General features: G+C 49.9%; 6 protein-coding genes across 17 annotated transcripts; 3 read left to right on the top strand and 3 right to left on the bottom strand.

The window, feature by feature from the left end:
* Positions 1-8,212: 8,212 nt before the first annotated feature.
* LOC127050664 (short transient receptor potential channel 2-like) lies at positions 8,213-33,537 on the bottom strand. Of its 2 annotated transcripts, XM_050952611.1 has the most exons (13): positions 33,449-33,537; positions 26,679-27,371; positions 25,783-25,989; positions 25,154-25,318; positions 24,247-24,421; positions 22,112-22,312; positions 20,829-20,991; positions 16,380-16,472; positions 15,499-15,691; positions 14,254-14,381; positions 12,034-12,103; positions 10,821-10,953; positions 8,213-10,104 (listed from the first exon to the last, which is right to left on the bottom strand). In XM_050952611.1, the coding sequence occupies exons 1-13, from the start codon at positions 33,461-33,463 to the stop codon at positions 9,737-9,739; spliced, it is 2,604 nt and encodes an 867-aa protein (XP_050808568.1). In that variant the 5' UTR covers positions 33,464-33,537; the 3' UTR covers positions 8,213-9,736. The 2 variants fall into 2 exon arrangements, with proteins under 2 accessions (XP_050808568.1, XP_050809378.1); XM_050953421.1 differs by lacking the exons at positions 8,213-10,104; positions 10,821-10,953 and having other exon boundaries at positions 12,060-12,103; positions 14,215-14,381.
* A 3,156-nt stretch (positions 33,538-36,693) lies between these two features.
* On the bottom strand, positions 36,694-56,161 carry XNDC1N (XRCC1 N-terminal domain containing 1, N-terminal like). Of its 2 annotated transcripts, XM_050938353.1 has the most exons (11): positions 55,966-56,161; positions 47,595-47,713; positions 46,578-46,714; positions 45,972-46,110; positions 45,131-45,286; positions 43,622-43,779; positions 43,124-43,200; positions 42,088-42,326; positions 40,799-40,889; positions 40,345-40,463; positions 36,694-38,248 (listed from the first exon to the last, which is right to left on the bottom strand). In XM_050938353.1, exons 3-11 carry the CDS (start codon positions 46,620-46,622, stop codon positions 38,001-38,003), a joined length of 1,272 nt encoding a protein of 423 aa, XP_050794310.1. In that variant the 5' UTR covers positions 46,623-46,714; positions 47,595-47,713; positions 55,966-56,161; the 3' UTR covers positions 36,694-38,000. The 2 variants fall into 2 exon arrangements, with proteins under 2 accessions (XP_050794310.1, XP_050794401.1); XM_050938444.1 differs by lacking the exons at positions 40,799-40,889; positions 42,088-42,326.
* Positions 56,162-56,621: 460 nt separating this feature from the next.
* On the top strand, positions 56,622-95,291 carry RNF121 (ring finger protein 121). 4 transcript variants are annotated; one of them, XM_050941484.1, is made up of 10 exons: positions 56,624-56,701; positions 58,370-58,466; positions 68,832-68,869; positions 70,058-70,199; positions 71,688-71,842; positions 72,567-72,674; positions 73,522-73,642; positions 82,300-82,472; positions 90,186-90,287; positions 91,933-95,291. In XM_050941484.1, exons 2-10 carry the CDS (start codon positions 58,455-58,457, stop codon positions 92,051-92,053), a joined length of 972 nt encoding a protein of 323 aa, XP_050797441.1. In that variant the 5' UTR covers positions 56,624-56,701; positions 58,370-58,454; the 3' UTR covers positions 92,054-95,291. The 4 variants fall into 4 exon arrangements, with proteins under 4 accessions (XP_050797366.1, XP_050797282.1, XP_050797441.1 ...); XM_050941513.1 differs by having other exon boundaries at positions 56,635-56,701; positions 58,406-58,466; XM_050941409.1 differs by lacking the exon at positions 58,370-58,466 and having other exon boundaries at positions 56,622-56,701; positions 82,339-82,472.
* A 14,188-nt stretch (positions 95,292-109,479) lies between these two features.
* On the top strand, positions 109,480-114,681 carry IL18BP (interleukin 18 binding protein). The gene is given in 6 exon segments (XM_050925125.1): positions 109,480-109,903; positions 109,906-110,017; positions 110,887-110,952; positions 111,468-111,597; positions 112,093-112,317; positions 114,139-114,681. Coding segments are annotated over 6 exon segments (591 nt in total). The 5' UTR covers positions 109,480-109,864; the 3' UTR covers positions 114,158-114,681.
* Positions 114,682-115,385: 704 nt separating this feature from the next.
* On the bottom strand, positions 115,386-194,501 carry NUMA1 (nuclear mitotic apparatus protein 1). 6 transcript variants are annotated; one of them, XM_050937622.1, is made up of 27 exons: positions 194,404-194,501; positions 189,597-189,655; positions 164,638-164,710; positions 162,842-162,927; positions 158,832-158,911; positions 157,880-157,962; positions 156,469-156,549; positions 155,738-155,822; positions 148,553-148,682; positions 147,789-147,946; positions 146,063-146,180; positions 144,794-144,911; positions 135,535-135,675; positions 134,552-134,674; positions 130,158-133,781; positions 129,305-129,346; positions 126,717-126,785; positions 125,982-126,092; positions 125,670-125,888; positions 124,625-124,782; positions 124,110-124,359; positions 123,195-123,486; positions 122,717-122,853; positions 119,599-119,811; positions 118,883-118,990; positions 118,416-118,589; positions 115,386-117,273 (listed from the first exon to the last, which is right to left on the bottom strand). In XM_050937622.1, exons 3-27 carry the CDS (start codon positions 164,677-164,679, stop codon positions 117,238-117,240), a joined length of 6,678 nt encoding a protein of 2,225 aa, XP_050793579.1. In that variant the 5' UTR covers positions 164,680-164,710; positions 189,597-189,655; positions 194,404-194,501; the 3' UTR covers positions 115,386-117,237. The 6 variants fall into 6 exon arrangements, with proteins under 6 accessions (XP_050793579.1, XP_050779241.1, XP_050771891.1 ...); XM_050923284.1 differs by having other exon boundaries at positions 124,275-124,359; XM_050915934.1 differs by having other exon boundaries at positions 124,110-124,356.
* A 242-nt stretch (positions 194,502-194,743) lies between these two features.
* On the top strand, positions 194,744-204,879 carry LRRC51 (leucine rich repeat containing 51). Of its 2 annotated transcripts, none has more exons than XM_050925240.1 (5): positions 194,744-194,851; positions 198,680-198,777; positions 200,403-200,608; positions 203,042-203,190; positions 204,628-204,879. In XM_050925240.1, the coding sequence occupies exons 2-5, from the start codon at positions 198,693-198,695 to the stop codon at positions 204,767-204,769; spliced, it is 582 nt and encodes a 193-aa protein (XP_050781197.1). In that variant the 5' UTR covers positions 194,744-194,851; positions 198,680-198,692; the 3' UTR covers positions 204,770-204,879. The 2 variants fall into 2 exon arrangements, with proteins under 2 accessions (XP_050781197.1, XP_050781281.1); XM_050925324.1 differs by having other exon boundaries at positions 194,786-194,880.
* The last annotated feature ends 5,538 nt before the right edge of the window (positions 204,880-210,417 follow it).

The following is a 210,417-nucleotide window of genomic DNA, read 5'->3' as shown; positions in this document are numbered from 1 at the left end:
AGGAAAATAAGCAGCAGAACAAACCCTTTATCATGGAGGAAAAAAAGTGGCTTATCCTTCACCCCCTCATTGGCAAAGTTTTCTCCTATTTTAGTTTTACGTTGGAAATTCAGGTCTTGGCCACAGGAGAATTGGGAGATTTCTGACAACACAAGAACCAAGGAAGTGAAATCTGACAGAGATGGTTTAAAACTCCTTTAGTCTAATTTTTGAGCTGGGTGCCCCCAACTCCATCTGAAGTCATTGGGGGACTTAATATAAAAGCCAAAAGGCCTGATTTTTCTACACCTATTTCAGCGTTCCCTCCCCACTCTGAACTCTGGGGTACACATGTGGGGACCCGCATGAAAGACCCCCTACGCTTATTTCTACCAGCTTAGGTTAAAAACTTCCCCAAGGCACAAATCCTTCCCTTGTCCTTTGACAGTATTGCTGACACCACCAGGTGATTTAGACAAAGATTCAGGAAAAGAACCACTTGGATTTCCTGTTTCCCCAAAATATCCCCTCAAGCCCCTTCACCCCCTTTCCTGGGGAGGCTTAAGAGTAACCAAGGTGAGCACAGACCAGGCACAATCCCCAAGGCACAAATCCTTCCCTTGTCCTTTGACAGTATTGCTGACACCACCAAGTGATTTAGACAAAGATTCAGGAAAAGAACCACTTGAAGTTCCTGTTTCCCCAAAATATCCCCTCAAGCCCCTTCACCCCCTTTCCTGGGGAGGCTTAAGAGTAACCAAGGTGAGCAGAGACCAGACCCTTGGATTTTTAGGATACTAAAAACCCAATCAGATTCTTAAAAAACAGAACTTTATTATAAAGAAAAAGTAAAAGAAGCACATGTGTAAAATCAGGATGGAAGGTAATTTACAGGGAAATCAGATTCAAAACACAGAGGATTTCCCCTCTAGGCAAAACTTTAAAGTTACAAAAACAGGGATAAACCTCCCTCTTAGCACAGGGAAAATTCACAAGCTAAAACAAAAGATAACCTAACGCATTTCCTTGCTATTACTTACTATTTCTGTAATATTGGATGCATAGTTCAGATATGGCTTAGGGAGATGTATTTTCACTGCTCTGGTTCCTCACTGACCCGGAGAGAACACACAAAGGACAAAAACAAACAACCTTCCCCCACAGATTTGAAACTATCTTCTCCCCTTATTGGTCCTTTTTGTCAGATGCAAACTAGGTCATCTGAGCTTCTTAATCCTTTACAGGTAAAGGAGGGATTAACCCTTTACAAGCAAAGGAGGGATTTTATGCTACCCTATATGTTTATGACAACCAACTTAACTCAAATGCCTGACAGACACTTGGGAGAAAAACTCTGTGTGAAAATCGTGATGCTCTTTCACTGAGGGATGAAAATACTCCTACTCTAGTTCTCCCCTCCCCCAAGGAGTTCTCTAGCAACAACAACAACAAGAAAAAGTCTTCATATTCTCCATATTTCTCAAGTACAAAAAGAACCAAGCAGAATTTTAAAAGATTCAGGTCTCCTTTGTCCATCTTACAGACGCGAAAGACAAACAAAATATAAACACAATTTGTGTTCCCCTTTGCAAGTCATCTTAAACTCAACAGCAGCAGCAAAGGTGTGAACTCAGTTCCTGCCCACCCCTCTCATCTTCAGGGAGGTGTGAAACCAGTAGCCCCCACCCTCCTACATGCCCCCAAGTAGCCACATCCTTCTCAATGCAGTGGAAATAAGAATGATCAAAGTGGGGTGACAAGGCAGTGTTAGCATCAGACCTCCGGGAGGAGCTAACCTCCAAAGCCAGCTGCTGCTCACAAGGCAGTGACACAGACACTCAGCTAGGGTCCATTAGTTTAAAACATTTAAGAGACTTTAGAAATACTTTTGAGGGTCTGGGCCAAAGTTTTTTTTTCTCTGGGAATTCCCTTGTTTGTTTTTTTACATAGGAATAATGCGGAGCTCAATCTCTACCAGACCCCTGCTGCTCCCTGGCTCTCATGTGGAACTTAAATGCTCTGCCCTTAACTTATTGTTAGTTGTTGCTGGAGATGGACGCTGGGGTTGGTCTATTGCTCTGCACACTCAGCCTTCCCTGATCAGTAGGGTATTGAAGGCTATTCACGGGTATTGAAGGCTATGTGCTGTTCAGAAAAGACAGGAAGAAAGGCAAAGGTGGGGGAGTAGCCTTGTACATCAATGATGAAATTAAATGTAGCGAAATAAGATGCGATGGAATGGATAAGACGGAGTCCGTCTGGGCAAAAATCACGCTGGGTAAAAAAGCAACTAGAGCTTCCCCTGAGATAGTGCTTGGGGTGTGCTACAGACCGCCGGGATCGGATTGGGATATGGATAAAGACCTCTTTAATGTCTTTAATGAAGTAAACACAAAGGGGAAATGTGTGATTATGGGGGACTTCAACTTCCCGGATATAGACTGGAGGACGAGTACTTGCACGAATAATAGGGGTCAGATTTTTCTGGATGTGATAGCGGATGGATTTCTTCATCAAGTAGTTGAAGCACCTACGAGAGGGGATGCCATTTTAGACTTGGTGTTGGTGAGCAGTGAGGACCTCGTAGAAGAAATGGTGGTAGGGGATAACCTTGGTTCGAGTGATCACGAGCTGATTCAGTTCAAACTAGATGGAAGGATAAACAAATGTAGATCTGCGATTAGGGTTTTTGACTTCTCGAGGGCTAATTTTAAAGAGTTAAGGAAATTAGTTAGGGAAGTGGATTGGACGGAGGAATTAGTGGATTTAAATGTGGAGGAGGCCTGGAATTACTTTAAGTCGCAGCTGCGGAGACTGTCGGAAGCCTGCATCCCGAGAAAGGGGAAAAGAACCATGGGCAGGAGTTGCAGGCCAAACTGGATGAGCAAGCAACTCAGAGAGGGGATTAGACAAAAGCAGAAAGCTTACAGGGAGTGGAAGGAAGGCAGGATCAGTAAAGAAAGCTACCTTGCTGAGGTCAGAACATGTAGGGATAAAGTGAGGAAGGCTAAAAGCCGCATTGAACTGGAACTTGCAAAGGGAATCAAAACCAATAGTAAAAGGTTCTACAGCCACATAAATAAGAAGAAAACAAAGAAAGAAGAAGTGGGGCCGCTATACACTGAGGATGGAATGGAGGTTAAGGATAACCTAGGCATGGCCCAACATCTAAACAAGTACTTTGCCTCGGTTTTTAATAAGACTAGTGAGGAACCTTGCGATGATGGAGGGATGATAAACGGGAATGTGGATATGGAAGTGGATATTACTGCAACTGAGGTAGAGGCCGTACTTGAACAGCTCGATGGGTCGAAGTCGGAGGGCCCGGACAATCTCCACCCGAGGATATTAAAGGAACTGGCGCGTGAAATTGCGAGCCCGTTAGCGAGAATTTTTAAGCGATCGATAATCTCGGGTGTTGTGCCGTATGACTGGAGGATTGCTAATGTAGTTCCTATTTTTAAGAAAGGGAAAAAGAGTGATCCGGGTAATTATAGGCCTGTTAGCTTGACGTCTGTAGTATGTAAGGTCTTGGAAAAAATTTTAAGAGAGAAAGTAGTTAAGGACATAGAGGTCAATGGTAATTGGGACGAATTGCAACACGGATTTACTAAAGGTAGATCGTGCCAAACCAATCTGATCTCCTTCTTTGAGAAGGTGACGGATTACTTAGATAAAGGAAATGCGGTAGATATAATTTACCTAGATTTCAGTAAGGCGTTCGACACGGTTCCGCACGGGGAGCTGTTAGTTAAATTGGAAAAGCTGGGAGTGAATATGAAAGTTGTAAGGTGGATAAGGAACTGGTTAAAGGGGAGACTCCAGAGGGTCGTATTGAAAGGTGAACTGTCGGACTGGAAGGAGGTCACCAGTGGAGTCCCTCAAGGATCGGTTTTGGGACCGATCTTATTTAACCTTTTTATTACTGACCTTGGCACAAAGAGCGGGAATGTGCTAATAAAGTTCGCGGATGACACGAAGCTGGGGGGTATTGCTAACACGGAGAAGGACAGGGATACTATTCAAGAAGATCTGAACCACCTTGTAAACTGGAGTAATAGAAATAGGATGAAATACAATAGTGAAAAGTGCAAGGTCATGCATTTAGGAATTAATAATAAGAATTTTGGATATACGTTGGGGGCGCATCAGTTGGAAGCGACGGAGGAAGAGAAGGACCTTGGGGTACTGGTTGATAGCAGGATGACTATGAGTCGCCAATGTGATACGGCTGTTAAAAAAGCAAATGCGATTTTGGGATGCATCAGGCGGGGTATTTCCTGCAAGGATAAGGAGGTGTTAGTACCGTTGTATACAGCGTTGGTGAGACCCCATCTGGAATACTGTGTGCAGTTCTGGTGTCCCATGTTCAAGAAGGATGAATTCAAACTGGAACAGGTTCAGAGACGGGCTACGAGGATGATCCGAGGAATGGAAAAACTGCCTTATGAAAGGAGACTCAAAGAGCTTGGCTTGTTTAGCCTGGCCAAAAGAAGGCTGAGGGGGGATATGCTCGCCCTATATAAATATATCAAGGGGGTTAACGTTAGGGAGGGAGAGGAATTATTTAAGTTTAGTACTAATGTAGCCACGAGGACGAATGGGTATAAACTGGATATTAGGAAGTTTAGACTTGAAATTAGACGAAGGTTTCTGACCATTAGGGGAGTGAAGTTCTGGAATAGCCTTCCGAGGGAAGTAGTAGGGGCAAAAGACTTTCCTGGCTTTAAGACAAAGCTTGATAAGTATATGGAGGGGATGTTATGATAGGATCGTTAATTTGGGCAATTGATCTTGAATTACCACCAGACAGGTCTGCTCAATGGTCTGCGGGGAGATGTTGCATGCGATGGGTACTGAGTTGCTGCGGAGAACTCCTTCTTGGGTGCTGGCTGGTGACTCTTGCCCACATGCTCAGGGTTTAGCTGATCGCCATATTTGGGGTCGGGAAGGAATTATCCTCCAGGGCGGATTGGCAGGTGCCCTGGAGGTTTTTCGCCTTCCCCTGCAGCGTGGGGCACGGGTCGCTTGCTGGTGGTGTCTCTGCAGCTTGAGGTCTTCAAACCATTTTTGAGGATTTCAATAACTTGGTCCTGGGATAGGGGTTGTATAAAATTGGATGGGTGGGGGTCTGTGGCCTGCCTTGTGCAGGAGGTCAGACTAGATGATCAGATTGGTCCCTTCTGACCTATGAGTCTATGAGTCTATGAGTAGGATAATTAAGCAATCAATTTGCGAATACCTAGAAGATAATAAAGCGATAAGTAACAGTCAGCATGGATTCGTCCAAAACAAATCATGTCAAACCAACCTGACAGCTTTCTTTGACAGGGTAACAAACCTTGTGGATGGGGGGAAGTGTAGATGTAGTATACCATGACTTGAGTAAGGCTTTTAATACTGTCTCACATGACCTTCTCATAATCAAACTAGGGAAATACAACCTAGATGGAGCTACCATAAGATGGGGGCATAACTGGTTGGAAAACCGTTCCCAGAGAGTAGTTATCTATGGTTCACAGTCATGCTGGAAGAGCATAATGAGTGGTGTCCCAAAGGGATCAATTCTGGGTCCAGTTCTGTTCAATAGCTTCATCAATGATTTAGATGGGGGTCGGCAACTTTTCAGAAGTGGTGTGCCGAGTCTTCATTTATTCATGCTAATTTAAGGTTTCGCGTGCCAGTAATACATTTTAACATTTGTAGAAGGTCTCTTTCTATAAGTCTATAATATATAACTAAACTATTGTATGTAAGTAAATGAGGTTTTTTAAATGTTTAAAAAGCTTCATTTAAAATTGAATGAAAATGCAGACCCTCCCCGGACTGGTGGCCAGTGTGAGTGCCACTGAAAATCAGCTCGCGTGCCACCTTCAGCACTCATGCCATAGGTTGCCTACCCAATTTAGATAATGGCATAGAGAGGACACTTATAATGTTTGTGGATGACACCAAGCTGGGAGGGGTTGCAAGTGCTTTGGAAGATAGGATTAAAATTCAAAATGACCTGGACAAACTGGAGAAATGGTCTGAAGTAAATAGGATGAAATCCAATAAGGACTAATGGAAAGTACTCAAGTTAGGAAGGAACAATCAGTTGCACACATACAAAATGGGAAATGACTGCCTAGGAAGGAGTGCTGTGGAAAGGGATCTGGGGGTCATAGTGGATCACGAGTTAAACATGAGTCAACAGTGTCACACTTGCCAAAAAAGCAAACATCATTCTGGGACGTATTAGCAGGAGTGTTGTAAGCAAGACACGAGAAGTAATTCTTCCGCTTACTCCACGCTGATAAGGCCTCAGCTGGAGTATTGCGTCCAGTTCTGGGCACCACATTTCAGGAAAGATGTGAACAAACTGGAGAAAGTCCAGAGAAGAGCAACAAAAATGATTCAAGGTCTAGAAAATATGACGTATGAGGGAAGATTGAAAAAATTGGGTTTGTTTAGTGTGGAGAAGAGAAGACTGAGATGGGACATGATAACAGTTTTCAAGTACATAAAAGGTTGTTACAAGGAGGAGGGAGAACAATTGTTCTCCGTAATGTCCGAGGACAGGACAAGAAGCAGTCGTGGTTTAGGTTGCTGTAAGGGCGAGCAACAAGGGGAAGCGGGCAGAGAGGAGCAAGGGGGTGGGGTCTTGGGGAGAAGAAGAAGGACAGGGGCAGGGCCATGGTTCAGGTGCTGGTGCTCCCCCTACTTTTAGGGCGCTTCCAATCGCCCTGGTCTAGATAATGCTTGGTCCTGCCTTGAGTGCAGGCAACTGGACTAGAAGACCTCTCAAGGTCCCTTCCAGTCCTACAGTTCTATGAAGAGTTCAGCTGGATTGGATTTAATCTTTCCTCCTATGTAACTCAGGGCTTTATTCAAATGGGCTTGGAGTATTGTGCCAGTTGTTGTAGTTATACTTAGTTCTTATTAGTCTTGTAAATTAATCACAGTTAATGAATGCGATTAATGCAAAACAAATTAACTAGATTAAAAAGAATAGTCATAGAATATCAGAGATGGAAGGGACCTCATCTAGTTCAACCCCCTGCTCAAAGCAGGACCAATCCCCAGCCAGATTTCTGCCCCAGATCCTTAAATGGCCCCCTCTAGGATTAAGCTCACAACCCTGGGTTTAGCAGGCCAATGCTCAAACCACTGAGCTATCCTTCCCCCCCAAAGTCACAATTAATCACACTGTAAAAAAGATAAACAAAAGAAAGAGTAGTTTTCAGTTCACCTCATACAAGTCCACTCAGTCCTACTTCTTGGTCAGCCAGTTGCTAAGACAATAAATTTGTTTCTATTTACAGGAAATAATCCTGTCTGCTTCTTATTTACACTGGCGCCTGAAAGTGAGAACAGGCATTTGCATGGCACTGTTGTAGCTAGTGTTGCAAGGTATTTACATGCCAGGGATGCTAAACATTCATGTGCCCTTTCATGCTTCGACTTGTAGGCTCTAAAGTTTTACATTGCTTTGGTTTTGAGTGCAGTTATGTAAAAAAAAAATCTACATTTGTAAATTGCACTTTCACGATAAAGAGATTTCACAACGGTACTTGTATTTTTGAATTCCCCTCCTACTATTTCTTTTATCTTTTTTTACAGTGCAAATATTTGTAATAAAAAATAATATAAAGTGAGCAGTGTACACTTCGTATTCTGTGTTGTAATGAAATCAATGTATTTGAAAATGTAAAAACAAAATCCAAAAATATTTATAATAAATGTAAATTGGTATTCTATTCTCGTTTAACAGTGCGATTAAAGCTGTGATTAATCACAACCATATGTTTTTAATCTCACAATTAACTGTGATTATTTTTTTAATCGTTTGACAGCCTTAGTGCTTACATACAATGTTCTTTGCGGCTTAAAGCTCTTTACAGAGGAAGGCAAATAGCAATGGGGGGAATAGCCACAGAACTAATGGAACTTGCCCAGTCACCCGGCAGGCCAATGGAAGAGCCGAGAAAATCACAGACGTCTCCTGATTCCCAGCCCAGGGTCCTCACCACTGGACCTAACTTGTTACTCTCACAGATCCTGCATCAATCTGCTCACAGTGGGTCTCAGCTGAGCTCAAAGGATTGGGAGATGGTCTTCCAAACCAAGCCCCCGCCTTACCCCCAGCCTCCACTCCCAATGGAGATCTCGCTTTAGGATTGCAGAATCCACTTCTGCAATGTTAGACTCTTCCCCAGCGACGAATGACACAGCAGCACAAGACTGGTTTGCTATTTACTGGGACGAAACAATAGTTTATTCTACAATGTGAATACAAGGCATTAAAGACACAAAGCTGGGCTTGATTCACTCCTATTTCCGCAGTGAGCTAGGATATTTATAAGCCCCTTTTCCATTGTGCATTGTTTTAAAGACTCAGGAGGAACCTACTACACCTTCTGGGCTACAAACACTAAGCTACAGATCGGAAGCCAGGACAGAGCCTGTCTGAATATTACATCTTCAAAACTTCCCAACAGTTCCCAGGCTTCAGGAATGTAGCTAGTCAATCTTCTATAGCAGATACAGCTGGGCACTAACTAAACTGGTGTGAGAAATGTGCTGAAGGCTTTGATTCTAAGCTCACTGACCTCCATGGAAATGTTCCCGGGAGCACGTAGAAGCACTAGTTAACCCAGCTTGACACTCAGACCCCATTGGGAATTTGGGGAGCTGGCGATTAGAGGAGGGGGGGGAAAACCCCAAAGCAAAATATTCTTCTTATCGCAAATTGAATAGTTTGAGCAGAAGTCATTGAGCCACAACAAGCATGGATCACCCCTTCCACCCGCCCCCCAACACACACATACACACACACGGCCTATCACGCATCAGAGCAGAACCACACTTCCAGGCAGCAGCTGCCTGGGTTCATTAACTGGCTACCTCCTGATAGCAGAATTGCACCCATAACAGACTACGAGCAAGATCTCAGCTGGCAGGCCAGGAAGGCAGGGACTGGCTTCGGTGTCTCTAGGAATCCCCTTGATTTCCCTCCCAGACGGATACATGGGACAGTCTATACAATGGCTGCACACAGCTCACAGCACAGCCTGTCTGTTCCACTCCAGCATCACATGGAGCTGGGCCCTAGAGGACAAGTCAACCCCCTCTGAGCACCCTGCAGCACTCCCAGCCTGGCCCTGAGGCAGGGTCCCCAACATGACAGTGCCTTGTGCTAGTCCTGTGCCACTGGGCCAGCCCCCTGCTCAAACACACTTCAAATAGATCTCCTGGCTCCTGTGCTCTCTCTCTTTCCACTGTGACCCAGGCAGCCCTCGGATCAAACAATCGCTGTCAGTCAGCTGCCTCGTAGCACCCCAGAGGGGGAAGCATGTCAGTGGTGGGACAGTGGGTGGAGGTATTTTCTCCAGGGCTTTATATTTAAGTTGCAGGGGCCCAGTCTGTAACACCCAAGGACTTGACATAAACATTGAATCAAAGTAAAAGAAACCCAGCTGGTTCTACAGCCCATCTGCCTAATAACTGGGCAGGGAGCTCAGCTACTCAGACACTGCTCTCTATCAAAGCAGCTGCTTGGTGGACAGAGAGCCTGACTGGGCCATCAGTCATGCTTCAACCCCCTCCCCCGACTCCGTGTGGGAGAGGCAGCGAGCTCCCTGCTTGCTTGGGCTGGGGCACAAGCCAGCAGGAGCAGCATACAAAGTGCTTTGAGATCCTTCGGCTGCACTAGAAGTGATGAGTGTTGCTATTATTCCTTGGCTCTGTGTCGCCATGGAAACGCTGCCTTGAGCCACTAGAGGCTGGGGCCGGAGTCGGCTTCCTCTGCTGGACGGGAACTTGGGTCCTCTGGCTCTTCTGCTTGGTCCCCAGGAGACATCGCGTGCTGGGGGCCAAGGGAAAGCGCCTTAGGGTAGGTCCCGGCAGCCCCCTCTGCCTGGTGCACCATCACTTGGGCGGGGGAGCCTGGGCTGGAGCTACCTGAGGCCTGGCTGAAATTCTGGAAGTTGTCCTGGACTCGCAGGATATATCTGTGCAGCACACTGGCCCCATCCAGAGGGCTGGCAGGAGCAGGGCGGGTGGGCCAGCTGTGATGCAGGTGCGCCACCTCTGCGTGCAGGCGCGACACCGACTTGTTCAGCTCGGTGATACGGTTCCCCAGGTCTGTGAACAAAGCGCAGGCACGGCCAGGTGAGGGCAGGGCTATGGGGAGAGCCAGCCCACCTTGCACCCACAGCAGCCCATGGTAACGATCACCTCTCTTGGGGCTCAAGAGCATTCATGAGATTCAAGGGTCCCCATCTCTGCCTTTAGACACACCCATGTGTGGAGCTGGTTCTTGGGGCAGGCAAGTAGTGTGGGCACGTTGGGCTCCAACTTCCAGGTGCCACTGTCCTTCTACCACATGGGGCGTCCACATGGACCTTCTGCAGCGTAGCACAGACCATTACTGCCTAAGCTAAAGGAGTGACTCCACTGAATGGCAGCAATAATAGGATATTATCCTTCAGGGCAAAAGCCACTAGAAGGGGACGTGGCCCACACTTTGCTGGGGTGTGACACCTGCTTCTTCCTGACCTCATCCTACCCCCTTCTTCCCTCCCCTCCCCACTGTATTATGGAGTTTCAGTCAGGCCTCCTTGTTTGCCAGGGTGGAGGGGACTCTCCAGAGCTGCCAGTTAGAGTCACAGAATTTAATGCCGGAAAGGACCTTAGAGAATCCAGTGTATCACAGGCCACCAGCCAGATGCTAAGCCCAGCAACTAAATGAGACCGGAGTATCCCAGCCCACAGCAGACTAGGCTAGACGTGCCACAGGCAGCGAACAGGAGGGCCCGAGGTTCACCAATGCCCAAGGCCCCGTGCAGTGCCAGGTTTACCTTTCCTCCTGCTCTCCTCGAACTCCCGCCTGGCCGTGTCAATGTAGCGCTGCACCAGAGCCTTAATGACCTGCAGCCGATAGGAACGGCGGCTCTCCCGGCCCAGGCCAATGTCCTCCAGGGCAGTGTTAGCCTGAAGAGGGTGGGAAACAAGGTTACGCAGGCACCAGGTACCAGCACGGCTTAGCATTTACCTGGCACCTTGCAACACCAGGGGGCTTACTTGCCTTCTTCATGCAAAAAGAACAGGAGTACTTGTGGCACCTTAGAGACTAACAAATTTATTTGAGCATAAGCTTTCTTGGGCTACAGCCCACTTCTTCGGATGCATGGAATGGAACATATATTGAGGAGATATATAGACACATACAGAGAACATGAAAAGGTGGGAGTTGTCTTACCAACTCTGAGAGGCCAATTAAGTAAGGGGAAAAAAACTTTTGAAGTGATAATCAAGATAGCCCAGTACAGACAGTTTGATAAGAAGTGTGAGAATACTTAAAAATTGCCACCAGCAGGTCTGTCATTGAATGTCATTCGCAACAGAAAAGCTTCAAAAACAGACTCCAACGAGAAACTGCTGAGCTGGAATTGATATACAAACTAGATACAATCACCTTAGGTTTCAATAGGGACTGGGAATGGCTGAGCCATTACAAACATTGAATCTATCTCCCCTTGTAAGTATTCTCACACTTCTTATCAAACTGTCTGTACTGGGCTATCCTGATTATCACTTCATAAGTTTTTTTTTCCCTTACTTAATTGGCCTCTCAGCGTTGGTAAGACAACTCCCACCTTTTCATGCTCTCTGTATGTGTATATATATCTCCTCAATATATGTTCCATTCTATGCATTCGAAGAAGTGGGCCGTAGCCCATGAAAGCTTATGCTCAAATAAATTGGTTAGTCTCTAAGGTGCCACAAGTACTCTTGTTCTTTTTGCGGATACAGACTAACACGGCTGCTACTCTGAAACCTCTTCATGCAGCCATTTTACAGTTCGTGTGGGTGAAATTCACCCAGACAGGATCTAGTCAGGCAGATGGAATTCTGGGAAGCCCCTGTCCCCTACATATCCCAGGACACAACTGGAAAAGAAGTTGTTTGCAACAGACTCCAGGGGAGCACAAGCCTGAGGATAAAGCAGTCTCACTGCCAAGGTAGCTTTCCCCAGGGCTCAGTCTGCAGACAGATAGACAGGAAACTTACGATGGTGGAAATCGGGGGGTAATCCTGTTGCCTCTTGGGTTTGGAGCAGCAAAGGAACCGGAAGATGCCCCTGGGGAATGCAGAAGGACAAATCTACGCTCAAATCTGAATCCAGGTCCAAAGGGATCCAAAATCGGGAGGAGTCTGGAGCCGGTTTCTGGTTCTGGCCCAATAGAGAGATAAGCCCCAGCCACTATGTTCACATCCAAACCGTTCCAGAATTCAAGTTCAGGCCCTTCACCTTTCAGAAGAGATTTCATCCCCTAACTTTTAACCTTGACAGCTACCAAGCCGCAGCACTGAGAGGGTCTGCTAGCCCCAGCTGCACTGCGGCCAACACGCCCTGACAGCTGGAGCGCAGGGGGACACGCTTCACTTCACAGTGACTCTTCTCAGCAAGTGCTGGGCACTGGGCCGCAAATAGCAGCCTTTTAGCAACTGCTTCTGTATTAGGGTTGCCACCTTTCTAATTGCTAGTAACCAACCCCCTGAGGCCCTGCCCCGCCTCTTCCCCCAAGGCCCTGCCCACCTCATCCCTTGAGGCCACACCCCTTCTCCACCTCTTCACAAGGCCCCACCCCTGCCCCGCCTCTTCCCCCAAGGCCCCGCCCCACAGCTTTTCCTTTGTGGAACACTCCTGTTCCCTGCATTAGTTCCTTTCTCCAAACCTGCCTTGGTCTCCTCAGGAGAACTGGTCGAGAAACATTTCCAAAGAAAAACAATTATTTACTTGAAATGGTTCATGAAAACTTTCCAAATGTTCCCATTTTTTTACTTTTTTCACTTTCCCTCCCCCCCACCCTTTTGCCACTGAAATGAGAGGAAAGGGAGAGAAAGAGGGAAAAACCAGTTAATAAAAAAAAATAAAAATCAGTTTTCTGGTTTTCTGGGTTTTTTTGGTCAAACAAAATCTGAAAAACTTCTAAAAAAAATAACCCAACATAATATTTTCCTCACAACTTTTCATAGTTGAAAAAAGGATATTTTGGGTTGAAAATAGATTTGAACAAAACCAGTTCAGCCAGCTTGGCACAGAAGTGACTCTCTCTGCAAAGTAGCTGATCCCCAGGCTGTGAAAGACCAGTGGCTGGATGGCCTGGTGGCAAAGGCTGTAGATGAGGACTCAGAAGATGTGGGTTCAATTCCCTGCTCCACTACAGACTCTCTGTCTTATTGGAAACCTGGGGGTTGGCAGGCACAAGCCCCCTTCCCCAGCCTAGTGGGAGGGACCACTGGACCCAGGGACCAAATGAACACAAGGGACAACAAATGAGAAAACCAGGGAGGTGAAGGTCATAGGTTCAAAATGAGGGTACCGGATGGGGACACTGAGCAGAGAACCCCAGACAGCACCCACTGCTCTGCAAAGGTGTTGAGGGAGCCAGTAGACAGCACCCAGTGAAACCTTACCTGGGTGACTATAGTGGGGTGGTTACCCCACTCCTGCCCTGCAGGGCTTAAAACAGCCCTGGGAGAGGGCTGTGCCAGGGGAAAGGCTGGACTGATTGGAAAGCAGCCACAGCTGTGGCTGGCTTAATGAGGGCCCAGCTGGCCCTTATAGGAAGGCTGTGAGCCAGAGAACCAAGAGGAGTCTCTCTGCAGGCTGGGAGAGAGCAGAGCGTGGCTGCCTACTGGAAGTGAATCAGGGCTGGGGAGAGCCAGAGGAGCTCCATGCTGGCAACTCCCCAGACTGCAGGGCCTGATCCGAGGTACTGGGAGGCAGAGGAAGGCAGCCAGGTCTGAACCCCCTTGTCTACGATGAGTGGTTTTTACCCTGCACTCTGCCCCAGGGAGCGGGGGCTTGATGATGACTGGCAGGAGCCCAGACTGAGGCAAGTGGGGGTTAGAGGGTTGGGGGTTTCCCAGAGAGGAGAGACCCATAGAGACTGGTAGGGGTATTGCCAGAGGGCAGCCCTTGGGTAAAGGGGCACCGGGTCTGGGAGGGACACGGGGCCAGCTACAAGCAGGACACCAGCCTGCAGAGGGCACCCAGGCTGGAAAAGAGCTAAGTCCTGAGACAACCAGCAGGCAGCACCGCCAGGTGCATCTGTGCCCCATTACAGCGACCTTGGGCAAGTTACTTTGTGCCTCAGTTTCCCACAGGTACAATGAGGATTATTCTGGCTCGTGAGGCTGAGCTGACTAACATCTCTCAGGTGCTCATGTACTAGGGTGACTCACTGCCAACGTGCGTGGTGCAGTTTGCGGAGCTGACGTCACCTGACTGAGTAGAAGAGGGACTTTGGTGTGGGAATGATGTTAAACGGCACAGGCAGCGTCAGGCCCTCCCTGAAGTAGGACAGGTAGAGCTTGGAGCGGGCGAACTTCCACTCCACATCCGCATCGTCCTGCAAAGCAAAGCAGGGGTAGAGGGGAAAGCAGGTTGTGATCTACGCTGGGGCCAATCCTGCCTCTGCGCTGGGCAGCCAACGGAGACCTTTGAGGTCGTGTGTGATCTTCCCACCCACTCTCTAGAAGCCCCATGGTCGCCACCATTCCCTCAGAGCATGGCCAGCTGGTCTCACGACCTGCCCCATATAATGGGTGAAATGGTATTTAACGGCATCAGCACATGCAGGGGAGAGGGACAGTTCTATCACTGGGGAGAGCTCTGGGACGGAGGCCGGCTCGGTTCCTGGGAACTGGCTGCAAAACTCATCAAGATCACAGGTGTGGCGCTAGCTGGTGTGACACCTGGGCATCCCCAGCTGGTGGGTGGGGCCTGATCCACTTAAGGATGCACCCAGGGACCCTTCCCCAGCATGCGCCAGCCATTGTTCTGCAGCTGGGCAGGAGCAGGCTTGCTTGGTGACAGGAAAGTGCTCTCAAACCAAAAGACACATGGTAGGCCCAGTGGGGAAGCTGGCACCACTGCAAGAGCTGTGCCCAGTGCAGGGTCATCAGCAGAGGGACTCATACTGACCAGCTGCACAGAGGGGAATTTCACCTTTGTACACGAAGGGCCCCCAGTGCATGTGTGAGGGAGAAATGCAGCCACTTCTGGGGTGGGGCACCAGACAGGGCACAGCAATACTATACCCAACAGGATTAAATGCAGCCACTTCTGGGGTGAGGCACCAGGCAGGGCACAGCAATACTATACACAACAGGATTAAATGCAGCCACTTCTGGGGTGGGGCACCAGGCAGGGCACAGCAATACTATACACAGCAGGATTAAATGCAGCCACTTCTGGGGTGGGGCACCACTGCCCTCTCGATAGGGCACAGCAATACGACAAACAACAAGGATTTGTATTTTGATGAGGTTTGGGGGAGGAAGGAGGAGGGAGATTTAGGGGAGGCTGAATGGAATTGCCCAATTGCTGATTATTTTAACAGGGCAGGGAGTGCCAAGGAGAAGAGAAGCTGCGTAAGAGGAGGCCCATTCACCACGGGGTCATTCTGCTCCAGGGCGGGACCCGGGGTGCAGCCACACTCCGGCAGGGCTGCCAGCGGCCCTAACCTCTATCTTCTGAAAGGAGTTGGTGATCATGGCGATGAGCATGTTGAGAAGGACGATGACCATGACGATGGTGAAGATCCCGTAGAGTGCCCGCCCCACGAACTCCACCAGGGCGTACTGGGGCATGTCCACCACACTGTACTCCTCCATCCCGAACATGGTCCAGAACAGGAACTGGAACGTCTCGTTGAAGCTGACAGAGAGAGGGCGTTAAAGAGCGGGGCCTGGTTATAAGCCGGGCATGCCCCACCCTAACAAGTGTGCAAGACAACCCCGATCCTGACCCCACTGACATCAGCAACCGCTCCCCAGGTGAGGCAGGATTGGCCTGTGTGTCCACTAGATCTTCCTGGGTGAGACCTGACTACTACAGGGCCCTTCAGGAGGCACCTGCCAGCATCCACCTGGGCCTGAAGGAAGGTTTGCTTGAGATGCAACCTATATTTTCACCCCATTATTCCTTGTTAAATCCCCACCAGCACCCCGCACAACGCCACTCCCTCCTGAAGTGCCCGGATATTTCAAACACTTGATCACATTCCCTCTGAGTCCTCCTTGCTGTCTTCAGCTTCATTTTCCCCATAGCCCACCCTCCACAGGGCTTCTTGGAATCCTCTTCTACTGATAAACCAGGCCTCCCAGTTCCACCACAGGCTGCATCCGCAGAGCACTCCAAAGTGCTGCCCCTCAGCTCCTTGCTCACGCTACAACCCCATTAACGTCACTGGCATGTGCCCAGAGGCCAGGGATCGCCTGGATACTGCAGGGGCCTTTCACCCTTTCTCTCAGCCTCAGGCATCGCTATGCAAAGCATCGGGCCCAGCTCAGCCCTGCCCTGAGCCGGGAGGCCCTGGGAAAGCCCTGGTTACACAAGGCCGTACTTCCCCAGCCGCTGGAACTCCTGGTAGTAAACATAGGTGTTGTTGAGTCCGCACAGGAACGCAGTGAGAATGATCATGAGGATGAATATGAACCTGTGGGGGGGAAAAGCCCAAATAGGAGATCAGAGAGGCAGGGAGCCGCACAGCCTGACCTGGAGGACCCTAGTCTGATAAGCCCTGTTCATAGTGGGGATGTGTCCAGCGCACAAATACACCACTGGCCCGCCCCCAGCACCGGCTCCATCTCAGCCAGACAATTACCCCTCTCACCCTTTGGTATGTTGACACTATGGAGACTGTGCTGGCATACATAAAACCGGCCACACTGGGTCAGACCAAAGGTCCATCTAGCCCAGTATCCTGTCTTCTGGCATTGGCCACTGTCAGGTGTTTCAGAGGGAATGAACAGAACAGGGAATCATCAAGTGATCCATCCCCTGTCGTCCATTCCCAACTTCTGGCAAACAGAGGCTAGAGACACCATCCCTGCCCATCCTGGGTAACAGCCATTGATGGACCTATCCTCCATGAACTTCTCTAGTTCTTTTTTGAACCCTGTTATAGTCTGGCCTTCATAACAGTAAGAGGGCTTTCCCTTCAACCCCTCCCGTGGTTCTTGTCACGCAGACAGAAAACAGAAGACCAGAAGTCCAAAGTGCAGGCAATGCAATGTTTATTGCGGTTAGTTCCAAGCAAACATGTCCATAGCTCTATACGCTGGCAGAGTCTGTTCCCCAGTGTTCCGTTCCCAGCTCTGACATCACAGAGCGTTTTCCCCGTGTCTCCCTTTCCAGCTCTGACACCGCAGAGCCTTGCCTGTGTCCACATTTCCTATTCCCATTCTCATTTCCCCTTCCCCATTCCCCTGTTCCCACCTCCTCCTCCTTAGCAGGCCCAACTGTATCTGCAATGCACACCCACAGTCCTACCCCTTACAACTTAGGGTCATGTTCCATTTTGGCTCTGGGATCTTCATCCCACCCCTTTTGTATCCCATGGGAGGGATAAGGAGTGAGGTTGTGCTGCAGTCAGGGGTGGGCATTTCTTTGGTCTTCTAGTGTTTTATACCTCCCCTTCCCAAAGCCCCTTTGCCCCTCCCAACTGGTTGCTTGACTTTGCCTTGAGATAGGGGTTAAGGCAATCTTAAAGTGTGCTCTGGAGTAACACTTTAACCGCTCTTATCTGTTCTCATTGTACTAACAAATCCAGCTGACTAGGCAGAAGCAACATCAGTGTCTTTGTCCCTTGTTAACACATTTTAGTATAAAAGAGTCAAAGTCAAAACCAAAATTCTATCCCAGGCTAACAAAAAGACCTATATACTAAGAACAACCTCCTCTGGCAAGGAGTTCCACAGGGTGACTGCGTTGCATGAAGAAATACTTCCTTCTATTTGTTTTAAACGTGCTGCCTATTAATTTCATGTGGTGACCCCGAGTTCTCGTGTTATGAGAAGGAGTAAATAACACTTCCTTATTTACTTTCTCCATATCAGTCATGATTTTATAGATCTCTATCATATCTCTGCCCCGCCCCCCCAATCATCTTTTTTCCAAGCTGAAAAGTCCCAGTCTTATTAATCTCTCCTCATATGGAAGCTGTTCCATGCCCCTAATCATTTTGTTGCCCTTTTCTGAACCATTTCCAAGTTCAGTATATCTTTTTTGAGATGGGGTGACTACATCTGCACGCAGTATTCATGATGTGGATGTACCATGGATTTATATTAGAGCTGTCTAACGATTTTTAAAAATTGATCATGATTAATTGTGCTATTAAAAAAATTGATCGTGATTAATCATGTGATTAATCGCGCAGTTAAACAATAATAGAATACCATTTATTTAAATATTTTTGAATGTTTTTCTACATTTTCAAATATATTGATTTCAATTACAACACAGAATACGAAGTGTAGAGTGCTCACTTTATATTTATTTTTATTACAAATATTTGCACTGTAATAAACAAAAGAAATAGTATTTTTCAATTCACCTAATACAGAGTCTCCTTCCCATGGGTCCTTCATCTGGACCAGATTCCACCACGATTTCAACAGCTTCCACCCCACCATCAACCTCAGCCTGGACCAATCTACACGGGAGGTCCACTTCCTAGACACCACAGTGCAAATAAGTGATGGTCACATTACCACCACCCTATACCGAAAACCTACCGACCGCTATGCCTACCTTCATGCCTTCAGCTTCCATCCCGGGCACATCACACGATCCATTGTCTACAGCCAAGCACTGAGGTACAACCGCATCTGCTCTAACCCCTCAGACAGAGACCAACACCTACAAAATCTCCACCAAGCATTCTCAAAACTACAATACCCGCATGAGGAAATAAGGAAACAGATCAACAGAGCCAGACGTGTACCCAGAAGTCTCCTACTGCAAGACAAACCCAAGAAAGAAACCAACAGGACTCCACTGGCCATCACATACAGCCCCCAGCTAAAACCCCTCCAACGCATCATCAAGGATCTACAACCCATGCTGGACAATGATCCCACACTTTCATAGGCCTTGGGTGGCAGGCTAGTCCTTGCCCACAGACAACCTGTCAACCTGAAACATATTCTCACCAGTAACTGCACACCGCACCATAATAACTCTAGCTCAGGAACCAATCCATGCAACAAACCTCGATGCCAACTCTGCCCCCATATCTACACCAGCGACACCATCACAGGACCTAACCAGATCAGCCACACCATCACCGGTTCATTCATCTGCACGTCCACCAATGTAATATACGCCATCATATGCCAGCAATGCCCCTCTGCTATGTACATCGGCCAAACTGGACAGTCGCTACGGAAAAGGATAAACAGACATAAATCAGATATTAGGAATGGCAATATACAAAAACCTGTAGGAGAAGACTTCAACCTCCCTGGCCACACTATAGCAGACCTTAAGCTGGCCATCCTGCAGCAAAAACACTTCAGGACCAGACTTCAAAGAGAAACTGCTGAGCTTCAGTTCATCTGCAAATTTGACACCATCAGCTCAGGATTAAACAAAGACTGTGACTGGCTTGCCAACTACAAAACCAGTTTCTCCTCCCTTGGTTTTCACACCTCAACTGCTAGAACAGGGCCTCATCCTCCCTGAGTGAACTAACCTCGTTATCTCTAGCTTGCTTGCATATATATACCTGCCCCTGGAAATTTCCACTACATGCATCTGACGAAGTGGGTATTCAACCATGAAAGCTCATGCTCCAAAACGTCTGTTAGTCTATAAGGTGCCACAGGATTCTTTGCTGCTTTTACAGATCCAGACTAACATGGCTACCCCTCTGATACTTAAGGGTTAATGCCTCTTTTACCTGTAAAGGGTTAAGAAGTTCACCTAGCCTAGCTGACACCTGACCAGAGGAACCAATGGGGGGACAAGATGTTTCAAAAGGAAGGAGGGAAGTTTCCTTTGTTTAGTCAGTTTCAGTTTCAGCCGGAGTGGAAAAGATCAAGGAACCAGCCTCTTTTTATCAGAGTAGTAAGTTTTAGAAAGGAATAAATAGGTTTATGTTTATTTTCTTTTGTAACTTGTCTTTGTGCAATTAGGGGAATTATCAAATTGGGTAATCTTGTGTGTATTAAGGTTTTTTCCCAGGGAAACATCCTGTGTTTTAAATCTGTTGTCTGTGAGATCAGCTGTATGCTATCTCCCAGAGGTTTTTTTTCTTTTACCTTTCTTTTCTTTTCTTTAATTAAAAGCCTTCTTTTTAAGAATCTGATTGATTTTTCCTTGTTTTAAGATCCAAGGGGATTGGATCTGGACTCCCCAGCAACTGGTAGGGGAAAAGAGGGGGGATGGTTAAATTCTCCTTGTTTTAAGATCCAAGGGACTTTGATCAGTGTTCACCAAGGACTTGGTGTAGGAGTCTCTCAAAGCTACCCAGGGAGGGAAAGGTTTTGGGGTGCCGGGGGGAGAGAGTTTTCCAGGTAACTTAGAAATCTGGATGGTGGCAGCAAGACCAGATCTAAGCTGGTAGTTAAGCTTAGAGGTGTTCATGCAGGTCCCCACATCTGTACCCTAAAGTTCAGAGTGGGGGTGAGACCTATGACAACCCCATTGTGGAGATGAGGCTGTCAGCCAAGGAAGGGGTTTTCCGTTGCCATAGGAGCACTGCTGCCCCGAGTGTCCTTCCATGGATCTAGCTGGACCTGTGCCCAAGGGCAGGGTGGCACAGGGGTCTCAGTCGGAGGGGGTGGTTTTTTCACACCCTGGCTCTGTTGTAGCTACAGCAACCTAAGTATAGACCAAGCCATGGACATGGATCCACAGGGATCGGGCTAAGGCATCCTGCCAGGGCAATATGGGGCAACATGCAAGGCAGCTGCCAGATAATATGCAGTGCCAGCCCCCTAGACTGCCCTGCAGCTCATTCCCCAAGATGGGAGGGGGCAGAGGGTGGAAGGGATTCAGCCCCTACCGGATCATGTCGTCGATCATCTTCCCAATGGAGATCTGCAGGGTGCCCAGGGATTCATGGGCGGGGAGGATGTAGGCCAGGCGGGTGAAGCTCAGCATGCTGGTCACTGCAAACAGCACCTCGGAGACGAACTGGGGGTCTTCGGGCTGCCATTCGTGCCGTCCTGAACATGGGGAGAGGAACTTCAGAGACACAGAGCCGGAAGGCGTGCGGGGGGAAGGCTTGGTCGTGAGGCCTACTGGATAAGGCTCTGGGACTGAGGGCTATTCCTGGCTCCATCACTGGCCTGCTGGGTGAGTCCCTGTCCTGCCCTGTGCCTCAGTTTCCCCATTGGTAACATGAGGATAATGACACAGACTTGCCGTATAAAAGTACAAATAATTGTCATTCCAGAGTCACAGCCATACTCCAGTTAGCTCCCCAAAAGCAAACGCTGCCCCCAAGGCGGGCTCCTCAACCCCCCTCCTCCATCAGTGTTCACCAGCAAGAAATAATCAAAGCTACCAAGGCCCAGCTCTTACCACTTTATGCCGGATTCCTACAACCAGAACACTGCAGATTTGCTCCCTGCAGAATGGCCTGACGCTGACCCCTGCTGGCGGCCAAGGAGAATTTCCTGGTTCATTTGAGCGGCCGGTGTTTTAATTTAGTGAATTATAACGATCACGTTTTCTTTCAGAAATGCTGCTTCTCTGCTAATATCAGTAAATATGGGGAGGTGATGTGTTCTCAGAGCACCGCTTGGGCAGGGAATTGACAGATTCCCAGCTTGCAGGGCCAGAGAGATCCGAGTCTGATCACCCAGCTAACACAGGCCAGAGATTCTCATCTACTGATGCCTTCACATCGAGCCAGTGACTTGTGGGGGGAGGAAAAGGTCCAGCCATGACCTGGAAAGGGAAATCTTTCAAAGCAGGGTATACAGAGGTTGAACAGAGGGGACGGGACGGCTCAGGCAAGAGGGGGGCTGGGACAATGATCCAAAGCTAGTCGCAAAGCCACTGTCCCTGCCAGCACTGACAGGCCTCCTTGTTGTTAAGAGGCCAAGGAGCAAATAGGCCATAGAGAGCTCCTCTCCCCTGGAGAGAGGTGTCTCCGCAGGGCAAGGCCGAGGCCCAGAAGTGGGGCAGTGGGGAGTGAAGCAGAGCCATGCAGTAGCCATTCTGGGGATGAACGTGGAGCACTAGACAAGCCGAGTGGGAGGAGCGGGGCCGGGCCAGTGGCTGGAGGGGGCAGAAGGAGGCTGAGATCAAAGCTGGGGCACCCCGGCGGTGGTTCCTCACCAGCTCTGGTGAAGTAGTAGCACTCCGGCGAGGAAGGGGCATCCAGGCAGTGCAGGTAGCCCCTCTCGGTGACCAGCACCCGCAGGGCGAAGGAGGCCAGGTACAGGCTGAGGATGACAATGTCCAGGCAGTTCCACAAATCCAGGAGGTAGCTGTGCAGCCCCTCGATCCACACCTCCTTGCACTCGTACCAGAAGAAGCCTGCCAGGGAAGGATGACGCGTGAGCACCAAGCCCGCTTGGGCTGACACCTCCCCAGGGAGCAGGTTGGATTCAGCCTCTGGGCAGAGCTTTCCCCTCTGCAAATTGGGGGGAGAAGGAGGGAGGAATCATCCTTTCTTCTTCTCCCTCGTCTGTCTTGCCTCTCTGCCCCATCAGCTCCTGTGGGCAGGGTGTTCGTACAGCACCCGGCACAGTAGGGTCTTGATCACAGCTGGGGCCTCTGGGGGCTTCCACAATACAAGTCACGATGACTCCTAGCTACACCCCCATATGCCCCCCTAAATGCTCCACCCCAGGGATTCGCACCCTGGAGAGGTCTGCAGGCCACTCCCAGGCCGTAGACTGACCCAGCACCCAGCCTTGCCCCCATGGGGCAGGTTTCACCATTGACTCTTATCCCTTCCCCACGGATCAGTGCCTCCAGCCCCTTCAGCCCCATCCCCTTGGGCACTGGGTTTAAAAACAAAAACAGCCCCGGGAGCACGTAGCCTGTGGCAGGCGATCGCTGCCGGTGCTCACGGGAGGATTCCGACCCTAGGGGCTCAGCTCAGCCGATTCCAATGGGAGAGTGCGGCTCCCTTCAGAGCTAATTGATTATCGCATCGTACCAGGGCCAGGGAAACCATCCACCCAACTCATTCCTGTTGGCTGTTCTCTCTTCCCCAGAGCCCTGGGGCACGGCACATTCAGACAACGTTGCCTACTGGAGGCTAATTTCTCTCCCCACGTCTATCTACCCTGAAACCTCCTGTCTATGTAGGAGCTGAGAAGACCTTAGGGACACAAAGCCCTTCGAGGGGCTGGATTTGGGACTGAAGATTATTAACAGCCGCTGCCTCTGTGCTGGCTTCAGCGCGGGCAGTGAGAGGTCTCGGTCCAGTCCCAGACGGGTGCGTGTCCCTGTAGGAACTGCCACCAGGCCCCGTGCTGGCCGTCTCAGCAGAGGCGGCAAGAATTCAGTCAGCCCTGGAGAGGAAACCCCCCTTCACGCCTCTAGACCCAGCCCCCGCTGCTACACATTGGGATGGGGGGGGGACTGTGCCCGGAGCGATTCAGAGGTCAAGGTTGCTGTGGCCAGAGGAATGGGGGGGCCGTGTCCAGAGGGATTCAAGGAGGCAGGGCAGTTATGCCCAGAGGGATTCAGAGGTGAGGAGGGCTGCACCCAGAGATATTCGGGGAGGCAGGGGGGCTATTCCCAGAGGGATGGGGGGGGTTGTGCCCAGAGGGATTCAGGAAGACAGGGGGGCTGTGCCCAGAGGGATTCAGAGGTGAGGAAGGCTGCACCCAGAGAGATACGGGGAGGCAGGGGGGCTGTTCCCAGAGGGATGGAGGGGGGCTGTGCCGAGAGGGATTCGGGGGGGCAGAGGTGTTGTGCCCAGAGGGATTCGGGGGCCTGCTCCCAGAGGGATTCAGAGGTGAGGAGGGCTGCTCCCAGAGAGATTCGGGGAGGCAGGAGGGCTGTTCCCAGAGGGATGGAGGGGGCTGTGCCCAGAGGAATTTGGGGGGGCAGAGGGGCTGTGCCCAGAGGGATTCAGGGATGAGGGGGCTGTTCCCAGAGAGATTCGGGGAGGCAGGGGGGCTGTTCCCAGAGGGATGGAGGGAGGCTGTGCCCAGAGGAATTTGGGGGGGCAGAGGAGCTGTGCCCAGAGGGATTCAGGGATGGGGGGGCTGTTCCCAGAGAGATTCGGGGAGGCAGGGGGGCTGTTCCCAGAGGGATGGAGGGGGGCTGTGCCCAGAGAGTGGGATTCCCTGGGGTGCAGACAGTTGACACAGGGCCTAAGTACCCTACTTAAGACAGCAGCAGCCACCTGTTTCTCCTTGAATCCTGTGCTTTTGTAGTCCCTTGCCAATGCCCTTCCCTGCCAGGCGACAGGAACAGCTGGACTCTGGCTGGCAGCTCTTCCCGTGACCTACCAGCCACCCAGACCATGTGCAGGGAGTTCTCCCACATGGTCTGATTGCGTCCCAAGAAGATGTGATGCTGGTGCTCCAGGGACAAGGACTCCACAAGCAGGAAGATCAGGAACCAGAGGTAGGAGGCCGAGTGGAGGAGGAACTTGATCACTGGGATCTTCAGCATTTTGCCAACCTGCCCAGGGATGCACAGGCAGCATCACACCTCAGGGCTACAAAGAGTCCCACAGCTGCTAATTCCCCCTGTGGAGGGAAGAGACCCACAGCCCCACGCTCATCCTGGCCTGCACAGGGACCCATTGAACTCACTGGGGGTGGGCTGCACAGACACAACAACTGCATTTCCTTGGGTCATCAGCACCACCATGCATAGCTAAGGGAGGGACTCTGTTAGCAGACAGCAATAGTAGGCTGTTACCCTACAGTGAAGCAGCCACTAGCAGAGGCCACAACACACACTTAGCCAGTGTGTTGTGTAAGGATCTCCCCAGGCAGACTGGGGCACAATACGCAACATACAGTTGAGCGAGGGGGAATATTTAAGCATAAAACTCTCCCTACCCGACCATTTGCAGCTGCAAATCTGAAGTGCTGGAACAATGGAGAATAAACTCAGAAGGGGCACATATATGGTGGAGTTCAAATTCATGGGAAATGGGTGGGTAATTCACACCCACACATTGTTGGCTCAGTTCTAGGGAGAGAAATCAGTAGAATTGCAATCAAGTTTACATGGGCACATAGGGATTGCCAGCCTGGATGAGATCTGAGGTCTCTCTAGCCAGTCTCTGGTCTCTGAGGGCCCAGCACCGGCTGCACCAGAAGGAAATGTAAGAACCCTGCTGTAGCAGATGAGGGAGAATCTGCCCCCTTGTTGAGTCTCATCGTGGCCTGGAAGGCTGCTCACCCACGACTTTGGGGCAATCCAGTACACCAGGCACAGGAGGGGCATGGTCAGGAAGATGAAACAGGAGACAAAGAACTTCCAGAGCGTGTTGCTCCCACGCCAGCCCGACAGGTTCCCGCACCAGATGGATGATAGCACTTGTTGGCAGATGGGATGGGCAACAAACTGATCCGGAAGGACAAGATGGGAGGAGATCAGTCAGTTGGGAACAAAAATATTAATAACCACCAGTAGCTTTCTGTTGCCCCAGCCCTTTCAGCCCAAAAGATCCCAAAGCCATACACAGGCACTCTCTGTTTCTAAGGAGCCCTCACCTACCAGTGACATGCAGCCACCTCTTGGGTGGCACATGGTTTAGATGCTGCATAGCTGCACTGCACGAGGGCTATGGGCATGGGGTGAAGGATGATCCCACATCCAAGTGATATTCAAGGGGAGAATTTAGAGAGGAATGGTGCACCCTGGAACCAGGACTCCGGGGTTCACACCCTGACTCCCAGGGATCGTTAGTGACGTATCATCTGAAAGACTGTGCCTGCGGCGCCCCCTAGTCCTATGCTGAGGTATTGGCTCAGTGCTGAGCGCCGCCTAGGGACACCAAACCCTCCCAGTCTCCTCCCTGGACTCACCCTCTTCTGGTTGTAGTTGACAGCCAGCCGGAGCCGGGCGAGGTTGGGGATGCCCTCCTCGAAGGCCTGGCTGTCCAGCTCCTCCTCCTCCTCCTCGCTGTCCCCCAGGTCGTTCAGCACGGCTGTCACCTCGCTCTGGTTACGGCACATCCCCAGCAGCTCAAAAGCGAACTCCTGGCTCAGGAGCTCCAGGTTGAGGTACTCTGGCTGCGGGAGGGGAACAAGAGGGGGCACAAGGGGACAGTACCTGAGCGCAGGTCCCATCTCCTTCTACTGCTGCAAGTATTTTCCTTGTGCTCTTTGTCTCTGATCGGTCACGGCTTTGCCTCCTTTATTTGCACAAGGGGCTGGAGTTGCTGACCTCTCAAGGTCCCTTCCAGCCCTACATTTCTATGACTGTATGACCGTAGTCAAGAGGGGCCATTTCTGTGGGGCCCCTCCCATAGCAGCATAACAAGAGGTGCTCAGAGTGAGAGGGCCGCACATGTACATATGTAAAATTAACCTGTGGAACTCCCTGCTGCAGGGTGGGAGAGGGGCAAATATCTCAGCCAGGTTCAATAGAGGATTCGGCTCCTGTGGGTACCAGGATGAGCATGTTTGAACATCTCCCTGGAGTGGAATCGGGGGGAGGCAAAATTCATCCCCAACCCCCACCCCGGCTCACATTGGGGAGGGACAATGACTGTGTTAAACCCCCAGGATCCAAATTCAGAGCTGGTAGAAGCAGGTGTAACTCCATTGAAGTCTAGCATGTTGCACCTGCCTCTCTTCGCTCCCTGGGTCCTGCAGATCAGTCACCCCAGGGGAAGAGGAACCCTGTATTCTGAGCATACAACCACGTCTACCTGCAGAACAAGGATGGACGGAGAGTGGAACAGAGACCCCAGCCTCACCTTGAACTCCGGCTCCTTGCAGGAGAGGCGCTGCAGCTCCCGGCTGAGCTTGAAGGCGGTCAGAATGGCATCCTCGCTGGCGATGGAGAGGTAGGCCCGGCTGGCGATGCCCTTGTAGGTGTTGATGCGGAAGAGGGAAAACTTGAGCAGGTCGTACTTGCGGCCATTGCTGCACTCCAGGCAGGTGCAGGAGATCTTGTGGGGCCGGGGGATGGTGTGGCCTTTCTGCACCAACATGTCCACGATCTCGTAGAGGTCCTTCTCGCAAGCCAGGGTGAGTGGTGTCACGCCGGGAGCGAAGCGGGCGTTGTCGATGGAGCGGTCGAAGAAGGCCAAGGAGAAGGACTTGATGTCCATCTTGATGCTCTTCTCCTGGTCCAACCGGTCCAGCAGCATCTTCACCACCTGGGGCTGGTTGGTGTCCACGGCGACCAGCAGGGCCTCGTGGATCTGGCGGAAGTCGAACTTAACGTAGCGCAGCAGGGTCCCGGTGATCTCCCCACCACCCGTGCGGATAGCCAGGTTGAGGGCTTCCCGCCACACACGGTCCTCACTGTCAGCCTGCTGTTGCAGGATCCCGTCGCTCCCCTGCAGCAGCTGCTGCACCCGCATCAGATTCCCCTCCTGGATGGCATCGAGGAGCTCACTGGGGAACTTCAGCTTCTTGCTGATTATCTCCCTCCAGTTGGGTTGCTGTGAGGGGCAGAGAGTGACACAGTGGTGGGCATGCCTCTGCGTAACCCCCATCTGGAGCCAGAGCTGTGCCGCTGGTAGGCTCCCAGCACCAGCTCCGTGAAAAGGAGCCCGCAAGCTGCTGGAGCCCTGGCTAGAGGTGGGGACTGGGCTGCCTGAGAATGGCAAGCTCCTTTCTGCTGAACAGAATTGATGTTCTCCTCAGTTTCATGCGTCCTAGGCAATAGCAGCCACAGACGCTCAATTTCACATGCATCTTTCACAAACACCATCGTGTGGGGGTTTAGAATGGAATTTTTAGGGCTCTCCAGTTTGCTAGGAAATTTCAGTAAATTTGCTTCCATTCCAAATTGGAACAAATAGCAAAATCCCCTGTGAACCCAAATCCCTGGAGCATGGCCAGCTGCACCCAGGCGTTCTGAATTCCACCTCCTGCTCTAGCCACTAGAGCATTTTTCCTCCCAGAGAGGAGCCCAGACGTCCTGAATCTCAGTCCCAATTTAGCCATCAGATCACCTCCCTCCTACGAGTAGCTAGTAGCATCCCGGGATCTGCAGGGCGGCTATTCCTGGAGAACTCACAAACTCATGTAACCTGGATGTATCTGGCTCTGCTATGCTGAAGTAAAGCCAGAGTTGCTCCATTGAGGTCTGTGGAATTACTCCAGGGACATACCTGAGGGCAGAACCCAGCCCCTCCCCACGGCTATCAATTGGTTGGAGCTACCCAACAATGAATTTGGCTCAAGGATACGGGCTCGAGCTTCTGGCATCCAGTGGTTCTTTCCCATTTAGGGGGGCTGGGCTGGCTTGAACTCTCCCTTCTGCCCCCCATACCATCAACCCTTGCCACCATTGGATTGTTGTTGGTTTTTTACCTCAGTGCTAAGAGGCCCCCGGTGAGCTCTCCCTTCCTCTGTGCTAGATGCTGTACATACACATAGCAAGAGCCAGTCCCTGCATCCAAGAGTTTACAGCTTAAAGGGACAAGACAGTGAGAGGAAGCTGAAGTTTTATTCTTCCCCTTTACCGATGAGGAGAGAGATTAAGGGATGGAGATGTAAGCAGAGTCAGGATGAGCTCTACCCTGACATCTGGTGGTGAATTATGGGGTGTGTGGAAAGGAATTTTAGGTATTTGCATTGGCACACCCACTCCACCTAGCATAGCCCATGGCAACCTGGCATGGTTATTTTGACAGCTCTGGATCCCCAATTTCTTTGTTATTGGGGCAGGTGGAATAAAGTGTTGTCACCCTGATTATGTGAATGAGGAACTATGAGACTGCTTTATGACAGAGATGTCTCAACATCAATTAAGTAGCACTTGCTAGACAAGGGACATGGGTGCTAAAACCCATTGAAAGGGGAGAGGTTGGGGACTGGTGTGTGTACTTGATGGTATGGGTGCCTTTTGAGGGCCTGGAACACTAATTGCACATCTTCCTCTCTCTACTGTTGAAGAGCAGAGCTAATTTTGATTCCATTAGGAATCTATCTAGAGGCTGCTGAGCTGAATTCACATTGGGCTAATGGCGTACCAGCACTGGGGCTCCCCTGCTACAAGCTGAAATCACTAAAAGAGCTAAGCTTACTGAGTTGATATCACTGAGTGCTGTGCTAACTAGTGGGGGAGCCTGAAGATCTATCACTAAGTGGCTGGCAGAGTGGAGCAGTTTGCAGCATGTTGGAGCAGCCCATGGAACAGTGAGCGGAGCGAAGCGGTTTGCAGGGACAGCTGGAGGAGCCACACAGCTGGTGTAGTGGAGCTGGTTGTGGTGAAGGCTGCAGCAGAACTCCACGGAGAGGCAGAGCAGTTGGTCCTGGCCCATGTAAGGTGCCCCTTAACACCCTGTGTGTGCCCCCCTCATTTCCACCCAGGCTGGGGGGGTAAAACTCTGCAGATAAACTTTTGAACTCTGGAGTGGCACTGACCAGAGACTTTCGGGTTGTTGGACTTTGGGGTGATTGGACTTAAGACCCTAAGGGGGAAAGGATATTGCCAAACGTACTTGGAGGTGGGTTTTTGCTTATGGTTTGTGTTATAATCCTGTTTGTGGTATTTCTCCAACGTGATGCCATATTGTTTCCCTCCTTTATTAAAAGGATTTTTGCTACACTCAGACTCCATGCTTGTGAGAGGGGAAGTATTGCCTCCTAGAGGCACCCGGGGGGGTGGTATGTAATTGTCCCAGGTCATTAGGTGGGGGCTCAAGCTGGTTTTGCATTGTGTTACTGAAACAGAACCCCTGGATACTGAACCTGGCCCTTGTTGCTGCCAACTCAGAGGGGCAGAAGGGTTACATACACAAGGTCTTGCCTCCGGAGTCTGCAGCCAAGGCAAACCCCTGTCCAGGGCCTCGCACACAAGACATCAGAACCCGAGTCAGGGAACTGAAATTCCCGCAGGTAGACAGGCTGTCACAGGCCACCTCCTCACCCACCGCGCTCCCTCATTTTGGATCCAGCAGCTCTTCTCAGACCCAGCCTCACCCCTACGCTGCCATTCTCTCTCTGAGCAGCAGAATTGCCAGGAAACAGAAGTATGTTGGAATGGGGGATGAGAGAGACCTGCTGCTGGCTGGGAACCCCTCTTTCCATTACTCCTGTCCTTCCAGGCTCAGAAATTGCAGTTCCCTGCTTAACATAACACATGCTGCCTCAGGAGAAAGGTAGTGGCACTGCCTAATTACCTGCTGACTAATTAGCTCCCCAGGTTTCATTAAGCACGCCTGATTGAATTCACAGCTTGGATATTTCACAGCACCTCGACTGCATTAGAGCCAAATGGGGCTGGAAACCAGCCAGGGATGCTCTTTAAAGAACGAAAAACAAGGTGGGGGCTGGTGCCAGGCTCAGGCACACCTGCTCAGAAGGTCCCTGCCAGATACAGCAACAGCCTGCAGTGGGGAGAACAGCTCAGAGCATTCACAGTGGCAAAGAGCTGGATACGGCCTCTCTAGGGCAGGGGTGGGCAAACTTGGCCTGAAGGCCACATTGGGGCTGCGAAACGGTATGGAGGGCTGGGTAGGGAAGGCTGTGCCCCCTAAACAGCCTGGCCTCTGCCCCCCCAACCCATAGAACCCCTTCGCTTCTTGTCCCCTAACTGTCCCCTCCCATGACTCCCAGCCCCTAACCACCCCCCTGGGACTTCACCCCCATCCAACCCCCCCTGCTCCCTGTCCCCTGACCACTCCCTCCTGAGACCCCAACCCATTCAACACCCCACCCCCCTGACCCTTTTGGAACATGGCCCTGCAAACATGGGTGGAGGACTCAGGAGGAGCAAGGGCAGCCGTGCAGCTGGAGAGAAGCGGCCGTTTCCCCTTCAAAGCACCGCTTCTCTCCAGCCGGCTGCGTGGCCACCCGGTGCTCCTCCTGAGTCCTCCGGCCGCATTCCCCATGCTCCTGCCACCTGCATTGCCCGCCTGATCCCCTGCCCCTGAAGTGCACCCCACCTCCGCGGGGGATGCTGCCAGCATGGTGAGCTGAGGCTGTGGGAGAGGGAGGGCAGCAGGGAAGGGGCCAGTGGCCGGACAGAATGGCCCTGCAGGCCAGATGTGGCCTGCGGGCCGTAGTTTGCCCACCTCTGCTCTAGAGGTTGGTCCACCGGAAGGATAACAACCTACCACCACTGCCAGCAAATGGAGTCACTCCTTTAGCTCAAGTGCTAGGGGGCTGTGCTGTGCTGTGCTGTGCTGTGGCACGGGTATTCTGAGGTTCAAACCCTGCCGGGTGGATGGAACAAGCTGTATCCTTTGGTTCATATCTAAGTCCCTATCATGCTCACTTCCTAAGAATATGTACAAGGAACAGCAGAGGTGAGGAGGAGTGAATTCCACAGGACTATCTGCACTAGGCACCTGATTGTGAGAGTGATGCTTATCCAATCAGGCAAGAGAAACAATGCCATGTGACTTCAGCACCCAATTGGAACTAAGCAACTCAGCTTGGTAATTGACCATTTTCAAGGAACCAGTTGCAAAGGAGCTCTGGCTGGAGAATAATTCAGCCTGTCACATTGGCTAAGAGAGGTCAGGAGAGCTAAATTCAGTTCCCAGCTCCGCAATTGACTCACTAGGTGTTGTGGGGCAAGTCACATCCCTGCTCTGTGCCTCAGTTTTCCCATCTGTAAAAGGGGGAAAATGAAACTCAGAGAATGTCAGAGATCTAAATGGGCTGTAATAGCACTACACAGAAATGTGGCATAAGGAGATCATTGTAATTAACTCAGCCTTTAAGGCCAGAAGGAACCAGCATGATCATCTGTTCTGACCTCCTGCACATCACAGGCCACAGAACCTCACTCACCCACTCCTGTAATAGATCCCTAAACTCTGGCTTAGTTACTGATCTCCTCATATCATAGTTTAAAGACTTCAAGTTACAGACAATTCACCATTTACATTAGTTCAAACCAGCAAGTGACCCATGCCCCATGCTGCAAAGGAAGGCGAAACCCCTCCAGGGTCTCTGTCAACCTGACCTGGGGGAAATTCCTTCCTGATTCCAAATAGGGGGATCATATTTGATCTCAGTCACTTGCAAATGACATAGAAGCAGGTCTCTGGGGAAGTACAGAGGTATAGTCTGGGACTGCAACAAAGAATGTCGCATGTTTGGGGGGCAGCTGCTCAGATGGCTAAGCTGTTGCATCATTACCTGTCGCACAAACATAGAGAAGTAGCTTTCCAGTTAACCCCATAACTTCTGCAGTGTCCCTCGCTTCTTTCGAGTGTGACTGATTAATATTTTCACCTCCGAGGCTGGGTTATTAACAGTAACTAAATACAGGGGACAACATATTCATTTTCTATTTCTAGATGCTCCTGTCCAGATGGACTCCAAAGCACCTCCATGTGTAACATACAGCACAACTAAAATGCAGCCACTTCTGGGGTGGAGGGAAGCAGCTGAGCAGAGCACAGTACAACTGCGTGCATTGGGACGTGGGGATATTTTGGATAAGGACTGCCAAGCCAATCCCCACCACTTACAAGCATGAATTCAAAGCATGTTACCAATATCAAATCCTTAAAATTCACCCCAGGCCAGGGCAATAGTTCATTGGCCCCATTTTAGAGATGGGGAGATTGAGGCATAAGAGAGAAGCAAATGATTTAGCAGCAGAGATGGGATTAGAAGGCAGGAGTTCCTAGCTCCCAGATCAATGTACTACACCTCCCTCCCCCTGGGTCCTTAAAACCCAGGAGGAAGCAGCAAGATCCAGCCACACAATGTGCACTGCCTGGAAGTCGGTATCTCTACAGCCCCTTGAAAGGATGAAGGGCTGAGCCAACTATGATATGATTCAGGCCAGGGATTTGAGGGGCCAGACTACACCTGCTGCAACTCCATTGATGGCTTGGTCTCTTGCTGTCTCAGACTTGGTGCAGAAACCATCACCCATCCCAGCATCATCCATGCCTCTCTCACCCCACTCATCTTTTAAATGCCCAAGACTGCTTCTTTAAATGAACCCCGGGGGAAGGTGGGAGCGCAGGGCAGGGGAACCCAGGATATAACAGGGAGGAGAGGTGGTCCTGGCTGCCCAGCCAACTGCATTCCCCTCATGCCCAGTCTGACAGATCCTTTGTGCTTCCCAATGCTTTTCCAACTCTCCTGTGTGCCCACCCAGTTCTAAAGTAGGCCCTGCGCAGTCTGAACAGATCATCAGCTTTTACCAAGTCCTCACCCCAGGGCTCTCCTGCTCTGGTTCATAGGTCACTGGCCGCTCCACGGAGCTCTACAGCCAGCTGTGGTGCAAGCAGAGGGACCCAGGAGAGGGCCTCTCACACAGCGCTCTGACGATCACAGTGGCTGAGAAGCCCCTTAGCGCATGATCTCCGTGTGCCACTCAGGTGCCATAGACTGGGTGAGACCTGAGCTGAGGACCCTTGTTGAGGAGAAGCCCCTGTCTTTAAGTAGCCAGCGTCATGCTGATCCTTCCTACCAATTTTCCCTGCTCCTCCTCAGTGCATTACCTCACATGGCACCATGTGGCCCCAATGCCAGTACAGAACAGGCAAGGCGGGTCTCACCATGGCAGGGCTGTTACAGAGAGAACTCTGTTACTCACCAAGATGCTTTCCATGGCCAGCAGATCACTCCGCTGCGCCAGTCGCTCCTTGCCTAGAAGCAGCCAGCTGGAGAGAGGACAGGAGGATGCTCAGGGCCCTGGTCACCAGTGGGAGAAGCTCTGGCTCAGAGCCATTGCCCAAGGCCATTCACATTCACAAGATGAAGTCCCGAACTGTGCCACGGCTCAGCCCAGGAAGCTCCAGTTCCTGCCCTTCTCCCTCCACCTGGGCAGCAGCTGGTGTCTTATTTCCTTCCTCCGTTCGCCCTCCAGCACCCTGGGACAAGATGAAGTCTTGTTTGTCCCTGGCATGGGTATGACCAGGTAACAGCAGCAGGACCCACCTGCCCCTTCCCCAGAGAGCAGGGCGGCTCAAGGCACCCAGAGGGCAAAATTAACAAGGGCAGAGGCAACTCGGCAACCGCCCTCCCACACTGCTGCGGGGAAACTACAGGTGTTTTTCTCTGGTTGTTTTTCTTTCCTGTCTCTCTCTCTCTCCATCCTCTTTTCACACCCTAATCCTTTCCCTGCAGCAAATGAACTCCTTGCTTAGATCCAACAGGCCTCTCTGGAGAGCATCAAGGGGATGGGTTCGGCTGCTGGGGTACAGCCCTCACATTCAGTATCCAGGTTTACCTCAGACTCCAAGACGAAAAGGGATCATTGTGATCACCTTGTCTGACCCCCTGTACAGCACAGGCCAGAAAACTGCCTCGCAATAATTCCTAGAGCAGAGCTTTTAGAAAAACAACCACTATTGATTTAAATATCGTCAGCAATGGAGAATCCACCATGACCCTGGGTAAATTGTTTCAATGGTTAATTACTCTCACTGTTAAATATTAATGTCTTATTTCCAGTCTGAATTTGTCTAGCTTCCACTTCCAGCTATTAGATCATGTTAGACCTTAGGCTGCTGCCAGAGTGAAGAGCCCATTATTAAATATTTGTTCCCCACGTAGATACTTATAGATCGTGATCAAGTCACGCCTTAACCTTCTCTTTGTTGAGCTAAACAGACTGAGCACCGTGAGTCTATCACTTTCAGGCAGGTTTTCTAGTCCTTCAATCATTCTCGTGGCTCTTTTCTGGACCCTCTCCAATGTATCATCCTTCTTGAATTGTGGGCACTAGAACTGGACACAGGATTCCAGCAGTGCTTGCACCAGAAGTAAAATAACCTCTCTCCTCCTACTCGAGATTCCCCTGGTTATACATCCCAGGGATTGCATTAGTCTTTCAGGCCACAGCATCACACTGGGACCTCATGTCATCTGCAATTTTATCAGTGATGATTTTATATTTTCTTCCAGATCCTTGATAAAAATCTTAAATTGCATAGGGCCAAGAACCAATACCTGCGGACTTCCAGTAGAGACACACCCGTTCGATGAGTCCCCATTTACAGTTCCATTTTGAGACCTAGCAGCTAGCCAACTATTAATCCTCCTTTAACCCTCCTTTAATACTTTATTAATTGAGTCCCATATCAGCTGCTCCATTCTCTTTCCCAGGACTGATGTCAGGCTGACAGGCCTATAATTACCCAGGTCATCCCATTTACCCTTTTTAAATATTGGCCCAAAATTAGCTTTCTTGCAGTCCCCTAGAAATTCCCCAGTGCTCCAAGACTTATTGAAAATCAGTATTAATTGCCCAGCGAGCTCCTCCCTGATAGAAGGATTTCATTCTTACTAGGATCAAGTGTCCCCTCGCCGCCTGCAGCCCCCTCCGCTCTGATCTCTCCGGGTCTCTTTAGTTTGGGTCTTGGCCACCTGCAAGTTTGCTCCCACTCCCTGATTTTGCATCATCTGCAAATTTGATTGTGGCTGGATTGATGCCAAAGAAGAGCTGACAGATGTGAAACAGATGTGAAGCAGCTGCTCGCAATCAGAGATGTGCTTGGTTATCTTAGTTTAGCCTCTGGAATCTTAGAGCCGTGGACTGGCCAGCAGCTGACAAAAACATTCCTGCTTGGAGACCAACTGCACTACCACAGACACAGCTGCCCAGGTGCCCAACAGGTCCCTGCAACTCCCAGTGCTCCCCAGATCTTTCAGAACTAGTCTGTTAGGTAAAGCAAGGCTCTTAAACATCTGGGGGCCAGCTCAGCATGGGACAGGATAAGACACACTGCTTTAGCTCTGCTAAATATCAGCACTAACCAGCCATGCCTAAACTGCATCAGCTTCGCAGTGCAGGATGAATGTCTCTCAATGCTTCCTTATCTCCTCTCTGCCAGTGCCAAGCAGACATGTCAGCTCCCCAGAGAATCAGGAGGCAGCTGTGACTGTGTGTTTGCCTGTAAATTACCTATCGCCCTCCTGCAAGTGAGCAGCTGCGAGACCAGGGAACCATTACGGATCTACCCCTAACCATGTGGGGTAGAGATCCCCTATCCCTGGGAATTCAGTTTAGTGTGACCCACAGAGCAGTGCAGCCTACGAGTTACGTGCAGGGATGGAAGCCATTATTACGTGTACTGAAGTAGCACTTACAGGCCTCCACTGAGATCAGCATCCCACTGTGCTAGGCACTGCACATGCTAACAGGCATTGCCCTGCCCTGAAGAGCTTTATTGTCATCCCCATTTCACAGATGGGAATTGAGGCACAGGGAGATGAAGTGATAGACCCCAGGCAGCAGCACTGGGACTAGAACCCAGAGCACCTAGGCCCTAGGCCAGTGCCTTAACCACAAGGCTGTCCTCCCTCTAAATGGGGTCCCTGCTTCTGTTCCTACCTACCTGTCATCTTGGTATCTAAGGGTACATCTAACAGAGCAGCTGGGAGTGAGTCTCCCAGCCAGGCAGACAAACACGCTCCAGCTTCGCCTGAGCCAGCACATGACAAATAGAAGTGTGGATGCTTCAAGCTAGCCACCCGAGTTTGCCTCCCATGACAACTACAGGGGGGGAAATGAGACACTTTTCATAAAACATTCACTCCATATCTGACCTCTCAATTCCCATCCTCCAAGGAAACCTCCACAACATCTTCCAAAAGTTAGCCTGGGAGCTTAAATTCCTAACATCTTGAATAGTGCGTGCAGATGGTCGTTCCCTCAAAAAAGGATATATTGGAATTGGAAAAGGTTCAAAAGAGGACAACAAAAATTATTAGGGGCATGGAACAGCTTCCATATGAGGAGAGATTAATAAGACTGGGACTTTTCAGCTTGGAAAACAGACGACTAAGCAGGGGATATGATTGAGGTCTATAAAATCATGACTGGTGCAGAGAAAGTAAATAAAGAAGTGTTCTTTATCCCTTCACATGACACAAGAACCAAGGGTCACCAAATGATATTAATACGCAGCGGGTTTAAAACAAAAGGAAGTATTTCTTCATACAACACAGTCAAGCTGTGGAACTCTTTGCCAGAGGATGTTGTGAAGGCCAAGACTAACAGGGTTAAAAAAAAAACCTGGATAAATTCATGGAGGACAGGTCCATCAGTGGCTATTAGCCAAGATGGGCAGGGATGTGTCCATAGCCTCTGTTTGCCAGAAGCTGGGAATGGGCAACAGGGAATGAATCGCTTGATAATTGCCCTGTTCTGTTCATTCCCTCTGGGAATTGGTCGTTGTTGGAAAACAGGATACTGGGCTAGATAGATCTTTGGTCTGACCCTGTCTGGCCATTTTTATGTTCTTAACTTTGCTAGACACCAAAAATTACATATTTTATAAAGACACTGGATTTATGGCTCATTACAACAATCCATAACCCGCTAAGACTCCTTTGGCATGTGACTGCAGAGGTGTTAGCTGCCCACTTCACCTGGAATGGTCTCTTGCAACATGTGTTAACTCCTTATACTTAACAACCTGTCTCACCTTGTATTTAGCTGTGACACTCAAAGTGCCTTTCCCAGACCTGAAGAAGAGCTCTGTGGGGCTCGAAAGCCTCTCTCTCTGACTAACCAGACGTTGGTCCTATAAAAAATATCTCCTCCCGTACCTTTTCTAATATGAGACGTACATAGTTCCACCAACACTGCAAACAGTCCGTCCCTGCATCACAGGTGTATGTGAATGTGTCCGTCTGTCTGGCTCTGGCTGAGTCACCATTGTCCTCCTTCCAATCCCCCCTCAACTCTCCTTTGCTGTGAGGCTGACAAAAAACTTGACAGAGGTCAGGCTACTGATGTGCTGAGACCCATGCCTGCCGTGCTGGCTAATACAGTTTTTGTTTCCTTGAACGACTCCTTCAGTTTGTCTCTGTCTGTTGTCTCTTGTCATACGCTTAGGTCGTAAGGACCATCATTCTCTTCTGTGCCGTACAGCTCCTGGACCATCCCTGCTGTGATCCTTCTGAAGTCAATGGAGTTGCCCCAGGGCTGAACGCATTCCAGGATGCCCATGGCATGGCGTCTGTGCCCAGTGTCACCATGACGGCAATGGCCCTTAAGTCCAAAGGCAGTTCCAACCCAGCTGAGCAGAGTGACCCTAAGGCTCAGACAGAGGGATACCTCAATACGAGGCTGATGGGGGAATAGGGGAGCGTATGCCAGCGTTGTGCCTCTACAGCCCGGCCTGGCCCTGCCAGCCTTATTCCACCCACACCCAGGAGTGGGGGGTCTCCAGGGCTCCTGCCTGCTCCACACAGGTGCTGGCGTGCCTTTCCACCTCTGCTGTGCTGAACGAGAACTCGCAGATGGGGCACGGCACCCAAGTCTCGGGGGTCTCCTCGTGCTGGGGATCCTCCCGTGGTGGGGATGGCCAGGCTGTGTCTGGAAGGGAGCCATCTTCCCCACAGGTGGAGGCGTGAACAGGAAGGAGATCTGTGCTGAAGCAGCCTGCAGCGAGAAGAGATGACAGCAGAGCTAACCCAGGCCCACCTGGACTTCCTGGCTGCCAACGTACTGCACGCCTTGGCCACCTGGGTCTTCAGGCTGAGAGCAAGGTTAGAACTTGGGACCCCAGGCCCTTGCCACTCAATCTCTGTCAGCTGTTCCTAATGCAGGGCCTACCACATAACTGGGCAGTTCTGATTCCAGCCAGGAGAGGGCAGTAGCATGAACAGAGAGCAGTTTCTTATTTTACAACAATCAACATGCATACAGTGCTTCTCATAAATTCCAAGGCCAGAGGGGACCATTGGGATCACCTGCGCTGACCTCCTGTATATAACACAGGCCAGGGAACTGTCCCAAAATAATTCCTAGAGCAGAGCTTTCATTCTGAAGGAGCCCAAGCCACTGTACGCATTCACTTGCCGCTGAAATGCAGCCACCTCTGGGGTGGCACACGGCAGCTGTTGAACAGCAGCGAAGGCTCCCATAGCCAATTGAAAGTGCTGGGGGAGAATCAGGTCGGTGGAGTGTAGTTGCAGCCTGCCTCCAAGCTCAAACCCTGGTTCCATGAGTTCGACAACCTTTGCAAACAAACCATGGGTACTGAAACCAACCTCACCTCCCTATGCCCCTTTGGGTCTCCTTAAGCAGGTGTGACTGAAGCCGGCTGAACTGCTGGGCGCTTGGCTGCTCTGAAAATCAAGCCACTGGGACACCCAAGTATGGGTTTAACTGGATACCTTTTAGGTAACCACGTTTTAATCTTAGAAACGTAGGGCTGGAAGGGACATCAGAAGGTCATCTTTCTAGTCCATGTCCCTGCGAAGTCATGAATAAAGGCGACAAGGCTGTGACTAAGACCGGGGAGAGAGAGCGCAAGGAAATCCCTTGCAGCAGTAAAAGGTGATAGGAGTGGAACTCAAGAACTGAGCTGTTACTGGTGTTTTAAGGGCGGCGTGTGAGACTCTACTTTTGAAATGTCACATCATGGTCAGATGGGTAACAATCCAGACTGGCTGTCTCTCTAATGGCCCATCTACATGGCAAGCGAAGGTGTAACTGTAGTACGGGTAGGCACACTGTGCTAACTTTCATCCAGCTAGCCCGCGTAATAACAATAGTGACGACACGGCAGCATGGACTAGCAGCGAGAATACGTCCCCAGTTGTTAGCCCATGCCGCTGGGTCTTCACTGCTATTGTTACTCATGTGAGCTGGATTAAAGATGGCATGGGTCTGCCTACCCACGCTACTGTCACACCTCCCCTGGCAGTGTAAACAGACCCTAGAGATACACATTAGGTCAGAGATACTCACACTGAGGCTCACAAGTCGCAACTGGCTCTTTAACGCGTCCCTTGCGGCTCTGTGCAGCACACAATATTCGAACACTGTGACTGAATTATTAACCAATCTAAGTTATTAACCCATCAGGATGCTTTTACTAGGTTATTAACCAATTGTAGTTGTTAAAATAATAACATTTGGTCAGTAATTTTGCTGTGAGAATAATATATAGAAATAAAAGGTAAATATTTCCCTGTCATGGTGTTTAAATCTGACTCTACAGTACTGAGGTAAAGGAAAAGCTGAATTCACACGACTGTAGCTCTTTTGGGTAATGTTGGTCACTAATTTGGCTCCTGAACCATTGAGGTCTGAGTACACTGCTCTAGGTCAATACCAAATTACTGGTATGCCGCACCCCTGGGGTGAGGTTCTTTGGCCAGTTTGCAGATCAAACTAGACAGATACCATGGTCCCCTCTCGCCTTGAAGTCTATGCTCATCCTCTTCTTTGAGTCCAGCTCTGGAGACAGAATCAGGCAAGATGCCAAGCTGAACATCCCACTGATCACAAACCCACCAGATGGGCAGGGATCACCTCACTTTTTTACAACCAGCTGAGTTAATGGAGGGGCCTCCCATGCTCGACCCGAGAGCCAGCTGCATCTCAGGGGTGAATCATATGAGCTGTACAGATCCGGTGTGTGTGTGGGCCAAAGGGCCTTCCAAAGAGAGCAATTTAGGCAGGAGGACATGCTCTAAGGCACTTGTTATAGCTGGCAGCAACTCTAGCCCGCACTCCAGAACACTCACCCGCACAGATGGGGCATGTGCCCATCTCCCTGCCTGCCTCTACATCATCATCCAGCTTACTGGGCCTTCCTCCCCGGCTCCTGGCTCTTCCTCCCTGGGTGCCAGGCCTGGGCATTGACCTGCAGAGAGAGATTTCAGGAGCAGCTGTTTCTCCAGTTTGCAGCGTCCTTTGCACTCCCACCTCAAAGGGTTAAAGTATAGCCCAGGTCCAGAGAAGCTGCCCTGCCTGTTGAGACACACCAGAGGTGGCAGCTGGAACGGCCAGGATCCCCCCTCCTTCCTGCTATCCCATCCTATGCAGCCTTTGGCTGTGATGGAGACCCAGAGGAGAGCCCCAGGAAGGCACTGCCTGGACTGGGACACTGGCTCAGAGAAGGAGCTGCCAGCTGGGCTCCAAAGGGGGAATCAGAACATTTGGAGGGTTAAGGGGAACACAACAGGGCTGATCGGTTACTTCTCTGCGGTGCCTTGAGATCTTCGTCTCCTGCTTGGCTTCACCCAGACCCTCCTCAGGGTTGGAGCATCATGGACATCCTGCACGGAGCCTGGAGAATAACCAGCAGCAGCATTGTACCTAGCTCTTGGATAGAGCTTTACAAAGCAGGTCGGGATCGCAGTCCCCATTTCACAGATGGGGAAACTGAGGCAACAGGAGGGGAAATGACTTACCGAAGGTCACCCAGCAGCCAAGTGGCAGTTCTGAGACTAGAACCCAGATCTCCTGAGTCTCAACCCAGGGCTCTGCCCACCAGGCCATATAGCCAAGCCAAGTTAGCACTAACACATGCAGATGTGCTGCTGGCAGGCAGTTTGGTGGGACTGGAGACTGGGAGCCTCCCACGCTCCAGAATCAACAAGAAGCAGTTTTGAATGGCGATGCTGAGCCACGAACACAGGGGAGAGGGACATAATTCCCTGGTTGAAATGGACACCAGGTAAGCCCAGCCCGTGGAGTCTGCACCAGGAGATCGGGGCTGATGGTGCTTAGCTACCTTGGGGGGAGTGAGCTCTGCACTAGGAGGGTCGAGACTCCAAGAAGAAAGGGGAGCTGGCTAGAGCGGGAGCGGGCTGGAGCAAAGAGCAACAGGAGGAAATGGAACAGAAGCTGCCGACAGCGAGAGCTCCTCCTGTGGGATAGTCTGCCAGTGGAAAGCCCATCTCTGAGGGCTGTCGCCAGCGTAGAGTTCAGAGCGGTTTCAAAGCCTTTGGTGCCTGCCTTTAGGGAAGAGATGGGCCAGCTGGCGGCTCTGCCAGAGAGCCTAGAGCCAGTCCTGCCTTGGCTGTAGGGAGGGACAGCCTGGATGGAACCCAGTAGTGCTCATCTACCTCAGACTCCTCTCATCCACCCAGCAACGATGAGAACTCGTCCCTCTGCTGGCTGGGGACTGACAGAGCAGCCTTACCCAGCGCAGAGGTGGACATTCCCCATCAGCTGCCTGGGCACATTCCAGCAGCCCCGGATCCAACCAGGCGCTTCGGGGTCTGTAGGCTGCACTTCCAGCAGTGGGGCTCCAAGGGTGCCTTTCGCCAGTGGGGAAAAGGGTGCAATGCCAGGTCCTCCCAGATGCCCATCGCTCTCTGGATCATTACGGGAGCGCGTCCCAGAAGAGCAGCTGCTGATCCCACCCAAGGGGGCAGGACAGCTTTAGAGAGGGTTGCAGCATCCCCAGCTCAGATGGGCAGAGAAGGAGCTTGGGGGATCCCACTCGAGTCCCCACATGGCTGCGACTGGCTCCCACTCACCTGCTGCTACAGGGCTCAAGGATGGATCTTCACCCTGCTGCCCCCGGCTGCCCTCCTGTCTCTCAGTGGCCAAAGAGGTGCCACTGGGGCCTGGCTGGAGAGTGCGGCTGCGCGACTGGGCCGCCGACAGCACCATCCTGGCTGTCCGGCTGAGACAGGTCGGGCTGCGGGGGTGAGGCCCGCAGCTGGGCTCCAGTAGCTGCAGTCGGCTTTTCAGTTCCTCCTCCTCATCCTTGCTCCTGGGCACAGAAAGCCAGAGAACCAGTGATTCCTGCCAACTAGCCAGGGAACACCCTGAATAGGATGGACATTCCCTGCTCCCAACAGTGGAAGGGATCTTCCCCAGGGCCAGTAGCACATCCCTTCCAGCAGCAGCTCAGGGAGTGATCAGGACTTTGGTACGGACCCCCAGCCACCCCACAGCTGGGCGTGCGGGTCAGACAGTCTATCCTGCGCTGACCCTGAGCTAGGATACAATGGTAGCAGGAGGGGCTCGTTCATGGGGAGGGGCGGGAGACTCCAGCTGGAAGGGGCTGCCATCAATGACAGCTTTGCCCTGGAAAGCATCCTGAGGGACTTGCTCCCAGTGCCAGCGGAACAAGTGGGCACGGAGCCCATGGGCTTCCATAGGCGTTTCGGGCCCTCAGCTCCTGTCCAGCTCAGGACACAGCACAGGGCTAGATCCAGCTGGCAGAGAACAGCCCCCTGGAGCATCCCCGAGTGGAGCAGCCCCTGGCCATCCTGCCCAGTCGATGTGGGTAGCACACCGAGAGAGGCTGTGCTGGGAGAGGAGAGGGTTCCTGGGAGGGGAAGCAATCACTAGGACTAAGGGCTCCTCCCACCCTGAGCCACTAGAAGGGGGTTGGCAAGCCCCAGCTGGGACCCATAGTAGCAGCTCCCATGCGAGTGTCACTGGCACCGTGACAGCCCCAGGAGGGAGACGAAGCTGTGCATGCCACTGCCTTTGGCCCAGCACCACAGCTCCAAGGCACGGCCCCTCCCTCTGAAGGGTGATCGCTCCCGCAAGGGTACTTACGGCTGCACCTCCGGGAAAAACGTCCTGAGAAAGGCGGGGCTGGCGAGCCAGGGGCTGGCTGCGGGCTCGAGACCCGTCTGGGGGAGAGGGAAACATGGCTCAGAGCTCTGCTCTCATGGGAGATATCCCCCAGTCCCCCCAGAGCCAGCACGCGCAGAAAACCAGTAGCAGTAGAGAGAGAAGAGACCCCCCCAGGTCCCATCCAGCCCACCCCCACGGCCAGTGCCCTAGAGCTCATAACACAGGAACAATAGTGCACTGGTCCCCGTCAGAGAGCTAGAGGAGTGGACAGGTGTCCTTCCCCTCTGAACCTGGCACACTCGACTGCATAGGCCATGCAGCACCCAGGAGCCAGGCAGATGGGCTGAGCAGGCCACTGGCCTATCCCCACCGTGGCCAAAGTGCGAGAGCACCAGTCTCAGCAGCAACAAGAGACCTCCTTCTGCCACCCCAGACCCCCTCACCCAAAGAGCATGGGGACCCATTGCAGCCACTGACCTGGAGTGGAGCTGGAGCCGCATTGCTGTGATCAGGGTCCAACGGGGTGCGGATGTGGATGAAGGAGAGGCCAAACTGGGCCTGCTTGTTGAAGGGCTGGCTGCAGGTGATCCTCACGCGATCCCACTTCTCGCCCAGTGCCGCCACCAGGAAATCGCCTGCAGACAGAGCAGGAGCAGATGGGCAGCTTCACATCTGGAGCGAGACGCTGCCGCCTTCTAATGGCCTTGCAGTCGACACAGGAACATGGCCCTGCCACCCCACATCCAAACACTGGGACCGTCCCAACTGGGAGTCCACTGTCCTGCCATACAGATCCAGTCCCTGGGACCACAGCTCCCCAGATCCAACCACTGGGTCTGTCCCAACTGGTACTCCACCACTCCAGCTCTAACCGCTGGGACCTCCACTCCCCACAGCGCCAGATCCAACCACAGGGACCACAGCTCGCCACCACACCTAATCCATCCTGGGAACACCCTGAGACATCCCAATCAATGTACAGGCATAGAGGTGACCAGTTCAGGTTCCCAGATACTATCATGTGGGGCCCAAATTGTAGTAAGAGGAGGCCCTGAGATATAAACCTTGGTATCAGAGGCCTGGTATGAAGCCTCAGACCTGAACTAAAGTAACGGTCAAGACTTTGCTAACATAAAGCAAAGTTAAGCTGTGAGCCAGAGGTAGGCCCTGCTCACAGAAGCTGGCAAGGAACGGGCTGATGCTGCAAAGAGACACACCTAAAAGGTGCTGGACCCCAGATATCAGAACATTTGCATACTTGTACACTTCACACAGATAACAAGGAACAAGCTGACCCATCCCAATGACAGGGCCAAAAGGGTAATATGATGGAGAGAGTTGTTTTGTTTGAACCAACATGTAAAAGGTGAGAGACAGCACCTTACTATGTCGAGGGGTTGTACCTTGCTACGTAGAGGGGTTGCACCTCAATACGTCAGGAATGATGTGTAATTTGTTTGGACCTGTGTATAAGAATGCATCCCTGGGGCGGTGTCTTTGTCCAGCCTAGGGGGCATGGGAAAGTCCCACCACTGACTGAGCTGAGTCCATTGCCAGGGAGCACATATGTACTGGCTAGCTGCACCTTAGCAGCACCTTGGACTTCGTTTACCAGGGAGCTGGGACTGTGTTTCTCTTCGACAATAAACCTGGCCGACGTGCCTTCGTACCTTACTAGAGTCTGTGGTCATTGGGGGTTCTCTCAGGATCTGCTGTGTCAGCTATCTGCGCAGAGCTGGGGCAGCACACAGAGGGAAAACACGCATGCAGCCAATTGATATCAATATTGAACAGAGCAGAGCACCACACCGCTAGCATCTGACAACACGAGTGAATACATGGAAAGAAGGCAGCCCTGGAGATGGGATGACCTCCCTCATGAAATGTGATTACTTGCTATAACAGGGCTTAGACGGGTGGGCATGATGCACCATCTAATCAATGATATCCAGCTAGTGACCCACATGTGAGCAGGGCCCTCTTTACCTTCTTTAAACATCCGGACCCCGGAGCGGTTCCTGTCCAGCTTCGAGTCAGCCGGCGTCATTAGTGTAGTGCTGGGCACCATGGTAACATAGGGCTGCTCCAGCGGCCAGAAGGAGCGCCCCACGTCCACCTGGACGAAGGCACAGCCACAGTTCCCTGCGGGAGGGGGGGCAAAGGTCAGGCCTGGGCGGAGCAGCTGAACCTCCCTCAGCTCTGTGCTGCGGTGAAATTGATCAGCCAGATCTGGGCACTGATACTGGAGCCCCAAAGAGCTGGCTGGGGAGCCACCCAGCGCAAAGGGAAGCAAGTGGGCTGTTCAGTCTCCGTGGCCTGTTCACTCTCTATGGGGAGCACCCACAAGAGGCCCGCCAGGCACCAGCAACAGTGGCGGCTTTGAGGAGAGATGTTGTTCTAATCTGCACCCCAGGGACCAGTATCCCGGCATGCGACAGAGACTGACCAGAATTCGCCCACTGGCATGAACTATGAGGTGAGCATTTTGCTAACAGGGAGAGACTTTCCCCTTGTGGCCAGCTAGTTAGAAAGTGGACTAGCAGTCAGACGATTTCCCAGCCCTGGCACTGTCTCACTTGGGCATGTCACCTCCCTTCACTGTGCCTCAGTTTCTCCATCAGTAAAACAGGGACAGCTGTGACAAGAGACAAGTGCACAGTGTTACCACGGTAGTATGGGGAAGTAGCTAGAAACCTCTGGACTCCTCGGAAGACAAGCCTTTCAAGCGTAGAGACAAGCACAGTGGCACTGCAGGAGACCCCAGAGAGATCTGCAGGTTAGACTGCCGCCAAGGGGTCAGGGGTCTCAGTTTCTCCCTCTCTCATACCTATGTCTATGTAGCCAATAGAACTAGCCCGTTCCAGCTGCAGCTCCACTTTCAGCTGCCTGCTCCGATCCTGGAGGCTGCTCAGCCAAGGGTGAATGCCATCATCACGCAGCAGATTCTCCACTGGATACCTGGGATCCTGCACCAAACCAATGGGGAGGGGAGAGAGCAGAAGCATGGTGCTTAGTAGAGGGGTGGGGATAGAAGTAGGGGGGCCAGCAATGGTTATTGTTCTCTAGTAATGATCTGAAAGCACATTACAGATTTTACAAAAGGGTCAGACCTTACCTGCTGCTGAAATGCAGCCACTGCTGGGGTGAAGTGTAGTAGATGCTTACCAGCACACAGAAACATTATACAACAGTTTATGGCAGGAAGAATACTGTATCCAATTCACAACACTTTCCAGGCCAGATCCTCAGCTAGTGTAAAGTGGGGAAGTCTGGATCTATGTCAGTTTATAACAATGGAGCATCAGACCCTCAATTTCTATAAGGATTCAAGGATCCCACAGTACTAGGGTATGCAGAGTTCTGCAGCAAAATGTAGCACCTCCTTGTGTCCAATTAAAGAACTGCAGTTGAAGATGAAAAGCAGTATTATTACCTGAGAGGTGAAGGACACCACATGGTTGATTTTAACTGGAGCCATTTCTGATTCTTCAGAAACCCCCCTGCTGCCTGCCTGAAGCGTCCTCTGGGTTTCCCGAAAACACTCTCTCAGTCCATACGGTCCATCAGCATCTAGCAGAAACACAGACAGAATCTGGTTCTTTACAGAGATTGGAGCCATTTCCACTTGGTCTCACTTTGGGTACGTTTGCCAAGGGCTGTGTTTTCGCAGCCAGTAGTAAAAGTGGATTTGAATTTCACTGAACATTTATGATCCTCCCTCTGCTGTCACTGAAGGAGATGGATATTGTATATTACACACTGTGCTGGCCAGAGGAAGCCTCAACAATGCACAGTCAGATGCCTGTTTGTATCCCCTGCACCCTCCTTTCCACCAGATAAGAGGCCTTGTGTATATGGGACAGATGCCACAGTTTAACTTCAGGTGGGAATGTCATGAATGGATTAATCAATTCAGTACAAACCTCCATGTGGACATTCTTATTTCAGTTTAACTTAAACTGATTTCCAAGCAGCTTAAACTAAACCAGAAATAAAGCCACTCAACTGAAATCAGTGTCCACATTGGGTCTTTGCACCAGTTTATCTAAACCAGTTTAAATTTCCATCTTAAGTGAAATTGGTCCAACTAGACAAACTGATACACTCCTTGGAATATTACTGTGATGACCAATAGGATTCCAATCAGGATCAGTGGCCATTGTGCTAGACACTGATAGAAAGACACTGTCTCTGCCCAGGAAAGCTTAGCCTGAAGCCTGGGGCTACATGCAGTCACAAGGAGCTTTCTATGTGGATCCAGCTGCAGGATCAGGACCCAAAAAGATGAGCATCATAAGAAGTTCAGGGGAGGATACAAGGACCCCAAATCCTATAATCAGATCCATATGGACAGAACCCTCCTCAGAGTCCCACTGTGAATGCAGATTGGAGGATTGGGGCCAAAGCATGTAACATTTTCAGGTATGGATACTTTTAATTAAAACTATACCTGACTGCCCCTCAATTTGTCTCCAGGTAGATGGCTAGTAGGTTTCATGGAAGAAGCAGGTCTGGAGGAGGACAGGAATTTTGTCTTCTTGTATGGACCTGCGAAGTACCCCTGTGATGCTGTAGAAATAATATGTAATTTTACATCTTTCCTTAGGCTTCACTCACTTCCTCAGTACCCTTTTGTTTCCCCCAAATCCAATCTCTCTATAGGTTCATTTCAGGTTACCCCAAGCTGATCACACAGCAAATTCTGTGAATAATTTAGAAAAAAAATTACCTTAGAGCACTTGAGCTATGCTCTAAGTATTTGTTTTGCTAAATAAATTCCTCATGATGTTTTGATGCAGCTTTATTACATAAAGTCCCCATGTAATGTTACTGCACTGGCCTGGAGTTGCTTCAGGACATTTTAATATCCTAAAAGCTAGCAGGACTGGCCTGTGAAAATCAGAAAAAGTAATCACCTTAAGTGGTGTCTAAACAAACAACAACAAGTGAAACTTCAGCAAGGAAAAAATGACATCTAGGCTTTTCCACCAATGTTTACATGACAAATTAATGCATCCACAGATTTAAGGATCAGTTAAAAAGCTGATGAAAATAGTTAAAGAAGCCAATTTTAATCTATTTCCCAAAGCAAATTATTCTTCTACAGGTTGTGGGAACCAATTCAATATAATCATAATAATAATAAAAAAAAACAAAACCCCTCAACTGTTACTTCTTCAGGGAAAAAAAAAAGTCAGGTACAAATTACAGCATCTCTTTTCCATGAGAACCTGGAACAGACACAAACCCTCCTTTGCTTTCACATCACCCCTTATCCCCAACAGCCCTCCTGTGTAGATGATCCCCAACCCCACATCCTTGGCCACCCCGCCAGGTGAACCTCTAAGACAGCAGGACTTTTTTCTCCTTGCACACCTGCACCACAGTGTGCAGGAACCACTTTGGTCCAGTGAATCACGAAGACCTGAGCCAGGAACAGAAGAGCAAGCTATGAGAGCTCAGCAAGGATGAGTAGAGTGGTGAGACTCCAACTTCAGTTAAATGTCATCCTCGCTGTCTACATCATCTGTGGTGGGATCAGCTCCCATGGTAAAGCATTGAAGCATATCCTCAGTTGGAACAAAATCCTTACAGTACAGCCCCCATCATCTTAACTCGTACCAGATATGCAGTATACTGCTCTGAGCCTGGTGACCCGTCCTGTTCCGGTGCTTGGACTTAATGTTCGTCTGCAAAAACACTCGTTCTGTATCATCATTACTGAGAGGCATGGCAAGTAGAGAGAGCGCTACAGTCCTCAAAGTTGTAGACCTCCACCCAGAACTGCTCTGCTTGTTTGTCAACTGTGTTCTTCCATTTCTGGTAGCTGAGGGCTTGATACTGGTTATCAAAGGCCCTCAAGTCACCTTTGAAAATGTTTATCATTGAGATCTTTGCTACTTGAGGTTTTGCCAGAGACAGAATAACCAATGGACTGAACAATGACAGAGTTCCACAGATCAATATTCGCTGGTAGTCTGCGCTACACTTGCTTAGCTGCTTCAAGAATGAAGTCTTGGCATCTACCGTCTTGAACAGGTTTGTCAAGCTTTGCAGCTCCTAGAGCTATGGTGAACATTACGCCAAAATTAACAACCAGTGGCAAGTAACTGGCTGTGTCACTCAAATGGACTTCTAGGAGTTTAGCGTCCAATACAGGGATGCTCTTTGGAAACAATATTCTAGCTAAAAGACCCTGAGAGAAAGACAGGAGGGCGTCCAATATCTTGAAAGCATTACCACTAGATTCCAGTTAGAACAGTTTGTTGAGTCTGGAGAATTCCTGCAGAATCAGTGTTAGAAACTGTAAATACAGTTTATTCACAGGGTCGCAATACAGAACTTCTGCTTCACAGCATCACAGCTTATCTTTGCCCAGTTGGAAGTGTAGCTTCAATGCATCCCACTGATCCAGTACACGCCCACAAGTCATAAATGCTGACAGCTGAACAGGCTTAAGTGGCGTGTTGCCAGGATTCATTACCTGGAATAGCTGTGCATATGCACGCTGTCTCTGGGGGCTGTGAGAGAACCAGCTGTAGGAATGGGAGATTAAAAACTCTAGACTGTGTGGCAGAATTTCTACGGCTTTACTGGCACACAGCAGGATGGAATCACACACGCATTTGATGAGACTGAGCCTGTCATTCTTTTTGAGCAGATGCATGTACATGGAATTTTTATGGCTGACCATGCCGCTACAGCCGTCGGTCTCAATCCCAATAGACCTGCTGAAATCCAGATTAACACTGACAAGAAACTGAAGCAGCGCTGTGGCAATAGCTTCAGCTGTTTCACCTTCCAAACTGAGTAGTCCCAAAAACATGGAGACAATCTTGCCTAAGGAGGGACTGGGATGATTTAGTTGGGAATTGGTCCTGCTGTGAGCAGGGGGTTGGACTAGGTGACCTCCTGAGGTCCCTTCCAACCCTGATAGTCTATGATTCTATGAAGTACCACATGCATGTTCTACCATAAGTAGAACATGCAGGGAGAAATAACATGGTTAATTCATGCCCTGCATTTGGTGCGATGGAGGTGGATATCTTTTTCAAAAGCTGATCTGGCAAGCTCACTGAGGTAATCCACAAAACTGACCACTGTGTGGCAGGAAAAGTAGCAGGCCAGTTTTAGCTCTGCTTGGTGCACCCTCATGACAGTGAAATCAATATTTGTCAAGCGCATCATAGAAAATGGTTTTGTATTTGATATATGTTTCTCAGTTGCTGCATGTTGCACAAGGTCTGCACAATGTGCACGAATTAGGCCTTTGCAATATCTGCAAAAAGCTTTTGTGTTGTCACCAGTTGCAGGCTTCAGCCAATTTTTAAATTCTTATTCTTTTTCCAATTCCTTCCTGTATTTCTTTCCATAATTCGCCCATTTGCCTGTGCTTGGCTGCTGATGATCCATACTGCTCTCTTTTCTCTAGCGTCGAATAAGGCTCAAAATTGCGGACAAGACAGGCTAGCCTGGAACATGATAGGAATTGATGTGTCAAGTGGGTGGACCAGGCCAAGAATGTCCACGATTTTGGCCCCCACTAACACCCACAAACCATGCACATTACAGGGACTCTGTGAGGACTTTGGGGAGAGGGAGGGGGAAAAAGCGTGATTTCTTGCATGCAGCATCATCTTCTCCCTGACCCCCCACAGGGGGTTCTGGAGGAGGCCTTTGTCTGAACTATTTCCCTACGTGCTGCAGCACCCCACTTTTCAGTCTATAGTGTATAGAAAAGTATAAACAAGTCATTTCATTCAGTATGTATGAAATAATTGTACTTTATACTGACTTCACTAATGCTTTTCATGTACACTGTTGTAAAACTAGACAAATTTGTATGAGTTGATGTACCCCCTGGAAGACCTCTGCGTACCCCCAAGGGTACATGTACCCCTTATTGAACACCACTGCTGTAAACTGTCACTTAATAGTGTTACGAATTACACCAATAGGCCATGCGCAGTTCGTTGCTAGGCTGAGGCACAAAGACCAAAGGTACGCAGAATGTTCAAATACCAGAATTTTATTAAGCTCAAGCGTGGTGCCTCCCTGCTAGCCAGGGGAGGACCTCAGCTGCAGGTTACAGAGGGTTTATATACTTTTCAGTAGTGCGTGCTGCCCTCGTACATTGTAAGCTTTAGCCAATAACCAAGCCACTTAACTAACTTTAACCTATCACAACCAAATGTATTCGCATGCTGGCTAGCGCTTAGGCAAGCAGTTATCTTGCATACCAGAACTTCCCTGAATTGTGGTGTTGCTCTCTGTTTCAATGTCCTTCTTCCTTTTTATGGTTTTATTATGTTTCAACACCGCGCGAGTGCTGACCCCGGTACGTGATGTACTCGCTTTCCCTTAATGGTGGACCTACGCCTTAAAAATGGAGTCATTCATTCTAACTGCCCTCAACAGTTCCCCCTTTTCTTTTGTACGTCAGTAAGCTATATTGGGGCAGAATAGCTGCGGTGAAGGATTGTCGATAGCACATAGTACAACACTGCAAGCATACAAAAACGAATACAAAGAAAGAGACTACAAAAAGGATTAGGTATAAAATACACCAACCCCATGCCCCCAAGTCTGGTAACCATGAAGTCAGCCAGTTCCAGGCCTCTTGGAATCCGGTGCTGGTATCATCAAGGCTGATGCGATGAAATGAGGCGGCTTGCTGCATAATGGTATGGATGTTGGTCTCCACCCGTCGATGTTGATTCATGAACACACAACAGCTAGAGTTAACCAGGGCACAAACCCCACTCTGGTTTGCAAGGAGATAATCCAGGGCCAAACGATTTTGCATAGCTGTCCAAGATAGCTGAGTCACTTCAGCTTGGAGGACAGATAAGGTGTCTGCCGTAGCATCTCCCATGACTTCTAATGCTGCTGAAATATTTACTATAGCCTTCTCTAATTCATTTACCCCTAACCAAGGCAAAAACCAGTGTACGAAGGAATGAAAGCCTGTGGGCCGATCAGAAAGGGGATTTGAAGGGATACTTTGTTGGCTCCGTTATATGAGGTTGCGGATTTCTCCCTGGATCAAGGTTTGGTGTACTGTGACAGCAGGTACTATGGCCCCCAAGGTACACGTGCCACACCAACCCGCCGGGAGGGTCTTATAAGCCGTATGATTACATAGCCAATACCAGCCAGATCCCTCAGGGAGTGGCAATGGGGCCCTGGAGTAACTGGAGGGGCTTGCCGCACCAGTACTGATCCGAGTGGTAACATTGTGGGCAACTTTATGGGGTGCAAAGACAGCGTTATCTATACCCTTTTTCCGTGATATGCATAAAGCGTAATTACCCTGGGCCACCATATCAATGGACCATGTCTGGATCGTAACATTCCAGCTAAATGTAGTATTTAGCCACAATCCGGCCTGGAGGGTTCTGTTGAGGGGGATAGGTACCCCTATTAACTGGACTCCCTGGCCTATGTGTGTGGGGGTATGAATGCAAATCCAGCATTGTGTCCGATTCACACTTTGTATTGTAGCACGAGTTAAATTTAAGAAACTGTTTCCCTCTCATCCTTGTATTGGATTTGTGAATAGGGACAGGAACCCCCGGGCAAACCATACCAATACTGACATCCTTTCCTATACCACACAAAGAACAAAACTACCAGTGTAAGTCCAATTGATAGAAAAGCAAGAAATCCTGGTGGAGTGTGGAGATCCCAATCATTGGAGGGTTCAGTCCACGGATTAGCAGTGACGTTCACTCACGAGGTGGCTCATCAGGAGAAGGTGCAGGTGCCGGCTTAGCGTGGCTGTGATGAATCCATGAACTTTTACTTGCAACCTTTAAAGCAGAATAAGTACATAATAAAACCTGATACGGCTCTTCCCACTGGGGTTCCAGGGGATTGGTGCAGGAAATCTTTTTAACTAGCACCCAATCCCCCTGGTTTAAAGGAATGGACCTGTAACCCTAATGGCGCGGTTTGGAATAATTGAGCTTCTGACTGATTGTCAGCCAGCTCCTTTTGCAACCCCACGACATACCTGGCCAGTGTTTCATCTCCATCCAAGAGGCCAGCATGTGCGGGAACATAAGTTCCCAGGACCAAAGCCAGCTTACCAAACAATATTTCAAACGGGGACAGGCCCAGGGGCATACGTGGAGTTCGCCTTACGTGCCACAGGACTATAGGCAATATGTCTGGCCACTTAAGTCTGGTCTCCTTACAGTACTTTGCTATCATTATTTTTACAGTTCGGTTCATACGCTCCACCAGTCCTGCAGATTGGGGATGATACGGGGTATGTAGTTGTCGCGTAATTCCCAGACACCGGTACAGTTCGTCCATGATTTTTGCTGTAAAGTGTGAATCCCGGTCAGAGTCGATGACTTCAGGAACACCAAACTGAGGCACAATGTCTTTCATTACAAATTTCACCACACATCTTGCATCTGCTTTTCTAGTTGGTATTGCTTCAGGCCATCCCGAAAGTTGATCCATTACTACAAGGAGGTGGTGAAACTCTGAGCTTCTAGGCATCTCAGCATAGTCCATTTGCAGGCGTTGAAACGGGAAGTTTGCCCAGGGTCTCCCCCTCTTTGAGTCGGCATGAAGCCGAGAACTTGCAGAAAAAGTCAGAGAAGTAGAACAGGAACCAAGGGCCCACTTTACAGCAGGGTAAACATGAGGCGCTGCTCAAAACTTAAGTATAGCAGTAGCCGTGCCCTGTATCCCAGCATGGTCCAAGGAATTAAAATAATGGGCAGCTGGGAGTAGGTAGCGGCAGGGTAGAATAGACTTATCCCCAATACGCCAGACCTTATCGGGGCCCTCAGATCCCTCCCAGCGTTCCCAATCCCAGAGTTCTTCCGGGGGCATGTCAGCATATAACATCACCCAATCAGAGGGCAGGAAGGACGCATCCAGGAGGAGGGAAGCCGAGACCAGGAGGGGCTGTAGGGCCGCAGCCTTTGCGGCCGCATCAACTAAGGCATTACCCTGGGACACAGAAGTATCAGGCTGCTGGTGTGCATAGCAATGAACCACTGCCAACTGGAGAGGGGCCTGTATGGCATCCAAGAGTGCAGAGATCAGAGGGCCGTTGGCGATTTTTGTACCCGAGGTCAGGAACCCCCGCTGTTTCCAGGTCTGGCCTGTGGCATGGCAAACCCCAAAGGCATATCTAGAGTCTGTACAAATAGTGACAATTTTCCCAGCAGACAGCAAGCAAGCCCTGGTGAGAGCATGTAATTCTGCACCCTGAGTGCTAAAGGAGGGTGGTAGAGGGGCAGCTTCAACATCTCTCCGAATGGTAACTGAATAGCCCAATACCAGCCGGCCATCTGAATAGTACGAGGAGCAGTTGGTGTAGAGGAGTGGGTCAGGATTGGCTAGAGGGGAGTCACGTAAATCCGGGAGAGGCTTACCACTCTCAGTGATAACATCCATACATACATGATGAGCTGTGTCATCCTCTGGGAGGGGTAGCAGCATAGTGGGATGTGACGAAGTGGGACTGGTTTTAATGTTTCCTCTGAATACTGTGTGGGGCCTCAGCTCTGGCCGACCCTCTGTCGCCTGGCAACTAAGGCCAGGCCCTTCCCCTCTGCAAGGGGATCCTAAAGGTGTTGGAGACAGAGAGATCAGGTGACCTCCTGGCCCGGACTGGAGGGGGTTTGGTAATTTTTGGAAGCTTGCTGGAAAATGGAGGGGAGCCCTGAGGAGGCTCGGGCCTCCCAGTGGGGCTGTGGCCTCCCTGGGGCCCCAGATATACCTAACTAAGGGGGGGTCTTGTTGTCTGTACTGACAACACCTGTTTTGGACTGTGTTCCTGTCATCTAAATAAACCTCTGTCTTACTGGCTGGCTGAGAGTTACGTCTGACTGCGAAGTGAGGGTGCAGGACCCTCTGGCTTCCCCAGGACCCCGACTGGGTGGACTCGCTGTGGGAAGCACACGGAGGGGCACATGCTGAATGCTACGTGTGAGCTTCCTGCCCTAAACATAGTCTGCTCCAAGGGAGAGGAGGCTCCCCAAAGTCCTGACTGGCTTTGTGGGGAGCAGTTCCAGAGCATCGCCCGGGGACTCCGTGACACAGGGTTGAGGACATTGCAGCGGCACAAGGTGATGTTGTCAGCCGCCAGCAAAATCAATTCATATTTATGAGCTCGCTATGGAGACAGCACCTGCGTCGTACGCTGCTTCAAGAGAACCTCAAGCTCGCGAGGAACCCAGACAGTTAGAGGATGCCCTAAAACAATACGTCGCGACCGCTCGACCATGACGGCCGCAGCGGCGATGGACCGCACATAGGAGACAGGAAGGACAGGAGGGGTTGGATGGGCCGACAGGAGGCTGTCAGGGGACAGGGAAGGGGGGTGCCTGGTGCAGGGGTCCCGGGGGGGGGGGGCGTCAAGAACTATAGGGGGAGTTAACTTGCAGCCGCATACATTACGCTATTTACATAATCGATAATTTTGTTATTATTTATATAGTCATGGAAAGTAAATAATACATGGAAGAAATGAAAGGGGGTTTTCTACCTGTTTTGTGTTTTTTAGTCCTTCCCGCCAGGGCCCCACCGAAAATGTTCGAATTGGGCCCCGCACTTCCTAAAGCCGGCCCTGCAGCCAGAGCCAGCAGCACACACGCAATCCCCCCCCCCCAAAACACATCCCACCCCCCCCAACCAACAATCCCCCCCCCAGAGCGGGACACACACCCCAGGGCAGCCTGAGGCACAGAGCCAGGCAGCTACCAGCAAACACCCAATCCCCCTCCCCTCAAGCCCAACCCCCCACCCCCGGTCTGTACCCACCAACCCCGCCCCTCTTTACCCCCTAGTCGCACCTCAGGCAGGAGCCAGGGACTGGGGAAGGAAGCCGCTATCTCCCGCCAAAACCCGCCTGACCTTTGACCTCCCGTTGGGAGCCGCGCTTAGGCCCCGCCGGGGCTATTTGTAAATATTTTATTTATTTCTCTCTCCCCCCACAATTATGACGCTAATTGTAAAGATGTTCTCATAATTATTATGCTTTTTTCCTCTCTCGGAGGGGTGGCCGCAGGAGGGGTTAAAGGTCAGGGACCCATGGGGCATGCCGGGCTTTGTAGTCTTTCCGGAGCCTCTCGCCACGTCCAGGGCCCAAACTGAGGGGCGGGACAAGAGCAGGGAGCGTCTCCCAAGTTCAGCACCCCAGTAAAAAAAAGTAAATTGAACTAAATGGAGAGGACGCTTAATTTTTACAGCGTGACATCAGCGAACCATTGTGCTCTCTGATCCGAGAGGCGTCCGGGCAAGGTATGACTCTTTTTAAGGATTTTGCGTTTCTTTCTGGAGTTGTAAATATCAGATGACCCTCAAACTCTGTGACAGCTCGCCGGCCGTCCGGGAGCCGTCCCGCCCCTCCATTCTCTGACTGGCTAGTGACGGAGCGTCGTGCTCGCTGATTGGCGGACTTTAGGTTGACGTCGCCGGTGATTGGCGGGCCGAGGGGAAGTAGCTGGCCGGCTCGGGGGCAGGCAGGGTAAGATGGCGGCGGTGCTGGAGGTGGAGATTGGCGGCCCCGTCGAGCGGGACGTGGAGGAGGTGAGGGCGGCCTGAGGCGGGGGCGCGCGGTGCGCGGGTGGGGGAGGTGTGAGGGGCGCTGGGGGTCCCGGGTGCCGAGGACGGGTCACCCCAGGGCTGCGAGCGCCGAGCAGCGGGTGCTGGGGGGGAGCGGGGAGCTGGGGCGACGTGGGGTTGGGTGGAGCTAGGGGGCTGCAGGGAGGGGCTGTGGAGGGTGGGGGGTTGCGGGGTTGGGTGGAGCTGGGGGTGATGTAGGGGGGCTGCAGGGAGGGGCTGTGCAGGATGGGGGGGTTGTGGGGTTGGGTGGAGCTAGGGGGCTGCAGGGAGGGGCTGTGGAGGATGGGGGGTTGTGGGGCTGGGTGGAGGATGGGGGCTGCTGGGAGGAGCTGTGGAGGATGTTGGGGGGTTGTGGGTTTAGGTGGAACTAGGGGGTGATGTGAGCTGCAGAGAGGGGCTTTGGAGGATGTAGGGGGCTGTGGGGTGGAGTGGAGCTGGTGAGGTGATGTGGGGGGGCTGCTGGGAGGAGCTGTGGAGGATGTTGGGGGGCTGTGGGGCTGGGTGATGTAGGGGGGTTGCAGGGAGGGGCTGTGGAGGATGTTGGGGGCTGTGGAGTTGGGTGGAACTGGGGGGGTGATGTGAGGGGGCTGTGGAGCTGGGGGGTGATGTAGTGGGCTGTAGGTAGGGGCTGTGGGGTTGGGTGGAACTGGGGGGGTGATATGAGGGGGCTGTGGGGTTGGGTGGAGCTTGGGGGGTGAAGTAGGATGAGCTGCAGGGAGAGGCTGTGCAGGGGGCGGTGACCTGGAGGCTCTGGGAGCTTGAGGCAGTTTGGGAAGGGGTGTGGCATGGGTCTGGGTCTCTCAGGGGGGCATCGCAGGGCTCTGCGCCAGGAGCAGGGATGGAGGGAGCTAAGGGCTCTGTGAGGGATGAGCCAGGCAGTGAAAATGTGACTGACCCCTTCAACACCAGGGTATAGGGGTGCTGGGGAAAGTGGGTGAGCAGCTCAGACCAGGGTCTCTGGGACCTGTTGGGGAGGTTAGGGAGTCTCAGTGGGGGAGCAGCCAGAATATGGTTCTCAAGTGGTTTCAAGGCTTCAGCATGTGCTGGCAGGTGCGGTTAGAGTCACAGCTCTTTTCTGCCCCAAAATTCAGACCATTAAAACCTGACTCATTGAAGAGAGGCATAAGAAATAGGGTGACCAGACAGCAAATGTGAAAAATCGGGACAGGGGTTGGGGGGTAATAGGAGCCTATATAAGAGAGACCCCAAAATTGGGACAGTCTCTATAAAATCAGGACATCTGGTCACCCTAATTAGAAATGATGGCTTGATCTGTGTAACATAATGTAAAGCGTTTTTATCAGTGACATGATTCAGTGCTTCTGAGGTCCGTTACCAAACTAGCTTGGCTGGTCATGCACATCTGTGTGGGGCTCATGTATTTGACAGTAACTGGTGTACTTGGAAAGTATGGGCAGATTAACAGCGCTGGTAATATTAATTGCTGGCAAGAATTTTCTGTACTCTCTTACAGTACTTTGAAGGTATAGGCTCTGTGCCTCACAGGTCTACACAGTCAGGTAGCCATTATTCCCATGTTGTAGATAGAGAAATTGAGGCACAGCAAGGTTAGAGGATTGGCACAATATCGTACAGTGCTAGTATTAGAACTTGGAGATTCCTGTCTTCTAGATCCCTGCTTTGTAAATCATTATTGCTGGCTGACAGGTGAAGAAGCTATGTTATGATCAAACTCCTTGATGTGCATTAGCCGGAGATGAGAAAGCAGGTATGCTTCCACTTTCTTCTATAAGAGAGAATTGCAGCCACAATCATAATACAGTGCTCCCAAAGGGTCAGCTGCTCAGACATGATCTTTCTATCTAGGCTTTTTGCAGCCAGCCTCTTACTTTTCCTACTCTATTGTCTTTTTTTCAGCCTGTGAGACAGATAAAAGCCTTTAGTCCTGCTTGGCATCTCACATTGCCACAAGCTAGAGCACTCAATACAACTACCTCTTGCCTTAAAACATAGTATATTTATGTAATAACTACATATCAGGCAGATGAGTATAGCTAACAATGCTACTGGCCCTGCCTAAGCAGGGTCACAGAGGATCATGGCAACTGATGTTCGTTCTTGCATGGTTCAATCCCCTACCTTAGGACCAATTTTTTCTTTAACATTGAAGAATTTTTGTAATTTGTAGGGTGTGATATTGGAAGGTGTCTTAGTACTTCCTTGGTTTCCAATTGAATTGTGAGCAGAGTGGGACTAAAGGTTTTCTGCACACGTAATAGCGGCAGCAGCAAACTTTGCGCATTCTATAGCCAGCGTTCCCCCTAATTTTTTATTTCTGTGTGTGGAATGAATTTTGTTATGTGCACCAATATGGAGGTGATGTGCGGAAGGGGTGGGTCTGAGGGGTTTGGAGTGGGAGCGGGGTTTCAGGGCTGGAGCAGGAGGTTGAGGGGTGGTGAGGGCTCTGGCTGGGTGTGCGGGCTTTGAGGTGGGGCTGGGGATAAGGGGTTTGGATTGCGAGAGGGGGCTCAGGGCTAGGGCAGAGAGTTGAGGTGCGAGAGGGGTGAGCTCTGGGGTGGGGCCAGGAATGAGGGGTCTGGGTTGTGGGAGAGGGCTCAGGGTTAGAGCAGAGAGTTGGGGTGCGAGAGGGGTGAGCTCTGGGGTGGGGCTGGGAATGAGGGGTTTGGGTTGCAGGAGGGGACTAGGACAGAGGGTTGGGGTGTGGGGGAGTGAGAGCTCTCTGTGGGGCTGGGAATGAGGGGTTTGGGTAGCAGGAGGGGGCTCAGGGCTAGGGCAGAGGGTTAAGGTGCAGGGGGGTGAGGGCTCTGAGGTGGGGCTGGAGATGAGGGGTTTGGGGTGCAGGCTGCCCCATGGCTGCGGCAGGGAGAGAGGACTCCCCCTAGCCCTCTCTCCCCGGCTGCTGCAGCCCAGGACTGGGGGAGAGTGCCTCTCCCTGGCTGCAGCGGCTGCGGGAGAGGCACCTCTCCCTGCTGCGCACTTGCGCAGCCCTTGATAGCCTGCTGCGCAGCTCAGCGGGAACTTAGCACGTAGTCATGATGCTCCTTGAAGCTGAGAAGGGAGGCGGCCATACTCTCAGATGCAATATGTAGGAATGACCTGACAAGGAGTATGAGTGATGTAGCATGGCTGAGAGATGTCTCAGATTGGTAGAGTAAGTTGATCTAATTAAAATGGATCAGTTAGGCCTAAATGATCTATGTTTACTGGCATTGAGCTGCTCTATCTCTGTCATTTGTCATACTTCCATGTATCCATTTGTGTATTAATAAGCCTTGTGCCTTTCACTCAGTGATAGCTTTTTTCAGTCAGGCTCCCACTCAGATGAGTGCTATCAGTGTGCTAGGTGCTGTAAAAACATGTAAAATGACAAATTCCCTCAAAGTTCTCATTGGACAGACAACATTGCAGGCACCTAATAAGCTAGTGCTTACTATCAAGGAGAGCATGTCTCGAAGGGAGCATCATTGGAAGACCTGAGGGTAGAAAATGCCTAAGGGAAGGACTTGAAATGGAGAGGCCTTAGGAGTGGGATGTTGTCACAAGGGTGTGGAGGTGCTCGGGGAGAAGACTTGAGAGAGGGTGGTTAGGAGAAGCATGGAAAGAATGAGAAGGGAGTAGACAGGGCTGGGAGGAGGAGTGGAGATGTTGGTAGGGGGCACAGCTATGCAGTGCCTTGAAAGCAAAGTGTGGGATTAAAGTGATTCCTTGTGCATCAGGCTTGGCCTCTCACAGCTAGTTATTCCAGCATGAGAAGCATCTGAACTGTATTTTTAAGGCGTTCTTTTTACATCTGTATAACTTCAGCAATAGGCTGTTCATGCAAAATAAACTTCTGGGCTGAGTATTTGAGTTACAAGCAATGGTGCCATCTCAACCTTATCTAATAAGGCAAGAATAAGACCCACTGTACTCTGTATGCTGGAATCATCTCTTAAGGATTGTGGAAATCAAATGCACCCACTTCTACTCCCTTTGCTCATGGCATCCGGTTGATCACTATATATGGGACTCCGAAATCATAAGCTCCCCAACTCTGATCTGGATAGAAGCAAAATCATCCGCTTGCTAGGGCAGTTATACCACTGAAGGCAAATTAATCTGGGTAAGCTAGCCTCTAACTGGCATTCCCACAAGCTGTTCAACTGTTGTGTTTTTTACCAGCGGCAGAGTGGAACTCAGGAGATATGAGACTTTTCCTGTGAAAATCCATTGCAGACTGACCCTCATAACTGAAAACCCTGTTGATCCCTCTGACTCTAAGACATTTGCCGTGCCTTAGGGCTGGTCTACACTATGGGGGGAAATCTATCTTAGATACGCAACTTCAGCTACGTGAATAACGTAGCTGAAGTCGAATATCTAAGATCAGATTACTCACCGATGTCCACGGCTCCCCCTGTCGATTCCGCAACTCCGTTGGGGTTGGTGGAGTTCCGGAATCGATGTAAGCGCACTCGGGGATCGATATATCGCGTCTAGATGAGACACGATATATCGATCCCCGAGCAATCGATTTTAACTCGCCGATACGGCGAGTAGTCTAGACATAGCCTTAGAAACATACTGAGAGGGCCAAACAGATCAGCACAAATAGGCATCAGCTTCTGGAAAGGAACATATGAACAATGCATATGTGAATAACCACTGTCCCTTATACAAGCCTGAGTTGTTGAGAAGAATTTGTCTGCCCTTGTCTTGCAAATACTTTGTCTAATTGGGGATGGATTTGTGGCCTAAGCATCAGGTTTGAAATTCCTCAATTCCCTCTGAGTTCAAACCCCAGCCAGGTCAGCTCAGTCCATTGTCTTTCCAAGGCATACACAATGAATTGATAGTTTTTCATGTGTGGATTTTTCACGGGACACCTCAGATGTCTCTGGATACTAACAGTCCTGTAACACTTTTCATAAAAGCCCAGTGTCCTTGATCGAAATAGCCCCTTCCTTCATTCCTGCTGTGCAGCATGCCATGTGCCTGGTTGCCCCCATCTAACCCAGAAGTGGCTGCATTTCAATGGTAGTGTATGTATATAGATCTCGTGAGATGCTTTGGGATCATCATATAGTGTGTCATTGCTGTATCGGTGGGTCAGTATTGGCTATGTGCCTCTGCATTGAAAAATGTGGCATTAACATTGACTTCTTATACTCCACACTTTTCTAACAGCTTTCATTCAAGATCTCAGAGCACTTTACAGATACCTACCAGCCTCTCAACATCATGAGAAACAGGGAAATAAGAGGCAAGGTGAAGAACGGATTAAGGGACTTCCCAAAGTTACACAAGTGCCAGAAGAGCCCTGCATGGCAGTAGGATTGCTGAATGCTCAGCACTTCTGAAAATCAGGCCTGAAGAGATCAAGGTTTCACTTTAGGTACCCAAAAATGGACCTGTCTGAAAACATTTGCTGAAGCCTGAAGGAGCTAGGAATATGCTCTTAGAATCTAGGCAACCTGAATGCTATTCCCTTGCTCTGACCATTAAACATCATTCTCTTCAGGCCCTGAACAAACTTGTCATTTTTGGTACATGTAATACTGCAGGAATATCTTGCTTTTGGAATAGAAGGATCTATAGTTGGATATTTAAACAAGTAGCCACTTCGCCATTCTCAAGATTGGTTTCATTAGATCTTTTCTAAGCCTATTAGTATAAAGTGATTCTGATCAACATGTTTCAAGACTTCTGCTTGTCTTTTCTCTTGCTGTCTGGACAGTACTATTGTTGGATTATAGGAAACAAATGTCTTGGTCTTTTTTGTAGTACAAATACTTGGAGCCTCTGCTGTTTTTGCTCTCCTGCTCTGAGGTTACTGGTTCCTTTATATCTTAAAATCTTCATTGTTATAATTTTGAACTGTTCTATTAGATGTCACACGGTAACTTTTTAAGGAATAGTAATAAAACCATATAACTATTGAACATAGTTGAGTGAAAATTATCCCCATTAAGACAGCAGTCAAGCATGATTTCTAGCTCTAAGGGAAGACTTTGTATTAAGCAAATGCCTCAAGGACACTTGAAAACTCTTCTCCAGTCACCACCATATTTCCTGCATATACTATCAATGCATTGCCTAAAATACAGAAATGAAGGATGAATTGCTTGTCTCAAGGATTTGGTTGTGATTTCCCTAAGAGAAATGTGTAGGATGAATCCTGTGAATACAGTCTTTTTAAAAGTACATTTTAAAATCTGACTTAATTGTGATTCAGAGGTCGGTGTTTTTATTAAAATACCTTTTTCGGTGACATGGTTATTAAAAGTGACTTCTAAAATACTGACTTTTTTTGTCCTTTTTTGCCTTCTAGGTATCATGACCAGGGACAAATTTGTGTGGAATTCCACTTGACCTGGCAATCAGTTAACTCAAATTACTACAGTCCCCAAAACATTCATCTTAAGGTTGAGAGGAAGGGTGGTCCTGTGAGACCCAGGGGACCCAGTCTTAGTTCCTTTCTCTTTCACAAACTTCTTGTGTAACCTTAGGCAAGTCACTTAGCTTCTGTGTGCCTCAGTTGCCCATCTGTACAATGGTAGCACTTCTATCCCACAGTGGTGTTGAGAGGATAAATGCGTGTAAGATTGTGAGGTGCTTAGATTCTGTGGAATAATAGATTCTGGAAAAGTACCTAAAATAGGTAACTAATGTAGAGAGGACCTCAGTTGCTCCAGCTTCGCCATTGTGATGTCAGCCTTTTGCTGGCTCTGTACTTTGTCTACAATGGCAAACTTCTGAAGAAAAAAAAAACCTCGTGACTGTACTACACCCATGTAGCAACAGTGGAGGCAAGGGGCAAGCCACCATCAGCGTTCTAATTGCTGTGTTGGCTAGACCTTAGATCAGCGGTTCTCTGACTGGGGGTCAGGACCCCAAAGTGGGTCACAACCCCATTTTAATGGGGTCGCCAGGGCTGGCTTAGACTTGCTGGGATCCAGGACTGAAGCCTGAGCCTCACTGCCCAGGGCTCAGGTTATAGGCCCCCTGCCTGAGGCTGAAGCCCTTGGTCTTTGGCTTTGGCACCCCCAGGTAAACAGAGCTTGAGTGGGCTCAGGCTTCAGTCCTCCCTCCTGGGGTCGTGTAGTAATTTTTGTCATCAGAAGGGGGTCATGGTGTAATGATGTTTGAGAACCCCCTGCTTAGGTGATGCAGGACCTAAAAGGCTGTGGGTGGGCTATACTTGCTCTTCCACTGGTGGAGCTGCAGCCGTCGGAGACCCCCTCAGATAATACAAATAATAGAATGGAGACCTGGCCATGGCCTTCCCACCTAGACAGGACCTGAATTTCTTTCTTTCTTTTTTATATTTTTTTAACATAAAAGGCAGGAGGGAAAACCCTGCATCTGAGATTTTTTCAGTTCTTTTCCAAATGTCCTATTGAAGCAAAAAAGGCCATAATCACCTTTAAAACTTGCTGTGAGCACCTTTGAGTGAATCATCCTGCTACCCAAGATCTGTCTAAACTGGAGAAAATCTTTTATATACTCTAATTCCTTTTCTGTTTGTTAAGTCTCAAACAAGTTTAACAAGCTTTTGCTGGCCAGGGAAAGCACCATATATTTGGGTGAGGCTGACCCTCTTTCTGGATCAGACAACATGGATTTTTTTTTTCTCAGCATGGGTGAAATTTGTTAAATTACAAGGAAAGCTGCATACAGAGAAGAGTTCACCATCTTCATGAGACCTTTTTATTGCCTTCTTGTAGCTCCGAGCTCTTCAATTTAGCAATGCTCATTGTGTGTTCCAAACAAAAACCTTGAGCAGAGTACTTCCCACTCACCGATAGCTAGCTGAACGTAGTTTATTCAAATTGGTTTGGTTTTGTTGAATACTTAGGAGTGAAACCCTCTTGTTTAAGGATTCATTGCCTCCACCCCTTCAGTGTTGTGTTCTTAAGAGGTTTCTAAGAATAAGAGTGGCCATACTGGGTCAGGTTAGAGGTCCATCCAGCCCAGTATCCTGTCTACCAACAGTGGCCAATGCCAGGTGCCCCAGAGGGAGTGAACCTGACTGGTAATGATCAAGTGATCTCTCTCCTGCTGTCCATTGCCACCCTCTGATAAACAGAGGGTAGGGACACCGTTCCTTACCCATCCTGGCTAATAGCCATTAATGGACTTAACCACCATGAATTTATCCAGTTCTCTATTAAACCCTGTTATAGTCTTATCCTTCACAACCTCCTCAGGCAAGGTGATCCACAAATTAACTGTGTGCTGTGTGAAGAAGAACTTCTTTTTATTTGTTTTAAACCTACTGACCATTAATTTCATTTGGTGGCCCCTAGTTCTTATATTATGAGGACAAGTAAATAACTTTTCCTTATTCACTTTCTCCACATCACTCATGATTTTATATACCTCTATCATATCCCCCCTTAGTCTCCTCTTTTCCAAGCTGAAAAGTCCTAGCCTCTTTAATCTCTCCTCATATGGGACCTAATCCAAACCCCTAATCATTTTAGTTCCCCTTCTCTGAACCTTTCCTAATGCCAGTATATCTTTTTTTGAGATGAGGAGACCACATCTGTATGTAGTATTCAAGATGTGGGCATACCACAGATTTATATAAGGGCAATAAGATATTCTCAGTCTTATTCTTTATCTCCTTTTTAATGATTCCTAACATCCTGTTTGCTTTTTTGACTGCTGCTGCACACTGCATGGATGTCTTCAGAGGGTTATCCACGATGACTCCAAGATCTTTTTCCTGATTGGTCCATGTTTGTCATCTAAGAAATCCTCCAGGAAAACAGATCACGATTGGATAATCCTAGGACCTCTGACAGTGAAAGGGAACATTTGTTTAAGGGGTCTTTTTTCTACATCATAAAGCAACAATGACACTGACCCATTTTTCCCCCCTTTGCAGGTTACGTTTCAGATGTGTAATTTTTTTTTAAGTTGCCAAATGAATTTTTTCCCCAGAGGCGGCTCTCTTCTGCTCAGGTGGTACCCATTTACACACAAGGGCTGTCCAGCATTCTCAAACAGCTGTTATGCTTATTGTAACGTTCCCTTAAAAGCTTCTCTTGTCTAGTTGATGCATAACTCTATATGAGAAGCTGCTTGTCCTCTCTCCTGCGGGATGTCTGCAGGTGGGAACCAGCGAAATTTAATCTTCAGTAAGAACTTTTCCGTTACAGTGAGGATTAACTTTGAAAAAGCTCAACTATACTAATGGTCACATCTGGCTTTTTTACCCCGTTATTTAAAATACAGTAGGGCTCTGATCCTGCAACATTTGGTTACCTGAGTAACTTTACACATGGGTAATCTCGGAATGCATGGGACTAGTCTTATTGAATCAGTGTGTCTTGGATCACTGCTTAAATTGCCACCAGTATTTGGGTCTCTCCCATGTGTTTGCAAATTAGATTGTAAGCTACTGCAGGCAGAGATTGTTATTGTTTTGAGTGCTGAGAAAATGCATCCGTCAGCACTTAACCGATTAAAAATGAAATCAGAGGTCACATTTGATCTATGGATTAATAGCTCATTTCCATTCTTCCTCATGTCTGCATAGGATTCTTTCCTATAGCTCATTTTCCAGTTCTCTTCTCTTAAAATTTCTCAAGCAATGGGGCTTCCATCATTTGCGGGATTATTCCTCAGCCTGTCAAGGGGGTCAGTAGATAAAACCCCATCTACACAGTTCTAGCAACAGTGGGAAACTTTTCTAAAATTTTTCCAACATTAACACTGTCAGTGGTGGGTTAGGGCACGTGGACTGTATGGGAGGGACAGGAGCATACTTGCGTCAGCATGGAAATCCAGTAAGGACACTGAGGTAGAGAAGCTGCCTTGTGCTTGGTGAAGTAACTGTTTTTCCAGTGTTCTGAGGAGAATCTCAGTAATTTCTACACCAGCAAAATCTAAGCAATTTGAAGCTGAGTGAGGCTAGGAATAGCAGCCTTATTCTTTTGTACTTCGCCCACTCACAGTGAGTTGGGAACAGGTTTTCTGCCATACTGAATTTCTTGACTCTGGCAGTTTTTCGGGTCGTTACTGTTTAAACTGAATTCTGCTGTAACTAAAAGTCCTGTGACTTCCTCTCATGATTCAATAAAATAGTATCCAATAGTCAGGAACAAGTAACATTGAGAGTTGCACTGATCTGAATACATCTCTTCAGCTCCTATATTAAATCTTCACCACCTACTCAGTCTCTCTTAAGCAAACCCTAAACGTTAAATAGAAGTTTTCTTATGGCCATATCTTGCGTTTATCAAAGTGCTTTCCAAAGCCTGCAGGGGCTAAATGCCTTGTAATTCCATTGTTCTGGGGTGGAATACAGCAGCTCTTTGCACAGTGCGCCTGTGCAGTGTTAACCTAGGACAAAGAAGAGATGGAAACCCTATCAGCAGAAACTGCAGGGGACCCAGAATTTTAGCAAAGATAGAATTTAATTAAAACACTGAGACTCGTGTTGCTGTTTGATAGAGGGTCAGTGAGATCTTTAATGGTCACAAGTAGTTGAGCACTCAGTTCTATATCTTGTTTGAAGGCAGGTTTATTGAGGGAAGTCAGCAGTATTGCACAGACACAAGTGCTGCATATAAAAAGATTAAAGGATAAAGGTTAAATCTGAACTTGGAATGTTAATCATCTAATGAGCTTGTGTGGAAAGAGGAGCTGCATGTCCTTTTTTGTTTTTTGTTTTTGTTTTTTTTTTTTTTTTACACTGTTTGCACTGGAGAAATGCATGCTATGTCCCTGAAGCGGCCTGTCTGCAAACTGAGCGGCTGTCTCTCACAATGATGACACGTTTCATACGTACATCACTTGGAACAAGCTCACCTGGCTGTTTACGGATAATATGATGTGAGGAAAAGCCAAGGGCCAATACAAATATCACATTGACTTCCTGACTTCAGTAGTGCGCTGTCGTGTACTTAGACAGCTGGCATGTCTAAACAGTTGCGCAGCTGGCAGTTGGTCTGGGCCCCAAGCAACCTGCTTTCATTGGTTTTAACTGTTTGTAATATAAATACAGTTAAGGATGAGCTGAGATGAAGTCGGATCTATAAGATTTCATTAACCACACCCAAAGTGACTGTTTGCCTCCCGCGACAGTGTTTGTGTTACCATAGGAGGAAAATATGCCCTCTGACAAGTTAGATTAGAGGATTCTCTAATCTAGCAAACAAAGGCATAAGGTGATCCAATGGCTGGAAACTGAAGCCAGGCAAATTCAGACTAGAAATAAGGCTGATCCTTTTTTTTTTTTAAACATTCAGGGTAATTAACCATTAGAACAATGTATTGAGGGATGTGGTAAATTCGAAATCCCCTAACATCTAACTCAAGATTGAATGTTTCCCAAAAGATAGTCAGGGATGATGGGTTTGCTGCAGGAATTACTGGGTGAAATTCTGCGACTTGTGTTATGTAGGAGTTCAGACTGAATGATCCTGTTGGTTCCGTCTGACCCTTACATCTACGAAGCAGGGGGCTGAATCATCTACTCCCTTGGGGTTACTAGGCTGTACCTGAGATTGCAGCCACTGCTCAGAACAAACTGTCCTAAGTTGTGTTTCTAGGTGAGATGTCAAGATGCATATTTCACTCCTCAAAGTGGTGTGTGGGAGTGTACCTTAGACACCCAAGTGATCTAACAATTGTGAGGAGTGGTGCAAAGATTCTTTAGAACTTCCACAAGTGTCCAGGGTATAGAGCAGAGATGGAAGTCCTAGGTTGCTAGCAGCTAATGTTGGGAGGATGATTGCTAAGGTGACTAATCAAGATGACTAGAACATGGGTTTGTGGCTTCTTCCTCTGAACCCCTTACCTGACTCTTAAGAAGCACTCTCTGACCATGATTCCCTGGGATCTATAATGACAACCTTGCAGTTAACATAAAACTCTTGCATTGCCTTCAGCCCTAGTCAGAATTCCAACATGATTACCACGAGGCATGCACTAAATGGTGGTTTCCTTGTTGGTTATGATCTTAAATTGCTTGTGACAGCATTTAGCCAGGGACAGTTCCTCTTACACAGAAAAGAGCTTGTTTTTTTCAACTGGTGTGTAAACAAAGTATTGCAATGATCTCCTCTAGGCTTTAACTGCCACTCTTGGACTTCAGTAACTGGTTGTTTTTCCTCCCTAGGTTGATCTATCACGACTGTCCCCCGAAGAGAGATGGAGGTGAGTGGTGCATTGCAGTGGGTGTGGGAGAGGTGAACGTATGCGTAGGTCTTAATTTCACTCCAGCCTTACTGTCCAGTGAGGCTGGATTGCTGTAGTTGTCAATGCAGAGCGATAGCATCCAACTGTGGACTAAGCCCTCTTGCCTTGCACAGTGTTACTAGATTATTTGCCCCACCACTTCTGTTAATCCAGCCAGTTTTAGTTGGATGTTTAGAATTGGCCTCCATGTACTCGCAACCTACTTGAATGTTAATCAGTAGAAATGTCCTGAAGGCTCATAGAAGTAGCTTTGTTTCATATTTTCAGTTTGCATTGAGCTCACTTGGTCTTAAGTGAACCATGAGTTAGGAGCATTTTCTCCTGCTCCCAAAGCATGACTTGTAGGCCCGATGGGAGCAACCATGAGCTTTACGCAACTCAGTGGGGCTCATGTTTAATATAGTGGTAAGGCCCATGTAGCTTACAAGTCCCATAGTTCCAGCTTGATATGAGCTGGTAGCTGCCCTCAAATAGGAAGCATTGCATGCTGGGACCTGCAGTTCTTGTAGAACTGTTCCTCTCTCAAAGACGCAAGGGATGTCAATTAGTTGTGTGAACTGCAGCAGAGGTGTGAGCTGGGGCTCCTATCCCCTTCGTTGGGCAGGAGGAAGAGGGATGCCTCTTGCTACTCAAAATTAAAGCGAAAGGACATTTTGTCTATTCTGCTTGGGCCCTTTATATTTCTGCTGGGCATCAGTTCATATCCTTGGGCCTCTCCTTCTAGCCATGATAGCAGGGAACCCTTTCAGCCACTAATGCTGCACTAGTGAACTGCAAGATTGTAGGTACAAGAGATGCAGTCTGCTTCTCCTTGCTCCCAAAGTCTGACAGCACCAAGAAGACACTTCAAACTTCATCTTTCCTGTCTGCACAGAGCTTGAGCCAAAGAAATACCTGGGTTTTTATAGCTCTAGAATCTGAGAGAGCCAGACCAGATTTGTATTCCTCTGCCTTTCCTCTCTTGATTTATAGCAGCATCCTTCCCTGCTAACCTCCCACGCACTACATCCTCCTCCCCCACGCCACTTTCCATCCCGACATGGAAACTTTCCTGCAACCCTGCTGTGCTGCTCTATATACCAGGTTCTTGCTGATTCCAGCCTGTGCACTCCAGACTTGACTTGCCTTGCCTTGTTCTCATTTCAGGGTCGAGCATGCTCGGATGCACGCCAAGCACCGTGGTCACGAGGCCATGCATGCCGAAATGGTCCTCATCCTCATTGCCACGCTAGTGGTTGCACAGCTCCTCTTGGTACAGTGGAAACAGAGACATCCTCGCTCCTACAATGTAAGTGTTTCCCACTCTCTTTCATCCACCCTCTGGCTGCAGGTGCTGAATGGAGCTGGCATTTACTGTATAAACAGTTGTATTAATGCCATTCTCTGACTACCGTATGATGTTGAAATCTTCGCTGTCCAACAGTGCGCATTGGAACTGTATGAGAGACATAGGCCACGTAAGCCATAAAAATACAATTTCCTTATCGGTGTAGCATATCTCAGGGGTTCTCAACCATTTTCTTTCTGACCTCCTCCCCAACATGCTATGAAACCTCCACAGCCCACTTGTGTCACAAAAACTGATTTTCTGTGTATGAAAGGTGGAGCTAGCGTTAGGGGGTAGCAAGCAGGGCAATTGCTTGGGGCCCTATGCCACAGGGGCCCTGCAAAGCTAAGTTGCTCAGGCTTTGGCTTCAACCCTGGGTGGCTGGGCTCAGGGCCCTGGACTTCAGCCCCATGCAGTGGGGCTTCAGCTTTCTGCCCTGGGCCCCGGTGAGTCTGATGCTAGCTGCTTGATGGGCCCTCTGAAACCTGCTCACAGCTCCCCAGGGGGCCCCGGACCCTGGCTGAGAACCAATGGCATATGTAACTCTTTGCTAGTAAGGAGCTTATACCAAGTTGTGTTAGCCCTTAAGGAGGCAATGGAACAAATTGATCTCACCTCTGATGTTACTCAGAACAATGTAAATGGAAGCTGGATTTCACCATTGTTACTCAGAATAACGCAGACTGGTTAAGTGGAAGCTGGATTTCATGGTCGCTGACCTCATTTGCCATTTGAATGCTCACAGATCCTTGTCCGATCGCTCGGTTTGCTGAATCCTCTCAAGCCTGTTGGTCACTCTGCTACCATTGATTTTGCTAACTTGATGCATCAGACTGTACTTCAGGGAATATCGTTCCATTCAAGAACAACAGGGGATTCTCCACACCCTCCGCTCTTCCAAGCCTCATGATGCCAATTAACACTGCCAGACAATGTCTTGTTTCCTACGTGGTGGTTTTGCAAGCAATTCCATTTGCATTGCAAAAACTTTGTGCTGGGAAAGGATTTGTACGGAATAGCTGAAGCTTATTGTGTACACCTGTTTAGTATCTGCTTTGAGGGATGTGTGGGTAAACTCTTAAGAACCTCAAACAGGAGAAAATTGCTGTGGCCGTCTTACAAAAAATGATGAGACAAGTATTGAGCATATATGCCTCTTCTAGCAGAGATGAGCAAACCCCAGTAGCTTATTTACAATATTACAATGACTTCTCCCTCTGGTTTAAACCTTCCCACTATCTGTCCCATCTCGCCCCTCGCTGAACCCACTGAAAAAACATTGGGTAGCATTATTTCATTCAGATTTCATAGTGTCCAGGGCTGGACAACCAAGAGTGTATTCTCTTTAATAGAGGCATGGGGGAACAGCGGGGCAGCCAGTATTGGTTTCAATGCCATTCAGTGTGAGAGCTCAGTTTTTGCTGAAATGCCTTTGTTTTGTTCTTGCAGATGGTGACCCTCTTCCAGATGTGGGTTGTTCCACTTTATTTCACAGCGAAGCTGCACTGGTGGCGATTCCTGGTGATCTGGGTTCTCTTCTCTGCTGTCACAGCCTTTGTCACTTTCAGAGCAACTCGTAAACCTCTTGTGCAGACAACTCCGAGGTTAGCATGATCATCTCCTTATAAGCCACATGAACCAAAAACTAGACATGGTTTTGTGCAGGCTGCCTCTGTGAGGGCAGCAGGTAGCTGGCTTTATTCAGATTTCCATGCAACAGACTTACTGCTTTGCTTCAGCTTTGCAGTTCAGCTTCCGACTCCAGTAATATTCCCACCTTGTGCCAGGGGCCCTATGATGGGACTGTATTAATCACACTCCTTTGACCGTCTCACTTGGATTCTACCCACTAATCATCTCTGTCAGGAGTGCATCTAACATTGCTGACAACTAATCAGCTTCAAACAAAATCAGCCTGTCACTGAAATATTAATTTTCTCCAGAATCTCTGCTGACCTGAGGAACAGGTGGAAAGCCTGGTAGATCGTAGCCCTGCTGGGCTATACGTGGAGCCATGTCCTAGTGGGGGTATTTTCTATCCCTGGAAGGTCATGAAGTACTGGACTTAAGTCATGACATTCCATACATCATGATTTGCCAAGAGTCACAGGCAGAGTACGTGTCAGAGCTGGGATTAGAACTCTGAAAATCTGGCTCCCCAGCCAATGGGCAACCCATTATCTTCCCTTTCATATGAACAGCTCAAATGGCCTAAGTGATAAACTAGCTTTAGTTAGAATCTTAAAACTCCTTCAGGTGTTCCATGAAACTCCCTTCAAAATACCTGTAAAATCACTTCACTTTTGGGGGTGTGTTTTTGTTTTGCAGGCTGGTCTATAAATGGTTTCTGCTGATATACAAGATCAGCTATGCCACTGGAATTGTTGGGTACATGGCTGTAATGTTCACTCTTTTTGGTCTTAACTTGTTGTTCAGGTGAGTAAATCTTAGCTGCTTAGCTCCCATCAAAGAGTTAAAATGGCAAGGCTGTATAGAGCCAAGTGTTAGCTATGGGGCTCTTTAAAACACATTGGGAAATAGGTACTGCCATATATATATATATATAATATTCCTAGTCGTGTCATCAATAAGGTAGGAGACCAAAGTGCTGACTAGTTTTTCTTTTGGCTGTAGACAGAGGCATGGAGAAGTTAGGCTCTGTGATTTGTGTCTATTTTGTGCTCTACAGTTATTTGCCACTGTGTAACATCTCCAGCCTTGATGGTCAAGGAGACTCCTGGCTATCTTTTTCTCTCTTCTTGAGAGATGTTGATTACCTACAACAGCAACTGAAGCCCCTGTCTCTTAGAACTACCCCTTAAATCTAGCTATGAAACACTGCCTGAGAATTCACAATTAGAACAAGCAAGGCTGTGGTCCTAGTGTAGCAGTGAAAGATATGGACTCCATACACATTAGGCAATTTAAGGATTGTAGATTCCGAGGCCAGAAGGGACCACTGTGATCATCTAGTCGGACCTCCTTCAAAACAGATTCACAAGCACAAGATGCTGCATTAATGCATATTGCTGCATTTAGAAGATGGCAACTCTTGCCAAAATTCCCGAAGATCTGGTATTTACAGGGATTGACATGGCAGTCGTGCATGTCACCACTGTTGAATGCTTACATGGTAGATGAGGTTCCTAGTACACTATTAAATATTGCTAATGAGGCCTTTGATGCTCTGTTTTTACAGCAGGCTAGCTGTTCATATGTTCAGTGAAGCAACTTTGTTTGACTGAAGAACTTGTTTGACGTTTTTCTGCCTCTTGCACTGCAGAATCAAACCGGAAGATGCAATGGATTTTGGTGTTTCCCTCCTGTTCTATGGCCTTTATTACGGAGTACTTGAGAGGGACTTTGCTGAAATGTGTGCGGATTACATGGCATCAACCATAGGGGTGAGTTGGCATGGCCACACCGTTTCCTTGAGCTGTGGTTATTCTCTTCAGTGGCATGTTTAATCACAAGATGCCGCCTTGTGAAGGTTGCTTCTGTAACACTCTCTTTTCATGGGGAAGGGGGCTCAGAAATGATGACACACAAGAGCAGCTTCTTCAAGTTTGTCTAAATTGAGTGTCTAAGCATGGATGTTCCGTAAGTCTTCTGTGCCCTTCTGAAGGCTGCTGCTTTCTTTTTCTGGCATCCCATATGCGTAAAGATGGTTTAAGACGTCATGTTAAGGTGGAGCCCACCATTGATTCGTACCCTTTTACCATGCCTCTCAGCAGGTCCAAGTGGTATTATTATTATTAGACCTTAAGTGAATGATTTACCCTTTCCTTCAGTCTGTCACTCCAACCACTTCCCCATGTACCTGTTCCACGTTATGGCCTACAACATCTTCCTTTCTTCTTTGGTGCTCACTGAGAAGGTGGTTAGTAGTATTGCTGAGTCAGGGTTCTCCACTTCTTAGTCGCCCCAGTTCTAATAGCCAGTCCTCCACAACGAAGGTGCCGCAGCAGCCTGCACAGGGGGTTATGGGAGAGCTCTTGGCATGAGGCTGGCTCCTACTGCATGCGATGGAGTAAATTTGCTTCAACAGACAATCTTAGATAGGAGGATGCTCATTAACCCCTTGTATTCCAATCCACAGGTTTGAGAGCTGCTGTAATAAATGGTGGGGCTAATCATTCCCTTAAGAGAACTTGACTCTTGAAGACCACAATTACAGGCAGTTTCTTTTCTACATGAACTGAACAGGCCACTGAAGAAATGGGTAGAGCCTGTGAGTTTCCCTCATGGATAGATTCTGTCTAATATACTCATCTATACAAGGGCAAAGAATCCCAGTAGCCCAATAAACTCTTCAGTATAGCTCCCCTCTTCCAGTTTGCCGTATGCTATTTAGCAACTTAAGCAATGTGGGATGGAGTAGACCACACATCCATGTAGTCTAGTTCCTTCTCTTCAGAAATGTCTAATCTGTTAGTTCTTTTGACATACAGCTCTGTACTAAAGTTCTGTCCTCTTTTTGGAAAATGGATGGTTCTTTCTCCTCAGCCTCCCAGCACTAAAGCATCTATGGAGAATGCTTGGACTACTGTGGTTCTTAAGCTCGCACAAGAATCCATGATTTTCAGGAAGTGACCTCCTACCTTCTGATCTGTTGACTCCAACGGAGGATATTCAGTTCCCATGGTGATGCCTTTAAATGTGTCTCCTTCCAACCCCTTCTCTCCATCTTTGGTATATTAACCATGTCCCAGCTTGAAAAGGGGGGGGGGGAGGGAAGTACTGGTTCCAAAGAAGAATAGTTCCCCCTTTCCAGAGTTGATCTCAGGGATCACACAGTGCACTAGAGCAATTCAAATTCCTTTTAGCTATGGCTCTGTCTTTGTAGTGTGAAATCCATCACTTCATGCAGCTGGCCCGAGGGCTTTCCTGTCTTAAACACTGTTCTTTCCACTGGACTGGGGAATTTAATCAGCCTTGAAAAATTCTTCATGTCTTGGGCAAGGAAACTTGTCTTTCTGTCTGTCTTTCGGGGGGGGGGAAGCTGGGGCTAGTGGGTTCTCATTAGTTTCTTCCTGATAAAGGCTGCACAAGTGGACTTCTTGGGCTTGGCTTGATACATTTTCATGGGTAGTTTTGTGAGGCTGCCATACATCATAGAATCTTCCACTAGCTGGCGCTATAGCTCTTTCTGAGTGAGAAGAATGAATCAGAGCAGCAGTGAGAAGAGATGGGTGAAAGGGAAGATTTGATTTAAATCACTAGTCAGGATGACTCTATTTTAATCATGGATTTCTACATAAAAGTGCACTCTTGTTGGTTGTTACAACCTTAATACATATTCTTCAAAACTCAGATGTAGGTTTAATTTTTAGAAGGTACACACTATACATTTTTTAAACAGTGATTTATTTTGAAAACTTTTTTTCAGAATAGTTTTACAGATATATCAGAAAATGAATGATTGTTTGGTTATTTCATTGACCAAAAGTAATTGAAGCAGATATTTATGAAGTCATTGGGAGGTGAACTGTCTCCAATTCAACAGGTTCATCATTTTATATTTGGAGGATTTTTTTTCCATGGAGAACATCACCAGACAGACATTTCAATTGTTTTATTTACGAAAAAAAACATTATGTCTTCTGGATTTTTTTCAACAGCAAACATATTATAATTTTACAAAACAAACCATATGAACTTTTGAATTTAGTTAAACATTGAAGTTTTTTAAAATCAGGTTTATTTTTTGTTAAAATTGTTCTTAATAGTTAAATGAAGTATTAACAAAAAAAACAAATTAAATTGACTGTCAGGTCAACGTGAGAAACTTAAAATATTGACTTCTGCAGCTAACTCAGTCATCTTCACCTTCATTTTCCTGTTTGTTCATAATCTGGAAAAGAAAAACAAGCTTTCTTGCTTTATTTCAGGTCCCAAACGATTTCTCAATTTGGAATGAATTAGTCTAAAGGAAGAAAATATTCTTTCTACACCGGCAGAAGAAGCTACTGCTGTTAAGTGAGATTATCACTTCAACAGTCTCTGAATCCAAGTGCTTAAGTGACTTCCACCAGTTCACTGGTGTGACTTTCTTTAAAACATCATCTGCAAACATATTTCTTGAACGGTTCATATGCCCAAAATGGGTCTCTCTTATGGCCTGCTGCCATTATAGGTTTTCCCTCCTAGTGAGAGAATGGTATGTTAGATATCAAATCAATGATCTATTCCGCCCCCAACAACCTTCTATTCACTGAACTGTTTGAAACTTCACTTTGTAGAGAGAGGTAAGGAATTGACTCTGTGTACACAAATTTGCAGAGGGACAGTAGGGTTGAGGTCTGTTGTTTGTCACCTCTATAATATTTATTCATTCATTTATTTTAAAACATTTTTGCTGTTATCTCTGGAGACACAAATCCACAGTTTGAGAACTGCAAAACTAAGCATCTCTGATGGTATGTTCTAGACTGAGCACTGAGTCCCACTGAGTAGATAGATTATTTAGGTTAATTTCTACAGAAGCCCCTGGAGCCCCATATGATTGAGTCCCTTATCCATGAACTATTGGAACTCATTTACAAAACTTTTCTTAAACATTACATGAATATATTGTCTCTAATTCTATAGTATACAATCCCTATTCCGTCTCTGAGCTATAATGTATCTTTAGAAGGTTTTTTCCTTAAAAAGCATTTTATCAAAAAAAATACGACCTAAATCAAAATCTGATATTTTTTTTGGTTAATTTTTACATTATTGATTTTTATTCACCCTGGTGGATGAAGTAATATCCGTTATTGGACCCGTTTCTCTTGCTGAAAGAGAGACTTTTGAGCTCGTCGGAGCTCTTCTTCAGATCTGAAGATTCATAGCAACAGTGACAGGCCTAGAATTGAAGCAGATCTTCTAATGCTGCTTGTCCCTCAAAATGAGGTTGGAGATGGTCAAAGAACTAACGGGTCTAGTCATCCTCCCTGGTACCTTTGTAAAGGCTTTATCCACTAGTGGTTTGTCCAGCCTCGTTCAGAGTGACACAGCAGTGACCATGCCATTGTCCACTTTGGGAGACCATTCCACAATCTTTGTAGGTTTCAACTTTAGCAAGTCTGGCTTGAAACCAACCTAAATGATCTCTCCCTTTTTGGTATTTCCACCCTACCAAAGACTTGTGGAGTTAACTATGGTTTTACATTTGTCATCAATCAGTCTGTCTAGCTCCTTAATCATGTGTTGCTCGTCTTTGAAAGATGTAGGTAAACTAGAAGGAATTTAAATACTGAAGTGTCCAGAGTTAAGCCCCTTTGTTGCCCTAACAGTTATATTATGCTACAGTCAGATCTCAAAAGCTGAACAGAACTGAGCTTGCTCAATATTTGGATTGGAACATAAGAACTGTAGTAATGGATCAAACCAGTTCTTCTAGTCCAGTATCCTGTCTCTGCCTGTGGCCAGTACCACCTGTCTAGTGGACAAATATAGAATAACTTAACCACAGTAGGAAGCTTCTTTCTGGCCCCCATCAGTTAACGGTTGGTGTATGCCTTGAAGTCTGAGGGTTTATATCCCTTCTGGAGTCTTATGCTGTCTAGTTACCCATTTACATCTCTGGTCTCTTTGAGTTCTCTCTCAATGATATCTGGTGGCGGTGAGTTGTATTAAATCCCTTCTGTTAGTTTTACACTTGTTGTTGTCTTTCAGTGTAACAGCACGTCGTTTGTTCTTGGATTATGAGTAAAGAGCACCCCGTGTACCTTCTCTGTACAAGTCACTATTGTGTGTGCTAGCATATTGCCTCTTCATTTGCAAGTATTTCTATGTTTCTAATCGCTCTTCATCGCTTCCTCTGAGCCCTGCTTGCTCTGTGACACAGGGAAGTGCTTATTTCTCTTTTTAATAGTCCACAACTGGACACAGTATTCCACAACAGGGCATGCCGCTGATCTATACAATGGCATCACAATCAGTGTTTTCTGTTCTATTCCACACACATTCTAACATCTTGTTGGATTTTTTCCATTGAGCAGAAGCTTACCATTGAGCTGTCCACAATGACACCTGAGTTAATTGGGAACCCAGAAATTTGTGAGTCGCTCAGCTTCTGAGACCTCCCTAAAGAACACCTGGGTTCTGCAGAGAATAGATCTGTGAACCCTAGGTAGCATTCTGCCCTCTGAGCTGGTACCAAACCAATGTTCAGCGTGGTGCTAATCTGTGCTGTGCTGGAGGTGCTACTCCTGAGGGCATTCTACACCAAAAAATTAAAAATTCTGTGCCAAAAAACTTAAAATTCTGCACACAGTATTTTAAAATTCTTCAAGTTTTTTTGTCAGTAAATAAATGCAGAGGCTCCAGCATGGCAATGGGGAGCACGGGCCTAATTATGTTGTAGTTTCATTTGCCTACAGTATTGAGTTCCATCTCCAATCCTAAACGTGTTTCTTCTCAAGGGTGCTTCTCTTCAGTGTTGGATGAAAACCCTCTCTTGTGCTGGTGTGATGTTTGTATTTATATTTATGAAGTGCTTTGAGGTCATGTTATGAAAGATGCTGTGGAAGAGCGAACAGGGTCCTAAAACCTCAGCTTCTCCAATGGATGATCTAATAACATGAAAACTGGCTGCTGAGTTTGGGGTCATAAGGGTCCCTTGTTATAAGAACCTGAGAATGGCCATAGCAGGTCAGACCAATGGTCCATCTAGCCCAGTGTCCTGTCTCTCGACAGTGACCTCTGCCAGATGCTTCAGAGGAATTGAACAGAACAGGGCAGTTATCCACTGATCCATCCACTGTCATCCAGTCCTAGCTTCTGGCAATCAGAGGCTTGGGGACACCCAGAACATGGGGTTATGTCCCAGACCATCTTGGCTCTCAGAATTAAGTCACCTTTTTGAGGTGGCCTCTAACTTTATCTGGATTAGGATGTTTGGGCTGCTCTGATAGGGCACAGCCAACTTCCAAAGAATCTAAGGATGGTTCTAGTCAGTGTGTTGTGCCTTTCCACTTTCCCAGACATAGATGCACAGACTCCATCCTCCGGGGAGGCAGACCATTCCTCCTATCACTGCATTAGGCCTTCACACCGTGAGCCCACAGAACTAGGGAACGAAGGCTTCATTCCTTCCTTTCCAAGAAGGCTTTGCCAGACCAGGCCTGGGTTCTGATATCAGGTAGTCATCTGTCTGTGGAGGGACAGAAAAAGACCTGAGAGGTGTTGCAGGTGGTGCACTGAAAAAGTCTAGCTCAGTGTGCAGCCACTGAGGTTAGGATGCACGTGGAGTGGAATAAATAGTAAAATGACTGTGCAGTTGTATAAACCCATTTTTTTTTGCCCTTGTGGAATAGCATGTTCAGTCATGGGCACCTTTCTCACGTAAAAGGGGTTCAGAGACATAACAAAAGTAGCTAGAGGCATAAAAAGACTTTGTGTAAGAGACGGAAAAGGTCAGAACGACCTGGTTTGGAGAGGAGATAAATAAGAGGGAACAGGGTAGAGAGAAGGTAAAATGAGCACTTCTCATAATACAAGAACATGGGCACATTGATGAAACTGAAAAGCAGAACATTAAAACTGAGAGAAGAAAACGTATTGTACACAGAATAGTTAACCTTTGGAACTCCCTGCAACTAAGACCAAGAGCTTTAGATATGACTAACCCTTCCTTGCTGTCTGCTAATCTGCATTTTGACTAAAGGTTAAATTTAGGAAATGATTAGAAGGTTTACAGACCTCTCTCAAGATATGTCAGCTGCTCTCTGGTGAGGGTAAAGAATAAACTTCAAGGGAAGACCATTGCATAATTGCTGCAGGGTTTCTTTCACTTTCCTTGAAACAACTTGTACCCTGCTGCTGTTGGACACTAACAGTTTGCAGATTAGACAGCCCCTGGTCTGATCCAGTCTGGCACTTCCTGTGTCGTCAAACATATTTCTGCTGTTTCGAGAACTATTCTGTGACTTGGGTTTGAATGCTTTCTCCAGAGAAAGCAAAAGCCCTAAAATAGTATTCTTGTTCCAGTCTCCCTCTTCTTTAGGGGTCAGAGACTCTGTCCGATCAGACACAGCTAAAGTGATGAACGAAGTGTGGGCTTGGTTAAAAGGCAGCGTGCTGGTTCAGGGTTTTTTTTTGTTTTTGTGTTTGTTTTTTTTTTAACCTGCCAACATACAGCTCAAGCTGTTATTTCATCAGCAAAAGAGTTGCAGGCCTGATTTAGTATTGGAAGGGAGACTCCCAAGGCAGCCATTCAGATACTACATCGATTGATTGGTCTCATATCAACGCCTGGGACGTCCTGTGTTGATGACTCATGAGGCTGCCTTTTCTCTGAACTGATGCCCCAGCATGGTGCTAGGGGGAGCTGTGCTGCTGAAAAGGTTTCCGAGGTCTTACTCAGACACTGGTCCTCTCCACAGAACTCAGGGTGTCTTGCCTTATTTCCTATGTGGGTGGTCAGAGCTGCTCACACACCCCATCTGCAGTTTCAGTTGGATTTGATAACCTGCCTCACCTCTTTCCCTAAATTAAATGACTGTCTTATGCCAGCCTAGAGATGGCTACCCTTCAGTAGTTGCTGGCTATGGCATTTATAAAGATCATTGGCCTTCATGTTAAACCTTACCTTCAAATAGCACCTTTCTATTTATTTTATTTTTTTTATATTAAATTCTAGGTTTGACCATCACTCTGCATAAGTGCCCAATTTATGTTTAACCAGCCAAGATTTTTCAAAAGGGACTTTGGGCAGCGTGGTATTTTGGTATCTAGCATGACACGTGATTTCTCAGAGAACTGGTGCTTGGCATTTTCTGATAATCATGCCCCTTTAAGCTGTCTGGAGTTGGGCTCCCAAAATCACCAGTCACTTATGATCTTGGTGCCTGCACTCTGTATAGAGTCCACAGTAATAATTGGTTACTGCCCATGCTTTAGCATAGGCCTGGTCAAAAACTTTCTGACAGCAGTGCTTGATGGAAATTACTTCTTTTTGATTAGATGAAACCTTTTCTGAAATGTGACTGGCTTCCATGGAAAACTGACTGTTTTTTCATCAAAATACCAAACAACCACGATATTTTGATTCCAAAATGCCACTATGGTGCCTCATGCTTCCGTTCGCCTCAAAATCCAGCTGGGGAGCCCAGCCCATAATCTCCCCGATACACCCCAGACATGTTGCACTACCTCCCTTCACCAACAGGAGAGACCATGGTGCTTCATGGGAGATGTAATCTGACCAGTGAGCGTGAGCTATACAGGAGAATCCCAACTAGCCCATGGGGCACTGCAGTGGCATTTCAGAATCAAAATATTTTGGGGGTTTTAGGTTTTCTTTTACTTTTTTCCCCCAATTCTACCTGCTGCTAGAAGAGAGCAGCCATGTTCTGACCAGCTCCAATGGCAATAGTGCTTAGCCTGAGGGGACCCCAGTGTGGTGTTTCTGGCAGGGAGGGTGTAACTGAGGTGGGTGACTAAGCATGTGCCTGCAGCCTCCCCATTTCCTACAGTAACAGTCTCTAGGACAAGGGTTCTCACAACCCATTTTTTGTTGGTGGCGTCTCTCACAGATTTTCCTAAAATACTTAAGAAAAATATATGCACATGTACGTATCCAAATAAATCATTGTAATTTATTTATGTAGGATTTTTTTGCAGACTCAACAATAAATATGTCCAGTTGTATTTTTGTGCCCCTGGCCACCACTGTGTCCCCGTGCCCCTGGTCCCGACTGCTTCCCCTCTCCATTGTCTCGAGCTCCCTTCTGCTGCCTCCCACCCCAGGCTCACCCTACTCCTTGCCTCTTGACCACGGTGCCCAGTAAGGCCAGACCTGCTGAAGCCCAGAGCCAGAGCCCCGCAGCTGGAGTAGTGCAGGGTGTCTGAAGTCCACCCCTGAAGCCCCATGGTGGGGCGGGGTGGGGGGGAGGGGGAGTGCTGAACCAGGGGACAGGGGCTGAAGCTAGAAGTTCATATTCCCAGGTCCTTGCTGTGACCACTGGATCACTCACTCTGCCAGTTAAACTGTAATCTTGCCACAGACTCCTTTAGTTTGAACTGTAGAGGAGCAAGACTTTGTTAGTGAATGCACATTAATTGTGACTAGTTCTTGTCTTGTGTTGTCCCCTCCCGCCATCCTATTCAGTTTTACAGCGCATCAGGAATGCCAACGAAGCACCTTTCTGACAGCGTCTGCGCTGTGTGTGGCCAACAGATCTTTGTAGATGTTAACGAAGAAGGGATCATAGAGAACACATACAGGCTTTCCTGCAATCATGTGTATCCTTTTCTCTTCCTGGAGCAGCTGGAGAGCTAGCACCTCAGGTAGCCTGCTACCCACTGTGGGTCACTATTGGAATCTGGTCAGAATTACTGTTTGGGTAACTTCATTCTACTTCCCTGAATTCCCCCTTTCCTGACTTCATCTCTCTATAAAAAGAACAAACCTGAACCAGTTGCGTGGCAGCAGCTCTCTTCTGAAGTGGCTGCATTTCAGGAATGGGTTAAGCTATGGAGGAGCCTACATATCTTCCAGGAATTGCTTCCCTCTGTCTCTGCTTTAGGAGCAGGCACAGTGTAAGTTTGCCTAGAATCGGACAGCTGAGACACTGAGGGATTTGCCAGTGGAAGTGAGAACCTTCCACCTCTGGGTCACCAGTTCTAAACCAGCCCAAGCTGACAACGAGAAAGTCATTGCCATCCGATTGTGTGGTCATCTATGGGAAACAAATTTGGTCTTGGTCCAGTTCTTAGTGGATAAGTGTCCACACCGTCAAAACAGGCATTAAGAGACCCACATTGTTGATGCACTTTGTCCAGAGGCCAAAGTTTGGGAATAGCCATTCAGCCAATAGAGGTTGTTCCTCAAGGCAGGTCTGAGGGGACTTGTTGGAGAAGCTTGCACTGTTGCTTCTTCCTGTGTTTTGATTTTTCTTGGGCGGGGGGGGGGGGCTTGTTCTACTTGCTTCTGTCATGGTTAAGTTTTGCTTTGTGTGCATCTGATGTAGGTGATGTTTGAGGAAATCACAGAACACACAGATCAGATTGAAACCACTGTGGTTTTCAGAGCGCACCTTACTTTGCAGATAGTTAACCACATAGTTTCCCAGTGATGCTGGGCTTCCTGGTCCCATGCATGAGACACTTTGTGCGGCTGTCTCTACTAAAGGTCTTCTGGCTTTTCTGCTGATGGCACAATTAAAAGCCTGACCCGCTGCTTAGATTACCTAGCACATGTTGACCTGAACTTGATGGGTTAGTTGTTATGGCTCGCCACTGATCACATCCAGCCAGAAGACTTATAGGTTCTTACCCAATTCAGACTACAAGGTTCAAGAACTCGGAGAGTTCTATAGCGGGAGAGGACTCTCGGGTGCCTGCAAAAACACTTACGCTGAGAACAATACCAAAGTGACACAAACTTTGAGATTAACAAAAGAATAATAAATGTTATGAAACTTATAACTGCAAAACAGTAAAAATTCCAAAACTCCTGGTGGTAATATTCCTATTGTAAGTACCTTACCTTAACATACTTACATCCTTCCTTGAGGACCTGGTAATAGGAGGTGAAGGACCAGCCTCACTCCTGTCATGCCCCATAACATGATAATGCTGGCTTCCCCAATAGTTAGAAACGTTGAGTAGTTCTACTATAATGCACAAGCTGAGCGTGATAGAAGATACTCTATAGAACATAGGAGAACAAAGACTAAAGGAAGAGCTAAAGACTAAAAGAGTGAGCTCAGAGAGCTAGAAGAAAAGCTTAAAGGCTGCTAAATAGCAAGAAGCTAGAAGAGCACTCCAGACTTCTTCCGTACAAGGTATTTGATAGGACCCTGACACTGTAATTCAGACCCAACCTACTATACCCAAATCTTATTTCTGTACCCTAAGAAATTTATGAGTACCCTTATCTTATAGGTTAGTGGATTGACACTTAATTTCTATATATTTATAAGGATTATCTCACTCCAAAAACTGCCAGCCTAGGCTCTCTTGGTGACTTCCAAGTTGTGGTGTACCCTGTAGTTACCAACTGACTGTAGACGCCGGATAAGCCTGTTCAGTGTTGTGTTTAGTTCCTCCCTTTGGTTCCCCAAAGTTCACGGATCACTCCTATCTGTGCCATAGATTATCAGCCTTTATGCTGATTTACTCTTAACTGATTATACTTTTAGCTATATAGCAGATTTTACCCAATATACAGGTCGGTAGCCTTCTTGCGTTTCAGTAAAACATCTTATTGGGAAACACATGCCTCAACACATCCTAAATTCAAATAAATTAATACTGGTAAAATATAAGAATGAAATGGATTAATTTGGAAAAAGAAACATCATTTGATATGGCTGGCTGGATTAGTAGGATATAGTAGCTAGCAAAGTAATCCTGTGGGCTACAGCAGTGGTTCTCAACCTATTTATTATTGTGGGCCGCATCCAATACTACGTGTATGGCCCTGAGGATGTCACATGGGCTGCAAGTGGCCCACAGGCCGCAGGTTGAGAACCATTGACCTAAAGCTAGGGTGTCTAAACTTGGCCCTAAATAAGGACCACATTGAAAACACGTCTGAAACTATGGGCTGCGCTTGTCTTTAAGGCTATAATCACCGTTCTGAATTCATTTGTTTTGAATAAATGACTCTTCATCATAAGCTGAGCAGTTTGGGAGGGATCTAGGCCACCATTTCTCAAATGCGGCCATCAAGGTCTTTTCTTCCTGCCACATCCACCTGGGCAGTGATTGGGGGAGGCAAAGCAGTGGTCCCTCCCCCAGGCCACCAGCAGGGGTTGGACCCTGCCATGCACACTTCCCCCGAGACACACATGCTGGAGGAGCAGGCAGCTAGTGAGTTCCCCACCAGCAGGCTCTGGCCATGGAGCTCCAACCCTTGGCTGCAGGGCTCCTCGCCCATTGTCCCTGGCCCCCACTGCCTCCGCCAGCCTGTCATGCTACCAGCACTCCTAGCTATCTTCAAGACACTACTGGCTTCCTGAGAAAAGCACAATCCATCGGTGATCTTCCAGAAAACACCATCCTGGCCACTATGGATGTAGAAGCCCTCAATACCAATATTCCACACAAAGATGGACTACAAGCTGCCAGGAACAGTATCCCTGATACCACCATGGTGGCTGAACTTTGTGACTTTGTCCTCACCCACAACTATTTCACATTTGGGGACACTGTGTACCTTCAGGTCAGCAGCACTGCTATGGGTACCTGCATGGCCCCACAGTATGCCAACATTTTTATGGCTGACTTAGAACAACGCTTCCTCAGTCCTCATCCCCTCATGTCCCTACTCAACTTGTGCTACACTGGTGACATCTTCATCATCTGGACCCATAGAAAAGAAGTCCTTAAGGAATTCCACAATGATATCATCAACAATTTCCATCCACCATCAACCTCAGCCTGGACCAGTCCATACAAGAGAACCACTTCCTGGACACTACAATACTATGGTCACACAAACACCACCTTATACCAGAAACCTTCTGACCACTATACTTACCTTCATGCCTCCAGCTTTCATCCAGAACACATCACATGATCCATTGTCTGCGGCCAAGCTCTAAGATACAACCGCATTTGCTCCATTCCCTCAGACAGAGACAAACACCTACAAGATCTCTATCAAGCATTCTTAAAACTACAGTACCCACCTGCTGAAGTGAAAAAACAGATTGACAGAGCCAGAAGAGTACCCAGAAGTCACCTACTACAAGACAGGCCCAACAAAGAAAGTAACAGAATTCCACTAGCCGTCAGCTTCAGCCCCCAACTAAAACCTCTCCAGCATATCATCAAGGATCTACAACCTATTCTGAAGGACAATCCCTCACTCTCACAGATCCTGGGAGACAGGCCAGTCCTCGCTTACAGACAACCCCCCAACCTGAAGCAAATACTCACCAGCAACCACACAACAAAAACACTAACCCTGGAACCAAACCCTGCTACAAACCCCGGTGCCAACTCTGTCCACATATCTATTCAAGGGACACCATCATAGGATCTAATCACATCAGCCACACCGTCGGGGCTCTTTCGCCTGCACATCTGCCAATGTGATATATGCCATCATGTGTCAGCAATGCCCTTCTGCCATGTACATTGGCCAAACAGGACAGTCTCTACGCAAAAGAATAAATGGACACAAATCAGATGTCAAGAATTATAACATTCAGAAACCAGTTGGAGAACACTTCAACTTCCTTGGCCACTCAATTACAGACCTAAAAGTCACAATTCTTCAACAAAAAAACTTCAAAAACAGACTCCAACGAGAAACTGCAGAACTGGAATTAATTTGTAAATTGGACACCATTAAATTAGGCTTGAATAAAACCTGGGAGTGGATAGCTTTTAGTTTGTGTAATGACCTATTTCCTCATGGTAATTTTTTCCCCTACTTCTTCTCATACCTTCTTGTCAACTTTTTGGAAATGGGCCATCCTGATTATCACTACAAAAGTTGTTTTCTCCTGCTGATAGTAGCCCACTTAATTGATTAGTCGCGTTAGAGTTGGTATGGCAACCTTCATTTTTGTGTGTGTGTGATCTTCCTACTGTATTTTCCACTCCATGCATCTGATGAAGTGGATTTTAGCCCACCAAAGCTTATGCCCAAATAAATGTATTAGTGTCTAAGGTGCCACAAGTGCTGCTCATTCTTTTTGCTGATACAGACTAACGTGGCCACCACTCTGAAAGATAAAAATGTCACTGGCCTAGATTATCAGATCTTTGAGGCTGGGATGGCCCAGTACAATGGGGTTTTGGTCAAGGACCAGGCCTCTGAGATGCTACCATAATACAAATAAAAACATCCTGAAGTTTGCATACTGTAGCCAATATTTTGTATTAGTACAGTAAATCCTCCTCAATTTGACAGCACTTGATCTGAGAGTAGGTTGAATTTTCTGAGGATTTACAGATGAGTTTGTTAGTTTGAGTTAAAAATAAGACTGGAATCTCTACAGTTTTTGGGGAGGCTTTTTAATACTTCTAGCAAATAAGGTATTGGGTTCTGAGAACACTTCAATCTCCCTGGACACTCAATAACAGACTTAAAAGTGGCTGCTGTTCAACAAAAAAATTCAAAAACACACTCCAACGAGAAACTGCAGAACTGGAATTGCTTTGCAAATGGGACACCAAACAAATTAGGCCTTAATAAAAACTGGGAGTAGATGGGTCACTACAAAAACTAATTTCCCCCTGCTGGCACCTTCTTGTCAGCTGTTTGAAATGGGCCACTTTGATTTCATTGGCCTCATTAGCACTACAAAGTGAATTTTCCCTCCCTTGGTATTCACTCCTTTTTGTCAGCTGTTGAGAATAGGCCACTTCCACCTAAACTGAATTGGCTCGTTAGCACTGACCCCCCACTTGGTAAGGCAACTTTTCATGTGCTGTGTATTTATACCCGCCTACTGTATTTTCCACTCCGTGCATATGATGAAGTACGTTTTAGCCCATGGAAGCTTATGCCCAAATAAATGTGTTAGTCTCTAAGGTGCCACTAGATCTCCTCGTCATTTTTATCTTGGTTCATGGGACATCCCTACAGTACCGTGTGTCCTCCTGCCTTGCTCTCTACCTGTCTTATACCTCTCCTCCTCTCACCCCCTCATTTTTATTTTTCCTGTGTTCTCAAACTCTACCTCCTCCTATCCTGCTGCCCTCCTGCCCTGACTATTTTTCATGGTCTTACATATCTACAAGTCACCTGCGCCTCTCCTATTAACTGCTACGTCTGTTAGTCTATAAGGTGCCACAGGATTCTTTGCTGCTTTTACAGATCCAGACTAACCCGGCTACCCCTCTGATATTAACTGCTAGTTACAGCAGTTCTGTTCCTAGCCCCGTCTTCCCTATCATCTCACCTACCTTCCATTCCCTGCTTCTTTCTAACCTTATTCCCATCACTTCCTTGCTCCAACTGAAAAACAATACTGCCATCAAGATATGCAAATACCTAGGGCTTAAATTCTCATATAGTATTTCCCAGAGCCCTGCACACAACCCCCACCAGGGCTCTGCTCTGGACAGCTGTGACTGAATTTAAGCCCTGCAAATACTGCACAATCTTACTGGAATCCTCATCTTTCTTTAACCCTTTCTCTCTATATACTGCTTGTTCTCACTTCGTGTCATGTCTTAATTCAATTGTAAGCTTCTGTGGGCATGGACTACAGATGTTATTTGTTCTTTGAAGTGCATGATATGCATAAGCAGAGTGGTGAACAATAGGTTAGCAAGAAGCAGGTTTCTAGAACTCAGTCATTAGAAGGTGGTGGTAGTCGGAGGTTTCAACTACCCGGAGGCGTGGTGGGATGTTGTACGTAGGCTCAAGCTTAACAGGACATTTGAGTCATCATTTAGGGTGTTGAAATGTGAAAACAAAAGCAGAAACTACAGGGAAGCAAGCAGCACTTGACTTAATTTGGAGGTACATATGGTGTAATTAGTGATGTGGAAGTAGATGGTGTCTGTCGTTAGTGACCACAGACTTACTGCGGTTGATATTGGACCAAAAATTAGAAGGAAAAGAGAAATAAAGAATTTCTTAAGGAAATTTTATATTTCTGTGATGGGATGGAAACAGATTATGCTATAGACAGCAATCTGACCTTGAGTGACAGTTGCCAAGGTGACCATATATTTTTCCTGCTCTAACTTCCTTTTTGAATTTAATTTTGAACTTCTAGAGATATGGGTTGTTAGTCATGGTTAGAATTTCCCCAGAGTGTGATCGTGCACTCATGAAACCATGACAAGAGGGGTGGCCCAAGTGCTAGACAGGCAGACTTAGAACCAGTTGATGGAGTCAACAAAATAGAAAAGGGTGCATCAGTAGATGTAATTGAGACTTTTTAAAATCCTTTGATAAAATCCCTCAAGACTCTGTTAAAGAATCAATGTTGTAGGGTAAGAGGTAGAAGGCTGTAATGGTCTGGAATCTGGCTCAGAGAGTCGCAGGAATAACTAGTCAACTTCCAACATGGTGGGAGAGGCTAAATAAGTGCCCCAAGGAGCCATAGTAGAATCAGGATTTTGTTTTATCTTCCAGCTGTCTCCTGCCTCATTAACTACACTCCTTCCAAGCCACGTGGCAGGAGCTGCTGCCTCTTGAGGAGGACCTATCTGTACTCCACTCTGCTTCCATGGCCCACTGGGGATAGTAGTTGGCAGTTCCTTCGCGGAGCTGTGAGCATGCGGGTGAACCTGGCGCAGTTCACAAGCTCCTTTCGTGTCAGGTCCACACAGTATGGGTTTCACAGCTAGTTGCTAGACAGCAGAGGAATGTGAAGATTTGGGAATAATGGGCTCAATTCTAGGTTTGAGAGGGGAGCATTCTGTAGTGGTTACAGACCCTTCTGCCCCTGGCCCTCCAGCCTGTCCGTATTGCCGGTTCCATCCATGCTCAGCCTTAATTTCATCCTGAATGATTTAGGTCTGGCGTAGTTATAAGCAACAGAAAACAGAGTTACAATGAAAACTGGGGGGCAGCCTTGACTATGCGCATCGACCTGCACCACCTGTAACCATCAAGTCATAGTGACTGTCCCACTCTCTATCCCACCGTTAAACCTGTCTTGTACGCCAAATCTTGATGGATTAACTGGCCAGGTTTATGTTCTTGATTCTGCTGGTGACTTGGCTACTCAGTTATCTCCTAGGGGAGGGTGATGTGAACAGTAGAGCACGCCTGTCCCAGGAGTGAGATCAGTGCATAGCAGCAAGTCTAAATTCATGCCGAATTATTTCCCTTGTATAAATGTGGCTGCCAAAATGTATTTAAGTAGACTGAACAAATACGTGGCTGCTCATGCAGATCTGAATGGCTTCATCTGTGATTAGAGCAGCAACTCGTGTATCTGGGTGTGCTGAGTTCTAATCCCAGTGTTCCTGCTCTCTTGCTGTGTTTTTTTTTCACCCCCCCAGAGCAGCTTCCCTTAACTTGTCACCCTTCAGATTCCATGAGTTCTGCATCCGAGGCTGGTGTATCGTTGGGAAGAAACAGACGTGTCCTTACTGCAAAGAGAAGGTGGATCTCAAGAGAATGTTTAGCAACCCGTATCCTTTTCTGGTCTTGGGGCCAAATCCTAGCGACTTCGTCTCTTTTGTTTACCTTGCCCCCTGAAGGTGATCTGCAAACTTATTAACTGTGCTGGAGTTGGGCAGGGAGGGTTGGGTCTCCTTGCTTCTAATCACAGCTCTTCCACTGATTCCCTGGCTCACTCTGGGCAATGGCAAAACTCCCATTTACTTCAGTGGGGAGCAGGGATCTAGTCCCTTAACCGCGAAGGTGGCATGGGGTGGAAGAATGAGCACGCTTGGCGGTAAGGAAGCCTCAAACTCTAATCCCAGCTCTGCCAGTAACTTGTATGGCCTTGGACATGACGCTTCCCTGCCCTTCATCCCCCATCTGTAACTGTGATGCTTCTCTCGCTCCGTCACAGGGGTTGGGGGGAGGACTGGGTAACCTTTACCAAGTGCTTCAAAATAAAGCCCTGTGTAAGGGGGACCGGGGAGATGTTTCTCCACCTCAGTTTTGCTTTCCCTGTCTTAAGCATCAACTTTCGATACTCTCCTCTCCCCCGTTGCATGCCAAGGGACGTACTGGCCATGGCTTCCTGCCCCTCCCCACTCATTGGCCTGGGATGGCGAACCATGGCCAGTGGGAGCCGCAATCAGCCGAACCTGCCGATGCAGCAAGTAAACAAACTGGCCCGGCCTGCCAGGGTGCTTACCCTGGTGAGCTGCGTGCCAGAGGTTGCCGACATCTGCTCTAAAAGATCCTACCCCCCTCACTGTAAACCTGTTACCACACCCCCGCTGCAGGCTGCTCAGAAGAATGAGGCAAGTACTTCTCTTCTCCCCCTTCCCCGCAGTTAGTGCTTGTGCTCAGCTTTTATTCTGGTAGGTAAGAGTTAGGGGAATTTTATGTCTGGCTTGACTTGGTAAACAGGGCCTCATCTAAGCTGATCGGCTCTACGTGGGCTATTGGCTGCTTGCTGTAATGTCAGGTTTTGACTGCTTGTTCCTAGTACCATTTGTAGCTGCAAAGCTGAGTTGAAAGAGGGCAAGATTCTAATCATACCCTCATCAGAACAGTGCCTAAGGATATTCTACGCTACCCAGCCGTGTAGCATAGCTCCTTATGGGGTGAAGACCCCTCCCCAGTACTTTCCTTGTCATTCTCCAGCCCAGAAACCGTTCCTCTGTCCCTAGGCTCCCATTTCAACACTGAGCTGTGGGGTGGGGATACACCTCAGCACTATTCTGAATGCCATTACCAGGGGCTATTGCCAGGCCAGCGACTCCCTCAGCAGGGCACAGAAGGTCGCTGTCCTGGACACACAAGAAGGGTTACCAAGGGTAATGCTAGACCCCAGCCCTGCTCTTCTCCCCTACTGGCACGGCCTACCCTGAGCCCGTAGCCCATGGAAATGAAAGCCCAGCTGTATGACCCCTGCATTGGAAGGCCCATCTCTGTGTGCTATTATCTCTGGTTATCATCTTGATACTATGTGATAGGTCCACTTCCTCTGACCTTTCTGCCATAACCTATAATTCTGCCATCCTCAAGTCAGAAATGCAAACAAGAGGGCTGCATGCAGAAGGCTTCAACTAGGTAAGACACCTGCCCACAGCCTTCCAAGCCAGCCCCATGTTTCTCTCTGCTTCCCTGTTTTGCTGCTTAACTCTCCGTGTACAGCTGGGAAAGGCCTCACGTCATGTACGGGCAGCTGCTCGACTGGCTACGCTATCTGGTGGCCTGGCAACCCGTTATCATTGGACTGGTACAAGGTATCAACTACATCCTGGGGCTGGAATAAATCCTGAGCGGCCAGTGAGCTGTGGACATCACAGCAGGACTTCAACAGCAGTGGTGGAGGGCAGCAGCTGGCCAGGAAGACTTGCTTGTATCATTCACCTCTCAGGATCTTACACGCCCACAACACGTCTCCGGGGACTAAGGGAAAGACTTGGCACTGGCCAGCTCCTAGCAAAGCGGGTTTATGCTGGGGTGGGGGAAGGGTATTCTTTTTTAAAACAATTATTTTAATGAGCATATTTAAAACTTTATATTGCAGATTAAAAAGGAAATTAATGTTTGTCCCACTTCCCTCCAACCACCTCTCCACTTAGTTGTCTTATTCCCCTAGAACAAAGAAAACCAAGCTGGTTTTGGAAGCTAGCAGAGACCTCTCTCAGAAACCCACAGCAGCTTGCTAGGTACCTTCGCACCTCCTCTGGCTAAATCAGATCCCTCACCACTTGCTCAGGTCTCCTCTTCACAGCAGTTGCCAGCGCCTCTGCTGTAAGATGGTGGCAGAGGGCACCTGTGGCCCTTGATTGCTGGAAAAGCCACCTGGATTCCCCCGTAGTCAGGGCAGGATTCTGAAAGAGTATATGCATTAACCAGAGAAAAGGCACCTGCTGCGAGCGAAGCTCAGAACTGTGCAGCTGGAGGCATGAGACCTAGGACTTAACAACTCATGCCCTGTCAAATGCATCTACATGCAGAACAACCTAGGAATCCACCTGTGGTTAGCGCTGCCCAGGAGAACAGGTGCAGAGCGCTGGGCCCATGATTGAGGGGCTCACTGCAAACGTGGAATGCAGTCAGGTAGCCGACTACAGCGAAGGGAGGGTAACATCACAGCCTGCATCGTATGTTCAGTGCACAGGGGAGAGACTACACCTGGGGCGTGCACTTGCTTCCGGTGCACAACACTAAGGGACAAAGGAGGGCGTACTCATCTCCCGACCTGGCGAGCCAGGTACTAAACCGAAGAAATGAACCTGCACATCTGACCTCTGTTATGGACATAGTCTATGGGGCAAGCCGCTTCTGTCTGTGCTCTTCCATTTTTTGGAACGTTCAGGCTAATGTCACATTTTTTGATGGCAGTGTATTTTCTACCCGCTGCGCAGACCTGACCCGGTTTGGATTGGCCCCCTCACCTCCTTCTGTCATCCCAAAAAGGGGACGGCTGCTCGGGCTTGTTTGCTTTTCCCAATAGCTCAGAACAGACAAACCTACTTCAGGGATAAGTGTCAAATTGTCTCATTTTTTGAGCTTTCTCTGAATGAGGCTGGAGGGGAAAACCTGTTTGATGTGTTGAAATCCAAACATCCTACCAAAGAGCTTTTAAAGAGATGTTCTCCTCTTCTTTAGGAGGACAGCAGAACCTTGTTTCAGGCTGCCAGGGGCGCCCACTGGGGACAACTGCCTTTTACTATTTGGCAAGTTTAATAAAAGGCTTTATCAATATGTTCTGTTCGCATAAGGCCAGATGATGACTCTTCTTCACTAGCTAACTCAGCAGTCCCATTAAATTCAAGGGAACCCTTTGTGTTGTAATGCACTACGCATCTTGAGTCGGGGTCAGAATCGGGCCCTGATTGACAAGTTTCACTTTACCAGCATGTGATACGTGAGTTACAGATTGTAAAAGCAGCGGTGTCTTAGTAACGGGAGACCTTGCTGCAAGCGTTGACTCGGTCTCAGACGGGGATGAGGTGGCCAGTCCTTGTGCATGGCACACATGAGTGAGCTTCGACTGAAGCTTGCCTTAGGGCATACAGATGAGCTCATGATTTAAAGAGCCGTTTTCAGGAAACGCAGTTCAAGCATCTTCCTGCCACATTGACTTTCTGTGAAGCCTGGGCATGCTCAGTGCGCAGCCCAGGAGTTGTGTATGGTGGGCTTTCATGTTAACTTCCCCAGCACATGAATGGGCTTGCAAGGTCTACTAACAAATCTGATGTCTGCTGGGAAAAAAGCTACATATATTATTTGTGGTGGTTACAATCCCCGTCCCTCTGTTTTAAATTCTATAAAGAAATAGTTAACATCGTCGCGAAGTGTATGAATAATAAGGAACAAAGGAGCTGGGTGCAGCAATCTGGTTGCAATACAGCCGCAGGAATGCTCTACAGAGGGATCTGCTAGATCTATGGGGCCAGCTCTTTGGAAGCGTCTCTGGAACAAAAACTTTGACACGTGTTGGAGAATAGGGACGTAGACAGCAGTCCTTGGATGTATCCCATCTGCCTGTGCTCCACAGCCCGACTCTGCAGTTCTCAAGGCAGCATGTGACCGGTTGTGGCAACATGAGGTCCTGGCGTATTATGGTTGTTTAAGGCTTTCTGAATGAGCTCTGCCATCTTCCACTTCATTTTTACCGTGATGCATTTGCAAAGCATTGATGCTCGCAAGCATGTCTTTCAGTGACCAGAGAGTTAGGAAGTCAATCGCCCAGGCCTGTGGAGGGCTGCACATCTTTCTGTGCTAGGTGGCTCTCAGCAGATAGCACAATATTCTGATTGATCAATGGTTCTTTGCCACATGGTTCCCCAGGCTAATGATCATTCCCATAAGACTGGCAGTGCCAGGAGAAGCGAAGGATGGTGCCGAAGGACTGAGGTACATTGGCAGATCTAGGTGGAGGTCCCAGGATCAGCAGAAACATGGTCAGCCACAAGGGTTATTGAGGTGCATGGGCAGGGTTCTTGGGGAGAATGTTCTACTCAAACCACTGTTACTCCTTCGTGGACACTCAGTTAAGTCCAGGTTGGTTCTTATTGTTACATGGGCTCCATATTTACCTTACTCCATGCACGTACTGTATATATCAGTAGCACTTCCACAGATGTTTGTTCTAACAGACATATTGTGGGGGTTTTAAAACAAAATAGTTTCTAAATCTGCCCATTGAACATGGATGTATTGTTACTTCTGGGGGCAGGGAAACCAGGTGAGTTCAAATTGGGGTGAGCAAAATGGTGTCTGTCAGTGACTGTCAGACCTTACGGTGTGGAAAGAAGGGAAGTCTGGGAGCGCCGAAGCAGATCTCCCTCTGAACAAAAGCCATGTTTTTCCCCAACCTCTTGGTGAGCGCTCTGAAGCAATGTTAACTGTATCTTTTATTTGCTCTGGAAGAAATCAGACTTGACTGTAACCCTATTCACCATTGATTCAAGGTTTTATTTATTTCTATTTTTTAAAGTGAAATCTCAACCCTGGAAATTCTGTGCCAAAAACCAAAATAGAGTCCTTGATAGTGAGTAGTGCTGTGTTTTTGTTTTTATTATTGTTGTTTCTGTTCAAAGTTCAGGCAATGATAGGCCTTCAGATTGATACATTAACCAGTTATTGGCATGGTTGGCTGTAAACATGACCTGTGTCCACTCCACGTGTGGTTAATACTCTTTGGCAGCTAACCATATGTCTCCCCTAGTAGCAGTCTAGACTGTCACAGCTGGAAAAGGTGTCTTCCCTCTCTCCGCTAGACTGTGCTCATGTCCCTCTGTATGAACATACTCTGACTAATCTATCCCCTACCCCCTCTGGGCTGGCTGGTTTTCCCTCTTTCCTCCCATTAAACCCAGAGTGAACGTGGTCATGCAGTGTGTAAATGCGGAGTCACAAACCCTGATGACACGTGGCTGTTACAAGAATGGTTGATGGCCCCGACTCACCAGGTATCTGTGACATGATCTGAATGTCAAACCCTGGTTCTGCTTGTAGCACATGAAGTAACAGGGCAGATAGTGATGGGTCTAGGTCACATTATCGGTATGAATTAGGATCTAGCTAGGTATTTACACTGTCAGGAAGGAGAGAAAATGTGGCTGTTAGGTTAGGTCATAAATATGTCACCTTACCCAAGCCCTGTGCTGCTTTCTGCTATTAATGAGTAGGTGACTGACCAGCACCTGACACTAGAGCTAGCTGGGCCATCCCTAGGGGCATGCGGGGCCCAGGACAAATCAGCCTCCCTGCTAGTCTTCTCTCCATCTGGCGCACCATCCGCCCACCCACCCTGTTCTCCTCGCTGTCTGCCCACCAGCCTCACCCCCCTCTTACCTGCCACTCACCTCCCTGTTCGCCTCCTCACCCCACCTGCCTCCTCACCTGACTATCGGGACAAATGGCATCCTGATCATACATCAGTCGGGATGTGGGACAAAGGCTAAATATCAGGGCAGTCCCAATTTTGATCAAAGTGTGGGGCTTGGGGCGGTCACCCCAATTCGACCTACCCGAGAGCAGTTCAGACCAGGGAACGGCTGGCTTCTAATCTCAGCTGCTGGCTGAGTAACTCAAAAATCCATTGTTTGGGTGATTGGTTTTGCAGCTACCTAGCAAGCACTCTGGTGAGTACATGAGGTGGGGTCACTTGTTTAGGCCCATTGCCCCATCAGTTTTACTCCTGTTAAGTGAATTCCACATGTCTCACGGTCCGGGACCAGTTTTACAGCCAGTCCTGGCTGGCTGGCTTGTCTCTGCATGTTCAGTTGCAGTAAAGTGTGACTTTTCTGAGCTCTAGGAGGCTATGTGATATAGGGCTGTAGCAGAGGGCTGTTGGATTCTGTTCCCACCTCTGCCACAGGTTTGCTGTGTGACCTTGGTCAAGTCACTTCCTCTCCATGTGCCTCCGTTTTTCCCAGCTGTGTAGTAGGGATAACTATTAGCCATCCTTTTATAAAGCCCTTGAAGACCTCAAAGAACCAGAGCTATATAAAGTATTCAGATACTGTGTGCTACCACTTAGGCCTCATTTTTCAAGGGTGACTAATGATTTTTGGGTGCCCAACTGCAAATGCCTTAATGGAGGCAGAGGCTCAAAGGGCTGAGTGCCCAGCCTCTGAAAACCAGGCCCTGTTGAGGCATTTCCAGTGGAGCACCCAAAATCTCTAGGCCATTCTCGAAAATCTAGACCCCTGTTTGGCCTGGGTGGCTCCATAACACTTTTGGAATGGGGAGTGGCAGGGCTGAGGGGCTGGTCTGCTCTGGAAGGTAGGAGGCAGGAGCACCCTGTACCCTGACTGGCATGGCTACTCAAGAGCAAAAACTAACCTAGCCCTCTCTGATGGAGGCCCTCGTATCAGCATTTGAAAATGGGTCTCTGTCCATAGGAAGTAACTTAATTGTAACCAGTTCTGATACATGCCCATCTGCTTAATTTGTAATGAGACAAGTGCCAGGCCTTAAGCAATATTTTTACATTCATAACTGACATAGCAAGCCCAGAAGTGCTGAGGCTATGAACTGCCAAGCCTAGAAGTGCCAAGGCTCAACTCTGCCAATCCCTGGTACAAATTAAGCACTGTACACGTCCCATTCTGAGACTGATTACACCGTCTCATAGACTCACGGAGATGGGGGCCATTGCGGTCAAAAGTCTGGATCTTCAGAGGAATGTTTGCACACTCCTTTGTGCAATAGACATTGTTAAACTGAACCCCTATTAGGGAGTACTTCTGTCCGTATCTGTTCTGTGGAGCACAGCAGATTGTAATGGTTCCTGGTGGCCTTCTATGATTCCAAGGGCTTCTCAAAGTGGTCCTGGTGTTATATAGACCGCAACTCGGATTTCAAGATTTAACCTTTTCCAGATCAGCTAGCTGCCTTTGGAGCCTTAAAGCCCCACCTGATCTGCTGCATGCTTCATGGTGCATCTACCCTGGAAGGACTCATGTGGTTCTTGATATGTCAGTGTAAGCGGACAGAGAATTGCAGGCTAAACAGTCTTTCAATTGGTATCTTGATGGTCTCCGGTTTCAGAGTAGCAGCTATGTTAGTCTGTATCAGCAAAAAGAACGAGGAGTACTTGTGGCACCTTGGAGACTAACAAATTTGTTTGAGCATAACCACAAGTACTCCTTGTTCTTTTTGATGATCTCAGTTCTGCTTCACTGGACCTAGGTAGTTGGATCTCTTGCTTTTTCAGTATCTGGTGCAGACGGGGCATGGATGAGCAAGTGCATCCCAACGTAGATGTTTCTGGTCAGTTGTTGGAATCAGAAGCTGGTATCACCCCTGTGGCTGAGGGTGCGAGCCTGCCTGTTGTTACTCTGTCCATAGTCCAGGAGGCCCTTTGCATTCTAGGTGGCCAAAAAAGCCAGAGGGGCAGCCAAGAATACTTTTTTGCAGTCTTCACTTGGCTAAGGAGGCCGACTGCTCCCATCGCACGTGGAGCTCACCACTGTGGCTCATTCCTTTGTCACTCCTGTGTGCCTGGGGCTACAGATGAAGACTACACAGAGACATAAGCTACTGCAGAATGCGGCTGCCTCTGTACTTGGAGTGCTGACCATGTGGAGCATGTTACACTTGTGCACCAAAGATTGCACTGGCAGCTTATTGCACTGACCTGCTTCAGCAGCTTAAGGTGATGGGACTTTGTAGCACAAAGCCCTTTGGTCCAGAGCTATTTCTGGGCTCCACCCCACCAATCCCCTCTCTCTCTTTCTTCCCGCCCAGAGATCCACTGAAATACTTGAGCAGACAATATGGCTGAGGCCCATTCTTGCTGGATGGACCTCGGCTTTGGAATTTGCTTGGGCCTTCGCAATGTGCACGCATCCCCTGGCTTTGACAGAGCCAGGGTCAGACCTTGCAACGTGGTCTAAAAATCAATCCATTCACTCTTGGGTTTTTCCTGATAGGAGTTTGGGGTGCGGCCCAGGGAGATTGGCACAGCTGCCGTGTTAATGGTGTTTTTAGCTTTCTGTACATGTACCTAGTGGGAACTAAATGCATTTTTTTTATATACACTGAAAAATAAAGAATGGTGACTATCCACCCTCAACTCCAGCTGGAAATGGTTTGGCTCTGTCAACGCTAACAGCCAACTCTCCTCAGTATCTATTGAGGGAAGACCAGGAGCACCTGTTTCTCAACAGGTCATTAGTGTGGCCAAGACATGTTTGTGGAACCATCCAGGCCCAACATATCTTGCCCACATGCTCAGGGTTTAACTGATCACCATACTTGGGGTCGGGAAGGAATTTTCCTCCAGGGCAGATTGGCAGAGGCCCTGGAGGTTTTTTGCCTTCCTCTACAGCGTGGGGCACACATCACTTGCTGGAGGATTCTATGCACCTTGAGGTCTTTAAACCATAATTTGAGGACTTCAATAACTGAGACATAGGTTAGGGGTTTGTTACAGGAGTGAGTGGGGGAGATTCTGTGGCCTGCATTGTGCAGGAGGTCAGACTAGATGATCATAATGGTCCCTTCTGACCTTAAGTCTATAAATCTGTGAACATGTCGTGCTGCTTAGAAAGGACTGCATCCAGAATCTGGGGTGCAGAGGTGGTATAGAGCATTGCCTTGTTATTGGGAAGGGAGAGCAACAGCAGAAGCCAAGCTAGCTCCAGCTGCCCTTTGTGACTCTAAGAGCATGAGGGTACATCCAGTGCTTTAGTTTGTAAAGAAAGCGTTGCCGGGGGTCAAAATGGCAGGACCTTGCTCGCAAGTGTGGAATTTGCATGTGTTACTAAACACCATTGACAGAAGAGGTGCCGAGACTCAGCACCAGCAAGCCCAGCCTGGGAGCGGGGCTTGGCTAGCACTCTGAAGAGAGCTGTCTAGATAGGGTTTGGGCTGGAGCTCCGGCTCTGAAGCCCACCCCTTGCCTGTGTAGATGTCCCCGTAGGGATGGAGAGCAGTTCGGTCAAATGGGAGAATGGAACTAAATACAGGACATCATAACCATGCGCATGAGGCCAGTGGTGTGAGCCGAGCTTGACTTTTATTCCATCTCCAGTCTTAATAAAAGTCTAAGTTGAACTGAATATTTTGGCATATGTCTTATGTAGCCCCCTTCTACCCAACTGAAGATGGGCATCACCAGACAAACTGGCCAGGCCAGGGACCTGACCCAGAGGAATGTAAAGCACAGGGTTCCATCTGCTCAGATTCTTAAACCCTTTTCATTGCCCTGGTATCTGAACCCCTTCAAGCAGTGTGTTAAGTGACATGAAAAAGGCTAGTCATGATTCTTTCTCTCCAGTGAGAAAACTGAGGGTTTTTTATTAACTTGATTTATTTTATGTTTGCTGGGTAACGTAGTTTTATTACAGAAGGCCTGATCGAAGAAGTGCATCTTGGGCTTAGAATAGACAGTGATGAGGCTTGAGGCAGTGTTTAGCTCCTGTAGGAATATATTCCACAGCTGGGGACTAGCCCCAGAGAAAGCTCAATGTCCTGCACAAATGGGCTCTCCCCTTGCAGTTGACAGCTCCATTGTGCCAGAGGAGTGGAGATGTTGACCGTGGGCCTCGTCCCAGAGCTTCAAGTGATTGTTTAGATAGCTTGGGCCCATGCTGTTGAGTGCCTTGGAGATAAGCACTGAGACCTTGAACTTGACTCTGTCTATGGGAAACCAGTGCTTAGGGCCGAGCACAGGTGTGATGTGCTCATGATAGCAGATGTTGCTGAGGAGCTGCCCTGGAGCATGTTTAGTATTTGCTGGAGTTTCCTAAGGGCTAATGGCTTCCTGCCCAGGTACATTGTATTGTTGTGGTCCAGCAGAGAGTTGCATATCCCCAAGACAGGTCATTGTTCACCAGGGCAGGACGGAGTCCTCTTGCCAACCGGCAATGATAGAATGCAAGAGCTTAGCATCCACAAGGAATCCAGTCACACTCCTAAACTATGGACTGACTTACCCATTGGTGGGTGGGTGCCTTCAGCCACAGGAGACTGCAGCAGGCTACAGGCTCTTCAGAGTGTCCTCAGGCTCCTCAAAGGATGGTCATTTGGGACTAGAGCCAAGGTCGGGAAGGAAGACCTGTTTTGGCAGCTGCGTTTTGTATGAGCCTGCAATGGGAGAGGAAGGAGTAAACAAGATGGGAGAGGAGGCAACGGCTCTGGCTGAGCATCGGCTATCTAAGAGGCAGTGTAGTCTGGGGGCTAGGAATGATTGGAGACCTAGGCTCTATTTCCAGCTCTACCACCAACCTGCTGTATGACCTGGGACACGTCCTTTCCCACATCTGTTTCCCCTCCCACTCTTGGTCTGTCTTGTCTAGCTATTCACTGCAGGGACCATCTCTTATTAACAGTAGCACCTAAAGATCGCAGCCGATAGCGTCTGGCCAGGCAGAAGGCAGCTGCTCTTAGAAATCTGGAGGAAGAGCTAGCCAGATTTGAATGTAACCTAGAGATGCAACACAATTGTGAGGGAGGTAGAGGGAGTATATTCCTCCTCACCCCCTCATTCTCTCTCCCATAGCCTGTTGTCCTCTTCGGTGAAGTTGCATCCAGCTCTTCCGCCACGTCGTAGGAGACTTCACCTTTGCTACTAACAATGACTATTGAACAGTCTTGCGGGCACTGGAGAAGAGCTGGAGGATTTGGGGAATAGCAGCTGTGCTGATATAAATGAGTGAGTGTGGTACTTACAAATGATGGAAGTTAGAGCTACTGTACAGGCGGTAATGAAACCTGCTATGTGCACTCCCCTAAATAGCTCTGTAACAGACCAGTAAGCAGCAGGAACCTTTTTCTGGAGGATGATTAAACTGGTTCCAGTTCCTGACACAGTGACTGGACGGCATGAAGCATTAGAATCACAGGACTGGAAGGGACCTCGAGAGGTCGTCTAATCTGGTCCCCTGCACTCAAGGCAGGACCAAGTGTTATCTAGATTATCCCTGGCAGGTGTTTGTCTAACCTGCTCTTAAAAATCCCCATTGATGGAGATTCCACAACATCCCTAGGCAATTTATTCCAGTGATAAACAACCCAGACAGGAATTCTTTCCTAATGTCCAACCTAAACCTCCCTTGCTGCAATTTAAGCCCATTGCTTCTTGTCCTACACTCAGAAGTTATTAGTGTGTGGGCATAATGGGTGGAAACTAGTGAAGTATTCCATAGCTATGTGAAGTGACCACTCGACTCGGAGTATAAAAACATTGCTCGGGCATGCAGGAGTGAAATCAGGAAGGCCAAATCACACTTGGAGTTGCAACTAGCAAGGGATGTTATGAGTAACCAGAAGGGTTTCTACATGTATGTTAGCACAAGAAAAAAGTCAAGGAAAGGGTGGGCCCCTTACTGAATGAGGGAGGCAACCTAGTGACAGAGGTTGTGGAAAAAACTAGTGTACTCAATGCTTCTTTTTTTGCCTCTGTCTTCACAAACAAGGTCAGCTCCCAGACTGCTGCACAGGGCAGCACGGTATGGGGAGGAGGTGACCAGCCCCCTGTGGAGAAAGAAGTGGTTTGGGACTATTTAGAAAGACTGGACGAGCACAAGTCCATGGGGCTGGATGTGCTGCATCCGAGGGTGCCAAAGGAGTTGGCGGTTGTGATTGCACAGACATTGGCCGTTATCTTTGAAAACTCATTTCGATCAGGAGGGATCCCAGATGACTGGAAAAAAGCTAATGTAGTGCCCATCTTTAAAAAAAGGAAGAAGGAGGCAGGAGTGGCACCAGGGTTTCTGGTGCCCTAGGCAGAATTTGAGGGGCAGCATTTTGTGCACTACCCACGGGGCACACGGGAGCTTCCGGTTCCACTCCTATCGTGCTGCCGAAGAAGGACCCTCTGCCGAAATGCCGCAGGCGACAGCGGCAGTCTTTGAGCTGCTCAACTGCCTGCTGCTGTTTTCCATGGCACGTCGGCAGAAGGTCCTTCAGCGGTGCAACGGGAGTGGAACCGGAAGCTCCTGTGCGCCCCGTGGGAAGCATGCAAAATGCTGCCCCCCCCGAATCCTGGTGCTCTAGGCGACCGCCTAGGGTCGCCTAATGGAAGCACCGGCCCTGGAAGGAGGATCCAGGGAACTACAGGCCAGTCAGCCTCACCTCAGTCCCTGGAAAAATCATGGAGCAGGTCCTCAAGGAATCAATTCTGAAGCACTTACAGGAGAGGAAAGGGATCAGAAACAGTCAGCATGGATTCACCAAGGGCAAGTCATGCCTGACTAACCTAATTGCCTTCTATGACAAGATAACTGGGTCTGTGGATGAGGGGAAAGCAGTGGATGTGTTATTCCTTGACTTTAGCAAAGCTTTTGATACAGTCTCCCACAGTATTCTTGTCAGCGAGTTAAAGTAGTATGGGGTGGATGAATGGACGATAAGGTGGATAGACAGCTGGCTAGATCGTTGGGCTCAACGGGTAGTGATCAACAGCTCCATGTCTAGTTGGCAGCCGATTTCAAGCGAAGCGCCCCAAGGCTCAGTCCTGGGGCCAGTTTTGTTCAATATCTTTTTTAATGATCTGGAGAATGGCGTGGAGTGTACCCTCAGCAAGTTTGCAGATGACACTAAACTTGGAGGAGTGGTAGATACGCTGGAGGGTAGGGATAGGATACAGAGGGACCGAAACAAATTAGAGGGTTAGGCCAAAAGAAACCTGATGAGGTTCAACAAGGACAAGTGCTGAGTCCTACACTTAGGATGGAAGAATCCCATTCACTGTTACAGACTAGAGACCAAATGGCTAGGAAGCAGTTCTGCAGAAAAGGACCTAGGGGTTACGGTGGGCGAGAAGCCGGATATGAGTCAACAGTGTGCCCTTGTTGCCAAGAAGGCTAACGGCATTTTTGGCTGTGTAAGTAGGGGTATTGCCAGCAGATTGAGGGATGTGATCATTCCCCTCTATTCGACTTTGGTGAGGCCTCAGCTGGAGTATTGCATCCAGTTTTGGGCCCCACGCTACAAGAAGGATATGGAAAAATTGGAAAGAGTCCAGTGGAGAGCAACAAAAATGCTTAGGGGGCTGGAGCACATGACTGATGAGGAGAGGCTGAGGGAACTGGGGTTGTTTAGTCTGCAGAAGAGAAGAGTGAGGGGGGATTTGATAGCTGCTTTTAACTACCTGAAAGGGGGGGAGGGGTTCCAAAGAGGATGGAGCTTGGCTGTTCTCAGTGGTGGCAGATGACAGAACAAGGAGTAATGGTCTCAAGTTGCAGTGGGGGAGGTCTAGGTTGGATATTAGGAAACACTATTTCACTAGGAGGGTGGTGAAGCACTGGAATGGGTTCCTTAAGGAGGTGATGGAATCTCCTTCCTTAGAAGTTTTTAAGGCCCAGCTTGACAAAGCCCTGGCTGGGATGATTTAGTTGGGGATTGATTCTGCTTTGAGTAGGGGGTGGGACTAGATACCTCCTGAGGTCCTTTCCAACCCTGATATTCTATGACTCAGCTGGGGTCTACCCAAGCCGCAGCCTTTCATCTTACTTCCTGGGGCCTTGGGCCGAACAGAAAAGCAGTAATGGGATGTTGGTAGTGGACAGTAAGCTCGTTTGCTCGATGAAGGGGAAGCAGTAGCGTGACAGGGAAAAGCCAGAATAGTTCAGGGCTCTGTTCTCAGAAGGATTGCACCAGGCTCCCCATTCCTCTTTCATGACATTCTAATTGCACCTGGAACGCTGCCTGTTTTCTCTTGGTTTCTTCTTACTGGAAGCCAGTCCGGGTTTGGAAAAGGGAGATAAGGCTGGATCAGAGGTGGGAGCAACTGACTTTCAAAGAATGGAATTTAAATTGCAGTTGAGCTAATAAAGGGGAGCACAAATATAAATATTTGTAGTGTATAAAAACAAGCTGCGGAGAGGAACTGCAGGGCATGGAACTGGAAATGAAAATGAGTAACGGGAAACTTAGAGTCCACACTGGAAAGCATGTGAGTGGCGACATCGTGGAATATCTCCCCTGGGAAATGGTGGAAGCCCTAGTGCAGCAGTGCCTGGACAATCCCCTGGAGTACACACTGCAGGGAGCGAGGGAGATGGGGCGTCTCAATAGAGAGAGACAGAATTTATCCCCTGCCAACTCTACACCAGCAATAGACCAGGTTCATGTCAGGACCAAATTCCTGTGGAGAGGCCCCAGCTCCTGTGCCTCTGCCGTGACATTAAGCACTCACGACTTCCCTTTCTTTCCACTCTCTTGTGCAAGCAGAAGCAAATCCAAAATACAGGCACACGTGCCACTCATCTTCGCTGCCAGTAGTCGGTATACACGGTAAGCCTTGTGACCCCCGATAGATATTATCCTCCTCTTACTGAAGGGGATGGATGCTTGCCGTGGCAGAGCTGAGAAAAGAAGACAGGAGCCCAGATTCCCAGCCTTAGGGCAGGGATCTCAGTCGCTCTTTCCACTAGGACCTGCAAGGCAGCAGCTGACGGTGATGATAGAAAGGGGAGGTGGAAAGGACCATTTGGGTCACCTGGTTCCATTCCCCATGCAGGATTGTTCCCTGCATTCTGTTGTAAGTGCTTAGAGCAGAGGTCCCCAAACTATGGGGTGTGCCCCCCTAGGGGCCCCATCCCTGCACCTGACCCATCCGCAGCTTCCCACCTGGCCCTGGGCCCCCTTGCCCCTCTCCCCATCCCTGCAAGTCACAGCCACACTCCAAGCCCTGGCTTCAGGGGGGCATGGACAGGGGGAGGGGCGGCATACCCCTCAAAAGGGCTAGATAGTCTGTTCGAGCAATGGCACTTCAGTGTGTTTGATGTTTCTGATATTAGTCCTGTATTTCCCATTGCTGGGCTAGTTCTCTCTCTTTGAATCAGACTAAACCCTTCCCTTCCCCCTGTAATACTTAGTATTTGTGTAACTGCCCTTACTCAAAATTTATCCAAGTTGTAAATACTTCCTGTAGGAGGTTCAACTGCACTAACGACTTAGCCCTCTCCAGTATCAGTAAAGTAGATGTTCCACGGTGCGGCCAGCTGCCAGTTCGCCTGATGAAGTTCGTGGGGTGTCACCATCCACTGGGAGTGTTTCCAGTGGGTTTCTGCAGCGAGCAATGCCACTCCTGACTGCTCAGTATTTTCCTCAACAAGCTGGAAGTGCATCTAAAATCACTGTTGATAAAACTCGCAGCAGCTAGAGGCTGGCACAGCGGTAAATACTGGGGACAAGGCCAGCATGCAGAGGAATCTAAGAACAGAAGAACGGCCACATCTAGTCAGACCAAAGGTCCATCTAGCCCAGTGTCCTGTCTTCCGACAGTGGCCTGTGCCAGGTGCCCCAGTGAGAATGAACAGATCAGGTTATCACCAACTGATCCATCCCCTGTCGCTCATTCCCAGCTTCTGCCAGTCAGAGGTTTAGGGATAGTCTCTTTAAGATCTTAAGCTTAGTGTACATGTTTTGCTTCATGTGCTTTGGTTATTTATCACTTACAATCTCTTAAAATTTACCAGTTCAGCACGGTTGGGGGCTTTCCCTGGAGCCCGCTTCTGGGCAGGGCTCGAGAGAGGCTGCGCCTCGATGTGGGTTCAGCATGGGCCCCACTGCTTTCTAGTACCGGATGAGTCCGCAGTTCTCTTGCCCGCAGGCAGTGCAGGGACAGGAGGCAGCGAGCCCACGGCGCTGCCCATGTAACGTGAACGTGCTCCTCAGCACACCGCTGCTGCAACCCTCTGCCCCTGCCCGGCGATGCCCGGTACTGGGCCAGTGGGGGAGTTCCCACACTGTTCAGTCTGTCCTAACCCACCGCCCCTGCTTTTGTCAGGCTAGGGTCTCTCTATGCAGCATAGCTGATCCCCTGTGATCATGGCTCACCCTGCTAGTCTGGCCCTGGGCTCCTGATGTTCACGTAGTGCCCCCGCTGCCCCGTGATCCTGGCCCACCCCTCGACCCGCCAGCCCGGCCCTGGGCTCCCGACCTACACGCCACCCCGCAATCCCAGCCCACCCCTCACCCTGCTAGTCTGGCCCTGGGCTCCCTGTAGCCAGTTCACCTGATTTAATTTTTTTAAATTACACCTCCAACTATGTGTGGTTGGAAATAAAAAGGTCTGCCTTTCCCCCCATGTAACCCTGGCAACGTTGTCTGCCGCCAGCCTGAAACATGGCTTGTGAGAAGTGTGCGCTATCCTCTTGCCTGTCACTGGAACATTGACCCTGAAACTAATGATGACTCCCCTCTCCCCATGGTTAGCTGTGTCACTGTTGCGTGTTTTAGCAGAACCATCCAGCTCCATGGACTGAGCCAATAAGCCCAAGATGTTTCTATGCATTTTGCTTCACTGCCGAAAGCGCCACCTCCTCCCTCCCCCGACAACTGCTCTGATGGCAATGCTGTGCTTTCAGTGCATGGCAGGGACTGCGTAAAATCAGTAACCCTGACTACGAAATGAACAGACACATGGGCCTGACCAGATATCCACTGTTGTATTTAACCCAGTATAAGCCCTTCTCTTGGGGAGGTTTGGGGGGAGTTAGCAGGTGGGTGGGTCTCAGGAAGATGAGGGGTATCAGCAGTATGATTGCACTTTATAAATATATCAGCAGGATAAATATCAGGGAGGGAGAGGAATTATTTAAGCTCAGTACCAATGTGGACACAAGAACAAATGGATATAAACTGGACACTAGGAAGTTTAGGCTTGAAATTAGATGAAGGTTTCTAACCATCAGAGGGGTGATGTTCTAGAACAGCCTTCCAAGGGGAGCAGTGGGGGAAAAAGACATATCTGGCTTCAAGGCTAAGCTTGATAAGTTTATGGAGGGGATGGTACGATGGGATAGCCTAATTTTGGCAATTAATTGGTTTCTGATTATTAGCAGGTAAATATGCCCAATGGTCTGTGATGGGATGTTATATGGGGTGGGATCTGAGTTACTATAGAGAATTCTTTCCTGGGTGTCTGGCTGCCGAATCTTGCCCACATGCATAAGGTTTAACTGGTTGCCATATTTGGGACTGGGAAGGAATTTTCCTCCGGGGCAAATTGGCAGAGGTCCTGGAGGTTTTTCACCTTCCTCTGCAATGTGGGGCATGGGTCAATTGCTGGAGGATTCTCTGCACCTTGAGGTCTTTAAACCACGATTTGAGGACTTCAGTAGCTCAGATGTAGGTCAGGGGTTTGTTACAGGAGCAGGTGGATGAGATTCTGTGGCCTGTGTTGTGCAGGATGTCAGACTAGATGATCATAATGGTCCCTTCTAACCTTAAAGTCTGTGAGTCTATGAGCTGGGTGAGTGGGCCTCAGGGGGCATCAGCAGCTGGGTGGGGCAGTGTCTCAGAGCAGTGGTTGGGTGGAACAGCAGCCAAGGCAGTGGGTCTTGGAAGTTGGGGGTCAGCAGCTGGGGAGGGGTCCTTGGGATGGGAGAGTCAGCAGCCAGGGGGATGGGTCTCAGGGAAATGTGTGTTTGGCGGGGGGCGGGGGGTGGGGAGTGTCAGCGGCCAGGGAGCATGTCTCAGGACAGGAATGGGTGTCAGCTGCCGCAGAGGGTGGGTCTTGGGGTGATTGGGGGTGGTGGTGGCAGCATCCAGAGGAGTTGGTCTCAGGGCTGGGGGAGGGGGTCAGCACCTGGAGGTGGGGGTCTCAGGGAGCTGAGGGGTGGTCAGCTACTGGGCCATTAGGTCCTGGGGGGCCAGGTGTCATACTGCTGTGTGGACATTGTGGCAAAGGTGATCAGGGAACTCCCCCACACACACACGCACGTGCCATGTATGATTCACCCCCTCCCTTCCTTCCTCCCTCCCCCACCCCCACCTCCCTGCTCTAGGAGTGGCTGGGGACATCCCCCTGCTAAGTGAGCCACAGGATAAATACTTCCTCCCTGAGTGACTCCGGGCAGACAGCCCAGCCTGGCAGGATGGACACAGCCGCAGCCCGCAGGCGCCCAGGTAAGGAGCAGCTGCTCGCACTTTGAGGGGGGGAGGTGGATGGCGGGGGGCACCTGGTATGTTTCCCTTCAAGGCAGCTTTTTTGTCAGCCTGCCACAAAGAGGCTGATTTGCTGGGGGCTCCATTCTTGGGACCCCCCCCACATGATATGTTGTTGGGGGGGGGTCCCCAGAACAGAGCCCCCCCCCACAAAAAAACAACCCTCACTGGCTCTAACTGGTGCTGGTGACATCCTGTCTTGCTGCCAGGCGGGCTGGGACAGGCGCTGTTGGGGTTGGACTGGGGAGCTGGCGGGTCAGTCCCAGCCAGCACCGCCTTTGCCACAGCGCTTAATTGCTTGTAGCGGGTCAGTGCAGCGGTTGCACTCGATCTGTACGCCATGGTCTCTGCCCCCCAGAGCTTCCAAGCAAAACCAAGAGCAGTGGGAGGGGAAACTGAGGCCCCGAGGGGCAGTGAGTGGGCAGGGGTGGGAATAGACCCCTGGCTGCCAGCCTAGTGCTCTAGCCATGCTGCAGCTCCCAGCCTGCCATGCCTCAGTTTCCCTATGTGTGAGATGGGGGAATCACAGGTGGTCAGTGACTGTGCTCAGATGGGGGAGCCAGGGACGGCAGGGAAATCTTATAGCGCCCAACTCCTCTGAAGGGCAGAAGCGAAGGGGCTGGGGGATGTGTTCCCAGCTCCTCCCCCCAGCTCCTGCAGTTTGGTTTGCGGGGACAGGCTCAACTGTGAGGCCTTTGAGAGTATCTCTTCCATCCCCTGCCCTGCACGCAGCCCATATGTGAGGAACAACAGCCGTGAAGGTGTGGCGGGGGGGTGGCGGGGCGGGGAGGCAGGTGGCTGCTTTGGTTACATGGGTGCAGAGCTTCCAAGGGGTTCAGCTGCCGAGCCTCCATTGAGTTCAGTCCTTTGGGGGTCTGGGCCCTCGCAGCCCATCCTGTGTCTGGAGGGTAAGAGGCCGGGGCAGCCAGTAGGGGCCCAGTGCTGGGACGGAGCCTGGAGGGTGAGGCAGAACAAAGGAGCAGCAGGGTGAATGCAGGGCTGGGGGCTTAGGGTATTTAGCAAGCCAAGCCCTGGCCACAAAGCATGGAGCCCCCTGTTGTATCATCACCCCATTGTACAGATTGGGGAAACTGAAGCACAGTGACAGGAAGGGTCACACAGCAGCAGAGGCAGGATGAGAACCCAGGCCACCCTTCCATAGAAACAGGCTAAGCCCCCCTGCCTCTAGGTGGGGCACTGTGGCTTGGAGCACCCCATGGGCAGGGCGGGCTGCTCCCATTCCCCATCCCAGCCAAGCCAAGCCAAGCCAAGCTAATGCTGCCTTCTCTTGTGATCCCAGGTGTGATGGGAGCTGTTCCCTGGCTCCCTCTAGTCCTTCTCTGCGGCTCCAGCCACTTCCAGAGCTCAGGTAAGGCGAGGGCAGCCGGATAGCATAGGGTCCTTGTGCTTGTGAATGTGTGGGACAAACAGCTCTGTCCCCGTTGTGGTGTAGTGGGGTGGGGACAGACGGATGGTGTGAGATCTCCATGTAGTGCAACTCTGCCAAGGTCTCCAGGCCCCTGCAGATGCTGCTCTCACCTTCCCCCCCCCCCCCGCCACACCACAGTGTGGTGCTTTTATTGGAGCTGTCTAACCTGTTTGACTTCTCCATCACCTGGAAGCTAATTGAGATGCTGTGCTACCTCCATGAGCCACACATTACTGGGCTTGTGCAGGGGGTGGGCGGGGGTGAGCTCTCTGGCCTGTGTCAGCCAGGATGGGGAGGGGCAGGCTAGATGAACAGAACTGGTGCCTTTTGGCCTTAAAACTCTATGAGTTCCCATCAATAATCTCCTGTTGCAGTGAGTTCCGCAGGTTAAAAGTAACTGCTGTGCCAACACTCTAACAAGTGGGGGCTTGAGGGACCAGCTCGTTGGCTTTAAAAGGAAGGGTTCAGCTCCCCCTCCCCCCCCAAGTTGTGTCCATATTCATGTCCCCTGGCAACGGTCATCATTTCTGAGCGCTGTTTCTTGCTGTGAGGTGGGCTGGGGTCCCTGCAACGTGTATGGCAGCCACGAGTCTGAGGCCTGGCTGGGAGCCTGGACTTGGGGGCTCTACTGCAGCCTCTGCCAGATTTACTCTAGCACCACCTGGTCACCTGACAGCTCCATGCCTCAGTTTCCCCATGTCTAGCAAGTGCTCTGCCCTCCTCTGTGTTGTTTGTGCACTGCCCAGGTGCCAGTCTGTGCCCCAAGGAACCATCCCCCACTGCCTTTCACCAAATGCTTCTGCTTTCAGATGCAGCTTCCAGCCTGCGCCCAGAGATCATTACGCCCCTGAAGCCCGTGAAAAGTCCCACTCTAGGTAATTGACGTTCTCTGTCCAGCTATGCACTGTGGGCACTGGGCGGGCGTGGGGGGGGGGGGAAATCGATCATAGCAGGTCGGGTAGCACACATGGCCCTACACAGGGGGAGGACAGCAGCCCTGACTCCTACTCCCACACCAGACACTCTGCATCTGTAGCAATTCAACAGGGCCCAGCCGCACACAGGCCCTGCCAGACTAAAGGAGAGACCCCTGGCTTGAGTAGCACGAGGGTATCCAGGCACGGAGGGTGTCCAGCCCCCAGGAGGCTCTGGGATTTCCAAGAGGGCTGGCATTCCCTCCACCAGTGGGGCCCACCCCATGGGGATACAGTTGCCCTGGTGATGTTCCCCCCAGCGGGGATGCAGTTCCCATGGCAATGTTCCCCTGGCGGGGCGGGGGGGGCGTTGTCCTACTGCTGCCAGCGGACCCCAGAGCCAGGCCCTGATGGGGACATGCCCTTGCCTTGGCCCCTGACGTTGCAGCTTCCTGTCGCTTCACATCCTTGTCCAGGGAAATGCTTCAATGTCAGCTGCCAGGCTCAGAGCCCTTTCCCGAGGATGACCCTCATCTACTGGCTGGCAAACGGCTCCTTCGTGGAGGACCGATACCCGGACGAGGCAGTGAGCGAAGGGGACGTCTTGTGAGTAAATTCGCCCAGATGGGGGGGGAGCTGGTCCCGCGTGCCTGCTGACCTGACCTGCTCCTAGCGTGGAGAGCCTGCAGCGGGGCTGGCTCAAGGGCCGGCCCCTGGATCCGGCCCCTTCCCCCAGGAGCTCACCCCTTTAGCTCCAGGGCTCTGAGCAGTGGTAGTTGGGGGAGGGAGAAGCTCAGGCCAGGACTTGGGTCCCACCCACTGGAGCTAAAGGAGAAGTGTTTGGGCCCAGCGGTGCTGAGCCCCTGTGGGTCACAGCAAGGAGAGGGCGGCTCAGCAGCTGCAACTCAGAGCGCTGGTGCAGTGCTGTGACCCCTCGCTCCTCTGCAAACATGCCCTGGGAGCTGTCCATGCAGCTGTTTCTGGGGTGGGGGGATGGTGACACCTACTGGCTGTTTGGGACCATGCCAGGTCTCCCGTGCCCTCGCTGACACCCAGTCCAGCACTGCAGCCAGTTCATGGGCCCTGCCTCTTCCTTCACAGAACAGAGCCCAGGGGCACCAGGGTCCTCCTGACCCGGGAGCTGCTCTTTCGCTCCTTCTCCCAGCGGGACTGGAGCACCTCGTTCCTGTGCATGGTGAGGAACCCAGCCGGGCTGGAAAAGGGACTGGTCCACTGGGACCCTGAGCCGCCAGCCCAGATCTCCGAGCCGCAGCAGGAGACAAGGCAGGACGTCCAGACCCTGACAAGCACCCCCACCATGGACTGGTGAGAGCCCTTAATGGCTATAGGGGGGTGGCGTGGGCACAGGCCGGCCCCAGTGCAAAGCCTTGAACAAGGTCACTCACTAACCGCTCAAAAGCAAAGGAAGCTGCCAGGGGATAAGGAGGAAGGTTCTCTCCTGGGTCAGTAACTGGTTAAAAGGCAGGAAACAAAGAGTAGAAATAAATGGTCAGTTTTCAGACTGGAGAGAGGTAAATAGTGGTGTCCTCCAGGGGTCTGTTCTGGGCCAGTCCTATTCAAGGTAGTCATAAATTATCTGGAAAAAGGGGTAAAACAGTGAGGTGGCAAAGCTTGCAGATACAAAACTACTCAAGACAGTTACGTCCCAGGCAGACTGGGAAGAGCTACAAAAGGATCTCACAAAACTGGGTGACTGGGCAACAAAATGGCAGATGAAAGTGAATGTTGATAAATGCAAAGTATCAGAGAGGTCGCTCTGTTAGCCTGGATCTGTAAAAGCAGCAAAGAATCCTGTGACACCTTGTAGACTAACATACGTATTGGAGCATGAGCTTTCATGGGTGAATACCCACTTTGTTGGATGCATCTGAGGAAGTGGGTATTCACCCACGAAAGCTCATGCTCCGATAAATGCCAAGTAATGCACATTGGAAAACATAATCCCATTCAATTACGGGGTCTAACTGAACTGTTACCACTCAAGAAAGATCTTGGAGTCATTGTGCGTAGTTCTCTGACGACATCCACTCAATATGCAGCCGCAGTCAAAAAAGCAAGCAGAACATTGGGAATCGTTAAGAAAGGGATAGGTAATAAGACAGAAAATATCATATTGCCTCTATATAAATCCATGGTACACCCACATCTTGAATACTGTGTGCAGATGTGGTTGCCCCATCTCAAAAAAGATCTATTGGAATTGGAAAAGGTTCCGAAACGGATAGAAATGATTAGGGGCATGGAACGGCTTCCATATGAAGAGAGATTAGTAAGACTGAGATTTTTCAGGTTGGAGAAGAGACAGCTAAGGCGGGAATATGGTAGAGGTTGATAAAATCATGACAGGCATGGAGACAGGAAATCAGGAAGTGTGATTTACTCCTTCTCACAACACAAGAACCAGGGGTCACCAAATGAAATAAAGGCAGCAGGTTTAAAACAAACAAAAGGCAGTATATCTTAACACAATGCACAGTCAGCCTGTGGAACTCCTTGTCGGAGGATGTTGTGAAGGCCAAGACCATAACAGGGTTCAAAAAAGAACTAGATAAGTTCACGGAGGATAGGTCCATCAATGGCTGTTGGCCAGGATGGGCAGGGATGGTGTCTCTAGCCTGTGTTTGCCAGAAGCCGGGAATGGGCGACGGGATGGATCACTTGCTGATGACCTGTTCTGTTCGTTCCCTCTGAGGAACCTGGCACTGGCCACTGTCGGCAGACAGGGCACTGGGCTAGATGCACCTTTGGTCTGACCTAGTCTGACCATTCTTATGTTCTTAAGGGGTTGGAGGCACCAAGGCCCAGCCCCCGCTGCAGTCTTAGCTGTACAGCACTTCCCCAGAGGTAGGGTAGGAGCTGTCCCATGTTCAGGGTCGGTGCTACCACTGCCTCTGGAGCCCCACCCCTTCTCTTCACTGTAAGTGGGTGGAGAGCTGCTGGGTTCCACCCCAGTGACAGCTGCAAGGGGCTGGCTCAGAGAGCAGGGAATCAGCCTGCATGCCCAGAGGGAAGCAATCCCTGCACGGGGCACGGGAGGGCAGGCACCATCACTCCGCTGGGCCCCAGCTGCGTAGGAATGGCAGGCACCTGCCAGCCTGGCACTAACTGCACTTTGGCTTTCCCCAGGGCTGAGAGCACGGACTGAGCACAGGGACAGCAGCACCAGCCCCCGAGAGGCGGCGATATTGTGCCCATGGTGCCAAGCTCCACTTCCCTGGCAAAGCCCTGCCAGCCTCCCTCCACGGCCCAGCTGCCTTCCCCTGCCCCCTCTGTGTCTGCTTGGAGCCCTGCAGGGCCACGGCGTGGCTGCCCCAGAGGCCAGGGGCTGGATATAGCCCCACCCCAAACACACTGCACTGGTGAGGGAGGCTCCCACAGGACTTGCCCTTGGGCCATGGCCTGGGAAAGGCCCATGTTCCCCCTCTTCCACTGCTCTGGCAGGATCATTCTCAGCCCTAGTGACCAAAGCCACCCCCTGCTGCCAGCCCAGCCTACGAGTGAAGAGCAGGGTTCCTTCAACAGCTGCCAGCAATGCCCTGCCCGTTACATGCCTGGGGGGCAGCACCAGCTTGGGGCAGAGGCTGGGAGACCAGCACCCGCTGGCCTGTGGCTGCCAGCTCTCCTCCCACTTCGCGCAGTTTCTATTAAATAAACACACAACGCTCTGCCCGGGCTGCGCGACATTCTTGTAGCCATCTCAGCCACCATCCTGGAGGGAGAGGCAGAGAGGGGAGTGGCCTTGTGGGTCAGGGCAGGGGGGGCAGAGCCAGAGTGGGGTGAAGGCTCGCAGAACAGCAGGGGCAGGAGGGCAATTGCGGGGGTGGGGCAGTTGGTGTCAGAGGGGGAAGAGGACCAGCTTGAACAGAATAGAGGGGGCAGTTAATGGAGCGAGCCAAAGGGCAGCTCCAGGACGATGCCATGGGCGGGGGGGAGCCGAGGGAAGGGTGGAGGAGGAGGTAGCTGCAGCTGGATGAGGAGAGGGCTCCTTAACTCAGCCAGTAGAGAAGCAGCAGGTGAGGAACACCGGGATGGGTGCGACGGGGGGGGGGGGGGCGGGGGCGGAGACGGGCTGGAGAGGAGGGAGGTTGCTGACATGCAGAAGCAGCTCGCTCTATGGAGGGGGTTGTGTACCCCCCCCAACCCCCACCCACGTGCCAGCAGCAGGGCTCATCCAGTGTGTGCCCAGCAGACTGCAGCCCTCTGCCTGGGTGAAGCTGCTGCAGCTGAGAGCAGCCAGCTGGCCGGGGGGGCTCCGGCTGATTCCTGCTGGGTCTGGGCCTGCACCGGTGGCTCTCTGAGCCTGCCTGGCCCGTCAGGGGCCGCTCTGAGGGCAGGAACTCACTCCACACAAAATGAGGCCTCGGAAGCAGCCGCCAGGAGAAAAATACAGTTTATTTACAAGTAGAAAGGGTTTAAAAATGACACGTTTCACGGACATCGAGACAGCCTCAGCTGAGAGCTCAGCGGGTCCCCTCCTGGCACAGCCCCCCAGGCTGCTCTCTGCAGTTAAAGCCAAGAGGATTCGAGATGTCATTTACTGCATCTGTAAACAGGAGGGAGCCCCAGCCAGGTGGGGAGGTGGGCGCAGCCTCCCAGCCAGCTCTGCCAGCACCCCGCAGCCTCGCCCCACCCCGCCGGCTGGCACAGAGCTCCCCCCACCCCCCGGCACTGACCCAGCCCCACTCCCAGAGCACATGCAGCCTGGCCGCTCCTCTCAGCTGCCTGGCCTTTGCTGGCCTCGGACAAGCAGCTTTCAACCATGATAAACCGCGGGGCTAACACAGCTGCTGAGGCCCGGCCCACTGTAACCTGGGGCTCCAGGAAGCCAGCCCTGGGTCATTAGCTCGGGGGGAGCTGGAAAGGGGGACTGAGGGCAAGGTGAGGTGGGAGCTCTGCAGAGGGATACAGGAGAGCTGAGCCCTGGGAGACTAGTCTAAAACCCTGCCCTGCCTTGCAATGGACACGGGGCACGGGCCATCCAGCTCTGCGGGGGTCAGACTCCCGCTCCCCGGGCTGCACACACCCAGCTCCCCTGCCAGCTGGCCCCAGGCTGTGGGACCCCTCCTAGCCCCAGCTGGGGCAGAGCCCACCCACTCAGTAGCCCAGCCCCCGCCTGTTCCCCACCTCGCAGGGGAGCCCCAGCTGGCTGCATGGAACGACCCAAAGCGACACATCTGAGAGGGAGGGGACGCTGCGTCTGATGCTGGACCCCCACCCAGCATCTCCACCCTGTGCCAGGGACCCCGGCTGCCCTCCCTGTGTCCCATGCAGGGCCAGCCAAGCAGAAGCTGATCAGTCCCCGCCGGAAGGGGGTGATCAGAATGATACGGAGGAATTCCCACTGGCCATAATCCTCGTGCCCAAACCCCACAGGAAACACGCCGCTAGTGCCACGCGGCTGCAGCCCCCACTTCCCTCCCCCAGCCGGATGCTAGTGTTTGAGGAAGGCAGCTCCCTGCAGGGAACAGCCCAAACTAGAGTTACATGCAAGAGAGACCCCGCTCCCCACTAAGCCAGTTAAGAGCCAGCGGTGCCTCCCGTCCCGAGTCCTAGCCATGGGCACCCCCAGGCAGGCCAACGACCCACTTCGAGTGGTTCTTTCATGTTCTCCATGGGGAGACATGGGGCCATGGGTGGCGTGAGGTCCCACTGTGCTCTGCAGTGGGGGGCTGTCTGAGCCAGAGGAGGAGGGGAGCCCGGGGAGCCCAGCCATGTGGGTGAAGGGGGCACATCAGGAGTTCAGGAAGGGGGACACGGATGCTGAACTCCCCCCAGCTGGCCTACAGCAGGAGACAGCCCACGGCTACACATCAAAGGGCAGGGCCCTTTCCCTCGGGCTCTCCTCGGGACTCACTGGGGAGCTCGCCTCTCTCTCCAGGATCCCCCTTCCGCCTCCCCAGCCAGCTCACCACCCACAGGGAAGCGCCCGGGTTTTCCTGCCCCAGCTGGGGCTGCTCTGAAGAGCTCCTCCATTGTCAGCGTGCCCAGCGAGCAGATTCGGTCCCTGAAGTCCTCCCCGAGCACTCGGGTACCAGCTTCGCTGCCCAGCTCTGCCCTGGGGAACGGGGTCTCATGGGAACACACCGATGGCTTCGGAGCAGGGAGGGAGAGAAAGGGCAAAAGCTTGATCCAGAGTGGCTGATGGAGCAGCTCATAGCAGGATGGCGCCTTCGGGACAGCTTCACCCCGGCAGCCCCAGCACAGAGCGGGGCTCAGCCAGGGCAGTTAGAATTTCATGTTCTTGGGTGACTTGCGGCTGGCCTGCAGGGAACAGGCAATCTAGTTAGTCTCAGCACTGGGGGGCTCCTCCAGAGCGACTGCAGGTCAGTGGGTGCACCAGGTGCAGGCCTTCGGGGGCAGGGGGGCAGCCGAAGGACAGAGCCAGGGGCGCTCCCTTGAAGGTGTGTTAAAGGGTGAAGCAGCCAGAGACCTGGGCACGGATGTTCACCAGCCAAAGTCTTCCCTGCCAGGCGGACGCAGGGTAAAGGGAAAACCAGGATAGGCCAATTCCCCTCGCTCCAAGCAGAGGGATCCAGGGCCCGCAGCCCCCAGCAGTGGACTGGCTTTAGTGCAGGGCAGGCTGGGAAGCAGAGGGCCCCCCCCCCCCGGAGTCACAGCAGCAGAGGAGGGAATTACCAGCTGGGCCATGGGCTGAGTCCACTTTAAGCCAGTGTCCCCATAGCCCACAGCGAGAGCCCAGCTGCCTGGCTCCTCGTACCTGACAAGGGCAGGTCCCCCACATGCGCCCCACACACCATCAGCCAGAGACTAGTGCATTCGGGAGGGGAGGGGTGACCTCGGGTCCCCTAGAGACGGTGCCACCCACACAGTGCTCACAATCAGCAGCCCAGCCCCTCACTGCAGCTCTACCCTGGTGGGCAGCTCAGGCAGCCTGGGAGCCCTGCAACACACAGGGAGCCAGGTGGCTTTGCTGCCTTGCCACAGGGCCAGCCACGAAGGTCTGTGAAAGGTCACACGACACGGGTTGGGAGCCCCGAGGGGCTGTTCGGACAGCCAGCTCCTGGCAGCGTTTGCTAACCCAGCCCTGCACCCCAGGAGGCTGATGCCTCCTCACCTGTGGCGGGAAAGCCAAGACACTGTCGCTCCCCAGTCAGTGTCCAGGCATGGGCACCTCCCGGGGACAGACCGTTCAGCCCCCCAGCCTGCAGTGCTTGGCTGTGCCCAGCAGGGGGTGCTCTGATACAGCTCCAGCTGCGTCTTGCCAGCAGCTTCACGTCAATTAACTCCCATGGGAGCTGGGGGCGTGCAGGGCTCAGTACAGGGGTACCCGGGGGACGTGCTCTGGCTTGGGATCTGCAGGAGATCAGGTGGGATGGAATGACTCCTGTCCTACAGGGACAGCCAGCACAAGGCGGGCGGTGGCGAGACCCCCTGCTCCATACCTTGCCCTTCCCCTTGGGCGACTTGGCCGTGGCTATCCTGGGGGACCGCCGAGTGCTGCCACGGGGCGAGGTTTTGGGCGTCGTTTTCCGGTTGGTGCCCCGGCGCAGGAGGCTGCTGCCCAGCTTCTTCGGGGTGTTCAGGATGCTGAAGGCCATCGACTGGCGCCGGTTGGGCTGCGGGGAAAGAGAGCTGGGCCATGGAGGGCCGGTTGCCTTCCACACGGCCCGGCAGAGCCCCACCGGCCTGGACAGTCCCTTCACTCCCAGCAAGCCGTGGAAGGGACGGACGCTCCAGCTGCTGGCCGGAGTCTGGAGCAGGGCATGCTGCGGCGGCCCATCCCCCCTCAGCTGGGACAATGCCCTCGATCCTGACCCTGACTACCCCTTGCTAGCCAGTGCTGCTCAACCACGTCCCCGGGTTCAAGCCAGCTCCAGGTCGGCCCCGGGGGCACAGACAAGTTGCTCACCTGCTTGCCGGTCGCTTGGGGCTCGCCCTTCCTGCTGCCACGCTTGCGCTCCTCGTTCCGCTCTCTGGGCGTCTGCGGCCGTGGGAAGCAGCTGGTTGGCTTCTTGGACTGGAGGGAGAGAGTCAAAGCTGGGACCCGGGCTGGCTGCTCCCCAGCCCAGCAGCGACAGAGCGCGCGTGTTATCACAGCAGGAACATGCATCGCTGCATGCGCCCCATCCTCCAGCGGGAGCCGACAGCACCAGAGGCGACTGGAGGAATGAGGAGGGTCCTGCAGTGCTGCCAGAGTGCAGGCAGCAGGCTCAGGGCATGGGAATCCCCCAGTTGCCTGCCCAGGAAGAGCATTCCCACCCCAGATCAGCCACACGCCCTCACCATCCTGGTCCCTCCGCTCTGTCTGCACTTTAGGGGGGTTTAAATGGGGGTGGGGTGCGAAAGGAGAGCTCCCCTTCCTTGGGCCTGCCCGGAGTGGGAGCTAGCAGCCACTCTGACCCCGGCAGGAGCTGTTACACTGTGCAGCATCAGCAGGAGTGCCCTCCGTGCTGCCAGCTATGCAGTCCTGACCCCCAGGACCTGAACCCCCCCAGCAATTCCCACAGCGAACCCACCGCAGCCTCACCCCTTCCAGTGCTGCGTGCTCATGAAAGTCAACGGACCAGCACTGTCCCCTGGGCTCACTCATGCAGCGAGCGGGGCAGGGCTCAGCTGGGCACTCACCTCCGGGGTGTCTGGGCCCTGGTGAGATTCATCTGAACTGCGCTTCCTCTGCTGCCGCGTGGCGATGCCTCCTGCCCAGCCGGTGCTGAGGGTGCTGCGACGGGCAGTTGCGCTCTCGATCTGGGAGGGCTGCATGCTGGCCCGGCGCAGAGTCTCCTTCGGGTCGCCCGTCTTCATCTCCTCATCTGTGATGACGGTCAGCGACTGGGAGGGCTGGGGAAACACAGGCACGGACAGGAGACTGGTGACGTGCTGCCTGCAGCGAACACATTCTCACACAGCTCAGTCTCAGACTAAGGCCAGAAGTGACCAGCGTGATCCTCTAGTCTGACCTTCTGCACATCGCAGGCCACAGAACCTCACCCACCCGCTCCTGTAATAGACCCCGAACCTCCGGCTGAGTCACTGACGTCCTCAGATCTTGATTTAAAGACACCCAGGAAAAAATTCTCTGTATCAACTCAGAGCCTTTCCCATCTAATGTCCCATTCCTGGCCATTGGGGAATTTTATACTAGCTGTCACAGATGGGCCACATGCCACTGTAGGCAGGCAGCCCCTCCGTAAACTTCTCAAGCTCAATCTTAAAGCCGGTTAGGTTTTTTGCCCCCACTGCTCCTCTTGCAAGGCTGTTTCAGAACTTCTCTCCTCTGATGGTTAGAAACCATCTAATTCCGAGTCTCAACTTGCTGACGACCAGCTTATATCCGTTTGTTCTTGTGTCCACATTGGTACTGAGTTTAAATAATCCCTCCCCCTCCCTGGTGTTTATCCCTCTGATGTATTTACAGAGAGCAATCATCACTCCTCAGCCTTTGTTAAACAAGTCAACAGTTGAACAGTCTTGGCTAAACAGGCCAAGTTCCTTGAGTCTCCTCTCGTAAGGCAGGTTTTCATTTCTCAGATCATCCTAGTAGCCCGTCTTTGAACCTGTTCCAGTTTGAATTCATCCTTCTTAAACGTGGGAGACCAGAACTGCACATGGTATCCAGATGAGGTCTCACCAGTGCCTTCAACAGCAGCAACAACACTTCCCTGTCTCTACTGGAAATACCTCGCCTGATGCATCCTAGGACTGCATTAGCCTTTTTCACGCCCGCATCACATTGGTGGCTCAGTCATCCTGTGATCAACCAATACACCCAGGTCTTTCTGTCGCTTCCAACTGATACGTCTCCAGTTTATAGTACAAATTCTTGTTTTTAGTCCCTAGTGCATAACCTGCCACTTTGCACTATTCAATTTCATTCCATTTTCATTACTCCAGTTTTCAAGGTTGTTCAGATCTTACACAATACTCCTGTTCTCCTCCGTGCTGGGAACACCTCCCACCTTTGTGTCATTTGCACATTTTATTAGCACACTCCAACATGTGTGTCAAGGTCATGAATGAAAAGCCTAAATAAGATCGGTCCCAAGACTGATCCCTGCAGAACTCTGCCAATAACCTCCCTCCAGCCTGACAGTTCACCTTTCAGTATGACCCCTTGTGGCCTGCCCTTTAACCAGTTCCGTACCCACCTCTCAGTTCTCATACTGATCCCCATCTTCTCCAATTGCACTAATAATCTCCCATGTGGAGCTGTATCAGATGCCTTGCTGACACCCAGGTAGATAGGAAATGCAGTAGCTCCATTGTCTAAAAAAATTAGTTCTCTTCTCCAAGAGATCTAGTTGGTCTGGCACAACCTATCTTTAAAACCATCTTGTATTTTATCCCAATTACCGTTTACCTCTATGTCCCTAGCTACTTTCTCCTTCAAAATTTGTTCCAAGACCTTGCATACAATTGATGTCAAACTAACAGGCCTATAGTTACTTAGATCCCTTCCCCCCCACCCTGCTTTTTAAAAATAGGTCCCGTATTAGCAATTCTTCAGTCAGTGGATAGTACCCCGAGTTTACAGATTCATTAAAAATCCTTGCTATTGGGCTTGCAATGGCACGTGCCAATTCCTCTGATACTCTTAGCTGGCGATTACCTGCGCCCCTGATTTGGTCTCATTAAACTGTTTGAGTTGGACTTTCACCTCGGATGTGGTAATTTCTGCTTCCATACCCTCCTTTCCATTAGCTACCCTGCCGCTACCCCTACGCTCCTCATTACAAACTGAGGCATGGTATTCACTTACGTGTTGGGCCAGGCCTAGATTATCTTTAGTCTCCCTCCCAGCCTCAGCTGCCCAAGTCAGAGCCAGTTAGCAGGTGCTCGGACTGCTGATAAAGCCAGCCCCTGAAGAGACAGGCTCACAGATAAGTTGTGGGCTAGTCGTCCAAGTACAGGTCTGAGAGCCAGAGCTCAGCTACCTGCTCCAACGCTGATCCAACATCTCGGGCAAGTCACTTCGCACCTCCTGCCTCCCGTCACATCTCCTAAAGTCTGGGAGCCTGTTGCCCTGGTATCAGAGCACTAGTCATTAATGGATTTCTCCATCCTCACTACATCCTATCACCCTGTTACACAGATGTGGAACTGTGGCACGGATGGTCACAGAGTTAGTTGCAGAGTTTGGAATAAAACCCAGGTGTCCTGCATCCCAGGCGCAGCCCCAACCAGCGGATCTCTCTGCCAATGAGCTAACAGCTACCTACCCCCAGAGCAGGGAGAGAGTGAGGACTGGTCAGTGGTCAGCACTCCAAAGGGCCCTTGAGAGGAGAGGCAAAGGACACTGAATGACGCGATCTGGAAGCCACAAGCACCAGCCAGGGAAAGCAGCTGAACAAAGGGAGGGAGCTTGTGCCAGCAGCCGAGGCTAAGAAAGGAAGAGCTACGCACTGGAGCCTGATCAGTGGGGTGGCGGTAGGGTGTGGTGGGTCTCTTCCCTCCTGCAGATTTCCGCTACTTCTCATGGGTCTCCACCCTCCCCAGCCCACCCACTGCTTCGTTCAAGACACACCGCCATGGGGGGCCTACCAGGAAAGTCTCTCCCGGACCGCTGGCAGTCCACAGACTGCTGAGAGTGCCCACCAGCGGAGGAGCACACACACCGACTGCAGGAGGAGGGTAGCAGGGTGAGACGGGTGGTCTGGCCTGGCCTGGAGTGGAGGGATCGTCGGGCAGGTAAGTCAGTGGTTTGTTTCTCTGGGGGAGGATTTGCCATCTCCTCTCCAGCTCTTACCCTAGACTCCAAGGGGTAGCAGGTCTTCATGTGGGGAGGACACACCCGGTTGCGCTGCTGCAGCTCGGCAATTCGGTTCCAATCATCCAGCGGATCCGGCTCATCCTGACAGGTGCCCAGATAAAAGCTGCTGCGGCCTGGAGACCAGGGCAGGGGGCAGAGGTGGGTGCATTAGTGTGTCTGAGCTGAAAGACACACTGGGACACCCCACTGGGGCCACACTAACGTCACAGCAGGGGAGCGCCATCGCGCACAGACTACAGGGAGAGCTTTCCACTCCCAGCTCTGCTGGTGTACCCTGATCCTGCCCCACAGCCCTGGACCCCGCCCAGCCTCTGCACCCCACTGCACCCCCTGCCCAGACGAAACTCCCCCGGCGGAGGCTCAAATGGCTAACCACGCTCCGCAGCCAAGAAAGAGCCTGCCTGCCTCATTCACTGCACTGACCCTCCCCCCGCCCCCCAGGCCATGAACTCACTGAGGCTGGCACTGCTGCCCGCCTGAGAGCGCCTCAAGGAGCTGCGGGTGGCAGGCCGGTAGCCGGGTAGGCTGAGCAGTGCAGGGTTGCCCAGGGTCTCCTCGGGAGAGGCAGCTCCCAGTCCAGCGAGGGATTCCTGAGAGCGGCAGCTGGTGATGGAGCGGGTGGAGGCGGCCGAGCGCAGCCTGCTCCTGGCAGGGTTCTGTGCAGGGGCGTTCTGGTGGGCCTGGGCCGACTGCACGCTGTAGAAGGACGCGTTGGCGCTGTCTGGTTCCTCTGCCTCGGCCTGTTTCTGATGTGTTAGAACACAAGGCAGATCAGCCTCATTGAGCCCTCCCCAGAAGCAGAGCCCCCTCAACGTGGGTAGGTGGGTAAAGCTCAGGACAGCCTGCAGCAGCCCCCTAGCATGGGCCTGCCATGGACCCAGCTGCCTTCCCTGTCTCTGGTGTGCACAGGAGAGACTGGGATGAGTGTGGGATGAGGAACAGATGAACCACTCCAACCCCACCGCTCACTACAAGGGAGGGCTCCGCACTCAGACGGCTCCTCTGCTGCTGACCACAGGGCCATGACTCAAGAGCCCCCTCCTGCAAGGAGGCCAAGAGCAGCTGGACTCAGGGCTGGACTTATCCAAGCCTGGTGCGATGAGGGCCTGAGGCCTGGGTTGGCCTTTAGAGCCAAGAGGTCTGAGGAGCTCCCATGCTAACACGCCATGGGCCTCCTGCCTCAGCAGATGTCCCACTTCCCCTCTGGCTGGGGGCAGAAAGCCCTCTGGTGTTGCTAGCTGGAAGAGCACAGGGCGTGATGAAACAGAAGCATCTTCAGATGCACCTGTCCCCAGCGCAGCCCTGAGCCCTCACTCCACCGGGCTCGGAGGGCCCTGCCTCCCTCCCCTCGCCAAGGACCCGGGGTTACTTTCGTCATGGTGATGTTGATGATCTGCGTGGTGCGCCGGCGAGCCGAACGGGTCTTGCAGCCCGAGTCGAAGGACAGGTCGCCCAGGGAGCCAATGCTGCTCTCCAGTTTGGACTGTGTGCGGGTGGGGATGGGGGTAAAATAGAGGCTCTCCAGAGACTCAACTTTACGCGGCAGCCGCTGGGATGTGAGCGATTCCACGCTGCCCGGCATGGCCGAGGTTTCCGACTGGGATCGGCCAGGCTTCCTGCTGAGACAGAGAAAGGCGAATGCAGCGTGTCACGGTGCCCTGTCTGCTCCAAACAGCTCAGAGCACAATCTAGACACGGACACTTGACCTGCATTTACCAGGCTGGCTGAGAAATGCCAGCCCAGGGATCTAACTTGTAGAGCTGGGCAGGAAAGGACCCAGCTGAAGGATATCACCTCTAACTCCCTCCCCCATTGGAGGCCCTGGGAACATCAGAGCCTGGGCCCAGCTGCTCTCGGCTGCCCCAGGGTGGGGGAAGAGGTACCTGGTGGAGTTGAGCGGCAGCATCTCATCACTGCTCAGGTCCAGGCTGTCTGTGCTGACGTCAGCTGGGTTCTGACGGAAGGTCTCCCGGCTCTTCAGCGTATCCGTAGCCACCTGGAACTTGCCAAGCTCCCGTAACTGGCGATCGGCAAACTCCACCTAGCGGGAAGGAATGACACAGTGAGGCAGGCTGCACTGCCAGGGTGAAGCTGGGGAACCAAGGGCTGGCCTGGACACGCAGCACACATGCAATAGAAACCCACTTCTGCTCCAGGAAAGGACTCTGGAGAGGTGGCAAAAAACCCTGGGGAACACAGCCTGACTCAAGGGGGATCTTGTCAAAAGCAACGGGCTGGGGCTCAAAGGGGCTGGGTTCCATTTCCAGCTCGGGGGGGGGCCTCAGAGAAATCACTTCCTCCCTGTAGCTCACTTCCCCCCCCTTAGGTCTCCCTGCTCTCAGTTATGAGGCCTAATTCACTAGTTTGTGAAGTGCTTTGAGCTCCGGCTGACGGGCTAGAAGATTATGGCCTTACAGCCTCTGGCTGCGTGCACGGGTTCTTGTGTGAATGCCATGCCCTGCCTTGTGCAGCGGCAGGTTCATTGCTAAAGGCCCTTTTTGCTGTCACTTCCCCCCTCGCAGCAATGGTAGCTGGGCTAGCTGATTGCTCCTGGGTGACGGCGGCAACAACTCTGCAGCAGAGAGGTTCTCCAGCAGAGTCGGGGAGTTAGTGAAGACCGTAGGCAGTTGTTGCTTGAGAAGCGGGGTGAAGATGGAGGCCAGACAGCCGTAGTACCCCAACAAAACACTCCATCACTGTTAAAACCCCAGCTCCCTGCTGAGCCAACACTTTGGATAACAAGCATGTTGGCATCCCTGCTCGTCCTGTAGGGTAGCATGAAGCACCATGCACCACTCTCCCCACCAGTGATGGACGGGCTCCCAATCTGCATCCAACCTTCCTAAACTGGGGTGCTGGTACGGTGGACTGAAGGGACCCAGATCTCTGCGCCCTCACAACTCTCTGCAAGGTGCAGCATCCCTGTACCTGTGCCTCCAAGCTGCGGACCTGGCTGGTCAGGTTCCTGCAGCTGAGCTCCGACTCCTTGGCCTGCAGGATGGATTGCTGCAGCTCCTTGGCCAGCCGCTCCGACTCAGCCTTGAGCTCGGCATTCTCCTTCTGCAGCTGCTCCAATCCCTTCAGCTTCTCTGCCAGGTCTTGGTTCTGCTGCTTCTTCGCCTCATAGAAAGTTTTTGCCTTCTCCACCTGGCAGGAGAGGAGACAGTCAAGCCACCGCCACCTTCCAGTGTCCATGGGAAATGATGATGGGCCCCAATGGAGAGAGCCAGCTGTCCATACCTGCGCTTTATAGTGCTCTGCAGCCTTCTCCTTCTGGGCCAGCTGCTCCTGCAGCTCAGATATCTTCACCTGCTGGCGATCAGCCTCTGCCTGGAGCTCCCCTTCCCGCACCTGCCGAGCCAGAGGGAGATAGGAAGCGCAAGAATTTAATGGAGCCCAAGTGCTTCTAAGTCACCCCAGGCTCCACCTGCATCATGGAGACGGCTCTTTGGCCATGCTTCCGAAGGGGCGTGGCTGCTGCTTCCTGAGGAGGATACCAAGGGACTCGGTGCACCAGCAGCACAATCCAAAGTCCCAAACTGGCCTTTGCGCGCCCACAGAGAAGGCCGACAGCAGACGCAGCCCATTGGCACTCATGCTCCTCCCCTCAGAAGACCGGCTGCCATGGCAGGGAAATTTTACAGGGCAGAAGTGGCTGAAACGAGGCTCCTGCAGCTCTCCCGTGCATCTACCATCATCTGTGTTGTGTGTGTGGGGGGGGGGGGGGGCAGCCCAACAGACACAGGTCCCCTGTATTCCACCTGCAGCGAAGGGGCCCTCTGGTCAACTGGACGGCACACTGCAGGCGTTGTACTCAAGCGGTCTGCGGTCACCCCCTCTCTATTATACACAAGCTCAGCGCAGCCCTTGGGGGTCCCAGCAAGCCCCCTACATGGCCTTGAGTCAGGCAGGCTGGTCCCCAAGCTTAAACACTGCCCTGGCCATGCAGGCCTCCTCCCGCCTACGCCGTGGTACCTTCACTTTCTCCTGCTGGGATCGAGTGGCTTTTTCGTTCTGGGCCAGCTTTTTATTCAGCTCCTCCACCTGGCAGGGAACAGGAGAGTAGTTACACCAGCTGCTTGGAGCCTGTCCTCTAAAGGCAGCACCACCCCTTCGGATGTCCAGGATTCCCCTCCTTGCCACAGTGCACCAATGCACTTCCCACAAGCCCACGGACTGTAGGGCCTCCAGACAGCTGAGCCTTAATGCCCAGGGAAAGCAGGTGCCAACGCACCTAGCAATGGAAACCCTCATTGCGTGAACCTGGAGGAGACCTATGGTCCTGCTAGATCTCGAAAGGGGAGGAAAGCAGAGCGCGTGGCTAGTGCCATCGCCTCTATTCCTTAGTCCTGACCCCCCCGATCGCCTGTCACAGAACAGCTCCAGGGATTACCAGCGTTGCGAGACCTGGTCAGCACTGCCTATCGTGTGGACATATTCCTTCAACAAATCTCCCCTGGAGGAATGTTTCAAGGGCATCGCTCTTAGTCCCAGACCCCAGGCCCTGTACAGATGCACATTCCCCACCCTTTCCCCAGCAGAGGCAGTATAGCCACCCTCAGAACCCAGCAGAGACTCTCCTCACAGCCCGGCCAGAGCAACTCCGGCGCAGGCCTCCACAGCCCTGGGATTGGTTAGTGGTCTCTCCAAGCAGACCGCTCACAATTGGCTTAAGTGAGTCTTTCATGGAAGAAAGGTTTGCTTGACACAGGCAGGAGACCAGCTACATGCTAGAAGCGAACAAGGTCTCTTAAGCCAAGACATTCAGGGGCATGAGAAACCCGAGCAAGGAATGAAGGCGTTAGATGCAAGAAAAAACAAGCAATGACCCACCCCAAGCGCCCCTGCGGATCAAAGCTCCAGTGCTTGTCTCCATTGCCAACTGTTTGCCGTCCAAGAACCAACAGGAGGGGAGGATGCAAGGCCGTTTTAACCACTGGAACAATTTACTAAAGGTCATGGTGGAGCCTCCATCACTGACCATTTTAAAATCAAGATCAACACTTGAATGTTTTGCTGAGAGATCTGCTCTAGGAATTATTGCAGGGCAGGTCTCTGGCCTATGGGCTACAGACTTGGTGATCACAGTGGTCCCTTCTGGCCTTGGAGTCCAAGGGTTCTCCTCCTCCTTGCATTTGCCTTGAACCCAAGTCACTGGGGTGTCTTGTGGATGATCACCCTCACCAGTACAAGTCCCGTGGGGATGTTCTCCGAGGTGCTGGTTTTGGAGGAAAGCTGCATCTGCTTTGCACAGCACCGTGTTGAGAGAGCCCAAATCAAGAACGGGCTGAAGAGGCTAAGACTTGGCATAAACGTGAAGGTAACTTCCATGATCCCAACAGAGGGAGCCGGGCATCAGCAGCTGTTAACATCTGTAGATCGGTTTGGATACTGGGGATGAGCACACGCTTGGCTACTGCATTCTACAAGCAGCGGCCCTGTGGGACGCGTAGGGTTGGTTCTCCCAGCCTGCGGCTTCTTAGCAGGGAAGGGTGCGTGGCCCAGTAGCAAGGGGGACCAGAGCAGGGCAGAGGGCAAGGATCCAGCCCCAGCCCTGTCTCCCAGCAGCCAGAGACCCCCCTCTATGAAACAGGCACCTAGTGGCCATGCAGTCCCTCTGCATGCAGCGTATAAGCACCCAAGCAAGGTATGCAGGGCCAGTGGGGCAGTTCTACCAGGAAAAGGGACCAAGATGATACCATGGGAGAAGCTTCACATTTGGTTCCCCGTGTTGTTTCCTACATGCCATGCTGCAACCCGCCCTGCTCACACAGCAGCACCAGGACTACACGCTCTGCAGGGTCAAAGCCCACCCCAAGTTACACCTCTGCCCTCCCTGGGCCTAGAGCTCAGTACCAGCTCTGGAGTGGTGCACATGGAGGTAACCAGCAACTCTGACGCTGCACACAGAGCGGGAAGGGGCATATGTAGTCACTTTTCAGAGCTGATCTGTGCTAAGGCCTCATGCGGGAGATGCTCTCTGAGAGCCTCACCTCCAGTCAGCGCCTGACCGGGCAGTTTGGATTCACTTGAAGTGCAGGATCCACGTCTCTGCTTCACTGCTTGGGAGAGCAGAAAGGGGTGGGAGCACCCTGGAGCTGATGCCCAGCCAGCAGAAGGGGAGCAGCGAGAGCAGGACTCGGAGAGTCCCCGCACTCCTCAGAGGGTTGCTGGGGGTGGAGAACACCTGCGCGGATGCCTGGCTGCTCGGCTCAGATTGCAGCGCAGCGCGTGGCTGTTACTGCGGCAGGGAAGGGAAGAGGAGGGAACGAAAGACACGCTGACCTGTGCACAGTGCCGTTCCGTGCAGCGTTTTAGGCTGTTACATGGGTAGGTTTTGGTAAGAGATTTCATGGCCTGGGTCCTCCCCTCACAGGGGTGAACGCGCAGCTCAGGGGAGGGCAGCCCAGTGGAGCAAACCAGCGTTCGTGGCTCGTTCTCCAGGAAGGCCCAGCATCCCCACCGCAAACAGTTAACAGGAGACGGCGGCTGTGGCGGGAAGCGGCAGCAGCTAGAGTCATGCACTGTCACCGTTTAAGCAGCCAGCACTTCGCACGCGTTACCTGCTTAGCTTGTTCTTTACGAAATACCTCTAGCTGCTCCACCTGTACAACGGGGCAAGCAACGAAGGCACAAATGAACACACCACACCCACCAGAAACAGATCGCCTACGACAAAGACCATCCCTGCTAAACCTCTACGAGGAGGCTCTCAAGCGGGATTTACACTGTGCCCATCTCCTTGGTATCTGGGGGCTGCGGCAAAGGGATGGCTGGCCCCTAAAGCTCAAAGGGGTGCCGGTCTGTTCTCTCTCCAGATCCCAACCAGCCTGTGTTGTGCAGGCCAGCCTAGCTCAACCCAGCAGCCCTATGGATCAGATTGAGGGGACCAGCCTCCCTGCGATCTTAGTGACTGCTTTGCTGTGCCAATGGCCCAGCACTTGGAGTGATTGCACAGCAGAGCTGACCAGCAGCAGGGACAGATTAACTCTCGGGAGCAGAGATGCTGCTTTCCAGGCCAGCGTCACCAGCCAAGCTGGCCATGTAGCGGAATTAGCCAGCCAGCTCAACCACCTCTCATAGGACTTGCCCAGGAGGTGTCAGTGGGCTGTTCGGGGGGGCCGGCACCGTTCACTGCAGGTCTGGAGAAACTTGCTTCCCTTCTCCACTCCCAACTGGCAGCCCTGACACCCTCGGGTAGCACTTAGCTGGGAGGCGCGGGGTACAGTTGGCCTTTAACAGCAGACCCCAAAGCACTCTGAGAATCCTACCCAGGGCAGCTTCACGTCCAAACCGCTGGAGTCCCAGTAGGCGAGTCAGGACTTGCCCTTCCCTTCTCAGGTCACTAGCCTTCTCCCTTCCTGCCTTCGGTCCGAGCAAGCCCAAGCCAAGCAGAACGCGTAGCGGGTGCCCTACCTGAGTCGTCAGCTTCTGCCTCTCCTCATGGAACTTCTGCCTCTCCTCGAGGACCCTGACCTTGGCATTCTCGTACTTGTTGGTCATGGCCTCCAGCTTCTTCACAGCGTCTTCAGCCTCTCGCTGGCTCCCAGCCACCAGTTTCTCAGACTCCAGCTTGAGGGCCTCCATTTCCTGGCAGTGCTTCTCCTTTATCTGGCTGAGCTCGGCATCAAACATCCGCTGCCCTTGGCTGGACTTCTCCCTGAGCACGTGGTTCTCCTCCATCAGCTGGGTGTTGGCCCGCTGGAGCACGGCGAGCCGCTCTGCGTAGCTGGCGTTTTCCCCCTGCAGCCGCTGCACGGCGCGGTCTTGTTCAGAGAACCTCCCCTTTAGAGAGAGGAGCTCTGCCAGCTCCAGCTTGGCTCTGGCAAGCTCTGCCTCCAAAGCACTGGCTGCTTTCTCCCTCTTCTCCAGCTCTTCACGGTGTTTGCTTTCCAGAGAGGACTGCTCAGTCTGTTGCTGCTGGTAGAGGCGTTTCATTGGCATCAGCTCCCCGACCAAGGCTTGGGCATTTTGCAGCTCTAGCTGCAGAGGGGACAAGAGCTGCTCCTTCTGGAAGCACTTCTCCTGCCAGGCCTTCACCTCCTGGCGGAGCTCCTCCTGGCACTCGCCTTGGGAGCTCAGTTCCCTCTTCAGGGCCTCTATGGACATCCTCTGCTTCTCGGTCTCCTCCTGGTAGGCCTGCACTTCGGCCTTCATCCGAGCGCATCTCTCTGCTGCTCGAGAAGCGGCAGTGGCCGTCTCAGTCTGGAGCATCCGCAGCCTCTCCTCCAGCTTCTTGCTCTTCTCCGACTCCGCCATGATCAGGCGCTTCAGCTCCTTGCTCTCTCCCTCCTTCTCCAAGACCTGCCGGTGGAGGATGGACACTTCCTGCTCCAGGCTGCCAATCAGGCTGTTTTTCCTCTCCACTTCTTGACAGCACTGGGAAATTTGTTCCTTCCAGCTGTCCTCCGACGTGCTCTTCTCTTGAACGGAAGAGCGTAGAGAAGCCAGCTCCTTCTCTGCTGCAGCAATAGAGTCTTTACTCTGGGCCAGCTCTTTCCCCTTATCCAAGAGCTCTTTCTTCAGCATCTCTATGGTGCCATCTTGCCCAGCCTGTGCTGACCTAGAGGCTTCCAGGAGTTTCTCCAGCTCCAACACTTTCTGCTTCTGCTGCGTCACCTCTCTCCTCAGGGCCTCCAGCTGGGCTTCCTGATGCTCCGAAGTGTCCGCTTTAGTTTGAGCTGCTGCTTTCTCTAGGCTAGCAATGGTGTCTCGCTGCTCCCTGCACTTCTGCTCCAGTTTCTCCATTTCAGAGTGGAGCATCTCGCTTTCCTTCAGCTTCTCCTGGTAGAGGTCTTGGCTGGAGCTGTATTCCTGCTCTGTGTGCCGGATCTTCTCCTCCAAGCTTTTGAGAGACATCTCCTTGGAGTACACAATGGACTTGATGCTGTCAATCTCAGCTTCTCGGGTCCTGGCAACCTCCAGGAAGCCCTGCAGCTCATTTTCCATCTTGGCCGCCCGCTCCTTCAGTGCCTCCACGGAGGCAAGCTCCCCTTTCAGCTTGACAACAGTCTTCTGCAGGTCTCTCAGCTCCTCATTACGGGAGACGTTTTTCAGACGGAGCTCGTCCAGCTCCCCTTCCTTCTCCTCAATCAACTCCAGGGACCTGGCCAGCTCCTGCTGGTGAGCAGAACGCTCGGCCCTTTGCTCATTGATGGAGTTCTGCAGCTGGACTTCCAGCTCTGCCTTGCTGGCTTTCTCTGCTGCAAGGTCTGCCTCGGCTTGATCCATCTCCCCTGTCAGATGCTTCATCTCTGTGTCTCGAAGAGCTAGCTCCTGTTTCTGCTTCTGCAGCGTTTCTTCCAGCCTGGCGTTCAGCATCTTAACCTCATCGGACAGTTTCTCCACTTCTAGTTCTCTCTCCTTCAGGACCAACGCTGCTCTGGAGAGGTCAGTCTCAGTAGCTGTTAGCTCCTCACGCTTCTGTTCTCCAACACGCTTCACTGTCGCTTCAAGCTCTGTCGTCTTGAGTCTTTCATTGGACAACTCCTTGGTGACAACCTTGAGTGTCTCAGCTGCCTTCCGTGCACCCATCTCCAGCCGAGCTATGCGCTGGGCTGCTTCCTGCTGGGACGCCACTGTCTTCTCCTGCAGAGAGGCGAGATCGTCCCTGAGTTTTAGTGCCACGCTCTCCTTCTCCTTGACTCGTGCGACGGCTTTGGAGAGGTCAGTCTGAAGCAGCGCCAGCCTCTCTTCTTGCTCTGTGGTCAGGCACTTCATCTGTGCCTCCAGCTCTGCCACTTTGCCTTGCGCCGCCTGGAGCTGCTGGCAGGCCTGTTTGTGGTCTCCACTCAGAGCTTTTATGGTCTTCTCCAGCCTCTCACGCTCTCCATTGCCCCCTTTAGCGGCTGAGGACATTTCTGCCAGCTGGCGTTGCAGGCTCTCTGTCTTTGCCCTGTATTCGTCTCCCAGCTGCTGCACCTGCAGCGTGAGAGCTTGTCTCTTAGCCTGCTCCTCGCTCACCTCCTGCATAGCCTGATCTCGGTGCTCTGCCAGCTGCTGCATTCGGGACTCCAGCTCTGTTATCCTTTTAAGATTCCCTTCAAGGGTCTCCGAAGCTCTCCTCTTCTCATCCTCCAAGATCCCCTCTGTGTTCCGGACGGACTCTTCCATGGCCAGGAGCCGCTCTTGGAGCTGGGCGTTTTCCTTGGCCAGCCTCTCCTTGTCTGAGAGTTTCTGCTGGCCTTCTTTCAGCTTGTTCTCTAGTTCTCGGAGCTGGGCTCTCAGTGACTCAGCAGCTGCTGCTTGAGCCTCGCTCTGGGAGCACCGGGCAGTGAGTTCAAGGACTCTGGTGTCCAGCTCTTGGACTCTCTGGCTTAATTCAGCTTTTTCCCTCTGTATCTCTAAGGCAGAGGCCTGGCTGGCATCTCTGGCTTTCTCCAAAGTTTGCAGCTGAGCAGTCAGGGCTGCCAGCTCTGCTTCCTGTTCCTGCTGGAATTCCTGTAGCTGCTGCAGGGCAGACTCCCTTTCCTGCATGGCCTTCTCATGCTCTTCTCTCAAGGATGCCAGGTGTCTGGCTTCCCCTTCGCTTGTAGCTTCCATCTGCTGGGTGAACTGCACCAGCTTCTCCTCACTGTGCTTCAGGGTGTCACTGAGCTGGTCTACCTGGAGGCTGAGTCCTTGAATGGTCTCCCTGGAGGATTGCTCTTGCTTCTGGAGATCTTCGACCAGCTGTCCCTTCTGAATCCTCTCCTCCTCCATCTGCTGGTGAAGAGTCACCAGTTCCTGGTCCCTCTGGAGGAGGAAGCCGTTTAGCTTAGCAATTTCTGTGGTGAGTGTGTTTACCTGGGTGGTTAAGCGCTCCTCCTGCACTCTGGAGTCCTGCTCCAGCTTCTCTTTAGCCAAGTGGAGCTCAGAGACTGAGCCCTGGAGGTTGGCGATGAGGCCTGTGAGCTGAAGTTTCTCCTCTTCAAAGCGGCTCCGTTCAGACTGAAGATCTGCCTCCCGGAGGCCCTTCTCTTCTTCCAGCTGACGGATTGTGGCTTGGAGCTCTATCCCTTTAGCAGAGAGGCTGGCCACTTCATGCTTTAACTCTTCAAGCTGATGAGAGAAAGGAAACACTCATCAGTGATTTTCCACAGCAGTTCAGAAGATCTAGACACTTCTGCCCCAGAGAGCTGCTAGCTCTTCCACCCCCCGAAATGCAGCACATTCATGGCAAACCCAACGCTCGTTAACTCTACCTGGCTCCTGTGTGTTTTTTAGTTCTCCCACCATTGCCATGCTCCAGAGCAAAACCTACCTTTACTGAGCTGACCTCTTCCAGTACCGCCACTATAGGGCAACAGGAGACCACAGCAGCCAGCGAGCACATCAAGGGCCACCCTCTGAAATACGTACTATGCAGAAAGGGACCGTGCTTGGGAATCTCTCACCCTCACCATGCCCGGCAGCAGGAAAGAACTGTAGCTTTGCCATCTTTGTTTCAGCCTCCCTCCATAACCAGGGGTGCGTCACCCTTCTACCGCACCCCCTGCCCAGTCAGGAGAAAGATGTCCCTGCCAGTACTGCTTGGTAAGTCAGAAGAGCTGTCAGTTACTTTTGAGCTGGGAAATGGAGAATCCATCTCAAAGGGACTGGGGTTCTCCTCGGCATGCAAGCGTTCAGCTCTTTAGTTTCTTGCTGCTGTGCTAGCAGGCTGGCTACAGACACCATTTCAACAAGGGGCTGGTTACGAATCTCTATGTACACACAGATTTAGGTAGGGCTTCCTGTGCTCAGCTTTCCTCAATAGATCAGGGCATTTTTCTGAAGTCCTCTGCACTTGCTTCCACTGTAGTTACTTCTTTGACTTGTGCAAGAAGCCATACCTTCAGGATGTCCCCCATAACCTCTCCTTTCTCCTGCGTGGCACTCTCCCCCAGCCTTGTCAGCTGGTCTTCCAGCAGAGAGATCTTCCCCTGCAGAATCTCCATCTTCTCTTCCAAGCATTTCTGGGGAACAAGACACGAGAGTGAGGGAAAAAAGCAAAAGTGGGAGGGGAATAAACTATAATAGAAAAGTGGGGCTGGAAGGGACCTTGAGATGGTGATACAGTCTACCCCCCTGTCCAGAGGCAGGATCAGGAAAACCTGGAACATCCCTGGCAGGTGTCTGCCTAACCTGTTCTTACAAACCTCCAGTGATAGAGATTCCACAACCTCCCTTGGATGCCTGTTGCAGAATTGAACTCCCCTGAGAGTTAGGAAGATTTTCCTAAGCTCTAACCTAACTCTCCCTTGCTGCAGATCAAGCCTTGTCCTACCTTCAGTGGACAGGCAGAACAGTTGATCATTGTCCTCTTTATACCAGCCCGTAATATACCAAGACTTATCAGGTCCCTCCTCAGTTTAGTTTTCACAAGACCAGTTTTTTTAACCTTTCCTAATAGGTGGGGTTTTCTCAAGCTCTGATCGTTTTTGGTGCTTCTCTGGTCTCCACCTGCAGCAGCTAGCGCCTCACCCGAGCTGATAACACACCCTGCATCCTTGTCTGGCGCTCCAAGTCTCCTCTTCCTACTGCTGGGATTCCAGACCCCCACCTCCCTTCACACTCTGCATGGCTGACATCTTTTCTCAGCAGGACAGAAAGGACGCCTAGCTAACGCTACGCACAACTGTGTGCTGGTATTACTGCTGATCCATGCAAGGCACTTCTCCCTCAGAGACAAGCTGCCTCCACACTACTCCTTAGCCCAGAAGACACAAGCTTCGTAATCAAGTTCGGCATGCTGGGTCCCTATCACCCACCTCGTAGGACTCCTAATGTAGAGGACTTGCCTGGTTCGTCGGGTGTACCGCACAACATTCCCTACCTTCTCGTGTAGGGTGGTGTGGAGCTCAGTCTCCAGGCGGGCTTGTTTCTCCCCCGACTCCATCAGTGCCGCATTGTGTTCCTCGGAGAGCTCGTTCAAAGCCTCTTGCAGCTGCATCAAGTGGCTGGCGAACTCCCGCAGCTGGACCAAAATGAAAGACGCCCAAACACCGCCTGGTTATCAAGTGCATGCAGAGCAGGTGTTCAGCTCCGCTGTCCTTTACACAAGAGCCATACAGGGGATTATTTCCCATTGTCTGTATGCCCCCCGGCACTGCTGTATCCAGCAGCCTTGCACACACTCGTCTATTCTCTCAATCCCACCAGGAGAGAGATTGTAGTAGTATGATTTTATGTTTGTATTTTGTGTAATTTAGAATGAAAAATAAAAAATAATGAGATAACATAGCATGTATTAAATGTATTGAGGTATGATTTGATCATATCCTGCCAGCCATCCTTTTTAAACAGGGGAAAGGAATGGCCGAAGGGGCCATTGGTAGAGATGTATCATTTGTGTCTGGACTGATTTCAAGGCAGTAACAGACCTCTGAGGGTCACCATTTTGTTGTAGGTTTAGCATTCTGAAATAAGTAAAAGAATGCTGTGATTGTTTTCTTTTTGCATTGCAACTCGATGTTCCCGTTCAAAAATTCTGGTGTGTGTGAAAGTGAGGAATGTGTGTGTTAAAAAATAAGTGTGAAGGCCATCGCTGAACCAGATAGTCTAGGAAGGAACCGGAGACAGACACAAGGGCGCCAGGAGGCTGCAACACGCCCCTATTGAAATGTCAGAGGAGGACAGATTGACAACTCTAAAAAGGAGACGGGTACTTATCAATGGGGACAGGATAGCTGTGATCAAAACCAGCCTGGGGTAACTCCCTAAGGAACTTAATTAAAGAACACGATCAAGAATGAGAAGGACAATTTAAGAAAACAAGCCTTCGTCAAACAACAAGAATTGCTTACGGCATGACAGTGCAAAACTCATTGGTCCCAATGATGGAAAACTCACTATATAAACAGGGTGCCTTGCAATGCAACTTTCGGTTCGTCCTGCCAAGACTTCCCCAGAGCATCGTGTCACGACCGATGGAACCCGGTTCCCCCATCTTTGTGATCAAGCTAGCTGGGCAAGAGACTGAGCCGGACTCTGGACTGGTAACTATAACATCGACTGGCAGGACAGTGTGTGTGTGTGTGTGTGTCTCAGTGAGAGAGAGAGAGAGGTGTCATTGAATGCATATGCTAATTGTTGTATTTTCAATAAAACATGGCGTATTACACCTTTTCCCCTGAAAAAGATCTCGTGTGCTTCTTATAAGCATAACATTGATGGAGAATTGCAAAAGTGGGAAGACATACACTGTGATTGCTAGAAGGTATACCATACGTATAAAGTGATCCATCACTGAGGTGTGCATACCTCCAGTCGTAGACATGCTGGGCAATAGGGGTAGGATTAGAATCCTCACTCCAACCTATCTGTCGGGGAAAACTACACGAATAAAATATACACAAATGGTCTAGGTATATACACCCCCGGCTGTAGAGATGCCAGGCCATAATTAGAGTCCTCGCTCCTACTCGTCTGTGGAGGAAAATTGCATAGGTGAATATACCCTGGGTTGTAGCAGTAACGAGCCCAAAAGGTAGGACTTAGTGTTTCCCCATCCTGCTCTGTGTTTTTAGTGGGTATAGACTTTTGTGTTTTGTAAGTCCCAGCATGAGCATAGGCACAAGAAAGTAAAGGTAAAAGAAATTCATAAAGGAATATGTTTAGGTGAAACAAAGCTAAAAAAGAGCCGAAAAAATTGCCATTCATACAGGAAATGACTCCTTTTAAGACAATTTCGCAAAAGTTTGGGTGTAGTCCATGGACTGAACAAGCATTACCCAATGTTCATACTGGAGCTGATTTGGAAGATAGATTGGCAAAATATCTGTTGGTCTACAGGCCATCAGCCCCGATAAAGAGACTTGGCTGCAATCTGGATATTGTGGGAAGCATGCAATGAGGCATTTCTTCGCTTGGCTAGTTGTCAGGAGGGGAACGCCGCACTGCATGAGAAACTCAGTGTATCTGAACAAAAAACTAATAAATAATAAATACTGGCCACTGGGGTCCAAGGCCAGTTAGACATTCTCAAAAATACCCCAAAGGAAGTTAAAATAAAAGACAGGGAATTATCTAAATAAAAACAAAAAATAAGCATAACGAGATCAGTATTAGCCACAGTTTAAAGACCAGGAATGGAGGTGCAGGATAGTTTAAGTCACTCAGGAAGTGGGCGGCGGGTAATTCTCTTACATAAGAACAGCCGTACCGGGTCAGACCAAAAGGTCTATCTAGCCCAGTATCCTGTCTGCCAACAGTGGCCAATGCCAGGTGCCCCAGAGGGAGTGAACCTAGCAGGTAATGTTCAAGTGATCTTCCTCCTGCCATCCATCTCCATCCTCTGACAAACAGAGGCTAGGGACACCATTCCTTACCCATCCTGGCTAATAGCCATTAATGGACTTAACCACCATGAATTTATCCAGTTCCCTTTTAAACGCTGTTATAGTCCTAGCCTTCACAACCTCCTCAGGCAAGGAGTTCCACAAGTTGACTGTGTGAAGAAGAACTTCCTTTTATTTGTTTTAAAGCTGCTGCCTATTAATTTCATTTGGTGACCCCTAGTTCTTGCATTATGGGAATAAGTAAATAACTTCCTTATCCACTTTCTCCACATCACTCATGATTTTATATACCTCTATCATATCCCCCCTTAGTCTCCTCTTTTCCAAGCTGAAGCGTCCTAACCTCTAATCTCTCCTCATATGGGACTCTCTCCAAACCTCTAATCATTTTAGTTGCCCTTTTCTGAACCTTTTCTAATGCCAGTATATCTTTTTTGAGGTGGAGAAGACCACATCTGCACACAGTATTCGAGATGTTGGCGTACCATGGATTTATATAAGGGCAATAATATATTCTCCGTCTTATTCTCTATCCCCTTTTTCATGATTCCTAACATCCTGTTTGCTTTTTTGATCACCTCTGCATACTGCGTGGACATCTTCAGAGAACTATCCATGATGACGCTAGATCTTTCTCCTGATTTTCTGTAGCTAAATTAGCCCCCACCATATTGTATGTATAGTTGGGGCTATTTTTTCCAATGTGCATTACTTTACATTTATCCACATTAAATTTAATTTGTCAATTTGTTGCCCAATCACTTCGTTTTGTAAGATCTTTTTGAAGTTTGTCACAATCTGCTTTGGTCTTAACTATCTCGAGCAGTTTTGTATCATCTGCAAACTTTGCCACCTCACTGTTTACTCCTTTCTTCAGATCATTTATAAATAAATTGAATAGGATTTGTCCTAGGACTGACCCCTGGGGAACACCACTAGTTAACCCTCTCCATTCTGAGAATACACCATTAATTCCTACCTTTGTTCCCTGTCTTTTAACCAGTTCTCAGTCCATGAAAGGGCCTTCCCTTTTATCCCACGACAGCTTAATTTATGTAAAAGCCTTTGGTGGGGGACCTTGTCAAAGACTTTCTGGAAATTTAAGTACACTATGTCCACTGGATTCCCCCTTGTCCACATGTTTGTTGACTCCTTCAAAGAACTCTAATAGATTAGTAAGACAGGATTTCCCTTTACAGAAACCATGATGACTATTGCTCAACAGTTTATGTTTTTCTGTGTGTCTGACAATTTTGTTCTTAACTATTGTTTTGACTAATTTGTCCGGTACTGACGTTAGACTTACCAGTCTGTAACTGCCGGGATCACCTCTAGAGCCCTTTTTAAATATCGGCGTTACATTAGCTAACTTCCAGTCATTGGGTACCGAAGCCGATTTAAAGGACAGGTTACAAACCTTAGTTAATAGTTCTGCAACTTCATATTTGAGTTCTTTCAGAACTCTTGGGTGAATGCCATCTGGTCCCGGTGACTTGTTAATGTTGAGTTTAATCAATTAATTCCAAAACTTCTTCTAGTGACACTTCAATCTGTGACAGTTCCTCAGATTTGTCACCTACCCAAGCCGGCTCAAGGTTGGGAATCTCCCTAACATCCTCAGCCATGAAGACTGAAGCAAAGAATCCATCTAGTTTCTCTGCAATGACTTTATCGTCTTTAAGCGCTCCTTTTGTATCTTGATCATCAAGGGGCCTCACTGGTTGTTTAGCAGGCTTCCTGCTTCTGATGTACTTAAAAAACATTTTATCATCAACTTTGGAGTTTTTGGCCTGCCATTCTTCAAACTCCTCTTTGGCTTTTCTTATTATACTCTTGCACTTAATTTGGAAGTTTTTATGCTCCCTTCTATTTGAATCCCAGTCCAAGGCTTTACCATCACCAGACCCTTCTTCCTCCCATCTCATCACAACACCCGGCCCACTCTCTTCCCCGAATGCATCATTACGGAGGGGTCAGCTGAATGCAACCTACGCTGCCAACCCTTACTTACTCATAGGAACCTTTTATAAAAAGAAGCTGAACAGCAAAGCATTCAGTACTCGCAGATTCAAATGAAGTACGGTAAATTTACTCTCAAACAGACATCACTGTCAGAGCAAGGTTAGGCCAGGTATAAAACTAGCCATTATAAATGCAGCTACAGTACGGGTGCAAAGCTGTTGCTGATGCTACCTCATAGACTCAGACTTTAAGGTCAGAAGGGACCAATGTGATCATCTAGTCTGACCTCCTGCACAAAGCAGGCCACAGAACCCTACCCATCCACTTCTATAACAAACCCCTAATCTATGTCCGAGTTATTGAAGTCTTCAAATTGTGGTTTGAAGACCTCAAGCTGCAGAGAATCCACCAGCAAGTGACCGGTGCCTCATGCTGCAGAGGAAGGCGAAAAACCTCCAGGGCCTCTGCCATTCTGCCCCGGAGGAAAATTCCTTCCAGACCCCAAATATGGCCATCAGCTAAACCCTGAGCATGTGGGCAAGACTCACCAGCCAGCAGGAAAGAATTCTCTGCAGTAACTCAGATCCCATCCCATCACCGACCACTTAGCATACTTATCTGCTGATAATCAAAGATCAATTGCCAAAACTAAGCTATCCCATCATACCATCCCTTCCATAAACTTATCAAGCTTAGTCTTAAAGCCAGATGTGTGTCTTTTGCCCCCACTACTCCCCTTGGAAGGCTGTTCCAGAACTTATAGACTCTAGGACTGGAAGGGACCTCGAGAGGTCATCGAGCCCAGTCCCCTGCCCTCATGGCAGGACCAAATACTGTCTAGACCATCCCTAATAGACATTTATCTAACCTACTCTTAAATATCTCCAGAGATGGAGATTCCACAACTTCCCTAGGCAATTTATTCCAGTGTTTAACTACCCTGACAGTTAGGAACTTTTTCCTAATGTCCAACCTAAATCTCCCTTGCTGCAGTTTAAGCTCATTGCTTCTTGTTCTATCATTGGAGGCTAAGGTGAACAAGTTTTCTCCCTCCTCCTGATGATACCCTTTTAGATACCTGAAAACTGCTATCATGTCCCCTCTCAGTCTTCTCTTTTCCAAACTAAACAAACCCAATTCCTTCAGCCTTCCTTCATAGGTCATGTTCTCAAGACCTTTAATCATTCTTGTTGCTCTTCTCTGGACCCTCTCCAATTTCTCCACATCTTTCTTGAAATGCGGTGCCCAGAACTGGACACAATACTCCAGTTGAGGCCTAACCAGCGCAGAGTAAAGCGGAAGAATGACTTCTCGTGTCTTGTTTACAACACACCTGTTAATGCATCCCAGAATCATGTTTGCTTTTTTTGCAACAGTATCACACTGTTGACTCATATTAAGCTTGTGGTCTACTATGACCCCTAGATCTCTTTCTGCCATACTCCTTCCTAGACAGTCTCTTCCCATTCTGTACGTATGAAACTGATTGTTCCTTCCTAGGTGGAGCACTTTGCATTTATCTTTATTGAACTTCATCTTGTTTACCTCAGACCATTTCTCCAATTTGTCCAGATCATTTTGAATTTTGACCCTGTCCTCCAAAGCAGTTGCAATCCCTCCCAGTTTGGTATCGTCCACAAACTTAATAAGCGTACTTTCTATGCCAACATCTAAATCGTTGATGAAGATATTGAACAGAACCGGTCCCAAAACAGACCCCTGCGGAACCCCACTTGTTATACCTTTCCAGCAGGATTGGGAGCCATTAACAACTACTCTCTGAGTACGGTTATCCAGCCAGTTATGCACCCACCTTATAGTAGCCCCATCTAAATTGTACTTTCCTAGTTTATCTATAAGAATATCATGTGAGACTGTATCAAATGCCTTACTAAAGTCTAGGTATATCACATCCACTGCTTCTCCCTTATCCACAAGGCTCGTTATCCTATCAAAGAACGCTATCAGATTAGTTTGACACGATTTGTTCTTTACAAATCCATGCTGGCTATTCCCTATCACCTTACCACCTTCCAAGTGTTTGCAGATGATTTCTTTGATTACCTGCTCCATTATCTTCCCTGGCACAGAAGTTAAACTAACTGGTCTGTAGTTTCCTGGGTTGTTTTTATTTCCCTTTTTATAGATGGGCACTATATTTGCCCCCTTCCAGTCTTCTGGAATCTCCCCCGTCTCCCATGATTTCCCAAAGATAATAGCTAGAGGCTCAGATACCTCTTCTATTAACTCCTTGAGTATTCTAGGATGCATTTCATCAGGCCCTGGTGACTTGCAGGCATCTAACTTTTCTAAGTGATTTTTTACTTGCTCTTTCCTTATTTTCTCTTCTAAACCTACCCTCTTCCCGTAAGCATTCAGTATACTAGACGTTCCTTCAGACTTCTCAGTGAAGACCGAAACAAAGAAGTCATTAAGCATCTCTGCCATTTCCAAGTCTCCCGTTACTGTTTCCCCCTCCTCATTGAGCAGTGGGCCTACCCTGTCCTTAGTCTTCCTCTTGCTTCTGATGTATTGATAAAAAGTCTTCTTGTTTCCCTTTATTCCCATAGCTAATTTGAGTTCATTTTGTGCCTTTGCTTTTCTAATCTTGCCTCTGCATTCCTGTGTTATTTGCCTATATTCATCCTTCGTGATCTGACCTAGTTTCCATTTTTTATATGACGCCTTTTTATTTTGTAGGTCACGCAAGATCTCAAGGGTAAGCCAAGGTGGTCTTTTGCCACATTTTCTATCTTTCCTAACCATCGGAATAACTTGCTTTTGGGCCCTTAATAGTGTCCCTTTGAAAAACTGCCAACTTTCCTCAGTTGTTTTTCCCCTCAGTCTTAATTCCCATGGGACCTTACCTATCAGCTCTCTGAGCTTACCAAAATCCGCCTTCCTGAAATCCATTGTCTCTGTTCTGCTGTACTCCCTTCTACCCTTCCTTAGAATTGCAAATTCTATGATTTCATGATCACTTTCACCCAAGCTTCCTTCTACTTTCAAATTCTCAACAAGTTCCTCCCTATTTGTTAAAATCAAGTCTAGAACAGCTTCCCCCCTAGTAGCTTTTTCAACTTTCTGAAATAAAAAGTTGTCTGCAATGCAGTCCAGGATCTTATTGGATAGTCTGTGCCCTGCGGTGTTATTTTCCCAACATATATCTGGATAGTTGAAGTCCCCCATCACCACCAAATCTTGGGCTTTGGATGATTTTGTTAGTTGTTTGAAAAAAGCCTCATCCACCTCTTTCACCTGATTAGGTGGCCTGTAGTAGACTCCCAGCACGACATCACCCGTGTTTTTTACCCCTTTTAGCCTAACCCAGAGACTCTCCACACTTCCGTCTCCTATGTCCATCTCCACCTCAGTCCAAGTGTGTACATTTTTAATATATAAGGCAACACCTCCTCCCTTTTTCCCCTGTCTATCCTTCCTGAGCAAACTATACCCATCCACACTTCACTCCTCTAATGGTTAGAAATCTTCGTCTAATTTCAAGTCTAAACTTCCTAGTATCCAGTTTATACCCATTTGCTCTTGTGTCTACATTGGTACTAAGCTTAAATAATTCCTCTCCCTCCCTAATATTAATCCCTCTGATATATTTATAAAGAGCAAGCATATCCCCCCTCAGCCTTCTTTTGGCTAGACTAAACAAGCCAAGCTCTCCGAGTCTCCTTTCACATGACAGGTTTTCCATTCCTCAGATCATCCTAGTAGCCAGTCTCTGAACCTGTTCCAGTTTGAATTCATCCTTCTTAAACATGGGAGACCAGAACTGCACATAGTATTCCAGGTGAGGTCTCACCAGTGCCTTATATAAAACGGTACTAACACCTCCTTATCTTTGCTGGAAATACCTCACCCGATGCATCCTAAAACCGCATTAGCTTTTTTAACGGCCATATCACATTGGCGGCTCATAGTCATCCTGTGATCAACCAATACTCCAAGGTCCTTCTCCTCCTCTGTTGCTTCCAGCTGATGCGTCCCCAATGTATATCTAAAATTCTTATTATTAATCCCTAAGTGCATGACCTTGCACTTTTCACTATTAAATTTCATCCTATGACTATTACTCCAGTTTACAAGGTCATCCAGATCTTCCTGTACAATATCCCGGTCCTTCTCTGCGTTAGCAATACCCCCCAGTTGTGTGTCATCCACAAACTTTATTAGCACTTTCTCGCTTTTTGTGCCAAGGTTAAATAAGATTGGTCCCAAAACCGATCCTTGAGGAACTCCACCAGTAACCTCCTTCCAGCCTGACAGTTCACCCTTCAGCACTACCCGTTGTAGTCTCCCCTTTAACCAGTTCGTTATCCACCTTTCAATTTTCATATTGATCCCCATCTTTTCCAATTTAACTAATAATTCCCCATGTGGAACCGTGTCAAATGCCTTACTGAAATCGAGGTAAATTAGGTCTACTGCATTCCCTTTGTCTAAATAATCTGTCACCTTCTCAAAGAAGGAGATCAGGTTGGTTTGGCACGATCTACCTTTCGTAAAACCATGTTGTAATTTGTCCCAATTACCTCAATGTCCTTAACTGCTTTCTCCTTCAAAATTTTTTCCAAGACCTTACATACTACAGATGTCAAACTAACAGGCCTATAGTTACTCGGATCACTTTTTTTCCCTTTCTTAAAGATAGGAACTATGTTAGCAATTCTCCAGTCGTATGGTACAACCCCTGAGTTTACTGATTCATTAAAAATTCTCGGTAACGGGCTTGCAATTTCATGCGCCAGTTCCTTTAATATTCTCATGCTCTGACTGCAATGGTTTGTACCATTACCGGGGAGAAGAAGGGGTGCCCCGTACCTTGAATGAGAGGTCCCCGTTCTCCTCAGACAGCTGGTTGATTTTTCGGTCCATCTGGCCTTTTTCAGTCTTCAGGTCCTGACACTGCTTTAGGGCCTCATGCAAACGCAGGATCAAGCTGTGGGAGAGGAGATGGCATTACACTGTCTGCCTAGCAGAAGAGCAGCTTGAGAGAGCTACTGGGAAGCTGCTCTCAAAGACAGCGTCATCTTAACCCTGCTGAGGACGCTGATGGGGAAACGAGGCACATCTCGTATTCTCTTGGCACCTCAATGTCACAATAAAAGGTCACAGCCTGGTTTAGGATTCGGAGTTCCCGTCTCCCAGGCCCACAGCCAGACTATGCCGGCCACCAAGTCTAGAATTGCGAAAGGGCAAAGCAAAAGTCAATGTTCAGACCTCCATGGAACGTATCACATCTACTCTGAAGGGGAAGCTTAGAGGCTGCTGCAGGATTCCACCTGGTAGACACCCCGGCAGGGATCACCCTTTCCAGGCTGAAGCAAGACAGATTTCTCCATTACTTCCTCAGCCTAAATGTGCCATTGCAGAGTGAGCAGCTTCTACCAGGACTTCAGAGATGAGGCAGCATGCCATGGAGTCTGGGAACACTAGCCTTGTCTCCCTCTCTCTGGTCACCCTGGATGGATGGTGCATGCCCCGCGAAGGGAGAGGGTGCTGTTCATGGAACCGAGCTTCACTCCCTAGAGCCAGAACTGGGCTAAGTCAACACCAATTTACGCCCGCTGGGGAGCTGCTGCACAATCTTTGAGGACCAGTTTTCTGGCAGGACAGGAGAACAACAGTAGTCTTGGGGTTTGGTGAGTACCCAGGTCCTTCCCACAGAGCCAGTGCGAGTCTGATTACAGCACTTGTATGCATGGGTGCTCACGAGCAGTCCAAGGAACAGAGACACTAAAAATACACAGCAGCAGAGAGCCACGTCCTCTCTGGTATCAGAGAGATTACAAGAGAGCCCACAGACTCCAACAATATGGACTGCAGCCTCTAAGGTACTTCTACGGGCCTGTATTATCACAGAACATCACGGTTGGAAGGGACCCCAGGAGATCATCTAGTCCAATCCCCTGCTCAAAGCAGGACCAATCCCCATAGCAGAGGATGCAGAGTAGGGTGTCAGGCAACGTTTTCTAATCACTCTTGGCCCACGCATTACATAAATGATGGGTAACATCTATCTGAAGGACCCACAAGCCCTGGGCACCAACCAGGAGCCCTAGAAGAAAAAAGCTACTTCGGAGGAGTTACCTTTCATTCTTTTCCCGCAGCTCTTCCAGCTGCTTTGGCTCCAGCTGATCAGCAGCTTGTCTCTCATTGAGAAGAGTCAGGCGGTCAATCCGTTGCTGCATCATGGTGATTTGAGTCTCTGGGGAGGAGGAAGAGAAGCAGCTGTTACTAACCAGCTGGAAGCCTAAACAACAAGCTGGACCTTAGTCCACTTCCTAATGGGTGAGTATCCACACCACAAAAGCCATCCCAACCAGCACTGATCATACCAGGAGACTCGAGTGTGGCCTGCAGCTGCTACTTGACTCCCGTACCCAGGAGGGGTCAGATGACTCATATGGCTGTGCTGGAGCAGCTTTTCGTTGCTGGTAGCCAACAGAGAAAGCTGCCAAGAGATTGAGCTCATTTCAAATACAGGCGGTGCAGTGTCGTCTATTTGCTCTGGTCAGAGCTTGGAGGGGGAGAACCTGCATGTGACCATTGGATCCTTGAGACCAACTGGCAGAGGGTTTTTACAGGGATCCTCTGGGTCAGATATATGCATACCAGTTCACCAACGGACAGCATGTGAGATCTTTATGGATAATACTAGAAAGTATGTTTTTAATCCTGGAGTTAAGGCAGGCCACCAGGAGGTGATAAAACCTCAGCCAGGTTTTTTTCAGGTAGGAGGCAACAGTTGCTTATCTCTGCGTCCGGCCATGTGCATACTGTAGGCCTTACTATGGAGGTCTGTTTGCATACTAAGCCGGATACCGGTCTAACGATTGCAAATCCAAGAAAAAAACCCCCAATGAGTGAGTGTTGTGCTGTTTGTGACTAAAGACAAAGGATTGTTAGGGTATATCGGGGGATGCAAGGAGACACAGGATCCTCTACCTACGAGGCAAACTGTTCGTGTGCTTGCTTCATGAAAAGGGAGTCACAACCAGCCAGGCTGTACAACACTGCAAGGATTTGGGGATGAGCTATATTTTGTTAACTATAAGGCTATCCAGTTGATTAAGTCTATGCTCTAGAATGCATGTTATGATTTATTTTATACGTAATCATTTGTTTCCAATACTTCCACTTGCTACTGGCTTGAATCGCCATGCTTTGTTAAAACAAATTTATACTTGATTTCACTAGAAATCGGTGTGTTACGTGGAGTGGTGATCGGAGGTGCACTTTGGAAGCAGAAAACTGTAAATACTGCGAGTATCTAGTGGAGCAAGGGCTGGGGAAACGCTCAGAGAGCTCGAGTGCGCCTCTCGCTAACCCCAAAGCGACAGCGGGGCCGGCAGTGCCTAGATAATGCTAGTGCTGCCTGTGCCCAGTGGAACTGAAAAGTTGACCTATGGGCAGGCTTCCTCACGCTAAAGGCAGGTGGTAGCAAGGTGCCTCGCAACGTTGGGTACCCCGGGAAGCGTCACATCAAATCCTCTCCAATACATGCCTGCTCCACTAGCCACACTGATTGTCTGCATAGGCAAGTTCAATGCAGTCCTTGGGCTCCTGACAAACAGCCAGCACCACTGGGGGCCCTGCTCCTGGAACAGACAGTGCAGCCACCATGTACAGAAAGGGACTGGGTAGCCCTCTAGGGCTCCCTTCCAACACTGGAGAGCAGAGATGCCCAAGACTTGCAAGCCTTGAGCCTCCAACAAGACAGACCCACTGCACCAACACCGTGGGCTTGGCTGTACTTGCAGCAGGAAGGAGGTGCACACACACGATTCCCCAGATCACGTCAATAGCTACTGACCCTTCTCTGTGATGAGTTTGCGGTTCTCTGTCAGTTCCAGCTCCAGCTCATCCCGGTTTTCCCTCTCGTCTGCCAGCTGCTTCTTCAGCCGTCTCAGCTGGAACTGCGGGGTCTGCATGATGTCACCCATGGGGGAGGCAGGTGAGCCAGGAAGGAAGCTGAAAAGAACGCACCAGCCACACAACACATGATACCACGGGCTAGAGAAGGCGGAGCAGTCACTTCACACTTACTCCTTAGCAGAATCTCAGACCTGTTATGGTAACAACGTCTATTGCAATGACCACTTAGTGCTGTGCACCACTGTGAAAAGGAAGACCCTTACTTCAGTCCCACTCACTGAACAGGGCTCAGGCCTGGGGCGGGTGCAGAAATACCTTCCGTTCCAGGACCAAGTCCCTTCAATCTCCCTTCATACTGCAGGTCTGAGCCACCAAGGTGTGAGGGATTTTAGTTTAGTTCTCTGATCTTTGCTGCTCTCCCAGCCTTTCACAAGATGCTGGAGACTGGCCTTTGCTTCACGGGGATGTGCTTTCTTTACTGGCGAACAGCGACAGGACACTGGGCTGAACAGACCAGTGGTTTGAGCTGATCTGACAATGACTGTGCTCCTGTGCTGAACAGATGGTTGCAATAGGAAAGCCCAAACTCTCAGGAAGGAGTTTTTAATCTGCTGAGCAGACACCCTGCCCTAGGACCCAAGGATGCTGTTAAAGCCAGGCTCCCCCCCGAAAGCCAGGCTCCCAGGAAGGCTGAGAACATACCTGTTCATGCTGGACGAGGAGGCGATCTTCTGCAGCTCCAGGAAGCGCACCTCTCGCTTGTGCTGGCGGGAGAACACGGGGGACTGCTCCTCAGAGCTGGTGCTAGAGATGCTGGAGGATGAAAGTGGCACTGGGGAAAGCAAACATGAGACCCTGAGTTGCCTGCCGTAGTGCCAGAGGGGACGGCTTCTAGGCATAAAGCCTCAGGCTTGAAATCCCTACGTTTCTAGGAACCAGAGGTCAACCCAGCCCTTCATCCTTCCAAACAGGTTACTGTGGGGTATTCAGATAAGGCCTTAAACCCCTCCTCCCCACGGGAATCCAAGAGTAAGGGGTTTACCCTGCCTACTTTGGTGGCTGAGGCAAAACATCCCCTTCCCCCACAGCTGTGCTGTGGGCATCCCGCCTGGCTACCACCCCAGAGGCAGCTGCCTTTTAGATGCACTGTATGTTGTGCTGTTTGCGAAACGGTTGGGATCCACCAAAATGTGAGGTGCCTATGCAGAATAGCCTATTCTTTTCAGAGCCAGTCAGAGACCAAGCACTTAGCTGTGTCAACAATTTCTATAATCGCCTGTTAGTGTGGCAGCCAAGAGCTCCAGTTTTGGAAATACAGACAGTGCCACTTCTCTGAAGATTTGGTAGCTGTGGCCCGCACTATTGCAGCACAAGGGCAGAGAGACTCCCTGAGAAGAAAGGCCCTGTAGAAGCATTATACATCAGTGCAAGATCTCGGAGAAGGAGGGGTCGCTAGTACAGAGCGCATACGTGGAGTCGTGCCTGTACGTGGCAGCCTCTGCCATCTCAGGACTCTGTCTTGCGTCACGGGCTTGCGTCAGAAGCATTTAGGGAAGTCTGCACTGCTGCTACTTTACTCTTGAACTGCAGCAGCAGGTCAGTTTCAGCACTTCAGTTTTCATGCTGCTAGAAAACGTTTCCCTTACTGACTAGAAGCAACAGTATTAACATGGGGGGTTACAGTAGAGGAGGACGGTGACAAAGGCTTGGGACATTCAGGAATGGTTTTTGCTACCTGTCACGGAGTGTGGGGGAGTCCGGCCCTGCACCCCTCTTCCTGGGACCCACAGTGACTCTTAGCCAGTCAGTAAAACAGAAGGTTTATTGGACAACAGGAACACAGGTTACAGCAGAGCTTGCAGGCACAGTCAGGACCCCTCCACCGAGTCCTTCTGGGCTTTCAGGGTGCTTGGATCCTGGCTAGGATACCCTGAATTCCGCCCACACAGCCCCAAGCCCAAACTCCAACTGCTTCCCTCCTGCCACTCCCTTCCTTTGTCCCCTTCCCGGGCAAAGGTGTTGACCTTTCCCCTCCCTTACCTAGCTCAGGTTACAGGCTCTGGCATCGTCCATCTCCTAAAGTCCTCCCCTGCTCTCCCACTCCCCACACAGACAGTCCCTACTGCATCACATCTCTCCCCCCTTCGAGACTGAACTGAGCGGGGTCACTCTGCCTAGTGACCTGGGGAAGTTCAGGGTCCCCTCTCCGGGACAACGCATCCGCTGTCAGGTTGGCACTTCCCTTCACATGGACCACGTCCATGTCATAGTCCTGCAGGAGCAGGCTCCACCTCAGGAGCTTGGCGTTGGCTCCTTTCATCTGGTGCAGCCAGGTCAGGGGAGAGTGGTCGGTGTACACGGTGAAGTGTCGCCCAAAGAGATATGGCTCTAGCTTCTTAAGGGCCCACACCATGGCCAGGCATTCCTTCTCGATGGCCGCGTAGCTTTGTTCCCGGGGTAGCAGCTTCTTACTCAGGTACACGATGGGGTGTCTCTCCCCCTTTTCATCCTCCTGCATTAACACCGCCCCCAGTCCCGTGTCTGAGGCATCGGTGAACACCATAAAGGGTTTGTCAAAATCTGGGTTTGCCAGAACTGGGTCGCTAACCAGAGCCTCCTTCAGCGCCCGGAAAGCCTCCTGGCACTGCTCAGTCCAGATCACCTTGTCTGGCTTCCCCTTTTTGCACAGTTCAGTGATGGGGCCGGCTATGGCACTGAAGTGGGGCACGAACCTTCGATAGTACCCCGCCATCCCAATAAAGGCCTGGACCTGCTTTTTGGTTTGGGGAGCAGGCCAGTCTCTGATCACCTCCACCTTGGCTGGTTCCGGCTTCAGGCAGCCGCTCCCCACCCGATGGCCCAGGTAAGATACTTCAGCCATCCCCACCTTGCACTTCTCAGCCTTTACTGTTAACCCAGCCTTTCGGAGTCGGTCCAGGACTTGTTTAACCTGGGACACGTGGTCCTCCCAGGTCTGGCTGAAGACGCAGATGTCGTCAATATACGCCACGGCAAAACTCTCCATCCCCCTCAGTAGCTGATCCACCAGGCGCTGGAAGGTGGCTGGCGCTCCCTTGAGGCCGAAGGGCAGGGTCAAAAACTCATAGAGCCCCAGAGGGGTGATAAAGGCCGATTTCAGCCTGGCATCTGCGTCCAGCGGCACTTGCCAGTAGCCTTTGGTAAGATCCATAGTGGTGAGGTACCGTGCACCTCCCAGCTTGTCTAGGAGCTCGTCAGGCCTGGGCATAGGGTAGGCATCAGATACGGTGATGGCATTGAGCTTTCGATAGTCCACACAGAACCGGATTGACCCATCCTTCTTGGGGACTAGCACCACTGGCGAGGCCCAAGGGCTGGAAGACGGCTGGATCACCCCCAAAGCCAGCATGTCCCTGACCTCTCTTTCAAGATCCTGGGCAGTTTTACCAGTGACCCGAAAAGGGGAGCATCTTATAGGGGGGTGTGACCCGGTCTCCACCCGGTGGACAGTCAAATTAGTGCGTCCAGGCTGGTTGGAAAACAGCTGTCGGTACAGATGCAGCACCCCTCTGATCTCAGCGTGCTGGCCCGGGGTCAGCTGATCAGAGAGGGGAATCGCCTCCAGGGGGGAACCAGCTTTTGTCCCAGGGAATAGATCCACTAAGGGGTCATCTCCCTGCCCCTCCCAATGTCCACACACGGCCAACACCACATTCCCCCTGTCATAGTATGGTTTCATCATGTTCACATGGTACACCCGACGGTGATGTGCCCGGTTTGACAGCTCCACCACATAGTTTACCTCATTCAGTTGCTTGATAACCTTGAAGGGCCCTTCCCAGGCGGCCTGGAGTTTGTTTCTCCTCACGGGGATAAGAACCATCACCTGATCCCCGGTGGCGAAGGCACGGGCCCGTGCTGTGCGGTCATACCAGACCTTCTGCCTCCTCTGGGCTCGGGCCAGATTCTCCCTGGCCAGGCCCATGAGCTCGGCCAGTCTTTCCCGGAAGGTCAGGACATACTCCACCACTGACTCTCCCTCGGGAGAGGCCTTCCCCTCCCATTCGTCCCTCATCAGGTCTAGGGGCCCCCTCACCCGCCTTCCATACAACAGTTCGAAAGGTGAAAACCCAGTAGATTCCTGGGGTACCTCCCTGTACGCAAACAGCAGGTGAGGTAAGTACTTGTCCCAATCTTGTGGATGCTGGTTCATAAATGTTTTTAGCATCATCTTCAGCGTCCCGTTGAACCTTTCTACCAGCCCGTTGGACTGGGGGTGATACGCTGAGGCCCAGTTGTGCTGGACCCCACATTTCTGCCATAAGGACCGGAGCAGGGCCGACATGAAGTTGGACCCCTGGTCCGTTAGGACCTCCTTGGGGAACCCCACCCGGCTGAAAATTGTCAGCAGCGCATCTGCCACTGTGTCTGCTTCGATAGAGGACAAGGCCACCGCCTCGGGGTAGCGAGTGGCAAAATCCACCACCACCAGGATGTATTTCTTCCCTGACCGGGTCGTCTTGCTGAGAGGTCCCACTATGTCCATGGCCACCTTCTGGAAAGGTTCTTCTATGATGGGTAAAGGCCTCAAAGCTGCTTTCCCCTTGTCCCGGGCCTTCCCCACCCTCTGGCAGGGGTCACAGGATTGGCAGTACTGTCGGACATGGGTAAAGACCCCAGGCCAGTAAAAGTTCTGTAGCAGCCTCTGCCTGGTGCGCCGGATTCCCTGGTGCCCTGCGAGAGGGATGTCATGGGCCAGGTACAACAGCTTGTGACGGAACTTCTGGGGAACCACCAGCTGCCTCCTGATCCCCCATGACTCTACTTCCCCTGGGGGAGCCCATTCTCGGTACAGGAACCCCTTCTCCCACAGGAACCTCTCCTTGCAACCTCTCCTCATGGTCTGTACCGCACTAAGGTCAGCCCGGTCCCGGTGCTTCCGCAAGGAGGGATCTTTCTGCAACTCGGCCTGGAACTCAGCAGCTGGGACAGGAATGGGGACCGGCTCTCTCTTGCTGGCTGGGTCTGAGGCCGCAGCCTCTCTGCACTGTGCCCCTGGGCGTTCCCCGCTCCCTGAGTTAGGGTCCTGCACCTCAGGTCGAGTACCTTCCCCGTTTTCGGGGTGCAGTGCCATTTGCCGACTCTGACTACGAGTCACGACCAGGGCACTCTGGGTGTTAGTAGGCCAGTCCTCAAGGTCCCCTCCCATTAACACGTCAGTGGGCAAATATTGGTGTACCCCCACATCCTTGGGGCCCTCCTTGGCCCCCCATTTCAGGTGTACCCTTGCCACGGGTACCTTGAATGGGGTCCCGCCCACGCCCATCAGGGTCAGGTAGGTGTCGGGCACCATCCGATCTGAGGCCACCACCTCGGGCCGGGCCAGCGTCACCTCTGCGCCCGTGTCCCAGTACCCAGTGACCTTCCTCCCATCCACTTCCAGGGAAACAATGCACTCTTTCCGGAGGGGCAGCCCCGCGCCCACCCGGTAAACCAAAAACCCGGAACCGGGAGCATCCATAGGTGGTACGTTGCCAACCCCCCTTTCCTGGGAATGTAGCCCCTCCTCCGATTGGGTTTTTACCCAGTCCACCCTCTGCGGGTTGGGTCTGCTTGGTCTGTCCCTGAGCTTGGGGCACTGGGCCCGTATGTGACCTCGTTGGCCACAGCGATAGCAGCCCATATCTCGTGGGTCCCCTTGAGTGGGTCGGAGGGACCTGCCGCTGGATGTTCCCCTTTTGGGGGGGTTCTCCATAGGCCCCCTTTGGGAGGTCCCATGTTGACTCTCTCTCTGCGTTGAGGCAGGCCTGCTCCTTCGAGACTCCTCCCTGCCATCCCCTGCCCGACTGTCCACAAATTGGTCGGCCAGCTGGCCTGCATGCTGCGGGTTCTCCGGCTTCTGGTCCATCAACCACAGCCTCAGGTCGGACGGGCACTGCTCGTACAGGTGCTCCAGTATGAATAGGTCAAGCAGGTCCTCTTTAGTTTGGGCCCCAGCTGTCCACTTGCGGGCATACCCCTGCGCCCGGTTGACCAGTTGTAGGTACGTGACCTCACGGGTTTTACGCTGGCTCCGGAACTTTTTCCGGTACATCTCAGGAGTCAGCCCAAACTCGCGGAGCAGGGCCTGTTTGAACAGTTCGTAGTCCCCTGCCTCCGCCCCTTTCAGTCGGCTGTACACCTCCACGGCTGTGGAGTCCAGTAAGGGGGTGAGAACTGCGATCCTGTCTGCAGGGTCAACCCTGTGCAGCTCGCAGGCATTCTCAAAGGCCGTCAGGAAGGTATCTATGTCCTCCCCCTCCTTACGCCGGGGCAGCAAGTGCTTATCAAAGCTCTTTGTAGGCTTGGGTCCCCCCTCACTCACCGCAGCTGGGGCCTCACTGCTCCTCAGCTGGGCCAGGTCCAGCTCATGTTTACGCTGTTTCTCCTTCTCCTCCCGCTCATGTTTACGCTGGTTCTCCTTCTCCTCCTGCTCACGCTGGCGCTGGTTCTCCTCATGTTTACGCTGGTTCTCCTCATGTTCACGCTGTTTCGCCTTCTCCTCCAGCTCTCGCCTCTTTAACTCGAGCTCCTCCCGTCTCAGCTCCCTTTCATATTCCAGCCGCATCCGCTCCACGGATGCCGAGCGTTGCCGGGAGGATCCCCTGCTGGGGGGTGAGCTTCGCCGGGCAGATCCCCTGCTGGCCGGGGGTGTTACGGTGCCCTCGGTATACACTGGGCTCCTCCCCGCCCTTCCTCTACGCCTAGGAAGGGGGGGTCTCGGGAAGCCCTCGTCCGCCGGCTGACCACTCCCAGCGGGGACAGACACTGGTGCCTGCGCTGCATCTGCTCGGCTGCTTCCCTCAGCGACAGGGCTCCGTTCATTTATGCGGTCTCCCTCCTCCAGCTGGGCAATCAGCTGGTCCTTGGTGCGTCTCCCTGGGTGCAGCCCCCTCTGCTTGCACAGCTCCAGCAGGTCACACTTGCGCCGCTTGGCATACATCTTCCTGCTGGCCACTCACAGGCCGGGGTGCTCGCCGCTCCCCACGGTTTCCAGGGGGACCCCTAGTGCACCAGCCCCTTTTGAGGTCACCACCTCTCTGCCAGGGTCGAGCTGCAGACTCCTCCGCCCCTGGGACCGCTCGCTGCAATCCCCCGGGGGACCCTGTTACTGCAAAGTTCTTCTCACTGGGCACACACTCCCAGGGGTTAACCACCCCTTCGTTTTACTGCTCCCCAGTCACTTACTGCAGGAAGCGCCGTCCACGGGGTGCAGTATCTCCCGCCGCTGCCACCAGTTGTCACGGAGTGTGGGGGAGTCCGGCCCTGCACCCCTCTTCCTGGGACCCACAGTGACTCTTAGCCAGTCAGTAAAACAGAAGGTTTATTGGACAACAGGAACACAGGTTACAGCAGAGCTTGCAGGCACAGTCAGGACCCCTCCACCGAGTCCTTCTGGGCTTTCAGGGTGCTTGGATCCTGGCTAGGATACCCTGAATTCCGCCCACACAGCCCCAAGCCCAAACTCCAACTGCTTCCCTCCTGCCACTCCCTTCCTTTGTCCCCTTCCCGGGCAAAGGTGTTGACCTTTCCCCTCCCTTACCTAGCTCAGGTTACAGGCTCTGGCATCGTCCATCTCCTAAAGTCCTCCCCTGCTCTCCCACTCCCCACACAGACAGTCCCTACTGCATCACACTACCATCGTTATCAAGGCCAATCACTGTCTATTAACCTTCAGACTTAGTGAGGCTCTGGAGATGTGCCAGCATGGCGTTGACATCACGTCCAATGACTACTGCCCCCTACCCAGGGCTTGGCCACTTATTTAGGTTTAGTGCCAGCAGTGCATGCTACTTTGGGTTATATGACTCCATCCAAGCCAGCCTGAATGATTCATTGCTTTTAACCCTTCGTCCACAAAGCACTCACCTTTCTTCTGCAGAAAGAGCTCCAGGTTCTCATTCAGGCTCTCTTCGTTGTCAAGCACAAACTTGAGGACCGTCGCCAGCTCAGCCTACGACACAGACCCATCAGTGTTAGCAGATATGCTGCAGCTGCAGCCCCTGGCCTCAACAGGAGCAGCTGTTGCTTAGTGACGGTGCAAGCACTGGGAAGGCAGTTCAGTAGGATGCCAGCTCCCCGTACCCCAATCTGTCGTGCTGGGAAGGGGAAAGTATTGGGGAGCTGACACTGTGACCCAGAAGTTAAAGCCTGGTACAATCTGAGGGGTGTTTCTCTGTGCATTGAAACACAGAGTCCATATCCAAGTCTATCCACCAACAGCAGGGGTTTGTGGATCCACTGGAAGGGGAGAAGGAGACAGATTTCTCCTTTGAGACCATCCATCTCAACATCTTAGTGAGGCAGGTCATTAGTAGCCCCATTTTCCAGATGATGGAACCAAGGTGAAGTGACTCACCCAAGGGCACACTGCAACTCAGTGGCAGAGATGGGACTAGAACCCCAAGCCTTAGCCACAAGGCCGCCCTTCTCGGCTTACACGGCAAGCCCAGATGCAAGGATGCTTTCCCCCCTTTCACACCCCTTGCTTGGGCAGTGGCTGTAGGGAGAACCCAACCGGGAACTGGACTGCACCAGAGGAAGGGAGACGTCATGCAAAAGTCTACAGCAGGAGTTTGAATGAAGCTGGCGAGGGCTACCTGGATTTTGTACTCAAATTCGTTCCAGTCCCTGGGGCTTTTGGTGCTCATGGAGGCATGGTACAGGAGCAGCATGGTCACCTGGAAACAGACACTGCAGCGTCACAAAGGGGAAACAGGCCTCACAAATCACACAACCAAATGCAGTCACTCCACTATCCCAGCAGTGCTGCCTCGCTGCCTTTACTACGCTGCTGGGAGAGGTGACTGGAGACACCGGAGATATGCCAGAGATACTCACCTCTTTGCTCAGGGGCCTCTGGCAGGATCCCTTGCCCAGAGTTCTCAACCCCGCTAAGATTCATACCCCAAGCGCTCTTGAACAAGGGGCAGGTTGAGATGCCCTTCACAGAGTGGCTCTGGGAGGGGAAGAAAATGCTCAGCTGTTCCTCTCCAACCAGGAACTCCCCAGTGCATGGGAACCTCCACCTTGCACTCTGTACCCCTTGAAATGCATATGTTCTTCAGGGAGCTACTAGTCTGTGTGGTGGGGCAGCTGGCCCACCCCCACATGAGAAGGGGCTAGAGTAAGCCAGAGAGGCTGCACAGGCTGGCAGCCAATTAAAAAAGGGCTTACTGAGAGCCAGTCAGGGCCAAGAGTAGAGCCAGCCAATGAGGGCTAGGCTGGGCCATATAAAAAGGCTGCCCAGAATAGCAGCAGGTAGTCTCTCCCAGACCTTCAGAGGGGAAGGTCTGTCTCCTGAGTGAGGAGACCAGCATCTGGGACAGCACAGTGTCAGCTCGGCTTGGTGGAGTAGAAGGGAACTCCAGCCTGCTACCTGCCAGGCTGCAGGCCCTGAGGGAAGGGCCTAGCCGGTGCAAAGGGGAAGCAGCCCAGGGAGAGAGGCACACAAGGGGAGACAAGGAAGGCAGGAAGGCTGCCACCAAAGGGTCCCTAGGTCGGGACCCAGAGTAGAGGGTGGGCATGAGTCCCCACCTTCCCCCTTACACGAACACCCAGCCAGTGGATGTGGTGAGAGTGGACTGCACCAGTCCCCTGACACTAGGGGTTAGACTTTGGGGTGTGGTTGACCACAGTGGCTGGGGCGCAGAGAAGGACTGCTAATAACACCAGACCCCTGGAAGGGGGTGAGACCGGAGCAGTGGGCACTGCTCGAGGGCAGTGTCCTGAAGGGGAGGCCGCTGGGCAGGAAGCAACGTGGGTCCAGACAACAGGAAAGGAGCAGAGGACGAATGGGACACCACCAGCAGAGGGGGCTCCTCCAAGGACTGAGCTAATTCCTGGAGTCACCAGTGGGAGGCGCCATGGTGATGAGTCCCAACACCATTACAGTCCCCATTAGGACCGAGTTTAGATAGGATGGCTGTGACACTGAAGGTCCCGTAAGACTTGCCATCCCTGGATAGGCCTGTCTTTACTGAGTGCTGGTCCAGGTGCAAAGACAGGTACCTTGGCCAGCTCCAGCTCCTCTCCCTCCAAGAGTTTCGGTATGGACACAGGGCTTTCCATGGTTGACTTGTGCTTGCAGTGCTCTGCAACAAGAATCCAGAGAGTTCTAGGCACACATCTTTGCACTGACCCCTGGGGGATGGACTAGCCTGGACCTCTGGGTCTCCTCCCTCATCTTTCGTTTCCAACGCCATTGTGGGCCAACCTCCCATCCTAACCCCTACTCACCCACCATTAGAGCGAGGGGCAGTGAAAACAAGACACCACTGATCTGAAACCCAGGGAGAAGGGAATCTCTGCCTTCACTCCACAGGCCACATGAAACATAGCAGCAGGCCTCATATCTATAGGCACAGTAACCCAGCCATCCCCTGCCAAAAAATCCCTCTGCTTCACCCTTTAGTGTGCTTCCTGCAACCCACTCCTCCAATTAAACTCCCCCGCACCACCTTTGGGATCCCTCTGTTCCCTTTAGTCTTCTACCACCAGCTCCCTGCAAACCATCATCTCTCAGCTCAGTCCCCACGTCCCCTGGAGAGATTCCGCTCAGCAGCTAGCCAGCTCGGGGTTTCCAGCTAGGTCTGGCTGAGGCACAAGGCGTCATGGACATGTCCCAAAGGTCCAGCCCATCAGTGGGTCAGGTGGCATTAGAAAACCAAACATTAGTAGCTCATGTTTGGCACCAGCCATTGGAGCACAGTATCACCCTTGTCTCTGGAAGTCTGGCCAGCAGGATGCCTCTAGGGTGCTTGTTTGCAGGTGCCCCCAAGAAGCACTGCTGCTTGATGCCATGGATTCAGGGTAACACTACTTACATCCAAGGGGCCTAGGCTAAATTGACAACCCTGAGCCTGACCTATTCTACCTAGAACCATCTGGAATTAGGCCACAACCACAGGGGTGGAACGCGCAGAGGAGGTGGTGAGCTCAGACCCAGCTGCAAGATTCTTACTCTGGAGAAAGCTCCGGATGAACTCGATCCTCTCCGACAAGGGCTGCTGCAGAACAGACTGTCCCTCCTCAGAGCCATGGCTGAAAGAGAGCACACGGGTTACTCTGATACTCGTGTGAGGCAGATGCTGCTTTTACAAGGCGTGTTGCTTTATACAGACAAGCTGGCTGCTAGGCAAGATCACAAGCCTAGCCGGTTTCCTGTGCCAGCTCGTGTTACAAGCCCAGCCAAGATCGGAGAGTCCCTGTAAGGATTGGGGGAGTGCACCCACATCATGCCGGTTACAGACCCTGGCAAGAATGGCTGGAGCCCCTTACCACCTCCATGAAACAAACGCTTCTCGACTGCCACCCTAGATTCCAGCTAGGTCCAACTGCTAAACACCCGCCCCTCCCTGTTTGTGCGGGAGCTTGACATTCACGTGGTTTTGTTTATTTCCTTATTTGTCACCCAGCCCAACAGCACAGCTCTGGGAATTAATGTTACTGCTGTGGACTAGCCAGCAGGGGGAGCTCTCAAATATACATTTCTCCACTAAATGAATGACATCCTGGATTTAAGGCATGCACCCCGCCCCCTCAGCTCTTTCTAACCTGGGAGGAAGCAGCTTGCCAATTAGAACCATTTGGATGCAGCTACACAATAGGACCTAGTGTGGAAAGTGCCTCTTGCTACCTGGAAAGCTTTGGAAGTGTCTCCATTTGTGGCACACAGCTCTGCTAGAATGGCTCAGAGCTTGTCACAAGGGTCTGACCGTTCTGGTGCTTTAAAGGAGGTTTATGTTAGGAACCCAAACGTGAACAGATTACGAGCCAAATTCTGCCATGGGAATGCACCTGCATACACCAGTAGGTGCCAGTGGAGATGCACTCTTACACCAAGCCTGCATTCAGTCTTAGATAGCTGCATTTAAAAGCTGCACCAAATTTTTAAGAAGGGGAATTGGGAGTTAACTGCCAAGGCCCAGTTCAAGATGCCACGTTTCCCTTACAACAGCCGATTGCATTAGCTCATGTGCGAATTGCTCACATGTCTGCAACCCTTCCTAGGATGTCAGACAAGCCTGACACCCTCTGCCCTTGCAGAGGAAAGCCAAGGTCCTTGAACTCAGCAGCTTGGCTGGCAGTGAAACAGAATGTTGGATGCTGATTTTGCAGATTACAAAATTCCAAACGCATGTGGAGCGTCAGCGCTCTGGGATTTTCAAACCAGTCTCCTCATACTTCAGAGAGTTCACCTGCAGATCAGCAGGTACCACAACACCTTCCCTACAGCCTCCCTTTAAGATCCTGGGTCCTGTGCTACCGCCAAGCCCAGTCGGCACATACAGCCCATGCTCCTTTTGCCGCTCCTTTGTTAATCTGAGTTAGAGATGAAGGAGATTAACCAGGGCTGATTAAATATATCCCCCTGCAGGCAGCTCCTTCCCCCACACACCCCTGACACAATCAGATCCCAGCTCAAGCACGGGCTCTCCTTATGCAGTATGAGAGATAATTATAGATCACAGGCTTCCACAAAGACTCCTGAAGGAAGGATTTGAAATGCAGTGTGATGTCTGAATGTGAATGAGTCTCGCTACACCCTCTCCTACCAGGGCCTCCTTTTCTAGTTCAATAATTACACAGAACGAAATCCTGGAGCATGCTCAGTTCTACTACTTCGGCTTCCATTATGTTTGACCCAATCACTCCAACTCACAGCCAATAAACATTGCTCCCAAAAGAGCTTCTCCTACATACCCATTCCCCAGAGTAACACCACTTTCTCCCCCCTCCCCGGTCTCTGAATTCCTCACTTATGGAAATGAATACAGAGCCCTTTGTGATATGGGGATAGGGGGAAGATTTATCAATCCTGCAGATACACAGAAGCAAGCCTGGCATTCTTGGGGGGCAGCAGTGCTGGAGAACTGCCTCACCACTGCCAGGGCTTCCCCAAATTACTCCCTTCCATGCAGCATTGACAGGGGAGTTCCCAGCCTTGGAATGGTGCCGCTCAGGGCAAGGAGTGTCTATGGGACACGGCACCTATTTACTGCACAGAGCTGTCCTGTGCGATTCCAGCAAGTAGGAGGCGTTGAGCAGCTTTGACACCTGAAAGGTCTGAAGCCTTTTTCTGCAGCCACATTAGGACAGCAGCAACCATCAGCTAAGAAGCAGAAAGTCACATCCTCACATTCCATCTAAACGGCATCAAAATGTCATATCGGGCTGCTAAGAAGGCTCCTGTCCTAATAACACCCACCATCGCCAGATAAAGAAACAGAAACTGTCTGGCAAGGAATCACTTCTCAACAGTTGTGGTTGTGAAATGTGTAGTTTATTGTTTTGCCTTTACAGTTCCTATTTCACTATTGTTTATCTGTCTGCTTCTTTCATTGTCTGTTGCATAGTTAATTTTGCAAGATTTAACTCAACTAATGTGGTGGGGGTATGATTGGGTAAAGAATTGTTTCACAGTATTTTAGGAGTGGACAAAATTATATTGTACTTTGGTTAAGGTAGAGCTAAGTAGGACTCAAGTTTCACTATATAAACTGGGGTCCAAAAGAAAGTTCTTCGGGAACCAATTCCAGGACACAGCCCAAGATCAGAGCTGCCAGACCTCAACATCCTGCCATGCAGAAGCTGGAGGAGCCCCAGAGAACCTGCTTGGCCACCAGGAAAAGTTCAGCTGCCTTACTGGTAGTGGGGAGCATTCTATGCTTAGCGTGTGTATTCTGTTTTGGTAACTGTTAATAAATAGAGGTTAAGAATATTACTGGGTAAAACTCTTTCACTGGCAAACAGCTCTGCAAACCTGGAGAAGTTTAGGTCCTGAGCTCTAGGAACTGGGTGTAGGTGGGTGCCTTTTGCTCGGAGCCCTAGGAATGGGGAAAGGTTGGGGGTGCCAAACTTCGCAGGCTTACGCCTTGAGCGCACGGAAGGGTAAAGGAGGAGTGTGGGAAACACACTCCCATTAGCCCTTCAGAGCCAACAGCTACAGGAGGGTGAGCTGGACTCTATTGTGGATGGTGCATCATTAGAGGCGTTCCCAGAGTTCCAACTGCAGGACCAAATTCTGTCCTGGATTACACCTGTGTGGCCCGGATGAAGGCAAATGAGCTGCGCAGGTGTCACGGTAGGCAGGATTTGGCCAGCAGAACCTTAACTACAGACCACAGTGTCTGAGAAAGTACCCTGCTTGATTCCAGGGGAGCCTGCAGGGCTGCCAGTTAGAAAAACCACCTTTGCCTCTGTTTGCTGTGTTGGTGGCGCTGTGTCGATCACACTCTAGGACACAGGGGGGAGTCAGTGCGTTACAGATTGTTGCAATGAGCCATAAATCCAGGGCCTTTATGGAGTCCATCATGTTTAGTGTCTAGCAAAGTTTGGAATTTAAGCTCCCAGGCTCGCCTGCTGAAGGTGTTGTGCAGGTTTCCCTTGAGGGACGGCTAAGAAGCCACACATGGAGTGATCATTTTGTGAAAAGCGTACACCAAGAGGACTGATGCTGAAGTACTGGAGGCACAGTCGGTACTGAGCACCCCTCCACCCCGCAGGTCATTCTGCTTCCCAGGACAGAACTGCATTTTCACAGGATTCGTCAGCACGGCGACAGACTCCATTTTAGAGGGGACTGGATTTGTAATAACCTAAGGAACCAAGGTGCAGGGGATTCAAACTCTCCCACTGTGGGGGAGGTACTTCAGTGCTGGGGCAGCCAGAATTGCAACCAGAAAAAACTACTGTGAATGAAAAGCCAACAGGCAGCAGAAGGAGGGACTTGAGAGCACACTGCACAAAGGAACCAGGGTAACAGCCACACCTTTCCGATCAGACCTCCAGGGGACTCTCCCTAATGCTCCCCAGCTGAAAGGCAGGCTCGGGACCCACCGCCCTTTCCCATGGCAGATAGGCTTAGTGCTCAGATATTACGGTGATGGGTGGCAGCCTAAAACCCTCTAATTCTTGGTCAGAGACCAGCAAGGCAGTTCGAAGGGAAACTCTGTAGTTGCTTCTACTCACACTTTGTCGATGATCTTGAGGAAGACGCTGCAGTCCCGGAGCTGTGACAGAGCACTCAGGGGATTGTCGACCTTCAGGCTGTTCACCTGGGGACAGGACAGGACAGTCAAACTAGGAACCCACTAGCAAACACGTCACCCAGCTCTGCCAGTGACTGACTTGGGTGACCTTGGCCTTGAAAGCTTAGATTCTAGGGCAGGAGCTGGTCCAATTCGAGCCCTGAATCTGGATGTCCAATACGACTCCTGCACCCTGTGACAAGACAGTCACACAGGCAAAGACAAGACACTAACATGGGACTCATTCATAATGCGTTTCCCCACAGATGCTCAGAGGCAGCATAAAGTCTGCCAAGGACCTTGTGCCTCATTTACAGCTAGACTAACCCAGAAAGAGTCACATCAGCTGCACAGTAAGAAACTCCAGTGCAAGTCCCTGCTGGCTTCCCGCTGTGCTTTAGCCACTAGGCTCATGGCCTCTGCACTGGTTTCAGGGCAAGTTTCCAAGGCGGGACTGACCGGGCCCAGCGTTTCCCATTACAGTAGCTCCTCACTGAACGTCATCCTGGTTAACGTTGTTACGTTGCTGATCAATTAGAGAACATGCTCGTTAAAAGCTGTAACACTGTTTGGCAGCCGCCTGCTTTGTCCACTGCTTGCAGAAAGAGCAGCCCCCCCATCAGCACCCTGAAGTTCCCTGTGCGGCAGTCGCCCAGCAGGCTTTCCATTGCCGGCACTTCAGAGGTCCCTCCGTGCATGGCCATGTGCTGCTCCTGCCCTCTGCCTTGGAACTGCTTCTGGCAGCCTCCTGCTTGCTGTACGGGGGTGGGTGGAAAGAGAAGGGATGTCAGGGTGATCCCCTGCCCACCCCCTGCTCCTTTACCCCATCTTCACAGAGTGGGGGTGGGGGGGGAGAACAGACAACACGTCTCAGTTCAGAGGGAGCTTGCTGGCAGCAGCAGCTGCCTCAACTTCCTGATTTACTTAAAAAGGCAACGTACATCGAGTGGGGTCAGGGCACTTAAAGTGGCAACATAGGTCTCTGTCACTTGCACACACTGTGTGTGTCTCTGTCTCTCTCCACTGTGCTGTCTCCCCTCCTTCCTTTGTAGAGTGTGAAGCAACATTAACAACAGCGTGTTAACCCCCGAGGGCTCAGCCGAGTGCTAGTTGATCATTTAGCAGTAAGGCATTCCCTGGGAAACATCCCACCCTCTGACTCCACCACCTCAACCAAGCTTCACAATCATCATTGCTGTGGACAGTATTAAAAACTGTTTAAAACTTAGAGTGTGTGTGTGTGTGTACACACACACACACACACACACACACACAGAGGACTTCTCCAGCAAAAAAAAATGTCCCTGGAACCTAACACCCCGTCCCCACCATGTACATTAATTCTTATAGGGAAATTGAATGTGCTCAACATCGTTTCGCTTAAAGCAGCACTTTTCAGGAACAGAACGACAACGTTAAGCGAGGAGTTACTGAACTCATCAACAGAAATTGTGAGCAAACGTCCCCCTACCCTCACCTACTACCCAGTCAAATCTGTGGGACTCAGAGCCTTACAGAGAGCAGCCCAGAAGGTTACCTTACAAGGCAGGAAGGCTCCAGACCCACCAGTGACCCTCCAACTGCATTCACTCTAATGATTGATCCCCGCTCAGAGGAGGTTCCCCACCCCACATCCCCAAGGAGAAGTGCATGCTCAGAGAAGCAGGAGCAATTAAGAAGAGCCTATCCACTCAAACTACAAGGCAAGCAGGCAGAAGTAAGGCATGGACACTTTACCCAAGCCAGGAGAGCACCGGCCCTCGTAGCGTGAAGAGACATCTTTGTGACGCTGCCAGGTTACCCTCCAAACCTAAAAGGGCCAAGAACAAAATAGTAGTTAAAGCCTGAATGGAACATGCAGTTTCATGTACAACCAGCACCAGACATGGATTCAGGTAAGAGAGGAACTAATGAAAGGCGACTCTGCTTCTATAGCCCCTTTCCTCGGAGTATCTCGGCACATTTTACAAAAAATGGTGAGACAGCATCTCAATTCACTGGCAGGAAGGCAGAGGTTAAGCTCCGCTGTGGTACAGCCAAATACATGCCAGGTCTCCTGGCTTCCAGACCCTGGCTGCTGGGTATTGCTAGATATGTATTTAGCACCTTTCATCCTGAAAGATCTCAAACTTCCTTATGAACTAGTCCAGGGGAATCACTTTATCCAGCCTACAAATGCAGCCACCTCTGGGGTAGAACCATTGCATTTCTGCCACACACAACGATGTTACAACTGTTTAGGAGTAGCAGCAAAGAATGTCACATCCACCTGAATGCACAGTGGAGTAGTAGTCTGAGGACCTAAGTCGAAACACAGCTCAGATACCAATTACAAAACGCCTTTGACCTATGTTGTCTGAGAGGGGTCAGGGCCTGAAGTTTACATCTCAGCTGAAAGCCATTCGAACTTCTACAGTGTGTTTATTATCAGAGGGGTCGCCGTGTTAGTCTGGATCTGTAAAAGCAGCAAAGAGTCCTGTGGCACCTTAAAGACTAACAGACGTTTTGGAGCATGAGCTTTCGTGGGTGAATACCCACTTCATCAAACACATGTAGTGGAAATTTCCAGTGTGTTTACGTCACTTCCCCAAGCTGTTCTCTCAATGGTGTAATCAATTTTATTACAGTACAGTAGTGTCTAGATACCGACCAACATCTGAGTCTCATCGTGCTGGGAGCTGGATAAAGACCACAAGAAATAGACAGACACAGCGCAGGGGAAACAAAATCTGTAGAATAGCGGATTCTAAAGGAAACCACTGCCAGGCTGTCTGCTGAATCCCATCTTTGCTCCCAGAAGAGCACATTCATCTTTGCTGGCATTGTAAGTTAGGCAGCGAGCTGGGGTTCTAGGTTAAAAGGTGTCTCCCCACTGTTGATGTGGGGAGCAGGTGGTGAATGCCACGATGATGGGGAGACCAGAGAAACGTACTCTGAACTCTATCAGCCAGATCCAGCCCTGCTGTGAGCAGGAATTGGAGTTACAGCAGGCCTGGTTTTAACCCTCCATATCCATTTACAGAATACGGTTCCAAACTAGCCACCAGTTAAGATTTAGCAGCCATCTGCGGTCTCCTCCTTCCCCATTTGGTGCCACCTCCTCTGGCTCCTGTGGGGAGCACCAGGGTTCCAAAGAAGGAACTAACCTACTCGGGGCGGTGGGATCTTCTGCTAAGATACAAGCACTACGGGAGGGGAAGGAGTTATCAAATTATAACACAGTCCGAAGGACCACAAGCAGGGCTGCCCTGGATCCCTTCGCATGGCCTGAGACCAGTGGAGACGCGTCATTACCACATCTTGGATAAGTACAAACACTGGAGTGTTTCAGTACCCAAAGGCGTGTGCACTGACTTGCCACTGTGCGGAGACCAAGCATTTTTTAGACTAGCCCTGTTCCCCGGCACCCCCCTTCACCCCCTAATCACTACAGTGCCTTCTATTTCAACTCCTAAGCTTTGTTTGACCGCCATTTCACTGCCACCCCGAGGAGCAGGTCCATTGACGGGAGTAGGTACAGGACTAAACAGAGAACTGGGGTCAAAGACTCCGAATTTCTAACCCACCTCTGACACCAGCTCTTCCTCTGGCCTTGAAAACACTCTGCCTTATCTCCCATCTGGGCAGTGGGGCTAGAGCCTGCCTGATTCCCAGGGGGATCGCAAGGAGTAGCTGATGTTTGTGAAATGTGATGGAAAGTCATTCTGTCGGTAAATGCTACCCGGTGCAGGATGTCCTCATTCAGACCCCTGAGACAGCTACAGCAAGACTGTGTTCCATCGCCTTTCAGCCAAGGGGCTCGGTCCTTAGAGAGTTACATCTCAGTCCGGTTCCTCCCCACCCACCCTGAAAGTTTCAAGCCAAGGCTCCACCATTAGGAGGAGGAGGGGGAAATCTCTTTCCCCATCAGATCCGTCCCTCGAGTCAGTGGCATAAAGGCCTTAAACAACCTGTTCTGTAGCAGACTGCCAGGTTTCCTTCACTGCTAGCGGCAGCTGCTGCCTCCCATCCTTCACCCCAAAGGGAGCCTCTGAGCCCCACACCCAGTTGCTGAGACTGAGCCCACTGGGGGAAGCTACAGGGAGTGGAAGGGGCGCTTCTAACAGCATCCAGCATAGATGCTAGCAGCGGCTACTTCTGGCTCTTCCTACCCACCCCTCCCCCACTACACGGCTGGCTCTGTTTCTCCCCACCCCACCCCCACCCAGATCACAGCAGGGGGAGGATTTCTCTTCCCTCCAGCAGGCTCTCAGCTTAGGAGCTGGCAACCTGTGAGCTGCAGCTGATTCTGCTTGGGCGACAGCCCTGGTGTCCCTGGTAAGCACCAACGCTGCTCTACCTGGAAGAGAGCAGGATCCCAGGAAAACCCCAGAGGACAGCTAAACATGAACTGCTAAGCTGAAACCAAGCAAAGTGTGGCTCAACTCTGAGGCCTCTGAAGGTTAGCCAAGCTCCAGGAGAGGCGGGAGCAATTTGATGCTTCACAGCAGCCGGGTAAGGCAGGCAAAGGGCACGTTGGGATTATTTCCCCCTTTGCTGAAACGCAACCACCAACAGGGCAAAACACAGCAGTCACTTAACAGCACAGGGCAATATGCCACACAGTCCAGAGGGCAGGAAACGCAGCAGAACGCTAGCCAATTGGAACTGCAGAGGGAATTTAGGTCAGCAGCACGTAATTAACCAAACCAGACACTAGCTAGGCCACTCTCCTAGTGACAAATCTCATCGGAAAAGAGAGGTTCCCTCCTCCCCAGGGTTGCACTGAAACATCGGCGGGAACAACGACCGAGGAAGGAATGGATTGTAGAATTGTAGTCAGCACGATCGCAGGCTTCAGGTGTACAAGGCTAAATGTCTCCCTAGTGAAACTCCATGGACTCCAAGGCCTTGTCTGCACGAGCATTCTCGCTGTCACAGGTGGAGTCGAGCTGGAGGGAAGTGTTAGCAAGAACCTCTTGGTGTTCACAGAGCCCAGTTCACACCTGCCAGGGATGATCCTGGCCAATGGTCCTTCCTAAGCTAGGAGAGCACGGTTAATGAATTACTTTGAAATCAGCAGGGTTGAGATGAAGAGCTCATGGGAGCCAGGCTCCTTTCCTCTGAAATCCCAGGAAAGCCACGCCCAAGAGACATGCCCATGGAAATGCACCCAGCAGAGCATACTAGAGGCTTTGCTGTGGCACGAGCTGAAAGCTAAAACCTGCACATATCTGACTTTCCTTAGCCACGTCTGAGCCTCCCACCCCTAAAAAGCTTCCAAGGCAGCGCTTTGTAACACACCCTTTAAGGTTCTTCTGGTTCTCTTCCTTGCCTGGGTTTCTGTGGAAGAATCAGACTCCTTCGGAGAGAGAAAAAAAAATCCCTCATAAAATTTGTCAGATTCCCCCGTTCTGCTGGAGACCTGGGAAGAGGTGTTCCGGAAAGAGCTGGGGAGGCTTGTTCTCTGGAGAGACGAAAGGGCTCCTGTATTGGGCCCTTCTCACATTTCAAACACCACGATAAGAAACTCCTCCCCTTGCTCTGCTCCATGGTCTCCTGTTAACTCTTTCTGGGGAATCGCAGCAACACCAATGCTGTCCTGGGAGGGAGAGGAGATACCCCATCCCTAGAACCACCGCAGAGCCACGGCACTGCTGTACTCCTACCTCTGGCATTTACCATGAAGTGAGCACTAAGAACCAGTCACTTTTAGAGCTACCAGATCCATTTCCTTCTGATGACTGGAGCTAACACAAACCACCTGCTGGAGGGGATGAAATCGAACTCCCAGACTTTGGATTCCAATTAGCAGAGCTCTAGCCAAGGGAAGCTGCAGTAAGCACCAGCAGAGGAGACCACCCCTCCAGTGCCACCGCCTATTACTAGCACGTTGGAGTGGCCTGCGTCTTTACCCCATCTCATTTGGTTACATGGCAGCTCATTGGCAGCACAGCGACCTTTGCTTCCTGTGGGGTTGCCACACTGTTACAGCACAGCAGAGAATGAACCCAGATAAAACATGAGTAATACTAGGCACGACAGAACTGAAGGGGGACCGGACGGCTAAGGGGGCCACCACTCAGATTTGGGGAGGGGGCAGAAGTGGTTATAACCAGAGCTCAGAGGAAGTTCAGACACCTCCCAGTCAGAGCATTAAACCTTCTAGCCAGGTAAGGAAGAAGGGGCTAGAGGGACACCCACCAGTGAGGTTCAGGCCCACTGCCAAACCCAGCTGCCAGGAAAGGGCAGGGTGCTGTACTTTTTACCGGCATGCTGTCCCTACTGGCTGCTTAGGGACACTCATATCAGCCTCTGGCTAGTAGGTGCCAGAACAGGAAGGTCCACAGACCCCTTCTTGCTGTTGGAAAAGCAAAGCTGGATCTCTGCTCCACACTCCAGAACTCCCTTGCTTCTTTAAGGGGTGCAAGACAGGCCTTCACTTGCTCTCTCCTTCAGACTTGTTATGTTGCCTTCCTCACCAGGATAACTCCACTTCCCAGGTTAGGTGCCGCTCCTCAGTGCTCTCCCAAGCAAGAGCACAAAGTGACCTGATTTCTGACCACGGCATTGTGGCTCACAGGTTCTAAACACCAGCAGTGAAACGGACCAGACTGGTGCATTTCAATTCAGCTGCTGTTTGCCAGAGTCTGGGGCAGCAGCAGCGATGATGGAGGGTCTATCTACAGACGCTGGAAGACAGCACTGCAGCAGTTCACACCATTTCCATTGGGAGAGCTTTCTTCGCAGCCACAAGGACTTGGAACTTATGCTTGAAAAGACCAAAGCCAATCGATGCTGCAGAAGGTCATGGGTTAGACCCTCAGTCACCAGGGAAGATTTCCTTCTCGCTGCCGGTTGAGTGACTGCTTGGAGTTTTCAAGGTCTGCGTAGACCACGCCATTTCTCACCACTGTCTGGTGAAGACAGCAGAGAATGTCTGCGCAAACCATGGCTTTGCTGGAAACACACCACCTAAATTCCAGCACACAAAGGAAAACCAACAGGATACAGAACCTATTGCCTCCAGGTCACAGATTCACTCATTCAAACCTGGCTCAGGCTGGCAGGGCTAAACGTTTAGCTTCTGATGGCTATTGTGGCTGACATGAAGGGAGATGCTTTTTGATTCTCTTTGAACTCAAGTGGCAGAGATTCAAGAGCTGAAAGTCCAGGATTCCGCTCCCAACTTCACAGGGGTTACAGTTTATCTAGCCATTATGCAAGAGTCCAGATACTCTGGTGATGAGCATCTCTAGTGCACCTGAGTTAAACAGTCTTGGTCTAATTCCTAGCAGGCAGCTTTTCACATCACAAAAACGACCATCACAATTGGCACTCTTTGTTGGCAATTTCAGCAGATTGCCAAAAGATTGAATACCCCAGGGAAATGTTGCCTCATCCCTAGAGGTAGCTTCTCCAAATCAGGACTGAGATGCAGTGGGAGCAAAGTAGAGACTTGCTGGTGAAAGCTGCTGGAGACGGCAAGAAATTCACGTTTTTTAAAAAAAACCTCCAGGCTGCTATATTTCTAACTTGAATATGTTAAGTTGTGCACCTCAATAAACTGCCCCATTTCCCACCTGCAGCTCCTGTTGACTTCAATGGGACGCTCAGCATCTGTGAAAGTCTGGCCCCTCTTATCTGGGGAACACAAGATTGAAAATTTTAGCTTAAGTAACTGATCTTTGCAACACCTCTGAGGCGCTAGCCCCGTTATCCAGATGGAAAAAACGAGGCACAGCGTGAAACATCCCGTTACTACTTAGTCCTCCCTCCTCCTCTCCACTTGTTTGTCTCCTCTTGCCTTTTAGATTATAAATTCTTTAGGGCATGAACTTGTTTAAGGTGTAGGATGCGTAGCATAAAAGGGCCTGAACCTGGGTGACTCCTTCAATACAAATAATAAAATAGTCAATTAAGTGAATTGCCCAAGAACAGAGGAAGTCGGTGTCCAAGATGGGATTATAGCTCCAGCATTCTTCGCTCTCAGCCTTGTGCTCAGATCACTCCTTTGTCACAGCCAGCCTGTGGTGCTGCTGATGCCTGACAGATGGTTCTACGCCTGGCAGAGTGGCTCGCTCCCTAGGGAAAGTAGGGACCATATATTCCCTTGGAGGAGACGACATGCCAGCCATCAATCTTCCTTGCTTTAGGCAGACATGCTCGCTGCTGTCTTCCTCTAGGCTCCCTCACTTCAAGGATGGGAAAGAAAGGTCAGCAGCTCAAAGGATCAAAGGGAAGAAAAATGTAATTCCGCTGCAAGGCCACGTTCACGGTGGCGGAATCTGTGTTGGCGATACCTGAATAAAAGCTTTCAAATGTGACGTAACAAAAGCCTCAGTTTTGCTACTGGTGCTTTACAACTGCTGGTACCACCTTGACACCCAAAGCCCCACGCCACTGCAGAAGAAGTCTCCTCACCTGGGCTGAGCGCAAGGGGAGTAAAATCCAACCTTGACAGAATACGCTGCACTAAAGGTTCAATATGTGGCTGTTCAGGGGAGTTACAGCAGCACTGGACAGACACACGACTGTTTTTAACATAAGGGATTGTGCTCTGCTGCTTGACCTGAGTGGCTAACCCAGGCAAAATACCATGTTAGGCAAGGATGTTCCTTTGGATTTAGCAATTCTGCTAACAAACCACACACCCAGAGGAAGGGACGATCCACTCCCACTCCTCTAGTCCCCAGCATGGCTGCTTGTTTATATTCTCCCTCTTCCCTCCCCCCGCCCCCTGATTCCCTATTCCTCAGAGCTCTGGCCTGGATTTAGAGGAAAGAGGAGGAACGGGGGGCGTGATCCTTTTGCAGAAAGCACGCAGCAATTTGCCTGATTTTGAGCGCTTGCCACTTGGGTCATTAACCAACACCACAGTCTTTCACGTACATCTCTCTCACCGCCCTTCCCCCCCAAAATCAGGTTTGCGTCTATTCCCAGCCCCCACTGGCCTGATGAAAGAGGCCCCCCCCCCTCCATCACCGAGCGCAGTCAGTACAAAGACACTTATTTTGAAAAAAAAACAAACCACCCTCTCCACGGGAAGCCAAAACTCCCGGATGTTGGCAAATCAAACTTAGCCTGTCGCTTCAGAGTTTAGCTACTTATTCGCACCTTTCAGGGCAAGCAGGAGATCTTGATCCTGCTGATTTTAAAGAATCCCGATAACCCATCCCGACTTTGGAGCTAGAAGACCGTGATTTTATTATTATTTTTAAAACACCCCCCCTCCACGCCGCCCCCCCTCCATCCATGTTTAAACAAACAAGGAAGATAGAGAAAGTCTTCGCTGAGGCCTTACCAGACTTCTAAAGCCACAATCTGTGTAAGGGTTTTAATCCGCCATTAGCATTTAAACCCTTGGAAGAGACCGAAAAAGGGAGAGTAACCACACACAAAAGAAAAGTTGTTGGTTTTCTTCTCAGGCTGGCAGGAGATGGTTCCCCCGCTTCCTGGCCCACAGCCAGAGAGACGTCACAGCAAGGAGTCTGCTTTCTTTAAAGGCACACGGCACAAAAAGACGCGCGGCTGGAGCAGCCTCAGTAGGTGGCAAGCTGCCACCAAATTCAGAAATGGACGGTCATGCTAAATGGACACATTGTAGGAAACCGAGCCGCCCCTGTTAAACCTTTTCCTAGATATAGACGCTTGACGCGACCAGTTTACGCCTCGGCATTCCACCAGAGAAGGAATGATCAGGCTTGGCACTTGCGCAGCGCCACACAGACATTAAAGGGAAATCCTTAGGCAGCCGTGTTAGTTTCATAGCTTCATGTGAAACTAGACAAATTCAGACTGGAAGTAAGGTGTTAATTAATTACTCTCACCCTTAAAAATGTATCATTGGAACAATTTACCAATGGAATTATTCGGGGGACTTGGCTATAAAGCCCTGTGCTACACAGGAGGGCAGACTAGGGACTAGGTTATCACAGTGTTCCCTTCTGGCCCTCGAATCCATGCACAGTAATTTTCAATCGCGCCATTTAAGAGAAATTCCCCCCATCCCCTACTTCAGCTCCAAAAGGTCTTGGAACCACAGTGGAGCTAGTGATGGGGCATTATTAAAAATGGGCAGCCTGCTCAGAGACGATTACTTTGACTCAGTGCCACTGTAACACAACTACTATCAGAAAAAGGGGGCTGGGGGCCCAAGTCCCAAATTAAAATCATTTTCAGTTTGTGTTTGGGAGCCCGGATACTCTGCAATTCAGACTTGAAGACACAGATCCAACTAACCTGGCTTTTCAGATGGTTTGGCTGGGAAAAGCCTTGTTTAAGCACACCCGGGTTTCATGAATTGTGGATTGGCACAATTCCACTCGAAATCCGTGGAGCTGGAACTATGCTTAAGCGAGTTTTAGAGCTCCATGTTTAAACTCTCCACGACACACAGACTCAAAAAAGGACCTAGCTGATACCAGATTTAAAAAAAAAACAAACAGGATGAATATCCCAAGTATTGCTGGTTTAATATGTTAGTGGGGAAAAAAACCTGTAAATTCATGAAGGGTGAAAAGTGCCCTTCAATGTGGGCACGTCAGTGTTTAATCCTTTCCCTGCTGCTGACTGAAGTACGCAGACACATCTTTGAACTGATCCTCTCTGTTGTGGTTGGGTACATCCCAGCCTTCCCTTGGAAATATGGCTGCTGAAACCTATGCACATTCCTGCAGTGGCCGGAGGGTTTCCAGCTGCCTGCCCGCCAGGAGCTTGAGGGGAAGGGTCCAAGTTTTCCCCCCTACTGCTATTCAAAGGGTCCTCCCAAATGCATACCAACAGGATGTGCAGCAGTAGCCAACCCAGCAGAGCTTACAGCCCTAGGACATGCCCTGTCAGTAAAGCAGGAGCAGATGCCCAAAGGTATACCACAGCTGCTGCTAAGTGTACAATGGCCACTGCATTAGCCTGCACAGTTGCTGTACACCCAGAAGCTAGATTACAGCCTTGCATGCACATTTGGAGGATACAATAAACATTGCAGACCGTGTCAATCTATACAGCTTCCTTTCTAAATTCAGTCTAATATAGCTAGACTGACCTCTGAGCTTAACGGCTACTGATACGTTTTAGGGGGACTGAAGGGCCAGCATGGTTGGTTGAATAGACACAAAGCTGTCAACAGAAGTTTGGGTTTTGGGGTGGACCTGTGGTCAGAGCACAGGACTAGGTGCACGAGACCTTGCTTCTGGCTCCTGGTTCTGCAAATGGCTCACTTATGACAGTGGGAAAGTCACAGCCTTTGCCCTCAGTTTCTCCCAGCTCTAGAAATGATGACACTTCTTCCTATTTTGCAGAAGGTTTGAGGTTTACTTCATTAGCGTCTGTAAAGCATTCAAGACCATCAGAAAGCAATATATACAAGCTGCAGAGTGTTCTTACTATGTCTGGCCAGGGACAATGCTTTACTGTCCTCTAAGCATCTCAAAGTGCTTTGCAGATATCCTCTAATTAAGCCTTACAAATACACTTGAAGCAAGAATCCTCCTGTTTTTCAGATGGGGAAATGAAGGCACAGTTTAGTTACTTGCCCAAGGTCACACAGGTAGAGCCATTGTTATTTCTATTAGCACTTAAGAGCCCTAGTCATGGGCCAGAACCCCACTGTGCTAGATGTTGTATGAACACAGAAAAAGACTGTTTCTGCCCTAGAGCTCAGAATAGACCCCAAAGTCCAATTCCTGCTCCTGTTACAACAAAGCCTCTGCTACATAGAAAGCTTTCCGTTTCCACCCTCTCTCTCTAGTCCCGTTCACCCTTGACAAGTGAAAGAATCACTTGTCGGAAAGTATTTTGCCTACTATTGGTACAAGTAACACTCAAGATCACTATAATTAGGCTTGGAAGGATTAGATTTTTATTGGTAAATGTCTGTAATGGTCTATTTCACCATACACACATCTGTATATTTCTATTATTATAGATAAGAAAAATGCTGCTTGAGAACTTATGAGTCAAAATCCAGTAATTTAGACTTCTGAATTAGGCTTATTACAAACAGACTAATGAACAAACAGTAAGAACAGGTTGTAACGATGCTGGCCATGGGAGCCAGCTGAGGTCACTCAATTAGGGTGAACTGCAAACAAAACGGGGCAGACAAACCCCAAAAGCTGGTGGATATTCCAATACTTAGATTTACCAAGCCAGTACAAAACAGCTCCTGTACTACCTCACTCGTTATTCAGAAATCCAAACCACGCAGTACCCTTAAAGAGTCCAGTTTCAGATCTCCATCCAGACACACCTGTCAGATATGATGATGATTCCTGAAAATCTCATCTCATCATATAAAAGAAAAGGTTCTTCCAATCCCAAAGGATCAGCTACACACCCAGGTCCAATTATAACTTAGATCTTAGCCAAAATACACGCTATAGCCAATTCTTATTAACTAAGCTAAAATTCTTTAAAAAAGAAAAGAGAGAGTTGGTTAAAAGATCAATATACATACAGATTTGAACTCAATTTTTGAGGTTCAGATACAGAGCAGAGATTAGCTTGTATTTACCAAAAGTCGCTTTAGAAATAGTTCATTCATTATAGTCCAATGTCTATATTCAGGGTGACTCCAGTCTGTGACTGGGGACCTCAATTCTTATGGCTTAGGGTTTCCCGTTCTTGAAACCCAAAGCAAATTTGAGATGAAGAAGGATCCTGTCCCAGGGTTTTTACACATTTCCAGCAGCCTTTTGGCCTGAGAAAACAATAGGTGTAACTCTCCTTCTCCAAAACATCCTGGCAATTAGCACAGGGTAATTGATCCCTTAAAAACAAACAGTTAAGATACAGGTTACCACAACCTTCAAAGAGACATATAGACAATAATACTATTTCACTCAAGTATTTTCCTAAATATCAATATTCCTTTTTTGCTCTTTGAATCAAAGTTATAGAAATAGACAAGACTTGTTTGCTTACATCACAAGACCTGAGCAAACATCTACTCTTCTATCTCTAACAACACAGACTTTCATTTCAAAGCTCTGTTCATTTACCTATCTTCCTACTTCGGCCATGGGTCAGGTCAGTCTGTGAGTTAATTGTTTCTGGCCCTATGTCACCTTTCAATGAGATATTATATTACACTCAATGTTATGCAGGAACCATTTTGTTTTGATTTAAGAATATTTACTTTGTATATTTTGACAAGTGATAGACAATTTGAGTTTTAGCAATTTATAAAGCTTTAATTTTTTGAATCCCAACATATATAGTCATTAAATAATCCTCTGGACCCTCCACCCCCTAATTTCCCACAACTGTGAAAATATAAATCAATAAATAAAATGCTTTGAAAATATTATCTATCAAATCACAAAAAAATTGAATTATGCTAAGCCTAGCTATAATTGAAAGACTGGAGACCGTCTTTTTTCCATTTATTGTGTGCTAATTATAACACTTCATATATGACTCATTTCATTTCCCCTTCTCCCCTATGTTCAGTTTCTCCTGTTTGAGCCTTTTACACAAGGGGGAGACCCATTTTTTAAAAACATTCATAAGTGTGGTTGTAAGACCAGAGGAGTTAGCACAGGCACTAATGGACAGGTACTAGCATATTATGGTGGCAAGTGGTATAATAAGTTGGGCTGTCAAAAATGAATTGCGATTAATCACACTGTTAAACAATAACAGAATACCATTTATTTCAATATTTGTGGATGTTTTCTACATTTTCAAATATATTGATTTCAATTACAACACAGAATACAAAGTGTACAGTGTTCACTTTATATTTATATTTGATTAAATATTTGCACTGTAAAAAACAAAAGAAATACTATTTTTAATTCCCCTAATACAAGTACTGTAGTGCAATCCCTTTATCATGAAAGTTGAACTTACAATTGTAGAATTATGTACAAAAAAACTGCACTCAACAACTGAACAATAGTGACAGTGCAACTTACAAATGTAGATTTTTGTTTGTTTGTTTCATAACAGCACTCAAAAACAAAATGATGTAAAACTTTAGAGCCTACAAGGCCACTCGGGTCCTACTTCCTGTTCAACCAATCGCTCAGACAAACAAGTTTGTTTGATAATGCTGCCTGGTTCTTGCTTACAATGTCACTTGAAAGTGAGAATAGGCATTCGCATGGCACTGTTGTAGCCCGCATTTCAAGGTATTTAAGTGCCAGATGCGCTAAAGATTCACATATCCTTTCACGCTTCAACCACCAATCCGAAGGACATGCATCTATGCTAATGGTGGGTTCTGCTTGATAATGATCCAAAGCAGAGTGGACCGACGCATGTTCATTGTCATCATCGTGAGTCAGATGCCACCAGTAGAAGGTGGATTTTCTTTTTTGGTGGTTCGGGTTCTGTAGTTTCCACACTGAAGTGTTGCTCTTTTAAGACTTCTGAAAGCATGCACCACACCTCGTCCCTCTCAGATTTTGGGAGACACTTCAGATTCTTAAACCTTGAGTCAAAAGCTGTAGCTATCTTTAAAAATCTCACACTGGTACCTTCTTCGCATTTTGTCAAATCTGCAGTGAAAGTGTTCGTAAAACCAACATGTGCTGAGTAATCATTCGAGACTGCTGTAACCTGAAATATGGCAGAATGCAGATGTAAAAGAGCAGGGGACATACAAAAAAGCAAACAGAATGTTAGGAATCATTAAAAAGGGGATAGAGAATAAGACTGAGAATATGTTATTGCCCTTATATAAATCGATGGTATGCCCACAACTCAAATACTGCATACAGATGTGGTCTCCTCATCTCAAAAAAGATATACTGGCACTAGAAAAGGTTCAGAGAAAGGGCAACTAAAATGATTCGGGGTTTGGAACGGGTCCCACATGAGGAGAGAATAAAGAGGCTAGAACTTTTCAGCTTGGAAAAGAGGAGACTAAGGGGGGATATGATAGAAGTATACAAAATCATGAGTGATGTGGAGAAAGTGGATAAGGAAAAGTTATTTACTTATTCCCATAATACAAGAACTAAGGGTCACCAAATGAAATTAATAGGCAGCAAGTTTTAAACAAATAAAAGGAAGTTCTTCTTCACACAGTGCATAGTCAACTTGTGGAACTCCTTGCCTGAGGAGGTTGTGAAGGCTAGGACTATAACAGGGTTTAAAAGAGAACTAGATAAATTCATGGTGGTTAAGTCCATTAATGGCTATTAGCCAGGATGGGTAAGGAATGGTGTCCCTAGCCTCTGTTTGTCAGAGGGTGAAGATGGATGGCAGGAGAGAGATCACATGATCATTGCCTGTTAGGTTCAATCCCTCTGGGGCACCTGGCATGGCCACTGTCGGTAGACAGGATACTGGGCTAGATGGACCTTTGGTCTGACCCAGTACGGCCGTTCTTATGTATGTTCTTAGTTCTTCCCCAAGGAGTTCAGTCACAAATTTAATTAACTCATTTTTTTTAAACAAGCGTCATCAACATGGAAACATGTCCTGTGGAATGGTGGCTGAAGCATAAATGGGCATATGAATGTTTAGCATATCTGGCATGTAAATACCTTGTCATGCCAGCTACAAAAGTGCCATGCGAATGCCTGTTCTCACTTTCAGGCGATATTGTAAATAAGACCTGGGCAGCATTATCTCCTGTAAATGTAAACAAACTTGTTTGTCTTAGCAATTGGCTGAACAAGAAGTAGGACTGAGAGGCCTTGTAGGCTCTAAAGTTTTACATTGTTACATAACTGTACTCAAAAACAAAACAAAAACAAAATCAAAATCTACATTTGTAAATTGCACTTTCAGGATAAAGAGATTGCACTACAGTACTTGTATAGAGTTAATTGAAAAATACTGTTTCTTTTGTTTATTATTTTTACTGCACAAATATTTGTAATAAAAAATAATATACAGTGAGCACTGTACACTTAGTATTGTGTTGTAATTAAAACCAATATATTTGAAAATGTAGAAAAACATCCAAGAATATTTAACACATTTCTATTGGTATTCTGGCGCAACGAGAACAAATCACTGCTGTAAGCCCCATCTGACCCCAGTACAGCATATCTCTCACTGCGGCTTTGCATCAATGTAGCTAACCCATTGCAAAAAAGATACCCAGTACAGACATGGCCTTTCAGAGTGTTGTCACTGTGATGGGTAACAAATGTAGCAAGTTTTAAGTGACATTTTACTAATGTCTAGGTATTTCAGTGACCACCACCCACACCACATTATCAAAGTGCCTCACAAGCTTTGCTGAATTTATCCGTCACACCCTACCTTGCAGTGTGTAACTATGCTGGTTCTGGCGAGACCCAACTGAGAGTGCCAATTCAGGACAAACTGCTTAAAACAAAGCAGTTACAGCCCAAGGCTAGGGGTTTTCCACCTCTAAGGCAAACCAAACCAGCCAGATTAAGAGGACTTTGGTCTCACCCCACTGGCTAAACACAAGTCACACAAGCAATTCCCTTGGACACTCCAGTTTCCCAGTATCACCCCCAATGCCACTCATTATGGGGACAAATGGTTACGAAAACCAATACCCCAGTAAAAGAAAAAACGTTCTCCTGATCCCAAAGGACCAACCCCAGACCCAGGTCAATATACACATCAGAGCTTACCCACAAATCACGCTGTTGCCAATCCTTTAGAATCTAAAATCTAAAGGTTTATTCATAAAAGGAAAATGATGTAGATGAGACCTAGAACTGATTAAATGGAATCAATTACATACAGTAATGGCAAACTTCTTGATTCAGCCTTGTAGCAGTGATAGAATAAACTGCAGGTTCAAATCAAGTCTCTGGAACATCCACAGCGGGGATAGGTCCTCAGTTCTTTGTTCAGAGCTTTAGTTTGTAGCAAAGTCCCTCCAGAGGTAAGAAACAGGACTGAAGACAAGATGGAGATGAGGCATCAGCCTTTTATAGTCTTTTCCAGGTGTAAGAACACCTTTTTGTTCTTACTGTGGAAAATTACAGCAAAATGGAGTCTGGAGTCACATGGGCAAGTCCCTGCATACTTTGCTGAGTTACAAGGTGTATTTGCCTTCTCTCAGTGGGTCAGTTGTGTAGCTGATGGTCCTTAATGGGCCATCAAGCAGGCTAGGCAGAGCTGACACCAACTTGTCTGGGGTATCACCCAGAAGCACAGCATCATTTTGAAATACAGACAGTATAGAGCCAATACTTAAAACTTTAACTAGAAAAATGATATATGCATACAGATAGCATAATCATCACCAGCAAATCATAACCTTGTCTTAGACACCTCATTTGACCCCCTTTATACAAGATTTGGTGCCACTACAGGACTTGGTTGCAACCATGTTCTATATTGTCCCAGTTCAAATCAATAATGTGACACAGTGGAACTAAGGAACAGAGATATAAATTGACTTGACAAAGGTCACACAAATAGGTAGTGGCTAAGCCTGGAATTGAACCCATCTCTTGTCCAATGCTTTTATCCACAGGCCATTATATTCAGCACCCATATTCCAAGGGACTCGGACTCTGTCAGGTAAACACTTACACGTGTATAAATCCAGTATCCTGATCCTCAAAGTCAGGAGACCCTAGATTTAATCATAGAATCGGAAGGGACATCGAGAAGTCATCTAGTCTAGTCCCCTGCACTCGTGGCAGGACTAAGTATTGTTTACATCATCCCTGACAGGTGTTTGTCTAACTTGCTCTTAAAAACTTCCAATGATGGAGATCCCACAACCTCCTTAGGCAATTTATTCCAGTGCTTAACCACCCTGACAGTTAGGAAGTTTTCCCTAATGTGCCCTTGCTGCAATTTAAGCCCATTGCTTCTTGTCCTGTCCTCAGAGGTTAAGAAGAACAGTTTTTCTCCCTCCTCCTTATAACAACCTTCGACATACTTGAAAACTTATGTCCCCCCACCCAGTTTTCTCTTTTCAGATTAAACAAACCCAATTGTTTCAATCTTCCCTCATAGGTCATGTTTTCTAGTCCTTGAATCATTTTTGCTGCTCTTCTCTGGACTTTCTCCAATTCGTCCACATCTTTCCTGAAATGTAGCACCCAGAACTGGATACAATACTCCAGTAAGGCCTAACCAATGTGGAATAGAGTGGAAGAATTACTTCTTATGTCTTGCTTATAACACTCCTGTTAATACATCCCAGAATGATGTTTGCTTTTTTCCAACAGTGTTACATGGTTGACTCATATTTAACTTGCAATCCACTATGACCCCCAGATCCCTTTCCGCAGTTCTCCTTCCTAGGCAGTCATTTCCCATTCTGGATGTGTGCAACTGATTGTTCCTTGCTAAGTGGAGCACTTTGCATTAATCCTTACTGAATTGCATCCTAGTTACTTCAGACCATTTCCCCAGTTTGTCCAGATCATTTTGAATTTTAATCCTATCCACCAGAGCACTTGCATCCCCTCCTAGCTTGGTACTGTCTGCAAACTTTAACTGTCCCTTCTATGCAGTTACCTAAACCATTGAAGATATTGAACAGAAACAAATCCATAACTGATCCCTGTGGGACCCCACTTGATATGCCCTTCCAGCTTGACTGAACCATTGATAATTACTCTCTAGGAATAGTTTTCCAATCAGTTATGCACCCACCACACAGTAGCTCCATCGAGGTTGTATTTCCCTAGTTTGTTTACGAGAAGGTCATGAGACCGTATCGAAAGCCTTAGTGAAGTTAAGATATACCACGTCTACCACTTCCCCCCATCTACAAGACTTATTACCAACCTAATAGCTTTCTTTGACAGGGTTTGATACAATTTGTTCTTGACTGTGTTGCTGATATGCTAACTGTTACTTATCACCTCCCCATCCTCTTTAAAAGGTCAGATCGTATCTGATACAAAACGTAGGCTCTACAGGAATACGGTTTTACACAGATCAAGACTATAGTTTCCGTGATTGCTCCTTTTAATTCCAATGGTAAGTTTAATTAACAATTTAAATTTTTCCCTAAAGCGTGTACAACATATTGCAGGACTGAGGCAGCGTATAAGAATTTGAAAATGAAAAGGAATAGAATAAAAGCAAATTGACTCGCTGATTGTTTTTGTCCAAGCCAAGAGCAATGCAAAAAGTGAACTTACACAACATCAAAGAGTAAGTCAGATTTGTAGCATGGAAAGAACGTCAGTGGGGTTTTTTTAAGTGGTAGATGAGGTTGTTTTTTTTCAACCTCTGAATTTCTTTTTCATCTGGGACCCTATCCCAGCCCAAGGAGCAAATCTGTAAGTATCCATCACTCATCTGCTTATGGAAGAATGAAGCTTCCACATTTTAGCACCATGTCAAATCAGCCCACTAGGATGACCACTTCTGGACTGTTAGTTTGACTTTCTTTATAGGGCCAGATCTGCAGCCGATGGGGACAAACAAGTTGTTTTCTATTAGAATCTGACCATTTCGCTCGCTGAGGTTCTAGAGATCCCAGGAGCATGTTCTGGCTTGCAAACCAGATCCATGGTGGCACTGATTGCAGAAGTCAAATGGGGCCATTATTGTTCAAGTCTGCCACCCTTCTCTGTGGGAAGACAGTAGGACAGCTGTTAGACCTCATTTTGAAAAACCATTTCTCGATGCTAGCAGTCTCGGCAAACATCAACCTGTCTTCAACATTCCTCGTTTGCAAAGGCTGAGGCAAGGCATCTTTGGCTGTCTCCGGGGTCAAGGAACTCTTGAGCAGTGTTCCACAAGGCTCAGTTTTGTCTCATTCCCCACCCCAAAAGTATGTGAGGCCACTGAGAACGTAGCAAGCAGTACTGGGGCCAGTTTCCCTCAGACTCAGGGATCAGACCATCTATGCTTTCATCAGCCACCAGGGTATTAGTCACCAAATGTCAGCCCTGCCAGGAAAAATTCAGTCCAGACAAGAAGAAAAGTGATAGGAGTGGGTCTGAGGAGGAGAAACTGGAGGGCATGTCTCATCTATTGAGGGTCGTAATCTAAAGCACTAGGCCAGTCCCACTGTTCTCCCCCACAGATAGAGATATCGCACAGAGGTATCGGGAGGATTAAATACTTAACGTCCGTAGAACTGACAAGGATGACAAGCACTGAGTATTATGTCTCCAGCCAAAAATCCCTTAGAGAAGAGAACGTCTAATTATCCCAAAGGCCTGTTAAATCAACATATTTAGGCTTTAAAGTGCAAGCACTGGTCAGCTCTCCACTGAGGATCATGGTGCTTCACCAGAAATGCACAGCTGGATTTTCCTCATTATCCTCCTCAAAATTCTCCTTTTTCACAATGCTGACAAAACCCTTGACAACGGTCAGGCTGCTGGTGTGGATACAGGGGGTCCCAGATAAATTAGAGAACTGGGCAAAAATAAATCTGATGAGGTTCAACAAGGACAAGTGCAGAGTCCTGCACTTAGGATGGAAGAATCCCATGCACGGCTACAGACTAGGGAACGAATGGCTAGGCAGCAGTTCTGCAGAAAAAGACCTAGGGGTTACAGTGGATGAGAAGCTGGATATGAGTCGACAGTGTTCCCTTGTTGCCAAGAAGGCTAATGGCATTTTGGGCTGTATAAGTAGGAGCACTGCCAGCAGATTGAGGGACGTGATCATTCCCCTCTATTCGGCATTGGTGAGGCCTCATCTGGTCCAGTTTTGGGCCCCACACTACAAGAAGGATGTGGAAAAATTGGAAAGAGTCCTGCGGAGGGCAACAAAAATGCTTAGGGAGCTGGAGCACATGACTAATGAGGAGAGGCTGAAGGAACTGGGATTATTTAGTCTACAGAAAAGAAGAATGAGGGGGGATTTGATAGCTGCCTTCAACTACCTGAAAGGGGGTTCCAAAGAGGATGGATCTAGATTGTTCTCAGTGGTACCAGAAGACAGAACAAGGAGTAATGATCTCAAGTTGCAGTGGGGGAGGGTGGTGAAGCACTGGAATGGGTTACCTAGGGAGGTGGTGGAATCTCCTTTCTTAGAGGTTTTTAAGGTCAGGCTTGACAAAGCCCTGGCTGGAATGATTTAGTTGGGGATTGGTCCTGCTTTGAGCAGGGGGTTGGACTAGATACCTCCTGAGGTCCCTTCCAACCCGGAGATTCTATGATTCATTTCTCCCAATAGAGTAGCAATTATTTTGTAGATGGCTTCTGTCTACATTTGGACTTAAACGAGGTTAGCAAAACCTTAAGAGCTGACCCAGGCAGAGAGTATAAGTGCCCTGTCCCCGGGTTTGGAACACGGTTTGGGATAATGGTGTAACAGCTGGCCTCTGTGCATGCTGACTTGGAGAACAGTGATATCACCTTGCTAGCAAGAGCAGCGCTTAACTGCTTCTGCTGCTCTTGGCAAGTGACATTAACTGAGGAAAGGGTTCACTGTTCTCTACGAGTAATTCCTGTCTCAGGCCTGACAAATTCACTACACCTAATACACTGCTTGCATGGTATTTATCCACAAAGGTAATTTGTGACGTCTCTACTGAAAGCTTGTAACTTATCAATATCATAATCATTGTGACGTGTGTGTATGGGTAATATGTAGGGAATAATGTAACTATATTGAAAATTATGCCCTTATGGCTTTGGAGTAGAAGTTAGTCACCAGGGAATCATGTGTCTTGGTGATGACCCATTCAAGGGGAGGGAGTTGTCATCCCTCCCTAGCTAGGTGATTCTGTAATGCATTGTTCAACTGCCTGCCCTTGCCTCATCCCAGAGTAATCAATGGAAAACCATCAAAGACAACCACAAACAATCAAAACCACTTGAAGGTCAAAAAGGAACATTATAACTTGTCTACACTTGAAATGCTACAGCAGCACGACTACAGCTGTGACTCTGTTGGGGCTTCAGTGTAGACACTACTTAGACGAACCGGAGGAGTTTTCCGGTAAGCTTTAGGTAACCCAACTCCTGGAGAGGCAGTAGGTAGGTCAAAGGAAGAAATCTTCCATCAACATAGTGCTGTCTATGCTGTGAGTTAGGCTGGCTTAACTATACTGCTCAGCGTGTTTTTCCAACCCCCCGAGAGATGTAGTTAACCCAATTTAATTTTTTAGTATAGACCAGGACTCCATATACGGCAGGCAAAGAAAGACCCTCTGCTTCCATGCACTTAGGCGACATTTGTTGAGCAGGGGCGTTTTTCCTGAAAGAGTGGACCCTGCTCACCACAAGCCAGCCAGTTCTGCAACAGACAACTTTGATGGGGTGGGGAAAGGAACCTACTTTATTAGACAGGAAAGGGAATTATTAATAAGTGTAGGCCTTAGTTCATATTTTATTATTTTGTTTTGTATTATAACTATTTGTTTCCATCACTCTGGTTTCTAGTGGAATTTCCCTTTCTTAAATAAACTTTTTGTTTCATTACAAGAGCTGCACGTTATACAGTAGTGGTAGTTTAAGGTAAAACTGGTAAATGAGGGTACACCATTCCTTTGAGAGCAGAGAAACTGGGATTTCTGTGAATAGCAGTGTCAGGAGCTGGGTATCACAAGAGAACACCTCAAGGGCACTTGGGGACTGGAGCACACCTATCGTTAATCTGCACAGCAAAGACAGGGCTGGCACAGCTTGGAGGAGGAGTGCTTGAGTGGCTGACAGGCTAGTGATGTCAGGGAACCAATACCGAGTCACCAGAGTGGACAACAAAATGACGACTAAAAAAAATGGATTCTTTTATTTTGTGCAAATCATAGTAAGTCTTTCAATTTTAAAAAGACCCTTGTTTAAAATGAAAGCTGAATATAATGCAATATATGTCAAGGCCTAAACTTATAATAATCTCTTAAAACATTTAAATAAAAGTGCTGAATCCGTCCTCTATCAAAACTTGAGTTTCCTAGCCAAAGGATCATGGAAAAACATTGGACTTTTGAGGCCAAGCTTTATAAACATGGCACAGTAGATCATGTACTGAATTCAGAGATGGATCTTCTGGGAGACCTAGGGGCTGTGCTAGCGAGTGCAGCAGACTGGCCAAGTCCTCACACGGGTTGGGACCTGGCCTCTGACTCCAGGAGACATCATCATGTATCTCACAGGGATCATTTGCTGAGCTGAAATAATCAGTTTAATTCACTGATAACAGTTAATCCCTCTGTTTAATAAATCACTCAGCTGTAAATGTTTTGATGAAAAGTGTATGTATCCAAAACATTTAAAGTGGTTTGGTTTAATAAAAATCAATTGTATATGCTTTTGTATGTGTTTAAATTCCAGTCACCATCCAGTGTAGCTTGACACAAATCAAGCTACAAAAAGTGAATTTTCTAGCATATAAGCAATATATCATTCACCATTTTCTAACATAGTAAAAGTCCACAATTAATAAGAATCTGAAAATATTAAGCTATATAATGGCTTAAATATAGATAGCTATCGCATATCCTACTAGGCAGCAAAAAAGATGTACCAAATCTGGTATGAAGGTTCTGTTTAGCTGTAAATCAATGTGAAAATACACCTCTCTTTAGAAAATAACTGAAGTACAAATGGAAAAGTTGATTACAACCGATGATCTAAATCAAGGCTTTCCACTTGGTGACTTAAATCAATCCACAGTGCCAGCCGCCACAGGTAAGACTCTCGCTCAGGGGAGGCAAGAGGTAACAAGATAACTCAGTCCTGGGGACCCTGAGGACCATCACAAGAGGTACCACCCATTGGCATGGTTTGCAAACCGCGTTTTCCAGAAACTCAAACAAAGAAAGGGCTTTAGGGATAAAAAGTGAGTTTGAACTGACACAAGGTCCTCCTTCTTATCCAGCAAACGGAAAAGACCTTCTATCCAAGGCAGGCTACAGCACTTGGGGAAGGGCTGGAAAGACTTTGGATTATTAGGACTCCATAAGTCCTAATGGAATCCAAACGGGTGACTTGTGAGTGACTCCTGGTGCGTTTAGTGTGTGTTTAAATCTGTTTATTCTTTTTTAATGTGATGCTTTTCCTTAAGAATAAATGTGCTTACTTCAAAAGAGCTCTGTGGTAACTTGGAGAGCGGAGATCTGACTGGGCACTCCTGGGGTAAACCAAAGAATTGGGGGATATAGGTGCAGTTAGCCTGAAACTATGACAGCTCCCATTTCCTCTTATGGACCATATGCTCAGAAAAGCACCGTTTCCCCAACAACTGCAACCTCCTCTCTCAATTCCAGCCCAGCCAAAAAACACCATTGAGCAAACACCTTCCTCTTCCAACACTTTGAGTTTGTTTTCCCACCTATGTTTCTGCTAAAGCTTCGTTCTTCCTGCTCCCCTTGCCCGTTCCCAGTCTTACAGAGAACTCTGAAATCCCACTCACCCAGGCAAATGGGAACTTTGAATGGGTGTGCAAGCTGCAGGCCGTTGAAAGTGCAGGGAGGCAGAGAGGAGCTATGGGGAAGACAGCATGAAGGAGTTAAGATTACAGAAGAGCATGAGGTGGATTTTTGCAGATTTTTAAAGCCAGATGGGATCATTATGACAGTCTGTTCTGACCTCCTGCACGTCAAATCCAGAGAATCTCTCCCAGTTACTTCATCATCAAACCCATAACTACTGTTTGGATTAAAGTATCTCTTTTAAAACAGGATCCTGTCTTGGTTCAACAGATGGAGAATCCATCAAATCCCTGGATAAATATACGGATTCCAAGGCCAGAAAGAATAATTGTGATCATCTAGTCTGATCTCTTGTATAACATAGGACACAGAACTTCCCCACAACAATTCCTAGTGCCTCTCTCTTAGAATAGCATCCAAGCTTGATTTAAAAATTGTCTGTGATGGAGAATCCACCACCACCCATCAGAAATTGCTCCAATAATTAATTACTCTCACTGTTAAAAATTTGCACCTTATTTCTAGTCTGAATTGGTCAAGATTCCACTTCCAGCCGTTGGACCACATTATACCTTCCTCTGCTAGATTGCAGAGCCCACTATTAAACATTTAATCCCCATGTAGATACTCAAAGAGAATCTGGGATTTATGAGTAGCCAGTGTCACAGACTGGAGCGTAATCAAGTCACCCCTTCACCTTCTCTTTTTTACATTGAATAGACTCAGGAAGCTCAGTCTATCACTATAATCATTCTCGTGACTCTTCTCTGAGCCATTTCCAATTTATCAGCTTCCTTCTTGAATTGTGGGCACCAGAAATAGACAGTTTATAACATCAACATCTTTATCAAACTTGAAATCTCATCAAAAGAAAGCAAATTGGTTTGACAGAATCTGTTTTCCATAACCCATGTTGATTTGCATTGATTACATTACCCTCCTTAGTTCTTTATTTATCACAGGGTTTCTCAAACACGGGTCGCCATTTGTGTAGGGAAAGCCCCTGGCGGGCCGGGTCAGTGTGTTTACCTGCCCTGTCCGCAGGTCCGGCTGATCGCGGTTCCCACTGGCCACAGATCGCTGCTCCAGGCCAATGGGAGCTGCTGGAAGCGGCAATGGCCAAGGGACTTATTGGCCACCGCTTCACCCATTTCTGCTTTTCCATTATCTTGCCCAGGACTAATGTCAGGCTGACAAGCCTATAATTACCCAGATCATCCCATTTACTCTTTTTAAAAATTGGCACATCAAACTTTCTTCCAGTCTTCTGGAACTTCCCCAGTGCTCCAAGACTTACTGAAAATCAGGAAGGTGCTCCAGTTATTAATTCCAAAGGTCACTTTCAAAAATTTGCACCTTATTTCTAGCCAGAATTTTCCAACTGTTGGCTCTCTTTATGCCTTTTCCTGCTAGATTAAAGAGCTGCCTACAATCTCTTCCCCATATCGGTGTTTGTAGACCACAGTCAATCAGCTCTTAGCTTATCCAACAGAAAGTTAAATAGATTTAGCTTCTTAAATATCAGCACAATGCAGATTGACCCGTGAACCATTCTTGTTGCTCTTTTCTAAAGATTTTCCAATTTTTCACTATTCTTTTTAAACTGTGGACATCAGAAATGGACACAATATCCAGTAATGGTCCTACTAATGTCATATACAGAGGTAATACCACCTCCCTAGTCTTACTTGACCTTCCTCTGCGTACACATCCAAGGATCATGTTTGCCTTCTTAGCTATAGCATCAAACAGGAGTCCAAGGTGTGGGAGCAGAGGCCCCAGAATTGGTCTCTTTTTCAGCAAGGGAAGGGAGGCAGAGAATTCATGTCAGGGGAACGAGCTGTGAAGAAGCGGCTTTGGGAGCGGTCAAGTGGAGGCACAGGGCAGGGTATTCTCCACCCTGGCTAGCCAATTTACTCCTTGGGTTAGTATTTTTATGTTGGATACGTTTTTCCAAGTCCTGCTCAGCCCCCACATGGACAATCGGATGTTAAATCCCAGAGCACAGCCATGGCAGTGAAAAAGACAGTCTTAACTCTTACCACTACAGCTTTAAGGTATATCATGGTATAAAGAAGTGACAGGCCTACAAATCCCACCCAACTCCTGCCCACTCCATTTCTATCCTAGGGGATAAGCTGCAGCATCCTGACCACCTCAAAACATAACTTTAATGGAAAACCCCGACATCTGCTGGCAAACCTGTTTGACAGAAGCTGGGAAGGAGCGAGAGGGGATGGAACACTTGGTGACAACCTGTTCTGTTCATTCCCTCTGGGGCACCTGACACTGGCCACTGTTGGAAGACAGGACGCTGGGCTAGATGGACCTTTGGTCTGACCCAGTAGGGCCATTCTTACGTTCAAACAGATTATATTTATACAGAGAAGCATGACACACAACAGCGAAAGTAGTTACTGGAAATACGAAGCAACACATGCAGAGGAGACACAGAAAGGAGACTTACCTTAGAGAGAAAGACAAAAGGGAATGCAGTCCCCTTAGATGGGTCCAGCCATAAAAACGCTACAACAAAAGAAAAGGTGTGATCAGCCTCTAACTGCTTTAAAAGACACAAGCAACCAGAACTGGCCACCCAGTTGCCCTTCCAATTTCTGTGGCTTTACTATTACATTTCTTTAAAAACAGGAAAGTGCATCTCTCCCTGTTGCTGTGATGGATGAAAGCTAACAGGGGAGCTGGCTGACTGTACAGAGGAAACAGCAAGCCTGATTAGACAAAGTGCAGGCTTTCAGTTACACGGTAGCCTGAGGTGTTACCTGTAACACAGCAGATAAAACAACTGTACAGAGAGGTTATTTGTAGTGCAGTACAACTGAGGTCAGTGCCCCGCTGTGCTGTTGCTGTAAGCGCACACAGGAACAGTCACGCCTGCACTGCAGCTGGGAGGTCTAGTTCTCAGTCTGGGTAGACGTATACACGCTAACTCTGATCAAGCGAGCATGCTAAAAATAGCAGCGTGGCCACAGTGGTACAGGCCGCGGCTCAGGCCAGCCACCTGAATACAATCCCCCTCGGCTCGATCAGAGTTAGCGCACGTATGTCTACCCATGCTAGGAATGACCTCTCCCAGCTGCCGTGCTTGATGCTATGTCTGTGCTGGCAACTGAATGACAAAACTTGTGTCTTTCACAGGCGTTGAACCCCCTCCCCACCCAAAAGACAAAAGTTTTGTCACAAGAGCCAGTGTGAACAGCGCGTTGTCAGCAGGAGCTAGGGTGACCAGATGTCCCGATTTTAATAGGGACAGTCCTGATTTTTGGGTCTTTTTCTTCTATAGGCTCCTATTATTGCTGTCTGGTCACCCTAGCAGGAGCGCTCTTCTGCTGACACCGCAAATGCCACTTGTTGTGGGTGGAAGTTTCCTGTCAGCAGGAGAGCTGACAAACAGTGGCTACGCTGCACAGCTGTAGCGACACAGCCATGTCGCTCAAAGCTGTGTAGTGTAGACAAAGCCTAAGAGACAGTCCCTGCTCCAAAGACCTTAACGTGGACAAGACAAAGCATGGGAGGAGAGCGATATTTGTTTGAGGGTTTGTAATGCCACCCAGAGAGGAGAAGTGGTCCAGTGGTCAAGTCACTAGCTTAGCACTTGAGAGATCTGGGTTCAACTCCCTATTCCACTGCAGACTTCCTGTGTGACTTTGGCAAGTCCCCTGGCGCCTCAGTTTCCCCATCTGTAAAGTGAGGATGATAGCACTGCCCTGCCTCACAGGGGTTTTACGAAGGAAAAAAAAATACATTAAAGATTGTGAGGGGCTGATACTCCAGTGATGGCAACCAACTAAGTACCAGAGATCACTAGATCCTCACCCATCCCTGGAGCACCTTATCCCCACTTTGCAGATAGGGAAACTGAGGCATGGCAAGTATGTCTACCTTGCAGCTCGGACCCAAGGAGCTGGGCAGGCTTGGACTCGGGTGGCACTTACACATTTGAAGTGTTGGACCCATTAATTCATGTTTCTTGAATAGCTCTACACCAACATATAACAGACCTTAAACTGCTTGGAAGATACCCAACTAAAACAAGGATCTTGCACATACCTGCCCAATAATCCAGGCTGCATGGAAGCAGACTTGCACAGTTTTATATAACCCCAGCCAATCACCTTCAACACATACATATGCAGCAGCAGACACTTGAAAATGGGGGTTGGTGGGAGGAGAAAAGATTTTAGGACTTGATATGAAAAGGGTAGAATCTCTCTAGCAGGCACAAGTAAAGATGGGGTATTAATACTCTACGTACACCTCCACAAAAACACCTCGTTAAAATACTTCAATTGCTTTAAATATGTACAATTTCCCCACAACATAAAAGGAAGTGTAGAGAGCCCAGCTCCTCCAACAGGAGACACTAAAATACACCAACACTGAGCAGAAATGCCTTCTGCTAACTCCAGGTCTCTAGTGTAACTCCTGGATCAGAGGTACAACATGCACAATTCAAGAGTGAAAGTGAGCTAGGAACAAGAGACATAACAGAAGACTGGAAAAACTAAAGAGAAAGGAGAGTGTGCCACCAGAGAGGCCAACCTAAAATGTCTGTGTTTTGAAGTCAGGCCATGCTGCCTTCCAAACAGAGCTCAAGACCACAGATCTTTGCAGAAGCTACCAACATACGAAGTGAGAGAGAAAGTACGAGGGCGTCATTCAAAATACAGTAATGCTTGAGGCATTTCCTGACAGATACAGAAAAGCAGGGTGGACAAAAATCAATTATTTAAAAAAAAAAATCTGATTTTTTTATTGAAATCAGATTTTTTTGATAAAATGCTTTTTGAAGAAATAGCTATCTAAAGATAGTTTTAATTAAGATACTTTGTAGCTCAAAGCTCTCTCATCATGGAATAGGGATTATAAATTCTAATTCTATAGTATGAGACAATATATTCATGTAATGTTTAAGAAAAATTTTGTAAATGAGTTCCAATAGTTCATGGATTAGGGACCCAATCTTACGGGGTTCCAGGGGCTTCTGTAGAGATTATTTAGGTTACTCTTTCTATCTACCCAATGGGACTCAGCGCTCAGTCTAGAAGATACCATCAGAGATGCTTAGTTTTGCAGTTCTCAAACGGTGGCTTTGTGTCTTCAGAGACAACATGCTTGTTAACAACAAAAAAAATTTTAAATACATAATTACTTTGAGATCTACGATCCCATTCTCTCACTAGAAGGGAAAACCTCTAATGGCAGCAGGCCATAAAAGAGGCCTAGTTTGGGAATAAGAACCATTCAGGAAATATATGTTTGCTGATGATATTTTTAAAAAAGTCACAGTGAACTGGTGGAAGTCACTTAAGCACTTGGATTCAGAGACTGTTGAAGTGATAATCTCACTTTTAAACAGCAGTAGCTTCTTCCGCCAGTGTAGAAAGAATATTTTCTGCCTTTGGACTAATTCATTCCAAACTGAGAAATTGTTTGGGACCTGAAAAAAGCAGGAAAGCTTGTTTTTCTTTTCCAGATTATGAACAAATAGGAAAATGAAGGTGAAGACGACCAAGTTATCAGCTAATATTTTAATATTAGAAGACAATATTTTAAGTTTCTCATGTTGCTTGGCTGACACAGTCGATTTTAATTTTTGGTTGTTTTTTTTTTTTTTAAATATTTCATTTAGTTAAAACAATTTTAACAAAAACAAGCCTGATTTGAAAAAATGTGAATGTTTAACTAAATTCAAACATTCATATCCTTGTTTTGTTAAAACAGGGGTAGGCAACCTATGGAACACGTGCTGAAGGCGGCACGCGAGCTGCTTTTCAGTGGCACTCACACTGCTCAGGTCCTGGCCACCGGTCCGGGGGGCTCTGCATTTTAATTTAATTTTAAATGAAGCTTCTTAAACATTTTACAAACCTTATTTATTTTACATACAGCAATAGAATAGTTATATATTATAGACTTATAGAAAAAGACCTTCTAAAACGTTAAAATGTATAACCGGCACACTAAACCTTTAATTACAGTGAATAAATGAAGACTTGGCACAGCACTTCTGAAAGGTTGCCGACCCCTGTGTTAAAATATGATGTTTGCTGTTGAAGAAAATAATCCAGAATACATAACATTGTGGTTTGACTTAAATAAAACAATTTAAATGTCTATCTGTTCTCCTCCTAATACAGCATGGCAAGAAAATCCTCCAAATATTAATGATTAACCTGTTGAACTGGAGACAGTTCACCTTCCAGTGACTTCATAAATATCTGCTGCAATTACCTTTGGTAATTGAAATAACCAATTCATCATTCTGTTTCTGATGTAACTGTAAAATTAATCTGAAAAGTTTTCAAAATAAAACATTTAAAAAATGTACAGTGTGTACCTTAAAATCACAGAATATCAGGGTCAGAAGAGACCTCAGGTGCTCATCGAGTCCCACCCCCTACTCAAAGCTTCTAAAAATGAAACCTACATCTATCTCTGAGTTGTGAAGAATATGTATTAAGGTTAAAACAACCAACAAGAATGCACTTTTATGTAGAAATCCATGATTAAAATCAAGATTTAAATTTTAAATTTAAGACAGGAAGACAAATCCACCCTGCAGAAAAGAAGTTTGCCTAGTTAAAATCATGCTAGGAAGAGAGAGAACAGGTAAGCCAGCCTGGCACTATCTCACATGTGCTCACAATCTGGAGGAAGGATGATAGGCTACATGTACATTAAGCCTCAGTTGCATGACAGATGCACCGTCAGTGGTGGAGTGGCTCAAAGCAAGGCCAGACAGCTTAACAAACAGATTAAATTGGAGCCATTCACAAAAACACGGGAGCCTCTCAGATCACAGACACGCACAGGAGAACCTTGGGTGACATCTGTCCATTACTGTGTATGCACATGTTGCAGCAAACTCATACCCAACACCACTCACATCCTCCTCACAGGCCACTCTTGCACAATCACACACCTTGCACTGCTCACTGTCCCCCCAGCTCCCCCTCCCCCTGCTCACTGCCCCCCCAGCTCCCCTCAAGTCACCATCCCACCAGCTTCCCCCTACCCTCCAGGTCACCGTCTCCCCCCTCGCCCCAGCTCCCGCCCCCCGAGCTTCCCCCATAGCTCCGCCCAAGTCACCATATCCACTGTGCCCCCAGCTCCCGCCCCCCACAGCTCCGCCCAAGTCACCATCGCCTCAGCCCCCAGCTCCCCCCAGGTCACCGCCCCGCGGCCGGGCGAGTCCCCTCCGCACCCCGCGCGGCAGCGCCGCCAGGGCAGCCCCAGCCCCAGCCCCCCTTTACCGTATTGCCTCGAAGCAGCGGGCGGCGATGGCCCGTGACTCCCCCTAAGCCCCGCGCGGCAGCGCGGCCCTCACCGATTCAAACAGCTGCACCGCCCCCCATTCGCCCCCTCCCTATTGGCTGCAGGCCGCGTGTACGTCATCTGACGCATAATACCTAGGGAGAACTACAGCTCCCAGGAGCCCTAGGGTGGGGCGAGAGTAGATCTCGCGAGAGGTGAGGAACTCTCGCCGCGATCCGCTCTGGGAAATATAGTTCCCAATTAACCCCCCCAAACTACACTACCCAGCATGCCTTGTGGAGTCCGGCTGGGTGGGGCTTTTGGTGTGGTTGTGGTTACCATAGCTACCCCGAGAGTTCCATATAGTGAGGGGAGAGAAAGAGAGGAGCAGAGATGGTGAGTGTGAAAAATCTGTGCACTGAGTGTGAAAAGAGGGGCCAAGCACTGGTGAGTGTGAAAAGAGGGGCCAGGGGCTAGTGGGCATGAAAATCTGTTCAGGGCACTGGTGAGTGTGAAAAGAGGGGCCAGGGGCTAGTGGGCACGAAAATCTGTTCGGGGCACTGGTGAGTGTGAAAAGAGGGGCCTGGGGAAGGTGGGTGTGAAAATCAGTGCAGGCTGCTATTGAGTGTGAGAACAGGGGCCAGGGCCTAGTGGGCATGGAAATCTGTGCGGGGCACTGGTGAGTGTAAAATCCATGTAATTGCCTGACAAGTGTGAAAAGCTATGCCAGAGCACAGCGTACACGAAAAGCTGGGCAGTGAGCGTGGTAATTCTGCAGGGGCATGCCGAGTGTGAAAATACAGTGCTGTAAAAGTGAACCTGTGATGTGACAGAGTGCGTAGCTCTGTGATTGGGTGCGTAGAGCTGGGCAGGCAGCAGCCAGGGTGGACAGCTGCAGGAAGCGCCCAGTTCCCTGGGCCTCACTTTCGGCAAAGCAGCGCTTAAAGCGAGGGTTCCATTCTCGGGTTGGCTCAGTGGAAACTGAGGCAGCTCCCCCTGCTCCCAAGAAAGAAAGGTTCTAGTTACCTATCCAGGTTCTTATATAACCCTCATCACCCTGGTATCTGGGTGCCTTAAAGTGCTTGTAGCCTGCAAGTTGACTGTGTACAAAGGGCAGAATTGGCCTCCGTGTCCCAATTGCCAAACTGCATTCTGCCCTCACTGAGACCTGTTCAGCCCCACACTCTGGGGCACTGTGCTTTGTACTCTAATTGCTGTTTTCACAGCCTTGAGAAGGGTGTGAGCGCCTCTGGAACAGAGCCGTTTGCTCACACGGAGAGATCTGTATTAAAGAGAGCTGGGGGACCAGCTCACTGTGTCTTTCAGAAGGAGCCTCACCCTGGTCCAGTGGTGCTGTTTGTGGAGCAGATGTTTTCAAAGCGTCCCCTTAAAATGATGGGGTCTAAATTACCTGTTACTACTCAAGAAAGATCTTGGAGTCATTGTGGATAATTCTCTGAAAACATCCACTACGTATGAAGCCGCAGTCAAAAAAGCGAACAGAATGTTGGGAATCATTAAGAAAGGGATAGATAATAGGACAGAAAATATCATGTTGCCTCTATATAAATCCATGGTACCCCACATCTTGAATGCTGCATGCAGATGTGGTCGTCACAAAGGGCAACAAAAATGATTAGGGGCATGGAATGGCTTCCGTATGAGGAGAGATGAATAAGACTGGGACTTTTCAGCTTGGAAAAGAGGTGGCTGAGTGGAGATATGATTGAGGTCTATAAAATCATGACTGGTGTGGAGAGAGCAGGTAAGGAAGTGTTGTTTACTACTTTTCATAACACAAGAATTAGGGGTCACCAAATGAAATTAATAGGCAGCATGTTTAAAACAAACAAAAGGAAGTATTTCTTCACACAACATGCAACCTGTGGAACTCCTTGCCAGAGGATGTTGTGACGGCCAAGACCATAACAGGGTTCAAAAAAGAACTAGATAAATTCATGGAGGGTAGGTCCATCAATGGCTATTAGCCAGGATGGGCAGGGATGGTGTCTCCAGCCTCTGTTTGCCAGAAGCTGGGAATGGGTGACAGGGGATGGATCACTTGATGATGACCTGTTCTGTTCATTCCCTCTGGGGCACCTGGCACTGGTCACTGTCGGAAGACTGGATACTGAGTTAGATGGACCTTTGGTCTGACCCAGTAGGGCCGTTCTTATGTTCTTTAACACCATCACCTCTTGTGCTGTATGCCAGGTGGCTGCGTTTCAATGGCACAGTGATCTCCTCATAGGAAAATGGAGGGGCCATTGTTAAATTCAGGGGAGCTGCAGTCAGGAGACCACCATCTATATCTGGCTTGACCTCTGGCTCGCTTTGTGTCCTTGGGCAAATATCTAAGCCCCTGTGTGCCTCAGTTTCCCCATCTTTAAAATGGAGGCAATCACACTGACTTCCTAACACGACAGTTGGGAAGCTCGATAAATGAATGTTTTAAACAGCTTTGAGCCCTTTGGACGTGTCGTTAGTTTGTCAAGTGCTTGGGGACTGAAAAGCACTCTGAGAAAATCAGCTCTTAGAAGATAAAACAACATCTGTGAAATCAGCATGCCAGGGCAGAGGCAGCCGTGCATTTCCACTGGCGTGAAGGAAAGTATGCAACAGCTGTGGGCTGCAAGGGCAAATCTGTGGAAAATAGTAACACTCTCGGCTTTCCAGACATTAGCTAATTAATGCTCACAAGCCTGCTGAGAGGTGAGCCTGGCTCCCCTTCCGCAGATTCATAGATCATCCAGTCTGAGCTTCTGATAGCACAGGCCACAGAGTTTCACCCAGCCACTGTGTTGGGGATGATAACCAGTGTTTGGCTAAAGCATCTTCCATAAGGCCTCCTGCCTGGGTCAAAGAGATGGGAGAATCCACCATTTACTTCCCTGGCGAGTTTGTTCCAATAGCTAATCACCCTCCCTAAACATTGTGTTTAGTGCCTTATTTCTCATTTCAATTTGTCTGGCTTGAACTTCCAGCCGTTGGCTCTGGTTCTGCTTTTCTCCACTAGAATAAAGAGGCTGTGATCTGGTGTAGTCTCCCTGGGAAGGTAGTTACATGTGGTAATCATGTCCCCTCTCTACCTTCTATTGGAGAAGCTAAACAGATGAAGCTCTTTAAGTCTCTCACGCACAGGCATTGTTTGGCAGCCCTTGAATCATTTTTTGGTGGCTCCTTTTTGCACCCTCTTCAAGTTTTAAACAGCCGTTTAGAGATGTGGCCAGCTGAACTGGAGGCAGTATCTGGTGTCCGGCAATCAGTATCCAGTCTCACCAATGTCAAGGGGAAATCGCTTCTCTAACCCTGCTCACTACTCCCCTCTTTGTACAACCAAGGGCCGCGTTAGCCCTTGTGTCACACGGGGGACACTTGTTGTTCATGCACTGTGACCCTTAGCTCCTTTTCAGGGTCACTGCTTTCCAAGATAGTCCCCCATCCTGTAGGTGTGGCCTGCATTCTCTGGTCCCGTACAGGGAAACTGAGGCACGGTGCGATGAGGGAATTTGCCCTGGGTTGCACAAGAAGAGAGTAGCAGAACTGGGAACAAAACTTAATTGTTAAATCCACAGGATCATGCTAACTCCCCTTCTGGGCTGAGCTCACTGGCTCCGAGGGACAGGCCTGTACTTCCCGGGCCAGGAACCAGCTAGCTGCATCCATCCCCAGTGAATTCAGAGACCTGTGCGCCACAAAATTAAATGTGAGTTAAATGTTGCCAACCTCAGCTCCCCTGCCCTTTTGATTGGATGCGGTATTCTTGTTCGTGCCCTAACCCGTCATGTGCCTCGTGCTGTTAAACAGCTGCCAGCTCCACCCAGAGGTGGCTGCACTTCAGAGGCACGATGTGAAAGCTGCTGGGGTCATCTCGGTTGAATGGCACCATCTGATGGTGTTGTAACATCGTTAGCTTGTGGTACTGCAGGTGCAACCCTGTTCATACTAATCTGGATGCTTAAGGGGGGAATGCTATGATGCTGGGGGGGTTGAAGACGAAAATGTCCTTTGATTTGTGCTCCACCTCAGCAGCACAAAATATCACTGGGAGCCAGCTAGTGTGTCTGTGCACCACTGCCCTCTCCTGGGTGGAATTAGCTGTATGTCATGAGCCCCGTACTGTTCGTTACTAAGGAAGAGGCTCTGCTAGTTGAGGTGGAAGGGCCCTGGACTTTGGACCCAAAGGAGCTGTGTTCTAGTCCTGGCTGTGGCTGTGATGCCTTAAGGGCTGTTCTGGTTTCTTTATTAAAATCCTTCTCCTGTGGTTTTTCCTAGCGTGGCCTGAAAGATGAGCGTGCGATGGGATTGCTGTAAGATCTCACTGCAGGCACCACCTCTGGACTATTCCTTCCGAGGCATCAGCTTCATCCAAGGTGCAGCTCTTACTCTGCAGAGGAAACAGACTTGTTTTTGGCACGGGGGGGGGGGGGCGTACTAGGGCTCTGTCCCCACCACAGCTGTCGCTCATTGGCTCCTTAGCTGTCCCGCCCAGCAGAAAGGCCTTTTCATGCAAGGACCAGTCTACCACTGGGGAAACTCAGGCCCGGAGCTCCAGTGACTTGCTCAGGCTCACGAGAGGCATCAGTGGCAGAGGTGACAGGAGAACCCAGGCATCCTGCCTCCCACCAGCAGTGCACACCTGCTCTTCCAGAGCTGGAAATAGAACCAGGAGTCCTGCCTCCTGCTCTAACCCTTCCACGCTGCTTCCCGAGCTGCAGCACAAGGCACCGGGAGTGACCAGAAAAGGACGGAGAGCAGAGTGGGAAATAAGCTAACTGCACGTTTTAATGCTGCCACCACTTCTGTCGTGTGATGGGATTCAGCCAGAGCAAGCATAACGCACAGCCGTGCGTAGGGTCGGGGTCCCCCTGCAAAGGGCGTGTCGCTGGGCCAGCCTGGGCTGCTTTGAGTAATGCATGATGAAAGTGCCCTTAGCTGGCAGCTGCTTCAATTTTAGTCCATCAGCTCCCCGCTGTCCCACTGCCGGGAGCTTCACAGACCCAGCCAGGGAAGAGGGCCAGATCCCGGGAGCTCTCTTGCAGAGCAGTCCTGTTACTGACGGGGTTTGCCCAGCCGCACAGGTCGCCTAGCCTGCTGGCCGCCCTTCTGCTGCATTCTAATCAACAGCAGGGACAACGTCAAGCGACGTTGTATTCAGGGGTGCAATGGGGCAGTGCTGGGGGCGGGGGGGAGGAACAGGGGGCCGGCCCTCCCCCTTGGCCAGATCTGGGTGGCATCATGGCAGTGTCCCTTCCCTGCTGCCATGACAGAGGGCCGGCCAGGCCAGACTGGAGTGGGGTGGTGACCCTGTACACCAGGTTGCAACACCACTTAAATTTGGGGTGACCAGGCAGGTAACCTGGGCCCCTCCTTAGCAAAAAGCTGGCAATAGCCCCAGCCAGACTCCAGGCCCTGCTGTCCGAGGTGTTGCACAGACATGTAGCCCCTGCCCTGAAGAGCCTGCAATCTCCCAAGACAAGACAGACGCAAGGGGAAGGAAGGCCGTACCATGACGTGTCCACCGTGGCCAGAGAGAGGGAGCGACTTGCCCGTGGTCACCCAGGAAGCTGGTAGCAGTGCCAGAAGTGGAAGCTGGGTCTGCTGCACCTCAGCCCATTGCCTCAGCCACAGGACCAGCATCTCCACCAGCTTCAGAGCAACGAGCAACACAGGTCCCTAAAACCCGCCGCAGACGAGCCGGAAGCAAAGCCTGGAAACTGTTGCTGTAGAGAACCAGGCTGTGCTGGCACCGGCGATGAGCGCAGGGAACCAGCACCGCCCTCCCTCTCTGATCCTGCAGGGACCCCAGCACAGCTGCAGGGTGGGTTAACTAGAGTGCAGGGAGGTGCCCAGATACCAAGGTGATGGGAGCCATATCAGAACCAAGATAGACCGGGTCTGCGTCTGCCCAGCCGGTCACTGCTGCCGCCGACCGAATCAGCAGCAGGTCGTGCTCTTTCGCTAGGCTGCTCTAACACCCCCCTACTCTCCCCACTAGACCTGCTGACAGAGCAGCCCCGGGCTGGCCTCAAGGTGATCAAGCGCTCGGCCGGGGGGAAGCTGCTGACCCAGGCGGTGCGCCTGAATAACAACACCATCAATGAGCTGACCGACTTCGCCTCCACCATGGAGCAGCTGCTGGAGGACCCCGACGAGCTCTCCTGGGTCGACCTCTCCTTCAACGACTTGCCTACTATCGACCCGGTACGGCTGAGTGGGAGCACTGTGGGCTGGTGGCTTAGGGAGTTAGCCCTCAACAGGGCATGCTCCTAACCCTGCTTCTGACACCGACTGCCCCGAGGGCTCGGGCAAAGTCCTGCCCCTCGCTGTGCCTCAGTTTCCCTACCTGTAAAATAATGGTGATACCCCCCCACCCCCTTTGAGCTGTGCGGGTTGAAGCAGCACCACAGGAACGTGAGTACAGCTCGATTACACACTGCAGCTGCTCACCTCTACATGGGATGTACCAGGGCTAGCAGTGAGTGGAAGGGTTTGGGAGAATCCTTTTCTAAAGTGCTCCCAGTAGCCCCCAGCCGTGGCGCCGGTTGCTTGGTCCATGCTGGTGTTATTGCTCTGCAGCCCTGACTCGCCAGACTTTGATTGGAGCCCCAATGCTGCCCCCTGCCCCTCACTAATGCAGCCTGGTGGCAGAGGGGAACAGCTGGCAGAGCAGGGTTGCTGTGGGGAGCGGGGCTGATGCCCTGGCCACGTGTAGGGAACTCAGGCCATTCAGGGGATCCCCGCCAGCTGGAGCTGCGGGGGGCTCGAAGGGGCTCAGCATTGGCCTAACTCTGCTTCCATTGTAAAAGCCCCCTGGAGTTCACAGTGGGCCGACAGGCCAATGGTGAGCCCTTTTGGAAATCACAGCCCCATTGTGTATCCCCTAAGCTCTGGGTCAAATCAGGCGGCTTTTCCCAGCTGGGTCCCAGTGGGGCCTTGGGTGAGTCCCAGCGCTTACCCGTGCCTCAGTTTCCCACGCTGCAGAGCTGGGATAGTGGTCCTGCCCCACTTATCGAATCATAGGCACCGACTTCTCTTTTTCCTATGGGTGCTCGACCCCCCCCCCCGCCCCTGGTCCCACCCGCATTCCAACCCCTTCCCCAAATCCCCACCCTGGCCCTGCCTCCTCCCCCTCCCTCCTGGAGCGTGCTAACACTGCCAAACAGCTGTTTGGCTGCGGCCTGGCGGGAAGCGCTGGGAGGTAGGTGGAGGAGTGTGGACGTGGTGAACTCAGGGGAGGAGGAGGTGGGGCGGGGGGTGAGGGGAGCTTGACTGCCAGTGGATGCTCTGCACCCACTAAGTCTTCCCCGTGGGTGCTCCAGCCCCGGAGCACCCCCTGAGTCAGCACCTATGTATAGAATCATAGGACTGCAGAGGTCATCTAGTCCAGTCCCCTGCACTCAAGGCAGGACTAAGTATTATTTACATCATCCCTGACAGGTGTTTGTCCAACCTGCTCTTAAAAATCCCCAGTGATGGAGAGTCCACCACCTCCCTAGGCAATTTATTCCAGTGCTTAACCACCCTGACAGCTAGGAAGTTTTTCCTAATGTCCAGCCTGAATTGCAGCAAGGGAGGTTTAAGCCCATTACTTCTTGTCCTGTCCTCAGAGGTTAAGGAGAACAATCTTTCTCCCTCCTCTTTATAACACCCTTTTATGTACTTGAAAACTGTTATCATGTCCCCTCTCTGTCTTCTCTTCTCCAGCCTAAACAAACCCAATTTTTTCAATCTTCCCTCCTGGGTCATGTTTTCTAGACCTTGAATCATTTTTGTTGCTCTTCTCTGGTCTCTCTCAAATTCGTCCACATTTTTCCTGAAATGTGGTGCCCAGAACTGGATACAATACTCTAGCCTAGGCCTAATCAGCACGGAGCAGAGTGGAAGAATTACTTCTCATGTCTTGCTTACAACACTCCTGCTAATTCATCCCAGAAGGATGTTTGCTTTTTTTGTAACAGTGTTACACTGTTGACTCATATTTAGCTTGTGATCCACTATGACCCCCAGATCCCCTTCCACAGTTCTCCTTCCTAGGCAGTCATTTCCCAGTTTGTATGTGTGCAACTGATTGTTCCTTCCTAAGTGGAGTACTTTGCATTTGTCCTTATTGAATCTCATCCTAGTTACTTCAGACCATTTCCCCAGTTTGTCCAGATCATTTTGAATTTTAATCCTATCCACCAAAGCACTTGCAACCCCTCCCAGCTTGGTATGGTCCGTAAACTTTAGATGTGTCCTCTCTATGCCATTATCTAAATCATTGATGAAGATATTGAACAGAACCGGGCCCAGAACTGATCCCTGCAGACCCCCATTCATGATGCCCTTCCAGCATGGCTGAGAACCACAGATAACTACTCTCTGGGAATGGTTTTTCAGCCAGTTATGCACCCGCCTAATAGTAGCTCCATCGAGGTTGCATTTCCCTAGTTTGTTTGTGAGAAGGCCCCTGCTTAGTGCTCATGAAACCCTGTGGAATCCGGGGGTGAAGGAGGCTAGGGAAAGCAAAGCTGGTTGGGGCTGCTTTTGACAGAGGGGTGTCTCATGGCCCAGCTGTTACCCAGGGAGAGGTTTGCTTTGCATCCAGGCTCTCCGCTCCCTCCCTCACTGGGGCTGGGGGGTCTGTGGCTGCAGGTGCTGACTATGTACCCCAACCTCCGGGCGCTGAACCTGCACGGGAACAGCATCCAGAGCCTCAATGAGGTGGACAAGCTGGCCGTCCTGCCACACCTGCGCACGCTGACCCTGCATGGAAACCCCATCGAGGAAGAGAAAGGCTACAGGTGGGGCTGAAGGGCTCGGCCAGCTAATGCTTTGGGGAGAGGGAGGGACAGTGGGCACAGAGGAAAGCCCAGCCCTGGGGAACAGCTTCCTCTCTGCTGCCAGCGCCCAGAGAAACTCGCTTAGGGCCTCAGCCACCTCCACGGGAGTCAATAGGCTCCCAAAGCCTTTAGTGGGAGCTGGGTCTGACTTGCCCTGACACCATGCCTCAGTTTCCCTTTGGGGATAATGTTCAATCCTTTCTCCCAGAAAGGATGGGAGGGTGAAGTGCTTTAAGATCCTCAGTGGGAAGGCCCCAGAGGGCAAAGTGGTACCTGCACGATGTCGAAGTCCAGAGCATCCACAGGCTCAGGGGAATAAGGGAGAGGCCCCGGCTGCAACCCTCTTTAGCTGTCATGGCATTGACGCCAACCCACATAGCTCATTCTGTACTGGCCCCTGCACAAACCCCCACCCCCCACCTCCGGGATACATGACCCAGGCCCTGCCAAGGGAAAACTTTTAAAAAGCTGGGCCCGGCTCCTGTCAGCCCTGCTCAGGAGCCAGCCTGCCCCATGCATGAGCATCTACAGATCCTCTCCTCAGTGCCAGAGGACAGCCAGGGCCAGAGACCCTCAGCAGGACCAGGGTCCCATTGTGCTGGGCCCCACCTGGTCACACAGTGCAAGTCCATCCCCAGACCTCACCCAAGGTCACCAGCAGGGCAGAGCAGCGGCAGAGAACCCAGATCCTCTGAGTCCCTGCCCGGTCTCCTCGCTCACGCTGGAGTTGTGTAGGCCCCAAGCAGTGGTTCTGGACTGGTCCTTGGAGCGTCACTTGCCATCGCTCGGAGACACGTAACGGAGCAGGCCAGCCAATCGGATTTGAAATTCAGTGATGCCTCCCCACCATCGGGGCTCGACCAGCTGTTCTTTAACCCTGCTCCCTTTCGGGAGCCGTGCGACTCCAGTCAGGCAGCAGGGTCCAAGAGCACGGAGCAGCGGCAGCAGGTAACGGAGGTGCTGCCAAGCTGTATTTGTTCTTCAGGTCTAGTCTTTTGCAGCGTAGGTGCCAAGATCCACCCAGCCAGGGAGGAGCCCATGGGAAGCGCATCGCTGGTCTTGCATTTGATTTTATACAATATGCTCTGCTGCAGAGGGGCCCAGCGGCACCCAGAGCCGACACACTGTGCTGTCTGGCCCTGGGAGAGAGGCTGCAAGGAGGCAGATCGGGGACTCCTGGGCAGCACTGATTGCAGCAGTTAGCTGTGGCCCCCTTGGGAGAGGCAGCAGTGCCTCCATCTACTACCGAGGGCTGCTCTAGGCCCAAGCTGGGGCATACAGCGTGAGCTGGGGGGAGGGGAGGAGAAGCAACCCCTGGTGTTATGGTGGGGAGGCCAGGGAGTGACCCTGGCCTGACAGCCCACCCCACACCAGGCCTGACCGGCTGCTCTCCCACAGGAGCTACGTGCTGTCCGTGCTGCCCCAGCTGAAGTCCTTCGATTTCAGCGGCGTGACGAAGCAGGACCGCTCCACCGCCACCTTCTGGAGACGCATGAACGTCAAACCCAAGAAGGTCAAGAAAAGGCGAGACGACTACTGAGGGGACGAGCTGAAGCAGCAGCTGCACCGTTCAGCAGGGCCCAGCGCCCCGCTGGGGGGTGGGGGTAAAGCCCGCCTGTTAGCGTAGGAATAAAGGCTTCGAGCTCTGTAGGGCAGGACGATGAATTGCTGCGAGGGGTGGGGCTCAAGCATCACTGGAGATGGACAGGGAGGCTGCCGGGGCAGCGGGCCGGGTACACACCTGCCATTGTTGGCACAGAGGGTCTGTGCTCGGCTCGCTCCACCGGCTCTACTGAGGGGCTAGGAAATGCCCCTCCTGTGATCGGCAGGCAGCTGGGGGGGAAGAAAGGCGGCCCTGGGCTTCCCAGGTGTGACACTAAGACCCTGTTGTGCCCCCAGCAGCGGATGAGCTGGCCTTGCCACGCTGGGCTCTTAAGATGGCCCAGCCCCCTTCTGCTGAGGCTGCCAGCGAGAGTCCCTCTGTGGGCAGGAGGCGCTAGCAGTCCCATGCTGGCTGCTTCCTTCTCGGCTGAGGATGGGGCAGCACCGCTCCAGGACGCTCTTGTGCCCCAGGCTTGCTCAGGGGGTTTCTCTACGGCTAGATTGCAAAGTGTAACCCTCCATCCCCGGCACATCAAACCAAAAGCCAGCCAGGGCAGGAGCAAGGGCACAGAATCGTCCCAGCACAGCCCCCGGCTAGAGCCCAGGGGCAAAGAGAGGGGCCCCTACCTGGGGAGGCAAACAGCTCAAAATGCTACATACGACAGGACTGTCTGCCTTCCATGCAACCTGCCTCCCCTGGCCCTGGCAGGCGGGCCCTGCAGTGTGAGCCCAGTCGCTCCTGCGGGCACTAACCTCATCACGCGCTCAGCCCGCCTCCAAACGCTCGGTCTCCTCACTAGCAGGGGTGGGACGAGCCTGAAGGCCCCTGACTCCTTTGTGGGAAGAAAGCTGATAAGTGACTGTCCCACAGGACCATTTGATTGAATTCATGGGCTCCCATCAGCCTGCAGCTTCTGGGGCTACTCAGCCCTGCCCCCTCGGCTTTAGTGCTTAATGCTCAGAGTCGTTCCCAGCTGAGCCAGCCAGGTTTCCCTTGTGCCCCAGGATCCTGGGCCAGTCACATCACCCCCATGCAAGTCCCTGCCTGTCACTGTCGTCACTTCCCAAGAGGCTTCTAGAACAACTGCTCCAGCCCCTTTCTTCACTCTCCCTCCCCCAACAAGAAATTGGCACTTCGCCCTTTCTGTGCCCCGAGGCAAAGCTTGAACTCATCCCAGGCCATGGGTGAGGCTGGGGAAGAGCAGCAATCCGATCCCTGACAATTAACTGACAGTGCATGCCCAGTGGGCTAGGTCGGGGCCTGGGGCTAGCAATGGTTCCATGCCATCAGAGCCATTCCCCTCCCGGACACCTCTCCCCCACCTCCAGCTGTTCACTGCCCCTACTGCTTCCCCAGTGCCACTTCAGTGACTAGAGGCTTAGGTGAGGCCCCAATAGGGGTAGAAATTATGGAGCTACAGATCAGGCCTAGGGGATCCCTTCTCCAGGAAGTACTGTGGGGAGGGAGCCAGGGTTCCAGCTGTGGCTATTTCTACACTGGGTCTGGCATAGTTGAGAACAACCTCAGGGCTGCTCTAAGTGACACTAGCTGCTAACCCTGCCCAAGGAGCCATTGGCCAAGCAAGGGAGGGGTGTAGCACAACACCTGCCTGACTTCCCTCTGCCCTGGGGCAAAATGGCACAGCACCTTCTTCTCCACCCCTGAAGCCTGCACCACCTGCAGGGACATGCAGCCCAGTGGATGTGCCTGGCAGCAGACAGTGTCTCCTCAGACTGAGGAAAAACGGTGCCAAAGGGATGAAATTCAGCCTGGCAAGGCCACACCTCCCCCTCGCAGCTCTCCTTTAGCACAAGCCCCTGCCCCCACATTCCCTGCGCTTGCCCATGGACTGCAGCGCTCTTAAGACCCAAGCAGCTGCCAGCCTTGCTAAAGCAGAAGTTTAAGACAACCCCTTTAGTGATGGTATTTGAGGGGGCAGAGAGAGCATGTTGCGATCCTCTCCCAGGAGCCCCTGATGTGTTAACGCTGCTGAGCCAGCCACCCGAAGCCATGGCTGCATGGGACGCTCAGGCCAGCTCCCCAAGCCAGAGTGAGGGTAGTTGGTGATCGCCCTGCGTCAGTCCTTCTCCTTGGGCATGGTCTTCCCCATCCCTTGTCCGTAGAACCAGGAATGAACTCAACCAGCTGGGCCAGGAGCAGGTGGTAGAGACGCTCAGGGGTACTGTGGAAGCTCCTGGCTTAATGGTTTGAGGGCACCTTGCCCAGGTTTTGCTGGTGCACTATTAAACACATCAACTCTCTCCCACAAGGAGTGTCACTTTTTTTTAAGTGGTCTAATTTCTTGACACAGCTCCATGATTCCCATGGGGGGACTGATCATCAAGGCTGAAGTGCACAGCCCTGGCTAGAAAAGTGCACGCCGTAGTCCTACAGCAAGGCCAGTAACGTGTGGCTGAGTAGAGCATCTCTTAGGCTATGTCTACACTACCCCCTGCATTGCTGCTCTGGAGATCAATGCACCGGGCTCGATTTAGCGGGTCTAGTGAAGCCCCACCAAAATCAACTGCAGATTGCTCTCCAGTCGACCCCGAACAAGAAGGTAAGTCGACGGGAGAACGTCTCCCATCGACCCAGCGTAGCGTGGACCCTGTGGTAAGTCGATGCAAGCTATGTCAACTCCAGTTATGGTAGTCACCTATCTGGAGTTGCATAGCTAAGGTCAACTTACCACAGTAACGTAGACATAGCCTTAGAAAGCTAGCAATGGCCATTTAAAGATTATGATGTGGAGAATCCGCAGCAGCCCAAGGGAGGCTGCTCCAGTTGCCCTCTCTGTTAAAAATCAGCACCTTATGGGAAGGATCCAAATTGTGAGCAGAGCAACTGAGTGAAAAACCAGTGGATTTTTTCATGCCAAGAAGCTTATTGGACTGAAAAAAATTCAGACTACACAGCTTTTGGTGGGACTGCTCCAGCTGCCTTGAGGAGATGCAATTTCATACCCTTGTTTTGCTGCAGTCACACAACATCTAGATTGCGAAGCAGCCCATCCGAGAGGAGCATTGCAGATAAAGGTAGTTGTTCTGTCATTTCCAATGACGATCTGATCTGAAGCCACTACAGCTCGTCCACCTCAACTCAACAATCTGAATGCATGTTAGATCAATTGTGCCCCACAGAACATGGGTTTTGAGTACAAGGGAGGGCATGTTTCTGCTACACTCAGAGCTGTGACTGCTGCCAGGGAGTGCTGAAACACTGTGTAGTGGGGGTGCTGAGGGCCACTGAACCGAACGGTAAACGCTGTATATGATAGAAACCACTTCAAGCCGGGGGTGCAGCAGCACCCCCTGCACCCCTAGTTCCAGCACCTATGACTGCTGCCTGTATAGATGTACCTGAGTTAGCTTTGATCACGCTAGCTCAAACAATACGGGAGAAGTGGCAGCGTGCACTTCATAAACCCATCTCAGATACTGAGTATGCTCTTGTTACTCAAACTAGATGGATCAAAGTGGCCCAGTTATGTCTACACTGCAATCAAAGGTTTGACTGCAGCACATGTAGACATAGCTGGAGTCACTGGTGGAGGACAGCCTCTGAGTCTCATCTTTATATCAGGAGCATTCCTGGTGGCAGGCAGAAGCAACCAGGGCGACACGTGAAGAAGCCAGCATGGGTTGTTTGGGAGCTACTTTGAGGCAGTTTGACAAGCAGTTCCCAGAGCTGGGTAGGAAACAGAGTTCAGTGTCAGCAGTTGGCCAGGGTCAGAGGAGAAGATTCTTCCTGTGAGACTAGAACTGTGCTAGAAACTAACACTGCCCACAGTTGCCTGCTTTGATGACCAGAAAAGGCACATGTTAGATTAAAGACTCTCCCAAGCCAAGTTATACATGCAGGGAGCTGGTCAGCCCCACAGCCTGCTCTACAGACAGACAGGGCAGCTCTGCGATTCCCCAGAGCAGTGTATTGGCACCAAGAACCTTCAGTGAGGTCATCACACACCAGAACAAGTCAACTGGCACCAACTTGTCCTTGGGAGGGAACAAATCCCTTAAACCCCAGTGCCTCAGTTTCCCCTTTGTGAAGTGTTTAATACTGATCTACTGCATGCGGGGAGTTGAAAGCTGCTTGGATAGCCTTAGCTAGGCTGTGCAATAGCAGAGCAAACTATTTCATTGATAGGCCTTAAAGGGAAAGCTGGCCTTGAATTCTGAACTCTAAATACCCCCAGCAGGTGGTCACTTTGCCTTCAACGAGGATGGGCGAGGGCAGCTGTGATAGGTTGCGGGCTTGAGTTGGGCAGAGTGAGACCTTATGGGAGAGGAAGTTAGAGAAGCAGGTTGCAGTTAGCCAGGCTAGAATTTAGGGCAGGACAACAGAACTAATTCCTCATCTCTTGTGAAAACTCAGTGGTCTCTTCAGTGACAGGTGGCCATCTCTTCTGGGAGAGTGCACCCCCAGCCGCACAGCATGCCTTGGCGCAGGCAGGCCCTGGGTCAGTACCTACGAGGGGGTCACACCCCTACGGCACTAGCAAAGACAAGTACATCCCTGAGAAGTCCCGCTGGTCCTATTGGGATGCAGGAAGGACTAAAGGACCTCCCCGCAGCCTAAGGGGAGGATCCACAGGACCTGGAAGCCAAGTGATTCCGGGGGACAACTAATGAAGTAACAGGAACAGGAGTGTGGTCAAAGGGTCAAACAAAGGAAGCTGACTGGGACACCGAGCAGAGAACCCCAGACAGCGCCCACTGCTCCTCAAAGGTGTCAAGGGAGTCAGTGAACGTCGCTCAGAGGAACTCTGCCTGGATGCGTGAACAGATGGAGTACCGGAAATAGGCCCAATGGGTGGGAATACAAGACCCAGAGCCCCAGGGAGAGATCCACCACTTTGCACAAGAGAGCCTTCCCACCACCTTTGGTCAACACTATTGAGACCATGTCTTTACCAGGCAATTCACATATGATACAAGCTGAGCCAACTAGCACTAATGAACACAGGGCTGCAGGAAAAGACCCAGTATGAATAGGGCCCTACCACACTGATGGTCCATTTTTTATCAGTTTCATGGTCATAGGATTTTAAATAGTAAATGTCATGATTTCAGCTATTTAAAGCTGAAATTTCATGGTGTTGTAATTGTAGGGGGAACTATCAAGATTATAATGGGGGGGGGGTCTGCTACCCTGACTTCTGCACTGCTGATGGCAGCATTGCCTTCAGACCTGGGCAGCTGGAGAGCAGCAGCTGCTGGCCAGGAGCCCAGCTCTGAAGGCAGCGCCGCCGCCAGCAGCAGCACAGAAGGAAGGACTGCATTGTATGGTATTGCCACCCTTACTTCTGCGCTGCAGTCTCGAGAGGTGGTCAGCAGCCGCCACTGTCCGGCCGCCCAGCTCTGAAGGCAGCAGCGCAGACGTAAAGGTGGCCTGGTATGGTATTGCTAACCTTACTTCTGCACTGCTGCTGCCGGGGTGCTACCTTCAGAGCTGGGCGCCTGGTCAACAGTCACCCCTCTCCAGTCACCAAGCTCTGAAGGCAGTGCAGAAATAATGGCGGCAATACCACAATCCTCCCTAAAATAAACTTGTGACCACCCAAAACTCCCTTTTGGGTCAGGAAC

This window comes from Gopherus flavomarginatus, chromosome 1 (genome assembly GCF_025201925.1).
Source record: "Gopherus flavomarginatus isolate rGopFla2 chromosome 1, rGopFla2.mat.asm, whole genome shotgun sequence".
NCBI lineage: Eukaryota > Metazoa > Chordata > Testudines > Testudinidae > Gopherus > Gopherus flavomarginatus.
Note: the sequence above shows the minus strand (reverse complement) of the source record. Positions and strands in the feature narration are given on the sequence as shown.

Coding starts and splice junctions, on each gene's coding strand:
- LOC127050664 (XM_050952611.1), bottom strand. Junction 15,692..16,379: donor GAGTTCCAGCGGCTGGGGAA/GTACGGCCTTGT, acceptor TCTCTCTGTCAG/CTTCAACGAGACGTTCCAGT. Junction 10,954..12,033: donor ACCCCCCGATTTCCACCATC/GTAAGTTTCCTG, acceptor CACCCTCTTCAG/GCTAACACTGCCCTGGAGGA.
- XNDC1N (XM_050938353.1), bottom strand. CDS start 46,622: ATGGCTCCAGTTAAAATCAACCATGTGGTGTCCTTCACCTCTCAG. Junction 43,780..45,130: donor GGTCCGGATGTTTAAAGAAG/GTAAAGAGGGCC, acceptor CTCTGTCTGCAG/GCGATTTCCTGGTGGCGGCA. Junction 40,890..42,087: donor CTTGAGCCCTGTAGCAGCAG/GTGAGTGGGAGC, acceptor GTTATTCTCCAG/GCTCCGTGCAGGATGTCCAT.
- RNF121 (XM_050941325.1), top strand. CDS start 56,645: ATGGCGGCGGTGCTGGAGGTGGAGATTGGCGGCCCCGTCGAGCGGGAC. Junction 68,870..70,057: donor TCCCCCGAAGAGAGATGGAG/GTGAGTGGTGCA, acceptor TTCTCATTTCAG/GGTCGAGCATGCTCGGATGC. Junction 82,473..90,185: donor AGGCTTTCCTGCAATCATGT/GTATCCTTTTCT, acceptor GTCACCCTTCAG/ATTCCATGAGTTCTGCATCC.
- NUMA1 (XM_050937622.1), bottom strand. CDS start 164,679: ATGTCTCTTCACGCTACGAGGGCCGGTGCTCTCCTGGCTTGG. Junction 156,550..157,879: donor AGGAGCTGGAGCTGGCCAAG/GTACCTGTCTTT, acceptor GTCTGTTTCCAG/GTGACCATGCTGCTCCTGTA. Junction 119,812..122,716: donor GCTACCCCTTGGAGTCTAGG/GTAAGAGCTGGA, acceptor GTGTTTCCCCAG/CCCTCCCAGTCGCTGACCGT.
- LRRC51 (XM_050925240.1), top strand. CDS start 198,693: ATGAGCGTGCGATGGGATTGCTGTAAGATCTCACTGCAGGCACCACCT. Junction 198,778..200,402: donor AGGCATCAGCTTCATCCAAG/GTGCAGCTCTTA, acceptor TCTCCCCACTAG/ACCTGCTGACAGAGCAGCCC. Junction 203,191..204,627: donor GAGGAAGAGAAAGGCTACAG/GTGGGGCTGAAG, acceptor GCTCTCCCACAG/GAGCTACGTGCTGTCCGTGC.